This window comes from Strongylocentrotus purpuratus, unplaced genomic scaffold, assembly GCF_000002235.5.
Source record: "Strongylocentrotus purpuratus isolate Spur 01 unplaced genomic scaffold, Spur_5.0 spur5_scaffold_1, whole genome shotgun sequence".
Lineage (NCBI taxonomy): Eukaryota > Metazoa > Echinodermata > Echinoidea > Camarodonta > Strongylocentrotidae > Strongylocentrotus > Strongylocentrotus purpuratus.
Window position 1 is genome coordinate 47,481,428 of NW_022145594.1, and position 242,120 is coordinate 47,723,547.

At 38.2% G+C, this 242,120-nt stretch overlaps 7 protein-coding genes across 11 annotated transcripts; 3 read left to right on the plus strand and 4 right to left on the minus strand.

Annotated features, from left to right (window-relative positions):
- Window positions 1-30,489: 30,489 nt before the first annotated feature.
- On the plus strand, window positions 30,490-76,965 carry LOC100893354 (dixin). 4 transcript variants are annotated; one of them, XM_030978377.1, is made up of 17 exons: window positions 30,490-30,985; window positions 56,020-56,149; window positions 57,085-57,210; window positions 57,895-58,186; window positions 60,199-60,375; window positions 61,176-61,375; window positions 62,530-62,678; window positions 64,098-64,190; window positions 67,520-67,729; window positions 68,712-68,858; window positions 69,711-69,815; window positions 70,229-70,324; window positions 70,771-70,872; window positions 71,697-71,856; window positions 72,699-72,807; window positions 73,964-74,072; window positions 76,169-76,965. In XM_030978377.1, exons 1-17 carry the CDS (start codon window positions 30,893-30,895, stop codon window positions 76,241-76,243), a joined length of 2,373 nt encoding a protein of 790 aa, XP_030834237.1. In that variant the 5' UTR covers window positions 30,490-30,892; the 3' UTR covers window positions 76,244-76,965. The 4 variants fall into 4 exon arrangements, with proteins under 4 accessions (XP_030834237.1, XP_030834236.1, XP_030834239.1 ...); XM_030978376.1 differs by lacking the exon at window positions 30,490-30,985 and adding an exon at window positions 41,387-41,989; XM_030978378.1 differs by lacking the exon at window positions 30,490-30,985 and adding an exon at window positions 53,216-53,683.
- A 7,172-nt stretch (window positions 76,966-84,137) lies between these two features.
- LOC115921398 (ankyrin repeat domain-containing protein 50-like) lies at window positions 84,138-89,265 on the minus strand. Its single transcript, XM_030978856.1, has 6 exons — window positions 88,585-89,265; window positions 88,387-88,533; window positions 87,658-87,939; window positions 86,806-87,198; window positions 85,271-85,428; window positions 84,138-84,405 (listed from the first exon to the last, which is right to left on the minus strand). The coding sequence occupies exons 1-6, from the start codon at window positions 89,263-89,265 to the stop codon at window positions 84,138-84,140; spliced, it is 1,929 nt and encodes a 642-aa protein (XP_030834716.1).
- Window positions 89,266-91,232: 1,967 nt separating this feature from the next.
- Window positions 91,233-106,179, minus strand: LOC105438677 (deleted in malignant brain tumors 1 protein-like). The gene is made up of 6 exons (XM_030978857.1): window positions 106,119-106,179; window positions 95,813-96,133; window positions 94,998-95,318; window positions 94,180-94,485; window positions 92,651-92,983; window positions 91,233-91,816 (listed from the first exon to the last, which is right to left on the minus strand). The coding sequence occupies exons 1-6, from the start codon at window positions 106,177-106,179 to the stop codon at window positions 91,233-91,235; spliced, it is 1,926 nt and encodes a 641-aa protein (XP_030834717.1).
- Window positions 106,180-111,821: 5,642 nt separating this feature from the next.
- LOC105437082 (deleted in malignant brain tumors 1 protein-like) lies at window positions 111,822-152,256 on the minus strand. The gene is made up of 6 exons (XM_030978858.1): window positions 152,148-152,256; window positions 120,659-120,922; window positions 118,534-118,854; window positions 117,318-117,644; window positions 113,245-113,580; window positions 111,822-112,405 (listed from the first exon to the last, which is right to left on the minus strand). Exons 1-6 carry the CDS (start codon window positions 152,254-152,256, stop codon window positions 111,822-111,824), a joined length of 1,941 nt encoding a protein of 646 aa, XP_030834718.1.
- An 18,560-nt stretch (window positions 152,257-170,816) lies between these two features.
- LOC115921399 lies at window positions 170,817-181,358 on the minus strand. Its single transcript, XM_030978859.1, has 2 exons — window positions 179,350-181,358; window positions 170,817-171,714 (listed from the first exon to the last, which is right to left on the minus strand). The coding sequence occupies exon 1, from the start codon at window positions 181,356-181,358 to the stop codon at window positions 179,922-179,924; it is 1,437 nt and encodes a 478-aa protein (XP_030834719.1). The 3' UTR covers window positions 170,817-171,714; window positions 179,350-179,921.
- Window positions 181,359-183,679: 2,321 nt separating this feature from the next.
- Window positions 183,680-188,318, plus strand: LOC115921400 (alpha-(1,6)-fucosyltransferase-like). The gene is made up of 3 exons (XM_030978860.1): window positions 183,680-183,689; window positions 185,465-185,717; window positions 188,138-188,318. The coding sequence occupies exons 1-3, from the start codon at window positions 183,680-183,682 to the stop codon at window positions 188,316-188,318; spliced, it is 444 nt and encodes a 147-aa protein (XP_030834720.1).
- A 19,034-nt stretch (window positions 188,319-207,352) lies between these two features.
- LOC754303 (deleted in malignant brain tumors 1 protein) lies at window positions 207,353-235,784 on the plus strand. 2 transcript variants are annotated; one of them, XM_030978380.1, is made up of 8 exons: window positions 207,353-207,580; window positions 211,814-212,146; window positions 213,971-214,285; window positions 217,128-217,448; window positions 231,776-232,081; window positions 232,877-233,197; window positions 233,834-234,169; window positions 234,523-235,784. In XM_030978380.1, exons 1-8 carry the CDS (start codon window positions 207,514-207,516, stop codon window positions 235,098-235,100), a joined length of 2,577 nt encoding a protein of 858 aa, XP_030834240.1. In that variant the 5' UTR covers window positions 207,353-207,513; the 3' UTR covers window positions 235,101-235,784. The 2 variants fall into 2 exon arrangements, with proteins under 2 accessions (XP_030834240.1, XP_030834241.1); XM_030978381.1 differs by having other exon boundaries at window positions 233,837-234,169.
- The last annotated feature ends 6,336 nt before the right edge of the window (window positions 235,785-242,120 follow it).

Sequence of the window (242,120 nt, forward strand, 5' to 3'; positions counted from 1 at the left end):
GGGTTAATGCTACTGTGCATATGAAAACGTGACAGGTTCCAGCCATACTGTATAGTCACTTCAAGCTGTGTTACAAGTTCAGTGTCTTCTCAATACTGGCCAGAAAGAAACAACTAAATGCCTGTACCATGGTAACGCTATTCTACAATATACATGTATGTCAGATATATAAGGATGAGTAATAACTGGATTCTTACCCAGCTTCTCCATTGTTCTGTTCTGACAGGTTTATTCAGCTGCTATTCTTGGCATTGTAAGGGTGGAATTTTTATTCCATTGTGACATCATTCATCGAAGGGGAGATGAAATATTGTAACCAGTGGCTATTTGCATTCTTTTGTACAAAAGCGTTGGTCCAAATATAAAAAATCTTGTCATATTTTGATGTGATAAAGGATTTGATATGAAGGATTAATTACTTGCAAGCGGTCTCCTGCAAAGTATACTGAAATATGCTGAAGAAGAAGTAGAAGAGAGATATAGAGAAAGGGATACAAGTAAATTATATTCCAAAGAAATTGAACAGAAGAAAAAAAGGAAAACAACTAATTATAAATACGAACTGCCGGTACAATACGGACACGCACTTGCACACTAAATATACTGAGTCGTGTTACTCAATGAAGTAATCTACATGTACATGTGTACTGTAATCTGACTATAGATGTAATCAACGCCATCTGCAGGTAAAATAGGTCTTGTACATGTAGCTTTGTTTGTAATGCTTCGTTTGTAATGCTTCGTAGAATCTCTTTTAGAATCTTTCTCAGAAGTGACTGCTTCATGCTTTATTGTTAAATACTAAGAAAAGGCAGCCAAACCTGTTACTACAGGTAGGCCCATTTGCACATCCCAAACAAGTGGGTTTTTTCTTTTTTGTTGTGTTTAGCATCTACCGGCAAAACACTGGAATGTGAGAAAAATCTATGATTTTTGGTTGCAGTGTAAATGCAGCTTCTGTTTTCAGTATGACTGAGGTCTTTAGAGATACAAGAAGTAACTCGGGGCATTAAGGGTTCCTAATAGACTCCAGGATATTAGGGGACAATGGTGCCCCCCTTTTGCTATCATATGAGATGGTCTAGTGACTCTGGTCCACAACAAATAACCGTTCAGGAACAATGGAATTGAGATGTAATTCAACCTGATGTTTAAAGCTATTATGCTAGAGCTTTTACTCAGTACAATTCATGCTTTGAGGAGGATAGCCTATCTATCTTTTATGTCCTATACAATGAAGTAGATAACTGTATTAGAGAGGTCTTCTTCGAAAGGATGGTTACACTATGAACATGACTGACAAAGAAAGCGGACAAAATATACAGTTCCTCAGGTACACAAAGGAACATCCCTTCACTGCTATTATTTAAAAATGTGTAGAACAGGTGTAACATGCATATTCACCTTTTTACATAGCTGCAGTGAAGGGATGTTCCTTTGTGTACCTGAGGAACTGTATATTTTGTCCGCTTTCTTTGTCTGTCATGTTCATAGTGTTAGGCCTACATGGGAAGGAGGGAGAGGGAGAGAGAGAGAGAGAGAGAGAGAGACCAGTCAATTTAGCTAGGCCGTACATGTACATGTACACTGTACGTGGTACATTGTATATGATGCTAGTATAGCTATTATAAATTTGAATATTTACATACATGTACATACATTACTTAGAGTTTTCTCCGTCTAAATTGAAGCGGAAACATGAAATTATTCATTTTGTAAACATTAATCTTTCAGCATATTTCATTAGAAATTCAATTTGACAATGAATAGTTGGCTGCAGTAGGTCTACATGAAGGTCTGTTTTTTCTTTGATATTTCATTGTAAAGCAAAGAACTATACAGGGTGCTTCAAGAAATATGTTTTGAACTTCTGATACAGTTGAGGATTGTATTGCACTTTACGATGCTTGAGAAAACCTGAGAAAATAATCCTACCGGTACCTTGGGATTAGGGCCCTGTTTCATGAATAACAAATGCATAATTTCTATTGCTCTTAGCCAATCAAATGCAACAATTTCAGTAGATACACTGTAACAGTTATTGTTTTACTCATTATTAATAACAAGTTTTATGAAACAGGGCCCAGGTTGAATGTGTGTGCAGGACCAGACTCTCTGGTTACTGGATCATCTTGCTGAGAACATAATAATAATAATATTCCACTTTCATATGTAGCGCTCAATACAAATGTCTCTAAGCGCTTACAGATATTACACCGGTCATTGTAAGATATGGTATAAATAAGATATCAGTGGGCTGAACCAGGGGGGTGTTTCACAAAGATCCTAGGTTGAACTTATCTCTAAGTTAAACTTAAAAATTATGGAAAGCCATTAGAATCCTTGAAAATAATTTGTAAAAGTTATTTAAAAGGCATAAAATGTGGATTTAAATCATTCTTATTTTTCTATTATCATGGGAGATTTCATGTTCTTGATGTGGAATTTATGAAAAGTCTAAAATACTTGAATTTTTGCTTTTGAATATATTTCATTATAATTCTACAAATGGCTCTCCATAATATTTAAGTCCAACTTAGAGTTAAGTTCGACTTAGAATCTTTGTGAAACACCTTCCTGGTCAATACCCTTGGAACTAGAGCAGTTTTTCAAGTAGTGTAAATTGTGTTTTGGGCTGTGTAAATGAGCCTATGTTTGAAATCTGAGAAAATAATCCCACCTTGAGATCAGGTTGAATGTGCATGCAGGACCAGTCTTTCTGGTCACTGGATCACCTTGCTAAACGCATACCTGTACCTCATGGTGTAGGATATCAATGGGCCGATACCCTTGAACTAGAGAAGATCCTTTGATACCAAGGTTAATCTAGAAGCACGCCACAATCAAGGCCCACAAGAGACGGTACATTCGGTTTCTCTCATTTTGTTATGGTTGTGGATTCGTTTTATACTCTTGTTTTTGTTCTTTTTTTTTTGGGGGGGGGGTTTGTTGTTTGTTCTTTTTAGTTTTTATTTGTTCTGGAGTTTTTTTAAACAGAATCTGTTGACAATATCTTTAAGAAATTATAGGTCATAGATAAATAGCAGATTCCTCTTTTATTTTCCTCTTTTTTTGTTTTCATTGAATATACATGTAGTCTGACACCCTATACTATACTATTCTAGATTAGATGTCATAAGCAGAATGGCATTACATGTAACTCATATACTCTAATGCCTTTCTGGCTGCAAACACACAAGACATACCAGGTATTGGTCTATGGTATTTGTAATGTCCAATGTCACATGCATGAACAAGTACAATCTACATGTACATGTATGTGTAAGATATATAGCTTTAGGGGAGCTGCGCCCTCCCCTCTCCCTCCCCTCTCCCCTCTCCCTCCCCTCTCCCTCCCCTCTCCCTCCCCTCTCCCTCCCCTCTCCCTCCCCTCTCCCCTCCCCTCTCCCCTCCCCTCTCCCTCCCCTCTCCCTCCCCTCTCCCTCCCCTCTCCCTCCCCTCTCCCTCCCCTCTCCCTCCCCTCTCCCTCCCCTCTCCCTCCCCTCTCCCTCCCCTCTCCCTCCCCTCTCCCTCCCCTCTCCCTCCCCTCTCCCCTCCCCTCTCCCCTCCCCTCTCCCCTCCCCTCTCCCCTCCCCTCTCCCCTCCCCTCTCCCCTCCCCTCTCCCTCCCCTCTCCCTCCCCTCTCCCTCCCCTCTCCCTCCCCTCTCCCTCCCCTCCCCTCTCCCCTCCCCTCTCACTCCCCTCTCCCTCCCCTCTCCCTCCCCTCTCCCTCCCCTCTCACTCCCCTCTCCCTCCCCTCTCCCTCCCCTCTCCCTCCCCTCTCCCTCCCCTCTCCCTCCCCTCTCCCTCCCCTCTCCCTCCCCTCTCCCTCCCCTCTCCCTCCCCTCTCTCTCACCCTGCCCCATCAGGGGTGCTGTCCTTAGGCCCTGCCGGAGGCCTACACAGCCCCCAGACCCCACCTCCTGTAGTTTCTGGTTGCTGGCTATTCCATTCAATTTTCCTGCTATTACGTTAATTTTATACATGTAGTGAGAACACTGTAAGTGGGAGTAGAATTTTCGGTGCACTTTGCATGTGGTCTTTCTTGAACACTGCACGCTGTAGTTGCGCAAAGCGTTCTCAACTTTGACAAGGCTTGAAAAGCTATTACGGTAGTTAAATCTTATAACTATTATGTTTGTATTTTAAAATGTAAAGCGCCTTGAGCATGTTCATGTAAAGGCGCTAAATAAATACCAATATGTATGTACAGTATGTATGTATTCCATGTGTGTTTATTGTTTGTGCTTGATTTTATGAGATGAACATGAACAGTACATGAAGGGTAAGCTCAGTCAACATTCTGTAGTCTTTCTCCAAGGCTTCTTGAATTCTATTTGAAGTACAATGTTATTAATTAATACATGTAAGAAAAATGTGTTAATAAAGCTTGACCCGGTATTGGAATTCTAAGGCAAGTGATTTGTAATTAAATTTGTCAAAAGAGTATAATTTGCCATTTTTCTGTTTTTGATTTATAAATCTGATTATCTTTAATAATGCAAAGGAGATCAGTATCGTTTTCATTAGGAAGGGCAGGGGATGAATTCAGCCTGAAACGAGGCTAGAGTTTAGTGTTATTGGAAGAGTTCTATTTTGAGTGCTAATAAGAGCTGGGTTTTCAATCAGAAAAATCACTGGAAATTGATACACCAGCTGATAATTTGATATCAAGGGTGCTTGTACATGTGGGTCAATACTAGCTGTATCCTTCCTGGATATTGTTTCACACAACCGTCATCAGTACGAAGTTCGTAAACATCCCACAGAAACACATGTTAATTTTTACTACACATTTTATTTTTAATGGGTTGGCAATGAACTTGTCCCTATGACGGTTTTGTGAAATGATGCTCTGGATTCAGTATAATATACATGTACAGGCCTTCTGTTCTGTAGGCCAAATTCGTGTAGCTTTGATACTTGTATGACATTATGAACATTAGTCATTCAGTGTGCACAATTCAAATGTGGACCTACAGTACATGTACATGGACATCAATGTACTTTGTAAGGACTATACAGTATACATGAAGGCACTGTAATCAGCGTCTCACTTTTGATCAACCGATTACTGATTTACATGCATTACAAGTTCAATTAAATTAAATTAAATTTTATTTCATTCAGTTAAAAAGACAACATTACTGTACAATCGTACCGTACAAATATCACAATCAGATATATAAACATAGAATACACATTATTAAAGAACATATTGGATCAGGACATGAAATAAACTGAATAGGTTGCAACCTGAAAGGAAACATAAAAATTGACACTTTAAAAAAATAATAAAACATAAGAAATATATTTTTTACTAAACATTATTATTCAATACATCAATTTGTGCCATAACAAAATCCAGTCTTCTTCTGCAGCTTTAATTCTTTTAATTGAGACTGAAACATACAGTACAGTGTACAGTGTATTCCGATTGTTTATGCCTAGAGTACATGTACATACTGTATGGACTATATGATGGCCATGTCAGTTTCCTTCCCTTGTACACAGTACCGGGTAGGTACATTTGTTTTGAGACTATACAAGTGTAGGTTATTCATAGTGCTGTAGCTCGGAACCCAAAACCCGGACCCGGCCCGACCCGGCAATTTTCCAAATTTCTTAACGGGACCCGGAAAGGTCCGGTAACCCGGTGAGAGTTGGACTGAAATAATATTGACTAGATTCTATTTGAAAGCTACTACAAACACATCTTGTGTGACCTAATGACCTTGTCCTGAATAGAGGCCACATCGCTTCATTTTGTTTATCATGCTGTCTGAGTCCAGACATAAGTCCCAGGTCAGCATAAATTATCACCCTTAATCCACTCCCTAAAAAGATGAAGCATTTATATGGCTAGCTCCATGTATGTAGGAATCCTAAAAACAGCTCATTTCCCTGTCAGAGTGCACATACAACATGCTCTACTATGATTGGTCTGTTTGTCTGCCAATTAAAAACAATGATCACATGTAAGGCACATGCCATGCTTAACCGATATTTGCATATTTTTGGGAAAGTGCGCTTGCCGGACAAAGGCTGCATGTTGAACCTTTGAACCTTGGAACCCTGTTCAAAGGAACCGCGGTGTAATGTTACACCCAGCTGGGCCCAAGCTGTCTGGCATGCATTAATCTTTGTTAGGGAATGTTTTTGTATTCTAAATTTCTGCGACATGATAGTGAAAGAGATATATCGGATGTGAATGAATTTTTTGGGGGATGGAGAGACACAATGAATGAAACTTAAGAAAGAAAAGAAATCATGAGAAAAACTACATTACGTAAATAATTCTGTACTTTTAATTTTTTTTAGAGAAAGAAGATCAAATTGATTTGAGGGGGGGGGGGGGGAGGTTTAAAACACATTCGGAAGATGAGTAAATAGAATTGAAAAAAGGTAGAGATGGAAGGAAGAATGATGATGAAGATAACTTCTTTTTCCTTCTCATCTCTAAAGACTATCAACATGTCACACTTTTTTTCTTCTAATCTGGGCTAAAACATTTTGTTCAATTTTGGTTAAGAATTAAGGCAGAGAGAAACAGGGGAATAAGAGAGAGGATGTAGTCTGAGGATGGACCCCAATAATTATCTTCAGAGAACAAATTAGCTTAAGTATTGTTTGCTAATTAAATCCGCTTGTCAGGAAGTATTTTGGTAATGGAATTACTCTTTAATTTAACTCTCTGCCGACTTCATCTCAGCTCAGCCTCCACCTCAAGCATAACAAATTTTCATAGACATACTCTCATAAACAGTATGTCAGCTAGGTCAACAAACTTCATAATTTATGAATCGTCTGTTCTACTGTGCCAGCAATCACTGAACTTTAATTTATGCTGGTTTCACTCTCCGCCCACTCGGGGGAAACTTTCTGATTGGTCAGTACAGTTAGCTGATCAGTCACATCACTTGCAGCATGCTTGCAGGCAGGGCCAGGGAGATGCATATACACACTTGAACACACAACACAAAATCTATGTGTGCAGTGTCTATCGCAAACACAGGTCAACAGATGTAAAAGATCGAGCCATCATGCAGTGTTTGTTTACAGTTACTTTTGACGGTTTTATCGTGATGAAAGATAAGTAGATAATGAACAATGAGCTCTTTAAAAACTCTTTTTTACTGCCGGGTTTAGTTACCGAGTTGATCTAATTCTGACTACAGTTCGGCCCGGAACTGGTCCGGCCCGAGATGCTCAACCCGGCGGGTTGGAACCCGGTAAGCCTTCCGGGCTACAGCACTAGTTATTCATTGGTAGTTTGATACCAGAAAAGGATGGGTTTGGAAACTCTACTTTGAGTCATCATGATCCATCATAAAAGCAGATGTTTTCATTTCCCCTGCCTCAAGGCTCTTCAATCCAAAAGTAAATTATTGACAATCTTGATACAACAAAAAGAGATCAATTTGTAATTCTGAAATTCCTATTGGAGACTCTTCCTTTTGAGAATTATCCATTTTAATCCATTTACAAAAGAAAAATGTTTTTTGGTTGTATTTTTATCGTTGTCTCTATTGCAAGTATTTATTGGTCACAATTTATAGCCCCAATAGCAAAGCGTTACATCCTTGTCGAAATTGAATTCAAACCCCTTGCTTCTCGGTTTACAAGCATCCAGAGTATCGGAGGCAGAAGATTTATGAAGCAGAAGAGACATTTTGTCATTAGATTGTTCTTTGGAGGCATTGGGAGTATAAATCTCTCTTAAATGTTGTTGCTTGGATGGGTCACGCACTGCTGACAAGCAACTTTTATTGTTTTTTATCAGAATTAAAATGATGTTACAACTTTTTTGTTGATTCCCTTGCCGTCAATATCAAAGGGACCGCGTTTGTAATTGGTTCATGCAAGTTTTTCAGTTCTACAGAATATCATATTTTTGCAGAGGGTCTTTAATAGAATTATATGTTTAAATCTACATGCCATTCCAGCATTGTCTTGAAACATTATTTCAAAAATATGATCTCATGAATTGGCCCACCGGGAATCAAAGAGGATTATGTCTGGGTAAAAAGGATCCATTTTCTTTCAAAGTTTGTACTTTTCATCCTAATGCCTCCATAAATGTCTTAGAAAATAATGGATGTTTAAAACTATAAAAAAAGGTTGTGTCATCTGAAATTTGATGCTGCAAAACCAGAAACTTTCTTTTACCTTACATCAGCGATATCTTGGCAAAAAAAGGTTAGCAAGTTTGCAAGTTTGTGTTTTATGTATTATGTACATGTACAGTAGATGTCTTTATTCCTTATTGACACTTTGCGAATCTCAACTACTCGCAAAATACCCCAAAGTTTCATGCATGCAAAAGTCTGTGGTTTTACATTTGTAGCAGAGACTAACAAAACAAATGAACTTTTACACTGTACATTAATCTAACATCAACAAGAATAAGATTGGCCTTGTTTGTCACTTTCAAAAGTAGAGGATAGACTTTAACTGATGTTCATTGTTTATATTACATGTATACATGTACTGTATAGCAATTGGAAGACATGTTCTCAAAGCATTTTTATTGACTTTGTTTACATTCACCTGTACATGTACATGTACATGTATATGTATATATATTTTTATTGCCATCTGCCTTTTAATAATATGTCTTTTTTTATTGTGATTTTGATTTTGACTAATGCAAAATTGGAAACTTATAATAAAAACTACCACAAAACTTTGATCTAAATGTAATTTGCTTTTTTTGAAAACATTTTACAGGTTGCTTTGACATTGATGAGGAAACACAGATCATTATCTCTCTGAAACAAACTTCAGGTTGCTGATCAGATTGCATGTTACCATGACAACTAGGGCATCACCTGTGCAGCAGCATCATCGAGGAAGTAGAGGAGGAGGAGGAGGAGGAGGAGGAGGGAAGGAAGGATCTAACTCATGGGAGGAATGGACGGTAAGTCCATCAAGATTTTTCACTTGAATTCAATTTTTGGTTTCACCATTTAGGTTAGACTGACTTGTTGAGATGTGGGAGGACATACATGTACTGTACATGTACAGTACATGTATGTATACATGTACATTAGTGCGTTTTCGAGTTCATGAAAACGTGTCCATTTCTGTCACACTACAGATATTATATCTCTTCTTGTTGGATAAATAAATGTTATCAATATTCATATTCAATTTTTTGAATTTTATGAATGTTTGTCATTGATTTAGAAATTGTAACTTAATCTTTAAAGTACAAAAGAGAATCCGGGAGGGGTATAACGCACATACATGTAGAGGTTTTTGAGATTGCGTGCATAGTTTGTTCCCTTATTCCCTCTCCTGGCTCAATATATGGGATGAGAAATGAGGCCAGTCTCTCATCACATGATCATGACTGCTGAAACATGATGATGAAGAACACCTGTGCTAGCTCTAAACATTCAAATAGTTCAACTCCGTCATCTTCACCCCGCCCCCCTCCCTCCCTCTTCATTCCATCTGTGTAGACCATAATATGTACATGTACATGTACATGTAGCCTAGATTCTAGGCAGAAAGTTTTTCCCTCTATTTACTTTATGTTTTGTTTTGACCGACTTGGGTCAGGAAGTAGCACCAGGAAAACATTTTTTGTTTTTATTAGGAAGGGAGATTAAACTTTTTTGGCTAGAAAGAACAATGAAGAGACAAGAAAAAAGAATAAGAAATAGAGATTGATAGATAAAGTTACTTTGACAGAAAAATAGAGAGAGGGAGAGAGAGAGAGAGAGGTAGAGAGGGAGAGAGAGAGAGAGAGAGAGGGAGAGAGAGAGAGAGAGAGAGAGAATGGGGGACAGGGGGACGGGGGGGGATGTGCGAGGGAAGGTAGGGAAAGAAGAGGGATTGGGGAGATAGAGGGAGAGAGAGAGAGGAGGGGGGGGGGGGGGGGGTTGAAGTCTGTGACCACCCTCGTCGAGCTCATGTTTGGAGCTACAAAAGCTATGGGTAATAATCATTGAGGCTGTTCACACCGCAATGAGATAGCGCGGTCTATCGTAGCACCCCCTTTTTTCTAGCGCGAGCTAGACCGCGCTATCTCTCGTGGACCACCCCCAAGAGGTGCTCCAGTGGCACGCCGTTTTGGCTCGCCGTGGCTCGCTGTTGGGCGGATCGAAACGACGTTGTACCTTCCAAACCGCAGGGAAAGCGCGGTCTAGCGCGCGCTATCTCTACCGGTGTGAACAGCCTCATTGTCCTTGTCATTGTCATTGTCATACTGGGCACCATGTAATAAACCTGTACAAACCAAGAGCTTTTTTCTCCAGCATTATATGAGCATGAGTGTGCACCTCCCAGACAACAATTTGGTAGATCCCTGTGGGCTGAATTCAAGAATCCATGGTCTTAATCTCTGTTAGAACCGCCACTGTGGACTGAAATCTGTGTTTATTTAACGATTTATTGCTCGTTCATTATTCATGAAGACATGCTCCTGGATGTTAGAACCACTGTTTATGATAAACCTCCTTCATGAATGCTGGCCTTGCAGTCTGATCCTTGGTAGATCTTGGCATGAAACCACCTTGGGTTCTTTGATGTAGGATATCACTACATGTAGGCCTGTCGTCATCAGCTCGAGATTACCAAATATCCCGCTATTTGAACTATCCTGATCGCAAATTATCCAGTTAATTTGCGTCTTCATCAGCTCGAAGTTGCAATTAGCGGGATATTTTAGGCCAAGATATCTTAGGCCATGTAAAAAAATGTACATGTTTAGCGTCTCCGCCCACTTCCTTTTTGGGGGCCGCCTCCTATTTTTTTAAAAAAAAATTTGAATTTTTTTTTGATTTTTTTTTTTAAAGAAAAAAACATGAAAAACACTGCTAAAATGGATCTATTTCTGATTAAAAAAAAAAAAAAAACGGACGCTAAACATGTTTTTTTGGTTTTTTTTTGCCTAAGTCGGGGCAGCCCCTTGCTGAAACAGCTTTGAAAAAATGTAGTGAGAACGGGAAGTTGTTAATCAATGTCTCCATCTAATCAATATTTAAACGCAAATCAATTATGACAGGACATCGTGTAACAAGTGAAACATAATTGGTGAATGGATCACAGTGGGGGATGGTCAAAGGATCATTCATGGATTTCCATGGTAACTCTTTCACTACATGCTAAAATGGATGTATTTCTGATTTAAAAAAAAAAAAAAAAAAAAATTGTCTGCCGCCATCTTGAAAAATAGCCCGGATGTCATGGAAAATGTACCAAGCGCCAATTTTGAGCGGCCATTTTGAAAAAAAAAAAAAAAAAAGGGTCTGCTCCTTCCTATTTTTCGAAAAAAACAGGACACCAAACATTTTTTTTTTATTTGGCCTTAGGCTAGTTTGCAAAATATCCCGCTATTTGTCCGGTGTGTCCTCACCAGCCCGAAGACTCGCACTCTGCGTGAACCCTGAGTAAAATATCTTGAGCTAATTTCTCGAGCTTGAGATTAAAGTTTCGAGGTCAAGTCTCGTACTGATGAAGTCACAATTTGTAACTTCAGGATTATTTCCCAAATCAGAAATTGCGGGCTATTTGGTAATCTGGAGCTGATGAGGCAGGCCTACTGGGTATTGATTGAACTCTCCTGGGACCTTGAGAGATCTAGGATAATCCTTGGATCACTGTTCAATGTTTGAACAGAGACCTGAAGCTGTTGAGTAAACCATTCACACCAGAAGACATTTATACCAAACTCATACAAAGAAATGTTGTATAAAGAACCATTAAAAGGGGCATTTAGGCCATACATGTACTGTACATGAAGATTGATCTACATAACCTGTACATGTACAACCTGTACATGTACATGTATTTATCTGTTTTATAAAGGAACAAGTTTTGGAGAGGTCAGTTTATAAACAATATAGACATGCAGTGTCAGCTTACTGCAAATGACAGCTGGCCATCTTCAGTGTGCACTTGCAGTAAACCTTACCTACAATGTACATTACGGTAGATACGGTATTAAGTCTTAATATGATAAGATGTTCACATTTCTTTTTTATTGAGTTTTACTTATTTGATGCTCAAACATCCATTGGCTAGCTACATAATGTTTCCTTTATGACATTCAGACCAGGAAAATAAAATGATCATGTACTGTACATATATGCAATGTAGAGCTCTGTACTCTTGTAAAGATATACAATGAATTACACTAGTCTGAACTGGGGGTAAGAAAAAGCCAGTGGTTCTGTCACCAAGCCTGGTGTGTGTTTTTATACTGAAAGCCAAGGAGCGCTGTGTGTAAGTTACAGCTATCCTGATGATAGATGGCCGTCAGGGAAACAAATTTTTAAAATTTCGGGGCCACTTTTCATGCTTGCTTGGATGAAAATAACGCTCTTTAATTTGTTTTGCATTTAACTTTATGCAAATTTTTGAGGGCTCTTTTATGATTTTTGGGGGCTCTTTTTGGCATTTCGGGGGCTAATTGGCCCTGAGCTCCCATGCATTTTTCCCCTGATGGCTGTCTTAGTTTTACATGGAGTCAATTACATGTACATGTACATTTGTAGGATTCACCCAATTGGCTTCACCAGTTTTCCAACATGAAACACCCATGAGGCATAAATCTAAACCACTCGAGAGTAATGAATGATACTGTTTCTTGCATGTGAACATATCTAGCTTTACAATAAAACTGCTGTACAGCGTTCTTACTATTTGAGTTGGGACTATAAATAAAGGCCCCAGCTTTAGTGAGTTCACACAAGCCTAAAATACTTCAGTCCATGCAGACCCCTGTGAAAAACGGTCAGCACTGAGCCTAGTGTCTCCATCAGTCTGCTAGTACAGACTCTATGCAGCACTTCTACAATTCTATAAAGCCTTGCGCCGTGCCTTGTTCTGTCAGTCTGTGAACTACAGTCAGCATTGAGCCTAGTGTCTCCATCAGCCTGCTAGCACAGCGCACAGGCTCTAATTTGACACTCCTACAATTAAAGCCTTTAGCCTAGCCTAGCTCAGTCAGTCTGCAAGTACAGACACTAATTTGACACTTCTACTATTCTATAAATCCTTGAACTGAGCCTAGCTCTGTCAGTGTCTTCAGTATAGAGCCTATGGAGTGCAGAGCCTATGGGGTATAGTAGATCGTGCAGTCTGCATAGTCTTGGGGTTCAGACTCTGTTTTGCACTATATGTACATGTACGACTGACAAGGCCTTGTTCCTGCAAACTATGTTTCCCTGAGAAATATATTGCATCTCTTTGTGTGGATAATCATGAGGCTTTTAATTTGATGTTCAGTGAATTTCAATATAGACTGTAGGCCATGAATGGATTGTTCTCCCTGGAGATCACTTATCTCGTTGATTACAAGCTACAGTACAAAAGAAAGAAATCCCTTGAATAATAGGCAGTAAAATTGATGCACTGTAGTTTGTTGATACTCGCAATTATGTGCTTAATCCAAATAGGTTGATCTCAACTAAACTATGTTTCCTTGAGAAATAATGTGCCTTTGTGTTTGTGTGGATTAGCATGACCCTTTTGATGTTCAGTGGATTGTAATTTAGGCTATGAATGGCATGTACTCCCGGAGATCTCTTTATCTCATTGATTACAAGCTAGTTTGTTGATACTGGCAATTATGTGCTTAATGTAAATAGATTGATCACAATTCTTTGACAAAATCCCCTCATTTGTCTAAAAGCACAGCTGAATAAATAAGGTTTTACCATTCAAACAGTCTATGATCCAAACAGTACCATGTACATGTACATGCAGTAGGCTACCTTTAACCCATTGAATGCGAAACTCAAGATAACTGCTATTGGTGATGTTCAGGTTAATGGGGTGGGGGGGGGGGGGGGGGTCATCACATGGAGTTTGATTCTCCTATCTATGGAATTTCCGGTGAATTGTCATTTGGTTTAAACCAAGCTTGTCAACTTTCCATGAGGTCTAATCATCATTTGATGATTTTGTAATCATTTATGATTGCATGTAAATGATTATTCTTCCGGGGTCCATTGAAGGAGAGTTCATGTTGCGGTCCCTGTTAGATTAAAATCTGCAAATCCTTCAACCACACTACTCAAGTTCTTTTAGTAACTACCACAACCAACACCATGGCTACCAATGACAATGGTGACCAATTTGTTGCTGAGGCTCAGGGTCGAACTCATGGGTCCTTGTCAGGGCCGGCCCTGAGTATCATCTCATTCAACAAGGTCTTTCTGGTGCCAAACAAGAACTCTTGGCTGAATTATTTATAAAAATCAGCTGTGACATTCTCTGCCTCCAGGAGACTCATCGCGGACCTTCACAAGCTCGCCCTCATCTCCGCGGGATGACCCTCTACACAGAGAGACCACATGACCAATACAGAAGTGCAATCTTTGCCCGTAAACTGTCCCTCATTCATGACGCTAAGATGACCTGGAAGCCGTGAATTGCCCTTCCAGAGCCTGTGTGGAGTACTGGATAGGACTTGTGTAGTGACTTGATATTAGAAGAAGAAGAAGATTATTCTACCATATTTAGTAGACAAAATAGGTATTAGACAAACTGGAAATTAGACTAAATGACAATTACCCTAAATGGTCATTAGACCAAATGATAAGTTGAAGAAATGATTATCAGACCATGTGGATAGTTACACTTGGTTTAGACCATATGGAAAAGGACTTCTAGTTATTGAGTAATAGACGAACGTGTTGTAGACCAAACAGCAATAAACTAAATTTCCCACCGTAATTATAGTCCTACATGTACATAAATCACAATGGAAATGAATGTAATGAGTCATCATAGTATTCCAAAGGTGCATTGGGCATTTAAAAGGAATATTGATTAACATATGTGTTATAGTCTTGTTTCCAGGCTGACTGATGTTTCTTTATTCTCATATATCCTCATATCCTCAACATATTCTTGATAGTTTATCAATTCTAAAGAATCACTACCCTTTTCTACCCGTATTGAATAATTTAATCTTTATCACACTGTCATGCACTGGAGGCTTATTGAAAAATAAAATAAAATAAATAAATAATTTTGTCTGGAAATCATACTAAAACTGGTGAGAGAGAAAGATTCTCATCTATGACTGCTTTTCTTTAGGCCTACAAATTATGTACATGTTTTGTAGGCCTACATGTACTTGTATTAATGGACTTTGAGAGGGGAAACAATTAAGTACTTTGTGTATTTATTCAACACTACTGGCGATGAAATTAAACAAGGATCCAGAATTTCATTAATGTTATGAGGAAAGCCAAAGCTGGACTTTGATCCACTGTGTTGCTATGGTAACCACTATAGCGTGCCGTGTGTAAACACACACTGGCCGAGGAAGTTCTTCAGAGAGCTTTGCTATACTTGTCAAGGTTAAATAAACCAAGGTGTTTCATGTGTGCCATAATGTGTTCAAGGAAATGAATTTGTATGTTTACATTATATCATACAATGAAATGCCATCAGCCTTAGGTGGAAAACGATCACTAAAATGTGTTTAAAATGGGCTTGATCAAACACATTGTGTTTGCATTCATTCAATATCATATTGATCCTGCGATATTGAAGTCTGCATCATAATGATAACACCTACCCCCCCCCCCCCACCTTCGGAAAGGGAAGAACATGAAAGAAAACGATCAACTGTACGCTTTATTGATGAAATGAGCTTTGCAAGCCATTTACACATATTTTTGATTTGAAGAAGAAAAGACAGACCAAAAAGAAATCCTTGAATACATGTACGATTAGCTGTGTATACCTAAACTAGTGCAAATTTACAGGTGACATGTAACCATGGTAACATGAAGCTACCTGTTCCCTAGTGGTACAATTATTCTCATCTTCTTCATAGCATTCCAAGGCCCCCGGGGCATTAATCATCGATAATCATCGTGTAATGATAACATGCCTGACGCCTCGCTGGATACAACTGATTGACGTTCTTACAAAGATTCAATTCTTCTTTTTCTTTCATAAGTCATATTGAAATAAAAACCATTGACCCTTACCGCATACTGCTTTCATTACAAATGGTGCGTGCACCATGCAGTGTTGATAATTGATTCCAATCTGTTTCTCATGGTCGGTTGTGGATAATGGGGGCAGTCATCTGGGAGGAGTGGCTTGTGGGAGCTTCCCCCTGCTGAGTTCAACAACAATTTCAGTATTTTTAGCTCCGTTTGCGGTACTATGCAAATAGCACCATGTGGGTCTACAGTATAAACATTTATAAACTTGAGAACCTGTAGTGGTGCATTATTTTGCCATCTTGCAGACCTCCAGTGATGTACTGTATGCATCTTCAACTTCATCAGCTTTGATAGAGTATCTTTATTATCAATATCTAGAGATAATACTTTGAATACAAAACTGTGTTTATTCAATGGGGTAGTTGTAGTACTCGGCGTTATTTACTGTTAGTGATGACAAGGAGCCACTGAGCTATGTTCTTACTGATTATTACTGGGACTTCTATGCACCTTTGGAATGCACGTATTGACAATCAATGTACTTGAATGCAGACGATGTGTGAAATATCTTCCCATTGTGCGTAGTATTTTATTCTGAGACAGCATGCGGTAGTTGAGATGATGAACTTGAGGAGATTTGATTCATGCTAATGCTACTAGTGAGATCGTGACCATCTACTGAAACTTACAAGATATTTTCTGTTTACATCACGTTGGCATGGATACATGTATATGGATTTGCTTCATGGTTTTATTGCATTTTAAACATTAGAATCAAGGCTTGAGATGATGAACTACAGTGTACATGTAGTTGAGGGAATATTTCATGCTAATGCTACTAGTGAGATCGTGCCCATCTACTGTAACTATAAACAAGATATTTTCTGTTTACATCACGTTGGCATGGATACATGTATATTATGGATTTGCTTCATGGTTTTATTGCATTATAAACATTAGAATCAAGGCTTGATGTGAGGAGCAATTGGTCTCATTGAAGTGCTCATCTGTGATTGCATTGTGTACTGACTGTGATGTACTTCAATGATGCCACCTGACATACATGTAGCTTAGCAGGTGAACATGTGGGATTGGCTGTAGTGCAAGTCAAGGTCTCTTTAACTCTTCAAAGCTCAGAACCGAGCTCATCATTTCATTCACACCAAGCGCCTTGTGGGACTCCTTCCATGACACCAATGCTATGTCAGGTAGTCTGCCGTGAATGTAATTGGATCACATACCAAGGCTCAATCAAAATAGGAACCATCTGCCGAGTGTAGTACCAACAATAATAAAAGGTTAAGTGAGAGAGTCTGGTAGCAGGCCCAATCGGAAGCCGCAAGGTTGCTGGAACTCCATACATGTAGGTATCTTTTCATCAGCTCGAGATTGCCGAATAGCCCGCTATTTCTGATTTGGGAAATAATCCGGAAGTTACAAATCGCGTCCTCATCAGCTTGAGACTCGACCTCTAAACTCAAAACTTGAGTTTGAGAAATTAGCTTGAGATATTTTGTTTAGCGTTCGCGCATAGTGAGAGTCTTTGGGCTGGTGAGGATGCACCAGAAAAGATAGCAGGATATTTGCAAACTAGCCAAAGATATCTTGGGATGATTATCTTGAACAAATATCCCGCTAATTGCAACTGTGGGCTGATGAAGACGCAAATTCTCTGGATAATTTGCGATCGGGATAGTTAAAATAGCGGGATATTTGGCAATCTCGAGCTGATGACGGCAGGCCTCATTTGAACTTCTTGAATGAACCCAGGGCATGAAGCGAGCGTCACCAGCCCGCTCCACAAAGCCCGAGTGAACCGCTCTCAACCTTGAGCAAGGTGTTGAATTTGTTTGTGGTAGAACTTCTCAAGAAGAGGGAAATTTGTCTGGATTTGTAGCACCCACTGAGGAGCTTTTTAATTTGATCAGCGTGCGTGCTTGTGCTTCTGCTAGCTGAGCTTCATCAGGTCCTGGATTGTTTGTTTTTTCGCCATTGACCTTTCTAAACACAGGGGTCAACTATTGTATACGTGACTCTATGGAAACGTGCAGTCAGCTGGTGCTAAGGTTTCTCAGTTGTTTCTTTATACAATGTGTGTGTTCTTATGAGGAACAATAGGAAATAAAATATCACACTTTAGGAGAGTTGTGTGTAATTGTCTGAAGTGGATTTAAAGCTATTGGACCAGGCTTGAGTCAACGGATTATACAGTTAGATTGTGACTTAGTCTGGGAAAGGGGACTATCCGTGACGAGAATATCTAGGAAGTTTGTAGAAGTTATGTTTGTCGTTTTGTTGCTTGATTCACTCCCGTTTAAATGCAGCAAAGGGGAATAAATCTTCAATCATAAATCTTCAAACAATTCTACACAGAATACTGAGGTAAGAAGAACATGTTTCATCAGTGCACTGTGGCAATCCTGTACTTTATCTTGCTGTGTAAATAACAAACTTGTTAGAACAATCAGCCGGAAGACAATACCAATTAGCAAATCACTGTTTTTGTGACTTGCATCATCTGCGTAATACCCAGAAAACCGAGGGGACTATAGAATTCCAGTGGGTCTACTACTGAATGTGTGTTGATAGTTAAAGTGACTGGTGAGAGGAGGGCCATAAAGATGGACCAATTCTGAAGACAGTGTTTGCCTGGAGATCCTGACAGTCAACTTGAACAAAATAAAATAAAGAGAGCTGCTTCAGTCTTATCCTCACGACCATTTGCTTCTTCTTATTCTTCTCATGATCTGTTCTTGATTAGCTGTTGTTGGATCACACCTGCAGAGGTTTCCAGAGACGCATTTCGTGCATGGCTACCAGTAATAGAGTTCTGGGCCCCGTTTCACTCCTGGAGAACCTCAAGATTTGTTTGAACAGGCTGCATGTAGCAGCTTTCACAACGAAAGCAGACTAGGCCTACCAGACTAGGCCTACCAGACTAGGCCTACCAGACTACATACTACAGTGTACTTACATTGAATGTTGTGCACTGCTATAGATGGATTCATAACTATTGATCGGGAAAGAGTATTCTCCTCAAGATAAGACTAGGCTTCAACTACTGGCACACATACATCCAGAGCAAAACAAAATCATATATGTTTTCTTTTCTCGAAAACGTGAAGTTTAGAAATACAGAGATAACCTATCATTAGATTCGGTACCAAGTTCATTTTGGATTATGTTCACAATGTGAGTACATGAACATGTATATGCCTACACGTGTTCAAAATTTGAGCTGCTATTACTTGAAGACTTCAAAGTGAAGCAGTATACACACCAGTGGATATCTGGAGCCAGAGAAAGAACACTTCTCTGCTGGAAGTGGAACCATGCTCTTGTAAACTCTTGTAAACTTAAACACAGACGTAATAATTTCTGCACACTTTGGCCCTCTGACTTATTCTGAATGAGAAAATGACTCCCAGCGGTAGAGAAGTTTGTGTATCCTGAGTGAGTAGACCAATACTAGTGCTGAGTGATGGCGTTGGGAATGAGAGGTGAAGTGCGTCCGGTCTACTTCGCTGAGGTGAGAACAGAACATATTCCCACAATTCTTTTTAACTTATTTTGCATGATACTGTTATGGGCGCCCGAGAAAGCGACGCCCCAAAACTCAATTCAAATCAAATCATTTATTTTCCACTGCAAAACAACACATATCAGATCAATGACAAATTAATTTTATTAGTTTTTTTTAAATAAAAGTGACTGGATCATTATAGTCTATTTTCCTGAGGTAAGAATAGAAGATATTTCTACCATTCTTTAGCTTTTACATGGCTCGACTCTAGTTAAATAGATGCCCGGGACATAGGCGCCCCTAATCTTATTCGGGACCCCCGAATTGAAAACTTGTACCATAGTGCTCAACCCTAACCCTAACCCTAACCAGACCCTGGTCTAACCCTAATCCTTAGCCTAACCCTAACCCTAATTCTACTGACATGTACAGTACATGTAGGCCCTGCTCTAACGCTAACCTACTGGTAATGTAAAACCCAATTGCAATCCTAACCCTAACCCTATATCTTTTACAACGTGAAGCTCAGAGTAAATGTCGCTGGAGCAAATGTCGGGTCACCCAATATCGTACATATACAGTGTGTATGTATTTCAATTCAATTTCAATTTTTATTTATTCATGTTTCCAACAAAACATTAAAAATCAATTATAAACATTTACAACAACTGTAGAAATACATATTGGAAATAGAGGGGTCCACTAAAAAGCAATGCTCGTACAAGTGCGAACACCTGAAATGTTCGTGAAGCATAAAATATCTGCATGTAGGACATTCACTTTAACATTTTTGCATGTTTGTGCCTTTGTGGTGGTGATAGAAATCAATGTGGGAGCCTAGACAGGACTGATTGATTCTCAACGTACCGGTATGCGTTATTCTGAGATAGGAGAGGTTTATAGGGGTTTAATGACATGATGTAGTTTGTTTGTAAACATGCCATCACTTTAGAGAGTGTGAGGTGATTGGAGGGTGGGGGGGGGGGGGTGTAGATAGAATGAAGGGGGTGATTGTGGATGTATATTTATATACATATATGTACATGTAGGTCTAGACTTGAGAGATCCGGAACTTTGTTGAGTAGGGGAGAGATGGCTGAATTTTAAGAATATTTTTAAATTTTTATTATGTCAATTTACAAATGTTTAATGCGATTTGATTATAAACAGAGAGAGAGAGAGGGAGGGATGGAGGGAGGGAGGGAGGGAGGGAGGGAGGGAGGGAGGGAGGGAGGGAGGGAGGGAGGGAGAGAGAGAGAGAGAGAGAGAGAGAGAGGGGGGGGGGGAGAGCAGAGTATGAAGAGGGGTTGAAAGAAAGATGATTAGAAGATGACAGATATGATGGGAGCAGAAAGGTGAATAGCGTTTAGGAAGAAATACATGTAAATGACAACTTGCTTAATTGAGATAAATCACCGTAATAATAACTGAAGGATCAGATTTTCAACTATTGTCATTGATGACAGAAACTCTTGAATGTTATCTGAGCTTAGATCGCACCCTCTTTCATGTTTCTCGGTCTGTGAAATGACCCATATCAACACACAGTAAACACACTCATTCAAGACTTCAACTTGTTTCGGCTTACTGGCAGTCGTATAAATAGTCGACTACTCAGGTATGAAGACATTTGAGCTCCTCCACCAGCGTGTAAAAAATAAGAGTGACACAGAATTCTCTCATATAGCGCCTTACCATTTGCTCTGCATTTATGCCATTAATTATGGTTGGATATGCCGATTTTGTGTTATTGCAGTGATAATAATAATAATAATAATAATAATAATAGCTAATTTTTATATAGCGCTTTTCAGGACCGAAGGCCCTCTCAAAGCACTTTACAGATATATACATGTATATATATATATATTATTACCCCGGTCATAGTTTGGAGATACAGTATTTTGAACAGGAGGCAGAAGAATGCGGAGAGCTGAGTAATTAGACTCTTTTAATTGTAACTCTTAACCTATGATTTATAGATTTCCCAGAAACCATGTCCGGCTTTCAAGCGATCCCACTCTACCTACTTTTCCCTTCCCCCCCCCCCTCATTTTGTCCTACTTTTTCCCCTCACACATTCGTATCTGAACTATTTTTACAAAGCTATCTTGCAGGAGAATCTTTACCAACAAAAATAGTGAAGAAATACCATATTTCTGATTTAAAAAATATATAAATATCTAAACTTGTTCCCCTCATTCACAATTACATGTAACCAATCAATGTTTCTGATATATCTGCTGCTGAGAGCCACAACAGTGTGAATTCTATGAAAATATTCATGTATGAGTTATTATTAACCTGCATACTTTCAACAGATTACCGGTATGTCATAGTTACTGTAACAAGAGTTACCAAACTTTTCAAACTTGAACTTGTCTCAAAATCATATTTTAAAGGTAAAGGCCAGTTCTGGTCATGTGATTGCATTGTGAAAGAAACTTTGGGGAATCGATCAGAAAAGGATGATCATCTACCATAATTGGTGTGTACTGCTAGGTTCTGGAATCATCAAAATGATAAGAAATTTGGTCCAGTCTTGGTAAAGTTACAAGCACTGTACACAGAAAGATGTATATGGGACTATGTGACACATGCGCGATATCTATCCGGTCCGGATAGATACATGTATAGTAATTTGTGTAAAATATCAATTGGTATGCGGTTTCCCTGCAAAATTTGTATCATCACATAAATTAGTCAAAACATATTCTTTCACATGATTGGTAATAAGAGGTTCCATTTCATTTTTTGAGAGGGGGCGTTTCCAAAGCTGGTCTATACCTTTAACTTTAATCCTTAGAATCTTTCTTCTATTTTGATAGACATGTTTATGGGAGGAAAGTATCAAAGCAAAGTGTAGGTCTGTAGACGTGAAAGGGCACCAGAAACATTTGCTCACTCTCTCTCTTCCCTAGCTGGCAAGAACTCTACAGTGTAATTTCATGCCCAACTATTTCCACATTTTCCAATTTTCTAATCAGCAATGTCACAGCCCATCAGCCTCCTGAAGCCCAGTGTGACATGATACTCAAGGTTTGTGAAGGTAAAGGGTCCATCCACACAAGAGGAAACAACGTTTGAAGAAACGTTGTTTGAAGAAAATAAACCTCATATTGTCATACTGCAAGTTTAAACCCACACTTTTAGCTGAAAGGTGTGTTCATACAAGTTGAATATTTACATCATGCCTCATCACTAACAGGGGCCCTAGACTCGCGGGCGCCTAATGTCTAAGTCTGGATCTCTCAAAATTTCAATATTGTATCCTAGGGCTCATGCATATTTACACTTCAGAAAATGTAGTGCCACATCCTCTCCTCAAAAGGTACCGTATTAAATTAACGTTGTATTAACCACACTTTTTTACCGCTGGTAAACATCAAAAGTCTGAGTGCGGTAAAAGAACCTTGTTTTTGAGAGAGTGCTGTGTAATATTTTTATTCTTGTGCATTGCAGTCTTTGCATGTCTACAATATGCTCACACTACATGTTTAGACTGCGTTACAAGTCCCAAACTTCTGTTTTTGCTATTCATTACAATGTTAAGTGTTTCTGGTGTGAAAGAGGGGGGTACATTGTATATCATGCTGAGTTTTCACACATGTGGGTATTATTGCCGCAGGTTGTTAAATGACTCTTGTCAGTCCTCACAAAAACTGTGAAAGGTAAACATTATGAAAACATACCGGTAACTCTTCTTATTATTATGATCCTTACTGGGTGTTTACAAGCCATAGATCTTCAAGCTGTGTTTTCGTATGAAACTAAGCAGACATTGTAGAGAGTGTGGACCGTGGAGTGCGAACTGTTTGAAAAAAGTAAGGAAGTAAAGTGGCCTACATGTAGCCTCTCAAAAGGTGCGTCTTCATCATCTCGAGATTGCCAAATAGCCCGCTATTTGGGAAATAATCCCGAAGTAACAAATCGCGTCTTCACTATCTCGAGATTCGACCTCGAAACTTGAAACTCGACCTTGAGAAATTAGCTCGAGATATTTTGCTCAGCGTTAGCGTGTATTGCGAATCTTCGGTCTAGTGAAGACGCACGGGACAAATAGCTGGATATTTTGCCAAATAGTAGAATAGTTTGCAAACTATCCCAAGATATCTTGGGATATTATCCCGACCAACTATCCAGCTAATTTGCTACTTCGTTCTAATGAAGACGCAATTAGCTGGATAGTTTGCGATCGGGATAGTTCAAATAGCTGGATATATGGCAATCTCGAGATAGTGAAGACGGGCCTAAAGGCATAATTCAAACAAGTGCTCCTTATAGTCAGTCTCTGGAAAAATCGGGGATGGCTCAGGGCAATTTTGCTTCTGAAACCACAAAAGATGAAATACATACTAGGCGCATTTATACTGTCAAATACCTCATTTTGAAAAGTCGCGATGTTTCGTGCACCCGGTTACACTTGTGCTGAAACATCACCGACGGAGCTGTTCAGCGATGTTTTGGCGTGTTTCGGTTGGTAATGCGCATGTGCAGTCTTCCCGACCTTTGACCCCGGCCTGCTATAAGATTTTTAGCGCGCGCAATTTCCAGCTAGCGCTATAGCTAGCTAAATAGCGATACATCCCATGCGCATGCATGCGATATGTTTTGTTTATCTCGCGTGTAGTATTTGAGGCAAGAGTGGATAAGTTACGAAGTACGGACTACGGCTGCTGATTCAGTTTTCCCAAATTCAATCGAAATCTAGTAGTAAAAACGATATGGGAAGGCTAAGAAAATCATCGTTGTTAATTGTTAATTTCATGCTTTCACTCATTTCTCTGAAGCCCTTTTCCCCACGTTTGCAGGGACGCTTGGAAGTCTGGTGGAGGAGCTCTCCCTGCCTCCACATCGAAATCAAGAACTTCATCTCATCATCAGTCCAATGGGAATTGTTCACTTCCATATTAATTAATCTAACAAAACACTCAAATACTACTACTAGACAGATATGGCCAGACGGGAATAACGAAGATTGAATAAAGGATGAGTTACTGGAATTGGAACAAACGGAGCTGAATGAACGGATAACACGCGCGACGATGGAAATGCTATAAATATCACACGGGAAGAACGTGGTTTAAAAGAGCGCGGGTAACAATCCGGAAGTGCCGGAAGTCACGTGCCTAACATCGCGATGTTACAACTGCGAGCGGTTATACTTGCCAAACACGCCAAAACACGCCAAAACACGCCAAAAGATCACACTTCGTTTTGGAATGTTTGGGGCTTGGCATGTCTGCCGGTAAAGCGTAGTTGCCCTTGGTAACATCGCGGCCAGGCTCCGGTTTGGCATTTTTTGGCGTGTTTGGATGACAGTGTAACTGCCCCTACACATGTAGCCCCAGATTTCTCCTCCTTTGGGGACTTTTTTCTAAATGAGAACCTGCAGAGAAGCATGGCTTTTCAAGATGTACTTGTAGACCTAGAGGATTGATGTTACAAATGTTTCACGTACACTGTATTGCATTCAAACTTCAAAGGAATTTTGTTGTGCTGAAACTTTACTGATTTTCTCTTTGTTGTTTTTACTGAAATTGTTTGTACCGATAACAGTATTGTTCTGGGAAAAAGAGCCAATGATTGTATGCAAATTAAAGGGAGATGGTTGTCAGTTTCCACGTGCAGTAGGTCATAATTCACTGACACCAGACTTGTTTGAATACCATCAATGGGTGTTCAAGTCTTGCACACAGCAAACCTGTAGTCCCATCAAATACCCCTAGTTTCTAGTGGGGGGATGCATTGGTGGAAAATGCAGAGCAAAATTGAAGTCTTATCCTGGTGATTGATAACATTTAAATGATGTTGAATTCTCCATAAGAGCCCACTACTGTGCGTCTTTAAGCAAGTAAGGGTATCACATTGGACCCATCTGAACATTTCAAGCTTTTAACAGATTGTGAGGACTAAATCCCTGTTCAGTTGTGACTAGCGCTAGCTGTTCAAAGGTGTGAAGTCGGTGTGTTGTATCCCTAGGAGGTTGTTACCATATGATCAATTGAATCATGTTTTGTGGTTTCATATTTAGGGGTAGCTCAGCGGGATGTCGTACTATGAGGCAGAGTTATGGAGCCTCCAGGCACGTGATGTGCAGATGGCTTCGCACCAGTTGACTATTGACTACGGAAATTGTAAAAATAGTCATCATATAGTGAAAGGGGCGTGCAGACTAAATAATATCTTATAAAAATAAACTAGTTTTGAAGAACCGACATCTGGTCGATCATCAGTGTGATGTGCTCACACGTTTTAAGTCCTGCCTGGTACATAAATATTTTGAATGTTTACGGCTTCAAGACTAGAAACGAGACCCTGCCTGATTCTTTATCAAGACTGAATCAGGCCGGGTTTGTACTCTGATACTATTATCGGACCATCATCATCATCATCATCATCATCTTCGTCGTCATCATCATTCAATTTACATGCCTCCAATATAATCTATTTTAAACACTACAATTCAATGAAGTTCTTGGTGTGAAAACTCCCACTGAACTTGATCTCCTAGTGCCTAAAGGCAAAGTTGGAATCCAGTTTCCTTCAATTTTCGCTTTCATGTAAAAATGTGCTTGTTTTCACAACAACGAAATTGCCTTTTCTCCGTCACCCAAACCAGACAAATGAATTCAATTGATTTCTAATTTGTAAGTGTTACACTTTTGTGTGTACATGTATTTCAAGTTTAGGAAAATAAATGGAGCAAGTATAACAGATTTCTCCTTTTCTTTCTTTGAATCTATGTACTAAGAAATGTTTGTATGGATCCGTCTGATATGTGAGCAGGGCTTTCCAAGAATTGGCCTCCTTTCATCCCCCCCCCCCCGAAAAAACTTTGCACTTGCGGGATAAGAATTTGTATAGCTACAGTACATGAAAATGTACAAGTATTGTGTCTATTGCTAAATTTTAGTGCTTGTAATTCAGATTGAGATCTGGGGCAGATTTTATAAGTGCAGATTTCCTTTAAAATATTCAAATATAGCATAGGGTGAAATTAGGAAAAAGAAATGTTGTAAAATATCATATTGGAACTCCCAAATGATAATAATAAAGGAATGTTGGTCTACCGGTACATGGATCACCACCCCATATATTTCTTTTGTTTAAAAAATTGTAATTATATGCTTATGTCAACGTTTAAAAGGGATTTAGTTTTAAAAGAAATTAAATGGTCCTACTAGGTTTCCAGAAAAAGTAAATGTTAACCGAATATTAGTAAATGTTATTCAATACAATATCATGTGGGATTTCGAAAATACAATGTCACTGGAGAAGTAAGAAATCTCAGTTCTTGAAAAAGTACTTCTGAACCAGAAGTTGAAGTTGGAGCATTTAATCGGTCATAATTTCTGACACCGATGGTAAGTGGCTCTCACCAAGAGATAAAACCTAGCTATAAATCAGCTAGGGTCGGAACATCTATGTCAGGAACCAACCACACACCAACTGATATACGTGCCAGACAGCATGCAGTGATCGAGTTACCATGGTAACGCATGAATGATATCCTTTGCCCATCCCCCACTGTGATCCATTCACCAATTACGTGTCACTTGTTACACGATGTCCTGTCATAATTGATTTGTGTTTGCATATTGATTAGATGGAGACATTGATTAACAACTTCCCGTTCTCACTACAATTTTTCTAAAGAGCATGAGGCTTTAAAAAAAAAAGAATTCTTTCATACCAAGGTGCCACCCGACTTACACACCGTATATTATATTTATTTTGCATAACATTGAGGCCCTTCTGGTTCTCAACAGACAATACACTTCTATTTTATTTATTTTTTATGAAGAGGTAGAAGAAAAAAAAGTTTAGCTATACTAACTAACTACTTAGAGTGAATGTAAAACTTTCCAAAATTGTTTATGTACATTTACCACCAGTGAAATGCGTACAAAATATTTTGTTTTATGATTATTAAAAAAGTACCAAACACATGTGCATTGTACATGATCATTTTACATTGTTAGTCATTTTAAGCTGTATTTGCTGTTGTGAACTTGTTGTTTGAAAATGGCACCTCAGCAAAGTGATGTCCAGTGAGTCAATAGCTGAAATGATTCAGAATAATAAATAATAATAGCTAGTTCTATATAGCGCTTTTCAGGACCAGGGAAAAAAAATACTTTAAACATTTCGGGGGCTACTTTTCAAGCTTGCTAGCATGAAAATAACAATCTTTAATTTGTTTTGCATTGAACTCTATGCACATTTTTGAGGGCTCTTTTATGACTTTCGGGGGCTCTTTTTGGCATTTCGGGGGCTAATTTGCCCCGAGCCCCGTGTATTTTTTTCACTGTCAGGACCGAGGGCCCTCTTTTACAGATTATTTCCTGGTCACTATTGGTCATTGTAGTGTGGTCAAGAGAGTTGTTAACAGATCAATAACTATTTTTATTTTACTTTTGGTCAAGTTGGAAGGGGGGGGGGGTGTAGAGCATGAAAGAGAATCACAGATTCACGTAGAGCTCCCTAGATATCACAATAGCATCCTTTCTGTAGACAATATTTATGAAGTTGTATCATCACAGCTTCTCAAATATGTTCCATCCCTCTCCCATGGTGAGACCCTCCGCTCCTCGTAGGGATTTAGGTGGATTATACCCAGAATGTGTGAAAACTAATCAAATGGGATTATCCTAGATTGAGCTTATCCTTAGAGGGAATTCAGGCTTGATCCTTGATCCCTGTGTGTGAGCGGTCTCACCCCCAACGCTCACCCCCAACGCTCACCCCCAACGCTCACCCCTAACGCTCACCCCTACGTGGAGGGCTCCAGTGAAAGAGAAGGCGGTTGGCACGAATGTTTCATGATTAATCAGATATATCATCTGACAAGAGTCATTTGCAGCACTCCACTTGTATGTCTCGAGAGCTGTCCAGGGTACTAAGCCCTGTTCGCACTTAAAGAGTAAGAACAGTGTCAGCTGGATATTCCTCAGTATTGATTAACGCTCTCTTAATGTGCAGGTTAAGGCACTTTGTGCCACAAATACTGCTTTCCTTATTAAAGGCACCTCAGCTGTAGATTTGTGGCAGGGACTTTTTACCAAAGAAACTACAGGTATGCAGGAGGTAACGTTTTCTGGAGTCTAGCAAAATAAGTGTATACATGTATGCACCAATATCAAATCATATCCATCAGATTGTATTAAAGAGGTCATGGATTTTATGAAGTTTGAAAGAACTGCTGGCATAACATGTAACATGCTCTATTTGAACTTCGAACTCCCCCTTGCCCAAACGTTATGCTCCAAATTCTTGAAAGTCTAAAGTTGCCTTGGGACTCCTCATTTTTGACAAATTTTAGCAGACTCCAACCTGTTTCTGTAACCACTTAGCTTGTAACGCAAGAGGAATGTTCCGAGGAATGTAGTGCAAGCCAAAATTTCATGCAACATACACCAGGGGGGCATTTCACAAAGCCTTTTTTCAATGACAAATGACAAAAATCAGTTACAAATCTGCTGTTAACCAATCAGAAGCAAGAGTTTCAGTAGCTTATATTAAACACAAATTGTCATTTGTCACTGATGACAATTTTTGTGAAACACCCCCCAGGACTCCAGGGACACTGTCTTTATTTTTGAATGTGAATGGAGCTGAGAAGGGATACCTCATTGATTGAGATCGGTGAATGAAACCAGAGCAGAGCGTTTGCCAAAGTAGGAGTTTATTCCAGAATGGCAAGAGCTAGCAGATCACGTAGCAAGATGAAGCTATCCAGAACCTCCATTCCATCTGTCAGCATCGCCAGAAAGACGTCTCTTTCTCTTTGTAGATTAGACAATATTAGCACTTACATACAGATTTGTGATGGACTCTAATTGTTTTTGCTATCACCTCTGCCGCAAAGGATACTAGCACATCGATTCTGGGCTTAACTTCAACCTCATTTTCATAGGATTGCTGCTCTATCGCCAAGCCGCCAACATCTGCTAATGTGAAGAAAAAAAAGGACCCAGTCTTTTCATGAATTGAAATCTAAGGAAAGATCTGAAACATTTCTATTTTTGCACATGCTGCAGCTGTGGATATTTCAATGCACTTCAATGTTGGCTCAGGTTCAACACGAGGCATTGTCAAGGCATCGATGCTTTCATGGCTTTAGCTGTACAAACAACCGACATTGACAGTATCCAGTCATTGAAATATTATCCAATGAATAATTTATCCTGCTCCATTCTCGTTTGATGGACCGCTCAATTGAAGGGGGCAAAAGCTTTGGAATAAATTAATGATTGAGAAACGTAGAGTGGTACCAGTCAAGCCACCATCTCTATCTGTCCTTGTGTCTCTGGGAATTGATTGTCTTCTTGAATACAAGGTGATGGTAAGAATGTGAGATGAATCATTATCACAATGGGTTTGGAGCAGAATGTGAAAACCAATCAATGAACTTTCTTCTCATATCGTTTCATGAAAGAGCAGCTCGCACCTCTGCCTAATTCATATTGATGCATTGTAGAGCAGCGGACTTGGTGAATAGCAACGGACTCGGTAGGACTGGTGAGTGCATGTATAGTGCACTCATCATTGGATCAAGCTGGACTATAGTCTGACTTCTGTTTGCTTGGATCTCATGAAGAAGTAATGGAATTATTGGGATCAGAATTACATTCATGGTTAATCGCCAAGTGAATCACTATGACAATCGGATCAGAGGAGAGAGTCGAACGTCATCAATGAACTTCTTTTTATTTCATCTCTCAGAAGCACCAGTCTCTCATGAGAATAAGTCAGCATCTCTGTCTAGTCGGTTGTGATGCGTTGAAGAGCAACAGACTTGTAGAACTGTTCATTGTTGCATTCATTAATGAAATCAGGTTTGACTTTAGTGGCTTCATTGTGTGTCTGCATCTCACGATAAGCCTTATTGGAATCGTCACACATTATGATGATTGTGATGTGAATCAAGTTCAATCGACTTGACATCAGGATCTAAGAAGTGTAGGAGACAGAGTGAACAGACTGAATCTTTTCTTGGAATATCTTGGAACTTTTCAACACCTCTGCATACATGTAAATTAGCATTGTTGCATATTAGAGATTGACAGCCTTAGCGCTTAATATATCTACATGTATAACGATTTGCAGATCTCACACATTTTGGTCGACCAATTTGACTGTCACAAGTCTGTATGGAATCAGCTGATTCACACCTGCATGAATGATGAGGATCAATATCTAATTTGGAATATAGATTCAACTTTAATAGAATGCATTGGATGCCCAACTAATAGCTATAGCTTGGACAATGCAGATCTTGAACATTTAGATTAAAAATTTGACAGCCACAAGCCTGCATTGAATCAACTGAATTACACCTGTTAGGATGATCATCCTTTGTTTTGGAATACAGATTCATCTTGCATTGAATGGACCGCTGTACATTTCAGATTGGAAGATTTAGCTTTCATAATTGTTTGAGATGGAGCTTAGATGTGACAGAGTTCAGTTTGTGAAGCAATTCAACATGAATTCACGGATGAGATGGACTCATTATATGGATTCATATCACCAGGTTAGATGCTACATTCAATTTCAATTGATGTTGGTTCTTTTTCAGTTAACTTTTTATCCTATTCATTCACTTTTTTCCTTTCTCTGCAATATTTTATTAACCCATCGAAAGTAGTGCTTAAGAATCAAGCAAGTTGTAGTCATTGCTTGTATTATTTTTGTATAACATTTATCTTTTCCTCAGTACTGTATTACACATATGATCAGGATCTTTTTTTCTTCTGTTCATTAACTCCAATGCTTTCATCATCCTACCGGGTACCCATTTCTCTCCTGGGTATGGAGTGGCAAATGTAGATTAACGCCTTGCCTAAAGGACATTAGTGCCGTGTCGGGGATCGAACCCATAATTCCGTTGAAATTTCAAGTCAAGTACATACAAACCACTCGACTACGACACCTCTACATGGGGTTGATCACTGGTGTGATGAGAAGAATAAAGTTGACTGTAGCGAGCTCCTTTAGACTGTGTTCTTCATTGACCTACAGATATCCCACCGCTGACATCCATTAATAAAGGAATACCTATTGATTATATTGACTGTCCTCAGCGGTGAGGTGGACCAACAAATGACAACAAAGGCAGACACAAGAATCAAGATCGTTGCTTGTATTGTAGTCTGACAGCAGCGATCATTAACAGCCGACAAATTGAATGAGTGTTCTCTTTTCCTCATAAGCGGGTCAGTTTTCTCCATGAAAAGAGGATGAATACCCCATAGCTAATTTCTTGGTATTGATCTGAAAGTCTGTATATACATTGTATGTACTGTACGGGTCTACAAGTACATGTACTTTCTTTTCAGTTATTGTTGGCAAACAAAATGCAACATACATGTTGATGTGCATTTACAGTTCACAACTACATCATTCTTGCCCTTACCGAGTTTTGTCATTTTTAAAATTACAGGTGTATGTAAACAATTGTCCTGATTTATGCTTCTTGAGAATGTTATGTATAAAAGATTACATCTAAAAGTATTCAAGAACAGCCCTAATTCAACCAGTTCACCTTATACATGTATCTTTGAGTTACGAAAACACACAAAACCTCAAATCTACAAGGGATATGAATAATTGAGTACATGTTGTACAACAAAGTTTGCATGTACATGTATGTTGGTGAGTCAAAAGTAATTGTGCGACACCATGTTACATGCAGATATGTTTTTTGTATTGTATTTTCACCAGACCATGTTTGAAAGTGTAATAAAATCCTACACAAGGGGGAAAATAACCCTCTTCTTTTTTCATTTCATTTTTTTTCTTTCAAATTGATATGACTTGATTTGATAATTATTATTTATCTTATACATGTATATGTACATGTACATTTACAAAACTTTCATGTGAAATCAAGGATACATACACTTGAAAACATGTACACTGTACGTGTATGTGTACATTTTTTTTCCTTCACCATCTCATCCTTTGTGTATAGCCTATGTATTTTGATTCCCCCATTACAATGCAATAAAATCCATATTGAAATCACTTTGCTGAATCACAACTCAAAGACAACAATCCTTACATCATGATCAGCGCCCTCTTGTGGTGAGTGCTAGCATACAGAGGCAAGATACATCAGTCAGCCTTTGGAAGAGTGATCGGTGGTATTCTGTTTGATACTCCCTAATTCAAAATTTACATTGTGATGTTCCTTGCTCTTTCACCACAATACATTTACATAAATAGTTTTCCATGAGCATTGAATATTTGGTTATTAAAGGGAAGATTGCACATTGCCTGACAGAGGCCAAATGTTTCAGTACCTTGTTCAATAATTCATTTGTGTTAACCCTTTAAAGCTTATCAACACCAGTGTGGCTAGGAGGGATTAGATCACACAGCGAGGTCTCTGACAGGTAGCATGTATCTCATCAACTCAGCTCTCAAATAACATAAGAAATAGAGGATCATGGGGGACCAACAGGCACCGATTGGGGAAGTTTTCTATATAGAGGGAGCAAGTAGCTACAAGTAGGACAGTGGGGCTTTAATAAAGAGTACAGCTTTCTAAAATGCTTCTTTTCCTTCATTTATATGAACAGAAATATGTGTATGTACATTGTATGTACATGTAGCTGTATGATTCTTCTTTGATTGCAGCAATATCACACAGGTTGCTTTACATGCTGACGATCATATTTCATTTTTTTGTTTTTTCTCTCCTTTGATCTAAGGTTGTTTTTATACGTCCATGGTGTTTTTCTTTAATTAAGTTCCAGCCCACGGTATGTCTGCTCGCTTCCAACATTGATTTTTCTATCCCGAATAGCTCAGACTTGCTGTTTTTACTTCAAATCAGACTAGTCTTCGTAAACAGGCTTTGCTGGGAAAAAGGCTGTTGAATATTGTGGTAGTGATATTTTAATCAATACTCTTTTTACTTTCACTAATATTGAAACTACTGTAGGTAATTTGGTAATGCTTCTATTAGTCATTGAAGCCTTTCGAATTTAGGCACTCAAGAACAAAAAGTGACACATACTAGTAGGTACTTTAAATTGGAGATGGAATAAGGAATGACATTTTAAACATTATGTTGAAAACGGGAAATATCTTGACAGTTATTCCAAGTAGCATTGTTTCCCTATCACATGTGAAATTTGATGAAGCTATTGGACATGTTATACAGTGGTATATTGATCTTTACAAGGTGCAAAGAAAATAAGGGGGTGATAATCCTGAGAGTGTTTGATAAAGGTGTCAGAACTTTCGGATGCTCCAATTCTTATCACTCGGGCTCTGCAAATGATTCAATGTTGAATTAATTTGCCTACAAGTTTCTAAATCAACTGAAAAATTTCTTCTTTGCAATTCTTTGTTTTCCAATTTTGAGAGTATTAATAAAAGTGTGAAGAAAGACAATAAAACATCACGCTGTACGCTGTCTAAACCGTCTAGACAAGTCTGACAAGAATATTCTTAGTAAGTGAGATAATCCCTCTTGTTAACATTTATAATGCAGTTGTAAAGTGAAATTATAATTTTGGGAAAGCAAAAGGATCCTTAACGTTGATAACTCATCACTTAATCTTAATCCCTGCATGCACTAATCTAAAACAAAGGAAAGTGATGGAGATGCATCACTTCTGGTATTAGCCAGCGGATCTTCTCATTAAGATCAGGAAATCATTTAAAACTTCAAGTCTAGTTTGAGAAACTATCAGAATATTAGCACAAAATGTGTAAATTTCATGCCTATCCTAAACCACCAGTGACTACATGCTCAGTTTATAGTGTGTGTTTCATGCTTGTTTACTTCAGAAAAAAAAGGGAACTACCAATTTCAAAGACTGTTGAAGTTAGATACTGGCCGGGTTTTTTTTGGGTAATATGGCACCATTTGGGTATACTGTGCTGGTACGTGTATGGGTGCACCCTTATTCATGAACCAGACGCTGACAATGGTCTTCACTGTTCCTTCAAAAGTTCCATGAATTTATCATTTCTTTTAGTAGACAATAGTCGATGTTTGCTTAAGTGCGTGCGTCATTCACCAAACAGTGAAAAAGAAAGAAACACAACAGATTTAATTGTCGTGTTATACCCCTTTTCTGTATGGATGCATTTCGTGCATGAAATATGAAGGTGAAATATACCTTGAATTCAATTATTGTATTAATAGACGGAATAGTTCACTAGTGCAATATATATTCATTCCTATTAACAGATATAAATGAGTTGGTGGTTTAATATGAGGAAGTAGTACCTCGTGGCTCTTTAATATTCGGTGCATTACAGTTCATGTTTTAGTCTTTAGACTTCATTGTTTACATTGATTGAACTGCACATTGGACGTGATACAAACCGAAAAGAAATCTGGCTCATTCTGCTTGTGAACTATTTGCTGATATTATAATCATCATATAAAGATAACCATGTTCGTGTTATTGGAGCTGATATTTGTTTTGAATGAGCAGACTTGTATATTGGACCTGATTTGATTTATTAGTTATGGCAGTGAACATTACTTGAAACAATTGTGATATGACCCAATGTCAGGGATGCAAAGTGTATCTTTATTGGCATTGTTTTCATTACGCCAGCCATATTTTGAATCCAGCAATACCTTCAAACTGATTGGTTTGAGCCATACGCAAGGGAAAGTGATCAAGAACGTATACAGCATACTAAAAGACATTTTGTTTGTGTGTCTGTAGCAGCAGAGTACTTGGATAGTGAAACTCATTTCAAATTTGAGAAAACCTATTTGTTTTGGACATACCGGTAAAAGGAATGAGAATTTCTGAATTTGTTGAAGCATTCGCTTTGGGCTTTGAAGAGTTTGAGAACTTCAACTGAAACTTGTAAAAAGCGGAGTATCCAACTATCAAATTTAGAGACTGGTGGACTGGGAATCAATTTGTGTCTATAAAAGGAAGGGACTTGTCATTGTTATAATGCCAAAGATATGGTGTCTGTCTTGTTGGCATCGCCAGGATCACGTGAGTACTGTGAATAAAAGAGAAACTGTCATGATGTGAATTTATGTACCGGTACATTTTCAAATCAAGGAACTTTTGAGGATTGCAAATTTATAGAATGCGGTGTCTGTTGTCCTCGTGAAACAGACACTCCTTGTTATGTTAATAATGGCAATTTTTCGCATCAAGAAACTTGTGAGAATTGCAGATTTATCGAAAAGGCGGTTTGTGCATGTTGTCCTTGTGAAAGTGACGCTCCTTGTTTTTCATTCCAATCACCACAAAACCACCATTTCTATAGATTTGTGTACAAGGACATTACAAAGTGTCTACCAAACAGGTTCATTACTATTTCCATATGGAATCCGAGGCTTGATAGGTGTACATGTACAGAACGTATTCATGGTGTGAATTTATGGAAATTATGACAATTTTCAAATCAAGGATTTTTTGAGAATGACAAATTGGTAGAATGCGGTTTTTGTTATCCTCATGAAATGGACATTCTTTAATTTTTCATTCCATTTATATACATGTATGTACAAAAAGTTGTATTCTACAAGCTTATATGATCTTAATCAAGGATTTAACTTATTCCATCCTGTACCACATGTACATGGAAATGGAAATGTGCAGTAGTACTAATTACGGAGAAGTGAATCAACTGTCTAAACTGAAAATTTAAATATTTAAAAATATGTTGCGAAAGATATTGTTCCTTTTACAGTTACATGTACATACATTGCAGGAAGTCAATTGACACCATTACAAGAGAGAGAGAGAGAGAGAGAGAGAGAGAGAGAGAGAGAGAGAGTGTTCGAAAAAGAACGATTTTAGATATAATTGAGGTGTTAACAATTCCTTATTTAACCATGGCAACATCTTATCCAAAGCATAAACAGGATGTCATCAAACAATCAATAAACTTGATATTGAAATAAAGAATGAGTGATTGCTAGTCTAACTCATTTCCTGTTAAAAAACTATCCACTTTGTGTCATGTGTGCTGTCTACCAGTGCTGGTATTTCATGCTCATTTGCTCTTATTGTTGGTTGAAGCGCTTTGATACCAAGGTGAAAAGTTTACATGTAATTACCATGATAATCAGTGTTTTGTGACATCAACACCGCACGGCTGAATGGTTGTTTGTATCAAAAGTTTGCCATTATACAGCTTAGTATCTTAATACATCAAGTTGTGTATTGAGAGATTTACAGGGTTAGAGCTTAGGGAAAGAGGATTTTAAATGAAAGAAATGAGATGTGAATTCTGCTAGTTGTTGTTAAATCACAGCTATATTATTTTGTACAGTATGAACCCACACTTCCTAACACCTTTCTGTATTGATGCATACAGACTGTACATGTTTGTGTAGTACAATTTACAAAAGGAAACAATCGCAGCCACAGTCCCAACTATACCAAAACGACAACAACAAGACATTAAAACATTTTTTCTAAGTTAGCAATCAGTCATTGACTTTGAGATGCTCTATTTGTATTTTGTAATTTTATAGACTCAACTGCCTTTTTTGAGAAAAATTTGGCCGTTTCCCATTGTTTTCATGCATGTATGATTTTGATTTCATTTATCATAAATTAGCAAGCATTGAACGAAATCGACTAACTTTCAGTGTCTTGAGTGATTGTATAAATGACATTTAAACTCCTTGCCATTGTGAATATCTACTCTGCATAATACAGAAATAAAATTGCATGCAATAAAAATGCAAAAGTCAATAGCGCATACCGGTAGTCAAACCAAATGGCATCGTATGTTTTGAACCATAGGCAAGCCATATATTGCACTTGGATTGGGTCCAAGTGTCAATGTCGTAGATGCAGTCACGGTTTTGTAACCAATAATTCAATTGAAATAAAAGTCAAAAAAAGATGAGACCAAAATAAAACAAAGTACAATGTTAAAGATGTAGAGCTAGTGGAGAGGAGACGGGGAAAGAAAGAGTGTATGAAAGAAAGGAGAAAGTGAGATTGAGGAGAGAGTGGGAGGGGGAGATGGGGGGGGGGGGGGGGGGGGGAAGAGAGAGAGAGAGAGAGAGAGAAAGGAGGGGAAGAGGGGTGAGGGGGGGGGGGATGAGGAGAAAAATTACAGGAACAGAGTATACATTGTAATAGAGTGTCTGCAGTAGACCTACAGTGTTTATTCTCTTTTTATTTTTGCAGGGTCACAGCATTTTTTATAGATTTTATTTTTGCAACCTCAATAAAAAAAAAAGGCATTGAAGGAGCCCAACCCTGAAAAGATTGCTGCAAGTATTGAATTAGATTTGTGAATGCGATCTAAGTCGAGTTGAAGGTTGATGAGTGATTAGGCATAATAAATATGCTTTATTCTCTGATATGTACACTGTATATTTGTGTTTTCAACTGCAACACATTGTGGGGAAATCAAGCTTGTGTTCAGACTACATGTACAAGGATTAATTGTAGAACTGTGTCAGCAATGATACGTTATTTACCTTTTTTCTGGTCTGAATGGCATACATTGAAACGTGATATATCAAACGCATGCTTTAGGAACGTATGTTTTAGCAACGTTCCAAATGAAAACTTGATAAAGAATCAGGTTTCCGTTCTACATGTAGTCTAGGGGCGTGTTTATGCTTCACTTTTTCTGGCCAGAATCAGGCATCTGTCACGCGTAATAGTTTAAAACACCGTTGCGTCCATGCTCACTTTTGTAGAATCACCGAAAAAACGGCGATCACGATCGCTGATCGTAAACTCACAAAAAGATGTGTTTACAATTTGTAAACGCGTTTAAATGGGGTCAACGCACTGACCTCTAGTGGGTCTACGTAGCATGCAAAGTGAAGGTTTGCGAATCCAGCTGGAATACCAATTAAGGCCACACACGGAGAATTGCCTGTAGGAGCCAGAGAAGTGAGCATGAACAGTACACTGTGGAACTGCGATTACGATGAGCGTTTACGATGAGCGTTACAAATCGCTCATTCTACCTTCAAAAGTGAAGCATAAACGCGCCCTTTATGCTGTATCATACTGAAATCATATATAACTGGGGGTGGGGGGCTTTTCTTGTGTGTGTTCTGATGATCGGTCAGCTGTCATGTCAGTTGACCTCTTCATAATAGTTTATTATTGGTAATACATGTACGTTTCTTTATACAATGATGTTATCTACTCTGAACACCACTTTTGGCTACATGACGTTTCTTTGTACAATTTTTATATGAATTTCCTATAGTCTGAACGGACCATTGAAGTCAGCATGGGTAGGTGATGATGGATGGTTTACTCTGTGGATTATCACGAGGAAAGGATTTGTTTGTCAGTCAGCGGATCAGGTTGATTGTTAGGATAGGAGTTAAGGAATGTGCTGGTACACAATGTAGTACTAGTATCAAATCAGTTTTGTCCTGCTTAAAAGGAATATTATTAGAGGTCTCCATACACCTTCGACATCCTGCATTTTTCAGAGACTTTGTAATACTGCAATCGAGTGATTTGAAGCTCTTTCTCCACTCGCAAGATTTGCATCGAAGACCTTGCATTGAAGTTCATCGGGAATGAGAAGGAGCATTTGATGAAGCTTACTAGATCTACAGTACGTGTACATGACCTTGTGTGAACTTCATGTCTGTCACGTCATATTTGCTACTATTTTGATATTGTTTTGGGGGACTTCCCCCCCCCCCCCAAAGTGGTTATAGCCTCTGTTTACTCAGTTCTTCGATTAATGCTTGAGAGCATACAGTGGTTAAGATGAGCTTTTCAGCTGATAAGTAATTGTTTACAGACATACATTTACAAGCTATACTATTTCTCTCATATATGATTTGACTGTTTTCCCACACGGTAAGTGGGAGGTGAGAAGGCAAGGGCATGTCTGATCATCCATGTAACGAGTTCAGCGTAAAGAGAGGAGGCTGAACATGATAAATATAACCATCAATCAAGTTCACTCCCGACAACGCAAGGTGGCAGACGTTTACACCATTCACCACTACACAGCTGTCTCAGGCAGGCATTCAGTCTTGTGTTTCCATTCAGCGAGCTACATGTGGATCGGAGCTTGATATTCTTCTTTGTCGTGACCGCTCAGCATACATGTGTGTTGTGTCTGGAAGAAGGGAATTGGCAATGTTGAGTGTGCAAACATACGGGACCTATGGCTTTTGATCCTGTATGAGGAACTAACTACTCACATTGTTGTTGTCCGACTATACTACATACATGTACATGTACATAATCTTTTATTTTCGTTTTACAGAGAAAGAGACAGAGTGCTAGGGATGATAGCAAATAATAGACACTGTTTTGACCCTGCTTTTGCTTTTTGATTGAATTGAATTGGATGTTTACACTTTGTCTGGTGTGCACTTGTGCATGTACACGCATTCCTCCTTTTTGTGATAAAAGTTGCTGTTTTAATCAATATTGGTGCAGGAATGACAGGATCATAATTTTCTTCAGAAAAAAATAATTCATATTACGTCCCTCATCTGCAAAGAAATAATTGGACATGGCATGGCTGGAGTGCACTGAATGAGATGCTACTTGGGGATTAATTAATTGGCTTGTGGGACTCCCATAGCTACGACCAGCCGGTGCATCTGGCCAACAAACCAACCAACCGACCGACCACTGGGTACATACCTAGCCATGCACTTGAACCTGAGTGTGCTGTCGTATGGTGGTCCACGTTACGCATGCTATATACAGAGTGTGTCCCAGTAGCATGAGCGCGAAGTTACTCTAGGCAGTCAAATGAGGATAAATGAGATACATGTCCGCTGGTTGGACGGTGGAACATATCCTACGGGATGGGAATTTGTGAGTTTGGACCAGCCGAGCATAGTTGAAGGACGCATGTAGAGATATCTTGCTTGCTACTGTTTATTATTGCTGGCTTAGCGGTATATCTACCCTTGTAGCTTCATGTATCAATTGATTGGATGCGTGCTGCGTATTGATTCATCATTCAGATATTCAGACTTGTAGCTACTGGCGTGGATGCTAAATGAACCCGGCTGCTCGCATCCCTCTCCTCCTAATCCGACGTACATGTGTTCATCCCTGCATCTTTCATTTAAACTTCATCCGCTCTTTGTCGCCCTGACATTTTTATGATTGGAGGGTGGTCAGAGGGACGGCTCCTGTCTGACCTGGGAGGCTAGCGCAAGAAGGGAGTAACAGCAGAAGGAAGCGATGACGTGGAACTGAACTCTAGCTATCTTGGTTAGATGCCGACTTGTTTTCATTTGTACCCACGGACATACCATCGATTACGTCAGTGAAAATGTTTGTTATGGATCAATAACCTTCACCAAAGATGTTTTGAGGATTCTTTAGAATAATTGCATGGATGAATTTGTCATCAGTCGCAGTGAATTGTGAAAGACATCACATTAAATGTTAATATGAACTCCTGTTGAATATTTTCCGTTGTTGTATGGATATTGATCTTCACCTTTAAGTAAAAACTTTCAAGTAGAAAGCCCTCTTTCTCTGTGAAATTGCATTGACTCTTTTCAGCTCTGTGTTTTATTCTCCTTCGGATCATGCAAAGTTATCATTTATTTTGAGCCTGTACATGTACATGTGAGTAAAATATTAGCGGAAGGATTTTTTTTCCTTATATCATCATACTTCTGGAAACAACATGATCAAGGTTACTCCAAGATATTGGCTCTTGGGTGTTTAGTTGGAGTTTCACATCATATGTTGGTCTCAACCGAACCTAAAACAGAACAAAGAATTGTCTGCATAGCTGTTATACACAAGGAAACTAGAATCATTCAATGCAAGAGCTGCACATCATCCACTGAATGAGTTATTAATAAAGACACACTCCCTTTAAAAACAAGGAAGTCATAGCTGAAGTGGATAATATGGATTTTTAATCATATCTCGTTATACAGTAGGAAATGTATTGAGAAGGATATTCAGTTGGAAAAGCAATTTGCTTGTGTATGTATTTCATTCGTGATAATTGATTCTCTTTAACGTGGCAGTTGCGGTGAATTTATGATCATTTATGCTGCTGTTTATTATGTGAAATGCATTCATGAGCGGTGCTTGTATTGTAGAAACTATTGATGCGTATCTTTGATAGAGACTAGATCGTGGATTCTGAAACTTTGCTCTCTTATACATGTAGAATGTCATTGTAACATCAACTTTGAGAGCGTCCATATTTTCTTCCGAGTTTGGTGAATGCACTTTCTTGAAAGGACATCATGATATTCAAGACAACCATGACCATCTTGGCAGTCTGTGCATACATTGCATGTTTACAAGACTGTGTTTGATCATACCTTCTAGCCAATTTATCTCGTCTTGACAATCTTGACTGAAATCAAGAAGCAACTTTGGGGGAATTGTGTCCATAATTTGCTCCCATCTGCATTATCACAACGGCAAACATGGCGTGTGAATTTCACGTTTCTGGAAGCGAGTCGTCGTGTAGCCTGCGCTTAGACTTAGAGCCACGGCCGACAAACAACAGAACGTCGCAGCTCTTAGCACTTCTACGAGATTTGGTGCTTAAACGTTGGGAAGTGCTTTACGCCTGGCAGGTTTATCAAGAGGTAGGTTAGAAATAAGTCAGATTAACTCAATGCAAGTTACTTACAGCCATTTTTCCTCTAAATATTTCAACCACACAGGGGGGAGGGGGGGGGGGGTGGAGTAGACAGTGATTGAGAGCAAGCCCCCACCCCCTACCACCTGCTCCTGACTCTAAAGTATGAGCCATCAAATGAGTACAATGTCTGTCATTCTGTTGTATGGCATAGATTAACCCGCTGACTACTGATTTCTCTGACTCTCATAGGCTCAATACATGGACCACTGAGTGGCAGTAGGCAAAGGGTTCACTGAATACAAATATCAACTTTAGTTGGCTTTAAAGTTATCACTAAATTTGTCTGTTTTTTAAATTTTTATCCCATACCCTTTTTAAAGATAATCGTGATCTCTCTCAAGTTATATTGACAAATTATATGAAATTGTTTTTGAAATATTAGGAAAAAAGTAAGAACCAGGTTTAACAATTAAGAGTTTGAAAAGGGATAGCTCATTTCATTTAAAATGAAAATGTCCTACTACTAATTGCCTACACACATGGTTTGTATTGACATGTACAGCGAGTCTGACTATTAAGAGGATAACTATTTGCTGAGATAATGAATTAAATGGTTTGCTACTTTGATGGTTTAAAATTGACTTTCACTGTACAATGTACATGATGATAATTATCTCTCAATACCCATTAGCAGAATGGTATCTTAATTGTTCTGAGGCTTGTATCCAATTAGTAAGGCTATCTTTGATTAGTACTATCCTTTCATTAACGATAAGATACCTTAATTAGATTCCATACATGCTGGAAACTATGTGCTCTATGGACTACCATACCTGTCAACCCTTACAAATAATCCAGAAAATTCAGTTTTTCTGGATTTTTAGGACTTATAAATCTGGAATATTCTGTATTTTTCAAAATTTCTTTTTTTTTTTTTTTTTTTCTCCCCCCCCCCTTCCAAATTAAGCTTATTTTATCATGTGTCGCGACTGGAGAGTTCACATTTTGCGTGCGTTAAATGGCTGCATGATCGAGCAGCGAATTTGTATTCGCTTTTCTTGTACAGATTTATCGCGTATTTACCAGTTACAATGCCGCTGCATGTGCGAACGCTTTTTAAGGGTACAGATTTCTTATTATCGAAGGCATACCGTGCTAAAAATTCCTGATTCTTATTTTCAAATGTTGGCAGGTATTGACTACCGGTAGCTTGTTAAATTTTTTGATTGATACAGAACTGAACAGACTGTAAAGGCATCTCTGTGAGTGACCTCTCCTCCTAAGAGAACAATTAGAAAGAAGAAAACACACTAACAAAAGACCCAGTTCTACTATATTGCTATTTCCATATTTAAAAAAACATGATAAGATTGAATCTACATGTATATGATTTGTTTGACAGGACCTTGACCACCATATTGTATGTGTGAATTTAAGTGTTGGAGTTAGCACCAAATGTGTGAGTTGAGTGTTATTTAAAAAAAGTCAAAATCAACACAATTCTTGAACACCATGAAGGGTGTTAGAGTTACACCAAATGTATTATTTTTAAAAAGTCAAAATTAAAAGATCTTTACTCATGGAACTTGAGGGATTACACCTTGATCATCAGATGTTTTATTTCCCAGGGTCTGTTGAAACAGATGTCTTTAAAAATAATGCTTGTATGTATTTGGAAAAAAACAGAGAGTGTATATTTACATAATAATATTTCACTTTTATATAGCGCTTAATACATCAACGATGTCTCTAAGCCCTTTATACATTGTAGATATATTATTACCCCGGTCATCGGATTCAGGCTTACCCGCGCACAATGTATGCATATTCTCCACTCCCTGGGGCGCATTCCAGCCAGGCGTCATTTTACAGATGCTCACAATGCTGAGTAAACTACATTGACTTTCACATCCTACTGGGTACCCATTTAACACCTGGGTGGAGAGTGGCAAATGTAGATTAACGTCTTGCCAAAGGACATTAGTGCTAGGTTGGGATTTGAACCCTGCACCTAGTGATCTGCAGTTGGGTGACTTATCCACTCGACCACAACACCTAAAAATCAGTTCATATCAAGGGCAAAGCTTATAAAAATGTAGGTTGGTTGTGAATTAAAAAAAAATACACAAAGCATTTGACTTTTTGACTTGTTTTTTCTATTAAATGATTATTCAGGTCAGCACTCATTCAGGTCATGCGCTGGGAAAGATATCTGAGATAACTTTTGACATTTCAAAAATATCTTTTTGAGTCCAACAATTCTGCATTCTTGTGAGAACAATCAGACAATTGCATTATATTTATGAATCTCATGGTTCGCTTCACTCTGACATGTAATTGACATCTGAAGGATGAATAAGAGTTAGTTTTAAGGTCATGTACAGTTGCATTGGTATCCATTAGGCCCATTGGTATCCATTATAATATGCCCATTTACACAGCTCAAACACCATTTGAAAAGTCATCAATTTTTTAAAATGCCTATTGCACTACTTGAAAAACCAATAAAATTGTCTGTGTTTGCCCATTTGGTGGGTAGTGTGCATGCACGACGTGATGGTGCTATGCATGCGATAACATGTACATGGAAGCGAGGAGAACATTGGATTCATTCAATCATGTTTCCAGAGCGAGCATTTACACTGCCAAAGTCTGCAAAATTTCTTGGGATGTTTAAAAAATCCACAATTTGTTTGGCTTGCAGTGTAATGCAGCTATGAATAGCTATTGTTAGCATTAGATTAGGTTTATTGTGGTCTTGTAATAGCCAAAAAGCTGTGTGTCTTTATGTGGGTCAGAAAAAAATTAAAGATATATTTTTTGTATGAGGTGCTATATCTACATTTGCCACACTCCACCCAGGTGATGTAAATGGGTATCTGGTAGGAATTAATTCCTTGAAATGCTAGAGCGCCGCAATGGCAGGCTTGGCAGCACAGCTAAAACTGGGGTAATAATCTCCAAGTTTGGAAGCGCTTAGTGATTCTAATATGCGCTTTATAAAAACTGACTATTACTATTATTATTATCTTGAACTGTAATGACTTCAATACCGGTAACTACTAACTAACAATATTCTGAATACAGATGACGATTACTTATGTTTCAAAGGACAAATATAATTAAAAGCTGTCACCAAAAAAAAATTTATTACAAAATAAAAAGTCATTATTTTCTTTAGCCATTCTGGAGAAATGAAAGGGTCTAAATTTTAAGGGAAAGTAAACCTAAGACTTTCCTAAAAGCAGAAAATCTGACGTTTTGAAAATGTCAAATTCAGCTCATCTTTGCGAGTCAAGGGAGCAGTAGAATACATTGACATTTATCAAACTAAACAGCAGGAATGAAATATTACCCTCTAGCCAGCTTATAGAGTGGTTTTTCTTCCTAATGCCATGACATATTGATGGATAACTGGATATGAATTTAGTGCTACATGTAGCTGCATACTGCATCATCGTTCAGGAAGTACAATGTAAATCTCACCCATAGACATTGTACATTGTTGCACAAGTATGTGTAATATAAAGGTACCCTACTCTGTCCACTAGAAAAGGTACTTGTGTGCATTTTGGTAACATTTATGGGGTAGTTAAACTGCTTTTTCAAAATAGATTGATATTTTTAGAATAATTGACATTGTCTTTATAGTGTTTAGTAATTCATCAATATAAAATATTCTACCACTCTTTAGCTCTCTTATGATAATAATAATAATATGGATATTTATGTAGTGCTGGTATCCGCCAGGCTCTGACGCTCATGGCACTGTACATACAGTACACGCCGAAAATCTCCGCAACACGATTACACGATTTATTTTTAGGATTACACGGTTTACACGATTCACCTGAATCGTGTAACTGTGTAATCGTGTAAATTTACACGATTGAAGAATGTCGCTCTGAATCGTGTAATCGTGTAAATAGTTAAGTGCATTGGTCGGATGATTCGACCAGATGTAACAATCGTGTAACTGTGTAATCGTGTAAATTTACACGATTGAAGAATGTCGCTCTGAATCGTGTAATCGTGTAAATAGTTATTAGGGTTATAAGGGCATTGGTAGAACGATGCGACAAGCTGCAACAATCGTTAAATCTTATCCTGCTGACACCAATTGCTGTATACACAACTTACCTTCAGTGTACATCAGTTTATAATTACTGTACTTTATATTCGTGTATAAACCTCAGCACTTTCAACTAACATGTGTCGTATACTAATCCGTGAGACAAGGTAGGAAAACGTCAGAAACAGGAAGACATGATAGATGAAATAGTAAAGGAAAAAAGATAGCTACGAGGAGAAGGGAACATATAAAAGGGAAAATGAGGGTTGAAAGGCACGATAAAGATAAACAGAAAAAAAGAGAGAAAAGAGGGAAAACTAAAAAGTTGACCGGAAGAAAAGAAAGAGTGAAATAGAGTGATAAAAAAAAAGAAGGGCGAAACCTAGTAAAATTAACAGAAATGAGAAGGCTATGAAACAGAGAGGAAAAGAGACAAATAAATAAAGTAAGAGGGGAACATAATGAGGCGGGAAAGAGAGGCGAGAAAGATATGGGGGAATGGAAAGATATTGAAAGAAAGAGTGAGAGAGAGAGAGAGAGAGATAAAAAAAAAAAAAAGCTTTAGTTGAAAGAAAAGGGGCACCGATCAGATTTTAATAGGGAGTTGATGGGGGCATTTATCAAAAGTGAAGAGGGGCACTTCTCGTACTTAAAGAAGGATACTTACTAGAGATTAAAAGGACACTAATGAAAATGGAAAATGGACACTTATTGTAAAGGAAAATAGGAACTCGTCGAAGGAAAAGGGGTGTGTGTCAAAAGAAAAGGAGCACTTATCAGAGTTGAAAAGGGGAAGGGGCACTTTTACAAATTAATAGGGACACTTGTCAAAGTAAAATAGGTACTTTTCCTACATACAAAGGGGCACTTTGGGGGAACTTGAAAAAGGGGGGGGGGGGACACAGTGCCGCTAGCTAAACGTAACTCAAAGACAGTTGGCCATTCACTTATTCTATTCATTCTCGGCTTGCAACTGTTCCCTACACTCTGTAGCCAGTGGCTTACATACTTACGTACATGTAATACCTATTGTTCAGGGGGATCCTATGTTCAAGGGGAACCCCCTGAACAATAGGTATTATGTAAGGATCTCTGCCTGTAGCTAGGGCAACGGCCTTTGTCCCCGGCGAGGGTCAATGGCAGGCCACATTCAGAGTAAGCTTCTTTTGTATGTGACAGGAAGTGTGCCCTTAAGCCTTGACCGTAGCTCTTTATACATATAGCTGAATAATGCAATGTTGTAAAAGGTAATTTACGAAAATGAGGAACGCTAAAAAAGCAATAAGTGATCAAAGTCTAAGGCCTGAATTCACAAAGGAGGTTTGTCGACAAACCTTGGTTTTCGTGCGTCATATGACGCGTTTTTACAAACCAGGTTTGTAAAATGGATAATGATTGAATAAAAAAAAGTATAACGATATTCATAGTAACGAATGAGCTGGTGAACCGTAATTCTAATTGGTACAGCCTTGTAATGTAAGAGTATCACAACATACTTAATTATGTTAGCCCTCCTTTACATTTTGTAATCATTTTTACTTATTTACAACTTAGGAATAACAAAATTCCCCCCTTCCTTCGTCGTTCATTGCTTTTTTCTTTTTTCTCACCGAGGATTAAATCCGAGAGTGCTTTTCGGGAAGTGGACTGATTTTTTTAACTTTCAAACATTCTATAATAAAACTAGAGACAAGACACTGCAATTAAAAATATATACAAGAGAAAGAAAGTTCTCCGTTGTCCTCGTTCAACCAAGAAGTAACTTCTTGCTTTTACTGAACTAGACGTCCTTAACCTGCTCACCATCACCACTGAAAATAAATTGTAACACAATTCCAGCGAGCAATCGAATCGTGTAAATTTTGAATCGTGTAATCGTGTTGCGGAGATTTTCGGCGGGCAGATTACACGATTACACGATTCGACCTGAATTGAGGAATCGTGTAATTTTACACGATTACACGTTTACACGATTCAAATTTCGCTTCAGTGGCAAAAAACGAATCGTGTAAAAATAAATGGTTACACGATTCCCGCGAGCAGTCGAATCGTGTAAATTTTGAATCGTGTAAATCGTGTTGCGGAGATTTTCGGCGTGTACTGTATTACTATCACAAACATATAACTTTCTTAACTAAAATAAAGTAAACTAAAACAACACAAATTATTACGCTACATTGACATGATTAAATAGCACTGTTTAGAAAGAGATGGGTTTTTAACAGAAAACACATTTTCTGTATTTTAGTAGTGCAGTGACATGGTCGTTCAGCTAATCTGCATTTGTCAATATAATTTCCAAACATAAATTAAACAACATAAACACATACAGTAGGCCTACATGTCTTAATACCACAATGATGAAATAAAGACTCTATTATGCAAATTTTTGTCTAAGCTACATGTACTTGTATTTTCTGCTGTGCATCTATATTTATTACGTCCCCTGATTAATGCTGCATTCATTATTAGCTTCATCTACATGTAGTTTGACTAAGAATCAATAAGCTACCATCTGCTACCACTGATGTTCCTTTCTACCAGACCACGCCCACCAACAATTGATCCTAACTCCGCATCATATACAGACCATTGTCTACCTAAGCTATATAGCATGAGTCATTCGTTTGGGAGTGACTTTTGTTATGAAAATAGAATCATTATGGCTTTTCCATTCGGGGGATGAAGAACGATTATAATAGCATTTCAATTTTGAGGCTGAATATTGCTTTCGGAGATGTTATACTGGACGCAGTATATTGATGGATGTTGTGGTATTATTATGTAGACAAAGCGTGCATTTTCAATTTGTGTGATTATTCATTTCTTATGCTGACAGCTTTTGGCTTGTTTAGCTTTGTTATGCACTATAGACATTTCATATTATCATAAAGCATAACTGAAAACAAAAGTATTGAGAGGAGAAAATGAATAAATAATATTATAGGGCTTAAACTTTCATCATTTAGCTGCTGTAGCTTGGTGCACTTCCCACATACTATGCAGATCTTTGCTAGAATGCTTTATATACCTCATTTTAAGATTCTTTACTAATCCTGTCTTCTGATTGGTTGAAAATGCAGTCATGTTCTTAACCATGCCCGCTAATTGAAATTCATAGTCATTTTTCCCGGCTCTACCGGTTTATATCCATTTTTCATAGCACTTTTTCCATGGCTGTGAAACGTGACGTCATTTTGCTGCGATCCCCATTTTGGTTTACGTGTTACCGTATAAGTTTCTTTTGTGCGATGACCGATGCGCAATACCGTTAACGGTGTTTGAGTGCAATTCGATTTTGGTCGCTGCATTCAGGCATTTGTGTAAACGTGTTTGGTATTCCCTGTTCTACTGGAGCACAGCTTGTTGGATTTCATACTGTACACAAGTTATTGTTGGTGTTAATATTCATGACTTCAAAGAGATGGAAACCTAAATGGGTGAGTCAACATTTTCCTTTTTTTCGGTATATAAAATATATATTGACTGCTTTTAATATTCGAGGCATAGTTGTTTCTATAGGGTCTCGGGAAACTCACAACCTGCTATGACCCCGCAGCGCAAGCGCCTTGGGGTCATAGCAGGTTGTGAGTTTCCCTTGACCCTATAGAAACCACTATGCCTCTCAAAGCAGTCAATATATCCTTATTATGGATGTACATAACAATAAATAAAATATTAAAATGCATAGGCAATTGAGTATGAAATAAGAATTAGATGTCTTTAAAAAAAAAAAAACAACAAGAAAGAGAATTAAGATAGTCAAGATATAAAAAGATACACACAGTAGAAATATATCGGAAGAACTTAAAGCATTAAAAAGGGAAAAATATTAGACCAAAATCCATATCATATTTTGATGATGTGATCTAAAAAAAGAAGGACGTGCCGGCATAATTAAAGGAAATAATCATTGCTATAAAAAAAACATCGCCCGTCAAGAGAGAAAGAGGAATGGAGGTTGGGGGAGAGAGAGAGAGAGGGAGAAAGGGGGGGGGGGCAGGAGGAATTGTCAATTCATATGCAATAAAACATAGAAGAAAGAAAAATAAATTGGGGAGTGATTCAAACCTTTGAAATCCCCAACCCCAATGAAGATACAAATAAAGCATTAACAATATCACAGAGAGACCAAACCAAATACCACCTCCAAAAAAAAAGAAGCAAGAGAAGGGAGGAAAATCAAGAAAACGTAGCTCGGAGACGGGATCCAATATCCAGTGAAGCGGGTATCAATTATATCGATCTGACCCTGTATGTCATGTAGACCTGGGTGGCGCCTCAAGCTATCCCTGTTATCTGTTACCAGTAATTAAAAGCATTTGTTACTCTCTGTTTAAAGGCAATGAAGAGGCAAGAACAGAAATGCATACCAATTGAAAAAGAAAAAAAGTAATCCAGGGTGCTTGTGTATGATGTATAATTATTTACAATCCCATACATAGGACAAAGTAATTGTAAACAATTTTCTCAAAGATAACAGAGCAGCAAAAAAAAATCTTTGTATGTCACTTTGATAATTTTAATCAAATTTTACCAACTGTTAATTTCTTTGGAAACAAAACCCTTTCAAAACAATTAATGTGTGATAACATATCAATAAAGTTAATGTGGTTGGATCAGCAAGCGGCGCTTGTAAAATGGCGACTGGCTGGAATGCTCCCCAGGGAGTGGAAAATGTGCATACATTGTGTTGCGGGCAAGCCTGAATCCGATGACCATGGTAATAATGTGTGCTGCGCCTAGAAAAAAGTATTACCGGTAGGCGCATTATAAATGTGAGCTATTTTTATATCATTGAAAGAAACAGGCCTTATAATTATGTCGATTTTACTAAAAGCTTTGTGTTGAGAAAGACCAACTCCTTGGAATGACAAAGTTGCTCAGTTGTTAAATGTAATAAAGTGTATAGTTTGAATACAGACCTACTGAAGTATAGATCATTGGTCATTTGATGGGCATTCTTCGGAACTAATGACGTGTAACTGCTTGTTTGGGACTTTACCAGAAGTTGTTTTGATTTGAAACTTTCAGTTTCATTTAAATTTTATTTTGGGGTAAATACAAATTGCAGGTGTCGAAGCTGCCCCAGTCTCGCAGTATATGTCATTTTCACCATAGTCTGGAAATTTTGATAAAGTAATGCACATTTTCATGGGTTTTATCCGAATTCATCACAAGCTAGAAATTAGAGCCTACCCAATATAGTACTGACTTAGTGCGTGTTTATGCTTCACTTTTTCTGGCCAGAATCAGGCATCTGTTACGCGTTTAGTTTAAAACACGGTTGCGTCCATGCTCACTTTTGTAGAATCACCGAAAAACGGCGATCATGATCGCTGATCGCAAACTCACAAAAAGATGCGTTTACAATTTGTAAATGCGTTTAAATGGGGTCAACGCACTGACCTCTAGTGGGTCTATGTAGCATGCACAGTGAAGGTTTGCAAATCCAGCTGGAAGACCAATTAAGGCCACACAGGGAGAATTGCCTGGAGGAGCCTGAGAAGTGAGCATAAACAGTACACCGCGGAACTGCGATTACGATGAGCGTTACAAATCGCTCATTCTGCCTTCAAAAGTGAAGCATAAACACGCCCTTAGTACTGACTTGGTTTTGAACCCAGGACCTATTTCAAGATCCCTTCTCCTCTAAGCCATACAACCTCATATTATAAGAATTATATTTTCGATGTCATTATGGGTAGTTGCCTAGCAACAAAACTTGGAAATGTGAGAAAATGGTTTTTGCTAGGAAATTAAACTCGCCTTCTATTACCCTGGCCTTGGTCCCTGGACTACTGCATTGTACATTGTATATGTTGATATTAGGCAAAAAACATGTTTAGCATCCTGCCTTTTTGAAAAATAGGAAGTAGGAGGCCCTTTTTTCTTCTTTAAAAAAAAAAAAAAAAAATCAGAAATAGATCCACTTTAGCAGTGTTTTTCAAAAAAAAATTCTTAAAAAAAAAAATAAAGAAATAGGAGGCAGCCCCCAAAAAGGAAGCGGGCTGGGACGCTAAACATGTATATATTTTTAAATGGCCTTAATAAACCGAAATTGAATTGAATCAAATTGAATTTATCATATAGGCTATTGATTTTGATGTACACAGGATATCTGGAATTCCTTCCTACCAGATAACCATTATTCACCTGGGTGGAGAGTGGCAAATGTAGATTATACAACTGTATGTCTTGCCAGAGGACAGGTGCGCCTCACTATTAGATTCTACCGCCTTCACTGTCTGAATGGAGGAAATATGTTTTGGTTTATTTAACAGGTCATGTTTTGGTTTATTTAACAGGTCAATGAGCCTGAAAAACTTGATATTATTAGATCCTTTCAGAGGACTACCAGGGGGGTATCGAATGCTCTTTGGTGGGTCATAAAACCTATTCAATCCTTCCTTGATTCTCTCCTCACCCTGCCGATCTTAACAAAGTGCTTTTCAGCACCTGTAACCAACAAAAAGCGTAGTCTACTTTTTAAATCATTCAAAGCTTTTTCCGCAAATCCTTTCTTCTTACACTGTATGTCTCTGTACTGGTAATATGTCATCCTGCTACAAAAGAACTGTTGAATTTATGCCTTGCAATGTCTTGGTGTATCTTTCTCATGGAAATGTTTCAGGCATTATTTTGATGGTTTGGAAGCTTGAAAAGCACCTGTTTGTTGAGAATTTAAGGTTCAGTTTGTTTTATTAGACTAAGGCAGCACAAAAGTAAGAAGGGGACAATAAAGGTGTTTTGTACGACTGTGCTGGTGGTATACATGTACATCAGGGATAACGTTTTTCTTTTTTTTTCTTGACATTGTATATCCGTGTGAGTCAGGTTAGAACTGATTGCTACAAAGTCATTTTCCTGTTGTACTTATCTTAAAACTGCTGGTGGTCTTCGCTTCACTGTCGATATAAATAGCTGTAGTGAACACAGTTAGTGAACACGTTTGATTGCTCACCTGGTGGATGATACAGCTCTTTATTCAAGTTTGAAATAATGTTTGTTTTGGATTAAGATCTCTATTAACATTCATGACATACACTGCATGTGACTGTTAACTGGTATAGACATTAGCCTGCATGAATGAATGTTTCATGGGGATTCTCTTGCTTTCAGGGAGAATAGAAACGAAACGAAACGAAACGAGGAAAAGAATGTTTTGGAGGCCAGAAGATTTGACACCACGACATATGGGTTAAATCATAACAGTGTATGATTTATTGGATGCTACCAGATTTATGGTGTCGACAACCAGATAATGTCACGTTCATGTGCTCACTGGTATTTCTACTCAGACTATATTCTATTTTTTTAATGTGATATTGTCTCTGAAGGATAGTTTAGATGCTACAGGAATGCTATTGGCCTACATGTACATTGTATGTACTGTATGCTAGCTGCTACTGTTGCGTAAGAATGACCATTACGCAGGTGGTTATCGGATCGTAACAGGAAAACTAATGAGCTCACAGAAGTAAAAGGTCGACTTGTGTGTGTGAGATGCGGTTTGCGTGGATGTTTCTTATCGGAACCGTCATATTTTGAAAGGAAATACCTTGAGAAATGCCTGCCTTGGATATTTGGAAACTTATCAAACTGAATTCTTGGCTCACGTCAAGGGTAAATTATGCTTTCTTTTATGTATTAGGAATGGAATATACTGAGAGGTAAGGGAGTGAGGGAGAAAAAAAGAGCGAGAGAGAGAGAGAGAGAGAGAGGGAGAGAGAGAGAGTGAGAGGGGGAGGGAGGGAGGGAGGGAGGGAGGGAGGGAAGGGGATTTCAATGTTACAAAAAGGGAAGTAAAGAAAATGTATAAGGTGTCAAACATAGCAGTTCTATGACTTCTAAAGAAAAAGTAATATTTTGTCAACAATAAAAAAAAAAATATATATATTAATTGTTGACTTAAACAATTATTTTTATTGATTTCATTTTTTTATTTTATTATTACAATTTTTGTGGTTACAAGGAATGCCTTTTCTTAAAATCAAAGTAAATCAATTTTGTTTAATAGGGAGGTGTGTATTTTGGTTTTAAACATGAAACATAATTACAAACTGCCTTTTTATATCAAACTAAGATTCTAACACGTACATTTAGCACAAACAACTCTAATACAGTGCATATTTGGTTGTGATATTTCATGCTGGTTTGTGAGATCATATTCTCAAAAGGTCCATTTGAGCTCCCAGTTCTCATATGAGTTAGTATTACTGCAGCGATATGGACTGTATATGAATGGGTGTGCATTATTCTCCCTCATTTAGGGGTTGTTTTATTCCATAGTGAGCGGAGATTTGACGTCAGAATCGTAATAGCAAGTCATGTGACCACTTTAGAGCGTGTCTAGCCAGAGGCTGAATTCTTCAATAACTTAGATTTGAGTGCACTTCTTACCCCTATCTGTAAATTAGGCTGCTTTCAAGATAATATGACTTTGCTTGAAATGGAGTTTCATACATTTTGAAAGGTTATCAGCATACTGCTTGTAGACAACACAAACAGTCCTTTTCAGGACTACACACCCTCAAGAAAGATTACCAAGAGTCCTTTTCAGGACTCCTCAATCCTCTCTCTCTCTCTCTCTCTCTCTCTCTCACATGGTGCACCCGCAAGCCTATTGTATATGTTATCAGCATGTTTTGATGCAAAAATATATTGCAAGAGAGTCATGATACATGCACAAAAAATGATGAGATTGTAATTTAATTATATTCTGTTCAATTTATATGTGTGTTAATGTTATTTTTCAAAATGAATCTATGGTATATTCCTCATGGTAGTCTTGGAACAAAATATAAAATAAGATAAAACTACAGGAGTATTTGAGGCAATATAAACATGTTGAAAGCTAGCATTGAAAACACAGAATATGTTTATAGGGTAAAACGTGTGTATGTTTCAGAGCTATGATTGTACATGATTTGTATGTACAATGTTTGGCAATATTTATGCTCTTTCACTACATGTATGTTATCTACATGTATTTTACCAATTGTACTTTTAAAACTCTAATAATATCACAACTACACAGAGAATTAATCTTGACAACACAACACCATGTACAAGGGAAGAATAATGAATTCTGAATAGGGATGATCCCAAAACATACTGAACTTTTCGTTACCAGGTAATCTAAAGAAATTGCCAACTATACATCTATAACATTAGCAGTGCTGTACAACATGATATTTTCACTTTTTATATTCATCTTTGAAATAAAATAGGTACTGTACATATATGTAGCAACGTAAATGAACCTTGTGTTATATTTGTCCCATCTCATCCGTGACTCGTGAGACAATTAAAAATTTCTCTATGGGCGACTGACCTTGATCATCTAGATAGCAGTATTACTATTGCCACAGTGATAGTCATTAATAGGCCATATTAACATTTTTAATATACGTGTACACATGTATGATCAGGTAGAAATATTGGATCCATATTGTGTGTATTGCAATTTTTTATGACACTTTATTATGTAACCAATAGGAAATGCTTACATATACATGTACATATTATGATACATTCATGTGTATAATTTTTTTATTTTTGGGGTTTAATAGCAGAAAACAAACCTGTTTTGATTAATAAATGAATCATGTTGCTGAACACTTCAATAGTATATGAGATTCATGTGTACATCTTTACATGTATGCCATATTTTGTTAATTTAATATGGAAAGTGCATGTGTGCAATGTAGCTACAGTGTACATTGTACATCCTTCTTTTGTTATTCTACAAAAGTCGACTTTTTAAGGAATTAACTCGACTGTGCTGTGCATATTAAATACAAATCAAGTTCAACAACTGTTTCATGTAGCTTGCATAGCCTTTGTGAACACCAAAAATCACTGTATTTTATTATTTAAAAAAGGGAAGAAATAGTTTATCTGTATAAAGTGTTACATCGTTTGACCATGTTTTCTTTTTTCTCTTTTTGTCTCTGCAGCAACAACTGCAAGCGTACGTGGCGTGGGTGAACTCTCAGCTCAAGAAGAGAGCAGGATGTCGGATGGTGGAGGATCTCCGGCGGGACATGCAGGATGGCGTCGCCCTCGTTCATCTCGTTGAAATAGTCTGTAAGTAACGAGGTTAATTAATAATACATTTAGCTCCATGTATGTGGCTCAGTTATGGAAGTTACAAATGCAGTGTATAATGTTCGAGTCAATCAGTCTATACAAGCATCTCTGACTTTCCTGGTTTCAAAGCGAAATATATTACATGTAATTTGACTATGTTGCTCTTTTATGACAGCAGTAGAAAAAATAGAAAATTCCATCTTCTTTCAAAGCTCAATACCGTAAATCTCTGTGTATAAGGTGCACTTTTTTTCCGTCGTGGAAAAATCGAAAGTCGGGGGTGCGCCTAATACACAGGTACAGCATATTTTGAGTTCTCAAAATGCTACTTTTTAGTGGTTTCCAAAAAATCTCATAAAAAATCTCACTACATAATGCAAATAAAGAATAGGATCTACTATTTGAAGTAAAACTACGTTCCTAATTTGAAGGGAAGAGAGTTTTTCACAAAACACTTTGCCGGCCGAAGCTCTCCCGTGTCTCCAGCTCACTCACCTGTATCATGCAGCTCACTCACACGGGGGATATCGAATCACCACTCAGAAAGTAGCCTGTCTAAATTTCGATTTGGACTCGGGAGGAAAAATTTTCTGTCATATTTAGTTTTAAAAACAACATTGTTACTATTCTTTTTTTACTTTGACTTTTTGACTGTAAAGTCGTAATAAATAAAAAGTCCTTCCCAATTCCCTGCATCATGGCTTTGGTTTCCGAATGGGACCGCATGCTGAAATAAGTGACGATTGAGTTGGTGTCAGCAAAAAAGCAAACCCAAAAGGATTTTTTTTTTTTTTTTTTTTTTAAATCTCAAAAATAGGGGTGCGCCTTATACACAGAGATTTACGGTACCTCTCCTCTCTTCTCCCATGTATATTTGTTTACAGTATTTATGATATGCCATTTTAAAAATTTGAAAATTTTGTTTTCTTCAGCTGGAGAAGCCCTTTCTCGAGTAGACTATGACGCGACCTCAGCGACTGTAATGAGAGAGAATGTAGAGCGCGTCTTACAATTCATGGCTTCCAAGCGAATTAGAATGCATCACACATCAGCTAAAGGTTAGTCTAGATCAGATGTATTGCAGTTTAACCCTGTACACAGTTCAAAGAGTTAAAACTTCTTCCACTCGTACCTTTATTACTAGCCAGTGAAAGTGGTTAGGAATGTTATTTCGAACACTATACAATAGGGACTTAAATACTTAAATACACAATTTTTGAAAAAGTTGAGTCCATTGCAACCTCTTGAACAAAGCAATATGAAACCACCCCCCCCCCCCCCTTTATTATTATATGTAAGAGTGCCCTCCATCTTATTAGGGGTGTTGGGCAGGTTTAAAGATGTTTTGCCCAGATGGATGCTTAAGGCTTGAAGAATGGACATTAAAGATATTAATGCCCAACCCCACTGCAGGGAGAAAATATACGTTAAACAATGATGATGATGTTGATGAAGATGATGATGATTGTCGATTGGTGATGATGATGATGGTGATGTTTTTGATGATGATGATGATGATGATGTTGTTGTTGATGATGGTGATGATGGTGATGATGATGATGGTGATGATGGTGATGATGATGATGGTGATGGGGATGATGATGATGATGATGATGATGATGATGATGATGATGATGATGATGATGGTGATGATGATGATGATGTTGATGATGATGATGATGGTGATGATAATAAGGATACTGATGATGATGTTGATGAAGTTGATTTCTGTCTTCCAACAGATATTGTTGATGGTAACCTCAAGTCCATCATGAGGTTGATCCTAGCCTTAGCAGCACATTACAAACCCAGCAGTGTCAAGCAAGCATCCCAGGCCTCGCCCATGGGTGCATCACCATCGACGCCCGGTACACCTAACTCCACCCCTCAGAGGAAGAGCCAACGCCAGCCCTCGTTCACCGCCATGGCAGCCAATGCAGCGGCAGCCATTCACGACGCGAGGAAAGAAGCGGCCGGAGCAGGCAGTGGCTCGTTGAGGAGATACAAAGATATGACACCAACGCATAAGCAAGGGTATGATTGAGTGCTCCGTGTCTCGTTGTTAAACGAATCGTTTCACAATGTTAAATCTGAGATACACGGCCCCACATGTAAACAGTGTCTGTGATATGGTGTTATATTGAAGCCCTCAAAAAATTGCGCTTCAAAATAATAATAATAATAATAATTAACAACATTTGTATAGCGCTTATCACAAAATATGTCTCTAAGCGCTTAAGAAAAATAGAAATAGAAGGAATTACAGCCAAATATTAAGTTATACATAATAGATAGTGGACAATCGAGGGGGTTGCATATGCAAATGAAAAAGGCTATTTAACAAAAATGATCAAGAAGTGCCTCAAAAAAGTAAAAACCTTTGAGTGACCGGTTTTACCATTTTCGTTTTCCCTAATAGACTGTAGTGTTATGAAAATCGTTTCACAAATACAAAATTTGATTTTGATTTTCAATCATAAGTATCTTGATAATAAGACAGGCGATCGGCTTGTAAAAGTCATGGGGTTCCTGACTGACCTAAAGGTCTATGATTATCATTGCAGCATGAGCTGAATCAAGGATTTTTTTAAAGGATCTAAGACAAAGTTACCGGACCCCTTTAATGTTAGGACAAATGGGACTGCATGGGATCACTTAACCTAGCCAGTCCTAATGCGAACCTTAGCAGGATGAATTATTGTTTTTTAAAATACTTAGTTTAGAACTGGGTTAAAGGAATATTTAAGATGTCGATGTTTATTTGATTACAATAGGAATATTAATTTCATCAAATAAGATTTTTACTAGGAAAAAAAGGTAAACAAATACAATATCACCTAATCTCTGTAAAGAAGTAGCCCACTGTGTTGCCTGCATGCCACCTGAATGATCTTATCTTCATAATTTGTCCTTCACGTTTTATTTAGTTGCCAAGTCACATCACACGTTTGATCGTTTGTAGCACGTTCTTATAATTTTGAAGCACATTTAATGTTTGAATTTTGATAGCAATATGCACCAGTATTCTGGATTAACCTGTTTCGTTTAATTTGATATTCTTAATGCTAAAACCAATTTGATTGATTAATCTAATTAATTAATGGCTTGAAGTAGTCTTGTACTTAAAGCTAAACACTTCCTTTCAAATTAAAAATTGTAAAGATGGTAACATATTTTTGACCCATCATGGACATTAGATATAATTTTCCCCCATTTTAATTCTTTTTTTTTATAGTTAGATCAATAGGGGACTATTTGTAATATTCAATATATAATTTTTAACCATTTTGGGGAGAAAAGAGAATATTCAAACTACATGATATTATGTAAATTTAGACTGTGCATACATGTACATGTAGATGCACAATGTAATATGAACCTAATTTTGTTTACTTTCTGATAAAACTATTTTATAGCAAAGAAGTTTATTATTATAATTTTAAGTCAATGTATTATTTTATATTTTAAGTTGAAACTGATTAATTTTAACCAGAGTGTCTAATGAGTGTTTCTTTGTGTTTGTTTTGATTATTTTTTTCTTTTCTCATCTCACCTCACCCCATGCCCTCACACACTAATGCCCCTTCCGCTCCTCCACTATTTGATTTTCTAATTGCTTTAAATTATTTTCTAATCTTGTACCATTCTAAAATCCCATCTGATAAAACCTAAAATTTACCCAATTTAATGTCAATATACACAATTTTGTCCACTTCATCGCATGTTAAATACTTGTACCTTTTTGAATGGTGGTCAAACATACTGCATTTGAATAACAAATATTGGATTGTACACTTTAACAATCTTTTTCAATAATCCACTTTAATTTTTATGATTTTTATTTGGATTGTCATTAATAAACTGTTTTTTTAAATACAAATGTTAACATTCCTTTAATAATCTTCAAACCAAACTTCTATTGGGCAATTTTTTATTTTTTATTTTTTTTAATATATTTTTTTTTAATGAAAAAAAAAAAAAAAATAATAATAATTTTGTTAAAAATATTTATTTTAAATGGGGGTTCAATGATTGCATGTATACAGGTCCACCAACCACCATACAATGTCCCCCTCCCCCGTCCATGGTAACTCCCATATAGGGGCACATCATACAGGGATGGGGTCCCTCTACCCCACTAGCACGCACCAATCCTACCACCACCACCACTATCCTCCTACCACTACACCGACCCATGACTACCAGCACAGAGTCTTACCAAGGTACCCACCGATTTTTACTTTGTCATCATTTTTATCGTTAAAGAGAAGGTTGAGTTCTGGGAAGAGGTGAACAATAATTTGTGAGCATTGTTGCTGTCATTATGCAAGTTTGGAAGAACATCAGAGAATTTGAATTGAATAAAAAAAGTGAACATACCCGGGTAAATGGAATTTGAATAAACTATTATACCGGTAATACAAAATTTGGGTATGGGGTCATGAATTTGGTTTCATTTGACAATATTCAATGATTGTTGTCGCTTGAGATTGAGTCTAAAGTGATGAAATTGTAAATAAACTTGTTATGTTGTATAGCTCCCTCTTAAGACTGATATTACTTTAGCTTTAAAACAATGTTTCTTGACTACAATCGACAGATTTGCTATTCTCGGTTGGAAATTATGTATCAGAATTGCAGAATCTGACATTTTCATGGTCGCAGCTACCATGGAATGGCCTTAGGCGCTATTTGAAATTTAGTTGGAGCACCAGAATTTTTTTTGGATTATTCAAGTTCTCAAAGCTACATTTTCTAGTGCTTATAATACATCCGCAGGGGCATCCAAATATATCAACATCTTAAAGAATTACTATCCATCTAATTTTCAAAATTTCCCAAAACTTTGCATTACCTTTAATAATAATAATAATAATAATAATAATACATTTATAGAGCGCAGAAACTATCCAACTTTAAGTATATATATTCTACTGCGCAACAATCAACAGGCAATAGTAATAAAAGCAAAAGCAATACCCCCTTTAAAGCTGACACTTTGATATTTGTTTTTCTCTCACAGAGGTGAATCTAATGATGTCCCTGACGGACCGCTAGCTACAGGGGCTAGTAGCCCTCTACACCCTTCAGCTATGGTCGCCTCACCTAATACCACCTCAGCCTCAGCTAGCCCTATGGTGAATAGGATGGGCAGTGATCGCAGGCGAGCTATGAGTCCCAGGCAGCAGATGAGTTTAACTCATATGTCAGACTCGGATCAAGGTAGGATAGACACCCCTTTTTAAACTAATGAAACATTCCAGTCAATTGCCTTCGCTGTGCATAATATACCTATGTGGGATGTATCCATTTATATTATGGGTGGGGATACTTCTTAATGATAAATGATGTATAACACATTAGACAAGCTATGAGTCCCAGGCAGCAGATGAGTTTAGCTCATATGTCAGACTCTGGTCAAGGTATGATGGACACCCCTATTTCATCAGATAGGACATTCCAATCTAATGCTTCCACTGTGCATAAATGACATATGAGTGATGTATCCATTTATATTAAGGGTGGGGATACTTCTTAATGATAAATGGATAAGACATGAGACAACTTCACAAGCTATGAGTCCTAGGCAGCAGATGAGTTTAGCTCATATGTCAGACTCTGATCAAGGTAAGATGGACACCCCTATCTTATCAGATAGAACATTCCAATCTTATGCTTTCACTGTGCATAAATGACATATGAGGGATGTATTACATTCTATTTCAAGGGGGAGGGATACTTCTTGATTATGATTAGGGTATATAACCTTAGGCAAGCTATGAGTCCTAGGCAGCAAATGAGTTTAACACTTACATCAGACTTCTATCAACATTCCTATATGTATGAAGTATGGAAATTTACATGAAAATTTGTCATCCTTTTGGGAAGTTTGGATTTATGTCTTGCAAGTAAAAATAGTACATACTCTCAAAAAAGTGTACATGATATTTGATGTAGTCTCTTGATTAATGAACAAAAAAGGTAATTGTTATCTTAAAGGCCATCTACACTAGTTTGTCCAGGAGGGATTATACCTCCCTGCAAGGTCACTGACATGTGGTTATCTCATCAAATCAGCTCTCAATTAACATAAGAACAGGGGATCATGGGGGAACAACGGTCACCGATTAGACATTGTTTGCTATATAGAGGGCACAAGTAGCTTTAAGTAGTGCAGTGGGGCTTTAAAAGAATATTCCAAAAGTTTTTTTTTCAGGAAGGGTTACCCCAATAGTCATCCTATTGGTCGACACAAACAACAAACCCCCAGTCTCTGTGTAAGTGACAACCTTGGCATCAGCTTTGATAACTTTGAATGTCCCTACAGGACATTATCTCCCAAGTAATTTGAACTATGACCTTTTAACCCAAAACAGGAAGTGCAGGTGAAGATGGCGGTCCCCATTCACTTCCTAGTTCACGGAGGTCATCCATCTCACTCAGTGAAGCATTGATAGAAGAGCAAGCTCTCATGGGGGATAGCATAGAAGACACAAAGAAGTTATTACAGAGTCTACAAGAACTGGTAGGTTTATTCAAATTACATAACTGCCAACCAATCCCATTTTGGAGAATTGATCCTTATAGCGGGGCCTCCAAACTTACTCATACACCCAAGAATCCCCTCTTTTCTCTGAATTATGTATGTGTCTGTTAATATACAAATAATACACATCAGTGAGGACATTACTTAGTAAGAATTCCCCACACGAGGTACTTTGGAACAGTCTAACACGCCGAGGCGTTTGGACTGTTTTGAAGGTACCGAGTATGGGTAATTTTACTAATGCCCTAACAAAATGATGTTTTGTAACATAATTTTGATAATGACCGACCATCACCATTGGATAATGACCAGTCATTATCCAAATTACGCTTTCAACCAATCATTTGATTAGGATCCACGTCATCTTAAAATAAGGAATAGTAGTGGGCCGTCGTGGGGAATAGGAGCCCATTTGGGTGATTACCTAACAACAGGTGCTGTCAGTCACCAGGATTAGCCTTCACTTTTATGATCAATTTAAGCCTTATTTACAAAAAAATGAGCACAAGTCCTCTGTTGCGCGCAGTCGCCATTTGTGTAAATGTTGAAAAATATGTGGCGGTTTACTGCATCATTTTCTAACAGGCCTATACATGTAGGTACTACCAATGTAACACCTGTTTTACCATGGACCAAGTAAGGATGGACATTCATCGTTTTCTTAACAAATTCATTATGATTGTCTCGTCAATGTCATCTCAATAACATTACGTACATGTTTCTTCACTTTGATCTCATGAGGTCCATTGCCAAAAAGCCGGGACAGAATCAAGATAGTGATCTTACTCATGTTAATCTACATGCGCAGAAGATATTAACTCGCTTAAATCATGGAAAATCGATGTGCAGTTCTGGTTTATAATCCGAAATTGTTGTTCTGGTACTGTATTTTATTTTGAAAAACATTTTGATATTACCAGATGAGGTTATATTTGGATTGGTTGTGATTTAAAATCCTGTTTCCCCCCAATTTCCTCATAATATTCCAAAGTTACAACGCACAGGGCTTATAAAGATCATGGCCTTCTAATTATTTTGTAAGGTCATGGGTGTGTGCGAAAGTGTGCGAATAAGTAATAATACATTTCATATCACCAAAATCGTCTGCGTTTCAACTTTGCTGCTCCCCATTGGGGATGTTTTTATTTAAGACACACTCTTACAGAGCACACCATCCAAACAAAACCCAAGAGAGGGAAACTGCTCCTTTGTCAATGACCAAAAATGCTTGAGCAATCGTTATTGTTAAAACAGCTGAATGTTCTCATTAAGATGCACATAATCGGGAGGCGGTGGATCTCATTGGATCAAAGAAAGAATCACATCGAATGTCCTTCCGTAATAGGTCCATGGTTATACACATACCACTCTTTCTCTTTCTATCTCTCTATCTCCTAGCTGCTGCATGGTAAGATAGCGGAGGAAGATGGAAGCTCCGAAGCGGAGGAAGACCAGATTGAGTTTGAAGGAACAACAGCTAAGGAACAAGTGGTAAATATAAATCAATTACTCTTTCATTTTTGAGAATTCAGTCACATGTCTGATAAATGTTCTGTAGGAAATCCCCCCCCCCCCCCCCCCCCCCCGAAGGACCAATACGAAGGGCAATCTATCCCATGAGTGGAAAATAAATATATGTATATATATTTTCTTAATATTGAAAAATAAACAATCAGATGAAAGAAAAAAAAATGAAACAAATGGTGGACAGTATAGAGAAAGAAACATCATGGATTTGTTCACATCCTATGATGTCATACAATATGTGCATTTAATTTTGTATTTACCTTTGCTTTGTAATTATGTTTGTTATTGCATTACTGAAATTATATCTGCATTATGGAAAGTAATGCAGATAAAATGTAAATATTAATGAATTGAATTTCTTTAATTCATTTATCGTTGTAACAAATAATGATAGATGCAATTCATTTTTTTTTTTCACTAGAAATCTTGATTAATGTGATCAATGTTTCTGAAAGCTATGTCAATTTAAATTTTGTAATAAAAAAGATACCAGAGGGGTCCACACTCACTTCACGGTTAAAACTAGGGATTCGGTTAAAACAGTGCAGGCTAGGCCCCTCTTTAATTTGGACATTTTGGGGTTCTTTCTTTTGGATCCCGTTAAGTTTGAGCCCTGTGTATCACATACTACTACTATAAGCCTTTCTGTTTAACAGTTGCTGGCTCAAAGATTTATTCAGTTCTGCTTCATAGATTGCCAGCTAAGTCGTGTAAACTAGACCCTGTCTATACTGTTCTCATTAAGGATTGCTCCTCTTCATTTGCATCTGTTATCTCACAGATTGTCAACTTAAGTATTGTTCAGGCATGCGTACCTTCTGTTCTTAAAACGGCACACATTCTTCCTTTACTGAAGAAACCCAATCTTGATTCTGAATTACTAAGTAATTACCGTCCAGTTTCTAATCTCCCGTTTTTATTCAAAATACTTGAGAGGGTGGTGTTCTCTAGATTAAATGATTTCTGTCTCGATAATGACCTCCTTGACCCATTTCAATCTGCATACCGTCCCCACCACAGTGTAGAAACCCTCCTTGTTAATGTATCCAACTTTATACTCCAGGAGATGGATGGCGGAAAAGTAACTGCTATGGTACTCCTTGATTTGTCTTCCGCCTTTGACACTGTTAACCACACTGTTCTGGTGAATACCCTCATGTCACTCGGTATTAAAGGTCAAGCCCTGGAATGGTTTAAATCATACCTGTCATGCCATTCTCAAGCTGTCTTGATAAACGGCTACCTTTCAGATTTTGTACCACTTACATGCGGAGTTCCACAAGGCTCTGTGGGCGGGCCCACGCTTTTTTCGTTATATTTAACGGGTTTGAAGAGTATTTTTCATCGCCATTCTCTCTCTTATCATGTTTATGCTGATGATATTCAAATATATACTTCTTTCAAACCCAATCAGAGCAATGCAGCCAGCGCTATCCATAACATTGAGACTTGTGTACAAGATGTTCATAATTGGTTAAACTCACATTCACTGAAATTAAATCTCGCCAAATGCGAATTTATAATGTATGGTTCTGAGACTCAGTTAGAGAAGATTTCTTCCATCACTTCAATTACTCTTGCTGGACATGAAATTACCCTATCTAATGTATGTCGCAACCTTGGTGTGTTTCTCGACTCAAACATGAAAATGTCTACTCAAATTCAATATGTCTCAAAATCAGTACGTTATCAGTTACGCAATTTGGGTTTTATTCGTAAATATCTTAACCGTGGTGCCACCGAGAAAATTACTCATGCTTTGATTTCTTCTCGCTTGGATTTTGGTAATGGCCTTTTGTTTAGTTCGCCTCACAACCTACTCGCAAAATTACAAAGATTACAGAATGCTGCTGCTCGTGTCGTGACCCTGTCCAACAAGTACAGTCACATCACACCAGTCCTCAAATCACTCCATTGGTTGCCCGTAGAAAAACGTGTTGTTTTCAAGATTATTTTGCTATTATTTCACTGTATACATGGCTCTGCTCCGCAGTATAACATCGGCTTGATTAAGCATTACTTTCCTTCTAGACAGCTACGTTCTCAAAACTCTGGCTTACTTGTTACTCCTAGGGTTAAAACAAAGTGGGGGGAACGAACCTTCGCTCATGCTGGGCCTTCGTTATGGAATACTCTCCCTCAATGGGTTAAGAATAGCAGTTCTGCTGAGGTGTTAAAAAACAATCTTAAGAAATATCTGTTTAATTTAGCTTATAATTGATTACCATTACCTTTCATGTCTGTACCTTTCCTATCGCACTTTGTATAAATGTATCATGTATGTATTTCATCTTTTGCACAAGCTGCGCCTTGAGCATTTGACTGTCAAGTGGATTTGGCGCCTTATAAATCATATGTATTATTATTATTATTATTATTAGAACTTGGTAAACTCTTTTTACCGTGACCCAATTTTCATGATGCTTCTCTTAGGTAAACGAGACTCAACCAGCAGCACTAACTAAAAGTGCTTTCAACTTACTTACAAAGTTCCCCTCCCCTCTCACTTTATCTCTTTCTTTAAGGTCGTATTGCAAGCTAGATTAAACCAGCAGCAATATGAGTGCTTTCAACTTACTTACAAAGTAACTCCCCCCTCTCACTTTCCCTCTTTCTTTAAGGTCGTATTGCAAGCTAGATTAAACCAGCAGCAATATGAGTGCTTTCAACTTACTTACAAAGTAACTCCCCCCTCTCACTTTCCCTCTTTCTTTAAGGTCGTATTGCAAGCTAGATTAAACCAGCAGCAATATGAGTGCTTTCAAATTACTTACCAAGTAACTCCCCCCTCTCACTTTCCCTCTTTCTTTAAGGTCGTATTGCAAGCGAGATTAAACCAGCAGCAATATGAGTGCTTTCAACTTACTTACAAAGTAACTCCCCCCTCTCACTTTCCCTCTTTCTTTAAGGTCGTATTGCAAGCGAGATTAAACCAGCAGCAATATGAGTGCTTTCAACTTACTTACAAAGTAACTCCCCCCTCTCACTTTCCCTCTTTCTTTAAGGTCGTATTGCAAGCTAGATTAAACCAGCAGCAATATGAGTGCTTTCAACTTACTTACAAAGTAACTCCCCCCTCTCACTTTCCCTCTTTCTTTAAGGTCGTATTGCAAGCGAGATTAAACCAGCAGCAATATGAGTGCTTTCAACTTACTTACAAAGTAACTCCCCCCTCTCACTTTCCCTCTTTCTTTAAGGTCGTATTGCAAGCGAGATTAAACCAGCAGCAATATGAGTGCTTTCAACTTACTTACAAAGTAACTCCCCCCTCTCACTTTCCCTCTTTCTTTAAGGTCGTATTGCAAGCGAGATTAAACCAGCAGCAATATGAGTGCAATCAACTTCGTAACGAGCTGTCAAAGGTCAAGCAAGATTGTCGTAATCTCCAGGGTACCAAGGCGGGGCTACAGTCACGGTTGACTGAGCAGGACAACGCCATCCTTCAGATGAAGGCCGATAGTCTGAAGATGGGGTTCACGCAACAGAATTTAGAAGCTGAAAATGTAAGTTGACTTCCATGAGTCCATGTGTATATTCATACGTTTGGAGGCATTCATTCTTGGAACTCATGATGTGTAAAACAGGGTCTTTATTGTAAGACTACGCACTTCACAATCACAGGACTTATACATCTGAAATATGAAGTGAAGTAATTTTGCTCTGGCCCAATCAGTAATAGACAGGTTTTCAACTCTATATCTACTATAAGTATCTATAAGTACTTTCAGCTTTCTGAGTATCTCAAGAAAAGTTGTGTGTGTCAACCTGTTTAGGTATTAAGCACTAATTTTATTTTAAAATGGTATTTGTCAGTTCAAGCAAATTTTATGGAAGCCGCAATATATTATGTTATTAATTTAGTGAAGTTCAGTTATAATTGCATGATAATGTCAAGTAATTATCTTGCATCATTCATTATTAAGTATGCAAAGTGAGATCACAACAACAACAACAACAAAATGCCAATGCCTTTGAGAGCAAGCCGTCTCTGAATATTCACTTTCAATCTATTGATGCCATCTTTTGATCTTAAAGATAAAGTTGAGTTCTGATAATGTGATTGCTTCGTGAAAGAAACATTGTGGAATCAATCAGAAAAGGTTGATCATCTAGCATATAAGTATTTGTGTGTTTTGCAAGGTTCTGGAATCATCAAAATGATAAGAAATTTGGCCAAGTCTGGGTAAAGTTACAAGCACTGTACACAGAAGGATGTATATGGGACTACACAAACACATGGCTTAAAAATCCGCCCTGATTTTTACGATGTTACATGCCATATTTAGAATATGAAGGCATTTCAAGAGCCATGCTTTTCAGGGAACACGTTTTATGTGATGTTCTTCCATCCCGGTTAATAACAATGATAACGCTCACAAATTATTTTTCACCTCTTCCCAGAATGCAACCTTCTCTTTAATCTTGAATTTGCTATCTTTCCTTTTATCTGATATGGATCTTTTGATTTTGATTTTGATTTGATAGTCGGAGTTGAAGAGAAATTTTGAAGAGAAGGATCGTCAAGCGAGTGACATCAGTAGACAGCTTGGTCAGAAAGATAAACTTCTCGGTCAACAGCAAGAACAAATTGAAAGTCTGACCCATCAAATGCTACAGCTCAACTCATTCAAGGTAATTATCTGATAGCAATTTGGGTTCTATCACTATGAACATGACAGACAAAGGAAGAGTACAACATATACAGTTCCTCAATCTACCCTCAACAATTGCTGTGGTAGACAAAAGAACATCCCTTCACTGCTATTATGTAAAAATGTGTAGAACAGGTGAATATGCATGTGACACCTGTTCTAAACATTTTTACATAATAGCAGTGAAGGGATGTTCCTTCGTCTACCACAGCAATTGTTGAGGGTAGAATGAGGAACTGTATATTGTGTCCTCTTTCTTTGTCCGCCATGTTCATAGTGTATGTAATATAAAAAATGAGAGGAAGATTTAATTGAATACTTGAAGTAAGTCTGGGAAAGAAGAAGAGATTGAAAGCCTTGCTTATCAAATGCTCCAGCTCAACTCATTCAAGGTAACTACTGATAGCAATTTGGGTTCTAATTATGCATTCAATATATTTGTTTGATTTTGTTTATTATCTGTATAATATTATATACACTTAAAATATTGAATCAAAGCATATTATGTTCATGAAAATGTATGATGAAAAAAAAGAAAAATGATGCAGAAACCGATAATTCAAATCAAAATCAAAAAATCAAATCAAAAAAATAATTGTGTGCATTATTAGGCGTTTTGAATATTTATTGAAAATTGAATGTATCTCTGTTAATATTGATCGATTTTCTTCCAAAATTTGATATGTTGTTGCTGTGACAATTCTTATCAAGAGTAGCGTCCACCAGAATTAATAACATCCTACACTGTACCTTTTTCGTTTCAATGACAAATTAAATTTCTTGTTTTATTTGATTGTTCTTTATTTTGTATTTTGTATTTTTGTGAACCCAGACTCAGCTCCAGAACAGACTAGAGGAATCAGGAGGCTCTAATATGGAGCTAGAATCCCAGATACAGGAACTTAGTCATAGACTTAGTACAGTCGGAATAGCAGAGGTATGTAGAGACAAGTCTATTCAATTCAAAATCATTTTAGTCTCGAACATCAATAAAACATCAGATTGTACATTCGTAAATAATTACATTTGAACCAGAAAAGGAGTACAACAAAAAGTATACTGGAATGCTCCCCAGGGAGTAAAGATTGTGCACACATTGTGTGAGGGCAAGCACTGAATCCAATGACCGGGGTAATAGTATTTCTGTAAAGCGTTTAGAGACGTCCGAGATGTATTAAGCGCTATATATAAGAGCTGAATATTATTATTATTATTATCATCTCATGATAGCCAGGAGGGTATTATGTCTGGTAAACAATTTATATCATGTTGCAGAATACTGATTTCACATATGAACAAAAACTTTCATCCAATTTTCATACTTCCTCTTTTTTTCCTTTTTTTCTGCAGGCCAATCTAGCAGCACACATATCAGCACACGATAGGAAACTAGGCAAGCTTGAAGGTCACCTTCACAATCCAGATAGACCATCATCACTTGGAGAGGTAACTATCATCATCTCATCTTACTTCAACTTTCTCCTTCGCCCCTCTCTCTCTCTCACTCTCTTTCCCCTCTCTATTTCTGCTTCCCCCTCTCTCTCTCTCTCTCTCTCTCTCTCTCTCTCTCCTTCCTTTCTATCTCCCTCCTTTCCTCTCGCCTGTCTTTCCTTTACTTCTGTTTATTTCCTTTCCATCTCTCTCTGTCTCTCTTTCTTTTTCCTCCCTCCCCCCACCTTTCTTCCTTCCTACTCCCCCCCCCCCTCTCTCTTCATCGCTCCTTCTCTCTCTCTCTCTCTCTCTGTTCGCCTCTCTTTCTCTCTCTCTCTCTCTTTCTTCCTTCCCCCCTCTCTTTATCTATCTTCCCCTTTCTCTTCATCTACTCTATGTGTTCTCAATGCATCTACTAATGTAGCAGTATATTGACCTGGGTTCTGTATGTGCCTTTACAGGGGTCGGAGGATATGCAGACAATTCGCAGTACTCTAAGAAGTCTTCGTAGTAATATTAGTAGCCACGATCCTAGCCATCATCTTCTAGATTCCTTAGAACAGGTAGGTGTCTTGATGATCATTTGTTTTTGATAATAGTGATATTGATTTAGTGATTTGGTATTGACAATGATTGCAACGATGATAACAATAGTTGTTGTTGTTGTTGTTGATGGTGATGGTGATGATGATGATGATGATGATGATGATGATGATGATATTGATGAAATGGTATCGACAATGATTGCAACGATGGCTGATGATAACAATAGTTGTGTTGGTGTTATGGTGGTGATTGATGAGGAGGAGGAGGAGGAGATAGTGAAGGTCATATTCCGACATTGAAAAATACCGGCTTCATCAGTGATGTCAGCTAAGTTCAAATTAATTCAGTTCAATAGACCGTTTTACTTACATATTCAAATTTGATGCAACAAAGGTTGTTCTTGAGAACCTAAAAGCTTCCCAGAGACATGGCCAACATAGGAACAAGTAATATTATATGCAGACTGGATTCCAAATATTGTAGTTCATTCATTTATAACAGGTTAATGGACTAACTACGTCAATAGGTCCCCAGGTAAGAAACATCTATAAATTTGAATATGTTAATAAACCGGTCTATTCAGTTCAGTCCAGTTCAGTGCAGTTCAGTTTAGTTCAGCTCTATTGAGTTCAGTTCAGCTCTATTGAGTTCAGTTCAGCTCTATTGAGTTCAGTTCAGCTCTATTGAGTTCAGTTCAGCTCTATTGAGTTCAGTACAGCTCTATTGAGTTCAGTTCAGCTCTATTCAGTTCAGCTCTATTCAGTTCAGCTCTATTGAGCCATATTCAGTTCAATGCAATGGATGATCACATGCCATCTCCTTTGATTGCTTAACCTCACAGGGTATAGTATCTATCATGGATCAGCTGCAGGACTCTCACTACCACAACTCTCGTCCAATCAGTGAGTCTAGCTCAACGGAGAGCGCCATCAGGAGGTACAATCAGACCAGGTCATCACCGTCTGATGATACTCTCGGTGATCACAAAGAATCCCTCACAAGTGAGTCTCTTTTTGGCTTAGATGATACAAAAGATGATGTTGAATATTGGTTGTCTGAAAATTTATGGTAATTGTAACTATAATTGAATTGGTTTATTAAACAAAATCATGCAGCTCAAGGCTAATATTGTCTGTTTTACAAAGTAATCAGATATTTATATTATAATATAAACATCAAATTGCTTGAATGAATGGTCTTGTAATTAGGAACAGATATGCAGTACGATTTCCTTAACCATAACAAATTGTAACAATAAAAAATAAGAAAAAGTTGCTGAAAAAATTCGGTATTACATGGTTTTACAATTATAATATATAATATAATATAGTAATGATAATAATTAGTACATTGCTTAGTAAATAATGCTAGAACATCACTGTATTCAAAACATAAGTTTACCCAACAAAGTGATATTCCTTAAATCGTGCGGGAGTTCATAATTAAATTCTTGTGCTGTCTTTTAAAATTGTTATTTTGACCAAGAAAATGAGGTTCTTAATCTGAAACCTACTTTTGTATATATGTATTTACATATATAAAGTTATATGTTGCTATGTATTGATGTTTTCCATGATGTTTATATTGTTCAAGTAGTTTGTTTCTTCATATATGTTCATTTATGTACAGGGCCCCCTGGAAAACAGTACTTTGAATACTGACGGGGCTACCCTGTTAAAATAAAACGGAATAAATAAATAAATAAATAAATAAAAGAAATGGGACACAATCTTTTTTTTGTAGCAACAGTTTGGTTTTCTAAGACGGTTCCACCATATTGCAATATCTTTCACTGAATCAATTTTATGACTGGTATCTTTAAATTGTCTTTCCTTTCCTTTAGGTTTAGACAGATTGAGCCCAGCCAATAATAACTTATCCCAGCCATGTACTAAGGTTTTATATTTCACTGAGAGAACCGTCACGCCTTTCATGTCATCTATACCGAAGAGGTAAGTCGGCTTCACAAAATATAGTGGCACAAAAAAGAGGAAAGGACGAGGCAAAATAGTTAGTACTGTTTGGTGATTGAAAGTTCTTTTTTGACATATCAGAATTAAAGTTTAGCTAACATTAAGCCTCATCAACATCGAGATGGTATATGCATTTACTAGCTCCATATAAAATCATAAAATGATAAGAAGTATGCATTTTGCTTTCCGGACGCGTGTTTTTGTGCCATTTCATTTGGCTATTAAGCTAAATGTACCCAAGAAGAATAATTTCTAGTGTGATAACTCAACCAAATTTGGTTACTATAACTGTTATTTAAATACTTGCTTTTGATTGGCTGAGAGCTAAATTGTCACAGAGGTCACAGAGAAGCATTTGTTCTGGCTAAGAGGTTTTATGAAACCGTTTTCATGAAATCATTTTTATGAAACCAGGCCCAGAGCAGATCAACAGCAAATACATGTTGGAAAAATGACACTAACCTGCATTTATATAGCGCTTAATATGAAAAACCATCTCATAAGCACTTAACAAATATCATTAACCTGATCATCAAATTCATTCACACAGAATGTCACAGAAGTTTATTGCTTTTTAGTGGACCCCTCCATTTCCAACATGTATTTCTTATATATGTTTTAAATGCTTATAATTGATTTGTAATGTTTTGTTAGATACATGAATAAATTGAAATTGAAAATTGGAAATGTGCACCATCTCCACTCCATTGGGGAGTATTCCTACCATATGGTCACTGTGAGGGTATATGCCAATTAAACACAAAGGCTTTGTCATCATACCAGGTCCACATTTCTCTCGTGGATATGGAGTGGCAAATGTAGATTGATACTCTTGTTGTCATGTAGAGGTGTTGAGGTCCAGTGGATATGTCCCCCCGACTGTGGATCACATGATTAGAGATTCGAGTCCCACCACGGCGCTAATGTCCTTTGGCAAGACATTAATCTACATTTGCCACTCTCCACCCAGGTGTGAAATGGGCACCGGTAGGAAGGATTTCATTGAATGCCGTGAGCACCGAAATCGGTAGTCTGGCTATTATTGGAGGGCCTGGAGCACCTTGCATGGCGGATATGTGCGCTATAGAAATAACCAATATGGTTTTTCATTATTATTCTTCCTTTGATATTTCAGGTTAGGGGAAGTGACGCTAGCAGACTTCAAGCAGATCTTTGACCGAGAAGGGGCGTACAGATTTCACTTCAAGGCGTTAGATCCTGAGTTTGGAACAGTAAAAGAAGAGGTAAGCCTAATCAGAGCCTCGTTTTATCAAACTTGTTTCATCATCAATAGTGATCTGTCAGTTTATGACAGGTTCAGTGACCCATTCAAAATTCTATATCAAGTGTCCTCGGTCTTGAGCCATCCGTTTCATCGTTTCATACCCTGTTGCTCCACATTCTGTGGTTACATCATCTAGAAAGCCTTTACGAGATCTTCCCCTCTTCTTCTTTCCATGAATACGACATTCTATGACTCTGCGCATCAAGCCCTCATGCCGCATTATGTGTCCAAGCCTCTAATCTCTAATCGTTTGAATCTGCACCCGCTTTCTTGAGCTCGATGCAACACCTCTTCATTCCAAGACACTTGTTTACAAGTTACAATAGCTGTCATAACTAATATACTGAAATTATGGCATTTGATTCGCTGAGAGCTAATCTGTAATACAAAGTTAACATTCGTTCTTGATAACAAGTTTTATGAAACAGGTCCCAGGTTTTATGATTTGAACAAAGTAAACCCCTCAAATAATGTTTGGAATTTCAAGTTTGATTGGTTATATCTCTCTTGATATGGCATAATCATAGCTATGTTAAATGTTATTAGTACGAGTGTTTATTCCTTTTCAAAATAATACCCCGTTTGTTATGATTTTTTAGTCAAGGAATGTACGATTCACCAAAATAAGGGCTGAGGCCGAAAGTCAAAAATTGCAAAATACACTGCTTTTTTAAGGCTGTGCATTCTTTTTTCGTTGAATAGTGTAGGGCTGCTGTGTAGGGCACTGCAGAACAACGCCAGTGCTTATTATACAACTCATTCCCAGATCCTAATCAAATGATTGGTCGTGCGCGGTTATGTGTGATTTATTTACAATAGTTTCCAGTTGATGAGTTTAGAATAAATCGGAAGCGAAGTTCAGAACGTAACACACGTAACTATCACACGTTTCTTCAATGCGTACATGATGCGCAGTAGTGTGCATAGAGGTTAGAGTGCTTATACTATGTATGCATGGGCCTATTCTATATTCTTGCGCTGCACTAAGTGTAAATAGGTATATAGGTAAGTGCGCTTATATAATTAAGCCTATTAAACTTAAAATTTATTTGTCAGCCATACTGTCACAAAACAATCTTGAATGAAATTTTTTACATCAAATAGCAAGGATCTTGGAGTTTTGTAGTATCAATCAAATGATGCATGTTTTCATTCGCTCATTATACGATCTATCCGCCCTCGTTGATGATGTGTGTATCTATTGCACTCAGCTTAACGGCTTTGTGGGATAGATACACACAGCCCCAACTCGAGTGTGGATAGATCGTATAATGAAATCTTGTGCATGCATCATTTTTATACTAGTGAATTTTACTACTTTCCCCCTTTGACCCTGCCCCTTATTCTGATGTACTACTCGGCTCATTCCACGGCTACAAAATCATAACAAATATGGTATAATTTCAAAGAGGAATAAATATACTATGTAATGATGATAAACAAAGTAATAATGTCACGTGACAAGGGAGACACAACCATTCAAACCCTTTTTAGGCGTTAAGTTTTAGAGTAGTGTTTTGACTATATTTATTACATTCCCCGAGATAAATGAATTACATGTATGATGAGACCCAAAAGGCTATTTTAGTAACTTTTATATTCTTTCCTAACACATGACCACTTTGCATCCGTGACACTTTAAGTTTGTATATGCTTCTTGTAAAGTTGTAAAGTACAAGTAGATAAATTTGTCAAACTTCATGAAGAGTTACTTCTTGCAACTGATTTGCCCAAGATGTGATAAGATTATTTCGCCTTTTCCTATCTCCCTTTACCTTTAGTTTAGTGCTTAATGTTTTAATTTTTTTTTTCAACATTTAAGTTCGTTTGTAATTTCATGTTTATGCTATGTATATTTCTTTATGTAGTGGGGGCCCCAGTAATCAAGCCTTGGCTTTATATGTTCATACACGCATGATTTGTATACTGTTTTTTATTTTAAATGATTTAATAAAACGAAATGAAATTGAAAAATAAATGAAAATTGAAAAAATTATGGCTACCTATGAACATGTCCCTTGCTAATGACAATCTCATCTTTCCTTTATTTGTCAGGTGATCAATGATGATGACATACTCCCTGGTTGGGAAGGCAAGATTGTAGGCTGGGTGGATGAAGACACAGGCTGATACAGAGGGGGGTGACTCCGCTCCACTCAATAGCCTATTTACTTGATACACGCTCTTCTGCCAGCCATGGATGGATAGTGAATGGTGCAAAGCTTTGATATGCCATGATGTGTCACATGATATCTAGTTCTTGTGCTTCATGAGACACCAGAGTAATGCATTCCTTCATTATAGTTGTGATATTTTGAAATATTTGCACTAACTCTTTACTTGCTTCCGTTGATCATCGGAACGAAAGATGGTCTGCCACGCTCGACCTTTGTTACACTTAAAGTACAGTTTCCAACTGAATTATTCATACCCCTTGTAAATTCATGTTTTTTGTGTGTTTCGTAACTCAAAAAAGAAAGGTGGACTGGTTGAATGAGGGCCTCTGTTGAATAGTTTTAGATCTGAGCATCAATATGTCAAATTCTCAAGAAATGTGAATCGGAACAAATCATTTTTTCATATACCTAAAAAATTAGAAGACTTGGTAAGGTTACAAATAATTTAGTTGTTGACTGTATGATATACTCGGTACAATGAGGCCTTCCATTGTTTTGATCCATGGTGGAAAAAGAGTTCATGATTGGACCAGTGATGGCCTGCTTGTTCTGACTTGTTTTCAATAACAAGATTGAGCACATGATCTTTATCTCAAACCAACAATTTCTGTACAATAATTTAAACTTCTCCCAGGTTGCCTAACATTCCTGTTAGTGTCAATATAGCAGGCCTGATAAAAACCTGATTTAAATTGGTTTCCCAATTCATTTATTTTTTTCACTGATTTCTTTTTCTTTCTTTTACCCGATTTTTTTTTCCTTCCAGATTTTATCCAGATTTTTCCCTTATTTTCTCAATTTTTCCCTTTTTTTCCCTATTATTTCCCAATTTTTCTCAATCTAAAGGGGGGGGGGGGGGGGATGTTTTTTTACTCAAGGGGGGCGGGGTTGAGGGAAAAAAAACAACCTTTTTTTTAGTGCTCACTATCACCCCTGATGTTCATGTTTCTTTCTGGAGACAGCAGTGAGTATCACAAACTTTTGAATGAAAGAAATTTGGTTCAGATTGGCAAGATTTCCATGCTAATGAACTCACAAAACTACTTTTGCTATTCGAATTAGTTTCTTGCTACGAAAGTAGCCATTATTAACAAAGAGCAAAAGTTTCATGCCTTTTCTGGTTTTGCACGATATGGTCTGGCCATTCCAATGAACTATGTCAAGCACATCAATGCCAATAGCTGTACGTAGTATACATTATTGTGTAAGGGTGATGGGATCTCAGGGTGAGCACTGCCCCAAGCCTGAAAGACAAATTGGGTCAACACTCATTAGAAAACAGTTTGAAACAAAAACTGAGGCATTGAAGAAAGAGACTGAAAAGTCTTTGAGACACTGATGTCACTGTGAGCTTGGTTTTTCTGTTTTGTGGCTGCTTTCTGTGTTTTTTCCTGTTATTAAGAACAGTATTATCAAAAGTAGCCATTTTGAACAGCAGTAAACAGTCATTATGTTGGGAATGTAAAGTTAAAAAAAAATGCCTTTCTACTTCTGTACTCCCTTTCCCCCACCCCTCACCCCTCTTTTCCTCCTCTCCCCCCCCCCCCCCCCCCCTTCTCCCCTAAACTACTGAAAGCTGAAAAGGTCACGAATGTTCATCTTGTAATTCTCCTAGCATCATTAAAAACGATTTATTTACTTCATTATGATGTTAGGTGAAGATTCATCATGACTTTTTGTTAAAGTTTATTTATCAAGCACAATGCAAAAGGTACAATGTATGTAATGATTGTGCAATGAAACAGGTTGTTAAAATCTTTAGCATCTGCGGAAATGCATCTTTAAATCTCACATTTGAGCTTTGATCAGATATGCAGCGGTAAATTAGTGGGCTTTTTAGGCATATTTTTAATCATTGGGTCATCGCATTGGGTTGTGTGGTAGCATTACCTGACCTTTGTGTGAAATACGCAAGCTAAATACGCAAAGGTGTTACTGAGGCATTACTCTCTTTCAGTGCACCAATCAGCAAAACATGCTGCTCTTGATGTTAGGGGTTCCGTGTTGCCATGGCGATTCAACATATACTTATACAAAGGTATACAGTTAACAAATAAATTATCCATACCCTTTTGTAATTTCTGAAGTATGTGAAAATTGATTTGTCCTAATTTATTTCATTTTTCACTTCCGACTGGGTCTTTAACTGTTAACCATTATAATAGGAGTGCAAGTTTTACGAGGTTGATCTTATACAATCTAGCTTAACATCATTATTTCTTTTAATTATTTTTGGTGATTGGAATACTGGTTCCTAAACAGTTATAAGGTAGATGTTGATGTGATTGGCCAAACGTGGTCCTTTGTCAAAGAGCTACAGTTTTATATGCCACTTGAATTTGCTAAGCTATCAACGTCAAGTTTTACCATGTACATTTATAGAGTGGTGAAGTGTGACGTCATCAAAAAATCTGTTTTAAGAATATCTCAATTTTTTCTTCATTTTCCGAAAGAGCATCAAAAATAACGTCCAAATGTCGAAAAACCAATTGAATATGCTCTGGCTTCTAATGGTTAGGAGCCAGAGCATATAACACTGAGTTCCTATAGGAAATATATTTATTCAGATGGTCATATCTCAGCCAATACTTAACATATTAAATTGGTTTTTGACATTTGGACATTATTTTTGATGCTCTTTCGGGAAAATGACGAAAAAAATTGAAAAATTCTAAAAATATATTTTATGACGTCACAGCTTTGGTTCTCAATTTTGACAGTATTATAATTATTTGTGATATATTCAAACTAGTTAAGAGAATCCAAAACTGTTCACAAGGAATTACCATATTCAGTGCTATTCACAAAGCATACATGTACATCCAGGAAATGTAGTGATTTTACTAGCTTCATATCCATGTATAGGCAGGACTGAAGTTTCTTTGTTTGGAGGGTTGGGAAATGGGGGTGAATTTTGTTAATTTGAAATAGCGATGAATATAGATTCATTTTTCAGACAGTAATCTTTAAGAGAGGTTACATGTTTATGTTGTATTATTTTTGTGAGAATATTCTCACATTATTTATTCAGTCTTCTCCTTTTGACTTAGATGACATACATGTCACGTGTCATCTTTTGCCAGTCTTCATAATAAATAATGCTTTCCTGTAAATTATTTTCAAATGTTCACAGAGATTTATGATCAATGTACAGCTATGAATATAATTGTGAGAGTTGTTGATTATATCATATTGAAATCGATAAAAACAATTAAATCATTATTTGCAAACAGACACATGGACAATCTGGTGGTGTTTATACTTCTATTTGAATTCATATTTCTTTATTCATTCTAATTCATGCAGTGACGGTTAGGATGAGTTCAGTTGAGTTTATTGAATTCATACAGGGTAAAAGCCAGACACAGTTCAAAGACTGGTTTAAATCAGGGCCGTGTTGATAAAAATAATAATAAAAGAAAATATAAATAAAATTAAAAAGTTAAAAAATAGATATATAAATAAATTTTAAAAAAACTATACAAAAAACCTCAAATTTACAACCATAACGTATTGTACAAAGCCAAACAAAGTTAATGTAATCAATTGATGAGAAATATGTGAAGTGGACACAACAATAGAAGATTTAAGCTAAAACACTTTAGTAATTAAAACTATATTTATAGGCCTAAAAGATAAGAATGATATTGAGTTCTGGTACTTAACAAGAATAAAAACTTTACAGATCGAAGAAAACATACACATGATACACTATTAAATGTTATAGGTTAGAAATACAGTATTACCATCAATTGACTTTTTCTGGAAACAAAAAGTGTGATATTGGCTGAAAAATCAGTAAACTTGTAGTCTAGCCTCATGTAAACGATGAGAGGTATTGTTCTTAGTACATGTGGATGTAATTTCTAACAAGTTATTTTTTGTTGATGAATTTACTAGATCAAATAACTTAGGTTTGCTAAACGATCTAGAATGAGTTTCTCTCAAAATGCAAGTACCATTGATTAATTAATTTTGTATAAAGGTTTATTAGCCAAAAGGGAGATATTGATGCAGAGAAGAAAGTGTATTTGTAAAATAATAGACAATCAAAGAGGGAGAGAGAATGAGAGAGAGACAGAGAGAGAGAGAGACAGAGAGAGGTGAAGACAGAAACTGAAGAGAAACAAATCTTTGAGAGTAAGTTAAGAGAAACGGGAGAAAAGATGAGGAAGAGGGGGAGAGAGAAATTTTAGAAAGAGAAGGAGAGATGGGGAAAGAAGAAAGAAAGGAGAGATAGGGAGAGGAACAGATGGAAAGAATGTGCAGAAGGAGAGAGAGGGAAAAGGTGGGTGAGAGAGAGTGTGAGCTTTGAAGAATCGTGAAAGTCTTGTAAGTTTCCGAAGAAATGTTTATATCAACCTTGCATGCTATCAGATGCGTGCATCTAAACTTAGTTTAGTTTGCACTTTAAAAACACAAGAAGGGCAGGTTATTCTCTTACAAGACGATTTTTTTTTTTTAATTTGCAACTATGTACGCCCTCACTTATCCCAACTTAAACCACTTTCACCTACTCCTACCAACGTACTTACCTAACACTAACCCACCCTACCCCCATCCCAAACTAACCCACATCTCTCTACTCCTCCCATACCCATGCACCTACCACTTACCCCCACCCTTGTAACCCACACTGCTACTTCCACTCAGTCCCACTCAATACACCCTCACCCATCCTAAACTAACCCACAGCGTTAGGCCTACTCTACCCTACCAACACTCGCGGCTACCCCTCACATCACCCTCCCACTGTCTTCCTCCATACACCCCAGATAGGTTGAAAAGCCAGGAAACACATAAATCGAAAGCAAAAACCAGGAACTTGGCGTTGTGTTCAATTTATTGCAAAGGTGCCATACTACCATGGGAAAATCACAAATTCTATGAATAAAAATGTTAGATAAAATGAAATTACGTTGTGCATACTATGTGCATACATTAAAACAATTCCCTGTCTATATTATAAGCAGCTTACAAATGAAACAAAAGTTAAGCTTACATAGACTATCAAGTTTTATATTAATACTGTAGAAACAATTTAACAATTTTTAAATGCTGAAAAATGCAAACATCTACTTTCAATGATAGTTCATTATTCCCTAAAATGTAGATTCCATGCATCATTATTTTTCGCAAGATGCAAACATGTACGTATTACATTATACTTAAAGTGCTTTGTAATTCTCTGTGCATGCTCATATCATGTCAATATCTGTATAAATATTTATTTTCTTTAACCTCCCCACCCGCTCACATAGTACACGTTTTTAAATCCTAGTATTATCCACAATTTTGCGACTAAAAAGAACTGTCGCGGTATAGCAATCATCATCAGAAACACAATACAAATCAGATGTGTGCCTACCAACAATAACGAGACTGACAGCCAATGAGACCAACAAAACAAAATTGCATACGTATATATCTTAACTTGATGTACAGACTAGTGCTGGTCACGTGGGGGGGGGGGGGGGGGGGCATCTGTCGTACAGTGTGAATAAAAATGCGAGAGACAAGGCAATCGAATATGAAGAGTGCCCCGCATCTCCCTTCTCTCTCTCTCTCTCTCTCTCTCTCTCTCTCTCTCTCTCTCCCTCACTCTATATCTCTCCTCCTTCTCTCTCTCTCTCTCTCCCTCTCTCAAACTCTCTGTTTTGTTATCTTCCTTTCCTTTTTCTACATTCGGTGGGGAAGGGTAGGGATGTGTCTGCTGTATACACCACTGCTGCTGTTGTGTACTTCATTCAAATAAACTTGCTGAAATCAAGACTTCAATAGCAAAATTAAAAAGAGAAAGTAGAAAGTAGAATTTTGCAATCTTGTGCGAATTTTGCTTTCGATTTCAAAACAATAAACCGTAAGCTCTTCCCGTCTCTCATAACCGAAAGTGAGACATTTCCTTATTATTATTGACAAAGATTGTGAGAAGATGAGAATAATTTCCTCATCACCGTAAATCTCTACTGTCTTACACATGATACATTACAAGATTAATCTTCGTTTTGCTGCATACTATGTACACTGGGCAGGCGCGGATCCAAGTGGGGGGGGGGGGGCGATGGGCCTGCCCCCCCCCCCCCTCCTGGCAAAAAAAAATATTTAAAAAATTCTCACGAATTGGGAAAAAAAAGGAGTTTAGTGCTCTTACCCCTCCCCTCCCCCCGCTTATCACCGGCTGGCCAGTTCCCCTGCTAAATATTTTCTCACGAATTGGGCTTCCCCCCCCCCCTTGCCGCCGGCTGGATCCGCCCCTGACACTGGGTAATGTTCTGTTCATTGTCATGAAGATGATCTGAGCAGATTGATAAAAGCATATTGATCAAAGCGTCTAGAACCGAGAGCTATCAGCGGAGTTTACAGCCCTTTTCGGGTATTACATGGTGCAACCCTCCAAACTTAAATACAACATATAATATATGTTTAAATACAATTTTAATGCAAACACATCATCTCCATTTAAAATGCACTCCAAATATTATATCAAGCGATATATTTTGGCATAATTCCTCAGTAGGGCCATGCATTATGGTTCAAGGCATGCCCACATAGAGGATTTATGTTGGGGGTCGGGGCAGAATGCAATGAATTATTGAAAATTTATTGCATTTTCTTTGTTTTTTTGTTTTTGTGGGGCGTCGACGTACCCTAGCGCCCGCTGCGTACAGTCATGATTCATTGGCTAAGCAATGGCCTCGGTACTGTGAACCCCCGGGATCAAAACCGTGTCGATGTGCTATATTAGTGCCCTTTTATGAGGCATTAATCCCCATTACTGTCAGTTATGACTTAAGGACGTAAGTCCCATAGTTGATTAGCATAGTAGCATACACATGCTTTAGCGGTCACGCAAAACAAACACTGGCAAATATTATTCAATAACATCTGAGAATGTATACTATTATCTAGATCTATTAGGAATAAATAATTGTCAAAATCATTCAATAAATTGGGGTAAAAATAATTATTCCACCATTATTACCAACAGTGTACATTAGGCGTGTTATAAATGTGATCTATTATTATTATGTTGAATTTGTCATTAAATGCAGGTTGATCATGGAAATAAAAAAGTATATTTTACGATTTAATGACAATTACTTTACAGAAGGGTAAATAATTATTGTTAGATCTTTCATCACTATCTCAACCGACCATCGGAAACATCTGCAAAGAGAGGAATAGTTACATTTCGGTGTTTAGTAAACTGTCATTGAGATGTATGTTCATGCATATGGAACAATCACCCTATAGTGGCATGTACGAACTTGTTTTCTAAAACAAATACCCTCCTCCCCGAAAAACAACAGCGAAGAACTAACCCCTAAACAAGAAAAGTTTAGTAAACTGTCATTGAGATGTATGTTCATGCATATGGAACAATCACCCTATAGTGGCATGTACGAACTTGTTTTCTAAAACAAACACCCTCCTCCCCGAAAAACAACAGCGAAGAACTAACCCCTAAACAAGAAAAGTTTAGTAAACTGTCATTGAGATGTATGTTCATGCATATGGAACAATCACCCTATAGTGGCATGTACGAACTTGTTTTCTAAAACAAACACCATCCTCCCGAAAAACAACAGAATTAACCCCTAATTAAAACTGTCATTCAGAAGCGAAACTTGCATCATTACTTGGATAATATTGTATTTCTGCTGACAGTTGTCCATTTATTAATGGTGTTAATAGTACAGCATATGATTTATATAACACAACAGGGGGTCACCGATTATTAAAGGAGAAGGTGTTGTCAGGGATGTATTATATTATTTTTCACTTTGCCTCCCCCTCCCTCACTCCTTCTCTTTCTCTCTTACTCTATTTATTTATGTTATTTACATCTAATCCAAGTACTTGTTTACAAGTCCTCCTGCTTCTGCCTGGTTGAGGATCGCATTTAAATCCTTTCTAGTCCGAGTTGATGCAGTTTTCCATTTTTGAAAGAGCTTTATATACTGTTCAGGAATCTCTCTAGACCTCTCTCTGATACCTTCAGCGATGCTGTAATCGATGCCAAGAGCAACGTATAGAAAGCTCCACAGATCAGGCGGTAAAAGCCTTGATAGTTTCAGGATATTCGCATCTGTCACTTTCTGTTCATCCGATTGACTGAAATTAAAGAGGTAAAATTGTATTATGTTTAGGCAAACAGTCACTGATTCTTTCTAATTCCCTCCCCCAGAGAATAAATGACTCTTAACTCTTCTAAATTGTACGAAAACAAAATCATTGAAATGAAACCTCACCCTAAAGAATTAGTGTGGGTATTGTTAAAAAAAGATGCTTTTCTGCGCTTTGATGTCCAATATTCCTTACGAAATTAAGAAGAGATATATCAATGATGATATTCTTGGCATGTGATGCCGTTTGGCAATGTTTAGGCAGACAAATGAGACCGACAAGTCCAGGGGACGAGCCGCGACGTTACTGCTGTCAAACAAAAGGTTCGCATTGCGTTTACCGAACGGTTCTTACAGGGCGTTCATTGACACACACATCCTAAAAGTTAGATAATTACACATTCGAGCATGAGCTTTGTAAGCATACGAGTATTTTATAAAACAAATACAACGTTCAAATGAACTTCAGCGTCTGCGAGCGAATAACTATTTTTTTTCCTGTATGCCAATGCTGTAATAGACCAGTTCAAATATAGCCCATGTACAAACGACCCCCAAACATCCACAGATCTTTGAAACATGGAGATGTCCCACTTTCTGCCATTTTAGAATAATCACTGCCAACGTGATGGAGGTGCTTCATGAATACATTGTGTTTTAATTCTTGAAAAGAAGACTTACTTTCGTGTGTGCCTCTCATATAATGTACCATCGGTGTATAAATAAATATTGACTTTTGTGAACATGTATCCAGCATTCGTGTCGATGGGTTTTACGGTTTGGTATAATAACCTTTATCTGTACATGCACAGATAATTATTTCCGAACTAGCACATAAATAAAGATTTCCCTACCTTGCAAGTATCATCTGTCGGATAACTTCATTGGTAGCATAGTGGACTGGTAGTTTGCCTTCACCGTCCCTTATGTCCAGTTTCGCGCCGTGCTCCAGAAGGTATGAGACCAAAGCCTTCTCTGGGGAAAGCTTGTGCTGATAGACGTCTTCTGAGATCTGAGTCAAAATACCAGGTGTATCAAGAGAGGTTATCAACAAAAACAAAAAGAAATGTGAAGTGATAGTTTGTTTATTTATATATGTTTATATACAGATTATTTTAAAGTTTGATAGTAATTAAAGACATCATTGTTTTCCATCGATGTGTTAGTTGACCAATCAAATATGGGAACCACTGCAGCCAATATATTCAATTACACGTTTATTTCCCATCGAAACACTTCTAAAAACACCATCAGCATAACAATCTGCCTAATAACTTCGATAGAATCTCCGTTTATCTTGATTGATACTATTTGCCGGTCAGATTATCGTGCTCTCGTTCATTACCCCAAAACAAGGATGGAAAAGGGTGAATTATTTTGTCAACAAACTGTTTAAAGATGTTTGTCCACTGAAGCTTCAAGATACCGTATGCCACCATACAGGGTGGTTGTCGATACATGGAGGAAGGGGCGTCAATGGGTAACTATCTTCTGTCGAAATGAAGGAGCATCGGGGAAAAGACGTGTAACAAGTACTTTCTAATTTTGTCTCCGAAATCAACACCTTTCTCAAGGATTAATGGTTTTATCCAGTTACACCAAGAACTTAATCCCGTATAAGCATGATAACGGTGAATCGTAATGTAGGCCTAGTAATTATGCAATCTTTTTCTCAACGGATAGAAAGGCTTTTGCTTTGAACATTTAGCCTTGACTGACACTTGTCCTATTCAACTCGTACCATGCTACCAACAAAATTTATCTCTGAATATTGAGTTATGACTGTTCTGATATGACTGTTCGGTCACTTGCAAGGACAAGTGAACATTAAAAACCTCAGCTAAAGAAAAGTGCATAGTATTAACATAATCACGATTTTCTTCGTTGTCGGTTGTCGATCCGTGCTAGGTGAGTTTTTAATCATCTTTACCTGTTTGGATCTCCCTTTTGTTTGCTCTTTTCTGCCCTTGTGATTAGAAAGTATGATGGCTTCATGGAGACAGGTCTTTCCATTGTGCGACTGGATGTTCAAGGAAGCTCCATGCAAAACCAGCGACTCGACAACCGGTATGTGGCCATTTTGAGTTGCGAGGTGAATGGCAGTCAGTCCTTCATCATCACTGTGATCGAGATTCCCAGTGATCTATTTAACAAAAAATAATAATTAATAAATGAAGAAATAACATCCAAATTATGAATATGTAGGAGTATTCATTTTGATATAGCACTTGTCCATAATTACGTAGACTTTCAATTAGCTCTGAAATATACCACACTTAACTATGTTTGCCTTTATTTTATATATTACCTATTTTTTATATCGTAATTTGACGCTTTTGTATTATTTATATTGGCTCCTCACTTTGTAGAGGAATGATTAATTACATACCTCTACATGCTTTGCTAAGATGTCGGAAGAGCTGGCACTTCCTTTCTTTGAAGATAGATGCAGTGGGTTCTGTCCATTGGCATCCTGTACATCCACCAGGGCTCCTTCCTCAAGCAGGACCTTAACAATATCGAAGTCACCTTTCATAGCAGCAATGTGCAAAGGGGTGTAGCCGTTTCTGTCACTCATATTCACATTTATTCCTTGCGTTAGCAAATACATTGTGACACCAAGATGACCATCCTGAGCAGCAAGTTGGAACGCTGTCCTACCGTCATTATCTCCCTTATTCACCTCGGCTCCTTGACTGGTGAGATATTTGGTGACATCAACATGACCATTCTGGGAAGCACTGTGTAGTGCAGTCCTACCGACATTATCTCCCTCATTCACCTCAGCTCCTTCACTAATCAGATATTTGGTGACATCAAGATGACCCTCCTGAGCAGCAAGTTGGAACGCTGTCCTACCGTCATTATCTCCCTTATTCACCTCGGCTCCTTGACTGGTGAGATATTTGGTGACATCAACATGACCATTCTGGGAAGCACTGTGTAGTGCAGTCCTACCGACATTATCTCCCTCATTCACCTCAGCTCCTTGACTGATGAGATATTCGGTGACATCAATATGACCCTCCTGAGCAGCAAGTTGGAACGCTGTCCTACCGTCATTATTTCCCTTATTCACCTCAGCTTCTTGACTGATGAGATATTTGGTGATATCAAGATGACCCTCCTGAGCAGCAATTTGTAATGCAGTCCTACCGTCATTATTTTCCTTATTCACCTCAGCTTCTTGACTGATGAGATATTTGGTGACATCAAGATGACCCTCCTGAGCAGCAATGTGTAATGCAGTCCGACCGCAATTATCTCCCTTATTCACCTCAGCTCCTTTACTGAGGAGATAGTTGGTAACATCAAGATGGCTATTCTGAGAAGCAAGTTGGAACGCTGTCCTGCCGTCATTATTTCCCTTATTCACCTCAGCTTCTTGACTGATGAGATATTTGGTGATATCAAGATGACCCTCCTGAGCAGCAATGTGTAATGCAGTCCGACCGCAATTATCTCCCTTATTCACCTCAGCTCCTCGACTGAGGAGATAGTTGGTAACATCAAGATGGCTATTCTGAGAAGCAAGTTGGAACGCTGTCCTACCGTCATTATTTCCCTTATTCACCTCAGCTTCTTGACTGATGAGATATTTGGTGACATCAAGATGACCCTCCTGAGCAGCAATTTGTAATGCAGTCCTACCGTCATAATTTTCCTTATTCACCTCAGCTTCTTGACTGATGAGATATTTGGTGACATCAAGATGACCCTCCTGAGCAGCAATGTGTAATGCAGTCCGACCGCAATTATCTCCCTTATTCACCTCAGCTCCTTGACTGATGAGATAGTTCGTAACATCAAGATGGCTATTCTGAGAAGCAAGTTGGAACGCTGTCCTACCGTCATTATTTCCCTTATTCACCTCAGCTTCTTGACTGATGAGATATTTGGTGATATCAAGATGACCCTCCTGAGCAGAAATTTGTAATGCAGTCAAACCGCAATTATCTCCCTGATTAACCTCAGCTCCTTGACTGATGAGATAGTTGGTGACTTCAAGATGACCCTCCAGAGCAGCACTTTGTAATGCAGTCATGCCGTCATTATTTCCCTTATTGACCTCAGCTCCTTTACTGATGAGATAGTTGGTAACATCAAGATGACCCTCCTGAGCAGCAAATTGCAATGCAGTCCAACCGTCATTATCTCCTTCATTCACCTCAGCTCGTTTACTGATGAGATGTATGGCGACATAAAGATTACCATTGAAAGCAGCAACGTGCAATGCAGTCCTACCCTCATTAGTTCCCTTATTTACATCAGCTCCTTTTCTGATGAGATATTTGATGACATCCAGATGATCATATGCTGCACTATTGTGGAGTGCCGAAAATCCACTACCATCATTTGTATTTACCTCAGCTCCTCGACGTACCAGATATTTCACCACACGGATGTAACCGTATCCTGCTGCAATTAATAAAGGATTCCAGCGTTCATTTTTGCACTTATTCACTTTTGCCCCATGACTGATAAGGTATCTTACTACATCAAAATGACCATTACTTGCAGCGCTGTATAATGCACAGAAGCCGTCATTGTCTTTTTCGTCCATACAAGCTCCATGACTGAGCATAACTTTCGTTGATTTGAGAAGTCCGAGTGAGGCAGCAAGATGTAAGGGTGTTTTTCCATCTAGAGTCGCCTTCTCCACATCAGCACCTTTCTTTATGAGATACTTAGCGACGGTTCTATGGTCTTTCTTCACCGCATTATGTAAACTTGTGTTTCCATCTTGGTCTGTCTGGTTTATGTTAGAACCTTGTCTTAGCAGTCTTTTTACCTTTTTGATTTTACCCCTCAATGCTGCATCATGAAGCTCTTGATTTATGTCATCCATATTTGTTAATGTCACGCGGCATGAATTAACTTGTAGATTCCTTCCCTGTGATTATCTGTTAAAATTGTATTGCTTAACATCACGATGTAACCAGAGAATGTCTAGAGTAACATTAGACACGTTTGAAACCGATGCTCGATCTGATTGCATTCCGCACAGATTAGCTGGAAATACTAAACTGGTTACCAATAAGACAAATAAAAGGTTAATAATAAACACGATAAGGTTGAATGACAAATTCGCAAAGAAGTGATAAAAGAATCAAAGTTTAGATTTCTAACTCATTGCAAATACCAATATTAACCAAGACACTATCTAAACTTTTTTCCCGGTTAAAACCAAGGAACCTGCGTTTGATACGTATACTGTGATATTTTGGTTTTCCTTTTGTTTTTCTATCCCACTTATCGCTTTTAGGCCTAATTAGGTAATGCATTTTTGATTTTTGTTGTTCATTCATTATTTCACATTCAGTGTATGCAGGTAAGTGGTATAGTGACTAAGAATAAACACTGAGAAGGTGAATTCTCTAAGCAGCAAATAAAAGTGAATTATTCCTCATAGGAATAATTATTCATGTACCCCCCCCCCCCTCCTCCCTGCTGGCCTATATCCTACTGTATCAAATACAAGAATGGTTTAATATGAGTATATTTTCTTCTGTTTGAAGTTCGTTTGCTTTCAAGTTCTCCTTTTAACATTCATTGAATAATAAAGTTATGAACGCTTGTCTTTATTCCGATTCCTGAATATACAACTAAATACATGATCCCCAATTGAAACAGGTTCTCATCTGAATTCAGACAGTACATTACAGTACAAAAAAAGCTCCTGCTTATTTGTGTCATATCTGAACGCATATCTGACATAAACTCATTGAACTTTCGTCAATGACAGGCCGACTGATTATGCCTAATCTACGAATTGATGTATATATATAAATAACTTCAGTATCGCGTACATTATGAGAATAATATCAGCATGTTGAAATAATATCAGTAGCCGTCCTTATCTTCTTTGTCCATATTAGCTCCATGACTGAGCAAAACTATCGTTAACTTGAGAAGTCCGAGTGAGGCAGTATTACAAAATTGGGCTGTATGTATTGTTCTAAAAGTTGATACTAGATTTAATAATAATAACTCCAGTACAGCGTACATTATGAGAATAGTATCAGCATGTTGAAATAATATCAGTAGGTAGGCTATACAATACTGTGTCCTCATGAATATTTGGCAAAAACTATAAAGGGAGTTGAATGATCATATTCGATGATGCTGCATTAATCTCTTTTTTTCCCTTTCTTTTCTTCATACGAGGCATTTCATTACTTGATATCATTTTAACAACAATGCATTATAGGGGACACAAACAAAAGCGGAATTAGGGAAAGATCAAGGCATGAATAGAAATGCGTGAAAGTCTAAGAATAATACATCTTTATAATTACTTATTACTTTTTCTAGGTTTCTGTATTGCTAATTGAAATAACACAATAAACATCGCTTTTATGACTATTAAAGGATTTACTTCTAAACTGATTGAGCATACAAACCTTATAAATTGCATAGTATGTGTTAAGAAGTAGTGCTTTCCTGAGCCGAGATTTTGCGTAATTAATGTTAAAACCAATTATTATGAATTTTTCTCCTAACACAACATCTTTCAGGAACAAATTCATTACTAGACGATGATTTTTTTTCTTCAAAAATAGAGCGACTTGACAACACCTAAGCACAATGTGTTTAAAGCCCCACTGCACTATACTTATAGCTACTTGGGCCCTCTATATAGCAAACAATGCCTATTGTGCTACGTTTACACTATGGTCCTGTATTATTCTTAGACTTTCACGCATTTCTATTCATGCCTTGATCTTTCCCTAATTCCGCCTTCGGTTGATTTCTCGAAAGTCTTTGCGATCATACTGAGTCTTCCTTACTCTCCTTCAATATTCATTATTATAATCAGTAACATTCATTATATATGGGGTCATGTTGGGTCAAGGGTGAGGGGTCAGGTCTATCTGGAGATCCAAGCCTCCCAGATTTAGGCTTGCGACCAACCGGCGGCTTCATGGGAGCTTTATACTCGCGACTGGGACCTTCCTGTTCACTGCCCTTTTTAAACGACAGATCTGTGTAAACCTGGTCTCCTCCAATGGTGTTCTCTGGTACCTCCAAGTTCATGTATATCAGTTCACGAGGAGCTTTCTTTCCAAGGGTCTCTGTGGACTTCCTAGAAGGTGAGGTGAGATTCAGGTACGCTGATGCTGCTTCAGGAGAACCTGTTCCCTTTGAAGTAGGCTGTTCACTCGAGTCATTAACCGTCATCCTTTCCAGCTTTCTAAGTCGATGGGACCCATAGAGGCCTAACAGCAGGAACAGTGCATACGACGCCGCCAAGATTGCTCCAAGTACTATTGAGACAGGTGAGAGTGTTCGACTGTTTTCAGCGGAAGACACTGAATTAACAGTCGGACACTGAGAGCCATGGTCTGGATGTCCCAATGTGGTTGTTGGGTCAAATTTGGCATTCGATATCAGAGCTCCTGCAAGAAAAATAATATATAGCTTCATTTTAATACATTATTCTTGTGCTTATGATCTTGTCGCTAACAAATTCACAACATTATTTTCTTAATTTCAAATGTAGGGATGTTGGCGAAATTGGCAAATTAGTCTCCCCCCCCCTCGGAGGAGGGGGGGAGTGGGGATGTCAATTATTGGATATTCTATAATCAATCCCATCGTGCCTGATTACATTACTCATCATTCAGTACCTAAGTAGCTACCGAGAGAAGTCCGGATACAACACATTCGCAAAGACTTTCGAAAAATCTACCTACCCTTATCATTGATCTTTCGAAACTACAATGACGTATGCCCAGGCGCGTACGCAGGGGAGGGGGAGGGGGGTTGGGGTTGGGGGTTGAACCCCCCCTAAAAAATTGTGTATGCGTGTGTTTTGGACGACCGCCCCCTCAAATTTTGTTTTAATTAAAAAAATAATAATAAAAATTTTAAAAATTTTTAAAAAAAGATTTTGGTAATGGGTGACCAAAAAAGCTGACCCCCCCCCTAACGAAACGAATTATCGACCGACCTAATTTTCAAATTTTGAAACACACCCCCCCCCCCAAAAAAAAAGGATGCTCTTCACCCCCCCCCCCCCCCCCCCCCCCCCCCCCCCCCCCCCCCACCCTCCGCTTATTCAGCGGCTGGCTGAGTCGTTGCGAAATTTTCGGCGTGATTTTCAAATTTTAACCCCCCCCCCCCTTCGAAAGAATCCTGCGAATGCCAATATCCGAACACGAGTTGATTTAATGAAAGTCTTTGCGATCGTGTAAGATCTGACGAGGACCACAATACAACATTGCAGTTACCTGTACCTTTGCACATGACTCCAACATCCTGACTGTGCGGACAGCTGTTCGCTTCAAAAGATGTGAAGGTACAGGCAAGCAGGCTGTTCTCTGTTCCAAGACAGGAGATACCTTCCAGAAAGACCATTCCGATTCCTTCACCGAACGCTGCATTTTGTAGCACGTCTGAAGCATCCGTGAACCCCAGCTTTCTACAGACCACGTCGGCTTCTCTCAAGTCCCATCCAACACCACACAATGTTCCCCAGGATGTGTTGTAGAACATCTCAACCCGTCCTTCATTCCTGCTTCTTCCATCGACAAGACGAACTTCAAAATGCTCAAGCGTGGTGTCTAATGAAAAGCAGATCGTTTTAAAAGATTAGCAAACCGTGGCGTGAGACACACACATGGGGAAGTGTAAAGCATGTCCCTCAAGTTACTAAGTATTCTGGAAATGTGTTATGGAATTGTGAAACATAATATATTGACATTTAAAAAAGAAGTCATCTTTCATTTGGTGTTTTGTCTGATTCAGGTATGGCTATCAGCGTGATAAACTCACCAGATATACTGAAAGGTAAAATGAAATAAGGTGCCGTATACAGCAACAACAACAATTTCAACAACATTAATAATGATGATATCAATGATCACGATAACGATGATGATGATGATGATAATAATACTAATACTAATACTAATACGTGTACCAGTGATAACTTTATTGTTCTTAAAATACATAACATATTTAGCAATCAGAGAGACTATCATTGGGACGACAAATCAAAGAGAAGATGAAGTTGAATTTCGTATCATAAATGCTATGGGTGCGAATGCATATAGGGCAAAAATGCTTGACAGAATTTTGAAAGCTCAGAAATTATTTTAGTGTAAGCTGAATAAATTTAGCTGTAACCTTTTTAGAAAAGTATATAGCCCTTTAGTAATGGAAGAAAATGTATATATATTTGATTTCAATCGAACCATTAATAAAAGGAATTTAAATCATACTGACTTTAGGAGAACACATCGCTATTATTGACAGCTATCTTAACGTCAGCAGGTAAGATTATCTGTGAGAAATGGGGTATAGTATTGGATTATATTAGAATAGACGAAAGTTAGGCTATACTGAATGGGATTTTAAAAATCAATTTGGTCAGTGGATCATTACGTTGACATGGTGCCTTCTCCCTTGGGAAACTACTCTAAATAGAGCATATTATTATAGGTCCTCTATAAATAAAGAAGACCCTTAAAACAAAAAATATGTATTAGTCATTTTGCGAGTTGAAACAAATGTGAAAATTGACCGGCAACACGTCACAGTGACATTAGCGATTCGGTCAATTTGACGTACCCATACAGTGATTACAACTTCAAACGATTCCGATAACCTTCTTCTTCTCCGATTTCGTTCTAACTTTCACCAGTCTACATGCCTCTCTGGCTTTCCTGCTTTCTTTTAGGGGAGTTATCTATTAAGTTTGGATTTTCCTTGAATACGTCCCCTCTATAACGTTTGGATTCCATGAGTATAATCTCACCATTAGCGCAGACAGCACCAGCGTCTTCGCTATGTCCACAATTATGACTCGCATATCCATTGTGGGTGCATTCAGCAAGGTTGCGTTCTGTACCGAGGCATTCGACATCATCAAGAATGATGCTTCCAGAACCTTGTCCGTATCCAGCGCTCGTGACTGCTCTCACTGCGATCTGAAAGCCAAGCATTCTGCATACAACTTTGACGTCGTTCAAGTCCCAGAAATCATCACAAACTGTTCCCCAAGAACCTCCAAAGAGCACTTCAACGCGACCTTCTGAGGCGGTTTGTCCACCAACTAGACGAACTTGCATATATGAATGATGAATAAAAGAATAAATACATAATGGGGGTGAGGTGAGAGATGTAGGTATTTAGGCTATTATACTGACTGTAATTAACATGTATTAAGCATTTCAATGTGATTTTGAGCCATTGCAGGAAAATCTTGCAGGCTAAATTGCGTGAACTTATTGATTCATTACCTCATTCATCTACAGTATATGCTCTAAGATTTCTGACTTGTCTATATATTACAGGAATGGAGAAGGTCGTCATCCTTGAGAGCCTAGCCGGCCATGCACCAAAAAATGATTTTGCATCCATATTTCCGAAAAGAGGGTGATTGGTATCCCCTTTTTCAGAGCACACAACGCCCGCATTGTCGTTACGTGGAAAATTATGAACTTTCAACCCATCGTGACTGCACTCTCCTAGATCAGTATCCAGTCCACTGCTGTGGACATGATCCAGGAATAAATTGCCTCTGCCTTCGCTTTATTTTACATAATCAGTATGAGTACAAGTATAATATCTCACCATGAGCGCAGACAGCACCAGCGTCTTCGCTATGTCCACAATTATGATTCTCGTATCCATTGTGGGAGCATTCAGCAAGGTTGCGTTCTGTCCCAAGGCATCCGACATTATCAAGAATGATGCTTCCAGAACCTTCACCGTATCCAGCATTCGTGGATGCCAACACTGCTGTCTGAAAGCCAAGCATTCTGCACACAACTCTGGCGTCGTTCAAATCCCAGGAATCATCGCAAACTGTTCCCCAAGAACCGTTAAAAAACACCTCAACGCGACCTTCTAAGGCGGTTTGTCCACCAACTAGACGAACTTGAAGATCAGGATCTAAATAAAAGAATAAATACATAATGGGGTGGGGTGGGAGATGTAGGTATTTAGGCTATTATACTGACTGTAATTAACATGTATTAAGCATTTCAATGTGATTTTGAGCCATTGCAGGAAATCTTGCAGGCTAAATTGCGTGAACTTATTGATTCATTACCTCATTCATCTACAGTATATGCTCTAAGATTTCTGACTTGTCTATACATTACAGGAATGGAGAAGGTCGTCATCCTTGAGAGCCTAGCCGGCCATGCACCAAAAAATGATTTTGCCTCCATATTTCCGAGAAGAGGGTGATTGGTATCCCCTTTTTCAGAGCACACAACGCCCGCATTGTCTTTACGTTGAAAATTATGAACTTTAAACCCATTGTGATTGCACTCTCCTAGATCAGTATCCAGTCCACTGCTGTGGACATGATCCAGGAATAAATTGCCTCTGCCTTTGCTTTATTTTACATAATCAGTATGAGTACCAGTATAATATCTCACCATTAGCGCAGACAGCACCAGCGTCTTCGCTATGTACACAATTATGATTCTCGTATCCATTGTGGGAGCATTCAGCAAGGTTGCGTTCTGTCCCAAAGCATCCGACATTATCAAGAATGATGCCTCCAGAACCTTCACCGTATCCAGCATTCGTGGATGCCAACACTGCTGTCTGAAAGCCAAGCATTCTGCATACAACTCTGGCGTCGTTCAAATCCCAGGAATCATCGCAAACTGTTCCCCAAGAACCGTTAAAAAACACCTCAACGCGACCTTCTAAGGCGGTTTGTCCACCAACTAGACGAACTTGAAGATCAGGATCTAAATAAATGAATACATAAATAATTGGGCGGAAGTGTAAGTATTTAGGCTTATTAGACTAACTGTAATTAACACGTATTAAGCATGTGATTGTGTGCCATGGCAGGAAAAAGGTTCCTGCTAGATGCCGTATATGTATTAATTGATCTATTACTTCATTTCAAGTTCAAGTTCATTTTATTCAAAACCACATAAAACATGTAATGTTTTACATAAAATAGAAGCTGGTAATAGTACATTCATCAACATTATATTAACTTGATTACATCATAAACAAAAATGGTTTTAGGACCCCTTTAGAAGCTAAGCTTGTGAGCGGGGCCCTATAGTGAACAAAATGCATACATTAACAATATGGCAACGTGAATAAAAAGAATGTACCGTATATACAAGGGATGGAAATACTAAGCTACAGAATATAGAACACACACATACTCACACCTTAGATTTCTGACTTGTCTTACATTACAGGAGGGAAGAAGGTCGCTATCTTTGAGAGCTTAGACGGCCATTAGCCAAGAATTGATTTTGTATCCATATTTTCGTGGACTTAAAGGTAAAGACCAGTATTGGAAACGCCCCAATTTCAAAAAATGAAATGGAGGCTCTTATTACCAATCATGTGAAAGAATATGTTTTGACTAATACATAATGATAAAAAATTTGCCGGGAAACCGCCTACTAATTGGTATGTATTTGGTAAATTAGTTTATCTATTTGTGTGTGAGAGATAAACGCACGTGTCGCGCACGTGTGCGTAGTCTCATATACATCTTTCTGTGTACAGTGCTTGTAACTATACGAAGACTGGGCCAAATTTCTTATCATTTTGATGATTCCAGAACCTTGCAGTACACACCAATACTTATATGCTAAATGATCAACCTTTTCTGATCTGATCCCACAACGTTTCTTTCACAATGCAATCGCATGACCATAACTGGTCTTTATCTTTAATGTTGATATACACCTCCTTGTCACAAATCGTATATGAATATGTTCAACATGCCGGTTAGAGCTCGCCAATAACTACATTAACTATAATGATAATTCGGTTCCAAATCGCTCCCCCTTTGTTAATGAGTAAACAATAAACGTTTCGAGTCCCACTTTTGCACTAACAATCTTTGGCAAGAAGTTAATCTGAGTTTGCCACTCTCCACCCCGGTGATGTAAGCTAATTTGGTACCTGGTAGGAAGAAATTCCTCCAGTGTCAGAGCGCCGGAACGCCTCACCTGGGCCGCTCGGGCAATGCCGGGGTAATTATAGTACAGCGCTAAGAAACATAGGCATTAGATTTATATAAATGTTACTAGTATTATGCTTATTATCATTAAAAGGCATGGAAAGTCGTTGTGTAATTTTATGACACGCACTCAACGCCTTTGTCTTATCGTTAGAACAATAATTCCGTTACTATTGTTTTTAGGTTCGACTTCAACGATATCATCTAAAAGCTAAGTATTCTACTTCATTGATGCAACTTCCGTTCAGAAGTGTTGCAGTGTCCGGAATGATTTATTGGCAGAACTGCAACGTTTTAATCTTTTAAATGTGGCCACGCACTTTAATCGTTAGTTTAATTGATTATAACATGCATATAGTTCATCGTTTTGATTGGGGTCTGATGAGCTAGCCACTGTAGCTGTCAGGTACTCCGATTAGACGAACATCCAGTCCAAAGACACAGGGAACTTGATTAACAAAAGAAAGAACATGGAATTCATCTTGATAAAGGAAGATGCTCCATGCCTAGAATCAGTGTACATAGATTCCCTTTCATGAATAATAATAGAAATACTTCTATATACGTCTATTAAATATTATATCCTGCATCCAAAATGTGTGGGCTTTTGATTGGTTGAGAGCTCGTCACGTGACCAGAAATATTTGACCTATTTTTAGAAAGTACTATATGAGAGTACTATTTGTGTTCACTATTTGGGGGTTGAAAAAAATCGTTTGAATTGAATCAATTTTTTTTTCCTTCAAATCTTAATTAAATGAAAGAAAAAAAAATCTTTTTAGATAAAAATTTACAATTTTTTTGTTTTTCTCCAAAAATGTTATTTTTAATATTTTTTTTAAAACGATTTTTTGATGCAGGATATAAAACAAATATACTATGCCTTCTATTCGAGGTACTGGTAAAACTGTGGGCCTAGGTGACTCCAAAAGTACCATTTGCTTCGGGGCTGCGTCTCTTAGCAAATAGTACTAATGGAGTCACCTCTTGCGCATAGTTTTAACCAGAACCTCTCAAGGCAGTGTATATTTGTATACTATGACCACTGCCACGACTACTACAACTTGTATAGGTACTACTACTACTACTACCCAATAAACAGAACACTAAAAAGTAACCTCTTTTGGGAGTGTATTTTAAGTGATTTTAAAGTATAGGGCCTTTTGAACTAGATTTAAACGTTATCGACACGTGCCTTCATTTAAACGAAAAAGGTATTCCTGTTCACGTTTTCATCTAACCTAAAAACCACCAGTTTATCACGCGACTGGAGTAACGTGATTCCACTTACCTCTGTAAATCAAGTGTTTATGACCAAATAACCACTTGACCAAGCAACGAGTTTTTTGTCCGTTAACCGATGGTGGCGATAAATACGTAATTATTTGGTCTTGTAAGCACCTTTAACGATTGGTTTCACAGGTTATCCAAGGTTGATGGTAATAATCACGTTACTTACACCGGCTAATCGTCTTATTGTTCTGTCCGTTAATCTCTGGTTATATTAAATTAGTAATTCGGAGGTGTCTTACACACCTCTTTAAATGGTTTCAAAGTTACCATAAATTTCTTAGTTATGATCACGTGGCTCAAGCTTATTACTAATCTAAGCTGTGAATCCGTGATATGTAGGTGTGAAAAAGTAGTAATCATTAGGTGTCTTAAAACACCTATTTAAATGGTAGTCGAAGTTGCCAGCAGTTCCGCGGTGATGATCTCGTGACTCAAACGGAATATTAATCTAAGCTGGGCATACGTGACTTTTAGGTGTGAAAAATTAGTCATGATTAGATGTCCTAAAGCACCTATTTAAATAGTAGTCACAGTTGCCATAAGTTCCGCGGTGATGATCTCGTGAGTCAAACGGATTATTAATCTAAGCTGGGCATACGTGACTTTTAGGAGTGAAAAATTTGTAATTATTAGGTGTCTTAAAACACCTATTTAAATGGTAGTCAAAGTTGCCAGCAGTTCCGCGGTGATGATCTCGTGACTCAAACAGAATATTAATCTAAGCTGGGCTTACGTAACTTTTAGGTGTGAATAATTAGTCATGATTAGGTGTCTTAAAACACCTATTTAAATGGTAGTCAACGTTGCCAGCAGTTTCGCGGTGATGATCTCGTGACTCAAACGGATTATTTATATAAGCTGGGTATTCCGTGTTTTCCAGGTGTGAAAATGAGTTATTCTTGGGTGTCTTGATGGTTTCACAGTTACCATTTAAGTTCCGTGGTGATAATACCGTGACTGTTGGCATATGTCTATGTTCACCAGTTGATAACTGACTGTTAGCATATTTCCATTGCACCAGTTGATAACTGGAGTGTGCATATTTCCAGTTGCACCGGTTGATGACTGAGTGTTGGCATATTTCGAGTTGAACCAGCTGACACCAATTCATTTGCATATTGAATATGGGGTGCGTGCAGATCTATGTTTTTTAAACAATTTATCTGAATTTACAGCATATTTCTTAATTACTGATGATTTAGTTATATGCAATTCATTTAAAAAATACTGCACATATAAATTACCAGTTATTAGGACATTTCGCTACTTCGTATAAATTACATTTAGTTAAACATGAATAAGGGAAACATTAACTATGAACTAAAATAATTTCAATAAAGTACAAGTATACGAAATTTTTTCGATTAATTCAATTATGTAAGTCTACTTATTACCAATGCCTTTACATTGGAAATACAGACGTACCAGTATTGAAGTATTGTTGCTGTTCAACTGGTTGGAAGATAACCAAATGGTTCTAATGGCTCAAGTAGACCAGTTGAAGTATAACTGGCCTGGATCAACTGGATCATTCAGCCCATTTCAATATCCTGGGTTACCAGTTGGCATTAAATGGTTCATCAACTGGACCAGTTGCAACTAGCTTTCTCTTCTGGGATGTTTGCACCCCCCCCCCCCTTCCCCCAACCCCCTCTAACCCCGAACTGCTACCGGCGCGCCTGGACGTAATTATGGAAGATCCAAGACACGGTGTTCAGAAACGGGATGATTATTATTATTTTGGTTCATTAATTGTGTAACATTTGCGTAATTATTGGGTTGAACGCGGGTTACAGTAACATACTTCCTCTTCGACGTAAATTTCACGTGAATGAAGAACATGATTCATCTCAAGTCAGCCTCGTAATATTCACGTGAATTTCACGCAGATATTTTGACTAAAACTATCACTAACGCTTCACGTGTTTCTGTGACGCGATAATTTCGTTTATGAAAATGTAATTTCATAATGGAGCTCTCACACTCTGCCGTGTAGGCCTACCGTCCACCTGCCGGGCTATTAAAAAAAAAAAACAGAGTCCAGAACGTTGGGTTTTGAGCGAACTTGTCCCCGGCCGCAAAAAAAATTCATAAAATTAATCTTTTCACCGTTTCGTTGCCATCTTCTGACCGTTCTCACCGGGCGCATACCGGGTGTTGAACGTGCTTCTACCGTCTTCACCGCCCAGATTGACTTTTGTTGAAAATTTTGGCCGTTTCCATACCGGGCCCATACCGGGTCTCGAACGTGTGCACCGGGTTTGTAGCAGCCACCTACCAGTCACTTAGCTTCCCCTCACCGCTCAGAGCGTCCTGTGAGCGAGTCCCCGGACTGCTGACGTCATGACACGACTGCCATAAATACCCCGATTTGAACGGCAACGGTCAGTCCGCTCTCCATTTTTCATCACCGTTCTGTAACGGGTTATGAGCGTGTTGTGAACGTGTTCATACGGTGTGACCGTTTTCATAACGTATTCATACCGTCCTCATACCGTTCAACACCGTCCTCTCAGGCGCGGATCCAGGATTTCTTAGGGGAGGGGGCCCAATTTTTTTTTTTTTGCTCCCGAAAATTTGAAAATCGCGCCGGCCGAAAAGTCGCTCAGTGGGGGGGGGGGGGGGGGGGGGGGGGGGGGTACAGAGCACAATTTTTTTTTTTTTTTTTTTTTTTTTTTTTTTTTTTGCTCCCGAAAATTTGAAAAACGCGCCTGCCAAAAATTCGCTCAGTGGGGGGGGGGGGGGGGGGGGGGGGGGGGGGGGGGGGGGGGGGGGGGGGGGGGGGGGTAGTGAGCACATTTTTTTTTTTTTTTGATCCTCAAAAAAATTTCAATTTGCACCCCCCCCTTGAGCGCCAGGGGGGGGGCCCAACCCCCAAAAATCGTAAAAATCACGTGATTTTACATAATTTTTTTCTCAAGGGGAGGGGCCCGGGCCCCCGGGCCCCCCCCCTGGATCCGCCACTGCGTCCTCTTGCCGCTTACTTGCGGCCGGTGCCAGCCGGCCAAAGTTTTGAACATGCCCAAAACTTTCGCCGGGTCCCACCGGGTGTAAATAAGTGCCAACGCCCTATTAACGTGTTGCCCGCTTTGATAACGAACCACCGTGTGCCCTCGCCGTTCTCCACCGTCCGCAGACATTTTCGCGCACGGTGGCACACGGTAGGCCTACACGGCAGAGTGTGAGAGTCACTTAACCAAACAAACACTGGAGTATTAGGTTTACAAACCATGGTCTCCAAGGTAAGGATAATCACGTTATTATAATGGTGATATTGCAGTGACAATTGCGTGATATAAGTGTACGTGTGTTTTAAGTTACCTAGTGCAATAAACGTATTAACACATTTACGTTGATGTCAGGTGCTTGAAGAACGTAACTCTCCTCAAGTCGATACCTTGATATTGACGTGATTTTCACGTGATTTTGTTTATTGGGTACTACTACTACTATTACTACTACTTCTACTACTACTACTACTACTACTACTACTACTACTTATATTACTACTTCTACTACTATTAGGGACTTTTAGATTCTGCACGACGAGAACGTAGACTGCCCTTTTAAGGAAATGTGACGTCCTTTTAAGGCACTGGCAGTGACGTCACATTGCCTTAAAAGGGCAGTCCGTGTTCTCGTCGTGCATAATCTAAAAGTCTCTACTATTACTACTACTGCCACTTCTACTTCTACTACTTCTACTACTACTACTACAACTACATTTATTATTATTAGTAGTAGTATCATTATTACTTATTACTACTACTATTATTACTATCATTATTATTATCTAAGTTGTTTGAAATGTGCCTATTTAACCTTTTATATCTTGAATGAACAAATCATGAACAATTTCATGTGTGAAGGTCATATATTTCCCTTGAAGTCAAAGGTTAAATTATGATTGACATGGACATTCAAAGTACTGAAACCTTAAGTTCTAAATTATGATAACGCAGTCAAGTGGCCATCTGAAGTGATAAGAAAAACATCTTGACTGAATATTGTTTTTGAGGACCAAACTTCCTTGTATCCAGAGCATTCTGAATTATGGGGATTTCTTGAAAGTCAAATCTGGAGGCAAAGAGGATAGTTGAAAAATTGATTCATGATCCATTAAATGCCAAATAAGCTCGAAAGAAGCGCATAGACATAGGTAATACAGTAATGTAGGTAATTACTATCTGCATCAATGCATTGCACTTGTTTGTGTATGTATTCAGCAAATTAGCAAACGTAGAATGACTGGAACATAGTACACTAGTATAAGGTCTATTAAGCTCCAGAGACGGAGTCCATATATAAGAACCAGATTCTGTGATGATATGAATACATTTTGTGTATGATTTACTGACATATAACACCTTTAAACACTGGATAAAGTTCAGCAGTCAGTCATTATGTTTAAAGATAAAATGCACAGTCTGGTAAGGTTGAATGCTCTGTCAAGGTAAATAAAAATTTGCACCCCCCCCCCTTGGGCGCTAGGGGAGGGGGGGGGGGGTTGGCAACCAACCCCAAAAGGTAAAAATCACGTTTTTTTCAGGGGGGGGGGGCTCCCTGGATCCGCCACTGGTCCAGACCCACACAGTATTAGTAAATGCCAGAAAAACATCACTACATAATACGGGGGTTCAAAATGGAAACAAGAAAAAAAAAACGCCTCGCCGCTACGCTACTGCGCGGCTCGTGGAATGATGCTCCATATCGTATTTGGGTTAACCCCCCCCCCCCCCCTTAGCAAAAATAGATCCGCCTCTGTACTACTACTACTTCTTCTACTTCTCATTATAATAATAATAGTAATGATAATAATAACGATGAATATAATGATAATCAGAATAATATTAGTATTAATAATAATAATGGGATACAAGTGGGTGGTCATTGAATCACAAATATTAGATATGCTGATGACACTGTTTTATTTTCTGAATCAGAGAAGGATCTCCAGAGACTCCTGAATGTAGTTGTAAAAGAAAATGAGAGAATGGGACTATAGAGATCAACTATTGCAAGACAAAGTGCCTGGTGGTATCCAAGAAGAGCAGTCCAAAATGTAACTTGAAACTGAAAGAACAGACTATTAAACAAGTCTCCTCATTTAACTACCTCGGCAGCATGATTACCGAGGATGCCAGATGCGAGACAGAGATCAAGAGAAGGATAGCTCTCGCTAAATCTGCATTTTCAAAGTTAGGCAAAATTCTGACAAATCGAACAATGTGTATGAGGACCAGAATAAGGGTATTGAATTGTTACATCTACCCAGTAATTATGTATGAAAGTGAAACATGGACTCTAGCCTCTGATACTAAAAAGCGTTTGGAAAGTTGCGAAATGTGGTTTCTAAGAAGAATGATGAAAATCCCCTGGACTGACAAAGTTAGTAATGAGGAAGTTCTTACACGAGCTGGAGTGCAAAGGAAAATGATACGTGAGATGTTGATTAGGCAGTTGAAGTTCATGGGTCACATTACACGTAAAGAAGGCCTAGAGAATTTTGCTTTGACAGTGTTGTGAAAATTGTGGGAATAAGGAGTAGGGGAAAAAGGAGGATACTTTGGATGGACAGTCTGCAGAAATTGTTGGAAGAGAGAGGAGTGAAAGAACTGGGAGTGGTACTAATACAGAAGGCTAGGAGCCGAGGGTTGTGGAACAGCATGATCGCCAACGTCAAACGATATGGCCCTTAGAGAGAGAGAGAATAATAATATAAATAATAATTATGATAATGATAATATTAGTAATAAAATTAATAGTAAAACAAGTATAATATCAGGTTGGATATGTGCGCTATATAAATATCCAATATTATTATTATCATTATTCATTAATATTATTACCAATATAATGGTACATATTAGTAGTTAACATGTTCAGTTTACTTTTCAATTATTTTCATATTTCATTACCAGCGCTAGCTATCAACATATCAAAGAATATATTGGAAAAGGTATTTTTCGATACACAGTGAAAATTATTGTTATCTTTCATTCATGAGTGAAGATTTAATTTTGCCCTAAAGGGGCTATAGAAATATTACCGTGAGTGTTTCCGATTTATAGCAAATTTTGTTGAACATTTTTTGTTTGAAGTGCACTTGAATATTCATCCGAGTAAATCAAAGAACTCGAAATCGGAAGTAGCTATATCCTAAATGAAACTAACCCTCATGGATGTACTTTTAGGGACTCTAAACTGGGGTTTTAACAATTACTTTCAACACCACATACCAGGCATACTCAGGGTGTACAAAGCATAGGGGCTCTGGACGAGAAAGTTTCTCCACCCAGGTGTTAAATGGGTACCCGGTAGGATGTGACCGTCATTATTGGTCAAACAGTTTTTGAATGTCAAGTAACGCCTGGCTGGAATGCTCCCCAGGGAGTGGAGATTGTGCACACAGCACACATTAAATCCAATGACAGGGGTAATAGTATATTTGTAAGGCGCTTAGAGACATTGTATTAAGCGCTATATAAAAGCTAAATATTATATTTCTGAATACCAAACGTTTGGGCAACCGTCATGGTGTATTTTGGACTGTGAGCCAGCTCTCTCGCCCCTGTTGGTCACAAGATAGCGAATACAGTATTCGTATGTGCTTGCCCAACAAAGCAATATATGTGTGCCCAACTCAAACCTGGTTGGTTTAACTCACATACCCTGGTCAATCTCTCCTTAAAAATGGCACCTCCACACTGTAGCTACGCTGTGTACTTCTAACCGTATTAACGGACGAAATACTGATGGTATTAAGGTGAGTAATTCTATTTTTCTAGACGAATCAAAATCATTGTCTGCATTAAATGCAGGTCAATCTTTTAGAGATCATGAAAGAATGTGGCAAAATTGCTAGGGGCTGAAACATTCATGAAATGTGTACATAATTTTTTTTAATGTGCGCACGTTCATTTATATTTACATTTACCTCTATGATAAACAAAAGTATTTGTTAAGAGGGCTGTATTTGTAAGGGGGGGCTGCAATCTACAAGCCCAATTTTTCAACAGTCCCCTCCATGACCAATCTGATTTATATGCCTGTTGTACACTGTGGACCAATTACAAATATATTGTTAAGTTTCATTATTTTACTATGTACAATGCAATCCCTTGTACTTTATTTATTTTTTAGGAAATGGAAATAAACGAAATAAAATGAAATTATTTTTGATCGTTAATTCGATAAACGATAATAGTTTTAATCAATCAATAGGCTATAACCTATACATTATACCTAATATTGAGGAATCAAGTCTAACTAAAAAAAAACAGTTAAAAGTAGTTGTATTGCTCGTTACTAAATCTGACTTCGATTATAGAACTCCTGTAATAAAATAAAACTCTGCCTGTATGATAAATAAAATCAAACCCAATTAGCTCACTTGGATCGATAGCTGACATAATTCCATTACCAAGACTCTCATTAAGACTTACCTCTCATGCTCAGGGCGATTATGATCACCACGGGATAAAACATCAAGGCCTTCATCCTCATCCTCATCAAAATTCAGATCAGAACATATGCCGAATGACTGATTAAAAAAAGAAAGATCATAAGACATCCACCGAAAGGTCGAGTTCGATGTTTATCAGCCCATCAAAGCAAGCATGTGAAGGCAAGAATGGACGAAATATATTTCAGTCTTTAGTTCCTCAATCGAGTCCAACGCGTTATAATAATCTAGAGGAATAGGAAATTATCAAAAAGTCAAACTATTTAAGATACACATCGAGGGAATAATACTGCGCATGCTCGACACTCTAAAACGAAATATGAAGAAAGATGCTATATCATTGCATTGTAGTCTGCACATACAGACTCGCTTAACAATTAAAACACAGAGCCATAGGTCATAGCAGATTGACAACAACAAGTACTCGTGTCAATATATTAGGGTATTGACCAAAGATTGCAACACAAGGCTTTACAACGGTTTTTCGGTATTGTTTGACATCATGAACAACATACTATAAATCTAATAAAGTCGGACCCGTAAAATTTGTTATTTTCAAAATGACGTCAAAGATGGCCGCCAATACCTTAACAAGAGCCATCAATCGCGAACCATCCATCTAAGAGATGGGATTTTGGTGTATATTCCTTGTTTCTGGGAGTTCGAAGAATCCATTTATACTACTTAAATGGGTCATGGCCATCAGGACACCTGGAAATCCAAGATGGCGTCCAAGATGGCCGTTCAATCATGATGTATCCATATATATGATATATATATATATATATATATACATAGGCGCCGGAAGTTGGGGGGGGGGGGGGGGGGTGCAAAACGCATTCCCCCCCCAAAAAAAAAGCAGTAAAGTTGTAAAGATGGTTTGTATTTTCACCTCAAAAGAACATAACAATAATAAAAACCTGAACAATTGAATCACATATAAATTTCCATTCAAAGAAAAGAAAAGTTAACAGGAATTCAATTTCCTAAACATTCCGCACGCCACCTATATTATCAATGGAGGTTTTTATAATAGCGATACTCGCATATCGTGGAAATATATTGTGAGAGGATGGGAAAGCGTGTATGTGTTTTTTTTTATAGGGGTGAGAAGACATGAGAAGGGGAGGTTAATCTCTTGCAACACAGATTGTGTTTTTTAAGGGGCATTTTATGAAAGTCTTATTATTATTATTAAAAGGAAAAATGAAGTAAAGAGAAAAGAGAAAGAAAAAAAGGGGGACAATAGGATCGTACTACATACATCTAAAGATATGTTATACATCATAAAAGTCTTTAAGTTTCTCAAGAAATGTTCATATCAACCTTGCATACTTGCAAATATAGTTTACTTTTTCCTTGAAAAGCACGTGAAATAATAAATAAATAATAATGGGTTCTTGTATAGCGCTCCCGATTATTACCCCGGCTTTAGCACGGCTGCCATACGGCGCTCTAGCATTTCAATTTCAAGGAATAAAATTCCTACCAGGTACCCATTTGCTTCACCTGGGTGGAGTGTGGCAAAGGTAGATCAATGTCTTGCCAAAGGACATTAGTGCGGCGGCGGAACTCGAACCGCGGACCTTCTGATCGACAGTCTAGCAACTTATCCACTCGACCACGACACCTCTACACCTTTACACATCTAAATGCAGTATAATCTTTTACAAACGAATAGTGTTTGTGTTTTTTTTATTTGAAACTATGTAAGTCTTATTAAAGGGGATGATCGAAATACAAAGATATACAAAGAGATAGAAAGATAAAGAGAAAGAGAGAGAGAGAGAGAGAGAGAGAGAGAGAGGGGGGAGGGCAGATCAGAGAAGGGAAGTTTTGGAATATATTTTTTTCTTCATTAATCTACCCTAAAGTAGACTCAAAGCACACTCACACCAATCCATTTCCCTCGTTCACAGTCTCCCACAGTACCTCATTCTCACCCATCCACATGCCCCCTCCCTCGCCCACATTTCACACACATAACTCACACCCGTGGTTGCGTTGCTACATTCATACATGCCGAACACCCTTTCCCATACCCTTAAACCTCATACGCACACGCGCCTTCTTAATCCACCCACCACCCCCAACCTCACTTATCCCAACTTAAACCACTTTCACCTACTCTTACCAACGTACTTGCCTAACACTCACTCCACCTTATACTGAAAGAAATGATATTGTGCTTTGTACATGCCTGTGTGTGATCATATTTATCGTGTCAATATCTTTTTAAATATTTTTTTTTTAACCTCCCCACCCGCTCACATTGTGCACGTTTTTAAATCCTAGTATTAAAGGTACTATGTCCCATCGCAGGCCAAAAAAAAAAATGAAAAGGTTAAATTCCAACGGCATTTGAAAGATAATACTAATTTAGAACTTCCTTAAAAATGGTGGGGCGTGAAAATGTCTTCAAATGGGAAAATAACGACTATTAGTTGTCACATCGACTTAGGAATCTACAGAGCCAATAAAAGTAATAGTCTTGATTTTTTGACCATTGTACTGAATGGTCATACGTTTTATGTTGCGCAAAGATTCAATCAGTTTAATTTTGGCCATCACAAGAAGTGGGTTATTGATGTAGACAAATGCTCATGTACCCTTTACAGCTCGTTTTATGTATGTTATTATCAAAGAAGAATAAAGCCAGTCAGTCAGTCACTCAATAGTGTCTGACAGTGAAGTCTAGCAAGTAAACAGGCTTCCTTGCATAATTTGAATATTAGGACACTGCTAACATTTAAATTTCACAGATAGGACATACATGACATATTCATAATTGCAACGTTCTACAGAATTTGAGGTTGGCTGCAAAAGGGACAGAGTACCTTTAACTAAAAATGTTGCGACTACAAATAACTGATGAAATTGAACGTTGTGAAAACGGCCTACAATATATACATTATGTTTAAAGTCAATTAAACAATTTTTATGCAAAAACATCATCTCATACTATGTGCAAAAATTAAAACAATTCCCAGCCTATATGATAATCAGGTTACAAATGAAACAAAGTTTAGGCTAACATAGACTATCACGTTTTTGTTATCAATACTGTAGAAACAATTCTTTAAATGTAGCTTCCATGTATCATATTTTTTTACAAGATACAAACATTTACGTATAGCATTATACACATGTACTTAAAGAGGAGAATATTGTGCTTTATACATGACTGTGCGTGATCATAATTACCATATCATGTCAATCTGTTGAAAGGGACTAGGTAACATTGTTCAGATGAGAGATATAGTGCTAAGGTAGTGACTTCAATGCTAGATGTACAATTAAAGAGAATCTGAAAATTTGAGTGAAAACGGACCATAATTCATGGTACAAATTGGGAAATACTGATCTAATCGATTTCTTAATTCTCCCAACTACAATTTAATTACATTTTAGGTGAATGTAAATCGCCACAAAGCAATAAAATGGCACTACATTCCACTCCAGACATTTAAGTGTTGACAGATTTTGTATAGCCTGTTGTATGTCTCTCTTTCATAGAAAAACGGTTGGGAAAATTCAAAAATGGTTGGGAGAATTTACTGTTAATCACTGTTAGAGGGTGTCATACATTGACGCCTTCTAAGAAATCCATAGATATCTTCGTGGTTTGAGATTTTTTTCAGGATTGTTTGCATGTCAGAGGGTTAGTACAGTAAGAGGAATATAGTAAGTAACATTTTATCATGATACAAAAATTAAGCAATTTTTTTAAATAAACTTTCAACAATGTTACCGAGTCACTTTAAACATTTATTTTCTTTAACCCCCCCCCCACCCGCTCACATCGCGTGCACACTTTTAAATTTTACCATTAACCAAAATTTTGCGACTACAAAGAACTGATGAAATTGAATGTTGTGAAAACTTACCTACAATATATACAATATGTTTAAAGTCAATTAAGCAACGTTTTATGCAAAAACATAATTTCCTTTTACAATGCACTCCTAATATTATATGAAGTGATATATGATGGCGTTAAAGGTAAAGACCAGTTCTGGTCATGCGATTGTGAAAGAAACGTTGTGGAATCGATCAGAAAAGGTTGATAATCTAGCACACATATAAGTATTGGTGTGTACTGCAAGGAATCATCAAAATGATAAGAAATTTGGCCCAGTCTTGGTAAAGTTACAATCACTGTGCAGAAAGATGTGTATGGGACTACGCGACACGTGCGCGATATCTATATGGTCCGGATAGATATACTAAATTACCAAATATATCAATTAGTAGGCGGCTTTCCCTGCAAAGTGTGTATCATCACGTATTAGTCAAAACATATTCTTTCACATGATTGGTAATAAGAGCTTCAATTTTTTTTTTGAGAGGGGGGCGTTTCCAAAACTGGTCTATACCTCAGTTAGAATACATCTCTATGATGAAAAAAACGGTACCCTGGATGGTCAGAGGGGATGGGGATATTGCAAGATGCCGGAGGACTAACACTATGAACAGTATAGATGATCTAGAGAGCATAATTATGTAGCCATGTTTGAAAGTAGTCCAGAATCTGGCCGAATTAATTTTGATCTCCACCACACCATACAGCGCAATGCCACCTCCCCCATATTGCCAGCCGAAGATGGCGTTATACAAATAGTTTGGCCAACCTGGTTTTACTGGGTCACAACATGTCGTATATTATTTTGTTTTGTGCTTGCCCAACAAAGCAGTAGTCGCCATATTGTGTCCAACTCGAACCGGGTTGGCCAAACTCTCCTAATCAATGGCACTGGCTGGGCCATAGTGCCACAGAACTGTAAAATACGGATTTTACAGTTCTGTGCCTGGGGCTGGTGAACGAACGAGTTCGTTGATAATGCCATCTTCGGCGGGTCGAATCACGTGTAGGGAATAAAGAACCGGCCATATTCTGGACTAGTTCGAAATAGGAATTATCCACATTATTTTCTTTTTCTAGTCGACATGATAATAGGTATTATCATCTAGTCCTTATCAAGACCATGTTTTGTTATTACGGCTATGTACCGAGAAGGAAGAGGTAATATTTTAGGTAGATACTTTCCCTTGTCACCTGGCTCTGTTCCTGGACAGAAGTAAACCTCGGTGGAAAATCATATTAATCCTATAAAGAAACGAGTTCCTCTCGGGAAACCTTGTTTGAAATCCAAGCCATTTTGGGGATTCGTATTGTATCCCGATTCTGCGTGGAAATTGTCCCGCGACAGAGTCTTTTGTAACGGGTCCGGCTATAATTTCTGGAAAACATAATCGGTAAGTCTTTCGGAAACCAACTCAAGGATAATTTCCGTATCCGGACACCTACCCCCTAGAAATCCACCAGGATAACCACCCCAGGTCAACTATCCCTAGGACAGTTGTCTGGGGGGGGGGGTGCTTGTCCTAGAGGATGGTTGTCATAGGGGGTACATGTCCTAGAGGGTAATTGTCCTAAGGGTGTAGTTTACTGGGGGTAGTTATCCGGGGGTGGATGTCCAGGGGGGTTGGTGTTCTAGAAACGTCAGTTTCAATACCTTATTATACATATATATCTCACGGGAATCGTGTTAGGATTGCGTAATACATGGTTGCAATGTTTGCAGACGGACAAGGTATCGGAGAGTGCCTTCGGTTGATTTCTCGAAAGTCTTTGCGATCATACTGAGTCTTCCTAACTCTCCTTCAATATTCATTATTATAATCAATAACATTCATTATATATGGGGTCATGTTGGGTCAAGGGTGAGGGGTCAGGTCTATCTAGAGATCCAAGCCTCCCAGATTTAGGCTTGCGACCAACTGGCGGCTTCATGGGAGCTTTATACTCGCGACTGGGACCTTCCTGTTCACTGCCCTTTTTAAACGACAGATCTGTGTAAACCTGGTCTCCTCCAATGGTGTTCTCTGGTACCTCCAAGTTCATGTATATCAGTTCACGAGGAGCTTTCTTTCCAAGGGTCTCTGTGGACTTCCTAGAAGGTGAGGTGAGATTCAGGTGCGCTGATGCTGCTTCAGGAGAACCTGTTCCCTTTGAAGTAGGCTGTTCACTCGAGTCATTAACCGTCATCCTTTCCAGCTTTCTAAGTCGATGGGACCCATAGAGGCCTAACAGCAGGAACAGTGCATACGACGCCGCCAAGATTGCTCCAAGTACTATTGAGACAGGTGAGAGTGTTCGACTGTTTTCAGCGGAAGACACTGAATTAACAGTCGGACACTGAGAGCCATGTTCTGGATGTCCCAATGTGGTTGTTGGGTCAAATTTGGCATTCGATATCAGAGCTCCTGCAAGAAAAATAATATATAGCTTCATTTTAATACATTATTCTTGTGCTTATGATCTTGTCGCTAACAAATTCACAACATTATTTTCTTAATCTCAAATGTAGGGATGTTGGCGAAATTGGCAAATTAGTCTCCCCCCCCCCCCCCTCGGAGGAGGGGGGAGTGGGGATGTCAATTATTGGATATTCTATAATCAATCCCATCGTGCCTGATTACATTACTCATCATTCAGTACCTCAGTAGCTACCGAGAGAAGTCCGGATACAACACATTCGCAAAGACTTTCGAAAAATCTACCTACCCTTATCATTGATCTTTCGAAACTACAATGACGTACGCCCAGGCGCGTACGCAGGGGAGGGGGAGGGGGGGGGGGGTTGGGGGTTGAACCCCCCTAAAAAATTGTGTATGCGTGTGTTTTGGACGACCCGCCCCCCCTCCCCCCCCCCCCCTCAAATTTTGTTTTAATTAAAAAATAATAATAAATAAATTTAAAAAAAAATAAAAAAGATTGTGGTAATGGGTGACCAAAAAAGCTGACCCCCCCCCCTAACGAAACGAAATATCGACCGACCTAATTTTCAAATTTTGAAACACCCTCCCCCCCCCCAAAAAAAAAAAAGGATGCTCTTCACCCCCCCCCCCCCCCCCCCCCCCACCCTCCGCTTATTCAGCGGCTGGCTAAGTCGTTGCGAAATTTTCAGCGTGATTTTCAAATTTTAAAACCCCCCCTTCGAAAGAATCCTGCGAATGCCAATATCCGAACACGAGTTGATTTAATGAAAGTCTTTGCGATCGTGTAAGATCTGACGAGGACCACGATACAACATTGCAGTTACCTGTACCTTTGCACATGACTCCGACGTCCTGACTGCTTGGACAGCTGTTCGGTTCTAAAGATGTGAAGGTACAGGCAAGCAGGCTGTTCTCTGATCCAAGACAGGAGATACCTTCCAGGGAGACCATTCCGATTCCTTCACCGAATGCTGCATTATGTAGCACATCTGAAGCATCCGTGAACCCCAGCATTCTACAGACCACGTCGGCTTCTCTCCGGCCCCATCCAGCACCACACAATATCACCCAGGATGTGTTGTAGAACATCTCAACCCTTCCTTCATTCTTGCTTCTTCCATCGACAAGACGAACTTCAAAAAGCTCACTTGTGGTGCCTTCTGGAAATCAGATCGTTTGAATAGATTAGCAAACCGTGGTGGGAGACACACATGGGGAAGTGTAAAGTATAGCGTAAGCGTATACTTTTTTTTTTTTTTTACAGTCCCAAAAAAATCGTAACGACTCAGCCAGCCGCTGCGGGGGGGGGGGGGGGAATTGTTTTGTTTTGTTTTGTTTTGTTTTTTTTTTTTTTTTTGGGGGGGGGGGGGGGGGGGGGGGTAAAAGGACACTTTTTTTATTTTGGTCTCGAAATTTGAAAATTTAACATTTTGTCCAGTTGGGGGGGGGGGGGGGTAAGGTCACCCTTTTAAGGTCAGCTATTGGCAATTTTTTTTTTTTTTTTAATTTAATTTTTAATTTTTATAATTAAAAAAAATTATAAAAAAAAATCTCAAAAGGGGAGGGTTGTCCGAAATAACATACATAAAACATACACATAAAAAAAGGTAACCCGACACATGCTCCGCCGACGATTGCTCCGCCGACATTTACTCCGCAAAACGCGACAATTGCTCCGCGACATTTGCTCCGCGACATTTGCTCCGACGTCAAATGCTCCGCCGACAGTTGCTCCGCCGACAGTTGCTCCGTCGACAGTTGCTCCGCCGACAATTGCTCCGCCGACAGATGCTCCGCCGACAATTGCTCCGCCGACAATTGCTCCGCCGACAATTGCTCCGCCGTTAATTGCTCCGCAAAACGCGACAATTGCTCCGCCGACATTTGCTCCGCCGACATTTGCTCCGCCTGAAGCGACACTTGCTCCGCCGACATTTGCTCCGCCCCAAAAGTGTCCCATAAACTACAAATGCTACTAGTACTACGACAAATGCTTCGCCGACAATATTTTCTTTACACCTATTTTTTTCGTTTCTTTTTTTCTTCTTCATTTTCTGAATGCATTTCTTGAAATAATGTAGATGAAATGAAATGAAGGAATGTTGATGAAGTGGGAGGAAAAAGGAGTTACCTAAAAGTCATTTCGAATATACTGAAATAACTTTCCATCTATCACTGTACGTCCCATATAATGTATACTAAACACTCATTACATGTCGTGGGAAGTTTTTAAAAAAAAGTAGAGCAGCAAGCCACATTCCCCAATACGCGCATACCTCCTAGTTAATTTCAAGTAGCTCATCAATATGTAATACCTGAAATTACCTCGATCAATGCATCTTACTAGGTAAAGCATTATACAATGTAATAGGTCATCATGGAAGTTTAGAAAATAAGTAAGGGGGATTTACCAAGTGTTGATCTTTTTAAGAGTTTTATAAAGAAACAAAAAGATATTGAATATTTCTCAGCGAAAAAAAGGAACAAGCTTGTTTCGCATTTTAAGAAATGGCGATTTGACTTATGATACTCATGTTGATTTAACTTTTATTCCTGTGCCCCCTCACTCCCCTTTATGCACTGGAGTTCAAACTATGATTTATATGTGTACAGTGTATTTTTTTTTACTATAATTTTTTTTTTTTATAACTTTCTTGTCCTTTTATTATTGTTAGTTATACATATTGGTTTTTTTGTTTGTCTAATTATTACCAATGACTTGTAAATATGTAATTTTTATATGATTGAAAATTTAATAAACACACAAATATAAAAAAAAAGTTTAGAAAATAAGGGCACTTATATACGTAAGGAAGAGAACCCATTCAGACGGGAAAACGAGATGGCAGCCTTTCTGCTTATTCACATTTATACAAATCATTTTGTTGCAGTTTGATGTTAGTTCTTCATGATAAGCCAATTGCTCTTCTTCCGGTGGCTTCGTGAGTCCCTTAAATTATTTAGTGAAAACAAAGTACTCGAATGAAACGGAGTGTTTTGCACACTAACATATATATATTAAAGCTACATACACTTAACTAAAGGAAAGAAACCTTTAGAAAATGGACTGGATATTATTGAAAATATTATTCTAAACAAGAATGTACTACATGATTGTATTACTTTACGTTTCAATTTCACGAGAGAAATAGAACTCGAGAGGGGGAGCAGAGAAGAAGTGATGGAAATGAAAGAAGACTAATAGCATGAGAGGAAAGAAAAGAGCAAAGAAGACAAGAAAACGGTGTAAACAGGAAAAGGAGGAGCATGGGAGAGAGAGAAAGAGAGAGAGAGAGAGAGATAATATAGCCTTGAGCTTTGGATCAGCTAATGAGTAATACATGAAACAGATTTTGAGCGGAGTAATTATCTTTCGCCGGAGAACTTGCGTAAGGAGCTATAATTTTATTTTTTATTTTTTTAAATCAAACATTATGGGGAATAGCAAAAAACGGTTGTCTTTTTTGCTCTTTTCTTTCCTCTCATGTTATTAGTCTTCTTTCATTGAGGTAATTTCAGGTCTTACATATTGATGAGCTGTTTGAAATTAACTAGGAGGTATGCGCGTATTGGGGAATGTGGCTTGCTGCTCTACTTTAAAAAAAAAAAACTTCCCATGACATGTAATGAGTGTTTAGTGTACATTATGTGGGACGTACAGTGATAGATGGAAAGTTATTTCAGTATATTCGAAATGACTTTTAGGCAACTGCTTTTTCCTCCCACATTATCAACATTCATTCATTTCATTTCATTTACATAATGTCATGAAATGCATTCAAAAAATGAAGAAAAAAAGAAAGAAACAAAAACAACCCGTGAAAAAAAAATATTGTCGGCGAAGCATTTGTCGTAGTACTAGTAGCATTTGTATTTAATGGGACACTTTTTGGGCGGAGCAAACGTCGTCGGAGCAAATGTCACCGGAGCAAGTGTCGCTTCATGCGGAGCAAATGTCGTCGGAGCAATTGTCGGCGGAGCAAATGTCACCGGAGCAATTGTCGCTTCAGGCGGAGCAATTGTCGGCGGAGCAATTGTCGACGGAGCAATTGTCGGCGGAGCAATTGTCGGCGGAGCAATTGTCGGCGGAGCAAATGTCGTCGGAGCAATTGTCGGCGGAGCATATGTCACCGGAGCAATTGTCGCTTCAGGCGGAGCAATTGTCGGCGGAGCAATTGACAGCGGAGCAAATGTCGGCGGAGCAAATGTCGGCGGAGCAAATGTCGGCGGAGCAAGTGTCGCTTCAGGCGGAGCAAATGTCGGCGGAGCAAATGTCGGCGGAGCAATTGTCGCGTTTTGCGGAGCAATTGACGGCGGAGCAATTGTCGGCGGAGCAATTGTCGGAGGAGCAATTGTCGGCGGAGCATCTGTCGGCGGAGCAATTGTCGGCGGAGCAACTGTCGGCGGAGCTACTGTCGGCGGAGCACCTGTCGGCGGAGCATTTGACGTCGGAGCAAATGTCGAGGAGCAAATGTCGCGGAGCAATTGTCGCGTTTTGCGGAGTAAATGTCGGCGGAGCAATCGTCGGCGGAGCATGTGTCATGGAACCTAAAAAAAACTAGAGGGGGGGGGGGGGGTTAACCCCAAAACCACCCCCTGCGTACGCGCCTGCTTGCAGTTGCACCATGGGATAGAGAGGGAGGGTTGAGGAGTCCTAATATGATTATGATGATGTTTAACAGTGATAACTCTGTTGTTCTCAAAATACATAAACATATCAATGGGACTACAAATAAAAGAATAGCAATCGGTTTATATATAAATAGGCACATATACATTTGTTCTGTTCATTCTTACGGTTTAAACTGATGAGTCGAAGACAAAAGCTTCACTGTGTCTCTAGTCTCTGCTAGTTAAATATATATATTTTTTTAAAGTATTTATTCAAACAGAATACCGATAGAGCAGAGCACAGCAGCATCTTCTGCATGGCCACAGTCGTGAACTCCAAAGCCTCTATGAGAGCATTCTGCCAAGCTGTTTTCTGTTCCGAAACATGCGACGTTATCAAGGAGAATGGGGCCAGAACCTTGGCCGTAGGCGGCGCTTCGACGTGGTACACTCAATGCCCCGTTAAAACCAAGCATTCTACAAACAACCTTGGCATCCTTCGAATCCCAGTAGTCATCACAGATTGTACCCCAGGAGCCTTCGTATAGCACCTCAACTCTGCCTTCTCTGGAGTTTGGGCCATCTGCGAGGCGAACTTCAAGAGGAGGATTCTCTGATAGTCGAGCATTCAGAGCAAAAAGAAGATAAAATTAGTAAAAGTTCACAATTTTGTATCATATATGTTTTAAATGCAAATGGGTATAAAGCTAAAAGTTTTGACAGAATTTGGGAAGGTCAGAAATCATGTCAGTGTGAGCTGAATGAACTTTAGTTATAACTTGAACCATTGAAAAGTATAAAGCCTAGTTATGGAAGAATTTTTTTTAATGTATTTTGATATCAATTGAACCATTTAACAATGGAATTTAAATCATACTGACTTTAGGCGAACACATCGACATCATTGAAAGCTTTTTAGCATAAGCAGACAAGATAATTTTGTGAGAAGCGGGGTATAGTTAATGTCGAATAACATTAGAATAGTCAAAAGTCATTTTGAATGGGGCAATGATATATTACACAAATCCATTCGGTCAGTGGATTGTGACATTGACATGGTGTATTCTTCATTGGGAAGTATAGCATAATGTCCTCTAAACAGAAAAGACCCTCTTAAGTTATATATTCGGAAGACAAATGAAATTTTAGTCATTTTGTGATTTGAAACGAATGGGAACAATTGTCTGCCACTACATCACAGTGATATTAGTGAATCGTTGAGTTTGAGGTACCTGTACAGTGATTACAATTTCGAACAATTCGTCGCTGTTTTCACGAAGTGACGGTAGTGAAAAAAAATTGCATTCACTTTGCGTTACGATTTTCCTCACTACCGTCACTTCGTGAAAACAAGGACGAATTATTCATATCTTTCTTCTTTTTGTCCGATTTCGCCAGTCTGCATGCTTTCCTGCTTTCTTTTAGAGGAGCTATATCTATTAAGTTTGGATTATTCTTTAATTCCCCTCTTTAACGTTTGGATTCCATGAGTATAATCTCACCATGAGCGCAGACAGCACCAGCGTCTTCACTATGTCCACAATCATTAATCCCATATCCATTGTGGGAGCATTCAGCAAGGTTGCTTTCTGTCCCAAGGCATCTGACATTATCAAGAATGATGCTTCCAGAACCTTCACCGTATTCAGCGTTCGTGACTGCTCTCAATGTGGTCTGAAAGCCAAGCATTCTGCATACTATTCTGGCGTCGTTCAAGTCCCAAAGATCGTCGCAAACCGTTCCCCAAGAACCGTTAAAGAACACCTCAACGAGACCTTCCAAGGCGGTTTGTCCACTAACTAGACGAACTTGCAGATCTGGATCTAAATAAAAGAATACATAAACAATCGGGCGGGGGTTGTAGGTATTTTGGCGTTTTAGACTAACTGTCATTAACATGTATTAAGCTTTTCAATGTAATTTTGAGCTATTGCAGGAAAAGCTAAATTGCGTGAACTTATTGATTCATTCATTACCTCATTTATCTACAGTATATGCTCTAAGATTTCTGACTTGTCTATAAATTACATGAGTGAAGAAGCTCGCCATCCTTGAGAGCTTAGCCGGCAATTCACCAAAAATTGGTATTGTATCCACATTTTCGAGAGCACAAGTTCATATAAATAGGTTTCGACATGCCGGTTAGAGCTCACCAATAACTACATAACTAAAAAGAGATTAGATCATACATGTTATGTAGAAATTCCTCCAGTGTCAGAGCACCGGAACGCCTTACTGGGCCGGTCGGATAATACCAGGGTAATTATTGTACAGCGCTAAAAATCATAAGCATTAAAATAACATAAATGTTAGTATTATTATTATTATTGTTATTATCAAAAGGCATGAAAAGTCGTTGTGTAGGTTTATGACACGCCCTCAACGATTTTATCTTCTCGTTAGACAAATTCAGCTACAGTCTGATTTTGTTTAGTTTTGACTTCAATAATAGCATCTACGAGCTAAGTATTCTAATTCTTTGATGCAACTTCCGTTCCAAAGTGTAGCAGTGTCGGGAATGATTTCATGATTTATTGGCAGAATTGCCGCTTGTTTTAATCTTTTAAATGTGGCCATACGCTTTAATCGTTACAGTTTAATTTCGACTGGGGTCTGAGCAGGTAGCCCTATTAGGGACTTTTAGATTTGCACGTCGACAGCTTCGACTGCAACGTGTTACGTCATTTTAAGACACTGCGCATGCGTTACGTCGTCTCAGTCGGCGATCGAGAATGCATCGACCTTGATTTTCCTAAATCTAGTACATACATACATATTGATATTTACATAGCGCCTTTACATGCTCAAGGTACTAGTATGCCGCGTGCGCATAAAATATACAGCTCCTCAGGTAGACAAAGGAACATCCCTTCCCTGCTATTATGTAAGAATATGTAGAACAGGTGTCACATGCATATTCACCTGTACTACACATTTTTACATAATAGCAGTGAAGGGATGTTCTTTTGTTGAGGGTTGAATGCAGGCGCGTACGCAGGATTTTTTCAAGGGGGGGGGGGGGGGGTTAACATTTATAATTCGGAACGAAAAAAAACCGCAACGACTCAGCCGACCGCTGAATGCGGGGGGGGGGGGGGGGGTAATAGGACACTTTTTTGGGGGGGGGGGGTAAGGTCACCTTTTTTAGGTCAGCCATGGGAATATTTTTTTTTTTTTTTTAATAAAAACAAATCAAAACAAAAAATCCGAGGGGGCGGGGGGGGGGGGGGGGGTTAGGGGGGTTATGGGGGCGGGGGTTTACACACATAAAAATATCCAAAGGGGGGAGGTTAAACCCCCAAACTCCCCCCCCCCCCCCCCCTGTGTATGCGCCTGGTTGAATGAGGAACTGTATATTTTGTTCTCTTTCTTTGTCCGTGATGTTCATAGTGTTACTTCCTGCATGCATGTATATCTTCGAGTGCAATCTAAAAGATATCTAATTGTAGTCAACATGGGCAGTTAAGTACGTTGACACGCATGATCAGTCGGCGTTCGTCGTGTTCTCGTCCACTCAATCTAAAAGTCCCTATTGTTAAATGAAAATGATTGGTATACCGTTTCTAGAACACACAACGCCCGCATCCTCGTTATGTTGACAATTGTGAACTTCAAACCCATTGTGACTGCACTCTCCTAGATCGGTCTCCAATCCACTGCAGTGGACATTATCCAGGAAGATGCTGTCTGAGCCTTCGCCATATGATGCATAACCAGTGGACATCGATGCGTACTCAAAGCCAAGCATTCTACAGACGACTGTTGCATCTTGAATATCCCACCCGTCATCACAGACAGTACCCCAGACACCATCATGACGAACCTCTACTCGACCACTGTAGCTGTCAGGTCCTCCAATTAGACGAACATCCAGACCAAAGGCACTGGGAACTTGTTAGACAAAAGAAAGAATGTTGAATCCATCTTGAAAAAGAAATCATTTCTTGTTTCTCAAATTATATACAATGCTCAAATGATTTCCATGCCGGAAACTCATTGATTCTTTACTGTATACATTTTTGTGGAATGGAAAAAACATAAAATAAAAAGAAAAGTGGTTTGTATGAGTTATGAGTATGGAGGATTAAAAATGGTTGATTTAAATGTTCTGTTACAAAGTTTTATATTAACGTGGATATTGCACTACTTCTCCTATGAATACTCAAAGTGGAAAAAGGTAATTGATGGTTTCTTTAAAAAAGTGGGCAAATTACAATATGTGTTAAATAGTAAATGTACAAAAGACGATATGAAGTTTTGTTTAAAGAATATAAAAATGCTCCAATATTACAAGAATATGGTATATACTTGGTTTGACTTTAAAGAGATAGTAGAATGTAAGACGCCAATTGATTTACAATGTACTAATGTTAGAAGTGAAAACATATGGTTTAACTCAAATATAAGAGATCATAACAAAAATGTATTATTTATTAAAAAATGGTTCGATGTAGGCCTTTTGAAAATTAATGATGTCGTAAAATACTCTAGATTTATGTCTTTGAGAGAAATTGAAGAAAGATTTGAGAAAAAAAAATGCTTCTTTGTTTCAAGAATATTATATCATAGTAAATGCAATTCCTAAAGTTTGGAAACAGAATATGTTAAGACAGGTACATGTATATGATGCGACACGAGAAGAAAATGAAGGTGTCATGAAAAATGTTATAATGAATGTTAACACTAAACGAAAGTCGAAGTTTTTTTTTACTCTACGTTCTCTATTCATTCAATTGTTAGACCTCCAATCGAAGAGAAATGGGAAGAAATGTTAAATAGTACAGAACAAATCGACTGGAAAGTCATATGGTCATTTAATTTACAAGCTATGAAAGAAAACAAAATATCAGAATTCAATTTTAAGTTATTACACAACTTATTACCAAACACATATAATTTATTCAAATGGAAATTGTGTAACAATCCCTTATGTTTATATGATGATCAGTTACACGACAATCTCCATTTATTTGTAAACTGCAAGCACACAAGATTGTTTTGGTTAAAATTTGGAGACATAATTCGAAAACTTTACAATGTTAATTTTTCTTTTGACAAGTTCGTTTTAATTGAAGGTTGTAACTTGAAAAACAAAATATTTAAAAGTTTAAATTTTCTTATCATATATGCAAAATACGCAGTTTATTGAACATTTATGCAAGCAGAAAATCGCAAACTCATGTTTCATGAAATCTCTATTCTTTGTTTTTTCAAAAGACTAATCCACAACCGACTAAAGATCGAAAAGAACTGTAAAACAAAAAAGCTATGCATTTTTGAAAACACTGTTATTCAAGAAAACGAAGCATGTTTTATTTGAACTATGTTAAGATGTTACGATGTTATTTCAATTGATTATGTATGATTGTTTGATTTCTTCAAAAGCATATATTTATCAATAAATTCATTTAACAAAAAAACAAACAAAAAAAGACTCTCAGTGCCTAGAATCAGTGGACTACATTTGTTCCCCTTTCATGAATAATAATAACAATACTTCTACATACGTCTATAAAATATTATATCCTGCATCAAAAATGTGTTGGCTTTTGATTGGTTGAGAGCTCGTCACATGACTAGAAATATTTGATCTATTTTTAGAAAGTACTATATGAGAGTACTATTTGGGTTTACTATTTGGGAGTTGCAAAAAAAGTGTGAATTTTTTTTTAAATTGAATCCATTTTTTTTCTTCAAATCTTAATTCAATGAAAACAAAATATTTTAAATCTTTTAAGATAAAAATTAAATTAAATTAATTTTGTATTTGTTCTAAAAAAAAAATTTCCAAAAAATGTTTTTTTTAATTTTATTTTTTTAAATAAATTTTTGATGCAGGATATAAAACAAATATACCATGCCTTCTATTCGAGGTACTGGTTAAACTATGGACCTCGGTGACTCCAAAAGTACCATTTGCTTCGGGGCTGTGCCCCTCAGCAAATAGTACTATTGGAGTCACCTCTTGCACATAGTTTTAACCAGAACCTCTCAAGGCAGTGTATATTTGTATAATATGACCATTTCCACGACTATTACAACTTGTATAGGTACTACTTCTAATAATAATAATAATAATAATAATAATACTTCTACTTCTACTACTTCTACTACTACTACTTCTGCTACTACTACTACTACTACTACAATTATTATTAATATTGTTATTGTCATTATTACTTCTACTAATTTGTTAATGCCTTATAATCCTCCCAGACGCTTAAGATCATCCGATTCTCAATTGATTGTTGTTCCAAAAACTAAGGATCATGGGGTTTCGGTTATTTGCACACGCTGTACCTCACCTATGGAATCCATTGCCACGACAAATTCGTTATATTTCAAGTGTAGATTGCTTTAAACATGCCCTCAAAACTCATTTGTTCAAAGCGGCTTTACAGCAGATTCAGATTTACTTTCACATTGTTGTTGTTCATTTTTGTGTGTATTTTTGTGTTTTTCTTCTCCATGCGCCTCGAACACATTAATCATGTAGAGTTGGCGCATTACAAATACTCTATATTATTATTATTATTACTATTATTGTTATTATTATTATCTGTAATGAAAGTTGTTTGAAATGTGCCTATTTATCCTTTTATAACTTGAATGAAAAAATCATGAAGAATTTCATATGTGAAGGTCATATATTTCCCTTAAAGTCAAAGGTTAAATTTATGATTGACATGTACATGTAAAGTACTGAAACCTTAAGTTCCGAATTATGATAACGCAGTCAAGTGGCCATCTGAAGTGAAAAGAAAAACATCTTGACTGAATATTGTTTTTTTATACCAAACTTCCTTGTATCCAGAGCATCCTGAATTATGGGGATTTCTATAAAGTCAAATCTAGAGGCAAAGAGGATAGTTGAAACATTGATTCATCCTTAATTATTAAATGTCAAATTATAAGCCTGAAAATCTAGTTTGGTCTTAGCTCAGCGAACATTGCACATAGACATAGGTAATACAGTAATGTAGGCAACTACTATCTGCATTAATGCATTGCACATGCTTGTTGTTGTTGTTGTTTATATTTCCGAAATCAGATACAAATATTATACATAGTAAAATATACAAAATGAAATATTAATACATGTACATAGACAAACAAAAATCGGTGGAAAGCCCAATTCAGCAATGTTTATAGAATACTACCGTTCTTCCTTGGGGTCCTTACACTACAATATTAAAATAAAAGCGACATAAAGCATAATATAAACAAAACATAAATAAAAGCTTTTAATAATACCAAAGTAACAAAATTCTAAAATAACGTCATACGCGCGCACGCACGCACACACACACACACGCACACACACACACACACACGCATACTTACATTGGGTGGAAATCGGGGACAGGTGTTTTATACCGTAAAATGGGGACATTATAATAAACGCCCTGACAACAATGACTCGTTGTTATTTATACTTCATTTATTGCCTCCATTCATAAAGTGAACCGAAAGTTTGATAAGGGGATTTATTTTGAAGAGAGTACTATACATCCCAATTGGGGCCACAAAGAATACACAGGTGTGTCGGTCGTGTGAACGTTTTACCGATAAATAGGGGAAATGTGTATGCATGGACTAGGAGAGAATTTCACATTCCAACTGGGGCTCCAAAGAATACACAGGTGTATCGATCGTGTGAACATGTTACTTATAAATAGAGGACATAATGTGTATAAATGGACTAAGAGAAAATTTCACATTCGAACTGGGGATCACATGAATACGCAGGCATAGCATGTCGGTTGCGTTAGCGTTTCATTATTAAATTGAGAAAACGTTTGGACTTGGAGATATAGACTATTCCAACTGGGGAATACACAGGTGCGTCAGTCATGTGGACGTTAAAGATAAAGACCAGTTCTGGTCATGCGATTGCATTGTGAAAGAAACGTTGTGAAATCGATCAGAAAAGGTTGATCATCTAGCATATAAGTATTGGTGTGTACTGCAAGGTTCTGGAATCATCAACATGATAAGAAATGTGGCCCAGTCTTGGTAAAGTTACAAGCACTGAACACAGAAAGATGTATATGGGACTACGCGACCAGTGCGCGATATCTATTTGGTCCCAATAGATATAATAATTTACCAAATATATCAATTAGTAGGCGGTTTCCCGGCAAAATTTGTATCATCACGTATTATTCAAAACATATTCTTTCACATGACTGGTATATAATGAGAGCTTCCATTTCATTTTTGAGAGAGGGGCGTTTCCAAAACTGTTCTTTACCTATAAGGAAATGATATAGGCATTAGGAAAGAATTTCACATTTGAACTCATTAGGAGACCATCTCATTTGAGCTCAGCTCACCAGTTCGCCACTTTTCCTGGTTCTACCATGATCTGATAAGGAGATAAATAGAGCACTGACCACTGATAAAGGAATTATACCAGTAGGGTCAATGGGGTGACAGACAGTGGTTCATCACAGCCTAGTACGTTACTGGGATATCTCGACATGCCCAGTCCAGATTCATAGTCTTCTCATTACAGACTACACCTATACTTATACTGGAGTACTGAGACATACAATTCAGTGTGTCTAAAGTCTCACTTGTTATTGTTTTTAGCAAGTACTAGTTAATTTTCTTTTACGTATAGAAGAGAACATTGATGTGCTTTGCAATGGAATGCTACAGGTTGCAATGTACATGCTATTCATTCACTATCATTATACATCATCATCGTCATCATAAATTATCATCAAGGAGTAAGAAACGACCATATCTTAAGGTCCTACTGAATTAAAGTTCATCTCTGGCCTAAGAATATATTCTGATTTTTAATAAAAGCAGGTATTTCTTAGAAACTTACCAACGACCAATAAAAAAAAGTTCGAGGACAATCAGATGACTAATAGAGAAAGTTATGAAACAGTAGCAATCAAATTGGTACCATGTGGATTCAATTTGTTTCATTGATTTCGTTACCAACAGCAATATAGAGTACAATGAAATAAACACAATTTAAACCATTTCATTACGAAATCGTATAGAGGGAGATAAAAAAAAAAAGGAGGGAAATAGAGGGATAGAGAGAAAGCGGGAGAAGAAGTTCGAAGGATATGTGAATAGAAAGCGGTAGAGAGAGAGAGAGAGAGAGAGGGGGGGGGGGGGGGAGAAAACAAAAGTAGAAGAGAGAATGATATACCTTTCAAATCAACAGTTATTTCCCGGAGAAATTCTTGTTTTGAAAGGGGATGGAGAAACTTTATCGGGAGAAAGGCAGAAAACTTATTCGGAGAACTCCTCCAACTCTGGACTGTACAAAGATAATTCCGGAGAAACTGTTGATGTGAACGCTAGACGGAGAAGGTATTCGGATAAACATTAGTCGATGCAATGATCATTTTCGCCCATCACAGAGATTGAGAGAGAAACATATAAAGAAATATATGAAAAATGAGAACCGGAAAGATAGATACAAACCCTGGGGATACAACAAATAAAGAATAACATAAAGACATCTGACGACGGATAATCAACCTATTCGAAACGTCGAGCCCCCCCCCCCCTCCGGCGCTAAAGTTATCTGTTTTAGAACTACGGGAACAAAAAAGATAACCAACAGTCCTTTTCAGGACAACACACACTCAAGAAAGATTATCACCAGTCCTTTCCAGGACTCCCCAATCTCCCCGCTCCCACATGTTGTAACCGTAAATCTACTGTATAACATAAAGAAAGTTATAACAAAATGATGAAAGGAGGTTTAAAACAAAAAAATAAAATAAGGAAAGATGGAAATGGAAGAAAAAAGAAGGTTAAAAAAAAGAATAATTTATATTTACAACATCTTGCCTACCTCAAATATAATTAAAGGTCAAATCAACAAAGTTCATATTTTCCCGGCTCTTCTTTATGTGTAGCCATACACATGCATAGGCATGTATCAAACGAAATAATTACTAGGCAAGCTTGCCTAGTACCGCTTTGATCAAACGACATGGCGAACTTTTAAGAACACTAAAATTGGTAAAAACACTTTTAAAAAACGGCCGCTCAGAGTGCCACATTCACGATACTTCATTGTGGAGAGGTGTTCCAAATTTGGTGGTGGAGTAACGTCTTTAACAGAGGCTGTATTTGTCAAGGACAACATCACAATAGACATTCGTAATGCAGACATGCATGTATTTGCTTATTTATAAATCATTATCAAAAGTATCAAGCCTAATAATGCGCTATGAATCATAAACAGGCAACCCAGACCAGGCGCGGATCCAGGATTTTAAGGGGGGGGGGGTGGCAAATTTGAAATCATGCGAGTCAAAATTGGTACGTAATGGTGACCAGTGGCGTATCTGGCACTTGGTCTCGTTTGGGGGGGGGGGGGGGGGCGCAAAATCATATCCCACGCCTGTCATATCGAACCATAACATCGACATCTGGTTTAGAACGTGGGAAGGGGAGGGCTTTCACCAGGCTTTCACTCCCGCCGGAAGAACATTCTGAGATTTTTAAGTCCATACAAAGCATTACAAGCCATAATGGCTAAAGTTTCTAAATTCCGAAAGAAAATGTATATTTACACCTATGGTGTCGAGGGGCTCCTTCTTCATGTTTTGTTCGGTAATGAATAAGGTTTCTGTGGGTGTCATCATGGTCATGTACGCTAACTCCCTCGAAACCCACCCTAAACACTGAGTTTTGTGAATCCTTATCAGCATACGTCGGCTCTTGCAAGAGCCGTATAGGGCTCATTATTCCTCGGCGATCATATCAAATAGTTATTTATCTGAGAAGGCTAGATACTGTAAACCAATAACCATTTTTAATACAATCAATAACCATTTTCAATAGAATCAGCCTAAATATTTTATGCGTGAAAACCAGTCATTGTCGTACGTGATAATAAAGATGTCGGACTCGGTATTAAGTTCCAAGGAGTAGACTGGATATTCTTACTCGGAACATGCCTATGCTCTCTTTGAATTGATTTTTTAAGAGAAGATATGACATATTGTTTGCCGGATATTTCAAAAGCTTTCTTAAGATGCCTGAAAATGTCTGTTCTGGAGATGCCGTTCAGTAATGTTATCCGGCTAACCAGTTGTTTAATACCTCCATATAGCCATTTGCAATATCAGTATATTTGTACTATAGTAGTGCATGTGATGCTGTATAATCCCTTGCTGTAGGTATGTTATACCCCCAAAATATGAAGAGTTTTGTTGCAAAAGGACCTAAATCCACTTTAGCTATTTTGGAGTAAATCCACTTGTCACCTTCTGCCCCTCTTTGCGGGATAGTACACCCTGCCCCGTGCACTGTACCCCTCCTGTGGATTTTTGAGCTCCTTGCCCCCTTTAGGGTAATCCACCATCTACCCCCTTCTTTGGTTAATTTTATCCCTGCCCACCTTGCCCCGAGCCCTCCCCCCACCACCACCCCAAACACCCAAACAGCTGTGAACTCTATCCAATACTAAACACAACTTGGAGAATTAGGGCCTTTTGAAAGAACATTAATTTCATATATATTTTGTCCAAACTTCCTGAAACTTTTTTTGGATTGAATAGTCAGTTTGATACACATGGTGCAAGTCTATTTAGCAGTGTAAAAAAATTCAAAATGATTTTTTTTTTAATGGATTTAGGGCCTTTTGCATGTAAGCTCTTTTGTATAATTCATAATTGCATGCTTGCCTGATCCAATTCACCTCGGTTTTTTTAAACAAAAATAACAGAAATAAGATTCTTTAAAGGGAAACAAATTATAACACTTTCAAAATGCAATCATTTTCTTCCTTAGGAATGTTATGAAACACCATATTTGTGAGGCCTTCATGTAAATCAGATCATTATCTAGAAGGTCAACAGAAAGAAAATTTAGACATGTTTCAGAACATTAAAGTAATGACACATTCCCTCCGGAAGGAGATATTACTTGATTGATGATTCACACCATGATAGTCAAAGCCAGGAAGCTGGAAATATGTGGGGAATAATCAAGAAAAATGAAATGGGTATGCATTCTTACTTTGTAAACAAATTACCCAAAACATCTTTCCAATTTGTTTTCTCATCCACCCCGTTCAACGGTGCCTATTTATTTGTAAAGCTTATTTTTCAATCTTTCTATTTCAGAGCAGTTTGACACATGTATCATACGTTTCCTGTTTAAGCTGTAATTGCTTTCTAGATTTGTATTGTTATTAAGGATATTTAACATCCAACAATTGATAAGTAGGATTGTTTTTATGTTATAATGCTGCCTGTTGCATCACCATTTGAGAGTGTTTTGACTATTGTTCGGTTAGCAGGAGTAAGAGAATGGTTTCCAATCCTTTTTATACATATTTTGCAATATCAGCATAGATTCTTTGATATGTTAATAATTGTATGGTGCTCAATCCTATTGTTTTCGAGTTTGGTTTTTAAAAGAGTCTTTGATCAATATCTCGGATGTCTGTTCTTTTTGTGTGTTGCCTAGTTTTTGAGACAATTCTGAATGACGCATAATAGGCCTACTTTGTACTTGCATGATTATGCATATCCACAAACTGGTTAAAGACAACCTTAAGTCCTGGGAAAAGTATTTTTTGTGTGTGTTTTCGTATTTTTTCCCTTCTCAGTTAGGAAGAATGTTGTAACTTTTTAAAAGGTTCCCTGAAAGGTGTTGCTCGTCAAAGGCCTTTATAATTTATATTAGTACTGACAAGAAATAGCTGAAGTTTTCGGGCTGAACATTCATGCCAGAATTAATTGAGTTTGGTCCCATATACTACTACTCGTTTCTGCATGCAGCGCAAGCAGTCGCGGATCCAGGGGAGGGGGCCGAGCGGGCCTTGCCCCCCCCCCCCGCAAAAAAAAGAGAGAGAGAGAAGGAAAAGAAGGGAAAGGGAAAGAGGAGAAAAAGGGGAAAAAAGAAGAGGAAGAAAAAAGAAAGGGGGAAGAAGGAGATCGGGAGGGGGCCGAAAAGGCCTTGCCTCCCATGCTGTTACCCCCCCCCCCATCAAAACAAATAAGAGAGAAGGAAGGAAAGGGAAAGAAAAAAGTAAAAGAGGAGATAAAGGGAAGGAAAAAAGAGGAAGAAGAAAAGAAAAGGGTAAAAAGAAGGGGAGATCAGCTGCGATTAATCCAGCCAACAACGTGTGAATCGGGGGGAGCCGAAAGGCCCTTGCCTCCCCCTCCCCCCCCCCCCCGAAAACCTAAAAGAGAGAGAAGGAAGGGAAGGGAAAGGGAAAGAGGTGAGAAAGGGAAAGAAAAAAAAAAGAGAAAGAAGAAAGGTAGGGGAGATCAGTTGCGATTTTTCCCGCCAACAAGGAGTAGATCGGGGGGGGGGGGGCACTGGCGTACTGATGGGGGCAGTTACCCCCCCCCCCAATATGATTCGAAAGTGATTTATTTCTATAATTCGATACCGTTGATTTACAAATGTTGCTGAATTGACATAATTTTCCGAGATTTTTCCTCACTTTTTAGTAAATTGTACTTTTTTATGCGTTTTTTGGAAAATGACAAATTCCTAAATTTACAGTCAGGCAAGAAATATGCTTATCTAGAGGCCTACATGTCATGGCCTGCGGAACGGCGGGGCTTCTTTTATCAAATATACAGCATGTATCCTGTGCTTTTCACTTCCAAAACATTCTCTAATATAGTTTCTATGGATAATAAACTGAGCAAAGTTTAAAATAAGATTGACAAGATTCATTTCTCTTTTCTCTATTTCATAACCTATTAAAAGAATTTTTCGTTCAAAAAAAATCTTAAATTAAACAAAGTATCAATTAATTTGGATACAATCTTCCAAAAAATCGAAACCTTCTTACAAGTCAAGAGAAGGTGGTTAGTTGTATCTGTAGAAAATGATATTAGCATCATGGAAATTAGGCCTATACAGTTTGTAAAAGAATTAGGTTGAAAGATAATGAAGATAACTGTGAAAACAGTTCTTTCAGAAAAGGATGGTAACTTATGATATAAGATATTTGCATCATGGATTTTTTGGTTGAATATATGATGTCATTTTTTGTAATTATTATTTGAAAAGGTAAGAATAAAAAAAAATGAATAACACTGTTATTTTATTATCTTCATGGTTTAGTTCTTAACCTTACTGCTTATTCCCATTTCCACAAATCATTTTGTTGCAGTTTGATGTTAGTTCTTCATCCCTTAAAGTCATTGAAAACAAAGTACTCGAATGAGACGGGGTGCTTTACTCACTAATATATATATATATATATATATATATACATAGTAAAGCTACAAACACTTAAATGAAGAAAAATAAATCTTTAGAGAACGGACTGGATATTATTGAAAAATCCAATCTAAACAAGAATGTACTACATGTACTACATTATGTTACAATTTCATGAGAAAAATAGAACTCGAGTGGAGGAGAAGAGAAAAAGTGAGGAAAATGAAAGAAGACTAATAGCATGAGAGGAAAGAAAAGAGCTAGGAAGACAAGAAAAGGGTGTAAAAAGGAAAAGGAGGAGCAAGAGAGAGAGAGAGAGAGAGAGAAGAGAGAGAGAGAGAGTTTTGAGCTTTGAATCAGCTAATGTGCAATACATGAAACAGACTTTTAGCGGAGTAATTGTCTTTCGGTGAAGAACTTGCATAAGGAGCTATAACTTGATTTTTTTAATTAAACATTATGGAGTAGAGCAATAAACGGCTGAGCGTTTGTCTTCTGTAAGGCACTTTTTAGGCAAAACAAATGACGGCAGAGCAATTTATTGTACTAATTGCCAGAGGAGCATTCATGTCTTCCACGAGGCACATTTGGATCAGAGAGCAATTTTATTGTCGGAGCATTTGTCTTTTACGGGGCACTCCTGATAGTCGGCGGAGCATTTGTCTTCAACGGGGTACTTTTGGGGGAGCAATAATTGTCGTAGTAGCATTTGTATTTTACGGGGCACTTTTTGGGCGGAGCAAATGTCGTCGGAGCAAATGTCACCGGAGCAAATGTCGCTTCATGCGGAGCAATTGTAGGCGGAGCATGTGTCGGGTTACCAAAATTACATCATGTGCATTATAAGTTCCAAACGCTTTCTTTCATACAAATACAAAAAAAGTTCCAAAAGCTTGAATGCATAATATTTAACGAGATGTAATAAAACAATATGAATAATTCTAATGATACACTAACATACCAATGCATGATCATTTTTGCGTTTCTTTCTGCCTGCAAAAAACTAATATCCATGCTAAAGTTTATTGGTAACATGGATATTTTGAAGAGATGCTAGAATTTGAATTTCCCCTCTCTGTTGAAAATAGGGAGCCCTTTTATTAACAGTATCTAAACGTTATTTTGATTCATTCATGATATTTATTAACAGTGTCATGAACAGGTCATAACCGTCATTAATAGTTAACAGAATCATTCATGATCATCTAAATGTTTGATACATTCAATGTATAAATTCTATAATACGGTATAAGAAATATGCAACAACATTTCCTTAAAAAAAAATATATATCGCAACTCAACTTTCTCCCTATTCCCTTTCTTCTTCCGGGCCTGTCTTCTTCCTCTGTTTTCTATCACTTTTTTCTCTCTTTTTTTTTCTTTTTTCACTTCCCTTTCCTTTCCTTTCCTTTTCTCTCTTTTTTGTTAGTGGCGAGGGGGGGGGGGGAGGGGTAATGACCACTCCCCCCCCCCCCCGATCCGCACCAGCGCACCTTGTTGGCGGGGAAAAAAAATCGCAACTGATCTTCCCCCTCTTTTCTTTTCTTCTTCTTCCTCTTCTTTCCTTCCCTTTCTGTCGTCTTTTCCTTTCCCTTCTTTTCCTTCACTCTCTCTCTCTCTTTTGGGCGGGGGGGGGGGGGGGGGGGGAAAGCTCCCTCAGCCCCCCTGGATCCGCGCATGACCCAGGCCGACCAGAGCGGTCCACCGTATACTATCCAGTATCCCCATGAGTTAAGAGGAAATTGCAAGGCATGTTTGCCTCGATCCTGTATACTTGTCATCAAAATTGTAAAGAATACACCTTATTGTAGTTTCGAATTAATTTTGGTTTCCCATTGTAGAGCTATATTTTGAACAGGACATTGTACTGTAGCATGTATGAAAGCATCCTATCTTCCCATATGTCTATTTGCATTCTTCTATCATCAAACTCCATTTTGCTCTTTCCATCACATTTAATCACCGTCACCATTCCCTCTACATGCTCTTGTGCTATATTCACTCTCCCAAATTTTAGTCTCTTTTATTACTCCTTCCACGTTTATCCTTTCATGTTCATCCTTTGGTTTATTGTTCTTTACAGTATGAATGTATTGAATATTCATAGCAGCTCATTGATATGCACGGAAATCTATGGATATTCATGTATGCTCTGTTATTTGAATATTTATTAGTTACAGTTGCCATACAATGTACATGTAAATCTATGTAGATATATGCAAATAAACCCATGAGGTTGCAAGCATGCATAATCCCAGGCAGATCCCCACATGCAAGCATGGAGTGAAGATGTGTTTGTTGTTCTCTGCAAATTAGAGCCCCGCCGCGCCGTACCTTACCCGTATAGGCCACCCTACACCATGTAATGATTTAAATGTTTATTAATAGCGATAGAAATTTGGCTGAGTTGATAAACATAGTGTTTCAATCATGTAAATTCTGGTAGAATAGCAGGACCTTGGGTAAAACCATGCATGCTACACGTTAGGGAAACATTATATGATCATGATGAAAAGGGTGATGAGGATAATATTAAACGGTTGAACACTCAGCCACAGCATCCAAACCTCCACCCACTCATCTTTCATTCCACATCTTCATCATCTTCATCCTTAATCGTCCATACTTCATCCCTTCCATCTCTCTCTCTCTCTCTCTTTCTCTTCTGCTAGTAAAGTCATCACTTGTTATTAATTTACATACAGCAATATAACAAGTCAGCTACATCCTCTTTTGTTTTGTAGCGTTGGGGGGGGGGGGGGGGGGGGTAAAATAATGTAAGCATATTTTTTTTTCTATTTATTTGTATCACAGAGCATTCATAACTTTTTTTTTAATTAAAGGGGGTCTATAAAATACAAGCTACGCTTTTTTATTAGATTCCTCCACTTGTTTTTTCACCACTGTAAAAATTGTACATAAATTATTTGTATAATTATTTGTCAAATCTATTCATCTCTTACCCCAAATATGTTTAATATTTTGTTATTCAACCTGTATATGTATTACATGCTAATTTGTTTATGTGTATTATGTGGAAAAATAAAGAAACATTGAAGCCTTAACACCTTCATTACAAACTAACCCTTCAGTCTTGCGCATCCCCCCCCCCCCAAAAAAAAATGACGTACGAAACAATTATTGCACCCACTTCTGCAGACTTTCTATTAAGATTTTATACAAATGAAAAGTACAAAATTAGTGAATTATTCAACAGGTGAATTTGATTGAAACATTTATTTGTATTGCTTTTTTCAAAGACACTTAATACAATCTCATGTTAAGAATTCAAATTCAAAGTGTTGCTGTGGTTGTTACAACAACATACTACAAAACAACATACTACCAAAAAATAAGAAACATTTATGCCATATGACTTATAATCCCAGAGCATGCCATATAGGTCGCTTCTCAAATCAGGGTTGACGATAATCCATTCATCTTCTTTGACGGTGTTCACAATGTATTCTAGATATACATGCATAACTCTACATACTACACCTACATGTAAGTTAATAGATTTAATCAGGGAGGTGAGACACCTCCCTGATTTAATGGAATCCTTCCATCAGTTTGTAAGATAGTGTGTTACAGGTCAGTTGCTAGACAGATGGACGGAGGTATGGAAGGACGGACAATCTGAAGACAATCTGGAGGCATATTTAAAACAAATATAACTGAAATCCCTAAATTCAATGAACGAGATATAACTCTTTCTCAAGAAAAACAACAATTTGTTTCTGTAACACTCCTAACTTAACACTAACAAGTAATAATTTAACGAACAAAACACCATGGGCCTATTTCCGAACGCTCCTTGATTTAAAGATGTCTAACAATTATTAAGAAACAGCTATTGTTCATAATCTTTATACTTTTGCCTGTATTTTGTTCCATAATTCAAATCCGTACTTAAAGTATTGTTTGAACATGCATTCTGTTTCCTTTTAAATTACCTAGGAATTTTGTACATGCAGTTTCCTACACAAAGATATCAAACCAAAAGGAGTTTCGCCTTTGCATTCATTCATCCCGAGATGAATGTTGTCAATAATGGATGTCAGTAGTTCGACTCCTTACATGTAAATAATGGTTAAACCTAAGCATGTGAGGTAGCCTTTGTTAATAGACAGACAGGCCCATGAAATGATAACTATAGTCATTTATTACATTTCATTTATATTATTTCAACACGGATCACTTGCTTCAGCCAACATAAAAAAATCCTCTGGACGGCCATGCATTATGGCTCAAGGCATGGGCACACAGAATTTTTTTTTATGTTAGGCACCGGGGTTAAATGCAATAAATTATTGAAAATGCATTGCATTTTCTGTTGTTTTTAATTTATGGAAACTGGCCCCTACCCTAGCCCCCGCTGCGTACAGTCATGGTTCAGTGACAAAGCAATAGCCTCGTAACTGTGAGGCCCCAGGATCAAAACCGTGTCGATGTGCTATATTAGTGCCCTTTTGTGTGGCATTAATCCTCATTACTGTCATTTATGACTTAAGGGCATAGGTCCCCTAGTTGATAAGCATAGTAGCATACACATGCACGCAAAAAACACATTGGCAAATTATTTTTCAATAAAGTCTGAGAATGTATACTATTATCTAGATCTATTATTTTAAAATTATTTTTAAAATAATTCCATAAATTTGAATAAGAAAAAAATATTCCAACTTTATGAGCGACAGTGTAGAACCAAATTAGACGCATTTTCAGGCACTTCCTGGAGTAATATGACGTAAGATTGCTTTCTCCTACCCCTTCAAAGAGTATAGGGGTCTTTTGCAATTCGGAGAACCCCATTTGGCGCATTAATGTCCACCGGCCCTTCATGGAAAAAAAGAGGCCTTCTGATTGGAAGTTAGAGAAAAGTGATCTGTCACGTCATGAGACGTTGAATAAATTATGCTTTGATGCCGCACAATGCACAAAGACGGTGGTCCGGTACTTCACCAGTTGTACTTGCAAAAATTATCTCGAGTGTATAAACTGTGTCGTCATCAGGGGCGTCGCTAGATCTTTTTCAGTGGGGGAGGTGGGGGGGGGGAGGGTTTAGAGGCCGCCGATTACCGACAAAACGAGCCACCAATATTATTACCGACAAATATAAAAATGCCAATGTCCAAATGTCTACAAATTTAACCCTATAAACCCGGAGCCAGGAACTAAGTTATTTTTCAGTTTTTCTCCCTCCCGGCGAAGCGCGGAAGCTTTGACACTTCATTAAATTATTAGAAAAAGAAGACGATCCGTTGTACTGTTCTTGACTCTTAAAGCTTGTTTCGCCCCTCCCGCGCAAAGCGCGGAAGCTAAGACGTTTCATTTAATTATTAGAGAAAGAAGACGATTCATTGTACCGGTCCCGACTCTTAATCCTTGTCTGAATTCAGTTCCCCCTTCCCGCGCTAAGCGCGGAAGCTTTGACGTTTCAATACATTATTACTCTTAATCCTTGTCTGAATTCATTTTCGCTCATCCCGCGTGAAGCGCTGAAGCTTTCATGTGTCATTAAATTATTAGAGAAAGAAGACGATTCGTTGTATCGTGTTCTTGTCTAAATTAAGTTTGCCCCCCTCCCGCGCAAGGCGCGGAAGCCTTGACACTTCATTAAACTATTAGAGAAAGAAGACGATCCGTTGTACCGTTCTCGATTCTTAATTCTTGTTTCGCCCCTCCCGCGCGAAGCGCGGAAGCTATGACGTTTCATTTAATTATTATAGAAATATTACGATTCATTATACCGGTCTCGACTCTTAATCCTTGTCTGAATTCAGTCCCCCTCCCCCGCCCGCGCGAAATGTGGAAGCTTTGACGTTTCAATAAATTATTACTATTAGTCCTTGTCTGAATTCATTTTCGCCCATCCCGCGCGAAACACGCGGAAGCTTTCAAGTTTCATTAAATTATAGAGAAAGAAGACGAATCGTTTTATTGTGTCTTTGTTTGAATTCAGTTCCCCCCCCCCCCCCTCCCACGCGAAGCGCGGAAGCTATTTCGTTTCATTCAATTATTACTCTTAATCCTATGTCTGAAATCAGTTTCGCGTTTCATTCAATTCATAGAGAAAGAAGACGATTCATTTTAGCCTACTGTTGAACCATTCTCGACTCTTAATCCTTGTCTGAATTCCGTCCCCCCCCCCCTTCGCGCAAAGCGCGGAAGCTTTGACGTTTCAATAAATTATTACTATTAGTCCTTATCTGAATTCATTTTCGCCCTTCCCGCGCGAAACGCGCGGAAGCTTTCAAGTTTCATTAAATTATTAGAGAAAGAAGACGAATCGTTTTATTGTGTCTTTGTCTGAATTCAGTCCCCCCCCCCCCCCTCCCAGGCGAAGCGCGGAAGCTTTTTCGTTTCATTTAATTATTACTCTTAATCCTATGTCTGAAATCATTTTCGCGTTTCATTAATTATTAGAGAAAGATTAAGACGATTCGTTGTACCGTTCTCGACTCTTAATCCTAGTCTGAAATTAGTTGCCCCTCCCGCTAAGCGCGGAAGCTTTGCCGTTTCATTTAATTATTAGAGAAAGAAGACGATTCGTTGTACCGTTCTCTACTCTTAATCTTGTCTGAATTCAATTTCCCCCAATGGGCCCCTTAACGGTATATGTGCAGTGTTACATGATGTAAGTATGGAACGCTCGTTCGCAAATCTGTCCATTCTCAGCCCGAGTGGTGGGTAGCATGTTATCTCCCGACAGTGCTTTGCACAGTAGCTTCTGGAAAGGAATTAGTGTTACTGTTCGTGGCCACTATAATGCCCTTAGTGACTATAAAAAAACATATGCTCTTCCTGGCTATTTGGGAATAGGTCAGTTTGCAAGAAATAATGGAGAAATTAGCATTTTGTTGAAAATCATGTGATATCACGAACATTTATACATTACTTGTGAAAATAAGTCATGGTTCAATTTTATTTGGGGGGCTGGCGCCCCCCCCCCCCAAGGCCCCCCCCCCCCCCCCACCAGTACGCCAGTGGTTGTATGACCCAGTCCTCTCTTTTCTCATACTCTTCTTCCTTCTCCCTCATCTTTTTCTTTTTTTCTCTTCTGTAGTTTTTTTATTTTATATTTTTGAGCACATAAAAGGGACGGTCGCACCCTGCCCCTCCCATGTAGTGCCGCACTGGTTTTGTTCAATGAACCTTAAGTTGCAGAGTATTTCCCCGTAAAATTGGGGATATCAAAATATTGTGTGAAGATTTTACGGTGGAAACGGGGATATATTATGTGCGAGAACTTTACCGTGTAATCTGGGATATTAAACATGTGTGAGAACTTTACCGTGTAATCGGGGATATTAAACATGTGTGAGAACTTTACCAAGTAATCGGGGATATCAAACATGTGCGAGAACTTTACCACGTAATCAGGGATATCAAAGATGTGCGAGGACTTTACCGTGTAATCGGGGATATCAAACATATGTGCGAGAACTTTACCACGTAATCGGGGATATCAAACATGTGCGAGAACTTTACCACGTAATCGGGGATATCAAACATGTGCGAGAACTTTACCACGTAATCGGGGATATCAAACATGTGCGAGAACTTTACCACGTAATCGGGGATATCAAACATGTGCGAGAACTTTACCACGTAATCGGGGATATCAAATATGTGCGTAATTTTTTTAGCAAAGGTACCCTTACACAAAAGTGTTAAGGCAATGCGTATCAGAAATAGAAATGGGGGACTTTTTCCAAAAGACCAGAACAAGAGATGGCAGTATTATTTAATTATTTTTAAGCGTTTCTAAAAGCATTTCAAACGATTTGGAAATCGGGGATATCCCCGATTTACCAAATATCCCCGATTGGAAGGTGTGTTACGCACGATTGTCCCCGATTTACACCCGTCGCGAGAGCACACACACACGCACACACACCCCACACACACACACCCACACACACACACACGCGCGCGCGCACCCACGCACACACACATTTATGCAAAAGTCATTTGAGTTTAAGGAAGTGTGTTAAGAAATATAATCAGTTATTAGGGTATGGAAGGATCTTAATGAGTTACATTTCGGATGTATTCTGGTAGTTGGTTACATTGTGTGGCCCCCTTAGAAGTCAATGTTCTTTTGCAATAATTATTATTAAGGGAGATCTAGATTTCGGGACGAGCGAAATAAATAATTATACGTGCGATATTTGATGTTATTTGACATATTTAATATCTTAAAAATCATAGTACATACATGCTTTTTATAATGGCAGACTAGAAACTACCAATTTAGATTATCATGAACATGTTGATTGGATGTATGAGAATAAGGATTTACTTTCATTATCACACGGCCCGCCCTGTTTTGAAAGTGAAAGGGAGAATTTAGTTGTGCGCGTAAATTGGCGTTAGGTCAAGGGAGCAGAGCCCCCGGAAGCTCAGAGGTTTTAGGTATTTAATAACGGTCAGATGAGCATTCAGGGGCTCGCCTTAGGGCCCTTCATGGGGTCCAGGGGGCAGAGTTCCGGAAGCTCAGAAGTTTTAGGTATTTAAAGTTGATACACTAAGCAAATAAATGTCCCTTAATTTGTTACCTACGGCATGTATATGTTATGTTTTTGTTTTTAAATTACTTAGTATATCACAAAAAAATTCTGTCTACTCGAAATCCTCAATTGAAATGTCGAAAATATCCGCCTCTCTTTGCATAGAAAATCAGTCACGGCGCTGGTCTACTATTTATGACCTCACGTCCGGGAAAGAGTATATTCACGTACCCGGTTGTTCCATAGCAAACATGTGCAGAGTGATACGATTTTCTGCATATTTTTGTTTCAAAGGCTGAAAAGTCTAATAAATCATAATTCTATGTACAATTCTTTACCTTCCCCTAGTACTTCAGAGTATTAATATCAATTCCCCTTTTAAAAATTATGACATATACATGCCAACGATGTGCTATTAGTCGATATTTTCACCATGTAATTTTTGTTTTGGTGTTGAAATCGGCCCAGGCACGGAGTGAACAGTAGCTGTCTACCCATGCACAGTTCATTACCATACAGCGATCTCCCGATGGTTTCTTCTTCCTTTTTCCCATGTTTTTCGCCTTCCTTGGCCCTGAAGATCCTTCATCTACCAATTCTGACACCGGTAGTCAGGAGCAAGTCTTTGTTAGTTGTTTTTCTTAGCTGGCAACGTCGCTTTCATTCTCTTGCAATTGCCGATAAACATATAACTAGCGCACGTACGTTCCATCACAAGCAAGCAGCGCCTAGAGCAGCGGCTTAATTGGTCATACCTCCCGATTCTGCTCGCTTCACGAACGTTCATGCAAGAGCCGCATCACTCGCCAAAATATTATAGAGGAAGCGCGCTTGCATGATCTCGTTCAAGTTTGATATTTTACAACATAAAATGTTTAACTGGTACTGTATCCTTTTTTGAGGCAGTCACACACATCTATGATAAGTACTATCATAGTTCTAGACCTATTCGTTTTACAAAACTGCTCCTGTACCTTATCTGATGACAATATATAATGCATCCGCCTATATTCATACATGCACGATTTAACTTTAATTCCTAAGCAGTAAACTCGTCTTAAATCTCTACCAAATAGATGAATATGAGGATATAAAAAGAAATCAGCGACTGGAAAATGTAATTGCTTCGTTATTCTTCATTCAAATGAAAACAGAAAATCCATCAAAGATCCTTAACAACAACAAATCTAAGCTCTGACAGGATAGTATTTACGTAGGGATATCACTGCCATTCACTCTCACTGAGCCCATGAGTCCCGTTTGTGACGTCACGGATAGAGGCCCGACTCTACGTGCACTTCCGGGTTTCAGACTTAGATATTTTGGTAGAGTTTACTCGAATAAATTCATTATTCTAAACTTGTTTTGTCGGGTGGACACCATTTGGTGTTATTATGGGGGTTAAAAGCTTTCTATTTATGTAATTATTATCTCAGTATTTGGGATTGTCTTAGAGTATCAACTTTAATTACGGTCAAATGAGCATCCAGGGGGCCTTTGGTGGGGTTAAGGGGGCGAAGCCCTGGCTGGCTCAGGGGTTTAAGGCATTTAATTACGGTCAGATGACATACTTTTTCAAAAAAATGGAGGCGGGGGGGGGGGGGGCTGAGCCCCCGAGCTCCGCTGTTCTGCAGGCTCTGACATGAAGGCTTCTTAATAAGCATTTTTTTTCGCCCGACTGTAAATTTGGAAATTTCCTATTTTCCAACAAATGCATAAAAAGGTATGATTTACACAAAATTGCCCCAAAAGACCTGAAAATCATGTAATTTCAGCAACATTTGTAAATCACTGTTATCTAATTAGAACCCCCCCCCCCATCAGTACGCCAGTTTTGAGGGGCTCATGTCTTCTCACCCCTCATATGGAAACGTTGTATCATCCGCTCAATCTGACTTGCGTGCATAGAACAAATAAGCATTTTTCCATGAAAAAGTGAAGTTTTCTAAAATGTGCGTTTCTTTCCAGCATTGGGGCGCCCGGAAGTCACTCGGGTAACATTTCATAAAGTATAATATAAAAATACCATATGCAAATTGTTTTTACTTTCGTCGGAAAAAATACATTTACCCGGCATAATGTCGTGTCTTTTTGCGTTGGAGAAGAGCAAATAACGAGTTTCAATCGCACTTTGGCCGCTCTCGCAAGCTCTCACTCGTTTCACTGTGGTCAAGCGACTTTGGGGCAAGCGGTTAATGAAAATACTAATCGTTAGCTTTCTTTTGGTATTAAACTTGTTTTGATTGATTGTATAATTTTGTCGGAATAAAGGAAACAAAAAGGCTCGACCAATAACTTATCAGTGTCTGAATTGACCTTTTGACCTTGAATTCCCTGATGCAAGCGCACTAATGACGTCATCTTCGCTAAATCGGCGTCTTATATTGTAAAATGCGACACTTTCACAATGTTTATACATCTTTTTTTTAACTATTAGTAAGATTTAACATATTTTTTCTGATATCACTGAAGTTTTGGATTGTATTTAATAAGTAATTTTAAATAGAGCCATTTTACTGTTTAAATTACTGGATCGTACCATTAAAGTCGCAGGGTAGAAAGATGCATTTTCCAACCGCGCCAAATTTAATTTACGTTTCGAAATTCTGTTGAATGGGTTCGTGTTGTTAAGAATCCACTGCTTTCTGCTCCAACGAACGTCCACATGCGGAGTCTTTTATCAACTAAAGTATTCAAATTTATGGATGCTTCCTAGCTTCCCAGGTGTTTGTGTTGCTGTTGGAGCATGTTATTCACCTACTATCATTCTTTGGACTCCAATTGCCAGAACGCAAATTTCATTTTGGTTGCATAGTTTCATCGGAGTCGTTTATCAACTATATGTATTCAAATTTATGAATGCTTCCTCCCCAGGTGTTTGTGGTGTATATGCATTTCATTCACCTGTTATTATTCTTTGTACTCCAATTGTTAGAATACAAAATGCATTTTGGTTTTATAGTTTCATGCAATAAGTAAGTTAATAAAAGAGTATGTTCTGCACAATAAAAACAATGTGTGTCCCTATTGTACAATGTAATGTGTCCCCTCATTTTGTAGTAGCTAATTTACCCATTCGCATCATGGAACTACCTGCCCGGTGAAGCCAGGGGCCCGTGACCCCTGAGCACTCAACACCGTGTGGGAGTCAGTTTGTGATCAACTTCTTTTATGAGACAAAATACAAGCAAACGTTTCCATATGTAATAAAAACACACACGCTTTCCGATCATCTCACAATACTTCCACGATATGCGCATATCGCTTTTATAGAAACCTCCATTGATAAATACAGGAATGTTTAGGAAATGTTATTCCAGTTAACCTTCCCTTCTTTGAAAAGAATGTATGATTCAATACAGGTTTTATTCTTCTTACGTTCTTTTTGGTTACAAAATACGAACCATCTTTACTCCTTTAATGCTTTTTTTTTTTTTTGTGGGGGGGGGGGGGGGAGGTTGGGCAAAAATGCGTTTTGCCCCCACAAAAAAAGTGGGGGCCAGCACTTCCTGCCCCCCCCTCCCCCCCCCCCCCCCCCCAACTTCTAGCGCCTAAGCTTATGAGTGACCCTTTCACTGTATGTTTGGATTACAGTCTACACTGAATTGAGGAATCGATGTTAGAATAAAAACTGATTCCATGTTAATCTAAATTATCTCTTTTTTGTCAGCGACCTCAACTACAGTCACACATTACTACTACTAGGACTACTACTACTACTACTACTACTACTACTACTACTACTACAACAACTACTACTACTTCTCATACATTGGAAAAAGTAATTTTCGATACAAAGTGAAAATTATTGCTATCTTTCATTCATGAGTCAAGATTTAATTTTGCCGAAAAGGGATTAAAGAAATATTTCCGTGAGCGTGTCCGATTTATAGCCAACATTGTTGAACATTTTATGTTTGAAGTTATCTGAGTAAATCAAGGAACTCAATATCGGAAGTAGCAATATCCGAAATGAAACTAACCATCATAGATGTACTTTCAGTTTCAAGGACTCTAAACCGCGAAAATTTGCAATCATGTCAAGTGAAGTGTATAGGATACTATGGTAATTTCAATTTTTTGAAAAATTCACTACTTTGCATATTTATGGTAATTAGTGCAAATAAGGTCATAAAATTCACATTTTTACCCATAAATCATATATTATTCATATTTAAGCATTCTTTTTCACTACATATATTATTTAGACCATTTGGAATTATAACACAACACAAACAATTGGAAGAGCAAGGTTATTCCGTATGTTATCTCTTATTTTGATAATTTATTATGTATTTATTTGTTTTTTTAACTTATGTATTTTATTGTTTTTGTTGTTTTATTTCATTTCTAACTACAATTCAACTATTTTGACCCCATAACAAACACCTAAACTTTAAACAAGACTAATAAGCAATGTTTTATCTCTTCATAGGGAAAATGATATTTCAATATGTTTTGTACACAAATCACAAAAATGAGCGATTTTCGGGCTGACATGCAAAGACAAAAGGTCACGTGACTTTATAACTATACGTCCGATTTTCGAATAAATTGTTTTAAAAGATGCGTAAGACTCGAAAGAAAAAAGTTTCGAAGTAGTCGCGAAATTACTACGGGGGGGGGGGGGGGGGGTCTAATTGAACCCCCCCCCCCCCCCAGTTAACATACGGTTAAAGGACAAAATATACACTGTTGGTCATAATAGTGGAATATTTTTTTTGCCCCGATTTACGGAAAGATTTTAATAATGATTTATTCCTACTAGATCTAGATAATAGTATACATTCTCAGATTGTATTGAATAATGATTTGTGAGTGTTTGTTTTGCATGACTGCTAAAGCATGTGTATGTTAATATGCTAATCTACTAGGGGACCTACGTCCTTAAGTCATAACTGACAGTAATGAGCAATAATGCCTCATAAAAGGGCACTAATAAAGCATAGCGACACGGTTTTGATCCTGGGGACTCACAGTAACTAGGCCATTGCTTAGCCACTGAATCGTGACTGTACGCAGCGGGGGCTAGAGTACGTCGCCGCCTCTACAAATACAAAAAACAAAAAAATCCTCTATGTGGGCATGCCTTGACCCATAATGCATTGCCCTACAGAGGAATTTTTAATGTTGAGAACCGGGCGAAAATACAATAAATTATTGATAATTTATTGCATTTTTTAAATTTGTATTTGAAGGGGCGGCGACGTACCCTAGCCCCCGCTGCGTACAGTCATGATTCAGTGACTAAGCAATGGCCTCGTAACTGTGAGGCCCCATAATAAAAACCGTGTCGATCAGCTATACAGTGTGTCCCGAAAAAAACTATACACTTTTGAAATGGCTGCCGAATAACAAATATATGATTATATGGGAAAAGTTATATATGTATGGAAAGCTCATATACTCAACTTTCATATGACACCAAAAGTTGCGAAAATAATTCATGCTCGGGTGAGCACTGCTCACTTTTGTAAAGGGTATGAAAATTAGGTTGCGCAGGAATTAGCCTTCCAATGTGTGAGAGGTAAATCCTTTGGAGCTTACGGAATTGAGGATGATATGACCAATTTATGATCAATTGTGATGAGTTTGGGTTTGCTGAGTGAAATGTTTGGTTTATGGGATTAACATTTTATGCATGAGTGAACAGGAATTGCATTTTTATTGTAGCACTGTAACTTCCCTGTTAGACTCAGTGGTGTGTTCATGTGAGTCAGGATGGGGTGATGGTACATGTTGTAATTTCCATGTTACAAACTGTTATTCTCTTACATCTGTGACTTTGAATAAAAACCTTCACCCCACATTTCAATTATTGTAAGATTAGTTGAACATCCCATTGATTTATTCAATACCCAGGTAGGGATAATGTAAATCGAATATTCAAATACGGTTTGTTGAAAAAAGGAATGTCCAAGATGTCGGCTACTTATTCTTCAGGTAAATGGTAACTGAAATGTGGGGTGAAGGTTTTTATTCAAAGTCACAAATGTAAAAAATAACAGTTTGTAACATGGAAATTACAACATGTACCATCACCCATCCTGACTCTCATGAACACACCACTGAGTCTACCAGGGAAAGTTACAATGCTACAATAGAAAAATGAAATTCCTGTTCCGTGCATAAAAGTTTGGTTTAATAAACCATGGAATTCACTCAGCAAATCATGAATTTATCATATCACCCTCAATGTTGTAAGCTCCAAAGGATTTACCTCTCACAAATTGGAAGGCTAATTCCTGCGCAACCTAATTTTCATACCCTTTACAAAAGTGAGCAGTGCTCACCCAAGCATGAATTATTTTCAACCTTGTTGGTGTCATATGAAAGTTGAGTTTATGGGCTTTCCATACATATACAACTTTTTTCCCTAGAATCATATATTTTTTATTCGGCAGCCATTTCAAAAGTGTATAGTTTTTTTCGGGACACACTGTATTAGTGCCCTTTTGTGAGGCATTAATCCTCATTACTCTCAGTTATGACTTAATGACGTAGGTTCCCTAGTTGATTAGCATAGTAGCACACACATGCTTTAGCAGTCACGAAAAATAAACACTCGCAAATTATTATTCAATACAATCTGAGAATGCATACCATTATCTAGATCTATTAGGAATAAATCATTGTCAAAATCATCCCATAAATTGGGGTAACAAAAAAATATTCCACCATTATGACCAACAGTGTAGATGGTATGAAGGTAAGTAATTCTATTTTTCTAGACAAATCAAATCATTGTCTACTTTATAAGCAGGTCGATCGTTTAGAGATCATGAAGTAACGTGCCAAAATTGCTAGGGACTGAAACATTCATAAAATGGGTACGTAGTGTTTATTTAATGTGACGCACTTTCATTTATATTTACATTAACATCTGTGATAAACAAAAGCATTTGTTAAGAGAACTGCATTTGTTAGGGGGCTGCAATCTACAAGCCCAGTTTTTTAGCAGTCCTCTCCATGACCAACCTGTTTGATATGCCTGTTGTACACTGCATGTGGACCAATTACAAATATATTGTTAAGTTTCATTGTTTTACTATGTACAATACAATCCCATGTACTTTATTTATTTTGTTGGAAATGGAAATAAACGAAATAAAATGAAATGTATTTTTGATCGTTAATTCGATAAATAATAGTTTTAATCAACCAACAGGCTTTAACCTTACATTATACCTAATATTGAGGAATCAAGTCTAACTAAAAAAGAAATCAACAGTTAAAAGTAGTTGTATTGCTCGTTACTAAATCTGACTTCGATTATAGAACTCCTGTAATAAAATAAAATGTGCCTGTATGATAAATCAAATCAAACCCAATCAGCTCACGTATAGGACTGATAGCTGACATAATTTCATAACCAAGACTCTCATTAAGACTTACCTCCCATGTTCAGGGCGATTATCATCACCACGGGATAAAACACCAAGGCCTTCATCCTCATCCTCATCAAAATCCAGATCAGATCAGATCAGATGCCGAATGACCGATTTAAAATGAAAGAAAGAATTATAAGACATCTACCGAAAGGACGAGTTCGATTTTTATCAGCCCATCAAAGCAAGGATGTGAAGGTAAGAATGGACTAAATGTATTTTAGTCTTTATTTCTTCAATCGAGTTCAACGCTTTACAATATTCTAGAGGAATGGGAAATTACTTACAGGTAGCACTGCGCATGCTCGACACTCTAAAAACAAATATGAGGAAATAAACTTTGGCATTGCATTGTAGTCTGCACAAACAGACTCATTAAAAAAATATCAAAACACAGAGCCCTAGTAGATTTACAACAACAAGTGCTCGGGTCAATATGGGGTTCGGCCCAAATATTGCAACAAAAGGTTTTACAACTGTTTACGGTAGTGTTTGACACCAGGAACACAAACTAACTATCTAAGAAAATTGAACCCCCGATTTTTTTCTCCTTTTCAAAATGACGTCAAGGATGGCCGCCAATACCTTTAAAAGAGCCATCAATCGTGAAACATCCATCTTAGGGTCGAAGAATCCATACATACTACTTAAAGTAGATATTCATTGAATTTAAAAACTAACTTTATTTTCATTATCGCAAAGTTGAAACTTTGATTCGACAAGGTGATCAAAATTCAATGTTTGGAAACATTCGAAGAACTGATTATTATAAATTACAAAACGCTTAAATACAGCCCCGGCATAGCACCTGAAGAGCTCTTCGAATGTTGCTGAGATGTGTGAGATCACAGTACGGACATGATTTGCACAAGCAGACGATGTCCCATGACATCTCATACAATTTCAGTGCCTGTGTTTTCATCTTCTCTTGAGTTCTTTCTCTTACTTCACTACCGTCACACTAAATGTATAATCTATTGCCTTACTCTGTAAACCCCGCGCATGGTTTTATTTTGATGACAAATGCAGCGATACAAAAATAAAGGAGTCTGTCGCTTGTAAACAAAATAAGACGCCATTATTCACCTGTACACACCGCGGTATGTTCGGCGTTTCAAGAGGGAACAAATGCCGTCCTTAAAGGTACTTGTCCCTTGCGCAGGCCAAAAAATGAAAAGGTTAAATTCCAATGGCATTTGAAAGATAATACTCAATAGGCCATTTTCGTAATGTAACCAAATGTAATGCATAAGTCTTTGTGAAGTGCCTCAATACAAATTATTTCATTCACCTGGTAAGAATAATAGTATTTCAATAGACATAATTCAAACTGCATACATTAGTTGTTGCCAGGTTGGACAAACATTATGGCTTGACCTACCTAGCAACACTTGATATATGCAGTTTGCATTCTGTCTATTGAAATACTATTATTCTTACCAGGTGAATGAAATAATTTGTATTGAGGGACTTCACAAAGACTTATGCATTAAATTTGGTTACATTACGAAAATGGCCTATTAGAACTCCCCTTAAAAGAATGGGGCTTGAAAATGTTTTTTAAGTGGGAAAACAACGACTATTAGTTGTCAAATCGACTTAGGAGCTATAGAGCCAATAAGTAATAGTCTTGATTTGCAGACCATTGTACCGCATGGTTGTACGTTTTATGATGCGCAAAGATTCAATCAGTTTAATTTTGGCCATTACAAAAAGTGGGTTATTGTAGTAGACAAATCCTTTACAGCTCATTTTAAATATGTTATTACCAAAGAAGAAGAAAAAGCCAGCCAGTCACTCAATACTGACAATAGTGTCTGACAGTGAATTCTAGCAAGTAAACGGGTTTTCTTGCATAATTTGAATATAAGAACACTGCTAACGTTTAAATTTCACAGATGGGATATACATGACATATTCATAATTCCTGCAAAGTTCTACAGAATTTGAGGTTGGCTGCAAAAGGAACATAGTATCTTTGATATCATTCCGGGGGGGGGGGGGTTTAATTTGAAAGTCTGGTTTCTTTGATTGTTAATTAACCCCATTCCTGTGTTTTTAAATAAATTAGGAATTTAGATATGTGAAATCAGATGCAATCGGTAGAAAAGGGAGAGAGAGATAGGGAAAGAAGAAAAAAGGAGAGATACGGAGAGGAAGAGATTGAAAGATTGTGAAGAGGGATAGAAAGAGGAGAGAGGGGAAAAGAGGGTGAGAGAGAGAGAGAGAGAGAGAGAAGGGAGAGAGAGAGGAGAGAGAGAGAGAGAGCTATAGGATCTAACTACCTATCATGTATGTTATAAATCGTAAAAATCTTTAAGTTTCTGAAGAAACTTAAACTTCAAGGTGTCACATGCACGCATCTAAATAAGCCTAGTTTTCCCTTTAAAAGCACCAGAAGGGGAGGTTAATCTCTTTCAAAACAGATTGTGTTTTAAAGTGCATTTTATGAAAGTCTTATTAAAAGGAAAATGAAGTGAAGAGAAAAAGGGAGAGAGATAGAGAGAGAGAGAGAGAGAGAGAGAGAAAGAGAGGGAGAGAAAAGAGGGAGCCTAGGAGATCGTACTACTTACATTTAAATGTATGTTAAACATCGTAACAGTCTTTAAGTTTTTGAAGAAATGTTCATATCAACCTTGCATGCTATCAGATGCATGCATCTAAATATAGTTTAGTTTTTCCTTGAAAAGCACGTGGAATGCAGTATAATCTTTTACAAAACGAATCGTGTTTTTTAAATTTGCAACTTTGTAAGTCCTATTAAAGGGGATGTGTGATCGAAATACAAAGAGAAAGAGAGAGAGAGAGAGAGAGAGAGAGAGAGATAGAGGGAGAGAGAGGGAGAGGGGGGGGGGAGGGCAGATCAGAGAAGGGAAGTTTTGGAATATATTTTTTTCCTTCATTAATCTACCCTAAAATAGACTCAAAGCACACTCACACCAATCCATTTCCCTCGCTTACAATATCTCCCACAGTACCTGGGGGTGGGAAGGGGGGGGGGGTGGAGTAGCGGGCGTTAGGCCTACTCCATCCTACCCACACATTTGCCATCCCCACCTTACACTCACCCTCCCACTGTCTTCCTCCATACACCCCACATGGGTTCAAAAGCCAGGAAACACATACATCGGAAGCAAAACAAGGAACTTGGCGTTGTGTTCAATTTATTGCAAAAGTGCCATGGGAAATTCACGAATTCTATAAATAAAAATCTTACATAATATGTAATATATAATATGAAATTACGTTGTGCATACTATGTGCAAACATTAAAACAATTACCAGCCCATATGATAATCAGGCTACAAATGAAACAAAGTTTAGGCTTACATAGACTATCACGTTTTCTATTAATTGTGTAGAAACAATTCGACAATTTTTAATTTTAACACATTCGAAAATTATACTTCTAACCAGGCGCGTACGCAGGGGGCGGGGTTGTGGGGGGGGGGGGGGTACCCCCCTTTTTTTGTATGTGTGTTTTTCTGAGCAAACCCCCCTCCCCCCCCCCTTTGCGGATTAAAAAAAAAAAAAAAAATGCCAATGGTTGACCTAAAAAAGTGACCTTACCCCCCCCCCCCTACGGAGCAAAATGTCAATTTTTTCAACTTTCGAGACCCCCCCCCCCCCCCCCCAAAAAAAAAAAAAAAAAAAAAAAAAAAAAAAAAAAGTGGCCTCCTACCTTTATTTATGACTGTGCGTGATCATAATTATCATCTATCGATATCTGTTCAAATATTTATTTTGTTTAACCTCCCCACCCGCTCATATCGTGCACATTTTTAAATTTTACCATTAACTAAAATTTTGCGACTACAAAGAACTGATGAAATTGATTGTTGTGAAAACTTACCTACAATATATACATTATGAAAAAACGAAATTTCCGTTTTACAACGCACTCCTATCATATCAAGTGATCTATGTTAGCGTAAAAATACATTTCTATGATGAACAAAAGGTATCCTGGATAGTCAAAGGGGATGGGGGATATTACAAGACGCCGAAGGACTAACACTATGAACAGTATTATGATCTAGAGAGCATGTTTGAAAGTAGTCCAGAATCTGCCCGATTTCATTTTGATCTCCAGCCCATCATACAGCGTAATGCCACCTTCCCCTACTGCCAGCCGAACTATTGCGTTTTTCTTAGGCTGGGCCATAGTGCTACTGCCACAGAACTGTAAATTACGTATTTTACAGTTCCGTGCATTGGGCTGGGGAACGTAAGAGTTCGTTGATAACGCCATCTTCGGCGGGTTGAATCACGTGTAGGGAATAAAGAACCGGTCATATTCTGGACTAGTTTGAAATAGGAATTGACCACATTATTTTCTTTTTCTAGTCATCATGCTAAAAGATATTATCATACATGAAGACCATCTTTGATTATTACGACTATGTACCGAGAAGGAAGAGGTAATATTCTGGGTAGATAGTTTCCCATGTCACCTGGCTCTGTTCCTGGACAGAAGTAAACCTCGGTGGAAAATCATATCAATCCTATAAAGAAACGAGTTCCTCTCGGGAAACCTTGTTTGAATGTCAAGCCATTTTGGAGATTCGTATTGTATCCCGATTCTGCGTGGAAATTGTCCCGCGATAGAGCCTTTTGTAACGGGTCCGGCTATTATTTCTGGAAAACATGATCGCTAAGACTTTCGGTAAACCAGCTCAAGGACGATTTCCGTATCCAGACACCTACCCCCTAGACATCCACCAGGATAACCACCCTAGTCAACCAACCCCTAGGATGGTTGTCCGGGGGTGTTTGTCCTAGATGATGGTTGTCGATCGTAGGGGGTAGTTGTCCTGGGGTAGTTGTCGTAGGGGGTAGTTGTCGTAGGGGTAGTTGTCTGGAGTAGTTGTCCGGGGGGGGGGGGGTAATTGTCCCGGGGTAGTCGCCCTAGAGGGTAGTTGTCCAAAGGGGTAGATGACTGGGGGGTAGTTATCCGGGGGTGGATGTCCAGGGGGTGGTGTCTTAGAACCGTTAATTTCAATACCTTGTTATACTCGTATTAGGAGTACGTAATACATGGTTGTAATCTTCGCAGACGGACACGGTATCGGAGAGTGCCTTCGGTAGATTTCTCGAAAGTCTTTGCGATCACACTGAGTCCTCCTAATTCACCTTCAATAATCATTATTATAATCAGTCACATTCATTATATATGGGGTCATGTTGGGTCAAGGGTGAGGGGTCAATTCTATCTGGAGATCCAAGCCTCCCAGACTTAGGCTTGCGACCAACGGGCGGCTTCATGGGAGCTTCATACTTGGGACTGGGACCTTCCTGATCATTGCCCTTCGTAAACGACAGATTTGTGTAAACCTGGTCTCCTCCAATGATGTTTTCTGGTACCTCCAAGTCCATGTATATCAGTTCACTATGAGCTTCCTTTCCAAGGGTCTCTGTGGACTTCCTAGAAGGTGAGGTGAGATTCGGGTACGCTGATGCTGCTTCAGGAGAACCTGTTCCCTTTGAAGTAGGCTGTTCACTCGAGTCACTAACCGTCATCCTTTCCAGCTTTCTAAGTCGATGGCACCCATAGAGGCCTAAAAGCAGGAACAGTGCATACGACGCCACCAAGATTGCTCCAAGTACTATAGGATTTCCCGGCCAAATTCGCGACTTTGTCATTCAAATTCGACGGTTTTAGTGCTGTCGGGTATATCTCGGGTTTACATTCCTTTTCTAGATTTTCAATCTATGAAGTTTTCGTTAGAATCTATGTATGTTTCATTCCAATTAATGAACAAATTGCTTCTTTCGCTATTTGGTCATTCGATTTAGCGCAACACGATTTTCTGACATCGCGACGGTGTACTTTTAGCATTCTAATTCATTTCTAGCATTCAAACTATATAGCTCATTCTTTTAAGATCGTTTTTTCATGTGTATTTCATCCTTTTTTATTTTCTTGCATTTATACTCTTTATATACATTTAGATTTATCAGATATTCATCAGCCTTTAAGTTTGATTGTTAAAAAAAAAAGACTTACTGTACATTTAGGAACTTGATGGTCTCAATATTTGTGTAAATTTTCATGTAAGGAAGTTGTTTGTCTTGTGTTTCATCATAAATTTATCACAATTTCATTATGGAGGAAGGGTGCAATATTGTGACTGGGGTAGGTGTTTTCGTGTCACCACTTTTCCGGGGTATTTTTATGAACATGTCCGTTCAGAGGTGCCATATCCCTTGATGTCGCCCCTTCTTTAACTAATGTCTGACTACAAACATATGCTTTGTCCTCAAAATTAATAAATTGAATAACAGAAAAGAGGGGGGGGGGGGGGGAGGAGGGGGTGGGGTAAGAGGACACTTTTTTTTTGGTCTCCAAATATGAAAATTTGACATTTGCTCCGTTGGGGGGAGGGTAAGGTCACCTTCTTTAGGTCAGCCATGGCAATAAAAAAAATTTTTTTTTAATTTAAAAAAAATAATTATTTAGAAGAAAAGAAAAGAAAACACAAACAAAAGGGGGGGGGGGGTTTAGGGGGATTTTAGTAGGGTTACACACATAAGAATACCCCCTGTGTACGCGCCTGGCCACATCAGTTCCCCCCCCCCCCCGACTCCCGGGCGAAGCGCGGAAGCTTCGACGTTTCATTAAAATATTAGAGAAAGAAGACGATTCGTTGTACCGTTCTCGACTCTTAATCCGTGTCTAAATTCAGTTTCCCCCTCCCGCGCGAAGCGCGGAGGCTTCGACGTTTCATTAAATCATTAGCGAAAGAAGGTGATTCGTTGTACCGTTATGACTTTTAATACTCGTCTAAATTCAGTTCCCCCCCCCCCCCCCCTCACCGCGCGAAGCGCGAAAGGTTTTACGTTTCATTAAATCATTAGAGAAAGAAGACGATTCGTTGTACCGTTCTCGAAAATAATTTAGTTTCCCCCTTTTACGTTTCATTAAATCATTAGCGAAAGAAGACGATTCGTTGTATACCGTTATGATTTTTAGTCCTTGTCTAAATTCAGTTTTCCCCCCGCTTTGACGTTTCATTAAATGTTTAGAGAATGAAGACGATTCGTTGTTCCGCTCTCGAAATTAATTTAGTTTCCCCCTTTTACGTTTCATTAAATCATTAGCGAAAGAAGACGATTCGTTGTATACCGTTATGATTTTTAATCCTCGTCTAAATTCAGTCCCCCCCCCACCCGCGCGAAGCGCGGAAGGAAGCTCGGAAGCTTTTACGTTTCATTAAATCATTAGAGAAAGAAGACGATTCGTTGTACCGTTCTCGACTCTTAATCCTTGTCTGAATTTCAAAAATGTTCTTTGTCTATTCCTTTTTCTTCCTACGTCCTTTTCCTTTTTACTCCTCGCTTTTTTGGTCGGGGTTCAGGGGCAGAGCCCGGAAGTTCAGGAGTTTTAGGCATTTAATTACGGTCAGATGAGCATTATTTTGATACCTAATTGTTACAGTGGCAGGTCACTAATTGGCTTGGGGTTCAGGGGGCGGAGCCCCGGAATCTCAAGGGTTTTAGGCACTCAATTACGGTCAGATGAGTATCAAAGGGCCCGTCTAAGGGCTCATGGTTGGGTCCAGGGGGCAGAGCCCCCGGAAGCTCAGAGGTTTTAGGCGTTTAATTACGGTCAGATGAGCATTTTTGATACCTTATTATTTGTGACACTGGCAGGACACTATTTGGCCTGGGGTCCAGGGAGCAGAGCCCCCAGAAATCAGGGGTTTTAGGCATTAAATGACCGTCAGATGAGCATCTAAGGGCCCGCCTTAGGGCCCTAAGTAGGATCCAGGGGGCAGAGCATTTGGGGTTTTTGGCATTTAATCATGGTCAGATAAGTATATTTTGATACCCCATTATAATGTGACACTGGCAGTTAACTATTTTTTCTTTCTCGCTTTCTTTCTTTCTAATTCTCTTTAATATACTTTTTCAAAGAAAGTGTGTGTGTGTGTGTGTGTGGGGGGGGGGGGGGGGGCTCGAGGATCCTGATCCCCGCCGTTCCGCGGGCCCTGATATGTAGGCATCTCAAGAAGCATTTACTTGCCTGGCTGTAAATTTAGGAATTTGTCATTCCCCAACAAACGCATAAAGTGAGGAAAAATCTCGGGAAATTATCTTATTTCAGCATTATTTGTAAACCACCGTTGTGGAATTAGAAATAAACCACGTTTGAATTCTATTTGTCCAAAGCCCCCCCCCCTCCCCTATCAGTACGCCAGTGCCACCCCCCCCCCCCTCCGATCTACACCTTGTTGGCGGGAGAATTGCAAATGATATCCCTTACCTTTCTTCATTCTCTTTTTTTTCTTTCCCTTTCTCTCCTCTTTCCCTTTCCCTTCCCTTCCTTATCTCTCTTTTAGATTTGCTGGGGGGGGGGGGGGGGGGGGGGGAAGGTCATTTTGGTCCCAACCCCGCTCCACACATTGTTGGCGGGATTAACTGTAGTCCAGAATCTGGCCTATTTAATTTTGATCTCCACCACACCAACGCTAACCTCTCCCTACTTACTTGCTCCCAGCCGATGATGGCGTGATCATTAAATTAGGACGCCCTGTGAAAGACTGGGCTGGGCTTGTGATGTTGATAACGCCACCTTCGACGGCTTGAATCAAGTGTGTAGGTAAATTATAAAGGACCGTGCAGATTCTGGACTAGATTAACCGCAACTGATCTCCGCTTCTTTTCTCCCTTTTCTTTTTTTATTCCTCTTTTTTATTCCTTTTAGCTCTCCTCTTTCCCTTCTTTTTCTCTTTTTTTAAGCGGGGACGGGGAGGGGGGGGGGGGGGGGGGAGGCTAGGGCCTTTTGCCCCCCCCCCCCCCCCGATCCACAACTTGTTGGCGGGAAAATTGCAATCCCTCTATTTTCTTTTCTTCTTCCTCTTTTGTCCTTCCCTTTATCTCCTCTTTTTCTTTTTTCTTTTCCTTTCCTTCCTTCTCTTTTATTTTTTGATTGGGGGAAGGGGGAAGGCAACAGCCTGGGAGGAAAGTCCTTCCCCCCCCCGATCTCCTTCTTCCCTCTTTTCTTTTCTTCTTCCTCTTCTTTTCTTCCTTTCTCTCCTCTTTCCCTTTCCCTTCTTTCCCTTCTCTCTCTCTCCTTTCTTTTATCCGGGGGGGGGGGGGCAAGGCCCGCTCGCCCCCCTGGATCCGCGCCTGCATTAAACCATAGAATATGACTTCCAATTTTCAAAAAATCAGTCGGTGATATCGTTTTAGCAAAACATTGTTTTACTGTGGAATTTGCATTAAAACATGGTGAACACCATTACCCTGTTGCGGAGCCCCATTTACACACGACTAATGCGAAATAAAGAGTAATCGATTAAATTTTGATATCTCTTGATACTTTTAATTGATAAAGAAGGTTTCTTGTCGAAAGCGTATAAATATAAGTATCGGTATCATGTAAAATTATTACCGATAATTATTGCACTCTGTCTCGTAAGAGGGCAGTACACGTAGTTTTAACAGACCAGTTAGCGCCGGCGGATCATAAGAACGAGCAGTTGCTACTAGTACAACTCGATCGTGATAAATGTGGGCATGTTTTTCCTGGATTTACTAGCTTCAATGTCTGCCTTGTTTCCATGATTTATATTACCCCTCTCTTGGAATCGCTAAACATTTCTTGTCTACTAGCCTCGTTCACATAAGAGGCGTTTACGCGGTAAGTTTTGGATGGAATGATAATGTTGATTTTTTTTCTGCCCCTTATTATTGTTCGTTACTATTATTTTCATTTAATTATACCCAGCACCTGATTGCATGTTTCTTTGGATTAACATATTTTGGGAGTGAGGTATAAATGTTGACCGTCTGATCAAGGAGCTATCACAGATCGCTGTGAATAGATCGCTGTGATAGCTAGTACCGAACGGTGTACGTTTTGTGCTGCACAAAGATTCAATCAGTTTAACTTTGGCCATTACAAGAAGTGGGTTGCTGATAATTATAACCAGATACTCATGTACCCTTTACAACTCATTTTATGTATGTTATTACCAAAGAAGAAAAAAGCCAGTCAGTCACTCATAGTGTCTGACAGTGAAGTCTTGAAAGTAAACAGGTTTCCTTGCATAATTTGAATATGAGGACACTGCTAACATTTAAATTTCACAGATATGACATCTGTGACAAATTCATAATTCTTGCAAAGTTCTACAGAAGTAGATGTTGGCTGCGTTTGGGACATAGTACCTTTACGATCATAGAAAATATGTAGGACAAGACGGACACCTCCCCCTCCCCTTTTAAGAGTAATTGTTTTGTTTTATTCCGTAAATGTTATGCCCAATATCTTCTCGGCTAAATCCTTCATAACTGGTAATTTCTCGCTTTTGTTTTTTTGTCACCGTAAACTACCGTAGTTCACAATTTTTGCCTTTAGCAAAAGTATCGAATACTTAAATCCACACCTCTTTAGAGAATGAGAGTCTTTTAGGAGCTTATTGTGAGGTTAATCAAATCTTACTGTACAATAAACATAGTATCCTGAAATGTGATATCTATCGTTATGTCAATTTTGTTATCAATACCACAAGAACATTTTCAGATAATTAAATGTGTATGATTGAGAAGGCAGTATGATTTGTATACAAAAAATGTTGATATTCAACATATCACAAAATGTTACAATTTATGTTTCTTTACAGTTTTCTTAGACAAGGCTGTAATAACATTTAGAATCGTTGAAAACAATATTTAATGAGTGCAAGGCTTATCTACGTACTGTACAGTCTGTTATAATGGAATTGGTGAATTATAGTATCTTACCTGCCTACATTTCGAATTTAGAAATGGAATAGGGTTGCAGCTGTTTAATTTTAGTTGCCTAGAAAAGTACACTAATTTAAAAAAACAACATCGATCTCATAAACTTCAATAAAGGTATTTCTCTAACAGTGTAGTTACGTGTCGTGCGTCAGGAGGCCAGCATTTTTAATTTCCAGTAATTTTCAAATAGATTGCCGCAGTGGTCTGCGATTGACCACACAAATGGTCTGATCTGGTTCTTTTCTACAGGACTGGGACTTAAATATTACATTTTGTAATGATTGCATGACGATATCCCGTCTAACCATTATTTAAGCAGAATGGTCAAATAATTTAAAGGATATGCAAAATATAAGTATAATGATGATGATGATGAAGAAGAAGATGATAATGATAATGATCTGGTTAATTTCTACAGGACTGGGACTTAAATATTACAATTTGTAATGATTGCATGACGATATCCCGTCTAACCATTTTTTAAGCAGAATGGTCAAATAATTAAAAGGATATGAAAAATATATTCAAGTATAATGATGATGATGATGATGATGATGATTATGAAGAAGAAGAAGATGATAATGATAACAATGATGACAACGATAGTGGTGATTTGTAAGAAAGACATATATACAGGTATGAAACATTATTAAGGCAAGTGTCGATACAGTTTCCTTTTCCACTCGTTTAAAAAAATCCATTCTTCCTAAACTTAATAATGTATTAAATGATGAGGGATTCCCGTTCATTAAAAACTGAGCAAGATTCATTGATGAAAAAGGCGGCTCTAACATCCATTGAATGACAATTTTTAGTGACAAAAATCAACCCTCTGGTAATGGTGTCGTCCTTTAAGGGATTAGACCACCGAGCGAGCCAGCGAGGTCACTGTGACAGGTGGCTATTTCATTAACTCAGCTCTCATTTAACATAAGAAAAAGAGGATCATGGGGGACCAACAGGCACACTGTCCTACTTGTAGCTACTTGCTCCCTCTATATAGAAAACTTCCCCAATCGGTGCCTGTTGGTCCCCCATGATTCTCTTTTTCTTATGTTAAATTAGAGCTGAGTTAATGAGATAGCCACCTATCACAGTGACCTCGCTGGCTCGCTGGGTGGTCTAATTCCTTCTAGCTGAAGTAGTAAAGCCTGCCTTTAAAGAGAAGGTTGAGTTCTGGGAAGAGGTGAAAAATAATTTGTGAGCATTACTCATTCTTATTATGCAAGTGTGGAAGAACATCAGTTAAGACATGTTCCCTGAAAAGCATGGCTCTTCAAATGCCTTCATATTCTAAATATGCATGTAACATCGTAAAAATCGGGGGCCGGCTTTTTACGCCACGTGTTCGTGTAGTCCCATATACATCTTTCTGTGCAAGTGTTTGTAACTTTACCGAGACTTGGCCAAATTTTATATCATTTTGATGATTCCAGAACCTTGCAATACACACAAATTCTTACACTCAACCCAGGTGATGTAAATGGGTACCTGGCAGGAATTAATTCCTTGAAATGCTAGAGCGCCGCAGCGGCTGCCTTGCTAAAGCCAGGGTAATAATTGGGGCAGCGCCAGGAGCGTCACAACGTGACGGACATGTGCGCTATACAAGAAGCCACCATTATTATTATTATTATTATATGCTAGATGATCAACCTTTTCTGGTCGGTTCCACACCGTTTCTTTCACAATGCAATCGCATGACCAGAACTCAACTTCATATTTAATGAATATAATTATGATCTCACATTCAATATGTGTGAGGTCCGCTTTGGCCAACTGCCCAACGTGATACATGTTATCCGCTTCGGGCCTGAACTGGAACATGTTATCCCTCATTTAGATTGCAATATATCCATAGCTTATTTTAGCCCAATATAGACAAATAATTGCCGTGCTTATGTACTGAATCTCATGAATTTGTAATCATTATCAAACATACAAATCACTAGATTATGCATGCGGGATAATATAACACATCTGTCCAAAATTTATTAAAAACGGAAATATAGCCTAAATATTAGCTACTTCATTGGGAATAACCGAAAACATTTAAATACTGCTGCAAAAAAACTGTGGCATCGAAATTAAAAATGAGCAATTCACTGATACAGGTGTTTACAGAGCAGTCTGTTTTACATAATGAGTTTGTAAATGCTCCACAATGAGCGCCAATAACCCAATTGCATGTCGACAGTTTGATTTTGAATTTGAATTCGAATTTATTAACAACAACATAACACATTGTTACAAAATGTATTCAAGTGGGTAGCAAAAATAACATGTCGTATACATATCCATGTACATGGGTTACAAAGAAAAAGAAAATATCCATAGTTGAACCATACAAATTAATTTAATCATATATCATGTCATATCAAACCTGTGAATTAGCTATAACTTAATAATACGTAGAGATTTGTGGCTGGAATTGAAATTCACAGAGTTCCAATAACGTATAAGTGATTCAAATAAAGGATATTTTTAGACTTAAAAACTTAAAATGTTGTTAAAGGGAGAACCAAAAGTTAGCATGAGTGCTAGTCGGGATTGGTTCCCCGAGTTTCTAAAACTGTATGCAAAGTGATATTAACATTTATTTTGTCTTAATATCATATTATTTTATCCTTATGATTCATGTCTGCTTAGGAGTTTAATTCTGAGATTTTTACGAAATGATGATCTTGTTTTTTCTTCTCTTATATTTATGGGAAAATTATTCCACAGCTTTGCTCCAATGAAAGAAATTGAAAGAGTCCCACGTGTCGTACTACATTTAGATAATCGTAGCATTAAATGTTCTCTCCCTGTTATTCTTTACACGTGATTCATTAAATCAAAGTAATCCATTAACGAATGTGGTAGATGTCCTTTCTGCAGATCATATTCAAAATGTCAATACTGAATGCTCGAACAGATTATACAAAAGTAGGATATTTTGTCACCCGCACCCTTATGGAGAAATAATTAGATTATTACGTTAAATTCATCATTATACAAACGATGGTGATAATTTCGAAAGTGTAGCATACAAACCAAAATGAGAGACAGAACTTAGGGTATAGGGGTCACACACCACTACATCCTATCTTCAAATACGAGCCCCTCTCCGCTCTACCCCTACCTTGTGGTTGCATAATTGAGAATGCGTCCTATTTACCCTAACAAATCCTAACTATTTTACTATTTTCAGTCTAAGTATCAAACTCTGTATTATCTTTATATTCATGGTTATATTTCATTTAGTATTGGATCAGATAATGGGTTTACTTTAGTGTTGTTTCTTAAAGGTATAGAACAGTTCTGGTCATGCGATTGCATTGTGAAAGAAATGTGGAATCGATCAGAAAAGGTTGATCATCTAACACATAAGTATCGGTGTGTACTGCAAGGTTCTGGAATCATCAAAATGATAAGAATTTTGACCCAGTCTTGATAAAGTTACAAGCACTATACACAGAAAGATGTATATGGGACTACGCGATTTGTATCCAGTCCGGATATATATAATAATTTACCAAATAAATCAATTAGGAGGCGGTTTCCCGGCAAAATTTGTTTCATTACGTATTAGTCAAAACATATTCTTCCACATGATTGGTAATAAGAGCTTCCATTTCATTTTTTTTTGAGAGGGGAGCATTCCCAAAACTTGACTTTACTTGTAAACTGCTGATGTTATTTGATGAAAAAGACAATTTAAGGATCGAGTCTTAAAATCAAATGTTACATGGGAGGACGTACCCCTATCAACTGAATATGAATGAAAATTGAAGAAAAGAGAGAGAGAGAGAGAGAGAGAAAGAGAGAGGGGGGAGGGGTGGGACAACATGGAAGCCCATTCGATGACTTCTTCTTTTGCATTGTACATGGACGAGCTTTAACTCGGCAAATATAATAGTATTGTGCAAGCATACGCTACTAATTTCATGAAACATTTTCGGTTCTTACAAATGCCCTTTTTGAATTGGTATAAGAGCCCCCTTCCCCTTTTAACAAATGCCGCTTTTTCTCCTCCGATTAATGCCCCTATTAATATTTAATAGATGCCCCTTTTCCTTTGACAAATACCCCCTTTTCATTCTCATAAGTACTTTTTTCATCTCTGGTGAGTGCCCCTTTTCAGGTGCAAGAAGTGCCTCATTTCACATATGATAATAGCCCTCTTGAATTTAACAATTGTTACTTTTCTTTTCTAACAAGTGTTTTTTTTCCTTGTGATAAGTGCCCCCTTTTCCTTTCACCGTAAAATGTGACCATAACGTAAAGCGGCTAAAAAAGAGTAACTTATTCTCTAATTTCTCATAAAGCGTATATTCGCATTTATAGTTTATAAAGTTGTGTTGCTTATTAAAGGTATTTTCAGTCTCATCAGGATTGTTTTTCTCCACTTTATCGGATGTAATTTTTCGCACTGTGACCTCACAAATCTTAAATATCTTTAATTGTGAACGAAGTAAAGGCCTCTTAGGGGTTGAAATTGGATGACTTGTTATGGACAGGTTCCTGGCATATTATGATTCATTCAAAATGACGTCGTCTCTACCTTGAGTTGATTGGCAAGGGGTACTGTGTCTTAATTAGACCTAAATAATTATATCCGAGATTAGTACTTAACGGTAAACGTTGATCCTGATTGCTGATCCTGATTGCTACATACCAAGCATCCTTTTTTAAAATTTACCATTGTATTTTTTGTATGTATATCTATCTTTAATTGCTTACTTAAAAAGTTGTACGTTAGCAGACATATACGAAACACAAATTAATGTAGGGTGTACTTTTTATTGAAAATTCCGTTATAATCGTTGTCATTACCATGCAGGAGCTAACCAGCTCCTACTTCTAATGTTAATAGTATAATCATGTGCATTGTTTAAGTTCATTGATACGTAAACCTTCTTCTCAATACTTAGAAATCCAAGTGAAATAAGTCTTAAAAAATGCGGGGCGATAATGTGCCCTCCGAGAGTGACCCTCCTTCAGAGTGCCCTTTCCAACCAATGAGGAGAAGAAGTAGAAGAATAAGGATAAGGGTGAGAAGGAGGAGAGGGAACAAGGAGGTGGGGGAGAAAAGAAGAAGTAAAAAGTAGGAGAAGAAGAATAAAAAGAAGAAGAAGAAGAAAAATGAGGAGGGGGGGGGGGAGAGAAAAACGACCTTCTGTTTTCAAGAGAGGTGACACGCTAATTGCCTTTGACATTATTGTGATACATTTAACACTGTTTATGTAATTATCTTAATCTATAATGCAGAAAGCAGAATTACGTTTGGTTGCCTAACGAGGGAGAGCCGTGAGAAATGGACAAAATGTACAAGTTGATGCTGTCGATGACGACAGCCTTGCTTATCGTCAGCTTCATCGTACTTGGCCAATCTCCTTGGTCTAACCTCCTCAATGACAGTTTACAGAACAAAGACATCAAGAAACATGCTCAAGAACAAAAGTAATTAACCGTTCTCTAATTTCGCCAAGCCTCTTTCTTTCTATCTTCCAGATATTGACAAACATAGGAAGGGGGAACTACCCAACCTCTGCAAAAAATATCCACTACCTTGATTAGACAAAGGTTGGGGAAAAGGCATTAGAGAAGGAAAGGGAGAAATAGAGAGAGAGAGAGAGAGAGAGAGGGAGAGAGAGAGAGAGAGAGAGAGAGAGAGACAGGCAGAGACAGAGACAGAGACATACAGACATACAGAGACAGAGCGAGAGAAAGATAGATAGAGAGAGAGAGAGAGAGAGAAAGAGAGAGAGAGAGAAAAAGAGAACTATTTCTCAGATGCGTATCAGGACAATTACCCCCTGGAAAATCACCGCCCAGACAATTATTCCCCGGAAAAATACCCCCCCCCCCCCCCGCCAGAACAATTACCCCCAGAAAATCAGCCCCGGAAAATTACTCTATTGTTCTGCCTATTTCCTTTAATCAAAGTAAAGGTTTCGACTTCTAATTCTTGTGTCCAATAAACTTATTGACCTTATCTAAATGTACGTGGTCTTTGTTAATTCATTATTTGGTTGGTCTTCTGATAAAGGAATAAGGTGTTTTTATCACCTTTTAAAATCTTTTGAATTTCTGCCCAGGTACATCTTGTCGGATGACAACACTCCGAGTCGAGGAGATGGAAATTCATCATGGAAACAAAATGAGTCGAAGAAGCTCTCAAATCTTATACAGCAGAGACTTCATTTCATTCAGGTATAGTAAGAGTAAGGCCATTTTTTCTCTAGATATTTATGTAAGAAAAGATATCATCAGGAAAATGGTCTACCGAAAACATGATCGGAAATATTTTAAAGTCAATTTAAATAGTCTCGGCGTCCTCTTTTTGAATAGTACCATGACTGAAACTGAACATGATTTCTAACGAAGGGCAATACATTGAAATAACTTTATAAATCGCCCTTTTTCTCATTTAGTTGTGATAGCTGAACATATACATTTATTATTTCATTTCATTAAAAGAGGTCAATAACTAAAGGAAAAAGAATTCTACTAAAAAATTAAAACATTAACATTTACAATTGGACCTGAAATTGTCTCTTCTATACGAACATAGCACGAATTAGAATCAACTTTAATCAACATTGGTGAGAGTGTACAAAGTACACTTGACTGAAACTGTTACTTTGTCTTTTCCATTTTTTATCTGTTAATTGAGAAAGATTTCGCAGAGGTACAGGGATATGGTAAATAAAGAAATCTGTATTTAATATTGCAGTTACAGGTACAGCTTAGAGTTAGATTGCTATAGGCCTTCTGTTATAATTTTTTACAGATACAGGTTACATGTTACAGTTACATTGTATAAAGACCCCTACGTAGTATATATATATACATTTTTTTAGTTTGCTATATTCTTTAGTATTTGTACGATTTGTTGTTATTATACTCATCATGTTCATACTCCGCTACTTTCCTTATCTATATGTAACATATGTTTTATGGACCACTGCCTTGTGCAGCTGAGTCTGAAATAAAGTTCTGAATTGAATTGAATTGAATATGTTCGAGATGTAGATCTTCCAAGCTAATTGTCACACAGTCATGTGTTCTATGAACGAATGCATGTGTAAATTGAAAGTGCAGCTGCATGTTTGGATTATTTAGAAGCACTGGTCTGAATTGATTTTAAATAGCATTTCTTTATCACAACCTTTTTCCTGCGCAGTCGCAGTCGACTGTATGACAATAATAGGCACTATCAAATGGGGGAAAGGATCAACATTACCATTAAAGGCATCGTTTACTAATGTTAAATCTGAGAGGCATAGCCCTACATGTTATCAGTGTCTGTGATGTGGTATACTGTTGAAGCTCTAAAACAATTGTGCTTCAAAATGATCACGAAGTGCCTCAAAAATGTTTTTAAAAGAAGAACAAAAAATCTTTGAGTGACCGGTTTTACCATACTCATTTCTCCCAATAGACTCCAAATAGACTCTCTCTCTCTCTCTCCCTCTCTCTAATTGATTTGTAATAAAGGAACCATGTGGAAGAGTAAATAGAAGGGGAAAATTGTGATTTCTCCGTCCTAATCTTTTTTCAACAGAACCCTCCAGATTGTAGCAAGGCCAAGAAGATCGTGTGCAACTTTAAAGTGAGATGCGGGTTCGGTTGCCAGACTCATCATTTGTCGTTCTGCATGATAATGGCATACGGCACTGGGAGAACGCTCATCCTTGAGTCCAATGGGTGGGACTATGCTGAGGAGGGATGGGAAAAGTTCTTCCGTCCTCTCAGTGAGAATTGCCTTGATCGAAAAGGAGAGACCACCGGCAAGTGGACAAGTAGGTATCCTGGAACAGGACAGTTCATTGGTACTGCTAAAATGATGATGATGATGAAAATGATAATAAGAATAATAAGGATAATAATGAAAACGATAATGATGATAAGGGTGATAATGATAACAACAACAGCAATAATAATAACAATAACTGTGATAATTTTAATAATAATGATAACAATGAAAGTGCTTTGTCGTAACAGGGCCCCGTCTTATAAAGAGTTCATATCAATTGCAACTATGCACACACGAGATAGGAGACAGTTCGTTGGTACTGATAAAAAAATAATTATAAAATTGATAGGAATAATACTAAGGATATTTATAATAATAACGATAACGACAACAAGAATATTATTTATAATAATAATAATGATGATAATAATGATGATAATAATGATGATAATAACATTAATTATAATGATAATAATAATTTGTCCACCAGGGCCCGTCTTATTAAGAGATACCAATCACAACTTTGTATATATAAGCAATGTGAGACTGCAACTTGCGATTGATTACAGGACTTACTTTGATTTGAATCATTCGTAACTGTTTATAAGACGGGGTCCAGATCATCGACTTGAACTTTTGAATTTCGCATGCGACTAAAGATTAACACTAAATTCAGTGGCAATGTATACAACTATAATAATAATAATAGGCATTTCTATAGCCCATCTGGTTGGAGTCCAGGGGCATCGGAGGGCACGCCTTTAAACTCGGGGATACCGAAAAACCTGAGAGACTTTAGTTTTGGCAATTAAGAACCTTCAGGATAACCGTCTTGAGCGATAGAAACACACATTTGTTCCTGAGGACAATTTTATACAACAGAGGGTTGTCTTGGGAACCACTTCTATCTTTCTGGATAGGGTTCAGCTCCCTCCTTATGGCATCTGGTGGGTTGTATGGGCAGTCCTCCCGCCATGATCCTGGAGGCGGAGCCCCCGGACGCTCTCGAGTCTTCGTAATTCAGGTCCTGGTTTGACCATTTTGTTACAGCTGGGTCCCTTTGTGGAGATAATTGCATGACAGGACGTTCAAATCAAGTCGATCATCACCAATGTGTGTGTGTGCGTTTGTGTGTGTGTGCGTGTGTTTGTGTGCTCAAACAATTCCATTTTTATTTCGTCTCAACTTTTGTAAACAAGACCTTCGTTTTAAGAGACAGACTGTGGGGCACGTTTGATTAATATTAAAAGCTGCTGTTCAGAACTCATAATTCAGATAAACATCGTTTTGGTCAAGCAAGGGAAACTCTTTCACTATGCTTTCTGTCAATTTGATTGTACAGTTAATTATATTCGTTTACTAAGTCTATTTTCAGACGATTCAAAAAATTTGTATATGTATTTGTCCTTGTGGGTTTTCGAGACAACATAAAACTATTGTTGTTCAATATACCTGTAGTTTTGTCTTGACTTATCATGTTTTGCGGATGCACAAATAATGTGGAATTGATTGGTTATTGAACGTGAGGATTATACACAGCAGGATATATTCTATGTTAAATCTTTAGATGAAAAGTCTTCTTTCTGTTTTACTTTATTACAATTTTTTGTGTGGATGTTTCTTTGTATTGATTATGTACAGTTTTTAAAATTTCTTTTAAACAAATCCTTGCCACTTCCAAAATTCCGTATTTCCCTACAGATAAAGAAGTTGAAGACACACGGTGAAATAACAATTACAATCATTGTGACGTGCGTGCTCCTTTTCAATTTGGTCTGTGCATAAATTTCATAAACTTTCATTTTCTTTGACCCCGGACTAGTTTTTTTTTATTCCATACAGGGGTTCTATAGAAACATATTTTCAATAATGATATTTAGAGTGAACGTGTGAGTGCAACTCTTCTAGATAGAAAAGATTCGTCACAGTTTGATTGATCACAACTTCAAAAATTTATAACTTTTTTTTAATTTTCAATCAGGAATTAACTCAAATGTTCACTGACCAGTTTCTCTACTTGTTCTGCCTTTGTTAAAACTAACTTAATATCAGATGGATTTCCCCTTTAAGTTTGTCTTTTTCATAGATTAGGGATACTTAAAAAACATCTGGCCAGCAGCAAACCAATTTGATTGTCCTTTTTGGGATTCTCATTATGGGACTGCATGTGTGACAACTATCCAGCTGTCGACAATCACCCGTTGATACATATTACTGATTACAATTTTTCGCAATTGCAAAATACATAAACAATATAGTAATAGTGGTAGAAGTAGTAGTAATAGTAGTAGTTAGGTCTAGAGCCCTGAACAAAAATAGTTTTAAAGTTTGTGGACAATCCAAAAAATAATTCATGGTGTCATTGTTATTTATGTTCCAACATTGTAAAATTATTTGTACATGTATATACGGAAAGTCCTGTAATGTTCCTGATAATCGAATAAATCCTGATAAGTGAGCGATTGTTTTTGGAATTATATAATGGCTTTTGACCCACATCCATTCCTTCAGCCCAAACTTGGTACACGAGGATTTTGACAATGCTTTTTGAAAAGCGTGCTGCTCAGTCATCCGTAGTAGCAAAATTATGAATATGGTATCATTAAAGAGAAATATTATTCAAGGAATTGTTATATATTATAACTTTTTAATTAGAAGCTACCAAATTTGGCTCCATTTTTTGTTGACACGCACTGTATTCACCACCGAAAATGTTATAAACACAATTCTCATTAGAAAATATTGCCTTCGGATGTCAGTTTTCTATTTCTTCTAACATACTTAAATATTAGTCTATTCTGTTTTTAAGAACTTTGCTGACTTTTTTGCTAGGAAATGATCGGTAAATTTATTAATTGATTTTATTCGTCAAGTATGAGCAAATTTACAATATGGGACAAGGGAAATATTTCCCATTGAGTTAAAGAATAAAGTAAGAAATTCTACACTATGGGGGGGGGGGTATAGTAAGTGTTTATTTATATGTTCATGATCATTTCGTTTTTAGTTTAGACCATTAGATTACGATTTGATGGTTGGGCTTAAAGGGCACCGGAGTCTTCATTGTTGTCATTATTTGAGGATGGTGAATTTATATCAAAGTTTCAAGATTAATATCATAGTTTAATTACGCAAAATGTGAGGAAATGCTCTAAAGCACATCGCGTTACTGTCATAATTGGAAGTAGATTGTGGGTTCTAGCAATGACAACGGAATGCTAAAACAAGTTATTATTTGATGTAAAACAAGGGAACAGTACTTGTGGGGGTAAATAGACATATTAGACATAAACATGTTGTGTATTGAACCCAAGGGAATCCAAAACATCCTATTCCATCAAAATATAATATCGTCAAACCATATTAGGATGAATAAATCTGTCTTGCTTTAAGCAATCATTCAAAGCAAAATGGAAATAAATTTGTTCATGTATTTTTTTCTGAAAATCACACGCACTACACTCATCAATTGGTACGACGTGCACACTGTGGTGCATAGTTTCCAACTCTTTCTCTTCATATTTCGAATATCAGAACATATGAAAAGTATTTCTATATCAATATTATTCCAAGGTGACATCGAAAAATAATTTAAAATCCCCCTCAATTGTTAATATCATTTTATCAACGAAGGTGTGCCGGAGGCATTATATTCGGGTCGGCTGAATCAATTGCGGTACGAACTTTAAACATGGTGATAATTGTATCATCATAGATAAACGATCTGACTAGATTTGGGAATATGTATGTATGTCAAATGTCATAAAGGTCAATTCCCATGAAATGAAAGGTAATTAGCCTCATTGTTGTAATATTTCGAGAGTCGTTTGAGGTATGAACGTCAAACATGAGGATATCATTCATCAGATTACAGGGAGACTAATGGGTTAGTGAACATCCGGAACTTTAGCCTTGTTTCAAGTTCCCGATATCTGAAGTATATATTTGAGGACAATGACCTAATTACATGTATCACCATAGAGGGACGGAATGATAATAATTAGGTTTAATTAAGAATGTTGAAATCAGTTTAGATGTCATGAAATTGTATTTTGAGCCACTCATCGTCAAACCACCACAATTTAAGGCACTGGAACCGGGGGCAGAGAGCACAATGCCTAAATGTCATAAAAACGGACTGCCCCCCTATTAGACATAGAATCGTCGATGTTAATCATGTTAAAAGAGACATGAGTGATTACAATACGTGCTTGTTGAGATGTTTTTGCCACCCTGCCACCCTCCCCCCCCCCCCCCCCCCCCCCCCCCCCCCCCCCCCCTCTCCGAAAGAACAGGTTTCTCGTAGCATCCCTTACGGATGCCCTAATTACGTAATCTATCAAAGGTCGTATCCATTATTTCATTATAATATTGGGCTTAGTTCCTCTTGATAACATCCAATCGATCGCATCTCGACCTCACAAATCTTGCCCTCTCGCGGGCAAATTATTCTTTAGATCATCGAACACACCAGTACTGCATATTATGATTTTTAAGCAATTTATTCGACCCTGTAGAAATACAAACAGTGAAATCCTGAAGATCATCCTTGATAATGTGGTAATTACAATAACATCACATATTTTTGTTCCACTTTTACGTAACCCATTGCAGTTGAACCTTTTTATCTAAAAAGTGCCCTTTTGTGAGTGTTCCCCCCTTAAAGACGATCCGGCCTCCCCGTTCATGTGTACATTAGAGGCAAAAAATTCCATTTCATAGATAATGTGTCATGGGCTGTTTAGACATTCCTAACAACATTTATTTCAAGGATGTATTTTTTAGTTGCAATTTTCCAGGGACATCCCCTCTCCTTTTAACTTCAACTGCACTCATTGAGAGCACATAACGACGATGAGAAAAGAGGGCTAATGTATTCAGCTACTCGTAGAACCCAAGCAATATACACGACCGAAAGTGTTATAAACACAATTCTCATGAGCAATATTGCCATTGGAGGTCAGTTTTTCATTTCATCTAACATATACTTGAATATTAGTTTCGTCTGTATTAATATCGTTTTGCTGACTTGTTCGCTTGGAAAATAATCTGTTAATTGATTGAATGATTTCATTCGTCAAGTATGAGCAAATAATAATTATATGTTCATAATCATTTAGTTTTAAGTTTAGATCATTAGATTATGGTTTGCCGGATGGTTTGTGTGACTGTCTGTGAGGCGAAACGCTGAATAATTACAACGACTCAGGTTTTTACGGGAGTGTCAGTTTATTTTAGAGTCATAACCATCGAGGGGAATGCAACTCTGTCTTTGATGAACGAATCTTTTATCTTTACTCCTTCAACTGCTTTATTCCGTTCTTCTTCCCTTCACTCCGTGAAAACTGTACATGATAAAGCATAACAGGAATGCATAATAAGTATGTGTTCATGAATATAAGTTCCACAATATTAAAGCAGATATAGCATTCTACTAAATCAAAGACATTGTCTGAATTATAACTCCTTTTCATGTTTGCTTGTAAATCTTATATAAGTCAGACACTGTCTTGACAAATCTATCTGAACTTTATGTAGAATGTCACAGCTAACACACAATTAAACTTATATCATCTCTATCATGTCTAAACCAGATTTAACACGGTTTCAACTAAAAATGTAACCATATTTAACGAGCTTGAATGACTTTATCATAGTCAAGGAATACAATAACAAAGTCATGACCTTGACCTGTCATTCACACAAGTATGCTCACATTCCTCCTTCTTCGTTATCGAACTATAATGTGCCTTTAAGTTTCTGTTTAGCGGACTAAGTGCTATAATCATAAAGTGGATGATTTACGTCATACACTATTAAACCATTTCAAATCTAATGTATAGCTTGTAAAACTTTGTCACTATACTACCATTACAATAAGCAAGCATATATGCAATTCTATCTAAATACCTAAGTACCTAGCAAGGCATAAGAACGTCAATATACATGCAATATAAATTCTACAATATCAGTCAAATGATCTATTTATAGCATGCATGGAACTCGGACTCGTCCAAAAATGATTCCCTAAATCATTGCTAACAAACAGTTTCTACCAGGAAAACCCCAGCTATTTTCATACAGAAAAAGTCTGTTATTTTAAACAACCTGTAGCGACAAATGTTACAGTGCATTCATTTATAATTCACTGGTATACATATTGTGTTTTTAATCCAAAATGGCCGCTTTAGAAGTCATTGAGAGTTCGAGGATTTGGTATTACGCCATGTCCTCAGAACTGGTTTTAACTCGATTTATTATATAACGATGTTTATTCATTAGTATTTTGATCACATGACCAATTAACATAGATGTACGCGTATTTATTCATAAGTATTTAGATCACGTGCCTTATTAACATACATGTGCGCTTGTTTTGAACCAATCGCGCTGTAGTTGATTGGCGCTCTTCTGATTTTCCTGTGCGGGAATCAGTGAGCTGTTTTAATATTGGTATACACACATGCTGTTATTGTGTTGATATTTGTACCTAGAAAATTGTATCCAACGAGGATTGAACTGCTACGTCCCCGGACCATTCCCGGTGGACGTGCTCACCTATTTACATCTTGTACGTTTTGCAAGATATATTTTGACTCTCTCGATGTTCAACATTGACGACACTTTAATTCACCAGCAGTGAGAATAGAACATTTAATATGATCTAACGTTTTTCTCACCTGCATTATTGTTTGACAACCTTTTATCATCGACTTCATATATATTGTCTCGACATTTGATTCTTCGACCTGCATCGCAAGTCACTGAAGTTGATCTATTGACATTGACTGCATCATCATTGTATTCATCTGTTAACTGATTCATCATCGTTGTCTTCATCACCGTTGTCTTCATCATCGCTGTCTTCACCAGCGTCGTCTTCATCGTCGACTTCATCATCGCTGTCTTCACCAGCGTCGTCTTTATCATTGTTGTCATCATCGTTGTCTTCAACATCGTCTTCATCATCGTGGTATTCACCTAGCGTCGATCATCGTCTGCATATCCTACGCGATCGACAACCTGCTCGTCGACCACTGTTTTCGACTAGCTAGTTTCTACATCTACCTAAATTAGAACTTGAAGAAGATCTACTTTGAATTCAACTCCAATGACTCACGTAACGTTAATTATATTGTGATTTATGCTTTGCATTGTTTATCATTGTGAGGCCTTATTTTGACTGACTGAGTGCCTGTTGTTGAGTGCGTACGCTTACTAACACATATTTTACATGTTTATAATTGCACTAGTCCTAGGCCTATGCCTGGTCTACTGATCTAGATCTGCTATAGTCTAGATCCACCGATATATTGTTGTATTCTCGTGTTGTGCATTCCGTACACATACACAAGTAGAGATTTGTTTAGCGGTTTCTTGAACCACAATATTTCGTGCCTATGTAAGTAAATCTAAACGCTGTCTAGCTTAGATTTGAGTAGTATTTTCTTGACTGTTATTATTCATGCAGTGGTAATGATATTTAACTGACTTGTTTTAGTACTGTTTTAAGTTGTACTGAACAGCTAGACTCCTGATATTTCGAGACTTGTATTCAGCGGTAATCATTAATACCATAGTGACTAAGTTGAGTCTCCTTTACATTAATGTGCTGTTGGAAGTTATCTATGTTTGATTATTAATAGTAACTACCAAGGGCCTAGTGATAGTTTAATTGTCTGTCACTGTTGAGATAGACAGAAGAGGTTTCTGATAATTCTGTAATCATTGTATCTTATGTGAAATTATAGAATATAGAACCAGTTTTTAACCATAATCAATTTGTCTGGATGTGATCATTTATTAAGTGTTTTCTTGTCTGGAGGGATACTGCTTTTTAGCAGTTTAATTAAAAAAGGGAATTATGTGGGATTACTAGTTAACACGCAACATAGTCCATACCCCATGTAGTTTTCTAAATTGGTGACCCCGACGTGATCCCCCTGAGATAAGAAACATTTAGATTACCTTTGCTTATTAATAATTTTTTTTTTTTACCATTAGATAATCACATTTCTTACTGATACATTGAATTTAGTTGTGTAAACAGTGGACGTGGCGCGGCGTCATGACTGAACCCAATACTCTTCAGCACCAAGTTGCTGCGCTCACGAAATTGGTCAAGGAATTGACCGCCACTATCGGTCGCATGCGGAGCCGAAGCAGCAGCATGAGAAGCATGAGCAGCAACAGGAAGCGCGACTCATCCGGCTATAAATCAGCGAGCACTTCTGAAGTTTGCTGGTATCATGAGAAGTGGGGTGACAAGGCTCACCAGTGCCGCCCGCCATGCACATATAGCAAGCCGGCGGAAAACAACTAGGCCAGGAGGTGGGCGCGACACCCCTCACTGGCCCTCTTCGTGACGGTCGCTTGTTCTATGTCACAGATAGAGATTCTGGGACACGATTTTTGGTTGATACGGGTGCCGCGGTAAGCGTAATTCCTGCCAACACCGCTGATAAGAGGCACCTTATGCCACTCGTTTTGCAGGCTGCAAACAAGACGCGCATATGCACATATGGGCAGCGTGAGCTCACAGTGTGTATTGGGTTGCGGCGTTCGTTTAAGTGGTCATTCATATTGGCCGATGTTTCGCAGCCTATCCTCGGCGCAGATTTTTTGAGGCATTACGGCTTACTAGTGGATTTGCGCACCAACCGACTTTGGGATGCCACCACTAGTCTGTCCGTACATGGCATCGCCTCCGACTTACCGTCGCTGAATCTCACAATAGTGCAAGTAGACTCCGATTCTGTCTACAAACGCTTACTTGCCGAGTTCACGGAAGTAACTCGGCCCATGTTTAAGAACTGTCCGTTGAAACATGACGTCACACATAGAATACTCACAACCGGCCCACCAGTTTCGGCACGACCTCGACGCTTAGCGCCGGACAAACACAAGATCGCTAAAGACGAGTTTGGCCGATTACTCGATTTGGGCATTGTCGAGCCCTCAGACAGTTCATGGGCGTCGCCGCTCCACATGGTGCCAAAGAAGTCAGGCGGTTGGCGACCATGTGGCGATTACCGCGCTCTTAATCGCGTGACCGTCCCGGATCGCTATCCCATTCCGCACCTTCACGACTTTGCCGCACAGTTGCGAGACAAGTGCGTATTTTCCAAAGTTGACTTAGTGCGCGCATATCATCAGATCCCCGTACACCCTGATGATGTGAAGAAGACCGCGCTGACAACCCCTTTTGGGTTATTCCATTTCCGACGCATGCCATTCGGACTACGCAACGCGGCGCAAACCTTTCAAAGGTTTATTGATAGGGTCGTCCGTGACCTGCCATTTGTATTCGTGTATCTTGATGATATTCTTGTTGCCAGCGAGAATCCCGAACAGCACGAGACTCATTTGCGCCAGCTGTTCACAAGCCTCCGTGATTATGGAGTAGTAGTGCATCCTGACAAATGCCAGTTTGGAGTCGAAGCACTAGACTTTCTAGGGCACCATGTGACTGCCCAGGGCGTCTCCCCGATGGATGACAAGGTCGCGGTAATTCGCAAATTTCCGCGCCCTACCTCGCTACGCCAGCTGCGCCGGTTCTTAGGCATGGTTAATTTTTACCGCCGATTTATGCCTAAGTGCGCATCCTCGCTGGCCGCCTTGACTGATTTGCTGCGCAAGCAACCTAAGCGCTCTCGAAAGGCGTTAGATTGGTCCCCTGTGTGCGACTCTGCTTTCGCGGCTGTCAAAGAGGACCTCGCGAACGTCACGATGCTTACATACCCGTCTGTTGAGCTACCTACAAGCCTCGCGGTAGACGCTTCCGATCTCGCCGTAGGTGGTGTGTTACAGCAACTCCATGAAGGGGAGTGGCGACCGCTTGCGTTCTTTTCTCGCCGCCTCAAGCCTCCCGAGACTAGGTATAGTACCTTTGGTCGAGAGCTGCTAGCCATTTACCTCGGAATACGCCATTTCCGATACTTCTTAGAGGGGCGTGATTTTTTTGTTTTTATTTATTTTTATTTTTTTTATTTATTTCGCATCTTTATACAGAGTAACATGTTCAGCTAAAAATCATTACAAAACATTGTTAAAAACATTAAAATAGGCTGGTTTACAACAGGGCTCTGTTTAAAAAACAACATAAAATGACAATGAACAATATTATATATAGAAATGACAGGGGTAACGAAAGCTAACACACACACCTGTTTACCACCTGTTTACAAACTAAAAATTACATTAAAATCAAGCATAAAATGAATTTGACCTCACGGGTACAGACCACAAGCCTCTTACCTTTGCGCTCAAGACATCGCCCGATCGACATTCCCCTAGGGAAGCGCGGCAACTCGATTACGTGTCACAGTTTACCTCCGACATACGCCATATTCGAGGCGTTGATAATCAGGTAGCTGATGCACTTTCTCGCACCGAGATTGACTCAGTGCAATTACCGAACTCGATTAACCTGCGTGTAGTCGCGACCGACCAAGTCGATGACGTTGAGCTCGCTGCTCTGCGCTCAGACACGTCAACCTCGCTCAAATTTGAGAAGGTCCTCCTTCCGGAAGGGGACGCGCATATTTGGTGCGACATGTCCACAGGGCATCCGCGGCCGTATGTATCGGTAGCGCACCGTCGATCGTTGTTTGACAATCTGCACAATCTCGCGCATCCGGGCATTAAAGCTTCGCAAAAGCTTATAGCGGCCCGTTTTGTGTGGCGGGGTATGAACAAGGACATTTGTACATGGGCGCGTACTTGCATCCCATGTCAGCGCGCAAAGATCCAACGTCATACGCACTCACCGCTTGGCACTTTTGCCAACCCCGATGCCCGTTTTGCACACGTTCATATTGATCTTGTTGGGCCACTACCGCCCTCGAAAGGGCACATTTATCTGCTGACTTGTATCGACAGGTTCACCCGTTGGCCCGAAGCGATCCCGATAGCGGATGCCACTGCCGAGACAGTAGCCATAGCTCTAGTGGAGAACTGGGTAGCTCGCTTTGGAGCTCCAGCCACGATTACGCATGATCGAGGTCGTCAGTTTCAATCTGCGCTTTTCACTGCATTAGCTAATTTGCTAGGTTGTCGGACCATAGCCACCACGGCCTACCACCCGCAGGCCAACGGTATGGTGGAACGGTTCCATCGGCAACTTAAAGCCTCTCTCAAATCTCAACCCGAGCCGAACCGTTGGCAAGAATACCTTCCTTTGGTCATGTTGGGTATCCGCGCAGCTATTAAGGAAGACATCGGAGCTTCCGCTGCCGAACTAGTCTACGGGACGGCGTTGCGTCTTCCAGGCCAGCTGATAGTGCCTACGCGACACGATACTGTTGACCCCGCGGACTACGTCCAACGCTTGAAGGACCATATGTCTGTTTTAGCGCCTACAGCGACACGTAGGTCACCACAGACCAGTTTTGTACATAGGTCTCTCGATACTTGTACGCATATTTTCTTGCGTATCGATGCTGTCCGTAAGCCATTACAGCCTCCGTATTTGGGTCCGTTCAAGGTTCTCAAACGAAACCCGAAGTTTTTCGTTATTGAGCAAAAGGGCAAGCATGTTTCTGTAAGCATTGATCGACTGAAACCCGCATTTTTGGAAAGCGTTTCGGCCAGGACTACCGCGGCTGACGTGCCTCTAGAGGGAGAGCCTACCGTCTCCTCCCCTCTGCGCACAGCACTTCGCGCAACCTCTGCGCCTGCTCCTGCACCTGCTCCTACGCCTGCTCCTGCTCTGGTGAAATCGCGACCTGCTGCGCGTGTCACACGTTCAGGCCGCCACGTCCACTGGCCGCAGAGGTACGTTCAGGTTCACTACATTGAACGTGTCGCATAAATAGTGGTTATTTTCATGTATATTAATGTATTTTGTACATATGTTTCTTTTATATTTTTAATTGTGTATTTTCGCCCCTCGGAGCTTACGCAAGCTCGGGTCTAGTAGGGGGGTTAATGTAGCGACAAATGTTACAGTGCATTCATTTATAATTCACTGGTATACATATTGTGTTTTTAATCCAAAATGGCCGCTTTAGAAGTCATTGAGAGTTCGAGGATTTGGTATTACGCCATGTCCTCAGAACTGGTTTTAACTCGATTTATTATATAACGATGTTTATTCATTAGTATTTTGATCACATGACCAATTAACATAGATGTACGCGTATTTATTCATAAGTATTTAGATCACGTGCCTTATTAACATACATGTGCGCTTGTTTTGAACCAATCGCGCTGTAGTTGATTGGCGCTCTTCTGATTTTCCTGTGCGGGAATCAGTGAGCTGTTTTAATATTGGTATACACACATGCTGTTATTGTGTTGATATTTGTACCTAGAAAATTGTATCCAACGAGGATTGAACTGCTACGTCCCCGGACCATTCCCGGTGGACGTGCTCACCTATTTACATCTTGTACGTTTTGCAAGATATATTTTGACTCTCTCGATGTTCAACATTGACGACACTTTAATTCACCAGCAGTGAGAATAGAACATTTAATATGATCTAACGTTTTTCTCACCTGCATTATTGTTTGACAACCTTTTATCATCGACTTCATATATATTGTTTCGACATTTGATTCTTCGACCTGCATCGCAAGTCACTGAAGTTGATCTATTGACATTGACTGCATCATCATTGTATTCATCTGTTAACTGATTCATCATCGTTGTCTTCATCACCGTTGTCTTCATCATCGCTGTCTTCACCAGCGTCGTCTTCATCGTCGACTTCATCATCGCTGTCTTCACCAGCGTCGTCTTTATCATTGTTGTCATCATCGTTGTCTTCAACATCGTCTTCATCATCGTGGTATTCACCTAGCGTCGATCATCGTCTGCATATCCTACGCGATCGACAACCTGCTCGTCGACCACTGTTTTCGACTAGCTAGTTTCTACATCTACCTAAGTTAGAACTTGAAGAAGATCTACTTTGAATTCAACTCCAATGACTCACGTAACGTTAATTATATTGTGATTTATGCTTTGCATTGTTTATCATTGTGAGGCCTTATTTTGACTGACTGAGTGCCTGTTGTTGAGTGCGTACGCTTACTAACACATATTTTACATGTTTATAATTGCACTAGTCCTAGGCCTATGCCTGGTCTACTGATCTAGATCTGCTATAGTCTAGATCCACCGATATATTGTTGTATTCTCGTGTTGTGCATTCCGTACACATACACAAGTAGAGATTTGTTTAGCGGTTTCTTGAACCACAATATTTCGTGCCTATGCAAGTAAATCTAAACGCTGTCTAGCTTAGATTTGAGTAGTATTTTCTTGACTGTTATTATTCATGCAGTGGTAATGATATTTAACTGACTTGTTTTAGTACTGTTTTAAGTTGTACTGAACAGCTAGACTCCTGATATTTCGAGACTTGTATTCAGCGGTAATCATTAATACCATAGTGACTAAGTTGAGTCTCCTTTACATTAATGTGCTGTTGGAAGTTATCTATGTTTGATTATTAATAGTAACTACCAAGGGCCTAGTGATAGTTTAATTGTCTGTCACTGTTGAGATAGACAGAAGAGGTTTCTGATAATTCTGTAATCATTGTATCTTATGTGAAATTATAGAATATAGAACCAGTTTTTAACCATAATCAATTTGTCTGGATGTGATCATTTATTAAGTGTTTTCTTGTCTGGAGGGATACTGCTTTTTAGCAGTTTAATTAAAAAAGGGAATTATGTGGGATTACTAGGTAACACGCAACATAGTCCATACCCCATGTAGTTTTCTAAAAACCAAAGAAATGAACAATTTTTTCCAGCCAATTTTGCGGCATTCCCCTGGTGCTATAAATTGAACATACTTGTTCACATAACATCTTGTACATAGAGAATTCCCAAAAGAATAACTGCCTTTTGTTTCTTACGAGCGACTCTGACTTTAGACTTGACCAATAATACTCGACTAGTCTTGCTTCAGTCCTTTCCTACAAATTTGTTACTAGACTCAGTTTCAGACTTTACCAAATAAATTTGTCTTCTTCAAAAATCAAATTGTCCATCATATAATGAAGATAAAGTTAGTCTTGCTTTTAGACTCTATGAATAAATATTCTTCTCTGTGCTAGTCTTTTACTCAGACCCTAAATTCAATATAATTAGTCTTTACAAAATCCATAAATGTCTAGATAATGACTTTCTGCCATAAACAAAAGTTCCATAAACCTCCGGTTCCTTAGAGTTCAAATGAGGTCATTTAAATGAGTTCCACATCTCATACTTAAACTGTTAAAATGTAAATTCCCTTGTTTGTTACTATAAATGTTCTTGGCTCCTTGGCTGGGAATTACACTTGGTCTTCTTGCGGTACTAATAAAACCAATTTGTGAATTGGGCGGTCAAGGTAATAGACAGTGGAGAGTTTCGCTTTCCCTGTCTATTCAGTTCTGGATCACCCACTGTGATCTTCACCTTGCGGACATGGCCATCGTCAGACGCGAACACTTGAGCGATTCTTCTCAGCGGCCACGAGTTTCTAGGAATGTTATCGTTCTTCGTCGGCACGATGTCGTCTAACTTCATGTTGCGCTGTGGCTTCGTCCATTTCTGCCATGACTGTAGTTGGCTCAGGAATTCTTTCCTCCATCGAGACCAGAACTTCTTGGCTAGGTGTTGTACTCTTCTCCATCGTTTCTTGGCGTACACATCTTTTCGTGGAAAGTTACCTGGCGGCGGTAATATCACCCTTGATTTCTGAGTCAACAGGTGATCTGGAGTTAGCGGTACTAGATGAGTCGGCTCATCAAATGAACCCTCTGCTCGCTTTAATCGTCCTCCAACCCGTAAAACTCCCCTTTCCATTTTCATCTTGTCTGTCAGTGGATCATCCCAGTCAGCACCTTCTCTGCACAATTCCTGAACACTCTGTATGCCTCTCAATGTCACTGGAGCAATCAGTCCAAGAGGATCGTAGAGTGACATGACTGTTGAAAGCACTCCTCTTCCGGTGCATGGCTTGTCAGCAAATGTGATGCGAAAGTTGAAGGAATCTGATTCTATGCACCACTGCAGACCTATGGCTCGTTCAATCGTCAGCTCATCGTGTAGTAGATTGAGTTCTTTCACACACTTGGCTCGTTCTTCCATAGGCACTGCCTGCATTACCTCTCTTGAGTTGGAAACAATCTTGTGCAGGTGCAGTTTTCCTTCCTTGCAGAGCACTCTAGTCTGTGTCATCAAGTCGACTGCCTCTGCTGATTTGGGAACAGAGATCAAACCATGGACCACGTATAAGTCACTGTGTACGAAGTTTGCTGCAGCTACACACTTGTCTTTGTGGTCAGTTACAGTTTTCTTTCGTCCATAATTCGCACACCCTGGTGATGAGGCAGCACCAAACAAGTGTGCCTTCCTTCTATAGTGATGAACTGGTTGCTGGTAATCACCATCAGGCCACCACACATCACACATGAAGGCTGGCCTTTCCATCCGGAATCTGCACAAGACGCCAGCCAGTGCATTTGTCATTTCCGGTCCTGTCATCAAATGTTCGTTCAACGATTCTCCTTTATACTGAACACTACAGTCAAAGACGTCTCTCAATTTGTTCGGTTGTTGAACGCCGTGATGTGGAATGTACCAGACTGTTTTTTTGTAGTCCATGGGTTCTGGTACATACTCTGAATACTCATTCTTGATGAGAGCATCCATTACCTTGGTGTAATGTTCGTGATAGACTACATCCTTTGTTAACTTCCGTCTTAAGCCTTGTAGCCTCATCTTGGCTTGGAACACATTGCTTGGCATCAACGGTTACTCCATCTTGAGTGGTAGTGGCATTTCGTAGTGCCCATTATCCGCAACATGGATGCCATCTTCCATTACTTTCAGAAACCTTTCATCATGCTGCGAATAAGGCCTCTCATTCGTGTCTGCATTGAAACCTGCTTCCATAGGTTTCACGATGTGGCTCGGTTGATATCTTCCTTTACGGCGATAGACTGTGCCAACACTGCATCGGACTTCTGATGTTTGTTGACACCATGTAATTCAGTGGAGCCTATTAGATCCTCTGAACTGCCTTGATAGTTGGAGTCCACTGTGCCGATGATACTCCAACCAAAATCGGTCTGCGTCCCGAAAGGTCCATCTTCGTTGTTGGTGACAGCTGGCGGTCCGTTGTCAACCCTTTCTTTGCACCTGTATTGATAGGAGGCAGTGGAGGAGGCCTCTGAGGCCACATCACCACGTAAGAGAATCAATGTTTTTGCGGCTTCTTTCATCAAGCCGAATTGCTTTTCCTCCATCACTTCAAGCTTGTCCTCGCTGTCGTCCTCTTTTGACAAGGCAGCTGTGACTTCTGCCAGCGTTTCCTGAGTTGCGATGGCGTTCTCGATTGCTTGTTGGGTGCCTTTTCGACCATCTCTAATTATTGATGATTCTGAGTTTTCATCACTTAACAGTTCCATCAAATTGTTGGCTGTTTTCTGCCACGTTATTATTGCATCCTTCCAGTTCTTGGTTGCAACGCCAAGCTGGTATTGCAACACCTTGTCGGTTGCAACTGCTTCTCCTGATGATCTTGTTTGACCCTCAGCTGATTGTTGCAACACCTTGTCGGTTGCAACTGCTTCTCTTGATGGTCTTGTTTGACCCTCAGCTGATGGTTGCAACACCTTGTCGGTTGCAACTGCTGTTTGTCCCTCAGCTTTTGGTTGCAACACCTTGTCGGTTGCAACTGCTGTTTGTCCCTCAGCTTTTCCTTCTCCTTCTATCATCTTGTCTGATCGTTGGAGAGAGCTTACTTGAAGAGCCGAGAGGCCGTTTAACTCAGGAAAAGGTTGGCGATTTCCCTGAGTTCTTTTCACTCTTCTGAGAAAGAGTTTTCACTGTGACTGTCTGTGAGGCGAAACGCTGAATAATTACAACGACTCAGGTTTTTACGGGAGTGTCAGTTTATTTTAGAGTCATAACCATCGAGGGGAATGCAACTCTGTCTTTGATGAACGAATCTTTTATCTTTACTCCTTCAACTGCTTTATTCCGTTCTTCTTCCCTTCACTCCGTGAAAACTGTACATGATAAAGCATAACAGGAATGCATAATAAGTATGTGTTCATGAATATAAGTTCCACAATATTAAAGCAGATATAGCATTCTACTAAATCAAAGACATTGTCTGAATTATAACTCCTTTTCATGTTTGCTTGTAAATCTTATATAAGTCAGACACTGTCTTGACAAATCTATCTGAACTTTATGTAGAATGTCACAGCTAACACACAATTAAACTTATATCATCTCTATCATGTCTAAACCAGATTTAACACGGTTTCAACTAAAAATGTAACCATATTTAACGAGCTTGAATGACTTTATCATAGTCAAGGAATACAATAACAAAGTCATGACCTTGACCTGTCATTCACACAAGTATGCTCACATTCCTCCTCCCTTTTCATCATAGAATGTCTTATTCTGCATCATATATTTTACTTGACTATACTTCTTTCCACTTTAAGTAAAACTAAACATCAATTATAGATGTAATGACATATTACATGTGCAATAGATATCTCTAGTCTATCCTATGTGTGGGTACACAGTATACACATGTTATACATTTGCCATACAAATTACTGTGCTACTGTGTAAGTTTCATACAATGTAAACATCTTAAAAACTACCTTTTTGACATTCATTTTCATAATGCTCAAATATGTGGTTTAACTAACCTCTGTACCTCCATAATACTGTAGAAACAGCTCTCAGGAACAAAGGATGCTCCAGAAAACCACAGATTTTCCTCACAAAACAGAAATCATGTTGCAAACATGATCATTTCAAATCAGCCAACAACAGGTGGCGCCAAACAAGTTTCTGACCTTCAAACTAGAAAAACTTTAAATAAGAACTGTCAAAATAATCTTTGACCAAACGCCCTCTGTTGTTCTATTATTGCAATGTCAAGCTAAATCAATAAATACTAAATAAAATGACTTGAACTAGCAAATACAAAATTACAACTTTCACAGTTTGGCTTCAAGTTTCGGGATTGTTATCATAATTGTAGTACGCTAAATGTAAGGAAAGGTCCTTTAGCACATCGTCTTACTATAAATTGGAAGATGGCTGTGGGTTCTAGCATAGCGGAATGCTGAAACAAGTCATTATTTGATGTAAAACCAGGGAAAGCACCCTTAAATAAAAAATTGTGTTAAAGAATGCATGAATGTACATGATGATAAATATTGTAACTATTTAATTGTTAGTACTGTGTTCGATGAAGAGGCATTGATATGTGAAGGGTTACTAATAAGCTTCTGCTGAACTTTGGAACAGATTACCTTTAAATGTAAAAAACTGTCAAACCGTTAACCTATTCAAAACTAGTCTCAAGACACATTTCGTCGCTGTTTTCACGAAGTGACGGTAGTGAAAAAAATTGCATTCACTTTGCGTTACGATTTTCCTCACTACCGTCACTTCGTGAAAATAGGAACGATTTATTCAACATTGCGTTCGATGATTAATTAACTCTGTTCACTTTGACGTGTATTCCATATGTATTGTAATTTGTATGTCTATTTGCATTTTTAGTTTTGTATAAGATGTAATATTATTGTATATCAGTCTATTTTGTGTGTATAGCTCTATAGAGACTTCGGTGGTAAGCGCTTTTAATATAAGTAACGTTTTTATTATTATTATTATTATTACTAATAAGTGAAAAGGACTGCGGAGACCCATTGGCATTGCAATACATGTAAATGTATGAACAATAATAAAGCCCCTGGAAGCGGGCACGGATCCAGGATTTCTTATGGGGGAGGCCCAAATTTGATATCAATTTGAAATTTAGTGTGCTGAAATTTGAAAATCGAGCCGGCCGATATTTCGCCCAGTGGGGGGGGGGGGGGGGGGGGTGTTGGAATGGGGGAGGGGGAGGGGGGTAGTGAGCACTATGTGGGGGTAGAGAGCACTGAATTTGTTTTTTCTATTTTGGCCCCGAAAATTTGAAAAAATTCAACCCCCTCCCTCCCCTCTGGATCCGCGCATGCCTTGAAGTGTTGGTCTTGGAGCGGAGTTTTACAAGGTTTTTTGGTTAGAAGTGAAAGAATAGGTTATATCAAGTTTAAATGAGGGGTATCAACAACTAAAATTATCTTCCTCCCCAACGACAGGGTCTAACTACATTATTATTTAAAAAGGGGGATAGGAGTTATCAGGACAATTGGAGATCTCTTTAGCTATTAAAAACTGATTACAAGATTGCGGCTAGAGTACTGTCTAAAAGACTTCAACATGTTTTATCAAATTTCTTTTCAACTAATCAAAGAGGTTTCGAAAATAAAAGATCCGCAGCAGAAAAAACGGTTAGTACAAAAACTGATTAAAACAAAAATAATAATAATAATTTCTTTAATGATAAGACATCTAATAGTTCAGGGATCATAATATTTTTTGGATTATTTCCCATTGTTTCCTATTTCATGTATTCATGTATTACGTAAATTCAATTTTAAAGAATCTGTTATCACCTGGAAAATAATACTAAGCTGGAAGAATTGTTGAATATACTTTCATTGAGTAATTAATGTAAATATGTATTGACTTTTGGAAATAAAAACCTCGCTTGAGGAAAAAAGAAAAAAATCACAAAGACGTAGGTCAGTCGGTGATAATTATGACTTTTTAGTCTTGAACATGAATCGCATTCTCATTTTTTTTAAATTGATGTAAACCAACTAGTATGCAGCATTGTCGTGATCATAGGATGGTGAATAAAACCGATTCTGGAGACAAGTCAAATGATAGATGATTGGGAAAATACTGGTTTGTAAAATTATGCGAGATGTAGTAGAAATTGGTATTTCCGAATGAATTGAAATCATCTTGTTTTCCTTGTATAGCTCCTGATAAAAATGAAAACATCCAAGTGGTGGAGCTTCCAATCATAGGCCACTTATCTCAGGACCTAAGGCCGGACTTCCTGCCATTGGCAATCCCAGAAGACATCTCAGAGAGACTGGAAAGAGTACATGGTAACCCCGCCGTCTGGTGGATAGGTCAGATCATGACCTACATTCTGAGACCTCAGCCTCAACTCCAAGAATTCATGGACAAAGAGACAGCGGCCTTAGGATTCACACATCCGATCGTTGGGTGAGACGAATGAATCGGATTTGATTTGAGTTGATTTGATTTAATTTCTTTTCACTCGTGGTAGAAGAATCTATGTGTTGGTAAAAGATGAGTGGCAGTCCCCCCCCCCCCCTCTCTCGCCTACCTGCGCTAAAGAAACTACAGGTCAGCTTGTCAAGTAAAAAAAATGGGCGGTACACCCACCCACCTCCCGACCAATCTTAATAAATTTCAAGTCAACCAACCGAAGTATAACAGGGATACCCCATCGAAACTCCAGCCAAGTCTGTTATTTACTTCTCAGGATAAGTATGTTGAATTAATAAGTATACAGTGCAGTGGTACGGTACGGCACGGATCAACGGTCCGATACTTGGTTAGTACTAAGGACTTTTAGATTTACACGACGAGAGCGTGGACTGCCGCGTGTGACATCGTGTTAAGGCACTGGGCGTGCCCGGCAGTGCCTTAAAAGGACGTCACATTACCTTAAAATGGTGTCACACGTGGCGGTCCACGTTGTCGTCGTGTAAATCTAAAAGTCCCTATTGTACTGAATATGTTACCCTACAGTTTGATTCTGGCTATTTTTGCTATGTCGTAGTTTATGTGACATGTTTAATCTCAGTGTCACTTTCTTTATAATGATCGAGTGCACTTTTCTCTTTATAATGCTAAGTGTCCCTATACAAAATCTTATCAGTGTCCCTTTCTTGATAATGAATGCCCTTTCCTACTTCCAAGCGTCCCTATTCACAATCTTATGAATTGGCATCTCAATTTAGTTGGAAATGACACCTTAAACATTTTTCTGGACTATTTGGTTCAAAAGTTTAGCGTGTTTGTACATTACACCATGCAGACTGGTGGCCATTTTGGATTTGACCTCTCAGGGTCATCAGAGGTCAAATCTGACTTCCCTCCACATCTGAAAATAAATCTTATGGTGAAAGCTAACTATGCTAGAAGTTTCATGCTTTTCACAAAAAGTGCACTCTTTCTTTTAGTTTTCGTTTTATGCTCCTCCACCCCTCCATTTCAACTAAAATATATTGATCCTTAGATTTTAAACAGTTTTCGTATACCCTGGCAGGGCCTGGGGAGCTATGCGCTCTCACTCCCTCAATGACGTCCACCTCATGTAATGTGTGTACGCCCAGTAATAAATCTAGTTACGGCCTGAGTGAATTATACCGATTGGTTTGTAAAATTGCAAGGACGAATTGCAATTGTGTACTCGGTATGCATGCAACGTCGCGTATCTTTTATTTGTATTTCTTTTCTTTTTACTTTTAGCACAAATAATCAAATATATTTGACAGTAGAGTCCTTTTAACATCATTTAATTGATATCACAAATTATATCATGCATACAAAATTTATTGGTTTTTGATTGGTTGAGAGCTCGTCACGTGACCAGAAATATTTCAACTATTTGAAGGTTGCTCTGAAAAAGTATTATATGAGAATACTATTTGGGAGTTCGAAAAAATATGTTAATTTTTTTTTTGAACAGATTTTTTCTTTTTTCAAATCTTAATTTAATGAAAACAAAATATTTTAAATCTTTTTTGATAAAAAATGACTTCATTTTTTAATTCTAATTTTTTTTCCCCTAAACAATTATTATTATTATTTTTTTAAATGAATTTTTGATGCAGGATATAAAACAAATATACCATGCCTTCTATTCGAGGTCCTGGTTAAACTATGGACCTCGGTGACTCCAAAAGTACCATGCGCCCCTCAGCAAATAGTACTATTGGAGTCGCCTCTAGTTTTTTGTTTAGAGCCATATATACTTGTATATCATTAACAAAAAATAACTAAATGCTGCTTGTAAGTGTCGGCTTGCATGGTGATGTAGATATGCAGTAGGTTTGCGGGTGCACCATGTGTGTGAGAGAGAGAGAGGTTTGAGGAGTCCTGAAAAGGACTCTGACTCGGTAATCTTTCTTGGAGGAGTGTAGTCCTGAAAAGGACTGTTTGTTAATATCTTTCTTATCACATAGTTCTCAGGAGAACTATAGCGCTTGGAGAGGATGAGTGGCTCGACGTTTCGAACAGGTTGACTATCCGACTCCTATCCGACTCCTGACGACGGATAGTCAACCTGTTTGAAACGTCGAGCCACTCATCCTCTCCAAGCGCTATAGTTCTCCTGAGAACTATATGCTAAGAAAAATAACAAACAGTCCTTTTCAGGACTACACTCCTCCAAGAAAGATTACCGAGTCAGAGTCCTTTTCAGGACTCCTCAAACCTCTCTCTCTCTCTCTCTCACACACATGGTGCACCCGCAAACCTACTGTATAACAAACAACTAAAGGTACATTCTCACCTTTGCCAGTCAAAACAAAACGAGCTGAGGGTTTGGAGTTTATCAGGGTATCTTGTTGACTAACATGGATTTCATTTTAATATTTCCCCCCCAATGAAAGCATCCACGTGAGGCGTACAGATAAACTCATCCGGGATGCCAAATTTCACGGTATCGAGGAGTACATGGTCTACACCGAAGAATTCTACCAAGAATTGGAGAAGAGACAGGCAGTGCCGGTCAGGAGAATCTTCTTAGCAACAGACGAGGCCAGTCTGCTCGAAGAAGCCAAGAAGAAGTGAGTTTGGGACAACAGTCGTGGTTTAAGTGCACCATGCAGAAACACGTAGGTCTTGTGGTAATCCTTGAATGCCACTATGGAATTTTAATATTAGTCTTTTAGTCTTTTGACAAGACATTGAACTACATTTGCCACACCCGACCCAGGTAAAGTAAATGGGTACCCACAGGTAGTTATTCTTTGAATGCGTCAGTGCCTTTGTCAGGGCATCTAGGCCTCAGAGGTAACAATCCAAACGTTAAATGTGTGATATGCGCCATACAAGAACTAATTAACTAGTTGATATTGTCACATATTTCGTGGTAGGATGAGTTGAAAGGGATGTTAATTTATAAACAAATAAATAAATGAAGCGCACATACCCAACGCTTCTAAGGTGCTCAAGGCAATCATAAATTACCCCCGGCTCTGCGAGACTCCGTAACAGTGCTCATATGCATTCAAGGAATTCCTTTCTGCCAGTATACCCATTAATGCCTGCGTCACCCTGTCCCGAAGGTGACACCATATGGACCGTATCCGGACACCTACCCCCTGGACATCCACCCGGATAACCACTCCCAGTCAACTACCCCCTAGGACAACTATCCTCTAGGACTACCATCCCCTAGGGCAACTACCCTCTAGGACGACTACACCCAGGGACAACTACCCAAGGACAACTACCCCAGACAACTTTCCCCGGACAACTAATCCCGGACAAATACTCCCCGGAGAACTACCCTCTAGGATAGTTGTCCGGGGGAAAGTTGTCCTAGAGGATGGTTGTCGTAGAGGGTACTTGTCTGCGGGTAGTTGTCCCAGGGGGTAGTCATCCTAGAGGGTGGTTGCCCTAGGGGGTAGCTGTCCTAGGGGGTAGTTGTCCTAGGGGATAGTTGACTGGGGTGGTTATCCGGGGGTGGTTGTCCAAGGGGTACGTGTCCTAGAACCCAGATTTGTTTTTAATGGGGGCACTCATCATAAGGAAAAGGGGGCACTTATAGATTGGAAAAGGGACACATGTGAAAAGGTGCGCTTATCGGAGTTAAAACAGAGAAGTTATTAAAAGGGAAAGACGCACTTCCTACAAAGGAAATGGGTAACTTGTCAACGTACAAGGGGCACCTCTCAAATTTGAATAAGTCAATTATCAGAGGTGAAGGGGGTACTTATCATAAATGAAAAAGGGCACTTCTCGTACCTGAAGGTGGCACTTACTAGAGATTAAAAAGGGCACTTATGAGAATTGAAAATGGACAGATATTGGACACATATTGCAAAGAAACATGGGGACTTGTCGAAGGAAAAGGGGACGTGTCAAAATAAAAGGGGCACTTATCATAGGCGAAATGTAATAGGGGCACTTTTTAAGGTAAAATGGGCCCTTTTTCTATGTAAAAAGAGGCACTTCTTACGAAGTTATAGGGGCACTTTTCCTATGTAAGAATGGAAATTTTAGGGCTCTTGAAAGAGCAGGAGGGCGCTGTGCCCCCCTCTCCCTGTGCGCCGCCTCTGGCTCTTAGGCTGGCTTTTTAGATGTCCATATTACCATAACACATGGGAAACGCTTCAGCTACTTAAACTCGGCTGTCTTCGCCGACACCGTGGTCCCATCTCGATGTTATCGTACTATAAGATAATACTATGGCTACACGATGGCATTGCGAGGACTTTACGTAGTCATGTTGCTTTCCGAAGACAATCGGGCAGCTTTTTGTTTCCTTCGTACTGTCTTCGTGAGGTGATAAATGCTTGATGGCCTTACGAAGGACATTATGGACTCACGAAGTCAATACGAAAATGAACCTTCGGAAGGTCTTCGGGCAATTTGTTGGCATGCCAATGATTTGGCACCGCTCACGAAGTTGCTTCATGGGCCTGAAAAATCCACCGGCGGTCATACGATGACTTAAGATGCCCTCACGAACGGCCCGATGTCTTTTCGATCAGAACCAAGTTTGAAATTTCCTTTATCATGTGTCCATCCGGTGTCAACTTCGGAACAGTGTGACGCGGGCATGGTAGAGAGTGGCAAATGTAGATTTAGGGGTTGGCAAAGGACATTAGTGCCGCTGTGTATGACGGGCCAAGCATGCCAATATCCGTACAACTAAAAAAAATATACGACTATACGTCTATCCAGCCGGCCAATCAGAACGCAGGAAACTGTACAACTATACAACTATACGACTAGAGGACTATACGTCTATCCATCCATCATAGTACCCGTGAATGCAACAGCGTGCGGGCTGATCTGAAGTGCCATAATTCTATACAACTATACGACTATACGTCTGTCCTGCCATCGGATAGATGACGTTTGATTTTAACCATATATTTGTGGTCCTATTTGTGACACTGGCAGGTTGCTAATTGGCGTGGGGTCCAGGGGGTGAAGCCCTTAGAAGCTAATGGGCTTTTGGCAGGCGCGGATCCAGGGGGAAGGAGGGAAGGACAAAAAGAGGAAGAAGAAGAAAAGTAAAGAAGGGGGATATCAGTTGCAATCATCAACGTGTGGATCGGGGAGGGGGCGAAAGGCCCTTGCCTCCCCCAGCAAACTTAAAAGAGAGAGAAGGAAGGGAAGGGAAAGGGAAAGAGGAGAGAAAGAAGAAAGAGGAAGAAGATAGATAGAAGAGATCTGTTGCGATATTTTTCCCGCCAACAAGGTGCGGATCGGGGGGCCGAAAGGCCCTTGACTCCCCCTCCCCCTCATCAAAAAGGGAGAGAGAGAGAGAGAGAGAGAGAGAGAAGAACGAGAGGGAAAGGGAAAGAGGAGAGAAAGAGAAAGATATGCTTTTGCGATTTTCCTGCATACATCTTATATTTTGATATGTAAACTTTTGACTTTGTTTCATAGATTTTAAAATATTTTTTGAAATATTTGTTTTCAAACTTGTTAAGCTCCACCCCAAAAAACCTCCAGATCTCATTTCCCTTGTGACATCAACTGTCAGTCGTCAATGAGCTAACTTGAGAAAGTGGCATGTAACAAACAATAGCAACATATAAGTTGCTATGTCAGACATGCCCTAAACTAATATTATTGAATAGACAAAGGTATGTAATTTCCCCTAGCTTAGCACACATTCATAATAGAATTGCATGCTTCCATACATATGTACAATACATCATCATTGTCTCTGTCTTCCTGGTGATGCTACATCATGTCTGACATAGCAACTTGTATGTTGCTATTGTATTACTTATTGTAACAGGTGGTCGACTTCGGCAAAGATACATACCACTTTCTCAAGTTAGCTCATTGATGACTGAGAGGTGATGTCACAAGGGGAATGAGATCTGGAGGTTTTTGGGGTGGAGCTTAGCAAGTTTGACAAACAAACATTTCAACACATATTTAAAAATCGTTTTTCTATTATATTAATGTTGTAAATTTCCAATTTTCCCCTCAAAAATCTTATTTCCTCACACCAGCAGCCAAGTTATATTGATAGAGTAGTTTTTGTCACTTAAATCATGCAAAAAGGGAATTTTTATAAATTATTTATATAAAAATCAATACTGAATTATGAATATACAATATTCAGAAAATAGTATCAATTCGCAAAGTTCATACAATATTTTGTGAACGTTAATGCACACAATATGATACATGTCATATAACCTGGGCAAAGGCATGGGGAAATCGAATTTTGGGGGATAAAAAGGGAAATTAATGTGATAAACATATATAAAGCAATTGATAAATAGTGAGGCAATGACGTCACAAACTGATAACCATATTGGCAATTTGTGTAGGGATTGTCTGAGTTCCATAGTTTTTCATACTTTAAAAATAATTCATAACTTCTGTAATATTTATCCGATTTTACTCAAATTTGTTTTGCTCTGTTTCTCTTACTTTTCTGCATCTATTAAAAGCAAATTATTTTTTGGAATGGACTTAGCCTTTAAACACCTTCCGGGGCGAATCCAGGATTTAAAAAAAGGGAGTGGGGTTCTATTTCACCCGAATTCCTACAAGCAAGCAATAACAATGAAACCAAATTAAAAAAGAAAATTCGACCCCCGGCCCCCACCAACAAAAAATAGATACGACGACCGTACAGTAACAACAACAAAAAGTTATCGAGCAAAAGGGAGGGTCGGGGATGGGGCTGATTGAAAACAAATATGTAATCCAAAATGATATTAGATTATCATCAGTATGCAATTAAATCCAAAGGAAAAATCTAACCAGGTTACAAATAAACGGTTGAAATTAATATACTGTATATATACAGTTACAAAGGGAGAAATAAATCTACGAATTCGGATTATCATCAATGTAAAGTAACCAGAAAAGAAGGATGATCTCTGACAAGCAAGCAAGTAAAAATGAAAAAGAAAGGGAAATCCAGGCCCCCTTGGCAGCCCTGAATCCGCCCCTGATATTGTCGATATACTCAGCCCATCAAATGCCTTATCATTCCACATTGGATGAATTCATCTAATCATTGGAAAGTAACTTTTGATGAAGTAAAATTCAAATATAACTCAAAACTTACAATCAAAAGGCATTTAAGTTGTTTAGAAAAGTCAATTCATCTCTCATGGTCGTGGTCGAGTGGATATGTCACCGGACTGTGGATCACATGGTCCGTGGTTCGAGTCCCGCCGCGGCACTAATATCTTTTGGCAAATGCCACACTCGACCCAGGTTATGTAAATAGGTATCTAGTACTGCTGGTAGGATTGTTCTTTGAAATGTACTTTGCGCTGATAACGGCTGCCCGAGCTATTGAAGATAGTGTAATCATTCCCAAAGCTCTTTGGATTTCGCATATAGGGACGATCGACAATGTGTATGCGCTATACAAGAATTGAATATTTTTCTAGTTTTCATTACAGGAGGTTGCTTGTTGTTTTGATGGCTGGGGGGGGGGGGGGAAGCTGCTGACAGATGAAATAAAAAGGTTTAGTTCACATCCTTTTTTCCTTCTTGTTCATAGATAAAGTTTATATCTTATCGGAACTTTATAGATCAACCAAACAGTCAGTCATAGAGATTGATTGATAAAGTTCTAGGAACATATAAAATAATAAATGAAAAATAAATCGCAATGTCACAATCATTTCATGAAGTTGCGTGCCGGAGCATTTTGAACAACTCGACTATGTCACTGCTGCGATATAATTTGCGACATGCCTTTATTTATTTTTATTTTTTTACAGATATCCTGGTTATGTGTTTGTGAGTGACAATAATATATCTCAGTCAGCCAAAGTATCAACAAGATTGTCAGAGGAATCTTTTATGGGTATCATCGTTGATGTTTATCTTTTGGCTCGTTCGGATTTTCTCGTTTGCACGTGCTCCTCAAATGTATGTATTTCTTGAATTTTTGCGATTTCGGTTGCAGTACATGTACTAATGTTATCATTTTTTTTGGTATAAATTTATTTATCTATTGATTAATTAATTTCTTTTTTGCTTATTTGCTTATTAATTCACTAACTCATTCACTTATATAATTACCTTTTGATTTTTGATATCGATGAACTTGAAAAAGCATAAAATACGCTTAACCTATTTCTTCTTCTTCTTATATGTTATTATTGTTATAATGATTATATCTACTGTTTTTAGAGGGTTCCCAACATAAAAAAAAAACCTCTGTGTGCCCATGCCTTGAGCCATAATGCATGGCCGTCCAGAGGATTTGTTTATGTTGGGGACCGGGGTAAAATGCAATAAATTATTGAAAAGTTATTGCATTTTTTGTTTTATTTTTTATTTATGGAAACTGCCCCCCTACCCTAGCCCCCGCTGCGTACAGTCATGGTTCAGTGACAAAGCAATAGCCCCGTAACTGTGAGGCCCCAGGATCAAAACCGTGTCGATGTGCTATATTAGTGCCCTTTTGTGGGGCATTAATCCTCATTACTGTCATTTATGACTTAAGGGCGTAGGTCCCCTACTTGATAAGCATAGTAGCATATACACATGCTTTAGCAGTCACGCAAAACACACATTGTCAAATTATTATTCAATAAAATCTGAGAATGTATACTATTATCTAGATCTATTATTTTTGAATTATTTTTAAAATAATTCCATAAATTGGGGTAAAACAAAAATATTTCAACTATATGAACGCCAGTGTAGTTGCCATATCATAATGATATTCAGGCACCCAAGTGTGACGATATTCGAGCATGTCACTGCCCAAATATGAAATGATTGTTGCTCGAATTTGAACTCTAAATTCATCCCTATATCCCCTGTCTCGTATGTTTTTTTATTGCGAAGTAGCGTATCTGAACATCCACCCCCGGATACCCCCCCCCCCATCCCAAGTCAACTAATCCTAGGACAACTACCCCCTAGGGCAACCACCCTCTAGGACAACTACCCTCCAGGACAACTACCCCCGGACAACTACTCCCAGACATCTACCCCCTAGGACAACTACCCCCGGACAACTAGCCCCAGACAACTAACCTCTAGGATAATTGTCCGGGGTGTTTTCTATTCATTCCTTTTTCACCCGGGTGGCAAATTTTACGAACTATCTGGAGGTATATTATAGTCAAACAATTTAGCACGGTAGCAGAAGACCCCCTCTCTTCCGTGTTCTATGTGTCCTTGAAGAGCCAATCAGGGCACGCCCCCTCCCCTTCTTCCTTTCCTACGCCACTGGTGACAACTCTTGGGCACCCGTCATTATCTGTAGAGGCCTATTCCTGACTGCTTGCTGTGCATCAAGCTTTACAGTCATGCACCCTTTATTCTGCATTATATAGAGAGAGCTTGGGAGAAAGAAAAAAATAAGTGTGAAAAGAAATATATAGAACGCCATAGGCCTACTACTATAGACCTACTAGATGATGACCTAATCGTGTTTTTGTTCTATTTTTTTTGGGGGGGGGGGTGGGAGGGTGGGGTGAAAAATGCCGATTCAACTAGTATTTTCAGGTCTAAAATGTCGAGAGTGAATCTCAAACAATCACAATCATTTTTACTAAGTAATATAAGTCAAAATAGATCTGTCTAATACTGCCATGACTAAAAAAAAATATATCGTCTATTTTTTTTAAACAGAACTCGCTCAAATACGATGTATAAAAGGGCACATCGAAGAGAATGTCAATTACATGCGCACAGATCATATCGTTTTCGTTAATCGGCCGCGCGTCTGATAGCGGGGATTAGACCTCCCTGCAAGGTTACTGACAGGTGGTTATCTCATCAAACCAGCTCTCAATAAGCATAAGAAAAAGGGGACCATGGGGGACTGATGGAAACCGATTAATAGGCATTGTTGGCTATATAGAGGGCGCTTGTAAGTAGTGCAGTGGGGATTTAAGTTCCGCTGTGGAATTGATATTCCATGCTGTTGACGTTGGCAAATGGCCTGACCACGTCACCGACCCAAATTTGGCTTTCACATATATGACCAAAAGTTCAAAAAGAGGGAAATATTTTTGTTGTTGAATCTCTAGATCATATAATATTATTATCTACTTATTAAGTATTATTAAGCGTACTTGACCCTTGGAAGCTATTTAATGTAGTTAAGAAATCAAGGGATCATGGGATGCATCTTATATCATGCATGAATAAAAACTGCACTTTTCACTAGGTTGAAGACAAGTATTTATTTTATATTGGTTTTAATGAATGTTCCCCCCCTCTATTCCGTTTGTCAGATGAACACACCTTTAGTTCATGTGGTCGGGCTCTGCTCTTCTGCAACTATTTATTGTAACTGACCAAGATGGGTCTCATTGTTTTCAAATTGAAAGTTGTTTCGGACGTTACAAAATTGTTTACGGAAAATGAGACAACTTTTTCAAATTTAGAGTATATTTCTAATATAAGCACTACTACAATAAAATTATATTTCTTTTAATTTAATGACTTGTAGTTACTAATAAGCTTATTCAAACCATAAACAATCTCATTAATTTATTGTTCTGGTGGGTTAAATGAGGGTCTACATTGTTTGCGGAAAATGTAACGTCCGAAACACCATTTTCAATTGCACTGTTCCATCAAAATACACGAGTTATTTCACATTACTGTTAACTTTCTTTAAGATCCACCCATGCTCATCAATCATCAATAGAAAAAAACACATTGTTTGTGGGTATATTTTTTTTGTTACAATTTTGTTACAAAATTCCGTAAACAATTGGCTGTTCAGGGATACCTCATGCACATAAAGCAATGTTGAAAATTTTTCTTTAAGCTATAGGAGGTCAATCTAGGTCCATGCTACGAGAAAAAGTTGTAATTGATTTCTAACTCTTTATCTTTGAACAGTATCAGGCTCTCAAAGGGCCATTTAGCTATTTGGTCATAGGTACAAAAACCAGTGCCACAAATCCATTAGACAATGTGGTCCGGATACTTGGAATAATTTTCCCGACAACATCAAATTTTGTTCAACCCTCTATTCCTTGAAAACCACACTTAACGAAAAATAATACAATCATATGTGCCAAACGCTCTAAATTAGTATAATAGCTTTGTCTTAAACCACGATTTAAAATTCCTTTTACTCAACTGCCGTCTGCTGCACCCTCACTTGCAATTGCACTGCGCCCACTTGATGACTAGGTTTTACCAAGAGAGTTTTGTTGCTACATGTTTTTCCTACCGAGGGCGCCATCCATTTCCAGCCTAACCGCCTACGATGGCGGTCTCCTGCGTTCTGAAATGTATCTCTTTAGTTAAATGAAAAATATATACAAATATCTGTTATACTTCTGTATATGCTTTGTATTATGGTTATTGTATAATATTATTAGACATGATTTGCTATGTATGTAATACTTATGTAAAAATACTTTGCATTTAAGCTGGCGCAGATCGATTTTGCCATGCCAATTATCATTCAATTTTCCAGTTTTTGTATTTAAATTAGGATTTTGGTCGAAGGGTTTCATAGATCTTTCATTCAATTTAGAAACTGCTCAACTAGCATTCAAATTAATATTCACTTGTCGAAGCGTAATTTTTATCATTCAAATTAACACCTGTCATTCGTATTCGTAATATTTTTTATTCAAGTTAGGAATATGTTAGGGGGAAGAATTGCAACAAACTTTTACGGTTTTTAAATAATGCAGTTAAAATGCATTATTTGCCATTGGGGTCTAAGCTACTATTCCATTTATTTATTTTCAGGACAATGCAGATGGGTGTAGTCAGACATAAAGTAAAGAAGGGGCGAAATCAAGGGATATGGCATTTCTGCACGGACATGTTCATATACCCGGGAAAGGTGGGGGTACCCTCAATCGCCCCTTTTTACTACAGACTCGGAATTTTACAAAAGTAATTCACATCGTCTCGTATACCCAACACACCCTTCTGTTTTTCTTAAAAAGTTTCATAGTTTACTTGCCCGCCAGCAGATCGATGGCTAAAGACATGGCTAAATAATGGATCATGTTCAAATTGTTGACTCTAGTCCCTACCCCAGTCACAATATTGTACCCTTCTTTTATAATGAAATTATGTTAAATTTATGACGAAACATAAGACAAACAACTTCCTTACATGAACATTTACAAATATACTGAGACCATCAGGTCCGTAGATGCAAGTCTTTTTTTCTTCTTAAAGGTAAAGACCAGTTATGGTCATGTGATTTCATTGTGAAAGAAATGTTGTGGAATCGATCAGAAAAGGTTGATCATCTAGCATCTAGCATCTGCAAGGTTCTGGAATCATCAAAATGATAAGAAATTTGGCCCATTCTTCGTAAAGCTACAAGCACTATACACAGAAAGATGTATATGGGACTACCCCTATATCTCTCACAGTCCATGAGAGAAACAAATTTACCAAATATATGAATTAGTAGTTTCCCGGCAATTTTTTTATCATCATGTATTTGTCAAAACACATTCTTTCACATGATTGGTAATGAGAGCTTCCATTTCATTTTTTGAAATTGGGGCGTTTCCAATACTGGTCTTTACCTTTAAAAGAGACATGAGTGATTACAATACGTGCTTGTTGAGATGTTTTGCCACCTCCTTCTCCCCCCCCCCCCCCCCTCTCCGAAAGAACAGGTTTCTCGTAGCATCCCTTACGGATGCCCTAATTACGTAACCTATCAAAGGTCGTATCCATTCTTTCATTAAAATATTGGGCTTAGTTCCTCTTGATAACATCCAATCGATCGCATCTCGACCTCACAAATCTTGCCCTCTCGCGGGCAAATTACTCTTTAGATCATCGAACACACCAGTACTGCATAATATGATTCTGAAGCAATTTAGTCGACACTGTAGAAATACAAACAGTGAAATCCTGAAGATCATCCTTGATTATGTGGTAATTACAATAACATCACATATTTTTGTTCCACTTGGAGGTAACCCATCGCATTTTTATCCGGAATCATCAAAATGATAAGAAATTTGGCCCATTCTTCGTAAAGTTACAAGCACTATACACAGAAAGATGTATATGGGACTACCCCTATATCTCTCACAGTCTATGAGAGAAACAAATTTACCAAATATATGAATTAGTAGGCGGTTTCCCGGCAAATTTTTTATCATCATGTATTTGTCAAAACACATTCTTTCACATGATTGGTAATGAGAGCTTCCATTTCATTTTTTGAAATTGGGGCGTTTCCAATACTGGTCTTTACCTTTAACAATCAAACGTAAATGCTGATGAAAATCAGATAAATCTAATAAGTATAAGTGTATAAATGCAAGAAAATTAAATATGATGAAATACACATCAAAAAACAATCTTGAAAGAAAAAGAATGAGCTATAAAAAGTGTGTAATAAACGAGAAATGTATATTGACCATCAATTTAAATGCCCGCCAGGAGATCGATGGCTAAAGACATGGCTAAATAATGAATCATGTTCGAATTGTTGACTCTAGTCCCTACCCCAGTCACAATATTGTACCCTTCTTTCATAATGAAATTATGATGAAATTATGATAAATTTATGATGAAACATAAGACAAACAACTTCTTTACATGAACATTGACAAATATACTGAGACCATCAGGTCCGAAGATGCAAGTCGTTTTTTTCTTCTTAACAATCAAACTTAAATGCTGATGAATATCCCATAAATCTAATAAGTATAAGTGTATCAATGCAAGAAAATGAAATATGATGAAATACACATGAAAAAACAATCTTGAAAGAAAAAGAATGAGCTATAAAAAGTGTGTAATAAACAAGAAATGTATATTTACCATCAATTTAAGTGCACAAAGTGCTAATTTGAATGCTAAAAACGAATTAGAATATTAAAAGTACACCGTCGCGTTGTCAGAAAATCGTGTTGCGCCAAATCGAATGACCAAATAGCGAAAGAAGCACATTGTTCATTAATTTGAATGAAACATACGTAGATTCTAACGAAAATTCCATAGTTTTGAAAACTAAAAAAGGAAATATAAACCCGAGATATACCTGACTGCACTAAAACCGTTGAATTTGAACGCAAGACAAATTAATTTGAATGACAAACTCGCAAATTTGGCCGGGAAATCCTATTTTTGAACGCAGAAATAAAATCAATCAAACAAATATGCACGGCCAGTGGTGTTCATGGCTTAATTAAAGCCCCACTGCCCTATTTATAGCTATTTGCGCCCTCTATATAGCAAACATGGTTCCTCATGGTCCCCTTTTCCTTATGTTTATTGAGAGCTGATTTGATGGGATAACCACCTGTCACTGACCATGCAGGGAGGTATAATCCACCTGCTATAAGAAATGCAGAGGGGCTTTAAAGAAGAAGTACCTTCGAAATCAGCCTACCATGAAAACTTATAGTCTTAATAAATGGTTGCCAAGTATATTAAAGGGACTTGGTAACATTGTTTAGATGAAAGAAAATGGTGCTCAGGTATTGACTTCAATGTTAGATGTAAAATTGAAGATAATCTGAAAGTTTGAGTGAAAATAGACTTATTATTAATGATACAAATTGGGAAAAACTGATGTGATCGATTCCTTAATTCTCCCAACTATATTATTACAATTTAATTTCATTTTAGGTGAATGTAAATCGTCACAAAGCAATGAATTTGCTCCGTATACCATTTCAGACATTTAAGTGTTGAAAGATTTTTAAAGCCTTTCTTATGTCTTATTTTCATGGAAAAACGGTTGGGAAAATTAAAAAATGGTTGGAAGTGTTAAAGGGTGTCGCACAGTGACACCTTCAAAGTAAAACATAAATATCTTTGTGGTTTGAGAATTTTTTCAGTATTTTTTGCATGTTAGAAGGTTAGTACAGTAGAAGGAATATAAAAAGAAAAGTTTCATACAAAAATTACGCAATTTTGTCATTAACCTTCAACAATGTTACCAAGTCACTTTAAAGCAAATTTGATTTTTGATCTTGTTCTTAATTTTAACTTCTGGCACGGGAACGCTTATGCAAAATATAAGTGAATGAATATTTACACAAACTACAAAATTCATACTTTTATCTCTCTCTTAACGCAGGTTTGTCGACTAGCTTACGAGATGATGCAGCAGTACCACGTGGATGCTGCCACCAAAGTCCGCTCCCTTGACATGAACTACTACTTTCATGGTCAGACTCCAAATAGCTTAGGCAAAAAAGCCAAGACGCCTGTGTATGAAGGGGCTGAGAACGTTCACTTGTAATACCCAAATCCAAAGCTTAAGCCATTTATACATCATTGATTGGTTGATTGAATCAATTTATTTTCATAAAACACTAAACACTGAGCAGACTATCATAGATTGAAATCAACAACTACCAATCGCTGTTTGGAAAAAAGCCACATGTCTATTATACCTTAATCATGATAATATAGTGCAGTATAAAATATAGGATTTCCCGGCCAAATTCGCGTGTTTGTCATTCGAATTCATTTACTTTGCATTTAAGTTAGCGCAGATCGGCTTTGCCATGCCAATTATCATTCAATTTTCCAGTTTTTGTATTAAATTTAGGATTTTGGTCGAAGGGTTTCATACATCTGCCATTCAATTTAGAAACTGCTCAACTAGTATTCAAATTAATATTCACTTGTCGAAGCGTAATTTGTATCATTCAAATTAACACCTGTCATTCGTATTCGTAATATTTTTTATTCAAGTTAGGAATGTTAGGGGGAAGAATTGCAACAAACTTTTACAGTTTTTAAATAATGCAGTTAAAATGCATGATTTGCCATTGGGGTCTAAGCTGTTATTCCATTTATTTATTTTCACGACAATGCAGATGAGTTTAGTCAGACACAAAGTAAAGAAGGGGCGAAATCAAGGGATATGGCATTTCTGCACGGACATGTTCATATATCCGGGAAAGGCGGGGGTACCCTCAATCGCCCCCCCCCCCTTTTTTTATTTTTTTTTTTACTACAGACTCGGAATTTTACAAAAGTAATTCACATCGTCTCTTATACCCAGCACACCCCTCTGTTTTTCTTAAAGAGTTTCATAGTTTACTTGCCCGCCAGCAGATCGATGGCTAAAGACATGGCTAAATAATGAATCATGTTCAAATTGTTGACTCTAGTCCCTACACCAGTTACAATATTGTACCCTTCTTCCATAATGAAATTATGATTAATTTATGATGAAACATAAAAGACAAACAACTTCTTTACATGAACATTTACAAATATCCTGAGACCATCAGGTTCGTAGATGCAAGTCGATTTTTCTTCTTAACAATGAAACTTAAAAGCTGATGAATATCAGATAAATCTAATAAGTATAAGTGTATCAATGCAAGAAAATGAAATACGATGAAATACACATGAAAAAACAATCTTGAAAGAAAAATAATGAGCTATAAAAAGTGCGTAATAAACGAGAAATGTATATTGACCATCAATTTAAGAGCACAAAATGCTAATTTCAATGCTACAAATGAATTAGAATGCTAGAAGTACACCGTCGCGTTGTCAGAAAATCGTAGTGCGCCAAATCGAATGACCAAATAGCGAAAGAAGCACATTGCTCATTAATTTGAATGAAACATACGTAGATTCTAACGAAAATTCCATAGATTTGAAAACTAGAAAAGGGAATATAAACCCGAGATATACCTGACTTCACTAAAACCGTCGAATTCGAACGCAAGACAAATTAATTTGAATGACAAACTCGCGAATTTGGCCGGGAAATCCTATATTACATGACTGAAGATCTGACACATGAAGCCCTCATCGAGAAGAGAAGGTGGAACACAGCAATTCAGCATGTAGGGCATGTATATACAGGAACTTTTGAAAAACAAGGTGAAGCTCCGCTTCTCAGTCGGGAAGTACGATGCGACTCGGAAACTTAGCAGTTGCCTTGAAGACATTAGGTTCTGGTCTTTTAACAATAGACTTTGCCTTAATGAACGAAAATCTAAAATGATCCACATTACTTCCAAATTCAGAAACATCGATTCCTTCCCCGACTTGGTTACCGGAGATGATTCACTGAAGGGTAGTGAATACGTATTAGACCTTGGTGTTTTAATCGACAACATCTTATATTTCAGCAGCATATTAAAAACGTCTGTAAATCTGCATCTTTTGGAATCATTAAAATCACCAATTTAAGTCCTTGCTGAAAACGTACCCTTTTAATTCATGAATGATATTCTGCAGTCGGTCAAAGGAGGTGCACACCGTATTATTCCTTGTTTGTTTGATCTCATGTTTGACCTTTAATATGTTTGATCTCATTTATATTATTATTATTATATATATGCATGATTTATTGAATAAAGAACAGATTCATAATTTGTATGTTTATTATAAGTTTTGGTTAATAATTTTTAGTCAGACAATGTTGCGCTTAGAGACATCCATATTAAACCTCTTATGAATGTTGTGGATTATTATTATCATTAAGTGGAGGAACCAAGCGGGAGTCCCGTACGAGTTCAAATCGGACAGTTTTGTCCAGACGGTCAGGTGAATTTATGTACATATATAATGTATGATATGACATGTAGAATGTATAATATACAGTTAACAACTAATAATTCAAGATAATCAGTAGTATCCTAATGGTTAGAACGAGAATATAACATTGTTGAGGGCGTGTCATGCATATAGCATACACCTACACATAGTAGCGTACGCAGGATTTTTTTCAAGGGGGGGGGGGGAAGAGGTCATATTTATGAAAACAAATTGTCCCAAAATTTGAAAATTTGTCCGATCGTCATGGGGGGGGGCAAGGTCTGCTCTTTGGGTCACCAATTATCACTCTCTTTTTTTTTTTTTTTTTTTTTTTAATAATAATAATTTTTAAAAAATCCAACCAAGGGGGGGGGGGGGGTTCAACCCCCAACCCCCCCCCCCCCTGTGTACGCGCCTGCCTACACAACATCTTCCCGTGCCTTTTAATGATAATAAGAATAATAATAGCAAGACGTTTAGCGGTTAATACTTATGTTTCGAAGTGAAGTACAACATTTACCCCGGCATTATCCCGATTGACTGTTCCTTCACATCTTTTAAATAGCTGTCCACATAGTCAGGATATAGGAGTCATGTGCGAAGATGCAGGTGATTGCTCTGTTCATTTCAGTTTAGATCAGTCTTTATTTCATTCTCACTAAAATCAACGTACATAAAACATATACACATCAAAGTAATAAAAGGTTGAATAGTGACAAATTCTTTGAATTCGCAAAATTTTGGTTACACCTTGGATTTTAAAATCTGCATTATGTGAACCAGGCGCGTACAGGGGGGGGGGGGGGGGGGTGTTTGGGGGGTTAAACCCCCCCTTTGGTAATTTTTGTGTGTAAACCCCCCCCCCCCTAAATTTCTCTAAAACCCCCCACATAGTATGTACAACGTAATATCATATCATATATTTATATAAAGATTTTTATTGATAGAATTTGTGATTTTACCATGGCACCTTTGCAATAAATTGAACACAACGCACCTTTGCAATACATTGAACACAACGCCAAGTTCCTTGTTTTGTTTCTGATGTATGTATTTCCTGGCTTCTCAACCCATGTGGGGTGTATGGAGGAAGACAGTGGGAGGGAAATATAAACCCGAGATATACCTGACTGCACTAAAACCGTCGAATTTGAACGCAAAACAAATTAATTTGAATGACAAACTGGCAAATTTGGCCGGGAAATCCTATATTTGTTATTTTAACGCAGAAATAAAATCAATCAAACATAATATGCACGGCCAGTGGTGTTCATGGCTTAATTAGAGCCCCACTGCCCTACTTATAGCTATTTGCGCCCTCTATATGGCAAACATGGTTCCTCATGGTCCCCTTTATGTTTATTGAGAGCTGATTTGATAACATAACCACCTGTCACTGACCATGCAGGGAGGTATAATCCACCTGCTATAAGAAATGCAGAGGGGCTTTAAAGAAGAAGTACCTTCGAAATCAGCCTACTATGAAAACTTACAGTCTTAATAAATGGTTGCCAAGTATATTAAAGGGACTTGGTAACATTGTTCAGTAGCGTACGCAGGATTTTTTTTCAAGGGGGGGGGGGGTAAGAGGTCATATTTATAACAAAAATTGTCCCAAAATTTGAAAAATTGTCCGATCTTTATGGGGGGGGGGGCAAGGTCTGCTCTTTGGGTCACCAATTATCACTCTCTTTTTTTATCTATTTTTTTTTAATAATAATAATTTTTAAAAAATCCAACCAAGGGGGGGGGGGGGGGGTTCAACCCCCAACCCCCCTTTCATTCTCACTAAAATCAATGTACATAAAACATATACACATCAGAGTAATTAAAGGTTGAATAGAAATCAGGACAGAGTGACAAATTCTTTGAATTCGCAAAATTTTGGTTACAGCTTAGATTTTCAAATCTGCATTATGTGAACGGGTGGGGAGGTTAAAGAAAATAAATATTTAAACAGATATTGATATGATAATTTTGATCACGCACAGGCATGTTTAGAGCACAATATTCTACATGTATATAATGCGATACGTACAGGTTTGTATCTTGTGAACAAATATGATGCATGGAAGCTACATTTCAAGGAATGATGAGCTTTTGTTAAAAGTGGATTGCTCAAATTTGTTAACGTTAAAAATTGTCGAATTGGTTTTACAGTATTAAATGAAAACTCAATATCTATATAAGCCAAAACTTTGTTTCATTTGTAACTTGGTTATCATATAGGCAGGTCATTGTTTTAATGTTTGCACATAGTATGTACAACGTTATATCATATCATATATTTATGTAAAGATTTTTATTTATAGAATTTGTGATTTTCCCATGGACACCTTTGCAATAAATTGAACACAACGCCAAGTTCCTTGTTTTGCTTACGATGTATGCGTTTCCTGGCCTTTGAACCGATGTGGGGTGTATGGAGGAAGACAGTGGGAGGGTGAGTGTAATGTGAGGGGTAGCCGCGAGTGTGGGTAGGGTGGAGTAGGCCTAACGCTGTGGGTTAGTTTAGGATGGTTGAGGGTGTAGTGAGTGGGACTGGAGTGGAAGTAGGATAGCATGCAAGGTTGATATGAACATTTCTTCAAAAACTTAAAGACTTTTACGATGTAAAACATACATTTAGATGTAAATAGTACGATCCTAATGCTCCCTCTTTTTTTTTTCCTCTCTCTCTCTCTTCCTCTTCACTTCATTTTCCCTTTTAGTAAGACTTTCATAATGCAATTGTTTTGCAAGAGATTCACTGTGAAAAAGTTGGGCAATATTTTGCAACACTTTGCCCAACGTTGTGCCAATAGTCAACCCAACCATCTATTGGGCAATATTTTCGTATTTTGCCCAACAGCTGGTCGAGATTTTCCCAACAAGTGGGATACCGTAGTCGTGCAGTTGAAGGGTCATATCTTTGCCCAAATTTTGGTCAAAATACGAAACAATTATGCACGTGTGAAGTAGGGTACTTATGTTTACCAATACCACTGGGCAAAATATTGCCCAATAGATGGTTGGGTTGACTATTGGCACAACGTTGGGCAACGTGTCGGGAAAATATTGCCCAACTTTTTCGCAGTGTAGCCTCCCCTTCTCCTGCTTTTAAAGGGAAAACTATGCTTATTTAGATGTGTGCATCTGTTAGCTTGCAAGTTTCTTCAGAAACTAAAAGACTCTTACGATTTAAAAAGTACATTTACATGAAAGGTAGTTAGATCCTAAAGCTCCCCCTCTCTCTCTCTCTCTCTCTCTGTCTCTCTCTGTCTCTCTGTCTCTCTTTATCCCTCTACACAATTTTTCCGTCTCTTCCTCTCCGCAACTCTCCCTTTTCTTCTTTCCCTATCTCTCCCCCCTCTCTCTCTCTCTCTCCTTTTTTACCAATTACATGTAATTTCACATACTCTGAATTTATAATTTATTTTCCTTCAACTTGTGTCCTATGTCTATTGTTTATTTCGTTGTTTGTTTGATTTGTTTTAGTTCAACGCTGGATAACCGAAACCAATCTAGCAACATATGAAATGGTTCTTACATCAAGGAGGATGGGGGGGGGGGGTGGAATTGAAACACGCACACACACACACACACACACACACACACACACATATATAATATATATATGGATAGATCATGATTGAATGGCCATCTTGGGCGCCATCTTGGATTTCTAGGTGTCCTGATGGCCATAACCCATTTAAGTAGTATGAATGGATTCTTCAACCCCAGAGCCAAGGCATAGACACTAAAATACCATCACTAAGATAGATGTATCACGATTTGTCGCTAATTAAAAGTATTAGCGGCCAACTTAGACGCCATTTTGAAGGAAAAAGAAAAACAATTTTCGGGGGTTCGATTTTCTTAGATATTTAGTTTGTGTTCCTGATGTCAAACACTACCGAAATCGTTGTAAAACCATTTGTTGCAATATTTGGGCCGAACCCCATATTGACCCGAGTACATGTTGTTGTAAATCTACTATGGCTCTGTGTTTTGATTTTGTTGTTGTAATGAGTCTGTCTGTGCAGAATACGATACAATGTCAAAGTTTCTTTCCTCATATTTTGTTTTGAGTGTAGAGCATGCGCAGTATTATTACCCATAAGTATATCTTAAGTGGTTTGGCAGTTTGATAATTTCCCATTCCTCCAGATTATTATAACGCGTTGAACTCGATTGAGGAAATAAAGACTACAATATATTTAGTCGAGTCTTGCATTCACATCCTTGCTTTGATGGGCTGATAAACATCGAACTCGACCTTTCGGTAGATGTCTTATAATCTTTCTTTTTTTTAATCAGTCATTCGGCATCTGATCTGATCTGGATTTTGATGAGGATGAGGATGAAGGCCTTGGAGTTTTATCCCGTGGTGATTATAATCGCCCTGAGCATGAGAAGTAAGTTTTAGTGAGAGTTTTGGTTATGAAAGTATGTCAGCTATCAGTCATATACGTGAGCTGATTGGGTTTGATTTGATTTATCATACGGGCAGATTTGTTTATTACAGGAGTTCTATTAAATCGAAGTCAGATTTATTAACGAGCAATACAACTACTTTTAACTGTTGATTACTTTTGTTAGTTAGTCTTGATTCCTCAATATTTGGTATAATGTAAGGTTATAGCCTATTGATTAATTAAAGCTATTATGTATCGAATTAACGATCAAATAAATACGTGTATATTCCTTTTAACAAATGGTTTTGTTTATCACAGATGTTAATGTAAATATAAACCCAACGTGCGTCACATTGACAAAACTGTGTAACCATTTAGCAATATTTCATCCTCTAGCTATTTTCCCACATTATTGCATGATCTCTGAAAGATTGACCTACATATAATGCAGACAATGATTTTGATTCGTCTAGAAAATAGAATTACTCACCTTCATACCATCAGTATTTCGTTCTTTAAATCGGTTAGTAGTACACGGCGTAGCTACAGTGGGGAGGTGCCATTTTAAAGGAGAGATTGACCAACCAGGTTTGGGTTTGGCACACAAATATTGCTAATTTGTTGGGCAAGCACATACGAATACTGTACTCGCTATCTTGTGACTAACCGGGGCGAGAAAACTGGCTTACAGTCCCAAATTCACCATGACGGTTGCCCAAACGTTTGGTAATCAGAAACATTCTCGTCCAGAGCCCCCATGTTGTTTTACCCTGAGTATGCCTGGTATGTGGTGATGAAAATAATAGAGTCCCTGAAACTGGAAGTACATCTATGATGGTTAGTTTCATTTCGGATATAGCTACTTCCGATATTGAGTTCCTTGATTTACTCGGATAAAAATTCAAGTGCACTTCAAGCAAAAAATGTTTAACAATGTTAGCTATAAATCGGACACACTCACGAAAATATTTCTTTAATCCCTTCTCGGAAAAATTAAATCTTGACTCATGAATGAAAGATAACAATAATTATCACTTTGTATCGAAAATTACTTTTCCCAATGTATGAGTAGTAGTAGTAGTTGTAAGAGTAGAAGTAGTAGTGTTAGTAGTAGTAGTAGTAGTAGTAGTAGTAGTAGGCCTAGTAGTAGTAATGTAGATTAACATTGAATCCGTTCAACATCGACTCCTCAATATAGCCTGTAATCCCAACATACAATGAAAGGGTCACTCATAAGCTTAGGCGCTAGAAGTAGGGGGGGGGGGGCAGGGAGTGCTCTCCCCCACCAAAAAAAGTGGGGGAAAATGCATTTTTGCCCCCCCCCCCCAGCAACAACAAAAAATGCATTTAAGAAGTAAAGATGGTTTGTATTTTGTAAACAAAAAGAACATTAAAAGAATAAAACCTGTATTGAATCAGTGTCACAAATCAGGTATCAAATATGCTCATCTGCCCCCTGGACCCCACCAAGGGCCCTGAGGCGGGCCCCTGGATGATCATCTGACAATAATTAAATACCTAAAACCCCTGGGTTTCAGGGGCTCTCCCCCTGGACCCCAACAAGGGCCCTAAGGTGGGCCCTAGGGGCCCTGTATGCCCATTTGACCGTAATTAAATACCTAAAACCTCTGAGCTTCCGGGGGCTCTGCCCCCTGGACCCTACCAACGGCCCTAAGGCGGGTCACTGGATGCTCACCTGACCGTTATTAAATACCTAAACCTTTGAACTTCAAGGGCTCTGCCCTCTGGAACCCACCAACGGCCCTAAGGAGGGTCCCTGGATGCTCATCTGACCGTTTTTTAATGCCTAACAACCATGAGCGTCCGGGGCTCAGCCCCTTGATCCCCGCCGGGGTAAAGCCCCTGGACCCTACGCCAATTTACGCGCACAACTAAATCCTCCCTTTCACTTTCAAAACAGGGCGGGCCGTGTGATAATGAAAGTAAATCCTTATTCTCATACATCCTATCAACATGTACATAATACTCTAAATACGGACTTTCTAGACTGCCGTTACAAATGTACTATGATTTTTAAAATATTAAATAATTACACTCCGTCTTATATGTCAAATAATATCAAATATCGCACGTATAATTATTTATTTCGCTCATCCCGAAATCTAGATCTCCCTATAAAATTGCAAAAGAACATTCTTCTAGGGGGGCGACACAATATAACCAACTACCAGAATACATCCGAATTGTAATTACATTAAGATCCTTCCATACCCTAATAACTGATTATTTTTCTTAACACACTTCCTTAAACTCAAATGACTTTTGCATATCTTTGTGTGTGTGTGTGTGTGTGTGTGTGTGCGTGTGTTATTTTAGAATTTTGTTGCTTTGGTATTTTTAAAAGCTTGTATTTATGTTTTGTTTCTATTATGCTTTATGTCGCTTTAATATTGGGCTTTCCACCGATTTTTGTCTATGTACATGTATTAATATTTCATTTTCTATATTTTACTATGTATAATATTTGTATCTGATTTCGGAAATATAAACAACAACAACAACAAGCATGTGCAATGCATTAATGCAGATAGTAGTTGCCTACATTACTGTATTACCTATGTCTATGTGCAATGTTCGCTGAGCTAAGACCAAACTAAATGAACTTTTTTTCAGGCTAATAATTTGACATTTAATGATTATGGATGAATCAATGTTTCAACTACCCTCTTTGCCTCCAGAGTTGACTTTAAAAAAGCCCCATAATTCTGGATGCTCTGGATACAAGGAAGTTTGGTATAAAAAACAATATTCAGTCTAGATGTTTTTCTTATCACTTCTTACCACTTGACTGCGTTATCATAATTTAGAACTTAAGGTTCCAGTACTTTACATGTACATGTCAATCATAATTTTAACCTTTGACTTCAAGGAAAATATATGACCTTCACACATGAAATTCTTCATGGTTTGATCATTCAAGTTATAAAAGGATAAATAGGCACATTTCCAACAACTTTCATTACAGATAATAATAATATTAACAACAATAATAGTAATAATAATAATAATATAGAGTATTTGTAATGCGCCAACTCCACATGACTAATGAGTTCGAGGCGGATGGAGAAGAAAAAGTACACAAAAATACACACAAAATGAACAACAACAATGTGAAAGTAAATTTAAATCTGCTGGAAAGCCGCTTTGAACAAATGAGTTTTGAGGGCATGTTTAAAGCAATCTACACTTGAAATATAACGAATATGTTGTGGCAATTGATTCCATAGGTGAGGTCCAGCGTGTGCAAATGACCGATCCCCCATGATCCTTAGTTTTCGGAACAACAATCAATTGAGAAGCGGATGATCTTAAGCGCCTGGGAGGATTATAAGGCATCAACAAATTAAAAGTAGTACTAATGATAATAATAAAATTAATAATAGTTGTAGTTGTAGTAGTAGTATTAGTAGAAGTAGTAGTAGTAGTAGTAGTAGTAGTTGTAGTAGTACTAGTAGTAGAGGTAGTACCTATACAAGTTGTAATAGTCTTGGCAGTTGTCATAGTAAGCAAATAATTGCCGTTGGTGAAGGTGATGGGACAAACTATCACTTCCGAGGCGATCTGGATGTAGCTATCTTTCCAAAGCGAAGCTGAGGAAAGATAGCGTATACATTCTGATCGACGAGGAAGTGATAGTTTGCCATCGCCTGAAACGAAAAGGTGATTATTTGCTTTATATTCCACATCTAAAACGATTTAACTACAAAAAGAATAGGACGTGTATGCATTTACATGAAAGACACCTAGGCCCAAATTCACACCAAAAAAGTTTAAGTTTAACCCAACCCCTTGAGGGTGCGGTGCGCGCATGTGTTTTCTTTAATTGCACTCAATGGTAATGCGCTTAATTACGCCTGTTTTAGTGCGCTTTTGGATAATTTTCACTGAAAGTGCGTTGTCCCGTGTAGATAGTACCTCTTTCTTCAGTGAAAGTGTGTTGCACTGTGTAGATAGTAGTAATATCTACACAGTGTAACGAACTTTTTTGCTTCTCCAATCAATAATTGGCGAACTATCTTTCATCACGTGATTTACTTTTGACCAATCGTAGAGCAAGATTCTTAGTATGTGGAATATAATATTTAATAGACGTATACATAAGTATTGGTATTATTATTCATGAAAGGGAAACAAACGTAGTCCACTGATTCTAGGCACTGAGAGTCTCTCTTTTTCAAGATGGATTCAACATTCTTTCTTTTGTCTAACAAGTTCCCTGTGCCTTTGGTCTGGATGTTCGTCTAATTGGAGGACCTGACATCTACAGTGGTCGAGTAGAGGTTCGTCATGATGGTGTCTGGGGTACTGTGTGCGATGACGGGTGGGACATCCAAGATGCAACAGTCGTCTGTAGAATGCTTGGCTTTGAGAACGCATCGATTGCCACTGGTTATGCAAAATATGGCGAAGGATCAAGCAGTATCTTCCTGGATAATGTCCACTGCAGTGGACTGGAGACCGATCTAGGAGAGTGCAGTCACAATGGGTTCGAAGTTCATGATTGTCAACATTCTGAGGATGCGGGCGTTATGTGTTCTAAAAACGGTATACCAATCATTTTCTTTTAACAATAGACCCCAATCAAATCGATGAACTATAGGCATGGTATAATAAATTAAACTATAACAATTCAAGTGCATGGCCACATTTAAAAGATTAAAACGAGCGGAAATTCTGCCAATAAATCATGAAATTATTCCCAACACTGCCACACTTTGGAACGATAGTTGCATCAAAGAATTAGAATACGTAGCTCTTAGATGCTGTCATTGAAGTCAAAACTAAACAAAATCAGGCGGTTGCTGAATTTTTCTAACGAGAAGATAAAATCGTTGAGGGCGTGTCATAAACCTACACAACGACTTTTCATGCGTTTTAATAATAACAATAATAATAATACTAACATTTAGGTGATTTCAATGTTTATGATTTTTAGCGCTGTACAATAATCACCCTGGTATTATCCGAGCGGCCCAGTTATAGTAGATATTCATTGACTTTAAAAACTAACTTTATTTTCATTATTGCAAAGTTGAAACTTTGATTCGACAAGGTTATCAAAATTCAATGCTTGGAAACATTCGAAGTAATGATTATTATAAATTACAAAACGCTTAAAAAAAGCCCCGGCATAGCACCTGGAGAGCTCTCCGAACGCTGCTGAGATGTATTAGATCACAGTATGGACATGATTTGCACAAGCAGACGATGTCCCATGACATATCACACATTTCCAGTGCCTGAGTTTTCATCTTCTCTTCAGTTTTTTCTCTTACTTCACTACCGTCAGGCTTAATGTATAATCTATTGCCTCACTCTAAACCCTGCGTATGGTTTTATTTTGATGACAAATGGAGCGATACAAAAATAAAGGAATCTGTCGCTTGTAAACAAAATAAGACGCCATTGTATATTCCGCTGCACACACCGCGGTATGTTCGGCGTTTCAAGAGGGAACAAATGCCGTCCTTAATCATTCCGGAGGGTTTTCAATTTGAAAGTCTGGTTTCTTTGATTGTTAATCAGCCCCTATCCTGTGTATTTACAAGCAAGAGATTTTATTTATCAGAATCGGGTAATATCTTCTTTTGAATGGTTTGATGGTTTGACATACCATTACATTTATAGACAGTAAACTCATTATAATTTGACAAATAATAATGATAATAATAATAATGATAATAACAATAGCTAGTTCATGTATAGCGCTTTGCAAATGTCTTTATGTTTACTTTATGGGATGTCGTTTGATTGAGCAGTATTGGTCCATATAGTGACGTCATTAAAACATCTTTATTTTTCCGGCGAATCTCTCGTATATCCCAGCTGCTATGAGGTGGTTGTATTTGTATTTTTTTTTATAAATCACCCGATATGTAGTTGACCTAAAACTTGTACGATGGCCATCGATCTGTTAGCTTACCAGTTTATAGTGATACATTAGTTAACATATTTGTGATTTTCCTTCAATTTCACATTTAAGGCGTTCCGGTCCTCTAACACTGGATGAATTTCTACCTAATCTCTTTTTAGTTAATGAAGTTATTGGTGAGCTGTAACCGGCATGTCGAAACCTATTTATATGAACTTGTGCTCTCGAAAATTTAGAAACAACACAAATTTTTGGTGGTTAATTGCCGGCTAAGCTCTCAAGGATGGTGACCTTCTTCGCTCATGAGACAAGTCAGAAATCTTAAGGCATATTGAAGAATGAGATAATGAATGAATCAATAAGTTCACGCAATTTAGCAGGCAAGATTTTCCTGCAATTGAAATGCTTAAAACATGTTTACTGCGGTTAGTACAATAAGACTAAATACCTACAACTCCCGCCCCATTAATTTATTTATTCTTGTATTCATTATCCAGATCTGCAGGTTCGTCTAGTTGGTGGACAAACCGCCTTAGAAGGTCGTGTTGAGGTGTTCTTTGAAGGTTCTTGGGGAACAGTTTGCGATGATCTTTGGGACTTGAACGACGCCAGAGTTGTATGCAGAATGCTTGGCTTTCAGATCGCAGTGACAGCAGTCACGAGCGCTGAATACGGACCAGGTTCTGGAAGCATCATTCTTGATAATGTCGGATGCCTTGGGACAGAACGCAATCTTGCTGAATGCCCCCACAGGGGATTTGAGAATAATGATTGTGGACATGACCAAGACGCTGGTGCTGTCTGCGCTAATGGTGAGAACCGTGATATATTATACTTACACTCATACTGGTGATGTAAAATATAGCGAAAGCAGAGGCAACTTATTCTTGCATCATGTCCACAGTAGTGGACTGATCTAGGAGAATGCAGTCACAATGGCCCGAATTCACAAAGGAGGTTTGTCGACAAACCTAGGTTTATATGCGTCATAATTTATGACGCGTTTCGACGCGTTTTTACAGACCAAGGTTTGTAAAAGCGCGTCGAAACGCATCATGTGACGCACATAAACCTAAGTTTGTCGACAAACCTCCTTTGTGAATTCGGGCGTTGTTTGGTCTGAAAACGGTATACCAATTATTCTCTTGATCAGATCTAGCCGATCAGACCTCAAAATGATGAACCACATACATAGTATAATAAATTAAAAGTGCATGGCCATATTTGAAAGATTAAAACGTTGCAGTTATGTAAATAAAATGCATTCTGGACACTGCCCACGTTATTTCCCTTGAACTAAAGTTACATCAAAGAAGTAGAATGATAAGCTCTTACGCTACGGTCACAAAGTTTCGTACGAACGATAATTTCGTACGAATCTCCCTGTTTTTCCATTGTCTTCCCGAATTTCCATTGTCTGAAAATCGTTCGTACGGCGTTCGTAGCAATTCTTAAAGGCATTTGTGACCGAGGCTTTAGTTGCTTTCATTGAAGCCTCGTTCACAAATGCCATAACGAACGCCGTACGAACGATTTTCAGACAATGGAAATTCGGTAAGACAATGGAAAAACAGGGAGATTCGTACGAACTTATCGTTCGTTCGAACATTTGTGATCGTAGCTTTACGTCAAACCTAATGCCTGGGTCACAAATATATAGCAACTGCTAAGACCGCCGTACGAACGATTTTCAGACCATTTCATAAGATCTTCTTAAGAAGGCCGTACGAAACCAGCGTTCGTAGACCATTCGTAGTTCGCAGACTAGTCGATGGTCTTGTCCAAGATTTTTTTGACCTCGTACGAAACACTCTCTTCGTAAGATGGCCGCACGAACGTCGTAATAAAATCTTAAGAACCACGCAAGATCTTTGACATTTCGTAGGGCGAGAGACAATTCTAGAAGCCTTACATTTCTTACGACGATCGTACGAAAGCCTTAAATTTTTCATGCAGGTCTCTTACGGCGTTCGTAAGAACGCCTTACAAACAGATTTTCGTGTCACCTTCGTACGAACGTCTCCTTGCGTTCATATCAGGCGTTCGTAAGGTGCTCGTAAAGTGTACGTACACATTTTATGCAAGTTATACAGTGCTCTTTTGCAACCCGACACAATATACACACAAATCGTAAGATCTTCATACGAATGACCTGAGAATGCCGTCAGTTACACGTACGGCCATCTTGCGAGAACAACAGGGACTTTTAGATTTGCAAGACGGAGAACGTGGACTGCCCTTTTAAGGTAATGTGATGTCACTGTCAGTGTCTTAAAAGGACGTCACATTGCCTTAAAAGGGCATTCCATGTTCTCCGTTGTGCAAATCTAAAAGTCCCTATTAACTCGTAAGATTGCCGTAAGTCTGACGTAAGAAGAACTCAAGGCATTCTTACGAGAAAAAAAAACGAAAAAAATAACGGCGTTCATACGAACTCCGTGTGAAAGACGTCAGACGATATGCCAAATTTACGAATCTCTATACGAACTCTTGATGTCGTACGAGCAGGGATATTTGTAAGAACACATCGTTCGTACGAACCTATGTGACCGTAGCTTTAAAAAAATCATTAGCTGGATTGTTCTAATGAGAACATGAAATCGTTGAGGGCCTGTCGTAAACCTACACAACGACTTTCCATGCCTTTTTATAATAATAATAATAATAATAATAATAATGTTATGTATTTGTTGAATTAACCTAAAGGATGTTAGTCCAAAAGTGGGACTCGAAACTTTTGCTGTGTACTTTTAAAGAATAGCGCAGCGATTATGGAGCGGTTTATCATTACAGTGAAAGGTACTATGTCCCTTTTGCAGCCAACCTCAAATTCTGTAGAACTTTGCAGGAATTATGAATATGTCATGTGTGTCCTATCTGTGAAATTGGTCGTTAGCAGTGTCCTAATATTCAAATTATGCAAGGAAACCCGTTTACTTGCTATATAGACTTCACTGTCAGACACTATTGAGTGACTGACTCGCTTTCTTTCTTTTTTGGTAAAAACATACATAAAATGTGCTGTAAAGGATACACGAGCATTAAGTTTGTCTACATCAATAACCCACTTCTTGTGATGGCCAAAATCAAACTGATTGAATCTTTGCGCAGCATAACACGTATGACCATTCGGTACAATGGTCGATTTGACAGGTTATAGTCGTTATTTTCCCACTTTAAGACATTTTCAAGCCCCACCTTTTTTAGGGAAGTTCTAAATTAGTGTCATCTTTCAAATGCCGTAGGAATTTAACCCTTTTTTTTTTATTGGGCCTGCAAATGGGACATAGTACCTTTAATGTAGTTATTGGTGAGCTCTAACCAGCATGTTGAAACCTATTTATATCCAATTTCTGACGAGGAGGTTGATATTAACATCCTGTTCTCGAAAATATGGATACAAAAAAAAAATTGTGGTAAATAGCCGGCTAAGCTCTGAAGGATGGCGACCTTCTTCATTCCTGTAATGTAAGACAAGTCAGACATCTCAGGGGTGATGAAACATGAAGTAATGGATAATTCAGCAATAACAAGCAAACGTTTCCTGTCATGGCACAAAACCATACTGAAAAGCTTAATACATCTTAATTACGGTTCGTAAATTAAGACTAAATACCTACAACTCCCGCCCCACTATTTATCTTTTTTATTTAGATCTAGGTCTGCAAGTTCGTCTAGTTGGTGGACAAACCGCCTTAGAAGGTCGCGTTGAGGTGTTCTTTGAAGGTTATTGGGGAACAGTTTGCAATGATGCCTGGGACTTGGACGACGCCAGAGTTGTATGCAGAATGCTTGGCTTTCAGAACGCAGTGAGAGCAGTAACGGGCGCTGAATACGGTGAAGGTTCTGGAAGCATCATTCTTGATGATGTCGATTGCCTTGGGACAGAACACGACCTTACTGAATGCTCCCACAATGGATATGAGATTCATAATTGTGGACATAGCGAAGACGCTGGTGCTGTCTGCGCTAATGGTGAGATACTCATTCTCATACTGGTTATGCAATGTGGCGAGGCCGAAGGTCATATTTTGCTGGGTATGACTTGAGACTGATTTAGGAGAGTCCAGCCACGATATTCATAATAAGTTCATAATAATTTATTATAAACGTATCGAGGATGTGGGTGATGTGTGCTCTAAAAACGATATACCAATCATTCTCTTGTAAAGGGATAGCTGATGAGACCTCACTGAAAACGATAATCTACATGCATAGAATGATAAAGTAAGCTATAACAATTAAAGTGCATGACCATATTTGTAAGATTAAAATGTTACAGAATACCTTCAATAAATCATTCCGGATACTGCAACACTTTTGAACTAAAATTGCATCAAAGAAGTAGGATACTTAAATGCTATCGTTGAAGACGGACCTAAGAAAATCAGTAGCTAAATGGTTAGAACGAGAAGATGAAATCGGTGAGGGGGTGTCATATAGCATTCACCTACGTTGCGTTGCGATTTTCTATGCCTTTAAGTGAAAATAATAATAAAAACTAGACTTTAATTCGTCACTTTGACGAATTAGGTGATACGTATGCTAATGGTTTACATAATAAAGAATGCATTACACGATATCATATTATTTCATGAAATGCTTCATCCATTAAGATCTATCCATATGTCAAGTTTAAATTGTGTCCCCTTGATCATTATGGATCTAGGGAAGATAGATTGAAAAAAATATGACCATTGACCCTGCGCAGTAACCAGTTACACCTTTGACTCTAATTTACATCATGAAGATAACATTTTGACGATTTTATCTTATTCAAAGAAATGAAAATGTAATTGATAAATGATTATCATCATTATGATAATGATGATCATGATGATCATGATGAAGATCATAATCATGAGCGGGATCCTGACATCTTATTGACAAAATGAGGGGTGATTTAGATAGCACATAGTCTTAGCTACAGCATACTCAAAAATCAACAAAATCCAAGCAGAAATAACGGCGATATTGCTCGCAAAAGACAGGAATGTAGAATCCAGATTTGAGAAAAAATTATCTCCCACAGGGATTACACGCAAAAAGTAATGGATTAAGTGAAAATAGGGAAACAATAAAGTAAATAGGGTTGTTTATTACATTATTTGCGATTCTACGTGTTCGAATAATTAAAGGAGATGGTACAGTGAAAGGTCAACAAGAAAAAAAAAAGTTCAGAATTTTTTTTGGGGAGACACCCGGACTCGAACCCGGGATCTCAAGGTCGGAAGTCAAGTGCGTTACCGATATACCAAAACATTTCCCATAGCGATTACACGTAAACGAAAATGGAATTCTAAAATCCCACTTTGCAAGTAAAATATGAGCATGATCCCGGCATATGATCGAAAAATGAAGTACACATTGGAGATAGCTCATTGTCTCAGCTACAACATACTCGAAGCTCACCGAAAAAAAAGTCAAAACAACGGAGATGTTGCTCGCGAAAGACGGAAATGTAGAATGCAGTTTTGAGAAATAGTCATGTCCCTTAGACAATACACGCAAAATGTGAAAAATTGACATGCCTCCTTTAATTGCAAAAATACGCCATGATACCTTTGTCAAACAGGAAAATTGTGTACACTATATTTGTAGGATATTATCTCAGCTACAACATATCAAAATTCTAAAGAAAAACAATCGATATTTTTAGAGATACAATCAATTTTCCAAAAATATGCAAACGTCATAATATGCAAATTTAAATTTTGAGTTCGGAGGCCATTATGATGACATCATGAGTTAATTGAGGATCAAATGAGACATGAAATCATATCTCCAACTCATGATCTATCAACATATGAAAACATATTGGGAGTTCATATCTATTCTGAAGAGTTACAATGAATTTTGTATAGGTATGTTTTTGCCCATATATTGTGGATAAAGATAACGCAGATCCGCGCGCGCTGTCAACTTTGACGGACGCTCATTGCGTTATTAAAAGGTGAACAAATTATCAAAATGCTTGGAAAAATGTGCCAAATACGCTGAAATAGAAAATTTGGCAATTCTATGTTACAAAATGCTAGTGCGCACAAAAAACGCGCGCGCATGCGCGTGTGCATGATTTTTTTGTCAAATGCTCCATATGGCCTGAAACGTATGCAAAAAAAATTTGAGATGATTTAGAGCATTTTTAATTTTTGCGCGCGCGTAAACGCGCGGACGAACGCGCCCGCGCACATTTGCGCACGTTTATTGACCTGAAATTGACCGGACGAATATTGATCTTATTCATGATAAGTATGAATGAAAAATTACTTTCCGTTATGAAGATATGATCATAAGTTGATTTTCACAAAATGGCGCCTGGATGACGTCATAATGACTTTGAGTCTTTGAAAAGTCACGCAGTTCTAAGTTAGACTAAGATCTATCATCATGGCAAGTTTCATGATAATGGCTTTATTCAGTCTTGAGATATCCTGCGAACAAATTCGAGGAAGAATAATAATAAATAAACTAGACTTTAATTCGTCACTTAGACGAATTAGGTGATACGTATGATAATGGTTTACATAACGAATAATGTATTACACGATATATTATTTTGCTTCTCCCATTCATATGCTTCTCCCATTATGATCTATTCATATGTCAAGATTAAATTGTGTCTCCTTGATCATCATGGAACTAGGGAAGATAGATTGAAACAATATATGACCTTTGACCCTGTGCAGTAACCAGTTACACATTTGACTCTAATTTACATCATGAAGAACACCTTTTGACGATTTTATCTTATTCAAAGAAATGAAAATGTAATTGATAAATGATTAGCATCATTATGATAATGATGATCGTGATGATCATGATCATGATCATGATCATGAGCGCGATCATGACATCTTATTGAAAAAATGAGGGTTGATTTAGATATCATATAGTCTCAGCTACAACATACTCAAAAATCAACAAAATCCAAGCCGAAATAACGGCGATATTGCTCGCAAAAGACAGGAATGTAGACTCCAGATTTGAGAAAAAGTCATTTCCCATAGGGATTACACGCAAAAAGTAATGGATTAAGTAAAAATAGGGTAATAATAAAGTAAAAAGGGTTATTTATGACATTATTTGCGAATCTACGTGTTTAAATAATCAAAGGAGATGGTACAGTGAAGGTCAAAAGGAAAAAAAATGAAAAAAAAAGTGTTGGAGACACCCGAACTCGAACCAGGGATCTCGAGGTTGGAAGTCAAGTGCGTTACCGATATACCAAAACATCTCCCATAGCGATTACACGTTAACAGGAAATGGAATTCAGAAATCCTACTTTGCAAGTGAAATATGAGCATGATCCCGGCATCTAATCGAAAAATAAAATGCACACTTTTGATAGCTAATTGTCTCAGCTACAACATATCCGAAGCTCAGCGAAAACGAAGCTAAAACAACGGAGATTTTGCTCGCGAAAGACAGGAGTGTAGAATCCAGTTTTGAGAAAAAGTCATGTCCCATAGAGAATACACGCAAAATGCGAAAAATTGACATGCCTCCTTTAATCGCAAAAATACACCATGATACTTTTGTCAAAAATAAAAATTGTGAACATTACATTTGTAGAAAATTGTCTCAGCTAGAACATATCAAAATTAAAAAGAAAATTGATCCATATTTACAGAGATACAATCAATTTTCCAAAAATATGCTGACGTCATAATATGCAAATTAAAATTTTGAGTTTGGAGGCCATTATGATGACGTCATGAGTTAATTGAGGATCAAATGAGACATGAAATCATATCTCCGACTCATAATCTATCCAAATATGACAAAATATTAGGAGTTTCTATCTATTCTAAAGAGTTACAATGAATTTTATATAGGCATGTTTTTGCCCATGTATTGTGGATAAAGATAACGCAAATCCGCGCGTGCTGTCAACTTTGACGGACGCTCATTGCGTTAAAAAAAGGTGAACAAATTATCAAAATGCTTGGAAAAATGTACCAAATATGATGACAGAAAAAAATCGGCGATTCTATGTTGCAAAATGCCAGTACGCGCGAAAACGCGCGCGCATGCGCGTGTGCGTAATTTTTTTATCAAATGCTCCATATGGCCTGAAACGTATGCAAAAAAAATTTGGGATGATTTAGAGCATTTTTAATTTTTGCGCGCGCGTAAACGCGCGGACGAGCGCGCACGCGCGTATTTACGCACGTTTATTGACCTCAACTTGACCGGACGGATATTGATCTTAATCATGATAAATATGAATGAAAAATTATTATTCGTTATAAAGATATGATCATTAGTTGATATTCACAAAATGGCGCCTGGATGACGTCACGATGACTTTGAGTCTTTGAAAAGTCACGCAGTTCTAAGTTAGACTAAGATCTATCATCATTGAAAGATTCATAACAATGGCTTCGTTCAGTCTTGAGATATCCTGCGAACAAATTCGAGGAAGAATAATAATAAATAAATAAATAAATAATAATAAAAATCTTGACGAAATCAAAAGGTGATACGTCTACGTACGTATCACCTAACTAGACTTTAATTCGTCACTTTGACGAATTAGGTGATACGTATGCTCATGTGTAACATAATGAAGAACGCATTTTCACGATTTCATAATTCGTTTACTACTCCCATTATGGTCTATCCATGAGTCAAGTTTCAACTGTAGGGCAAGAGGGAGACAGACCAAGAGAATAAGGGGGACGCAAGGCAAGAGAGAGAGAGAGAGGGAGAGGGTGAAAGAGAAGAGAGATAGATAGATGCAGAGACAGACCAAAAAAGGAGAGGGGCAGAACATTAGAGGAGAAGTAAAGAGCAAGAGAGAGGAGAGAGAGATGCAATTGAGAACAATGCCTTCCAGATGACCATGATTGAAAGTGGTATAGCGCCCCCTTCAGGTATCCGATTGAGGATTGTTATATATGATAATTGACATGTCACCTATGATTGAATTTTTGACTATGATAACGTCATGATAATGTTAAATAGTCTACATAAATCTCGTGGAAACTTGTCTCAGCTACAACATACTCAAAAATCAACAAAATCCAAGCAGAAATATCGGCGATATTGCTCAAAACACAGGAATGTAGAATCCAGATTTGAGAAAAAGTCATCTCCCATAGAGATTAAACGCAAACAGTAATGGATTAAGTGAAAAATAGGGTAGTAATAAAGAAAATAGGGTAGTTTATTACATTATTTGCGATTCTACGTGTTTTAATACTCAAAGGAGATGGTACAGTAAAAGGTCAAAAAATAAAGTGAAGACACATATTGTTGGAGACACCCGGACTCGAACCATGGATCTCGAGGATGGAAGTCAAGTGCGTTACCGATATACCAAAACATTTCCCATAGCGATTACACGTAAACGGGAAATGGAATTCTCAAATCCTACTTTGCAAGTGAAATATGAGCATAATCCCGGAATCTGATCGAAAAATGAAAGGCACACGTGTGATAGATTATTGTCTCAGCTACAACATATTCAAAGCTCAGCAAAAACTAAGCTAAGACAACGGAGATTTTGCTCGCGAAAGACAGGAGTGTACAATCCAGTTTTGAGAAAAAGTCATGTCCCATAGAGAATACACGCAAAATGTAAAAAATTGACATGCCTCCTTTAATCGCAAAAATACGCCATGATTCCTTTGTCAAAATGAAAAATTGTGGACACTGCATTTATAGACAATTGTCTCAGCTAGAACATATCAAAATTTGAAACAAAATCAATCAATATTTAAAGAGATACAATCAGTTTTCCAAAAATATGCTTACATCATAATGTGCAAATTAAAATTTTGAGTTCGGAGGCCATTATGATGACATTATGAGTTAATTGAGAGTCAAATGAGACATGAAATCATATTTCCATTTCATAATCTATCCAAATATGAAAAAAATATTAGGATTTTCTACCTATTCTAAAGAGTTACAATGAATTTTATATAGGCATGTTTTTGCCCATGTATTGTGGATAAAGATAACGCAATTCCGCGCGTGCTGTCAACTTTGACGGACGCTCATTGCGTTAATAAAAGGTGAGCAAATTATCAAAATGCTTGGAAAAATGTGCCAAATATGATGACAGAGAAAATTTGGTGATTCTATGTTGCAAAATGCCAGTACGCGCGGAAACGCGCACGCATGCGCGTGTGCGCGATTTTTTGCGAAATGCTTTAAATGGCCTGAAACGTATGCAAAAAAAATTGGGATGATTTGGAGCATTTTAAATTTTTGCGCGCGCATTTACGCGTGCACGAACGCGTACGCGCACGTTTACGCACGTTTATTGACCTAAAATTGACCGGACGGATATTGATCTTAACCATGATAAATATGAATGAAAAATTACTATCCGTTATGAAGATATGATCATTAGTTAATTTTCACAAAATGGCGCCTGGATGACGTCACGATTATTTTGAGTCTTTGAAAAGTCACGCAGTTCTAAGTTAGACTAAGATCTATTATCATTGAAAGATTCATAACAATGGCTTCATTCAGTCTTGAGATATCTTGCGAACAAATTTGAGGAAGAATAATAAATAAAAACTAGACTTTAATTCGTCACTTAGACGAATTAGGTGATACGTATGATAATGGTCTACATAACGAATAATGCATTACACGATATATTATTTTGTAAAATGCTTCTCCCATTCATATGCTTCTCCCATTATGATCTATTCATATGTCAAGATTAAATTGTGTCTCCTTGATCATCATGGATCTAGGGAAGATAGATTGAAACAATATATGACCTTTGAACCTGTGCAGTAACCAGTTACACATTTGACTCTAATTTACATCATGAAGAACACCTTTTGACGATTTTTATCTTATTCAAAGAAATGAAAATGTAATTGATAAATGATTATCATCATTATGATAATGATGATCATGATGATCATGATCATGATCATGAGCGCGATCATGACATCTTATTGAAAAAATGAGGGTTGATTTAGATAGCATATAGTCTCAGCTACAACATACTAAAAAATCAACAAAATCCAAGCCGAAATAACGGCGATATTGCTCGCAAAAGACAGGAATGTAGACTCCAGATTTTAGAAAAAGTCATCTCCCATAGGGATTACACGCAAAAAGTAATGGATTAAGTGAAAATAGGGTAATAATAAAGTAAAAAGGGTTATTTATGACATTATTTGCGAATCTACGTGTTTAAATAATCAAAGGAGATGGTACAGTGAAGGTCAAAAGGAAAAAAAAGTGAAAAAAAAAATTGTTTGAGACACCCGGACTCGAACCAGGGATCTCGAGGTTGGAAGTCAAGTGCGTTACCTATATACCAAAACATCTCCCATTGCGATTACACGTAAACGGGAAATGGAATTCAGAAATCCTACTTTGCAAGTGAAATATGAGCAGGATTCCGACATCTAATCGAAAAATAAAGGGACACACTTTTGATAGCTCATTGTCTCAGCTACAACATATCCAAAGCTCAGCGAAAACAAAGCTAAAACAACGGAGATTTTGCTCGCGAAAGACAGGAGCGTAGAATCCAGTTTTGAGAAAAAGTCATGTCCCATAGAGAATACACGCAAAATGCGAAAAATTGACATGCCTCCTTTAATCGCAAAAACACACCATGATACTTTTGTCAAAAATAAAAACTGTGAATACTACATTTGTAGAAAATTGTCTCAGCTAGAACATATCAAAATTAAAAAGAAAATTGATCCATATTTACAGAGATACAATCAATTTTCCAAAAATATGCTGACGTCATAATATGCAAATTAAAATTTTGAGTTTGGAGGCCATTATGATGACGTCATGAGTTAATTGAGGATAAAATGAGTCATGAAATCATATCTCCGACTCATAATCTATCCAAATATGAAAAAATATTAGGAGTTTCCATCTATTCTAAAGAGTTACAATGAATTTTATATAGGCATGTTTTTGCCCATGTATTGTGGATAAAGATAACGCAAATCCGCGCGTGCTGTCAACTTTGACGGACGCTCATTGCGTTAATAAAAGGTGAACAAATTATCAAAATGCTTGGAAAAATGTACCGAATATGATGACAGAAAAAAATCGGCGATTCTATGTTGCAAAATGCCAGTACGCGCGAAAACGCGCGCGCATGCGCGTGTGCGTAATTTTTTTATCAAATGCTCCATATGGCCTGAAACGTATGCAAAAAAAATTTGGGATGATTTAGAGCATTTTAAATTTTTGCGCGCGCGTAAACGCGCGGACGAACGCGCACGCGCGCATTTGCGCACTTTTATTGACCTCAACTTGACCGGACGGATATTTATCTTTATCGTGATAATTATGAATGAGAAATACTTTTCCGTTATGAAGATATGATCATTAGTTGATTTTCACAAAATGGCGCCTGGATGACGTCACGATAATTTTGACTCTCTAAAAAGTCACGCAGTTCTAAGTTAGACTAAGATCTATCATCATGGCAAGTTTCATGATAATGGCTTTATTCAGTCTTGAGATATCCTGCGAACAAATTCGAGGAAGAATAATAATAAATAAATAATAAAAATCTTGACGAAATCAAAAGGTGATACGTCTACGTACGTATCACCTAAAAATAAATAAAAATCTTGACGAAATCAATAGGTGATACGTAGACTTCGTTACGTATCACCTAACTAGACTTTAATTCGTCACTTAGACGAATTAGGTGATACGTATGATAATGGTTTACATAACGAATAATGCATTACACGATATATTATTTTGTAAAATGCTTCTCCCATTTATATGCTTCTCCCATTATGATCTATTCATATGTCAAGATTAAATTGTGTCTCCTTGATCATCATGGATCTAGGGAAGATAGATTGAAACAATATATGACCTTTGACCCTGTGCAGTAACCAGTTACACATTTGACTCTAATTTACATCATGAAGAACACCTTTTGACGATTTTATCTTATTCAAAGAAATGAAAATGTAATTGATAAATGATTATCATCATTATGATAATGATGATCATGATGATAATGATCATGATCATGAGCGCGATCATGACATCTTATTGAAAAAATGAGGGTTGATTTAGATAGCATATAGTCTCAGCTACAACTTACTCAAAAGTCAACAAAATCCAAGCAGAAATAACGGCGATATTGCTCGCAAAAGACAGGAATGTAGACTCCAGATTTGAGAAAAAGTCATCTCCCATAAAGATTACACGCAAAAAGTAATGGATTAAGTGAAAATAGGGTAATAATAAAGTAAAAAGGGTTGTTTGTGACATTATTTGCGATTCTACGTGTTTTAATAATCAAAGGAGATGGTACAGTGAAGGTCAAAAGGAAAAAAAAGTGAAGAAAAAAATTGTTGGAGACACCCGGACTCGAACCAGGGATCTCGAGATTGGAAGTCAAGTGCGTTACCGATATACCAAAACATTTCCCATAGCGATTACACGTAAACGGGAAATGGAATTCTGAAATCCTACTTTGCAAGTGAAATATGAGCATGATCCCGGCATCTAATCGAAATATAAAGGGCGCACTTGTGATAGCTCATTGTCTCAGCTACAACATATCCGAAGTTCAGCAAAAACGAAGCTAAAACAACAGAGATTTTGCTCGCGAAAGACAGGAGTGTAGAATCCAGTTTTGAGAAAAAGTAATGTCCCATAGAGAATACACGTAAAATGTGAAAAATTGACATGCCTTCTTTAATTGCAAAAATACGCCATGATGCCTTTGTCAAAATGGAAAATTGTGGATAATTTATTTGTAGAAAATTGTCTCAGGTAGAACATATCAAAATTTAAAAGAAAATCAATCAATATTTACAGAGATACAATCAATTTTCCAAAATTATGCTGACGTCATAATATGCAAATTGAAATTTTGAGTTTGGAGGCCATTATGATGACGTTATGAGTTAATTGAGGGTCAAATGAGACATGAAATCATATCTCCAACTTATAACCTATCTAAATATGAAAAAATATTGGGAGTTTCTATCTATTCTGAAGAGTTACAAAGAATTTTGTATAGACATGTTTTTGCTCATGTATTGTGGATAAAGATAACGCAGGTCCGCGCGCGCTGTCAACTTTGACGGACGCTCATTGCGTTATTAAAAGATGAACAAGTTATCAAAATGCTTGGAAAGATGTACCAAATATGATGATAGAGAACATTCGGCGATTCTATGTTGCAAAATGCTAGTACGCGCAAAAAACGCGCGCGCATGCGCGTTTGCGTGATTTTTTGTCAAATGCTCCATATGGCCTGAAACGTATGCAAAAAAAATTTGGGATGATTTGGAGCATTTTAATTTTTTTCGCGCGCGTAAACGCGCGTACGAACGCGCACGCGCGCATTTGCGCACGTTTATTGATTTGAAATTGACCGGATGGATATTGATCTTCTTCCTGATAAATATGAATGAAAAATTCCTTTCCGTTATGAAGATATGATCATAAGTTTATTTTCACAAAATGGCGCCTGGATGACGTCACGATAATTTTGAGTCTTTGAAAAGTCACGCAGTTCTAAGTTAGACTAAGATCTATCATCATGGCAAGTTTCATGATAATGGCTTTATTCAGTCTTGAGATATCCTGCGAACAAATTCGAGGAAGAATAATAATAAATAAATAAATAAATAAATAAATAATAAAAATCTTGACGAAATCAAAAGGTGATACGTCTACGTACGTATCACCTAACTAGACTTTAATTCGTCACTTAGACGAATTAGGTGATACGTATGATAATGGTCTACATAACGAATAATGCATTACACGATATATTATTTTGTAAAATGCTTCTCCAATTCATATGCTTCTCCCATTATGATCTAGTCATATGTCAAGATTAAATTGTGTCTCCTTGATCATCATGGATCTAGGGAAGATAGACTGAAACAATATATGACCTTTGACCCTGTGCAGTAACCAGTTACACATTTGACTCTAATTTACATCATGAAGAACACCTTTTGACGATTTTTATCTTATTCAAAGAAATGAAAATGTAACTGATAAATGATTATCATCATTATGATAATGATGATCATGATGATCATGATCATGATCATGAGCGCGATCATGACATCTTATTGAAAAAATGAGGGTTGATTTAGATAGCATATAGTCTCAGCTACAACATACTCAAAAATCAACAAAATCCAAGCCGAAATAACGGCGATATTGCTCGCAAAAGACAGGAATGTAGACTCCAGATTTTAGAAAAAGTCATCTCCCATAGGGATTACACGCAAAAAGTAATGGATTAAGTAAAAATAGGGTAATAATAAAGTAAAAAGCGTTATTTATGACATTATTTGCGAATCTACGTGTTTAAATAATCAAAGGAGATGGTACAGTGAAGGTCAAAAGGAAAAAAAAGTGAGAAAAAAAAAGTGTTGGAGACACCCGGACTCGAACCAGGGATCTCGAGGTTGGAAGTCAAGTGCGTTACCGATATACCAAAACATCTCCCATAGCGATTAAACGTAAACGGGAAATGGAATTCAGAAATCCTACTTTGCAAGTGAAATATGAGCATAATTCTGGCATCTAATCGAAAAATAAAGGGAACACGTTTGATAGCTCATTGTCTCAGCTACAACATATCCAAAGCTCAGCGAAAACAAAGCTAAAACAACGGAGATTTTGCTCGCGAAAGACAGGAGTGTAGAATCCAGTTTTGAGAAAAAGTCATGTCCCATAGAGAATACACGCAAAATGCGAAAAATTGACATGCCTCATTTAATCGCAAAAATACACCATGATACTTTTGTCAAAAATAAAAATTGTGAATACTACATTTGTAGAAAATTGTCTCAGCTAGAACATATCATAATTAAAAAGAAAATTGATCCATATTTACAGAGATACAATCAACTTTCCAAAAATATGCTGACGTCATAATATGCAAATTAAAATTTTGAGTTTGGAGGCCATTATGATGACGTCATGAGTTAATTGAGGATAAAATGAGACATGAAATCATATCTCCGACTCATAATCTATATAAATATGAAAAAATATTAGGAGTTTCTATCTATTCTAAAGAGTTACAATGAATTTTATATAGGCATGTTTTTGCCCATGTATTGTGGATAAAGATAACGCAAATCCGCGCGTGCTGTCAACTTTGACGGACGCTCATTGCGTTAATAAAAGGTGAACAAATTATCAAAATGCTTGGAAAAATGTACCGAATATGATGACAGAAAAAAATCGACGATTCTATGTTGCAAAATGCCAGTACGCGCGAAAACGCGCGCGCATGCGCGTGTGCGTAATTTTTTTATCAAATGCTCCATATGGCCTGAAACGTATGCAAAAAAAAATTGGGATGATTTGGAGCATTTTAAATTTTTGCGCGCGCGTAAACGCGCGGACGAACGCGCACGCGCGCATTTGCGCACTTTTATTGACCTCAACTTGACCGGACGGATATTTATCTTAATCGTGATAATTATGAATGAGAAATACTTTTCCGTTATGAAGATATGATCATTAGTTGATTTTCACAAAATGGCGCCTGGATGACGTCACGATCATTTTGACTTTCCAAAAAGTCACGCAGTTCTAAGTTAGACTAAGATCTATCATCATGGCAAGTTTCATGATAATGGCTTTATTCAGTCTTGAGATATCTTGCGAACAAATTCGAGGAAGAATAATAAAAATAAATAATAATAATAATAATAAAGAAAAATCTTGACGAAATCAAAAGGTGATACGTAGACTTCGTTACGTATCACCTAATAAATAAATAAATAAATAAATAATAATAATACAAATCTTGACGAAATCAAAAGGTGATACGTCTACGTACGTATCACCTAATAATAACATGTATAGCGGTTAATAATTATGTTTCGAAGCGCTGTACAATATTACCCCCTCCAAAACGTCTTGCCAAAAGATGTAAGTGTTACAGTGGAAACCGAAACATTTATTGTTAAGTTATAAACCATAAACAAAGAGGGAGCGATTCAGGAGCGATTTATTAATATAGATTTGGTTAATACAGTTATCGGTGATCTCTAGCAAGCATATTGATGCCTATTTATACCAAAATTGATCATGTTAATTAGTGACGAGGAAGTTATAATCAACATTCTGTTATAGAAAATATGGATACAAAATCAATATTTGGTGAATAGCCGGCTAAGCTCTCAAGGATGGCGACTTTGTTCAATCATCTAATGTATAGACAGGTCAGAAATCTCTCTCTACAAGTGCTTTATCGATCGACTTTGGCGGTCATGCTGTTCCACCACTCTCGGTTCCTAGCCTTCTCTATTAGCAACACTCCCAGTTCTTCCTCTCCTCTCTCTTCCAACAATTTCTGCATGCTGTCCATCCAAAGTATCCTCCTCCTTCCCACAATTTTCCCTGTCAGAGCAAGATTCTCTAGGCCTTCTTTTCGTGTAATACCCCGTGAACTTCAACTGCCTAATCAACATATCACGTATCATTTTCCTTTGCACTCCAGCTCTTCTAAGAAATTCCTCATTACCAACTTTGGCACTCCAAGGGATTTTCATCAATTTTCTTAAAAACCACATTTCGCAGCTTAACTTTCCCAAACGCTTCTTAGTATCAGAGGCTAAAGTCCATGTTTCACTACCAGGCCGAGGGATGAACAAAAATTGAAGTTGTAGATCAATAATTACACATCATTTAGCAGGCAAAGATTTTCTGCCATGGCTCAAAACCATATTAAAAAGTTTAATACCTGTTAATCACCAAATCCGGACACCTACCCCCTTGACATCCACCCGGGATAACCACCCCAGTCAACTACACCCTTGGACAACTACCCCCTAGATGGCCTAGAGCAACCGTCCTCTAGGATGACTACCCACGGGATAACCACTCTCCGGACAGCTCCCCCCATACAACTACCCCCTTGGACAACTACCCTTTAGGACAACTACCACCCGGACAACTACCCCCGTACAACTACCCCCTTGGACAACTACCCCCTAGGACAACTACCACCTGGACAACTACCCCCAAACAACTACCCCTAGAACAAATAACGCCCGGACAACTACCTAGGATAGTTGTCCGGGGGTAATTGTCCGGGGGTAGTTGTTCGGGGATAGTTGTCCGGGTGTAGTTTTCTTAGTGTAGTTTACTTGGGGGGTAGTTGTCCGGGGGTAGTTGTCCCAGGGGGTAGTCGTCCTAGAGGGTGGTTGCCCTATGGGGCAGTTGTCCTTGGGGGCAGTTGAATGGGGGTGTTTATCAGGGGTTAATGTCCAGGGGGTAGGTGCCCTAGAACCGTTAATAACTTCCGCCCATTATTTATTATCCAATTCTGCTAGTTCGTCTAGTTGGTGGACATACCGCTTTAGAAGGTCGCGTTGAGGTGTTCTTTGAAGGTTCTTGGGGAACAGTTTGCGATGATCTTTGGGACTTGGACGACGCCAGAGTTGTATGCAGAATGCTTGGCTTTCAGACCGCAGTGAGAGCAGTCGTGATGGCTGGATACGGACCAGGTTCTGGAAGCATCATTCTTGATAATGTCCAATGCCTTGGGACAGAAAGCAACCTTGATGAATGCTCCCACAACGAATATGAGATTCATGATTGTATACATAATGAAGACGCTGGTGTTGTCTGCTCTCATGGTGAGATTATACTCATGGAATCCAAACGTTAAAGAGTTGACGTATTTGATAAAGGGAAATCCAAATTAATAGGTAACTCCCCTAAAAGAAAGCAAGAGTTAGAACGAAATCGGACAAAAAGAAGAAAGATATGAATTGTTCGAAATTGTAATCACTGTACATGTATAGGTACCTCAAACTCAACGATTCACTAATGTCATTGTGATGTAGTGCCAGACAAATTTTCCCATTCGTTTCAAATCGCAAAATGACTAAAATTTCATTTGTCTTCCGAATATATAACTTAAGAGGGTCTTTTCTGTTTAGAGGACATACTATATATGCTATACTTCCCAAGGAAGAAGACATCATGTCAATGTCACAATCCACTGACCGAATTGATTTGTGTAATATATCATTACCTTATTCAAAATGGCTTTTGACTATTCTAATGTTATTCGATATGAACTATACCCCGCTTCTCACAAAATTATCTTATCTACTAATGTTAAAAAGCTGTCAATGTTGACGATGTGTTCTCCTAAAGTCAGTATGATTTAAATTCCATTATTAAATGGTTCAATTGATATCAAAATACATATATATTTTTCTTCCATAACAAGGCTATATAAATTTCTAAAATGGCTCAAATTATAACTAGAGTTTATTCAGCTCACACTGACATAATTTCTGACCTTCCCAAATTCTGTCAAAACTTTTAGCCTTATACCCATTTGCATTTATAACATATATGATACTAAATTGTGAACTTTTATCAATTTTATCTTCTTTTTGCTCTGAATGCTCGACTATCAGAGAGTCCTCTTGAAGTTCGCCTCGCAGATGGCCCAAACTCCAGAGAAGGCCGAGTTGAGGTGCTATACCAAGGCTCCTGGGGTACAATCTGTGATGACTACTGGGATTCGAAGGATGCCAAGGTTGTCTGTAGAATGCTCGGTTTTAACAGGACATTGAGTGCACGTGGAAGGGCCGCCTACGGCCAAGGTTCTGGCCCCATTCTCCTTGATAACGTCGTATGTCTTGGAACAGAAAACAGCTTGGCAGAATGCTCTCATAGTGGCTTCGGAGTTCACAACTGTGGCCATGCAGAAGATGCTGCTGCGGCGTGCTCTATCGGTATTCTGTTTGAATAAATACTATTTTGTAAAAGTAATATTTCACTAGCAGAGAATAGAGACACAGTTAAGCTTTTGTCTTCGGCTCATCAGTGTAAACCGCAAGAATGAACAGAACAAATGTATATAGGCCTACTTATATATATACCGGTTGCTATTCTTTTATTTATAGTCCCATCGGTGGTCTCTTTGATTCGCGAATATGTTTATTTAATTTAAGAACAACAGAGTTATCACTGTTAAACATCATCATAATCATATTAGGACTCCTCAATCCCCCTCTCTCACATGGTGCAACCGCAAGCCTACTGTATATCTACATCACCATGCAAGCCGATACTTACAAGCGGCATTATTCATATTATCACTATTATTATTGGAGATTTTGTTGTTGTTGCTGTACATGGCACCTACTTCGTCAAATGTTTCAGTACATCTGGTTGACTTAATCACACTGATAGCAATACTTGAATCGGACAAAACACAAAATATAATGATTTTTAAAATGCAGATTTGTGTTCATAAATTCCATAACATATTACCAGAAAAATCAGTAATAAGAAGGACATACTTTATACTTGCCCATGTATGTCTACCACCACGGTTTGCTAATCTATTCAAACGATCTGCTTTTCAGAAGACACCACGAGTGAGCTTTTTGAAGTTCGTCTTGGCGATGGAAGAAGCAGGAATGAAGGACGGGTTGAGGTGTTCTACAACACATCCTGGGGAACATTGTGTGGTGCTGGATGGGGCTTGAGAGAGGCCGACGTGGTCTGTAGAATGCTGGGGTTCACGGATGCTTCAGACGTGCTACAAAATGCAGCATTCGGTGAAGGAATCGGAATGGTCTTTCTGGAAGGTATCTCCTGTCTTGGATCAGAGAACAGCCTGCTTGACTGTACCTTCACATCTTTTGACGCGAACAGCTGTCCACATAGTCAGGATGTTGGAGTCATATGCAAAGACACAGGTGATTGCTCAGTTCAGTTCAGTTCAGCTCAGTTATTAATATAAAATGTGTTGTATCGGGACTTCACTGGAATATAGTTTTTTTTTTTTTTTTACTGTAGCCATTGAGGTACTAAATGATGAATAATTTAATCAGGCTAGATGGAATTGATTATATAATATCTAATAATTGAGCCTCAACCCCCCCCCCCCACCCCTACATCCCTCGAGGGGAAAAACTCTCTTGCAACTTGCGCTCACAGCCCTACATTCGAGATTCAGAAAATAATGTAGTAGGATTTTTAGCGACCAGATCATAAGCACTTTAAAAATTTAGTTAATTGAAGCTAAATTTCATGTTTTTTTTTCTTGCAGGTGCTCTGCAGCTATCGACGATCAGATTTGACCCAACAACCTCATTGGGACATCCAGAACATGTCTTTCAAGGTATGCCTGTGCCATCGGCTGAGAACAGTCGATCATTCTCACCTGTCTCAATAGTACTTGGAGCAATCTTGGCGGCGTCGTATGTACTGTTCCTGCTTTTAGGCCTCTATGGGTACCATCGACTTAGAAAGCTGGAAAGGATGACGAATAATAACTCGAGTGAACAGCCTACTTCAAAGGGAACAGGTTCTCCTGAAGCAGCATCAGCGTACCTGAATCTAACTTCACCTTCTAGGAAGTCCACAGAGACCCCTGGAAAGGAAGCTCCTGGTGAACTGATATACATGAACTTGGAGGTACCAGAAAACACCATCGGAGGAGACCAGGTTTACACAGATCTTTCGTTTACGAAGGGCAATGATCAGGAAGGTCCCAGACCCAAGTATAAAGCTCCCATGAAGCCGCCCGTTGGTCGCAAGCCTAAGTCTGGGAGGCTTGGATCTCCAGATAGAATTGACCCCTCACCCTTGACCCAACATGACCCAATATATGATAAATGTGACTGATTATGATAAAGATTATTGAAGGAGAGTTAGGAGGACTCAACACAATCGCAAATACTTTCGAGGAATCAGCCGAAGGCACTCTCCGATACCTTGTCGGTCTGCAAACATTACAACCATGTATTACGCAATCCTAACACGATTCCCATGAGATTTATATGTATAATAAGGTATTAAAATTGACTTTGAGCTGGTTTCCCGAAAGTCTTACCGATTGTGTTTTCTAGAAATTATAGCAGGACCTGTTACAAAATGCTCTATCGCGGGATAATTTCCACGTACAATCGGGATACAATAAGGATCTCCAAATGGCTCGGCAGATTTCAAACAAGGTTTCCCGAGAAGAAAATGTTTAAAGCTAATCTTGAGCTCTGGTATGGGCTGCGTATGTCGAGAGACCATGGCTATAATTAATTCTGGATTTTAAATCATGCAGTAGAATCCTGGATACCGTTGAGTAAAAAAAATAATTTTATCATAGAGATGTTTTTTAAACCCCAAATAGATCACTTGTTTTAGTATTGAGTGCATTGTAAATGGAGATGATGTATTTTCATAAACCATTGATTAATGGACTTTTAACATGATAGTGTATAAGCTGTAGGTTAGTTTAGACAACAATTAATTTCATCAGTTCTTTGAATTCGAAACATTTTTGTTAAAGCTAAGATTTTAACACGTGCAGGGGCGTCGCCAAAGGGGGGGGGGGGTGTGGGGGTGCGACACCCCCCACCTGTCAGGATATTGTCGGTAAAATTGCGCTGCCGTCGGGAAAAAGAGAAAAGGGGGAGGGAAAAAAAGAGAGGGAAAAAAAAGAGAGGGAAAAAAGAGAGGGAAAAAAAGAGAGGGGAAGGGAAAGAAAAGAAAAAAAGAAAGGGAAAAGAAAAGAAAGAAAGGAAAAGAAAGGAAAGAAAGGAAAAGAAAGGAAAGAAAAGAGAAGAAAGAAAGAGAAAAAAGAAAAAGAGGGGGGAGAGGAAAGAAAGGAAAAGAAAGAAAAGAAAGAAAGGGAAAAAAAAGAAGAAAAAAGAGTGAAAGGGAAACAAAAGAAACGGGGGATGAAAGAGAAAAGAGAGAGGGAAGGTAAGAGTCTGAGATAGGAGGAGTGGGAGTAAAGGAGAAAAGGGGGTTGTTGGGTGGAGTCGTCTCGTCGACGAAGCAAGAAAGACACGGGTAAATATGTTGCTGTGTCGGGTCAGCTGTGTCGGTTTTCTTGCTCGATCCTCATCAATGCATAAGTTTGAAGTCGGTGAGATGTATATTGTCGGTCGGCCGACAAGTTTTTTTCCCTACGAACTGCGACTTCTTATCCGCTGTGACGACTTCGAGAGTGACTACAACTACAAAACTTGTATTTTCTCGAAGTTTCACTTTCCTATAATATCAGCTAAAGAAATCAGAGGTTTAGCATTTTCGGGGAAACTAAATTCTAACAAGGTTTAAGAGTCAACAACGGTACGACGAATCATTTTCCTTTCTTTATATTGTGATGAAACGCCAAAAATTCCGCGCTTCGCGCGGAAGGAGAAACTTCATTTAGACGAATCGAGAACGGTACAACGAATCGTGTTCTTTCTCTAATAATTTAAGGAAACGTCAAGAGGGGGAACGCGAGAGGGGGAAACTGAATTCAGATGAATAGGGCTTAATAATAATAAGATTCGAAAACGGTACGAGGAATCGTCTTCCTTTCTCTATATTGTAATGAAACGCCAAAAATTCCGCGCTTCGCGCGGAAGGGGAAACTTCATTTAGACGAGTCCAAAACGAAACGACGAATCGTCTTCTTTCTCTAATAATTTAAGGAAACGTCAAAGCTTCCGCGCTTCGCGCGAGAGGGGGAAACTGAATTCAGACAAAATTAATAGGGCTTATTTAGAGTCGAAAACGGTACGACGAATCGTCTTCTTTCTCTAATAATTTAATGAAACGTCAAAACTTCCGCGCTTCGCGCGGGAGGGGGAAGCTTCATTCAGATTAGGATTAAGAGTCGAGAACAGTACACCGAATCGTCTGCTTTTTCTCATAATTTAATGAAACGTCAAAGCTTTCGCGCTTCGCGCGGGAGGGGGAAACTTCATTCAGCCTAGGATTACCAGTCGAAAACGGTACAATTAATCGTCTTCTTTTCCTAATAATTTAAGGAAACGTCTAAGCTTCCGCGCTTCGCGCGGGAGGCTCATCACCCACACCCCCTTATGAGCGCGCTTTTAAGTGATTCTCTTGCTCACTACCGCCCCTCCCTAAAATAAGATCCTAGCTCCGCGCCTGTATTAAAATATATAGCTATGATGCTGACTAAATTTAAGAAATAATTCGTATATTAATGTCGTCGAGGAAAATGACCATTTTGCGCATATGCAAATAGATAGTCCATAGGAAAAACAATTTAGCCTTCGGCTCCAGGTTTATAGGGTTGACCTTGTAGATATTGGAAATTTAATTTTGTCGGTAATTGGTGGCTACTTTTGTCGGTAATCGTTGGCCTCTACACCCCCCCCCCCCCCCCCCCCCCCCCACTGAAAAAGGTATAGCGACGCCCCTGAACACGTGCACTATGTGAGCGGGTGCGGAGGTTAAACAAAATGTTTAAACAGATTGACATGATATGACAATTATGATCACGTACAGGCATGTATAAAGCACAATATTCTCCTCTTTAAGTACATGTTTATAATGCAATACGTACATGTTTGTATCTTGTGAAAATATGATGCATGGAAGCTACATTTTAAGGAATGATTAGCTATTGTTAAAAGTAGATTGTTCGAATTTGTTAGCATAACAAATTGCCGAATTGTTTCTACACAATTAATATAGGATTTCCTGGCGAGTTTGTCATTCTAATTAATTTTTCTTGCGTTCAAATTCGACGGTTTTAGTGCAGTCAGGTATATCTTGGGTTTATATTCCCTTTTCTAGTTTTCACATCTATGGAATTTTCGTTAGAATCTACGTATGTTTCATTCAAATTAATGAACAATGTGCTTCTTTCGCTATTTAGTCATTCGATTTGGCGCAACACGATTTTCTGACAACGCGACGGTGTACTTCTAGCATTCTAATAATAATAATAATAATAATAATAATAATAATAATAATAATAATAGTACATTTATAAAGCGCAGAAACTATCCAACATTAGGTATATATTTGTAGCATTCAAATGAGCACTTTGTGCACTTAAATTGATGGTCAATATACCTTTCTCGTTTATTACACACTTTTTATAGCTCATTTCTTTTCTTTCAAGATTGTCTTTTCATGTGTATTTCATCATATGTCATTTTCTTATACTTATTAGATTTATCTGATATTCATCAGCATTTAAGTTTGATTGTTAAGAAGAAAAAAAAAACGACTTGCATCTACGGACCTGATGGTCTCAGTATATTTGTAAATGTTCATGTAAGGAAGTTGTTTATTTTAGGGGCTCTCTGGGAGCAGACGTGCGTGGGTTCGAATGCATTTTGGAAACAGGATTGTGTCTGGGCTACGGTCTACATTATTGTATACACTACTGTAACATGATTGTTCATGTCTACTGCCTCGCTCGGGTGACCTCGTTCAATGACCTCGTTTAATGACCTCAATATTTTAAAGTGACTACTGTCTCATCTCTTTGGTAACAAATTAATTTGCTTGCTGTACTTGCTATTTTTGCTATTTTTGCTTGTTTCACGTTGTATAATAAATCATCTTATGTTACGTCCTCTACCATTACAACTACTTCAATCAAATGTTAGTTTTATTTATGGGAACCTATAATCTACAAGCTAAGCTTTTTAATAGGTTCCTCACATTTCACTCTGTATAACCTTATATTCATTACAATTAATTTCGACGTCTTTTCAAAGAACTAATTATATAATGTGACACTTTTAGCATATTTCATATTATGTTCTATTTTTGTCAATTATGTAAATTCTTTTTATTTGTGAAATGTGAAATAAACTTGAAACTTGAAACTTGAAACTTATGTTTCATCATAAATTTATCATAATTTCATCATAATTTCATAATGGAAGAAGGGTACAATATTGTGACTGGGGTAGGGACTAGAGTCAACAATTTGAACATGATTCATTATTTAGCCATGTCTTTAGCCATCGATCTGCTGGCGGGCAAGTAAACTATGAAACTCTTTAGGAAAACAAAGGGGTGTGCTGGGTATAAGAGACGATATGAATTACTTTTGTAAAATTCCGAGTCTGTAGTGAGGGTACCCCCAACTTTCCCGGGTATATGAACATGTCCGTGCAGAAATGCCATATCCCTTGATTCTGCCCCTTCTTTACTTTATGTCTGACTACACCCATCTGCACTGTCCTGAAAATAAATAAATGCAATAACTGCTTAGACCCCAATGGCAAATCATGCATTTTAACTGCATTATTTAAAAACTGTAAAAGTTTGTTGCAATCCTTCCCCCTAACATTCCTAACTTGAATAAAAGTATTACGAATACGAATGACAGCTGGTGTTAATTTGAATGATAAAAATTACGCTTCGACAAGTGAATATTAATTTGAATGCTAGTTGAGCAGTTTCTAAATTGAATGACAGATCTATGAAACCCTTCGACCAAAATCCTAAATTAGATACAAAAACTGGAAAATTGAATGATAATTGGCATGGCAAAGCCGATCTGCGCTAACTTAAATGCAAAGTAAATGAATTCGAATGACAAACACGCGAATTTGGCCGGGAAATCCTATAGAAAACGTGATAGTCTATGCGAGCCTAAATTTTGTTTCATTTGTAACCCGATTAACATATAGGAAGGTTATTGTTTTAATGTTTGCACATAGTATGCACAACGTAATTTCATATTATATATTACATAAAAATTATTTAAGATTTTTATTTATAGAATTTGTGATATTCCCATAAAACTTTGCAATAAATTGAACACAACGCCAAGTTCCTTGTTTTGCTTCCGATTTATTTGTTTCCTGGCTTTTGAACCCATGTGGGGTGTATGGAGGAAGACAGTGGGAGGGTGATGTGAGGGGTAGCCGCGAGTGTGGGTAGGGTGGAGTAGGCCTAACGGGTGTGGGTTAGTTTAGGATGGATGAGGGTGTAGTGAGTGGGAGTGGAGTGAAAGTAGGAGTGTGGGTTAAAAGGGTGGGGTAAGTGGTGGGTGCATTGGTGAGGAAGGAGTAGAGAGGTGTGGGTTAGTTTGGGATGGGGGTAGGGTGGGTGAGTGGTAGGCAAGTACGTTGGTAGGAGTAGGTGAATGTGGATTAAGTTAGGACAAGTGAGGGTTGGGAGGTGTGGGGAAGGTGGGTGGATTAAGAAGGCGCGTGTGGGTATGAGGTATATGGGAAAGGATGTTCGGCATTTATGAATGTGGCAACGCAACCAATGGTGTGAGTTACGTGTGTGAAATCTGGGCGAGGGAGGGGCAGGTGAGTGTTGATGAGTGAGAATGAGGTACTGTGTGCGATATTGTGAGCGAGGGAAATGGATTGGTGTGAGTCTATTTTAGGGTAGATGGATGAAGAAAACAAATTTGTTCCAAAAACTTCCCTTCTCTACCCCCTTTCTCTCTCTCCCCCCCTCTCTCTCTCTCTCTCTCTCTCTCTTTCTCTCTCTATATCTTTCTCTTTGTAACTAGATCATACATCCCCTTTAAAGGGATAGTTGAGTTCTGTTTTCAGACTGCAAATGCCTTCAAAGTGCATGGTTATTGCTCTTATTCTTATCTATGAAATTTCTAGTGCCCTTTTAGAACCTAAAATTGCTACGAACGGTTAATTTTAGACCCCAAAATGTGTTAATTTAGCCAATACGATCATACCAATACAGCTCCACTTTCACAAAACATGGTGACCGTTAATTAATTTTTTAATTAAAAATAACAATACTTGGTCCGGCTGGTTGTGCGTAATACAAAGAACACGAAAATGCCAACAAAAAAGCTAGCATCGGCATTGGCTGAAATACGACTTAAAAGCCGTTATTTCGTTTTTTCAACGGTTTTTTTCAAATTTTTCAAAATGTCTAATATTTGTGGTGGTACGAAATCGTTATATTTATGGATATTTCAGCCGTCTCTGAACCGATTTTGATCAAACAAAGATGATTTTGTCGTTTAAATATTATGTTCTTTCAAATTTGACACTCAGTTTTTCATTATCTCACAAAAAAATTATTTTGTGTAGCGCCCTCTGCAACAGAACTCAACTATCCCTTTAATAAGACTTACATAGTTAAAAAAAAGACTTACAAATTAAAAAAACACTATTAGTTTTGTAAAAGACCAAACTGCATTTCACGTGCTTTTCAAGGAAAAACTAAATTATAATTAGAGGCCTGCATCTGATAGCATGCAAGGTTGATAAGAACATTTCTTCAAAATTAAAGACTTTTACGATTTTACGACGTTTAGATGTAACTAGAACGATTCTAATGCTCCCTATTTTTTTTTCTCTCTCTCTTTCTCTCTCTCTCTCTCTCTCTCTCTTCCTCTTTACTTCATTTTTCCTGTAAGTAAGACTTTCATAATGCACTTTAAAAAACACAATCTGTTTTGCAAGAGATTAGCCTCCCCTTCTCCTGCTTTTAAAGGGAAAACTATGCTTCTTTTTTAGGCGTGCATGTGATAGCTTGCAAGTTTCTTCAGAAACTTAAAGACTCTTACGATTTAAAAAGTACATATAAATGATAGGTAGTTAGATCCTAAAGCTCCCCCCTCTCTCTCTCTCTCTCTGTCTCTCTCTATCCCTCTGCACAATCTTTCCGTCTCTTTCTTTCCGCATCTCTCCTTTTTTTATTCTTTCACTATCTCTCTCTCTCTCTCACTCTCTCTCTCTCTCTCTCTCCCACTTTTCTACCAATTGCATCTAATTTCACATACTCTAAATTTATTTTCCTTCAACTTGTGTCCTATGTATATTGATTATTTCGTTGTTTGTTTGATTTGTTTTAGTTCAGCGCTGGATAACCGAAACAAATCTTGCAACATATGAAATGGCTCTTACATCAAGAAGGATTGGGGGGGGGGTGGGATTGACACATATA

What these genes read in the sequence shown, in the direction of transcription:
- LOC115921398 (XM_030978856.1), bottom strand. Translation starts at nt 89,265, where the DNA reads ATGGATGACATAAATCAAGAGCTTCATGATGCAGCATTGAGGGGTAAA. An exon ending in ATTGCGGTCGGACTGCATTA is followed by an intron (nt 87,199 to 87,657) that starts CACATTGCTGCT and finishes GAAGGAGCTGAG; the next exon opens with GTGAATGAGGGAGATAATGT. An exon ending in TCTTAGCAAAGCATGTAGAG is followed by an intron (nt 85,429 to 86,805) that starts GTATGTAATTAA and finishes ATTTTGACTCAG; the next exon opens with ATCTCAGAAGACGTCTATCA.
- LOC100893354 (XM_030978376.1), top strand. Translation starts at nt 41,825, where the DNA reads ATGGCGTGTGAATTTCACGTTTCTGGAAGCGAGTCGTCGTGTAGCCTG. An exon ending in AGAATTTAGAAGCTGAAAAT is followed by an intron (nt 67,730 to 68,711) that starts GTAAGTTGACTT and finishes TTGATTTGATAG; the next exon opens with TCGGAGTTGAAGAGAAATTT. An exon ending in TTGGAACAGTAAAAGAAGAG is followed by an intron (nt 74,073 to 76,168) that starts GTAAGCCTAATC and finishes TTTATTTGTCAG; the next exon opens with GTGATCAATGATGATGACAT.
- LOC754303 (XM_030978380.1), top strand. Translation starts at nt 207,514, where the DNA reads ATGAGGATGAGGATGAAGGCCTTGGAGTTTTATCCCGTGGTGATTATA. An exon ending in TGCTGCGGCGTGCTCTATCG is followed by an intron (nt 233,198 to 233,833) that starts GTATTCTGTTTG and finishes TCTGCTTTTCAG; the next exon opens with AAGACACCACGAGTGAGCTT. An exon ending in AGTCATATGCAAAGACACAG is followed by an intron (nt 234,170 to 234,522) that starts GTGATTGCTCAG and finishes TTTTTCTTGCAG; the next exon opens with GTGCTCTGCAGCTATCGACG.
- LOC105437082 (XM_030978858.1), bottom strand. Translation starts at nt 152,256, where the DNA reads ATGATTATTGAAGGTGAATTAGGAGGACTCAGTGTGATCGCAAAGACT. An exon ending in TGGTGCTGTCTGCGCTCATG is followed by an intron (nt 117,645 to 118,533) that starts GTGAGATTATAC and finishes CTCGACTATCAG; the next exon opens with AGAATCCTCCTCTTGAAGTT. An exon ending in AGTCATGTGCAAAGGTACAG is followed by an intron (nt 112,406 to 113,244) that starts GTAACTGCAATG and finishes TTTTTCTTGCAG; the next exon opens with GAGCTCTGATATCGAATGCC.
- LOC105438677 (XM_030978857.1), bottom strand. Translation starts at nt 106,179, where the DNA reads ATGAGGATGAAGGCCTTGATGTTTTATCCCGTGGTGATCATAATCGCC. An exon ending in TGGTGCTGTCTGCGCTAATG is followed by an intron (nt 92,984 to 94,179) that starts GTGAGATTATAC and finishes GCTTTTCATTAG; the next exon opens with ACACCACGCTTGAGCATTTT. An exon ending in AGTCATGTGCAAAGGTACAG is followed by an intron (nt 91,817 to 92,650) that starts GTAACTGCAATG and finishes TTTTTCTTGCAG; the next exon opens with GAGCTCTGATATCGAATGCC.
- LOC115921399 (XM_030978859.1), bottom strand. Translation starts at nt 181,358, where the DNA reads ATGCCAAGCAATGTGTTCCAAGCCAAGATGAGGCTACAAGGCTTAAGA.
- LOC115921400 (XM_030978860.1), top strand. An exon ending in TTCACACATCCGATCGTTGG is followed by an intron (nt 185,718 to 188,137) that starts GTGAGACGAATG and finishes CCCCAATGAAAG; the next exon opens with CATCCACGTGAGGCGTACAG.